Source organism: Brassica rapa, chromosome A06 (genome assembly GCF_000309985.2).
Source record: "Brassica rapa cultivar Chiifu-401-42 chromosome A06, CAAS_Brap_v3.01, whole genome shotgun sequence".
NCBI lineage: Eukaryota > Viridiplantae > Streptophyta > Magnoliopsida > Brassicales > Brassicaceae > Brassica > Brassica rapa.
The window spans coordinates 12,904,362-13,153,141 of record NC_024800.2 but is presented as its reverse complement, the minus strand read 5'-3'; the positions used below and the strand labels follow the sequence as shown (position 1 = coordinate 13,153,141).

The following is a 248,780-nucleotide window of genomic DNA, read 5'->3' as shown; positions in this document are numbered from 1 at the left end:
TTGATAAACATTTTGAACAATTATTGACAACTTAATATTTAGATTTTAAACTTTGCATTGAATTTTTTTAAAATATTAAATTACTAAAACTATTAAACATCCCATAAATTTTTTATTGTTATCTTTGATTTAAAATTTTTGTTATAAAGAAATACGAACGATCAAAAATAATATGAGTATAAAATATTTTTTAACAGATGTCAATATTAAAAATGTACTATATATCTATGTTAATATCATTTAAACTTAATATTATAACATATAAAATAGAAAAAAGTGTTTGTCTGGATAAATAAAATTTATTTAAGTATTTGTACCAATTTAATTATATACGTAATAGTTACTAAACTTTTAATTATTCAATATATATTTATTATTTCATAATATGTAAAAAATATATAATACTTAAAAATAATATATATATATATATATAATATTTATTCCGCGCAAGGCGCGGGTCTTAACCTAGTGGTTGATTATTACGATACCCCTAATGAAATAAAAAAGTACTTTCAAATATTATTCTTTACTTTTTAAAATTTTCCGAATAACATATAAATAAAAAGGAAACATTTATAAAGTTTTAAAAATAATTTAAAAACAAAAATATATGTATATATACTATGATTTAATAAAAAAAAAAAAGTTCACAAAATAGTAATATTTCATTTAAAAGATATATTTAAGTAACAAAAAATATATATACTTTTGAAGTAATAAAATATTTTTTTTATCTACATCTTCTTAGATGAAAAAATATATTTGTATATAAAGTGGTTTCATCAAAAAAAAGTTCACACAAATGATCTTGATATTAGAAAAAGATATATTTTTCCTTTAAAACATAATTTTACACAATACAAATATATATTTTCAAAGTAACTGAAATTTTTATATATATCTATATATTTTCTTAGATGATTACACAAAATAATTAAGTAACATAAACATATATAGGTTTAATTGACAAAAAATATTTTTTATTATTATTATTGAAATGACTTTTTATGTTTTTTTCATATATTTAGTTTACTATAATATCTTAAAATTACGGGAAAATAAATAAATTTTATTTTACTTATATAATATAATTTATAAAATACAATCACATTTTTACTGTATATTTTAAGAGATAGTGAAAAAACTAAAAATAAATTTTAGCAATAAACATATTAACAAATGAACATATTAGCAACTAATCCAACTTATATCTAAAATTATAGATGTAACTACAATAAGAATGTATAATTTATTAGCAACTAACCCAACTTATATATAAAATCATAGATGCAACTACAATAAGAATGTATAATTTATTTATTTTTTTATAATAATAATAATTTATTTATTTTTAATATAATAATAATTCATTTATTTTGTTTATTTTATAAATTTAAATTATATGATGACTTAAAACATATTAACAAATGATAAATAAAATATTAACTCACTGTTACAATTTAGATCTTTTGTAAAATTTATATATACGCATGAAACTTTAGAGTATTATCATTATATTGATTTATGTAATTTGGAATCAGACATTTTAGTTTATTTTTATTTCATTTTAATCACAATATATCTTAAATTATACATAATCTTAATAAAATTTACTTATGTATTTAAGACAACAACCAACCTAAAATGCAAATAAGAAAATTAATCAAAAATTAATATATTTACAAAAAATAAATTTTATAGTTGAATTCAAATAAATAGACAGAATCTAATATGTCCAAAAATGACAAATAAATTGACTGTTAAAACAACAAAACTAATTTGATAAATATTTAATTAAAGTAATATGATATAATTAATATAAATTATACGTACAAATTATAAATTAATTTAAAATTAAAAATAAATATCAATCAATTAATTATTATATTATATTTATTTTATAAATATTTATGTCCGTGCATGAGCACGGGAAAATCACCTAGTATATATATATGGCGATATTAAATCAATACTTTGAGCACAACCCAACTATCGTATTATTAGTTGAGAACACCTTGAAAGAACATTAAAATTTGATTGGTTAACTAATTTTCAGAGGTGATTTAGCTAATTCCCAACAGTGGCATAACATCTAGGTTGCACGGGTACGCCAACTTGGTGCCGTCTCATGTACCGGGTTCGGCTGGGGGACGGGTACGCTTCATGTACGCCTTAAAAACGTCCCCAACACATGTAAGGTGAACCCGAGACGGCATGACTCTTTCCAAGCAAAATAGATTATCCTTTGACTTTTTTGTGTTACAAACTATAAAGTTAAACCATATTTGTTTTTAATTTTTTATTCTATTAAGTCTAAAAAGATTAAAAGATGTAGTTAAACATTTTAGAGGTGTAGAAGCTAATAGTTTAGAGTTGAAGATGCTTAACACATAGTCAATTTTGTTCCTAAACTTGAAAACTCAGATATTTTTAATTTTTTTTTGGTTGAAATGTTAATTTTATTTATCTACAAAAAAAATAATATTTACAGCACGATAGAGCTTGGAAACATTTGTAGAGCTGATGTTATTTCAACAAGGAAACCCTAGGGAGGCGACGGAGATGGGGATCAAGCAGACGGCTACCTAGATCGACAATTCCCCTTGGATTTTTGATCTCTATTTGATCCTCACGTCCATTGATGGTGTGATCAGTTCGTGTTCTGTTCCAGTGACGATCTCTTCGACGAGTTTTGACGAAGACGACGATCTCTTTGATGTGTTCTTTAAAGATCTGATCCTTTGATTGATCTCTGGGACTCGACTGGTATCTTTCAGATTCGATCTGTTTTTGTGACGATTCCATTGACCTTTTAGACGCGTTTTTGACGATTCTCGGTGTTACGTCTTCAACACTCCACCACATCTGCTCCAGCCGTTCTTCACTCTGCCCACATCCGATCCTTTGATTGGGTCCTGGGACTCGCCTGGCCTCTAACAGGTTTGATCTGATCGGCTACAACGTGTTTCTGTGGGTGATCTGGTCTCTGCTTCTCGATACTCTGTTTCCATAAAAACAGAGACTCGTCTGATCCGATTGAAAAATGGGATCCTCGGTGCGATTTCAATCTACTCATATGGCAGATGTAAAAGGAAAATGAATCCTGTATGAGGATGATGATGCGCCAATTCAGCTTGTGGAGTCGGAGAACTCTCATGTCGCCGAGTTTCGACTATCATTGATTGGGAAGATACTGAACCCAAAGAAGCAGAATGTGGAGAAGCTGATTCAGTATATGATTAACAAGTGGGGTATGGCGGATAGAGCTACTGCGAATGATCTTGGTGCTGGAAATTTTCTTTTTACCTTCACAACTGAGGAGGACATCAAGGAGGTACTTCGACAGGGCCCGTTCCACTACAACTATTGTATGTTTGTGTTGGTGAGATGGGAGCCCATTGTCCACGATGACTATCCATGGATTATCCCCTTTTGGGTTCAGATAACAGGATTGCCTTTGCACCTGTGGGATGTGGACAATTTAAAAAGATTTGGAGGCCGTCTAGGTCACGTTGATACCATGGAGCTGGCGGAGGGGAGGATGCTGATCGAAATAGATACGAGAAAGCCTCTGAAATTCACTAGGAAGGTATTAGTTGGTGAGAAAGAGGTTACGATACAAATTGCTTATGATCTTCTGTTCAAACATTGCTCAACATGTGGAATGTTAACACATGAGAAAGAGCATTGCCCTACGTTAAAGGAGGAGCTTAAGGCTCAACTACCACTGGAAATATCTGACGTCTTTGCACGGGTCCAGTTACCACAGGGTAGGCCTGATCGTCAGCCTTTGCTGATGAATGGGAGTATGCGCGAAAGGGATCATGTTCGGCAGGGTGATGCACTAGCCAGCGTGAACAGAGTCAGAGATCATGGGCTCCAGGTGAGCCAATACAGAGGATCCAACAACAGCATATATGATTCTTATTCGGAAAGGGTTATCAGAGCTCGCGATGAAAAACCACGCAGTAATCGTTATGGTGGTTCGCGATTTGGAGCTAGACCATATGGTCGGTATGGTAAGGAGGAGGCAACATGGAGAGAGAAGGCGAAGGAGAAGGTGGGTGTGGGCTCAGGCTCCATGGCTGTTGTTCCATTTGAACACAACCTTGGCCACAAGCCCCTCTTGATTACAGAGGAGATAGCCTTTCGGGCCAGGATTCATAGAAGTGGAGGGGAGCAAGATGATGAGAGTCAGCTGAGATGGAGAGAAAAAAGAAAGGAGATCGGTAATGTGGAGTCTAGTTCCATGGATGTAGCTCCATATGAGCACATGCCATCTACCAAGTTTCAATCGAGCAGTGTTGATAGGCCTTACCAGAGCAAGGATCAAAAGCAAGGAGGAGAGCGAAGTGGGAAGCGATTGGCGAGTGCCATAGTTACCCCAGTGCGACAACAAGCCTCTATGGAGGATAATGTTACGGTTCGAAGCAGTCTGAATTGTTCTTTGACGTTCTCTCCACAAGGCTCAGCAATTATGACTGAAAATGATCAAATAATTGGTGCTTTAAACGATTTGGTGGAACCATTTGATGGTGCCATGATGGAATGTGATGATCATGCTGACGATTTGCTGGGTCAAGACCTCATGGATTTGGAGGCGATGGGGCAGTCATCGGGAGTGGCTGAATCATCTCGCGCTAAAGGGAGTGACAAGGATACAAAGCGGGTCAAGAGTGGCTCGAAAGGGAGTGCTCCTTTGGGCATTCAAACGAAGAAAACTGAGTTCCTTCGTCGGGGTTCTTCACGTATGCGATCAACTAAGTTATCTAGACACATCTCGACAGGAGAGAAAGAAAAGAAAAGGCGTTTACGACGCGATTCAAAGCGCTCAAGAGTGGGAACGACAAGTGATGGGGTGATGGACTCCAAAAATCCATCCAATAAGCATCTATGAAGACGCTCAGTTGGAACTGTCGAGGGATTGGAAACGACCTTACAGTTCGACGCCTTACGGAGATGTGTCAGAAGCATCGCCCAAGACTAGTGTTTCTGTCTGAAACGAAGAATAGGAGTCTGCTGTTGCAAAACATTCAGACTGACTTAGGATTTCATCATTTGTTTACCGTGGAGCCACTTGGTCTCAGCGGAGGTTTAGCTCTTTCTTCTATGGATGAATATCAAGTTAATGTTTTATTTTCAAATAACAGAATGATTGACATTGAGGCAATCATTGATGGAATAAAAGTCTTTGTGACGTTTGTTTATGGGAACCCTGTGTTAGAACGTAGGGATCAGGTTTGGGAACGTCTTACGCGTTTCTCAACAACACGAAATGGACCATGGTTCATGATAGGTGATTTTAATGAAATAACAAGCCACAACGAGAAAGAGGGAGGCAGAAGAAGATCTGATAGCTCTTTCCTACCTTTCAAGCAGATGCTTAGTGATTGCGGTATGCTGGAATTTCCATTTACGGGAAATATGCTTTCTTGTGTTGGAAAGAGGTCAGGTGGAGCGACGGTTAGATGCCGGTTAGATAGAGCGGTGGGGAATGAAGATTGGCATGAGAAATTCCCACATACAGCTAGTAAGTACTTCAGGCTCTGGGGGTCGGACCATCGTCCGATCCTAGCAGATATTCTCTCTAAACCAGTGAGAAAGAAAAATAAATTTAAATTTGATAAGTGCTGGTTGGACAATGCGGAACTACGCCAAGTAATCCTTGAGGGATGGAAATTAGAGGATCTTCCACCTGATGCAAACATAATGGAACATATAGCTAGTTGTCGTAAAGCTTTGAGTCAATGGAGGAGACAGAATAATGTGAATTCAGAAAAGCTAGTGGAAGAGCTTAAGGAAAAGGTGGAAATCTCTACTCGAATGATGATGCTACTACTGAGGAAATAGCAGCGACTCTGAAGGACTTATCTAACGCCCTTAAGGCGGAGGAAATGTTTTGGAGACAGAAGAGCCGGGTTCTTTGGTTAAGGGAAGGTGATAGAAATTCAAAATACTTCCATGCACTGGTGAGACGAAGAAGGGCGAGAAATAGGATCACACAAATTTTAGATGACAATGGAAATGTGGTGGAGGACGAGGAACGATTAGTAGCCATTGCTACTAGTTAATTCAGACAAATTTTTGAATCTGCAAGTACGGAGGATATAGCAGAGGCGCTGGAAAATGTCTCCATAACGATAATCGGGCCAATAAATGAGGATCTTACAGCTCCTGTTACTGAATGGGAAGTTAAATTAGCGCTCTTTGCCATGCACCCAGAGAAAGCACCAGGGCCAGATGGGATGACAACTCTGTTCTATCAGAAATTTTGGGATATTGTCAAAGAGGATTTAACTCGTATGGTTAATCAATTTCTTTTCGACGGAACAATGGCTCAGGGGCTAAATGATACCAATATCTGCCTAATTCCTAAAACGGAGAAGCCCAATGAAATGTCTAAGTTCAGACCGATCAGCCTGTCCAATGTCAGCTATAAGATTATATCTAAGGTCTTATGCCAAAGATTAAAGAAGATTTTTCCCCAAAGAATATCTGAAACCCAGCCAGCCTTTGTTGCGGGTAGACAGATAACTAACAATATAATGATAGCTCAGGAGATGTTCCATGCGCTTAGAACTAAGCCAGCTGGGAGAGTCAAGAGAATGGCCATCAAAACAGATATGAGTAAAGCATATGATAGAATGGAATGGTCTTTCATCGAGGCGGTTATGCGGAAGATGGGTTTCTCAGAGACTTGGATTGGCTGGATTATGCGATGCATTACCTCGGTTAAGTATAAAGTCCTGATGAATGGGGAACCAAGGGGAAATATTGTTCCAGGGAGAGGTTTACGTCAAGGAGATCCTTTGTCTCCTTTCATATTTATTCTATGCACGGAAGCGCTCGTTAGCCTTCTTAATCAAGTAGAGAATCAAGGTAAGATAATGGGGATGCGCGTGGCACGCGCCAGTCCCTCGGTATCACACCTTCTCTTTGCTGATGATAGCCTTTTCTTCTGTAAGGCGGAGCCCCGTGAATGTGAAGAAGTTATGAAAGTAGTCAGGAAGTATGGAAAAGCATCAGGTCAATGCATTAATTTTGAGAAGTCCTCCATTACTCTTTGGTAAGAGGATCGCGGTGAATGATAGACAACAAAACAAAGACACTCTCGGGATTCAGAGTGAAGGGGGAATGGGAAAGTATCTGGGAATACTAGAAGATATTAGCGGATCCAAGTGCAAGCTTTTCACTTTCCTAAAAGAAAAACTATCACATCGAGTGAACGGTTGGACAGGTAGATGGCTATCGAAAGGAGGAAAGGAAGTTCTGATCAAATCTATTCTCTTAGCTCTTCCCACATACATAATGTCAAGCTTCTTACTCCCTTTGGAGATTTGTGAGAACCTTGCAAGTGCCATTGCACAGTTTTGGTGGAGTTCAAACCCCCAAAAAGAGGGATTCACTCGGCTAAATGGGAAAAGATGTGTGCTCCTAGAGAGGAGGGTGGAGTGAGATTCCGCATGATCTATGAATTTTAGCACTGCTAGCGAAACAACTCTGGTGCCTTGTTCAGTATCCGGATTCATTAGTAGCAAGAGTCCTCAAAGGGAAATATTACCGCTTCAGTTCGCCTTTGCGAATTGCAGCAGTGGATAACCCATCCAACGTGTGGACGAGTATGTCAGCAGTGAAGAAGCTTTTGCTTTTGGGTATTAGGAGTAAAGTGCACTCAGGATATGAAATCAATGTCTGGCAGGATCCGTGGATTCCTTCGACGCCAGCTAGGCCGGCCCGCCCTAAGGTACCAGTCGTAAATCCAAAGATGCTTGTAAGTAGCCTTATAAATTCGGAATCAAAGGAGTGGGATGCTAGGATACTGGCACATTATGTTGAGCAAGAGGATGTACAGCTGATTATGAGTTTGGCCATAAGCCCAACACATCGCAGGGATTCTTTCTGCTGGAGCTACACTAAAAACGGCCAATACACGGTTAAGTCTGGGTATTGGGTTGCTACAAATATATTGGATGCGGAGGAGGAAGCTGAAGTTACACAACCTAGCATCACTGAACTTCAAGCCTTTGCTTGAAAAGTGAACGCACCTCAGAAAATTCGCCATCTTATATGGTAATTAATTTCGGGACAGGTAGCAGTAACAAGGAACTTAATACGTCGTAATCTGCGGTGTGATGATTACTGCCCAAGATGTGGAGAGCCAGAGGAAAATGTAACCCACGCGATCTTTGAATGTCCCCCAGCGTTACAAGCATGGGAACTATCATCTACGCCGTCAAACCCCCAAACTTTCCCCATATCGAGTATGTACGCCAATATGGACTACCTTTTTTGGAGGAAAAATACAATTAGAAGGCCAGAAGATGATAGAGACCCTTATCCCTGGATAGTCTGGTACATATGGAAGGCGAGAAATGATAAGCTATTCAGGGGGATTGATAGGGACCCTCTGGAACTGGTCAGGTATGCAGAGAGTGAATGTCAGGCTTGGTATAATGCTAAGGAGTCTATACTTAAACCCCCTCAGGCACCAAACACTGAAGTGGTACAAGCCTTAAGCTTGAATAATATGTGCATGGTGGATGGCTCTTGGACATCCACAGATCTTTTCAGTGGAATTGGATGGGTATGGAAGGATAACACGGGCAAGATCCAACTTATGGGAACACAGAATTTAAGGAGGCGGGAGACAGCACTACACTCGGAATTGGAAGCATTGAAATGGGCATTGGAAAGCATGCTCCAACACTTGGGTACATATTGCAAGGACCTGATAGCTATGATAAAGGAACCCCAAGCCTGGCCAAACTTTTCAACGGAGCTGGAAGCCATTCGAATCATCCTCATGTGTTATTCGGATTTCAAGATCACCTACGTGCCAAGAACACATAATGAAATTGCTGATTCTTAAGCTAGGAATGCTCGATCTTTTCATAGATCTCTTTGTTTTATTGGTTGTTCTATTCCGGTCTGGCTACCCAGACCACCTCATGTTTGAGTAATAGAATAGCCGTTTGTTGACAAAAAAAACATTTGTAGAGCTAAAACGGTATGCTAAGGAACAAATAAAATTATGTTGTTCTTCCCATCCACTCAATATTTTGCTATAGAAATCAACATTTTTGTGATGCAAGGAGGAGACTCTGTTTCGGATAATCTTGTCAATCTTCTTAGTGAGCTCTGGTGCAGTATGAAAGCCACTGTTGTGTTTGCGACTGTTTCGCTCACACCAAATACTGTGTACAACAGCTTGGAATGATACATGAAGCAGGCAAGTGACAGTGGTTGTTCGACGCCTAGAGAGAAGCATTGTGATAGTGATGTTCCAGTCTGGATTTGGTCTCGGTAGCAAGGATCCTACCATCTCTGTCCAGACCATATACGCATATGGACAACCGAAGAAGATGTGGTCTCGTGTTTCCTGTGGCTCACCACAGAGGCGACAGTGTTGGTGCTCACCCCAAGCTTGAGTGCGATCACCTGTAAAGAGACGGTTGTGAACAGCAAGCGATGCAATGAAAGAGAAACGAGGTATAGCTTGTGGAAACCAAACCAACTCGCTCCATGTCACTGTGGGGATTGATACCACTCAAATTACCCTAAGGAGTGTTACTCTCATCAAAAGAGGTTCAGATGTAGTACTTAGGGATCGAATCCACAGGGAGCTAGGGAACAATTAAATATAGTGTTTATTAATCCTAAGAGTTGTAAATGTTTAAATGAAATAGCAATAGTAACAAGCGAAATAACTAGTAAATGTAACTTGGTTGGAAATGATATTAGATGCAGGGCCACTATTCAGGTGTTGGAGATTATAATACCTATAGATGCCTATTTGTTGCATGCATGATATATTAGAGCTCAACCGCTTAACTCAGTGATCAGCTGTCGCATGTTTCACTGGTTAACAAGCTAGATCTCGTGTCTCAACGGTTAGTATGTCGAAAACGAAAGAGTGTCGATCGATGGTCCTATTGGGACGTCGACCGATACACCTTTGCCAATGTCGATCGATAGTCAGTTGAGGACATCGATCCACAGGTTCTAGCAAGGCCTATGCGCGAGTATGATATGCCCTATTAAGATACTAAATTGGCGGTTAGCCCTCTCTAGCAGTCCTAATATGATAGATAGATGTCAAGATGGGATAGCAAGGGTGCTTGAATATGCAATCATATGATCAAGTTCTAGTTAGCAAGGCTAAAACAAGCAATGAATACAAATCTATCATGAATATCACAACAAGGCAGATCTATAGTTTGGGGCTAATCCCACAAACCTATCTGAACCCTGGATCTAATAAGTGAACTACTCAGACATAGCAAAGCAATTCATAACAATGAAGAAATAGAAACTCATAGTATAGATGAAAAGAAATGATAACAAGGAGTTCCAATCACAAGTGATCTTCTCTCCAAAACTCTCTTCTCTCTCAAAGTAAAACTTGTAACCAAAAAGCTCTCTTGTCGTCAAAACACTTAGGCAGTATATAATCTACTAGGTTAAAAACTCGTCAGGACATTTTCGTAATTTGGCTTGGCCTTGGGTTTTAAGTCTGCTGGATCCAAAATGTCGTGTGTCTAATGTCTCGACATCGATCGATGGCACTTGTGTACATCGATCGATATTAATCTTCATCTATCGAGGCATCCCTTGGTGTCGATCGATAGCACTGATGCGCATCGATCGATTGTTCTTCCTCTCGTCGACATCTACATGGTCAGCTCGGGTGAAATGTCCTTTAAGCTCCAAAATGCTCCAAAATCATAGCTTTACTCCGAAATGCACCTGAACCTGAAAACATACCTAGAAGAGTAGAAAACATAGATATATATATAGTAAAACACCTATATACCATGAATGAAAACGGGTCAAATCCAAGGTATATCAACTCCCCCAGACTTATCCTTTTGCTTCTCCTTAAGCAAAACATACATGCAGTCTCTCTGAAAGAGGTTTGAAAATATTAGGGACTTAAGATTTTAAAGCATAGAAATGTTTTCCTCAACAATTTTGCAACCACATTTAAAAGGTCCTAATCACAGAAGCACACTATGCAATATCCTAGCTTAGCAACCATTTCTAACATAACACAACTCATCAATTCACGTCTGACATCCCCTCTACTGACTTCATTTCTTAGCATAAATATAAAGTGAATGCTTTACCTTGGGAGTATCGATCATAGGATGCAAGGATTTCAGACAAGTATCTGGAGCTGCAGGTAAAAGTTAGTTCCTAGTTTCTCTCTCTCTAATTTTCTATCTTGAGTCAAAGTCTGCTTCCATTGCAGGATCAGGGACCAAGATTGGACAGGCTTCCATGAATCAAAACTTAATGGTGGTTGCCACCAAGCTCTGTTCACTTCTTTTTGACCTATATCCAAGAGTTCTTTGCGAAAGCGAGCATTGAAGATTGCCGCCTCCAAGTCCCGTTTCGAACTCTTTTATTAGAGTCTTTATGAATCAAGCCTTAATGGTTTTAGCCACCAAGTCCTGTTCAGACTCATCCTAAGTAAACAATAGATCTTAATTTTATTTTTTATTATTTTTTTTTTCTGAAGAAATAGAACTTACTAACTATTCTAGGGTCGAAATTTAGAAAGAGAAAATGTGATAAATAATCTACACCAGGCGTTACCTACCAGACTTGTCTGAAGAATCCGATCCCATGTATACCAAGCTCCAAGACAAGCGGTTATGTCAGGTTTAGTGTTGGAAATCAGTTTTGGTTACTTCATACGTTTCAAGGCAAGTGTGTAGTTGATAGGTTGATCTGCTTTAGCATCTATAGTGCTATCTGCAACCAGTAATTCTAAAATGGTGCTAAAGATTGGTTAGATATTCAAGTTTAAATCAATATAAGATTATAGTCCCTATTTTCAATAGCTAAGCATAATTTATTAAAATTCCTTTTATATAAGAATAAAATAAATTATATCGGTAAATCTCCCCCCAGACTTAAATTATACTGACCCAGTGTAACTCAGCCGGAGTTATGATGAAATAGTTCATGATGAACAAAATGTAACAAGTACGGAAGATACATCTGACTGGATTAGATATCGATCGATGGGAATATGTTACATCGATCGTCGTGTGGTTGTCCATGTCGAGCGATGTCGACGTCTCGTCAGCGGTCGATATTCAGGTCTTCCTACTTGGGTCTCCTAAATCTGAAAGAAATAAAACGAAAGTAAATAAATGCTAGCTAAGAAAACCAAACTAAAATACCTAATAGTGGGTTGCCTCCCACTCAGCGCTTGGTTATAGTCATTTAGCTTGACTGTGTAGTGATTGGCTATTTGGTGGAGAAACAGCTGCTTGTTGGAAAGCAAGCATCCACGTCATCTCTGCACATTCTGGACCAAGATGCAATGAAACTTCTTGTGGCTTCATCATTTCTTGTCCATTTTTCGTCCATCTTTTCAAGTACATTGGAGATGTTTTGTAGCCTATCTTGAACATTGTCGATGCTGACCTGGTGCCAGCCTATGTTGTCATAGGCGTATGCTGAAAGTTCTGTCAGTTCCTTTTGCAATGACTCCATCGTCTTGTGTATCAGCTGCTCGCCGGCTGCTGTAGACTCAGCGTCGATCGATACCATTATGTGTTTGTCGGTCGATCTCGGTGACTTACCATCGAGCGATTTCGCTTGCTTCCTGTCGATCGATGCTGATATCTGGTGTTGAGCTGCGAGTTGCCTCTGAATGGCTTTGACTTATTTCTGTAGCCATTCTGCGTGGCTGTCTAGTCCACTGATTCTGTTGTCGAATGGAAAGTAGATGTCATCGCAGTGTTTGTCAAGTTGTTCCTCCATGTTGTCTATAGCAGTGTAAATCTTGGATGTGACCTCATCAACCTCTGCTGCTGTGTAGAGAAGTGACTCCTCAGGATTCTTGAAATCGATCCAAGGCCCTCTTAGCCTGTCGATCGATGATGAGATTGCCTGCAAAAATTTTTGATTAGTAATGTTATCAATATCCCTTTGGGCATGAAGTATTTGACTAGACAATTTGTTTAAATCTATCATGACTGGTGATATAAAACGGTCATGCATGTCCTCGTAAGTCCTCAGCCTCTCATTCATGGCTGAGACCTTAGCATCGAGCGATGTGATGGTACACACGTCGATCGATGTGGCTGGTTGTTGGTCCTTTTTGCGAATGGTGTCCAGATCTTGCTGTAGTAGCTCGATTTTAGTGCTCAGCCAGTCTATGTTGTTGTTGAGAGGGTAGTACACGTCGTTTATCCTTGTGTCGATGTATGAGACTTCCCATTCATCCTTGTGTTGTGCTGAACATTGCGGTATCTGAGCTGTAGGAAGACTGACATCGATCGATGGTACATTTGGTGCGTCGATCGATGGTGAGGTCGTGGCTTCCTTATCAAGTTGCTGACGTAAGCTCTCAATTTATGTCCTCATCTCTGCCATACTTCTGAAAAGCTCATTGTAGCCTCTATCCAAAGGTTGATGTGTATCTTCTACCAATGATTTGAGCTCCTCTCCCAGTCTTTCCTGAGCTTCACAAATACCAAACACCATCTCATTGATTTTATCCTTGGTGTAGAGTTCTGGTGCCAGTCTTGTGAGTGTAAAGCAAGTGGCATGTTTTGGAAGACAGATGTGGCTCTCTTCAAAAAGAGAGGTTCTTTCCAGTAATTTCCTGATGTCGTCCTTTGTGACAGGTATCATCTCACCAGCTACGCCTCGTGCGTGTCCACACTCATCTCTGTAGACTCCATACTCGTCCCTTCGTTCCCAAGTGAACTTTCTGGCTCCGTACATGTCAAAAGCGCGGTTTCCAAATTCATAACGTCTGTCGATCGACGTCGGGTCATCCCTATCGATCGATGTTGGTGTTACCCTGTCGATCGATGTCTCAGTTGTCCCATCGATCGACGCTTGATCTTTTGGTTGGCGTGATAGGTCTGGATTGATTTCTGTTGTGGCGACTCCGACGTGGTTGTTAGGATCTGTTTGAATGACGTCTGGAGTGCCACGTTGCTGTGAGAATAGGTTGTCAGGTCCATTGGCTACTTGAAGGATATCTGCTATGTCCTCTCTGGACACTTGTAAGATCCTTCCATCCATTGCACGTGCGTTGCCATCTGGGTCCTTGAAAATAACAAATTCATCAAGTGTTAGAAAACCGTAATCAATGTTTGCATTATCATTCAATTTAGAAATAGAAAGATTAGGGTTTAGAGTAGTATCGATCGATGTAGATACAAATGCATCGACCGATGGCAGAGTAATTTCTGCAGAACTTGTGTTCTTGAGATGATTGCTCTTCATGGATTTTCTTGTTGCTGTAGATGGAAGAGTGTTGATCTTTTTCGCCTTTGTGTCTGCTCTGGTGTGTGGAGGTGGTTTTAGGGGTGCAAAACGTTTTATATAGGTATCTATAAACCTAGTTGGAGAGGGAAAATTCTCCTGCTCCTGAATTTTCGCTGCGGCGCGAATATCGATCGATGTTCCTGTATGAGTGTCGATCGATGTGAGCGGTTGTTTTTCTGGACGAGGGTGGGTATCGACCGATGTGGAGTGCACTTCGGCGATCGATGTTGGAAACGTGTTGGTGAACTTATGTGTTTCAAAGCTTTCATCCTGCAAAGACATTTCTATTGCACGTTCTTTCCAATAATCCTCATCGTATTCCTCTGTATGTTCCTCGTTAGATGAAGTAATTACAGTGTCAACTGGAAAACTTTCATGGAAACCACTGTCTGCCCAACTGACTATGGAATAATCATCATGTCCTCTCTTGCTTGGAGGTTGGAAGGCAAAGTGTGGGTAACAATGATTAGGTGGGGCGAAGTGGTCAACCGGCTGATCAATATCGATTGACGTGTTGTTGCGGTCATCAGTCACAGTTGACTCATTGGAATCGATCGAGGGAAAGGTGGGGGTGTCGATCGATTCTGAGTACTCTGTTTCGTACTCCGATTCGTACTCTGCTCCACAATGGCATGCGCCAATGAAGCCAAGTTATTTTCCGTAATCCACAGAATAAATAACCTTTCTCTTAGGTCGGATGGGGTCGTAGTGGATGTTGGGGTCTATCAGCGTCGACACAATCTGTTTTTATTCATGTCACATACGGCTCCTACTGTAGCTAGGAAAGATCTTCCAAGCAGAAGGGAAGAGTTCCAGTTAAGCTCGATGTCTAGGAAATGAAAATCTACCGGGACAAGGGCATTACCAATCTGTACCTCCAGATCTCTTATGATATCTCCTGATCGTCTTTCTGAAAGATCCACGAAGGTGAAGGATTCAGATGAAGGTTCGATGGTCAAACCAAGCTGGTCTGCCATGATCCTAGGGAGGATACTAACTGATGCTCATGTGTCACACATTGAATGGGGAAATTCAACACCCTTGACTACGCATGGTATTGCAAACTTCCCAGGATCACTCTTCTTCGTCAATGTGATCATGTGTTTCATCTTCTCTCTGACTTGATGAAACATTCTCCTAATGTCCTCCTCAGTTACCTTTGTTTCTCTGAAGAACATCCACAACCGGTGTGTGAAGTAAGCTTCATCAAAAGCTTTTTCGATTGGGATTCTGAGGATTCTTTTAGTGAAACCATCCATCTCCTTCTCGTTAGCTTCCCTCTTAAGGTTCTTAGGAATTTTCTCCTTTCTTTTCCTTAACCTTCTCCCCTCAGTTTCTTGTTCTTCTTGAACTAGTTCTGGTGAACTATTTAAAGGGTTGGGTTTTGGTTCGGGTATGCTAGCTAATGGTTTAGGTGGTGGTCTGAGTGCGTTGATATAATCATTATCGATTGAGGGTAACCGCGCTCGGTATGTCAGAGGGGCCCGTCGATCGATGGGAGGTGTGTTGTGACGATCGACGTCGGACTCACTCTGTCGATCGATGGTTGGCTTAACCGGTCGATCGATTTTATCATAGAAAGGGAAGGGTGGGTGAGGATGCTTAGCTGCGAATTCCTCATGAGATAGAATTCGAATTGCATTGCATTCAGTCGATTCAGCGGACGACATCGATCGATGTCTGGAGTAATCCGTCCATCGATCTTCGTCATGGTCTGTCGATCGATGCGACTTCATCGACATCGGTCGACACCATTGGGATCCGCCGAGACTCATGGAGCTTTCGATTTCGAAGTCTCCTTCCTCAAGCTTTTTATTTCTCACCACTTGCCAGAAATCATCATCTATGATTGCAGTTACGTGGTGTTTTCCTTTGTCGGCTCCTGCCTCTCTAGCGAAAGCTTCTTGTCTTTTTATAGTCTCGCCCGTCTGAATTACTTGCGTTTCAAGTTTTCTCACCTGAGTCCCTAAGGTCTCGATTTTGGTGTTCAGATTGTTGTAGGCGGAGTCTATTTTACCATTGAAATCCACAGTGATATGTTGTTGTCCCAATAGTACTCGATCAAGCATCTCTTCGATCTTGCTTTCCTGAGTCTGGGGTGGTGGATTCTAGTAGTAGGAGTTCGAGTAGCTTGTGCTGTTGTTGAAGGGTTTTTGAAATTGTGAACTCTGGTTATTTCTTTGACCATTTCCAAAGAAGTTTATGTTTCCGTCCTGGTTTCCAAATTTCTGGAATCCGGTACATCCGATGTAGTTCACATTTCCTTCTCCTTCAGTATCTGCTACTTCTCCTTCCGCTGAACAGACTTGCTTCCTAAGAAGCTCGTGCACCACATCTAACTTAGCTCTTACTTCGTCCATCTGTTCCTTCCTGATAGAGGCTACAGACTTCTTCCGTTCAGAGTCAGTGTTTTTGGTGTTGCTACTGTTAGCAAGGTTTTCGATAAGTCTCACAGCTTCCAACGGATTCCGAGTAGTGAAGTTTCCTTCACTCGTCGTATCAAGAGCCATTGATACTGTAAGGCGAGACCTCGAAAGAAAGTGCTTAACAGCTGCACTTCGTTAAATCCGTGGTGTGGACAGTCTCTCGCTGGAAGAACCTAAATCTATTCCACGCATCTTTGAAGGACTCTCCAGCCTCCTGCGAGAATGTGGAAATTTTGTTCCGAAGTTCTTCAGCGCGCGCCTCATCAAAGAAGTTTTGTAAGAAAGCATTCTTGATGTCAGCCCAGGATGTTAAAGATCCTGTGGGTTGCTGCCTAAGCCAGTGCATCGCTTCTCCATTCAGCGTGTATCTGAAGAGCTTGCACAGCAGGTAGTCTTCGGGGACTCCTTCCATCCGTTCGGGGACTCCTTCCATCCGAATAGCAGCGATTAGATCCTCGAACCGTTCCAGATGGTCCATAGGATGCTCGTGCGGTAACCCATAGTAGGGTATCTGCGACACGAGAGTGTAGTATTGAGGCTTCAGCTCGAAATTCTGCTTCTGGATCTCTGAAAGTCGAATAGCTGATATGTTGGAATAGTACTCATCTGGGCGATTGTATTCGGCCAGTGGTTTCGATCAAGCGTCCTCATCTACAGGTTGAGCAGCTCCTGTAGCATTAGCATCAGGGACTACAGTCCCCTGAGTGTCTATTTTCTGACATGTTGCATTACGCAGGTGACCGTCCTGGTCATACAGGTTTCCGTTCTCGTCCTGTGTTAGAATAATAATGTTTAACATTTTTGACGACACAGTATCGATCGACGTACGCGGTGTAGTATCCATTGTTGTCAAACGATTGGGATCGATCGACGATGAAGGTCTAGTGTCGGTCGACGGTTGGTTGTGCGTATTGATCGACGACGATGTTGTTGCGTCGAGCGATGTGGAACGTTGACCTCTACGGATGGTGCATTTCAAGTGAGCAGGATCGTCTGAGAACAACAAGTCTGTCTCCTTGTTGCTTTTGGTACCGCTGGGCATGCACCTGAAAAGACAAGAAAAAAGATTATGTTAGAAAGGGGGTAGAGAAAAGAATAAAAATCAATAAAACTAAATCTAATGGCGATCAAAGCTCCCCGACAACGGCACCAAATTTGATACACTCAAATTACCCTAAGGAGTGTTACTCTCATCAACAGAGGTTCAGATGTAGTACTTAGGCATCGAATCCACAAGGAGCTAGGGAACAATTAAATCTGTGTTTATTAATCCTAAGAGTTGTAAATGTTTAAATGAAATAGCAATAGTAACAAGCGAAGTAACTAGGAAATGTAACTTGGATGGAAATGATATTAGATGCAGGGCCACTATTCAGGTGTTGGAGATTATAATACCTATAGATGCCTATTTGTTGCATGCATGATATATTAGAGCTCAACCGCTTAACTCAGTGATCAGCTGTCGCATGTTTCATTGGTTAACAAGCTAGATCTCGTGTTCAACGGTTAGTATGTCGACAACGAAAGAGTGTCGATCGATGGTCCTATTGGGACGTTGACCGATATACCTTTGCCAACGTCGATCGATAGTCAAATGAGGACATCGATCGACGGGTTCTAGCAAGGCCTATGCGCGAGTATGATATGCCCTATTAAGATACTAAATTGGCTGTTAGCCCTCTCTAGCAGTCCTAATATGATAGATAGATGTCAGGATGGGATAGCAAGGGTGCTTGAATATGCAATCATATGATCAAGTTCTAGTTAGCAAGGCTAAAACAAGCAATGAATACAAATCTATCATGAATATCACAACAAGGCAGATCTATAGTTTGGGGCTAATCCCACAAACCTATCTGAACCCTGGATCTAATAAGTGAACTACTCAGACATAGCAAAGCAATTCATAACAATGAAGAAATAGAAACTCATAGTATAGATGAAAAGAAATGATAACAAGGAGTTCCAATCACAAGTGATCTTCTCTCTAAAACTCTCTTCTCTCTCAAAGTAAAACTTGTAACCAAAAAGCTCTCTTGCCGTCAAAACACTTAGGCAGTAAATAATCTACTAGGTTAAAAACTCGTCAGGACATTTTCGTAATTTGGCTTGGCCTTGGGTTTTAAGTCTGCTGGATCCAAAATGTCGCGTGTCTAATGTCTCGACATCGATCGATGGTACTTGTGTACATCGATCGATATTAATCTTCATCTGTCGAGGCATCCCTTGGTGTCGATCGATAGCACTGATGCGCATCGATCGATTGTTCTTCCTCTCGTCGACCTCTACATGGTCAGCTCGGGTGAAATGTCCTTTAAGCTCCAAAATGCTCCAAAATCATAGCTTTACTCCGAAATGCACCTGAACCTGAAAACATACCTAGAAGAGTAGAAAACATAGATATATATAGTAAAACACCTATATACCATGGATGAAAACGGATCAAATCCAAGGTATATCAGGGATCCTCTCACACTTGATCCCATGTTCTCGATGAAGAGAACCATGCTTTGTAGTGGTCCTCCCCGTGTCTCCATAGCAAGCTATCATCGCCCGTAGGTGATAGCTGCAACATCGTCGAATGCTCCATTGTCCAGACGTGGCTGCATCAGCAACAGTTGCATAGCGAGTGATAGCGAGGAACTGAGTACCTGAGTCACCTGCAACATCAAGCAGCCTTCCCATGTCAAGCCAATTATCAAACCAGAATAAAGTGTGCCTACTGTTACCGATATCATATCGCAGATAAGAGGCAGCCTGTTGCAGGAGCTTAAGGAGCTTGCACCAGATCCACGAGCCAGAACCAGTGTCGTTTACATCCCAGAAGCATCGACAATGAAGCAGATTATGTTTTGTCCAGGAAACCCACAACGAGCCTTAGTTCGTGAGTAATTGCCATATTAGGCTTAGAGCAAAAATACGCGATGAGTCTTCCATGCGCCTGATGCCCAAGCCCCCTTCCTGTTTTGGTTTGCAGACATCCAACCAAGCAACCTTAGCCTTCGTGTTTGTGTGTGGAGAGCCTAGCCAGAGGAAGGCACTACACATGCTTTCGATGATTTCAAGACAGCGTTTTGGCAAGCGAAAAACAGAACACCAGAAGTTGGTTATGCTGACAATGACTGAGTTAATAAGCTGGAGATGACCAGCGTAAGATAGTGCACAGGTAGACCAAGAAAGAAAATGTGACATGATCTTGTCGATAAGAGGCTTGTAGTCTGCTCGAGACATTGATTTTGTAGTAAGAGGAAGACCAAAATATCGAACTGGGAGAGCGTCTATTGGTATGCCCATTCGGTTTACCTCTTCTTGGAAACCTGAGTGATTCTTCCTGCCATGAAGATTGACGATTTTTCAGGGTTTATTACGAGGCCTGAAATCGCAGTAAAATCATCCATTGTGGCAAAAATCCCACGGAGTGATGCTGGATCTCCATTAGGGAAAACCATAATGTCATCAGCGAAGCTTAGGTGGGTGAGATTTATCTCGGAACAAGTAGGATGGAAGCCAATCTTTCATGCCAAGGCTGCTTTCTTTAGTAGGCGAGACATAACATTTATAGCGATAACAAAGAGATACAGGGATAGAGCACATCCTTGTCTTAAACCTCTGGTGCTCGGAAAGAAACCCTCTCCGAAACAGAGAAAGCAGCAGTTGATAGGCAAATATGGATCCAATGCACGAACTGGTCAGGAATGTTCATTGCTTGCAGGGTGTCTAAGATAAAAGACCACTTTACTGAGTCGAAAGCTTTGGAGATATCAAGTTTCAGAACCTTGTGACGACCAATAGGGTCCTTATGGTAGTTCTTGACTAGCTCTGTAGCAAGTAGGACGTTTTCAAGTAGAAGCCGATCCTTAATGAATGCACACTGGTTTGGTTCGATCAGCTCAGGGAGAAGTACTTTAAGGCGGTTTTCTAGGACCTTTGAGACCACTTTGTAAAGAATGTTGAAGCAAGATATAGGCCGGAAATCTTTTAGATTTTTTACACCTTAAACCTTAGGGATGAGTGCCAGGGTGGTGGCATTAACCCCCTTAGGAAGGAAACCGTACATAAAGAATGATTGGACAGCAATGGTAGTCTCGGCTGATGATGGGCCAAGCTGCACCATAAGAACTCTGCAGGATATCCGTCAGGCCCTAGAGCTTTATTGGATGGCCTCTGAGATGGGGTGAACCAGTAGAGAAGCAGTATTATCAGGACAGCAGAACTCCAAAAGGTCTGGCAGATCAATGAGAGTCTCATTACGTGCAAGACTTTCAGTCGGGCCTAGAAAATGTGCAAAGTAGCTTGCTGTTGCTTGCTTGATTGCAGTAGGGTCTGTGATGATATCTCCATTCTGTAAGACCATATTTCTGATGGCATTGAAAGATGTTTGGGTTTGCATTATTCTGTGTAAAAAAGTGGTGTTCTGATCACCATACTTGAGCTATGTTATGCGAGATTTCTGCATGTACAAACGCTCTTCATCAATGCTTACCAAATGATTCCATGTGTCTATCGCTTCTGTCACACTGTTAGAAGAGGCAGTATTAGGCGTTGAGGCGTTGAGAGAGCTTTTTCTTGCATATCACTAGATTTTTGAATGCCTCCTTTGCTCGAAGAGGTATATCAGCAAACCATGATTTATTTGGCAGCCTGGTAGCAGGTTTCAATTGCTTCAGCGTATGGTGGAACAGGTACATAAATTTCTTAAAGAAGAAGAAGATGACCTTTTGTCATGTGACTATATATGCTCGGACTAGCGTTTTTAAATATCACACTTCCTGAAAATTTGTTTTAGTGGTTCATGTTCAGAATATTCAAAACGATGAAATAATGTCATCAACTAAAACCAGTTAAAACAGAGAAAAATAATGCTTAGAATTAAACTTTTTGTAAATTTTATACTACTTTTAGTGTTAACTTGTGATTTTTATATAATATATGTTATACATATAAGTATTTTTGTTGCCGTATCCCAGCCGTACCTTTGGTTTTGCCATTTTCCGTCCGGGTTCTCGTCCCCGTTTCCAGTCCCCGTGCCCATATCGGGGCTGCTTAGCATAACATTGAGCTTTTTTAGACTTGTTTACATACCTTATGCATGCAGGATTAGCTTTCCTAAACTATTTTTAATTACCGCTGTCGATTATCTCAGTTTCTCTTCATCTATTACTGGTTATCCTAATCAAAACTTGATGGGTTGTTATCCTTTAATTTCGGTTTGGTTCACAATTTTTTTGTCAACTCATATATTGTATAGTCTCAAATTATATTTTTCTGATCCTCATGGTTTAATAACATATTATATGGTTTGTTACACAAAACTACATAATATGTGATTCCAATTTGAAGCTTACATGTTTTATGTTTTATGGATTTGGGTTTATATTTGTAGACAGTATAAATTTTATGATGTTTAGGATTTAGAGTTTAATTAGGATTCCGTGTTCCATATAGTTAGGTTTTAATATTAAGTGTATTTTCCACGCGAAACGCATGAATCACAATATATTATGTCATTTAGATATTTATAATTATGGGGTTTGGTTGATTGATTATCACATATAATTTGAAATTATGTTTTGATATTGTATCAAAATATCACCCGACTAAATCTTTTCAAAAAGATAATAGGAGAAATAAGGAATACTAGTCACGAATACCTCTATAATATATTTGAATTTTTCGTTAAATATATTTTTTAAATTACTAATTGATTCTTCTCAAGGAAGTTTCTCCTTCTAAGTATTTTCTTATATAATGAATTGAGATCCCTTCCAAACGGAGTACATTTTTTCAATTGCCCTCTATATATGCATTTGTATAGTGATCTTTTCTATATAGTTAATCGATATTTTTTCCTAACTACTCTCTGTATTTTTATGCTCTTCATTCTTGTACTAATTATTCATAACTAATGCATGAATCATGACTATTCTGAATACCAAATAAGTAAGAAGGCAATAGAGAATGATTATTCATATCTGGCCGTCTTATGTATTTCCTTTAATATTGATCTATCATTTGTTCTATCCATTGTTTTATATGGATCAACTATTTTGCTCGAATTAATATTCTAATCATGCACTAATAATTCATATCTAATACAGATGAATCTTGACTACTTTAAATACCAGACAAGTGAGAAGTTAATTGATAATGAAGTGAGTACTCTTGCCGTCTAATATATTTTTCTTAATAATATTTATCTAATTCCCTCGACTATTGTTTATTCTATCATTCCTGCTCTAATGATTCCTTACTAATGCAGGTGAACGCTGAATGGGTAATGAAGGCAATGGGTAATGAAGTTAGTACTCTAGCCTTATAATGTATTTCCCTTAATATTTATCTATCATTATTCTATTGATTGTCATATTTTACATATTTATGTTTACTTAATTTGTTATTTTCAATTTTGTATAACAAAATTCGTCTATTAATGTTTTTTATCTAATTCAGAAGAATGAAAAAATTCTATGAGGAGCAAACAAATATGAAGCTAACTGATCATGAACCAATTGCCAAAAGAGTAACAAGGAAATGATTCAAGATGTGAGCATCTCTACAAATATATTACTGTGAACTAGGATTTCATATGTGACAACTCTGATTATTTTCATGTATTGTTCTATTAATATTCATCCAGCTCTCATTTTAATTAATCATAAAAAGTTACTTGTCAAAGATGGTGTGTATTCAAATTACCTTTACTAATAAATCATTTGTACAAGACCATCAATTTGTAATCTCTACTGATTTTTATATTATGTGTATAAAATGTTTTTCAACTCAAAGTATGACAATGCTACAAAAACAATGTATACCGTTTAAGGATTAGTTCAATATAAGGTACACTCTGATATTTTAGTTTTGATTGAGTTGGTCACTTTAAAAATCATATATAACATTTTCACATTCACAACCGATGACATATGATGTTTTCTCACACATAAGAAATGTGTAATCAACCAGTAAAAGTATATTCCTATTAAAATTTAGGCTATTTATGAAACTTCTACTAAAAACTTGGTTTTTGATCTAACACAGTATTATCATATAGTGTAATTTTAGTGTTTAATATAGGGTTCGAAATACTTTCTTAGTTTTGAATTTGATGACCACTTCAAAAGGAAATATTGAGGTTCTTAAGGAAGTTAAAATTAATTTGAACCGATAAAAGTAGTTTATTCATATAAAATATTGTATATATTGTTACTGTAACAAACACTAAAATTTTATTTTCTAATGACTGATATTCTCTCACACATAAATAAGAATTGAAAATCATCCAATCAATATTTAATCCTCCAATCTCGGATATACCCCAGTTTTGTCATTTAGTCTTTGTTAAACTTGAATATTTGTTAAAGATATTTTAAAGTTAAACTATTTTGAACCTATTTTAATCTTATATATTAAAACATAAGTCACAACCTTGATTCATGTGCAATATTTTAAAAAATGGACTCTTACTAGAAATCAGTTATGATTCATTTGTTCCTACTAATATGACTTAATTATATATCATTCCTAATATAACAATCGACTCCTATAAAACCAGATTGGTTAACAAACACATATTTGATTCCTTAATAAATTATACATAGTAGTAATATAAATCATTGTATAGTTCAAAATACTGAACCGATTTAAATAATTTAACCAATATATATATAATGAGTTGTATTAAAATAGAAATTGTGACTTCTTTCATGTATGATTTTTTAATTTGAACCATTTAAAAATATTAAATGTATTTTATTAATATTAATAATATATATATAATATTTGAACTACTTTAGTCATAATATCTTTTGATATCTTTTAATTTTAAATATAATTTTTTTTAAATCAAACAAATCTGTTTAAAAGATTTTAACAAGATCTTAATTTTCAAAAATTCTATGTAAATATTTTTTTATAATTCGTAATTAGTTTTAAAATATTATTATACATTAATATATTTTATAAAATGAAGAATAAAAGTTTTATCTTATTTTACCTATTATATAATCATAATCAATCATATTAAGAGAAAATTATTATATTGAACTAAACATGATAAACTATATTAAATTATTAGATTAATATATTTTATTTTCAGAGGTATTTATGTTCAGAATATAATATGTTGGTAATAGGGGTTAACATTAGTAAGCTATATAATACATGTATAAAAATTAACATGTATTTTATTAAAGCTAATAATATAAAAAAATTGTTGTATTTATTTTAATTATGATATCTTTGCATTTTAACTATATATATATATATATATATATAATTCTAACAAATCTGTTAAAAAATATTTTAACAATATCTTAACTTTCAGGAAGTTTATGTAAATATTTTAACTAATTTTGTAATTAGCAATGAACTATTATTATTCATTAATATATATTCAATTATCGTTTATAAAATAAAACACAAAAATTATATCTTATTTTATCTATTTTATAATAATAATAATTCATGTTAAAGTAAAAATATTATATTGAATTAAATATGATAAATTATATTAAATTGATAAATTTTATATTTTTATTTTTATAAATATAAAATATTTATACTAAAAATATAATAAGATGACATAACCACTTAACATTCGCAAACTATATGATACATGTATAAAAATTGATATATCTTAGATTTTTTGTATATATAAAGAATATATTTTTAAAATGAATAAACGTAAAAAAATATTGCTATAAGGAAATACGACTTTGAAGGTATGCGGGTCAAATTGAATATAAATTTGATATAAAATAATTTTTAAATATATTGTTTCATGCATATATTAATTTGTTTAATAACAAAATTCAAATACAGTAACATAAATATATAATAAGAAATGATAAATACATGTGATGGTTTTAAACTATTGATTGTTACACCATGTAAACTATAAAATTGTTATATTTGAAATAGGTATATAAACATTTAAATATATGGTTAACGTCAAAATTGTATACTACTAATGAACTAAAATAAATATATATATTTATAAAACCGAAAAAGAACACCCGCGCGGTTGCGCGGGTCAAGATCTAGTTATATCTTCTAATGGAAGCTTTTACCTCCGGTAATTTTACTATATATTACATAGATATCTCTTCATAAATCAAAGCAGTTCTTAAATGTCTAGCGGTATACTATTCTTGCTATGTTATTCATTTGTTTAAAACGTTATCATTAGCAGTTTAATCGTTTGTGTTTGTATAATATCCGTTTGATGATTCTTTGTGTTTTTGTATTGCTCATGCAGATGAATTTTAGAAAATTTGACGGACAAGAAAATCTCAAGGCAGTGGACTATGAAATGTGTAGTATTTGATATTCAATACTGCCTGATAAGTTTGACGGAAAGAAATTCCGTATTTGGCAATGAGAAATGGAACTATATTTATCGCATTTGAAGTTGGATAAGAATCTTAATGATGTGATCTCACTCAAACTACCCTAAGCAGTGAATTACTCTCTGAAATAAGAGGTTTAGTTGTAGTTTTTAGGGATCAAATTCTCAAGGAGCTAGGAAACCTAATAAATTTAATTAAATTGACTAAGATAGGTTGATTTTTATTAAATGTAAAAGACAGGTTTGTGAGCAAAGCAGTTGCTCGATTGATTGATTTGAGGATTTTGGTACTTAGATGAAAGTAGAGATTTAGGGTTTTTATTCAGGTAATCAGGATTATAAACCTACAGAGGCCTAATAAATTGTAAGCATAATATTATAAAGCTCAACGTTTATAAACAAACCATTAGACTCTCACTTTTTAGGTTTGTCTATTGACACTTTAAATGTTTTTTTTTAATGTGATCTTCATTGTATATGGGTTGAGTGTGGTTATATTGACACTGTAAATTTGCATAATTCTCTGTTTCATATTCTTCTAGAACCACTTTTGTTTAAGGGCATTGCCAACCAACTCTATATTTTATTCCGAAATAGAGTGGAGAAAGTAGTGATGAAAAAAAAATAAAAATAGTCTATTGATGGAATAAAACTTTTATTTTTGTTTATTACTCCATTTTAGAATCTATTTTGGAGAAAATATAGAATGGGGTTGAAGACGCTTTTATGATATAAAAAATATCAGATCTCTTTTCGAAAAGGTAAGTCTTCTGCTAAGTTGTTATATTATAACATTGTATGAACGACCATGTTTGATATTTCTATATCTTTATATTAACCGAATCATTACTTTCGTTAAAAATTGTATTCAACGAACATGTTTGGGATATAGGTGATACAATTTTTCATAATAAAATTGTACAAGCTTAAGCCATGTTGCATTTCTCTAAAGACTTTTCACCGTTCAATATGGTTAGTCTGCCATTATCTGCTATTCATTCACCCTGGCGTGTTTGATTTTTACAATTGGATCATCAATTCTTAATATTGACTGATTATGTATTTGTAAAAGTCATACTCTGTCCCGTTACCATATTATTGTTATAACCTGGCTTAAAAGTTTAACAGCCATTATTGAATAATATATTTTTCACTTTAAACATTTATTGTTATTTTTTTTTTGAATCGTAAACCAATGGAAAATTACAACTTTCGTCATTTAGAGAAAGAGTACGAATATAACAATATATATAGATGTTTTTGACGCAATGAGTATGCATATATTCCTTTTCTACGTTATTATATGTTCATGCACAATTTGCATCAATGTAAAAACAACTGGAGAGTCATTGTTAAGGTGTTAAAAAGGTGGTATGCCGATGATTGACAACTTAAGAAAGGAACGAAGTTACTCCTATCAGATGAAAAGTTTAGTTGGTTCAAAAATACGTTACTAAATCATTTATAAATACTAACATTATTTTTACTATTTCTAGCCTCTAGGATTAAAAAAGTGTTGCATCTGTCTTTAATCTTTATTTACCTTACTTTGAGAGGGTTTTACTAGAGTTAATATGGGTTGAATTGTCAAGTTTTATTGTTAACAATGATCAGTGGAATGACAAAATTTTAGGTTGACAAAGATAACAACTCATTTCGTTCTAACCGGCAACATCAATGTTGTCGATCCATACTCCGATAGTCAGTTTATTAACTTCACATCGTTTGACAATGTTATCCAAGAAGACGTTTACTCAGTCATCGACCGATGAGACCAAGTCGATATCGTTCGACAGCACGACACAAGAAATGATTGATTGCCACTTTATTGTGTCGATCGATACTGACATCAGTGAGTAGGTATATCATTTTTCTTGTTACATTATGTACTTATGATTTATGTTCTCATAAAACTTCGACTAGATATACACTGGAGACATTGTAATTTAAGTCTGGGGGAGGTTTACTGATATTTAGTTTATCTAGGAGTTTTATAAAATGTTTTCAAGAAAAAAAATTTTGAGTCAAGAGAGGGATAATGAACTTTACAATTTCACTTATTATCTAACCTCTCTCTAGCACCAATCTTAGACTTATTGACTGCAGAGTCTATTAGAGATACCAAAGTGGATCACCTACCTATTATCCACACTTGCTGAGAATGTTTGAAGGAACGAAAGCTGATCTCCTACCTAATTGAGCTTAATCTGCTTGTCTTGGGGCTTGGTATACATTAGATCGGATTCCTCCTGCAAGCTTGGAAGGTAAAAGTCTGTGTGTTTGTGATTCCCTTCTCTCTCTCTTTGGAATCTATATAAAGAAAATATTGAGATGATTTCCTGAGATGCAGAGGGGTAGGTACATTACCGATGACCCCACTGTTCTAACTAAAAGGAATGATCACACATCGTTGGAAGCGAGAGGTAGCTCAATTAGACTTATTGACTGCAGAGTCTATTAGAGATACCAAAGTGGATCACCTACCTATTATCCACACTTGCTGAGAATGTTTGAAGGAACGAAAGCTGATCTCCTACCTAATTGAGCTTAATCTGCTTGTCTTGGGGCTTGGTATACATTAGATCGGATTCCTCCTGCAAGCTTGGAAGGTAAAAGTCTGTGTGTTTCTGATTCCCTTCTCTCTCTCTTTGGCATCTATATAAAGAAAAGATTGAGATGATTTCCTGAGATGCAGAGGGGTAGGTACATTACCGATGACCCCACTGTTCTAACTAAAAGGAATGATCACACATCGTTGGAAGCGAGAGGTAGGTACATTAGCGATGACCCCACTAATCGTCTACACTTTGTCAAAAAAGAAAAAAAGAGAGAAAGATAAAAAAAAAGAGAGAAAATCGAAAAGAAGGAGAATAAAGATGGACTGTATCAGCATCATTTTTCATTGGAATTGAGATTCAGAGAAGAGAGAAAGAGGCAAGAAAGGGATCAGATAAGACTACATGTGTATTCAGAAACTTGCTTGAGTAAGAGTCCATATGTCTTTTGATCGATACTCCCAAGGTAAAGCCTACTCCTTTTGTATATGTATTAAATGAGAACAGTAGAGGGGCGAGTCAGACACTATTAGCTAAGTTGTTGATTAGATGGATTTGGTTGCTAAGCTATGATATGGCATATAAGATACCTCTTAAGTTAGTATTGATTTGATGTGGTTTGCAACATTTTAGAGGTGATGATAGTGAGTTCTTAAATTGTGTGGGTCCTTTATGCTTTCAAACTGCTTCGAGAGAGACTTCTCGTTATTTTTCTTGAAGACAAGTAAAAGAGTAAGTTTGGGGGTGTTGATACACCATGGATTTTATCCACTTTTAGCCATGGTATATAGGTGTTTGAAATACATTATAGTTTTTTTGCAGTCTTTTTAGTATGTTTTCAGGTTTAGGTACGTTTTGGAGGAAAGTGGTGATTTTGGGGTCTTTTGGAGCCTTTTGAGTGCAGAACTGCACAGGCGTGTCAGATGTTTAGATATGGATGGAGATCTTCCCACGGTGCGATTGAGCTGATCATGACACAAGATATAGCTTTGAGTTAGCTTTCCAATTTTACCGGTTTGAGGTCAATCCAACGGTTAGATCAGACGTTATGCATGTTTTACTGAAGAGTGTTCAGACTATCTCATGAGAGAGAGCTGTCGAGGAGATGAAGGAACATCGATCGACGGTGCACCCTTGGTGTCGATCGACGAGGATTCCAGAACACGAGCCAAGTATATTTCAAGACTGACGTAAGCCAAGAAGCAACCACAAATTACCAGAATACCTATGGATGACCTAAAACCCTATTTATGTATTTTCTAAGCCATTTTTGATGACTAAGCTTTATTCTATTATTTTCCCTTAGGTTAAGAGAGAAGGGAGGAACTCCTTCAGAGTCATCCTAGAACTTCTTTGGTTTTTATATCTATTGCAATTTCATCTATTCATCTATGGTTTTTTGTGACAACTATCATGTCTGAATATATCCACCTATTACATTTAGGGTTCAGATAGTCATGAGGGATTAGCCCAAAATATAGAAATGCTAAGTTGATAGGATATGGATCAATTAAACTGTTCTTAATTTCTGTGTTCTAGAATAGCTAACTAGGACATTGCGTATAGATATTAGGGCGCAAGCGGAAGCTTGGTGGTTCTCTGTCTGAATTAGTTTACATTGTGCTAAGATTGCTAGAAACAAGAAGAAGCTGATTTAGTAATCCTAGTGAACCGTTCAAACCCGCTCGCTAAAGCTTGCTAGAAGGAACGTCGATCGACAACTCAATAGTTGCACCGATTGACGATTTAAAAAGTGTATCGATCGACAGCTCGTTGATAGCGTTGATGGACACTTTCTCAAGACCAACAAGCGACAGCTGAGGTCTTCGATCTAGACAATAGATAATCTAAACAAACAAAAGTTGATAGATTATTCCTTAGTTTGAGTTCTGTAATATCCAAGCTTAGTCTCTATACTACTATAATCCTGATTGCCTGAATAGAACCCCTAAGTCTAGCTAACCATCCTTCCATCAAACAACTCATCAATTTACTGAACAACTAGCTTGTTCACTCTATTCTGCTATTTACTGCTTTGTAATCTATTAGCCTAGCTTAATCAATAACTATTTAGATCTAGTGTGTACCCTAGCTCTCTGTTGATTTGATCCCTAAGTGCTACAACTCGACCTCTTATTTGAGATAGTACAAATCACTTCTTGGGGTTATTTGAGTGATACCACAAGTGTACCTCAATCTAACGTTGTGTTAGCTTGGACATGCTAATATCAATTAACAACAAGTCGTTTACACAAAACATTCCTTTATTTATCATACAAGATACATGGTTCGCAACACACAACACAATATATAAGTAGTGGCATGCCAAAGAGCAAAGGTACATACTTATAGTCGGCAAACAACTTTAGCAAAAAGATGCAAACACTACACCAGCCAGCCTAACTCTCTGCGACTTCTATATTCCAACCTTAATCAATTCAAATCACTTTTTTTGGGCTTAGTATACATTGGATCGGATTCCTCCTGCGAGTTTGGAAGGTATTTGACAAAGTGTCTCTAGTTCCCCTTTCACCTCTTTTCAACATATTATAAACGATTGAGATGATTTCAAGAGATGCAGAGGGGTAGGTACATTACCTATGACCCCACTATTCAAATCAAAAGAATAATCACACATTGTAGGCGATGACCCTACTATTCGCCTACACTTTGCCAAAAAAAAATCAAGATTCGGAGAAGAGAGAAGAGAGAAGGAAAGAACCATAAAGAGTTACATGTCGGCCCAAATACTTGCTTGAGTTGAGTCCATGTGTCCCTTGATCAGTACTCTCAAGATGTAGCCTACACATTTATATTTATGCAGAAATGAGGTCAGTAGAGGGGTATGTTAGGCGCAATCAGTGGAGTTGTGTAATGTATAGTATGGAGACTAAGCTAGAGTGTAGTACCTTGAAACATTTAAGGTGGGTATTGACTCATTGCCACCTATTCATATTTTCAGAAGTGAGAGTAATGATTTTAAATTATGTAAGTCCATGTTGTTTTGAAACTTCTTTCATAAGACTACTCTGTGTTTTGCTTGAGGACAAGCAAAATGGTAAGTATAAGGAAGTTGGTATACCATGGATTTTACCAGTTTGTGGACATTGTATATATTTGGTTTAGAGTCTATTTATTATGTTTTGGAGTCTTTTTAAAGTCTTTACGAGCCTATGTATGTTTTGGAGTAATGTGGAAATTATGGAGTATATTGGAGCTAAAGATAAAAGAAATTCATAGTTGTTCAAAAACCAATCAGAGTCGACATTCAGATCGAGTGTGCTCTGACGTTGTATTAGGCAACGCACGCTTTCTTATATTTTATTATTCACATCAAACAGGTTTAGAGTTTTTAGTAGATTTGGAGAGAAAATCCAAGACTCCTTCAGAGCTTTGTGTTGGTACTCCATTGATTTCTTAACCTTATTCTATGCATTTTATGCAGGATATTGCTATGTTCTACTTTGATATGTCTAAGTAGTTTTCTTTGTTATATTTAGGGTTAACTAGGGTTATGAAAGATTAGCCAAAACTAGAATTGCTAGGGTGATAAAGATATCAATCATTAGAATTGCTATTAATGCTTGTGTTCTAAAGTAGCTAATTCTAGAACCCTGATCTTAGGATTGTAGACAATTACGATGGTAGGTTCTTCACCCGAATTGATTCTTTTGAGCTAGGTTGCTAGATACATGCGACAGCTGCTCTAGGAAGTTTAGTGAACCAATCAGATAGGACTTCAAAATTGGTTTGAAGAAGTGTCAATCGACGCTAGAAAGGTAGCAACAATCGACACTCATTTCGTGTTCACATGAGAAGCTGGAAGACTAAACTTAGGTAATTTATTAGACTCACATGCGAAATCTGGATATCTAAACATTAGAATTTGAGTTTTAGAATATCACATATATACCTTAAACATTATATATCTCTATAATCTTGATTGCATGAACCCTAAATCTAGCTATTTATTCTCATTACTTACAACCAACCAATCAATCTGCTTGATCTGTTTTATTTACTGCTTTTAAATATATTGCCTAGCTTAATCATTGACTGCTTTTGAGTTTATTGTGTGTCCTTGCTCCATATGGAGTCGATCCCTAAGTATTACAACTGAACTTCTTATTTGAGAGAGTAAAGTTGTTATAGAGTAATTTGAGCATTAACAACTTGTACGATGATTCTGAATATGAAGCCATTGTTTGTGAAAAAGAGTTCTCATTTGAATTGTGACATTCCGTCTGATGGTGATGAAGCTGAGTTCCATTGCACTAAGTTTAAGTTATACCATTTTTCTTTTCTTCTTGTTTGTTTGGTTGGTTTTGTATGTTTTTTGTTTAAACAATGATCATTTACCTGTTGTTATACCAAATTTAGATTTATTACCTCTATAATCAATATACGATCTATCTATTCCATATCATATACAAACCAAGTTCTATACAGTCAAAATCAGTTGAAGTTTTAATAAGTTGTCCAAGGTTTTGTATTTTCAACAAGTTTTTCTAAGTTATTCGTTCTGGGTTTGGTTTTAACTTGTCTTTTGATGGGTTCTTCGTGACTCGTCTCTTGTTGTCAAATCATCCTTTCGGTGATGAAAAAATGAGAGGATTCGAGGATACCGGAGACGTAAGAGCCTAAGATTGAATATTGATTCAACCCACCATTGTTTCAATGTATTGAACTCCCAATGAAGTCGATTAAGGTTTTACCCGATGGAGTATCCAATAGGATAGTCCGCCTCAATTTTATCATGGTTTTGTGGTCTTTTTCTTTGTTTCCGAAGTTAAATAAATAACAATTAAAATAGAAAAATAAGGGGAGCATATGATTTTTTTTTTATTTCGCCAAGAGCCTGCGAGACTTTGAGCTTAAAGCTTTTGGGTACTTATCTCAAACTTTTTTTTACTTATATCAAGTTTATTCATGTCTTCTTCATTTTCTTTAATTACCCAACGAAATACTGTTTTACGTCTACCCATCCGAAGAGGAGCAATTTACGATCTAAATTAATCAAAAAAACAAACAATCCAAAATCTTTATTTAGGATAATGAAAATTAGAACTAAAAAAATCAGAACAAAAAGGACAAAAAATAGTGACCAATGGATATGAAAATCTGTCAAGATTAGTAAGCCTATACTTAACTTTCCAAGAAAAATCTATTATAAGTCCTCTTAATAATCACTTCCACCATCTTAAACCGATATAAAACCTAAGAGAGAAGGAGACAAAAACAAAAACAAACACCAAAAACGAACACCAAAAAAAAAGAAGAAAAGACGAAAAGCATGCAATTGTTTTTCGTTTTTTGTTGAAACAAAAAAAAAACGAAATTCATTAAAAAGAGAACCAAACAAAAAGATTCAGTTACTTTTTCTTCCTGCTATCATTTCTTATATAAAGAGTTTGCATTTTTATTACAAAAGTAAATTTTGGAACTATGGGTAATCATGGAGAAAAAGAAAGAGGAAATGTTGTGATTAGGGCCATATTGTTGGGTCTCATAAGCATTGTGTGTGTGAATGGTACAAATATAAATTACAAAGAAGCCCTAACCAAATCTCTAATCTTCTTGGAAGCTCAAAGATCAGGCAAACTCCCTCCAAACAATAGGGTTCCGTGGAGAGGTGATTCTGCTCTTGATGATGGCAAACTTGCAAATGTAAGTTTTTGTGCAATAATAATTTTTTTTAAAGAAATTTCTGCAATAATTATTATAATTAATAATAATGTGCAATAATTATTAGGTTCCTACCCAACAGAAAAACGTTACAATAACTAATAAAGTGATAATATATTTATAGGTTGATTTGGCTGGAGGGTACTATGACGCAGGAGACAATGTGAAGTATGGTCTTCCAATGGCGTTCACGATCACGACGCTGGCTTGGTCGACCATTTACTACGATAAAGAACTCCGTGCCTCAGGAGAGCTCGAAAATGCTCGTGCCGCTATCCGTTGGGGCACTGATTATTTTCTCAAATGTGCTTCTCGCAAGAACCGCCTCTATGTTCAGGTCCGATCCAAATATATTTTTAAACAACTTTGTAATACATATTTGACATAATATTTAATCTTTCTAAATATGAGTCAAAGAGATCAAAAACCTTGTGCCTTACTTACGTTTGGAATGGAAACACCATGTACATAAATTTACATCATGCAAGTAAGAGGAACGTCCTTATTTCCTAACTAAAGTTACTCTGACTATGAATACGATCAAATAGGTTGGTGATCCACACCTGGATCACAAGTGTTGGGCGAGGCCTGAGAACATGCAAACAGCAAGGACAGTATTGCAGATAAGTGATAAAGATCCTGGCACAGAAATCGCAGCCGAGACTGCCGCTGCATTGGCTGCTTCCTCGATCGTTTTCCGCCGCATCGACCACAAATACTCCCGCCGGCTCCTGAACAAAGCCAAATTGGTGAGCTTATAAATATATACATACTTATATACACATTTATATAGTCGTTTTATTATTCAACGGATTAAATATTTGATCATTATTTCAATATGTAGCTCTTCAAGCTAGCGAAGAGCCACAAGGGTTCGTATGATGGAGCATGCCCTTTCTATTGTTCTTGCTCGGGTTACAACGTAATCTCATCTCATACTTCTAATGCATTTTCTCTTCCAAATATCAAATGTTGTTTTTCTATCTTTTTAAAATATGATTTTGTTTACATTTTAATTGACATCAATTAAAAAATAATTGATATCAATTTTGACACAAATGTTAAGGACGAGTTGCTGTGGGCGGCAACATGGCTATACAAGGCAACGAGGAAACAGGTGTACCTTAGCTACCTCAAATTTGAAGCCATAAGTGGCTACGTCGCTGAGTTTAGTTGGGATCTCAAATATGCCGGTGCGCAGATGCTCATTGTAAAGGTATAATACATGTCCAAAGTTATAGCGTTTCTTTGGTCAAATCCGATTTATATATAAATTCGTTTATATATGTAAATGTAGATGATCTTCGAAGGCACAAAAGGACTTGACCTATACAAACAACAGGCTGATAGTTTTATCTGCTCGAATCTCCCTGGTAGTCCTTACCACCAAGTCTTCAATACCCCAGGTTCTATCTCCATATACTAACATACATATTTAGAAACATATATATATATATATATATATATATATATATGATTTTAAACGTTTATATTCTTGGTGTATAATAGGTGGTATGATTCACCTGAGGGATGGAGCCAACACTCAGTATGTCACCGCAACTGCCTTCTTGTTCTCGGCCTACGCCGATATTCTCCAGAAATACAACCAAAAGATCTTTTGCGGAAGCAAGCAATTCGATTCAACACATCTCATGGCTTTCGCCAAAAAACAAGTAAAATATTCGTTACTCTTTCATTAATTTCCCTTTATTTACCCACAAGAAAACAAGCATGGTTAATATAAACAAACGAAAGACCACCATACGGATCATGCCTAGTTTGAATCTTGCACCAGTAAAAGACAAAAATACCTTATTTTTGGAATTGGAAGTTTCAATTTCTTTCACTTGTGAAGTGATTCCTAATTTTTTAGAAATATATGTATTAAATCTTAATGCCAGGAAACGAATTGTGTTTCGCACGAGACTAAAAAAATGCCCTAATTTTCGTATCATATGCACGTTTCAGATTGACTACATACTAGGGCATAACCCACAAGGAAGGTCGTACATGGTTGGGTTCGGACCAAACCCGCCTAAGCAAGCCCACCACAGAGGAGCTTCAGTGCCAATGTCTGAAGCCAATGAGCCTTTAAGCTGTCCATTGAGCTTTGTGAAATGGTTCAACAAGAACCAGCCTAACGCAAACGAGCTGACCGGAGCCATCGTGGGAGGACCCGACCGTCAAGATAATTTCCAAGATTTTCGTTGGACATCCGTTTACACGGAGCCTTGCACTTACATCAACTCTATCGCCGTGGGTATTCTTGCCAAGCTTGCCGCCACGGCTTAGAGCCATAACATTTGATGAGACCACTTCGATGGAAAGTATTATTCTAGGGTTTCCTTAACCTAATATATTTGCAGAAGAATGTGGCCATGCAATGTGACTCTATTTTCATTATTTTTGCCTTTGTAGGTTGCTTTTTGGAAATCCGTTTTCTCCAAAAATATAAAATTGTATGGGTATAATAATAAGACCCTGATGATTTGAAACTACAATTAAGTGGAACTAATGAATAGCCGGAATGGTAGATTCATACCATTTCACGTAGATTTTTAACTCTATTTTTGTTTTATATGAAATAATGTTTTGTTGTTAATTTCTATGTAATTTACATTAAACTATCAAATATATGATTAAATAATTATCTATGTTTCTCAAAATAATTAATTAATGCATTATTATCTAAATAAATAGTTGCTCGCTCTCATGTGTGTGATGTAGAAGATGAATATATCATATATTATTTACTTGTGAGTTCATTGATAATTAGTTTGGACTGTTTCCAAAATTTATGACCCTGATTTTGAATTTTAATTAGGTTCCAGTATGAAAATATTCACAAATTATTGCCACGCCCTTAAAGCTAACAAGAGGTGCTCTGTGGTTTTGGAACATTTCCAAAGGATGATTCAAAATCAATTTCAAAGATACGTCGTTGCTTGCTGTCTACTATATACTATATAAAATTTGGGGCTATAAGGTATTGAGATTGTGCACATATGATTTAAAATCATCAAGTATAATATGCAAAATCATTATTTTAATTTTCAATTTTTAAATGTGAAATTTTCAAAAAATATAGTTTCAAAAAAATAAAATAAAATTCCCTACAAACGAAGGTAAACTAACAAAAACAAAAGTCACTAAAATAATTAACAAGATATAGAAATTATTTTCGAACATTAACATAAAGTTCAATAATTTTTTTTTGAAGAATAATATAATTTTATTTTACAAATGTATATTGTAGTAATTTAAATCACAAATGATTTTCAAAGTCCATACAAAATAAACTCAAATAAAAAAACAAAAATCATTTAAAAATAATCATTGTGGCATATATATTATTTTGTAAAATTAACATAAAATTTAAACACAATTGTCTAAAGAATTAATGTTTTTAAAGAATAAAGCCTATAATAATTTAAATCACATAATATTTTAAAATTTTAAGTTACATAATATTAAAAATCTTCGTGAAGAATTTAAAACATCAATAAAATATATCAAATCACTATTTAAATTATTATCTAAAATATTAAGCTTTTCAAAAAACATTAGTTCAAAATAAAATAAAAATCAATATTATTTAGCTCCTAAAAGAAGAATTAACTTGACTCATATGTTAACTATTTGAAAATTTAACATTAATGAGATTAATAAACAAACATTCTTTAAAATATGTTATAATATACAAATATCATATATCAATATAAAATTAATATAAAGTTTCAAAAATAAAATGAAAATAATATGAAATATACAATAAAATTTTGTTTTATTTTTATTAGGGTTACAAAACGGGGACAAACAGTCGGTGGGACCACATTTATCGGTTGTTTTATTCTTTTTTATTAGGGTTCGATCGTTTACTAATTTTCTTTTTAATTTGTTCTGCAGATGAACTCTAGACATGTTCTAAGGGTCATTCACGGGACATGGAATCTTCATCAAAATGGAGAGTGGAGCTTTGAAAGGAAGACAAACGATCTTGGGTTTCCAGCTATCGTGCGAACGTTAGAAAATTTCGATTCGCTTGAACGAATTGTCTGAAGCCTATACAACCTCGCAATCGAAACACCAATTTCGATGACTTATAGGCTTCCTGAGTGGATGCTTATTCCGGATGGTAATAAAACTCCTCCGATAACAATTCTTGAAACACCTGACATTCAATTTATGATGGCTGTGAGAGCTTGGTTTGCCGACCTCACACTTTGTGTAACTATTGGAGCCGAAGATGTTGCATGTTATCAATTCTTTTGCCAAGCTGACTTTAATATCGGGTCCTCTTCTTATAAATTCAGAAACGGAAACGAGGATCAGTCGTTCGAAGGTAAACCGTTGTTTCTCGATACTTTTCTTTTTGTCTCTTTTAAGTTTCGTGTTTTTTTTTGTTAATAATTAGAGAGAATCTAATTTTTACATACATTGCGTTTAATTTCATCAATAATTTCGTTAAATAATGTAAATTATTTGCAATCGTTTTAGGCTTTTTAGGAGAGGCAGTGGTTGCAAGTCAAGCGGTGCTAGAGGAGTACTTTAATGACCAAGAGATGATGGTTAATCATAGGGTTCACCTCGAAATGGAAAAAGCAAAACTGGATTTGGAAAATCAAAGATGTTACGAACTTGTTCATGGCAACGAAATAATTGTCATAGATGATACTGATTCCGACAGTGACGGAACCGAACCATTAGGATCAAACAAACTCTCTATAACTGTGTTTAACACAGGTAAGATGAATACATTTTTATATGTCACTAATAATAATTCTAATTATCAAATTGTTGACATAGGCGCTTCGTCAAATCAAGAATCTCCTTTCCCAACAAATGGACTCATCATTTCGGACGAGAGAAACAGTTAATGCAAAATATAGTTTATTACTCCAATATATATATAAATATAGAAAACTACCGCAAGATTTCGAATTGTTAATTTTTCATCTTCATATATTATTATAATAAATGTAACTTACGTTTACTAATTATGGTCTAAACAAATTTTCATTGACTTTAAATTACCAGGTGTTGCATTAGACTCTGAGTACATCTCTCAACCTAATGTGTCTAACGGTAAGATATAACTAAATTTGCTTTTTCTGGATTATCATTAATTTAGCCGACTATAAATGACATATTTTTTATTTCCTTCTAGATTCACCGATGGAATACTATAAAGGGATTCCCGTCCAATTTACGGTGGATGAAGATTTGGTTATTGTCCAGCCAAGTTCCCCTGCAATCGATGATGGCATTAGTTTTTGGGAAGGAGTTATTGCATCCGAAAATGACAATCATGTAAAGAACGAAGAACATTCCGACGAGATGGACCTCGATATTCTCATGTCTCAAAATATTTCACAGCTCCAACAAAATGGCACCACTAACGTTGAGGATGCTAACTCTTAGACCGACTCGACTCCTGATCTTGATGAAGTAAACAATGTCGTTCTTAGTTGGGAAAATGTTTCAGAAAATCTTTCGAACACCCAACCAATGTATGATAATCCCATTGTCTCGGAAGGTACGTATTATTGTTATATGTATTTATTTTAAAATTAAATAATATTTCCTTGTATTCATAAAATCCATTTTATGATATAGGTGTTCTTGATGATACTCTCGTGATCTACAATGCCGAAAATATGCCTCAGAACTCTGCAAGTGTCGACCTTATTCCCGCAGCTAATAATTCGCCTACCATCTCAGCAACTGTGGGGCTTATCTAATGGAGATGATAATCTGGTGATCAACCTTGATGATTCTTCCTTGGAAGACTCCATGGACAGTGGTGTGTTCTAGGTCACTTATTACTATGTTTAAGTTTTATAATGATTTCGGGGAATGAAGTGTTGTTTTTGCTAAGTTTATTGTGTGTCGGGGATCATTGTTTTTTGGTTTGTAAAAGGGATATCGGTTTAAATATGTGGTAATGTGTAAACGTCAACTCATATGTTTAATACTTTTTGTTAATGTTTAATACTTTTTGTAATGTTTAATATTAACGGATATGTTTAATCTAATCTTCAATGTAAAATATATTAGTTTATATTATGAGCTTTTGCAATATTAATTTCCTAATATCTGAACGTGCTAATTAATGTATGAGTTACAATAAACCAACACACCGAACTCTATGTTGGAATGGTATTTACAAACCGTGATGAATTTAAATTGCATATGGCCTTATATGCAATTAGAAAGAAGTTCCGGTTTCGTAACATCAGGTCAGCACCAAATGGAATGGTTTTAAGGTGTTTTATCTCCAACTGTCAGTGGAGGGTATATGCCACAAAATTAAAAGACTCAGACGTCTATGAGATAAGAAAACTCGATCCCATACACACTTGCTCCGTCGACGATAGATCCGGTTATCAGTCTCAAGTTACACATCATGTTGTTGGAGAGATGATGAAAGCTCGTTTCAATGGTAGTAGCGGTGGTCCAAAGCCTGGAGGTATACGTCAAGTCATGCAAGGAGACCACGATGTCCGTATATCCTACTGGAAGGCTTGGCGCTCAAGCGAAATTGCTTTGGAATATGCCAAAGGAAACTCACGAGGTTCTTACAATCTATTTCTTGATTACCTCCGTAAACTAGTAGAAGCAAACCCTAGCCGAGATTGAAACTGAATACAACGAGAAGATAGGAAACAGGTTTAAATATATGTTTCTAGCTATGGGTGCCTCTATTATGGGATTTGAGTACATGAGAAAAGTTGTAGTTGTCAATGGAACCCATTTGAGAGGAAAATATGCAGGGTGTCTTCTAACTGCTTCTGCCCAAGACGGCAATTACCAAGTGTTTCCACTAGCCATTGCTATCGTCGACGGAGAAAATGATAACTCGTGGGAGTGGTTCTTCAAAAAGTTACAAGCATTCGTTCCAAATACAAACAATATCGTGTTTGTATCTTATAGACATGCATCCATCTATTACTGTTTGGCCAAGGTAACTAATGGCTTTATAGTATTACATAATTGATTTTATATCCGGAAATCATATTTGTGAAGGATACTATCGTTATATCCAGAAATCTAAAGTCTATCCGGACAATGTATCAGGTTTATTCAGAAGCTAAACGCTGTGCATGCATCATTCATTTAAAGAGAAATATCAGGACTTATTACAAAGATAAGAATCTAGGATTCTTGGTTGCAAAGGCTGGAAGGGCATATAGGTTGGCTGACTTCTACAAGGTTTTCAATGAGATAAAACATCTCAATGCCTCTTGTGCAGATTATCTAATCGGAATAGGGTCTGAGCATTGGGCATGTTTCCATTTCCCCGAATGTCGTTACAATATTATGACGAGTAACGTTGTGGAATCGTGGAATGTAGTGCTTCGTGAGACCAGAGAATACCCTATATTGGCCCTTGTAGAATTTATTAGGGCAAAGATGATGTCTTGGTTTTCTACTAGGGGCTCAACAATCTCAGAAAGTTTAGATAATTTCACACCTAAAGTAATGGAAATTCTCGCTGTTAATTTCGAGTCTTCGGCAGGTTTTGAAGTGAAGAAAATAAAACACTTGGAGTATGAAGTACGGAACAAGGAAGGGTGTTCTTTCCATGTGGACATTTCCAAACGATTTTGCAGTTGTTTTGAGTTTCAACTCCTCGAAATTTCTTGTCAACATGCAATAGCAGCGGCCATCGTAGCCAAGGTAAAAGTCGATTCATTGGTAGCTGAAAAGTACACTAAGAGCATCTCCAAAAGACACTCTATAACTTCAAATATGAAGTTTTTTTATTTCCAAAAAAGAACGTCAAAACTTTAAATTTAAAGTTTTAAAGAGTAAAACTATATATTTGAAGTTTCACTACTCAAAACTTCAAATTTGAAGTTTCATATTTTTATTTGCATTTTGGTCCCTACAGTCACACATCATCTTTATGATTCATAAATATTTTCTTGTTTATTGTTTTAATCCTTAAAAAATTATATCTCATATATATTTTAATTTTTTTTTTACAGATTTTCAATTTTACACATAAAATTAAATATAACTTTAAAATAAGATTTAAAATGTTTTAAATTAGATTTACACAACAATAACATACAAAAGAAACTTAACAAAAAGATTTTTTAAAATTACATGAAGACATAACTATTACACAAATTTAAATATTACAATAACACTAATAGTCACGTAAGTTTGATCCGGAACCTTCAAATTTTCAAATATTGTCCAAATTTTTTTGTTATACTGAAGATTGTTGTTGTTTTTGATTTTTTTCCGTACAATTCTTTATTGTTCATATCGAATATATTCACGAGTATTAATATCATCAAAAATAAATTAGTAGCAATATTTTATGTTTCTCTTTTACTTTCTTGTTCCAATCTTATGTATTTACAAGTATCAATATCATCCGATTTCAACAACTTTTAGCTCGCAATCTACAAAGTAAAAATGAGGAGAGCCATTTTTACTTCGAAATGCACTAATAGATCATATATGCATTACGAAAATCATTTTATGGAATAATATGATATTTTGTTTGAGGTTCAATATTAATTAGTTAATTTTATTTAAATTTTTATAGGATATTTTCTTTATTAATATTATTGTATTATGTTTATATATGTTCTAGTTATTTACAAAAGTTTTATGAATTCAAATTAGCTATGAAAAATATACGGTTCATGTTATAAAATACAAATAGTTTTGAAGTTGAGTTTGAAGTTTTGGTTTTGGAGAAAAACACCTTTAAACTTCAAATATAAAGTTTTGGAAACTTCAAAATAGAGTTCTTTTTGGAGATGCTCTAAGAATGAAATGGTTGCTGCATACACGGGTAGTGTCGCTCCAGTGATTGATACCGATAATATCATTGAACTCACCGCTCAATTGTCCGAGTTAGATATGCTTCCTCCGCTAGCAGGCGTCCCCCTGGCCGTCCATGCAAGAAACGTTTCCTATCTCGTGGCGAAGTTCATGTAAGTACTTTAAATAATTTATAATGTCTAATTTTATTATGGTTAATATGTTGTTTATTGAATTAATTATATAATTTGTATTGTTCAATAGATGAAGACCCCAAGAAGACGTACTGTATGTAGTCGTTGCAAAGGATGTGGTCACAATCGTGCGACATGCAAAATCCCTATCAATTAAGATGTCTTACTAATAAGAAAGGGATGTTCCCGGTGATGGAGATGTATGGAAAGAGGAAGGATAAAGAATTAAGTTTGTTAATACAAACAACTACTATATGTTTAATATCTAAAATGTGATTACCTATGTGGCGTGAGAGCTGTAGTTTTGATGGAATACCGGTTGTTAAATAAATAATGAAATCCCTTTCTATATTAGTCCTGCAATTCATATTTCCATAACGAGGGAATGTTATATATATCCGGTTAAGGTGTTGGTTGGGCCTCCAAAACTCTAATACGTTTAAAATTCATAGTACCCATACCCAACTAAAACTTCTTGTTGGATGTGATGCAATTTTTTTTTTTGTGATCCGATGATTTCTATCTAATCCAATGTATATAAAAAAAAAATATAGCGAGTTTAATTAATGACGACTCTCATTAAGAATAAATAAACTATAATGTAGGAATTAATAATTCATATTTCGAAATAAACATGATTATAGGTTCCTTAATTCCTAACCTAATATGACAATACGACAAAACGTAAATCATATAATTAGACTACTCAAGGGAGGTATTTCCAAGTCAGGCGTGTGTCTGACTAATAACATATGCTTCTGTTTTGTTTGCGTGTAGTAAAATATTTTTGTCATATGCTTCAGAATTTGAATCTCATCATGATATCCATACTAGAGTAGCCAGCTAAGATGTTTATTTTATTTGCATATATGGAAAATTTTGATCTTATCTGCATACTTGTTTACTTTCTTTGCATATATATCCAGGAAAACCCAATACTATTTCCTCACACACCTCAACAACTAAAGTCTCTCTTTTTAAGATGTCGACACCTCTGTGTGTGAGTTTATATCATGGAGCATGGCAGCGTAATGACGACGGTTATTGGATTTTCCAGAGAAAGCCGAGCGATCTCAGGTATATGGTGTTGGTCGAACCGACCGAGAGTTTCGAAGATTTGGAAACTATATCCGAGATCGTTATAAACTAAAGCCTGAAACACCCTTGCCGATGGCTTACCACCCCCGGAATGGATGCTTGAACCAGATGGGACTCGCAGGCCACCAACTACTGTGAGTACAACCTCCGAAGTAGAAGCTATGATGCATCTCCGCTTATGGTTCACAGATCTCAAACTTTGCATTTCATCTGGACATAAAATAAATCGAAATAAAATGCTTGGAGTCAATGGCTTTGATGGCTCCATGAGAACTAGCCGTTAGGCTGATTTGTTGCCTTTGGAGTAGACTGATCTTGTATCTTGATATCTTGGAGAAGTATCCACGAAATAGGAGTCTCTGGCTGCTGATTAAACTCTTAAGGATCTTGATTTCTTCTGGTTCAAAGGAATAGAGTCGTTAGTCCTTGCTCATTAAGTGGAGACAACTTTCCTTGAATGCATATGGTGTGGCCGGATATGGAAAGTAGATGGTAAGGAGAATCCGCCTGATCCTCTGGGTGCTGGTGCATCTATGGACGTCTTGGGTGTCTTCTCAATGGTCTAGAGTATCTCCTGGTTTCCATGGATAGGCTTGGGTCAGACCAAATCGAGTTGGTTGGAAACTTTCCCAAATTGATGTCGGTTTGGCCGGTTTTAGGAAATTGATTGCATCTTGGTTTTCCCTTGACCAATTCTTCTGATTTCGGGCTTCCTGGAAAGATAAGACACTACTCTTGAAGCCCATGCTTGAATCTGTAGAAGTCCGCTTCATGGTTGGGTTGAAATCCTCTTCTAAAGGCTGATACTCGCAACTGAACGGGCTGGGAAACCTCCAACTTATAAAATTCATAACTTCTTCCTCCGTGAAGATTTTCTTGTAATTCCAAGCTCCAGTGATGAATGGTTGAGCTGGCCTTCTGTTAAAATTTGTTTCATGCCAAACTTCCTTATGGTTGTTAAGATTAGGGCTGTTCAACATGGTAAAACCGAACCGTACCAAACCGAACCGAACCGAAATAGACAATATGGTTTGGTTTTGGTATATACCATATAAACCGAATGGATATAATTTTATAAAAACCGTAGGATTTGGATATGGTTTGGTATATAACCGATTAAACCGAATAAACCGAACAAAACCGATTAAAAGTAGAAACACGTAAATATGTATCTATTTTATAACAATACATGAAAATCTATTTGTTACATAAGTTAAATTTGTGTTAATAACTATTACTATAATTTTATAGTAATAAAGAGCCTTAATTTGTAAAACACTTGAACTATAATTAAATAACAATACATCGCAATTCAGACATCTTATTTTCTAAGTCTTCTTTTGATTTTTTTGCTTTATTTTAGTCTTCATTAAATTAATATGAAGATTATAAATTTGATGGACAATAATTAATGGAAAATTTTTACAACTTTTTTCTTATCTGTAAACAAACAGAGTTTCGTGTTCAATTGAAAAAACATGACTTTAATAAACAATATATAGGGAAGAGTGAAAATTTTTTTTTTTTCATATTTCTGTTTTGTTTCATATTTTTATTTTCAAAATTTCATGCTTTGATTTTAGTTATAGATTTGATTATTTTATTTGATGGTAGAAGCATTTTTACTTTTTTGTTCATTTATTGAACATGTAATATATTTTTAATAAATGACTATATTGCCAATATGACTCTAAAATTCATATAATATGATCTCAAACTAAATAATTATGTTTTTTGGTATAAAACCGAATAAACCGAAAACCGACGGTATATAAACCGAACCGAACCGAAGTAAATATGGATTTAGAACGGTAGTTATATTTTACTAACCGAAATACCGAAAACCGAAAAAAACTGAACCGAAACCGAACCGATATCCGGATTGAACACCCCTAGTTAAGATGCACTTCTTTGAATGACCCTTGGTCGCGGGTAGCTCTATTGAGGCAGTTGTGGCAGTTGTTGCTTATCTGGCTGAGCTTCGGTTCAGGTACGGTTTCTGTGCCTGTAACATTCCCTCCCCCTTGAAAAGGTTTCGACCTCGAAACTGTATAACCTGCACCAAGATAGAGCAAGTCAGCTTTTATCCTCTTTTGGGAGTCTAAGGACTTACCTTGGTTGGATTTTGATTTAGTGACGCATGGTGCATCTGGTGGTTCTTCTTTGAACAGATAGGATAGGATAATCCCTCTGGTCCGGCCTGGTGTGAATTTAGCCTTGGAAATATCTCCAGAATTTTCAGCGTTTGTTCCTGTCATAAACTCAACTTCTTTGGCAAAAGACAAGTGTGTTATGGCAGTCATGGGATATTCAACATATAAATCGGTTTGATGAGTTCCAATTTCAGTAGATGAAAAAATTTCTTGCTTCTTGTCTAAGTGGGATCTAAGACAAGGATTATGTTCTACATAATTTTCTAAGCATCCTAGTCTTTCTTCAAACTTATCCGGGCATAATAAATCAGTATGCATAATATCCAAATAATTGATTATCAAACAAAGGATAGTTGCACTTACCTGATTTGGAAGCTTGATTGGTGCATCCAATGGCACGGCCAGTCTGTTTGGTGACTGGTCTGGGGGTTCTTCCTGAAGTAAGATGCTACTGGTCGTAGTGCCATCTTTTCCAGAGAGGTGTTTAAGCAAAGATGGCTCTTTTGGTGGTGCCTTGTCATCTCTCTTTAAAATCACCTTCTTTTGCTTCATAGGTCCTTTGCTAAATGATATACCTGTGTCACGCCTTTTGGGACTAGACAAGCATATCATGGTAGCCTTGGAAGAATCATAAACAGAGCACACTAATTTATTTAAATTATTTTGTACCTCCTCATGTGCTTGGACCGAAACATCTACTAGTTTCAATGGATTTCTAGTGGCTGGTTTAAGTCCTTCTTGTGCGTCTGGTTCAGGGATGATTTCTTCTTGTTTTAACCTTGAAACCACGTCCTCCTGGTCCTTATTTAGACCTGCATAATCAGCCTTTGGGCAAGACAAGTGCATTATACCAGAAGTAGGAAATTTACATACTAAGTGAGATATAACTTCACTAGTTGAATCCAAGTTAACTTCTAGTGAATTAGAAGTCACTGCTAGCCTAGTTGGACAGGTTACAGCAAAGTGGCCTTTCTCATGACACCTATAGCAAATGAATTCTACTGGTTTTGAAGATTTAGAAGACTTACTTGGTTTCTTCTTCTCATGGAACTTAGGCAATGGCTTTGTACTTAGCTCTCGAGTTTTGGCTTGTGGAGTTGGAACTCCTTGCACGGCACTGGCCCTTGCTGCTGTTGTATGCTCGGTTGCTCCCTTGATGATGAGTGTAGACTCCTGGTGTAGCTTTAGGTTGTGAGCATTTTTGAGCTTAGCCTTTCGATTTGGCCTTTTTGCCAATATCAGCTGCCTTGGTTCAAGATTAGTATAGACCCGTATCTGATTCAACAGCTCATCTCCAGCTCCTTTCACATATTCTTCATACAAGAGTTCTTTCATTTCTTGCCAAGTAGCTTCTGGTTCATCATAGGCAAGTCGCCAGTAAGCATCTTGTTCCCACTTTCTAAAGGCATCTTCAGTGAGAGTGTCTTCGGCAATGGCTGTCTTATCCTCTTCATGGACTTGGTTAGAATCAAACCAATGTTCCATATCTTTCTCCCAGCACAAGTATGCTTCTGGTCCTTGATGATGGCCTGCAAAGATGACGTAACCAAGTTGATCATCATTTCTTCCAGCCTCACTTAAGGCCTCTTCTTCTTCAGCAATGTCTTGTTGAGAGTCTGGCTTTCCTCCATAGTTTCCCTCAGAGTTTCCTACACTGGTTTGTGAGCCAGTTTCGTCTTGGTACTCATCCTCCTGGTCAGAGTAAGGTACTTCACACCAGGGTATGCCTTCAGCATGAGACTCGTCTCCAACTTCTTCTTTAACAGATTGGAAACTTGCTTCTCCTCCATCAACATCTTCATAGACTTCTTCCGTTTTAGAGAAATTTTCCTCATGCTCATTTGCCTCTTCTAAACTGATTTCAGAATCAGCTTCCTCTTGCCATGAGCCTTCCTGGTCAGCTTCAGGATCATCACCTTCTGTCTCTTCTCCATGGCATTCATCTCCTTTATTGAAACTGATATTTGATTCAGTTTCTCCCTCATACTCTCCTTGGTAGCTGGTATCTCCATGTGAGTAATCAGGTGGCTCTGGTTCAGGATATGCTTCAGCAGGATCGTCTCCATACTCTGACATAGAGTAGTTATCATCAGAACATGACCCATCACAGCCATCCTCTTCATCGGACCAAGCTTGGTCGGCTTCATCAAGATCGGAGCCTTGGCTTGATTCATAAGAACTCTCTTCCTCAAAGTAATCTGCCATGGCGTCTCCCCTTATTGGTACCTTTCAAAAACAGAGAATAAGAGTATTAAGTCGTGGCTTAACAAAAGAAAGAAGAAGAATAAGAAACAAAAAAAAGATGGAAACCTGTATACTTTTTTTTTTTGAAAGTTTTGAAACAAATGGAAAATTAACTCCTATATTTTTTTTTGGTTAACTTTATCAAGCAAATCTCGAAATCTATAAATATTTATTTTGGTTTTCAATTTAAAAGAAACAAAACAAGAAAAAAAAAGATTTTATGCTTGATGCAAATAAACCGAAAAAGGAAACTGGAGCTAGACAACTTAATACAAACAAGGGAAATTTTTTTTTGAGTTTTCAAAATGAATCAAACAAGATAATGAGGTATCCTTTTCGTGCCTATCTCTGGTTTTAAAACCAAGAACAAGCAATTCAAAATCGGACAGAAAATGCAACACTATGAATTTTTTTTTTTTATTGATTTTAATTGGTGAACAAATGCAATAAGATATGATGCAAGGATAAGATATCACCAGATTCAGGAGCTTGAGCTCTGATACCAAATGTTGCAGGCTGGGATTCAGACTACACGGATGGCTTGACTGAGGTTTGGTTTTTGATCGGTTTGGACAGATAGGACGGACGGACGATCGGCTAGGCGGCTGCGATGGAGGATTAGACCGGCTGATTTGTATCTGAAACAAAAGATGAACTTTTTTATGAGTTTTTATGGATTTATATGAAGAACATAAAACAAACTATATGACAAATGATGAACTGAAGCAAATATGATTTTTATGGATTTTTATGATTCAAAACTAAATGATATGGAAATTGAAAACAAATCAAATAAGAAGGATAGAAAGATGGATGATGGGATCTTTGTTGCTGGACGTGTGTCTCTCTCAACAAGGATCAGTGGTTGGTTAGATGACTGAAGATGGATTCCGGCTTGCTTGATATGTATCTCTTCCAAGCTGGATCGATGGATGGAGTGGATAGATGGATATGGATTGACTCTCTCAATCAATGGACGAACAGATGGTCTTGAATCACACAAGGCTCTCTGGACGTGTCTTCTTTAGGACTTAGTGAATCACACACAAAGAACTAGAGAAAGAACAACAAAGAATACACAACTTTGTTTTAAAAGAAAACGATTTCTTATTACTTCAAAAATGATCAAGGGTGCTTTACAATGAAACAAAGACTAGAGCTTTATAGGCTCGACCAAGGACTCTCTAACAGTCTGAAAATGAACTAAGGAAAGAAAATAAATCGAAATAAAATGCTTGGAGTCAATGGCTTTGATGGCTCCATGAGAACTAGCCGTTAGGCTGATTTGTTGCCTTTGGAGTAGACTGATCTTGTATGTTGATATCTTGGAGAAGTATCCACGAAATAGGAGTCTCTGGCTGCTGATTAAACTCTTAAGGATCTTGGTTTCTTCTGGTTCAAAGGAATAGAGCCGTTGGTCCTTGCTCATTAAGTGGAGACAACTTTCCTTGAATGCATATGGTGTGGCCGGATATGGAAAGTAGATGGTAAGGAGAATCTGCCTGATCCTCTGGGTGCTGGTGCATTTATGGACGTCTTGGGTGTCTTCTGAATGGTCTAGAGTATCTCCTGGATTCCATGGATAGGCTTGGGTCAGACCAAATCGAGTTGGTTGGAAACTTTCCCAAATTGATGTCGGATTGGCCGATTTTAGGAAATTGATTGCATCTTGGTTTTCCCTTGACCAATTCTTCTGATTTCGGGCTTCCTGGAAATCTAAGACACTACTCTTGAAGCCCATGCTTGAATCTGTAGAAGGCCGCTTCATGGTTGGGTTGAAATCCTCTTCTAAAGGCTGATACTCGCAACTGAACGGGCTGGGAAACCTCCAACTTATAAAATTCATAACTTCTTCCTCCGTGAAGATTTTCTTGTAATTCCAAGCTCCAGTGATGAATGGTTGAGCTGGCCTTCTGTTAAAATTTGTTTCATGCCAAACTTCCTTATGGTTGTTAAGATGCACTTCTTTGAATGACCCTTGGTCGCGGGTAGCTCTATTGAGGCAGTTGTGGCAGTTGTTGCTTATCTGGCTGAGCTTCGGTTCAGGTATGGTTTCTGTGCCTGTAACAGTTTCACTGGTTCATACCTATAATTTTGCATATACGGAACTCGAATAATCAATTATGTAAGAGTGAAGCATACATAACATACTAATATCAATAATTATACTCTACGAAAACAAAATAGTCAGTTCTCAAACATCGCATTCGTCTTAAATCATTACTTAAAAACAGAGTCTAATATAACAAATTCTACAAATTCAATGCATAAACAACAAACTAGAGTTTCATGTGGAACTCATAGAGCATAACAGCGACCCTTTGCGCCTCAGAAGCTAAGATATGGGGTGCGATACAACGACATGTTTTGATTCCAGAGAGATAATGTGTTTGCATTAGCAAAACCGACGCTAACAAAGAATATGCTGATATGATGTTCCGCGGAACGGTTTTTGCTCTTTCAACAACCATTGGTATCAGTTGAGATTTTGAAATTCGCAGCCCATCTTGTTTCATTAGGTAAGGAAACATCTCTGATATTGGTTTAAGTTTAGAACTCATCAAAGCTTCACTCCCTTAGCGAGGTGTTGCAATCAAAAACTGTAATGATCCAAGAGGAAGCATCCACACACAAGCCGACCCAGTGTTTCTTATCCAGATTAAAAGGAAAGTAGAAACGATAATGATCAGGATGATGGTCCATCACCTCTCCAAACACTTCTAGCAGACCCTTTGTAAACATATATGTGTTTCCTTTTCCGGTATTTTGGAGAATTTGGAGTAATTCCTAGACACAGAGGCAACGAACTTGGTATAAAAAATACCAAGTTTTTTCCCCCGACCGAAAGAGACTGCTTAGCATATGACAAGCTAAGATGCTTCATGAGTATATCCATCACCTACAAAGAATTATATTAATAGGTGGATCAATTTTTAATGATAACAAAGAAGATTATACTACCTTTGAAGAGTATGGCATGTATTTATTATTAACCTTTCAAAGATCGAAAAAGGGGGGGATCACTTAATTTTATTTTTCTGCTTTCCCGACTGACACAATATTTTTTATCATTAGATCTATCATTAAAATTTTGTCTATACTGATAGAAGTTTTTTCTTATTTTTTTAGTATTTCATCAAACTTGAAATTAAAATAAATAAAACTACAAAAAGTAACTATTATTATACTATTAATTAATAATTATATATACGATATATATTAATATAGATATATTAAAACCTTATATATATATAGAAACAGTAATATATATGTAAACTAATAATAGGATTTTTTAACGAATGCAATTAAGAATGACAAGATCGACACAAGAAAAGGATGTCTAAAATTCCTTTTCTTGTGTCGAAGACTCGCAAGACAAGTAATACTCCCTATAGTCCCTAAAATTTGTTATTTCGCCAATTTCTAGTTTCCTTTTTTCTGCGCTTGCTCTGCAAAATCCGATCCAATTTATCGTAATCGATTAGTTAACATGTTGGTTAACCGTATTCTGAAACACGGAAAAAAATTATTGGCTTATCAAATTATCTATCGAGCCTTGAAAAAGATTCAACAAAAGACAGAAACAAATCTCTATTCGACATTGTCAATAATGTCTTTGTTTGAAACTTGACGCCCTTCGAGATGAATTTAACACTAGTATGTATAACTATATATTAATGACACAACTAGATCTTAATATATCTGGATAGAAATAAGATAATCGAATAACTTACAAATGGGATTTCAGCTTCTGGGCAAGTTTAGTATAATTTTGTGTATATTCCCAAGAAACATTTTTGCCATACACAACCATTTGGGATTCCCTTGCTCTATTTAATATATCTGGACTACACTGGAAAACATCAACGAGGCCATGGGTAACTGTTTTTTGTCTTTTGCCTCTCTTGCATTCTTGTAAATCAAAAGGATTATCTTTTTCTACTGCGACTTGTTCAGCAGCCGACCCGTTCACCAGGTCATCATTGTTATCTTCCTGGGACAAACCAAGGGAGAACGACAGAATCTCAATAACAGGGAACAATTCCATCTCAGACATCTAAAACGATAAGTCCTAGTGTTATAATTTTAACCACCAAACTAACAAAACTAAAACTACTATGGATTTTACATTTTGTACATGCTCTGCCGAAGTAAACAGAAGCAAAGTTGAATCAAGAAAGTTTTGTAGTCGCAAACTCTTTCGACGTTGTGGGAGCTTAACCTGACTGCCTTCTTCGACCGTTTCTGGTTCTTGAGAGGATATACCGTCAGTGTGATCCTGTTGTTCTTCCTGTGCCAAACCAAGCGAGAATGATGGATTCTCAAAAAATGGGAATGGATCCCTCAGGGCCAACTAAATAATATAAGTCTTAATGCCAAGAAAAACCATTCGGTCTAGAACAGAGTGAAGTTTAACAGAAAATATACAAAAAATAATTTACCTCTAAACTTTCGGTTCGGAGACTTTGGGTAGATACCTGGAAAAATAGGCACTATGTTAATATCCAAAGCTATAATACCATAACTTAATTGTAACATTTACTATCATTAACTGGGGACGAAACTTTACCGTCTTTGACGCTGGAAGATGTTCCATTTGATTTTCCAAAGATGTGACATTGGGAGGGGGAGTTAATCCAGATATATCAGACCACAAACCTCTGGTTGGAGAATCCTATTACCCAAACATGTTGCATTAATATAGAACTTTGACAAATATTTCGAAAGTTTAATTACTCATATGAGTAAAGCTAAAACAAATTCAAAGAGTGGATAAGTAATGCAAAACGTATGCTTACATGTATATTACTCTCCGGAAAATGTGGTGGTTCATCCTGAACAAATGTTTTCTCACTTGGTTGAACCAATATTTCACACGATATTTAGCTCAATAAAAACCGAAATTAATAAAATAAGCATACAATATCCAAAATGTCAAACGTTTCTGGGATATATATTATAAACCCGGATAACTAAACTATTGTTTTGTATTACTTTCTTGACCAAATATTCGAGCGTCGAATATTAATGCGGAAAATATCACTCTAACACAATGTATGAACATTTAACATTGTGTTTGAAATTTATTTTTTAGATGGTTTTAGAGAACTTACAGTTTCGGTATCATTGGACGTCGGGTTAGAGTTGTTCAAGTCTTGCACTGATGATGGCTGTGACTTTGAATTGATAACGGGATCCTGATGTTGATTCTTAAGCATGGTTTCAATACTTTGGATGATATCTCCCTTAATCTGAAATAGTTTTTGCTCTAACATTGGAACCATGACAGACTCTATCATTGACTTGATCTTATTCTCTACAAGCGTTCAAACCCGAGACTCCATTGAGGCGAATTCCTGAGTAGCAACTTTGACTGTTTCATTTAGATTCTTTATCGTTTCATGAAATCGAGAAATTTCTGGCTTCATTTTGTCATACAGAAGCGTAGCAAACTTCGGGTCCGAGACAGTTTCAGGACCCACCGCTTTCTTACCAGCTTTTGTTTCTCTCTTCTTACCCTTTCCCTTACCACCCATATGTTCAACATCAGCCATGGTTAAACCCCTCTTGAACATCAAATTGTTGAAATTATGTTTTTCGGAGTGTAAATGCAAAACGTTTTCAACCTTTGGATCGGTTTCCACGTCGGAGTAATCCTCGTATTCACTGTCCACAGGATGGGAAGAATTGTCTTCGATGATACATTTCACAGGTACCTAAATCCATTATCAATATTACTTTGAAAAATAAACTTTAATAAAATGTTTAAACTACTATATATAAAGAATGATCCGGGTGGATTTGGTTGTACCTCACATTTCTGATCAACATCCCTAGCATGTCAAGGGCTCAATGTCAGTTGCTTATTACGCTTTTCATGAAGATCATCGTCTTCCCTATCTGAGTCTGACTCGGAAGAAGAAGAAGAAGAAGAACCAGCTTTTGCACTGTAACACCCCCGAACCGTCCTAATCATAGGTCGACCCACCGGCCAACAATCAAACAAGAACATGACCGACGGATGAACCACACCAAGGGTTGGAGATGAAAGGCCAACCGGCCAGCCAACAATCAAACAAGAACATGACTGACCGTCCAACCTAACACCATGGTCCGGAAGCGCTACGTGACGGGCTAGGGACGATCCGGTCAGAGTCACAAACTTTACTCCACGACCTAGACCAGTTCATCCCCTAACTCGTCTCGTTGCGTCAAGGCATAAGGCTTTGCAACCCGTACCTAGACTTAGCGTTTTCCGTTAGATTAAGGCCTAAGGCTTTTCAACCCGTACCTCGACCTAACGTTGTGTTTGACCGGACTAGTAAAATATCAGAGTACTCATGAAGCGCATATAAAAACAATTTCTTTATTGGTTCAAGAAATATTCATACATTGAATAATTCAAGACTGTGCACAGTCTAATGCCAAATCGAGTCAACATAACACAATTCACAATACCGTTTACAAAAGGCATGAAAATCTACACCAGCGGTCCTAACGTCCAGCACCAAGCTATCTGATCATCCTTACCTAAAGCGACCTGCAAAAGGACAACGAAGTTGGATGAGTAATCAAGTATTACTCAGTGAGCTGGCGGCCTCTACCCGCAACCTAGACTCTAACCTAGACAACCCAAAATAACAATCAATATAGCCCTAGCATGCAATATAAGCTAAGGCTAAGCAAACCGTTACTAAGTTACACTTGGCCTCCTGCCATGATCTAGCTTCAAGTAACGGGAACCTGCATTAAAACAAGTCAACAAGCAATCCCTAGTTAACCATATATACACTTAGACTATACAAGTATCATTAGCCGATCGACCAACAATCAAACATGAACATGATCGGCAAACCAATGATACCGCATAGCTTTAATATCCACCACCCTTCACAAGCAATCACTCAAACACATACAGGTCAACGTCAGGCCTACAATAACCAAATACACACCAAGCCTAATCTGGTACCTAAACCAGACTTAGGACTTAATGTCAGAACCTGCAAGCAAATCAATCAACCACAATCACAATAATAACTATGAGTATCGACGACTCTATCTAACACATAACACCGTATATCGGTGCTACACTAACTCGAGGATTCCATAACCCTCTACGACACACTGACACAACACTCTAACATGGGCCCTGGTGACTTCGTGTTCCTCCTCTCTATCGGCAATATCTTATCTCCCTACCACAAAGGCCAGAAGAAAGAACTTTCAACCGATTGCGCCCCACAATCCTTCGGGTCACTGCCACATTACACCGTCTTGTAATCACTCAGCCATAGGCCATGACCCGTCTATCTGAGTCTTCCTGATCCAGCGAATAAGAGGTTTCCTTGAACCCGCTGAATACGAGGGCGAGGAAACACTATTCAACCCCCAAACATGCCTAGCATGGGCGGGTTTCGCACTTGCTGTCGGCATAACACTAGACACACAATCTCTAGGAAAGACCTAAGGGACAAGACTCCTATCCAAAACTACACAATACTTAGGAGTCTACTAACCACTAATACTCGTAGTCCTGCCTATATGGCATATGACCCGTAGTACCAACATCACAACTTGGAGATCGGTCTATATGGCCAAAGATCCCTAAACAACAACATTATCACTAAACAACTCAACCAGTTAGTCACTCCCTTATCAAGAGATGACTAACCTCAATCAACAAGATTAATTAAACGAGCAAGCATTTAATTAAAACTACTCAATCAATCTACTCAATCAAACCGTTACCCAAATAGTTCGGCCTCCTGCTACGACACTATCTTTAAAGATAACGGGAACCTGCACTCAACCATATCAACACGCAAGAATAGAAAACATGATGCCTCCTAGTCCTAGTCAGGTTATTATCTCAGTCTTAATTACACTTCTTCTCAGCTTATCTCTTGTTAAACTGAGTCCGGTTAAATAAATAACCCTAAGGAATCTGTCATGCAACAGCGTGAGCATTCTACTCTATATGAGACTCGATCTTCTCTAAGTTCCAAGTGGAACTCACAAAACTACCCTAAATTCCAAGTGAAATTCAAACAAGCAAACTCACAAAAGTACCCTAAATTCCAAGTGGAATTCAAACAAGCCAACTGATAGTGTTCTAGGCGAGAAGCAGCTGGTTGATCGGAGAGGACTTGGCCAAAACCCAAGATGAACGTCTCGACTAGACTGGACTGAACTGGTCTCAACTTGGACAGAACTTCGGCTTCATAATGTAGACATTGAAAGGTCTGGACGGACTGATCTGAACTCGAGCAGAATCTCCTTTAGCTGCTGGACAGTTCTTCGGACTTCCCGGCGGAATATCGAGCAGAACTTCGACTGATCTGAACCCGTGGACCTGATCTAACTCTGGATATCACCTCCACTTGATCATCACAGAATATGACTGTCTTGGACGGACAGCTATGGACAGAGCTTCCGCATCACAATCGTAAAAAAGCGACAATTGGACGGAACTGGCCGTCTCGGTGGAGTATCGGTCTTCATAGGAGATAGCAACCAATCAGCTTCAGGTTGGTGGCAGCCCGTGTGTCCCTTCGCATGGCTCCAGACGCATGCGCAGCGGCACCTCGTGCTCCACATGTCTGTCTGGCTGCATGTCCAGAACACATGCAGAACGCCACCACTCCTCCCAGATGTCAGGCTGTATGACTATAACTCATGCAAGGCGCCACAGCAGCACACACATGTCGATCAGCATGCTTCGGTTGCATGCGTGGAGACACCTCGTGCTTGGTCGGTCCACCTCGTGCTTCTACATGTCAGGTTGCATGTACAGCTTCCATGCACGGCGACACCTCGAGCTTCTGGAGACACTCAGCTTGTTAGATGGTTGACACCACGTTCTGAACCCATGCAATGAGCTTCTCGGTCCATTGGCCTGATTTCGGTTCTTCCGGTAAATTTCTAATCCGCGATTAACCCCAAATATTTTTATGCTCCAGTTCAGATGAGTTTAATACTTTTAATAAACTCTAATTGATCTCTGAACTTGAGAGAAAATATTTCTCGATCCTTCGGCTTCATCGAAGACTTCATAATACTGAAATTATGGTTTTCGTCTAATTTCGGGTTTTCCCGTCGTGCTTTAATCCCGTCGTGCTTGCCTCCAAAACATCAATCTAAGAAATTGTCAAACCATGGCATAATGGCATACTTGAATCATGGTTCAAACAAGAACAATTTGATCGCCTGCAACTCGACCACCACAAAGATACTCGACCATTCTTTTTTTTCTTTTTTTTATTAACGGGTTTCTACATGCACAATCTCTGTTAGAGCCGGTACCGCCTCAACCATTACTAATTGCATAGCGTGTACAAAACCTTTAAGGGCGAAGGTGTTCTGACAAAGCGCTATCTCATATCTTTCCTTGATGCTCGTCATTAGCATATCAAACGCAAGTCTTCCCCAAGGAAACGAAAAGAATTCATTCAAATCTTTAATCATCTCTACATACTCTTTTGAAATCAAACGCAAGTCTTCCCCTAGTGATCACTACTCCTAACACAGTGGGAAACTCAGAAGATATAGCACCACGAAGAACCCACCCCTCTCTAAGGATCGGGTCACGAGTTGCTTCGCCTGTCACCGGAAAGCGAAAAGCTCCGGCAAGTGCCAGTGCAGCAAAAGCAGTAGGAAAACGCAAGGTCACTAAAGCACCAACCGCAAAAAGAGTTCCACGCAGCCCTTGCCATGGAGTTAGCCTTAAAAAGGTGAATGTAGCTCGCTCCCTAATGCCATCTCGTAAGAGATTGTGTTTGGAGAAAGAGCAGGCTGGCCCTAGCAACCCTGCTGCCCACACTCGCAGTAAGAATACGGTGCCAATACCGTCGATTAGGAGAAAGGAGGGGGATTTTCGGCCTCCTCTCCCTCCGCTTCCTTAGCTTTGTGTAGTTGGAATTGTCAAGGGATGGGGAACCCCTCGACAATTCGTCGGCTGAAGGATATCAATCGAACCTTCAAACCGGATATTCTGTTCCTCATGGAGACGAAACAGCAGGACACCTTCATCAAAGACAAGCTCCAGTCGTTAAACTTTCCGAATTATTTCTCTGTTCCACCAGTCGGACTTAGTGGTGGCCTATCGTTGTTTTGGCGAGACTCTGTTAATTTGGATGTACTTAAATCCTCCCCAAACATTATTGATGTTGAAATCAAACTAAAAGGCTCCGCCTCTTTTGTCTCTTTTATCTATGGTGCTCCTGAAATGGAAAATAGAGCAGCTTTTTGGGACAGTGTTTCTCAACTTGGCAGGGGAAGTGATATACCATGGCTCTTAACGGGGGACTTTAACGATATCCTTTGCAATGAAGAAAAAGCGGGAGGGCCTGCGCGTTGGGAAGGCTCCTTCACATCTTTTCGCTCCTTTGTGTCACAAAACGGGCTTTGGGATCTCAAGCATTCCGGCAATCATCTGTCGTGGCGTGGCACTCGCTATACTCACTTCATTAGATCACGGTTGGATAGAGCAATGGCCAATTGTGGGTGGGCTGAGGCTTTCCCTATGGGTCGCAGCAAATATTTACGTTTTGAAGGAAGCGACCATAGACCTCTGCTCACCTTTTTCAATGACTCGCGCACCAGGAAGAAAGGGCTTTTCAGGTTCAACAGAACTCTAACTGAGAACCCTGAGGTGACGGACCTGGTCGAGGGGGTGTGGAATCTAGACCCTTTGAGATCGGTGGTCTCCAAACTTAATGCCTGCCGTCAAAGCATCATCCAGTGGACTAAGGAGCGCAACCGCAAGAGTAACATTCTTATCTCCGAATCACAGGCCACACTGGACGAACTTCTATCAGCGGCTTCACCAGATTTACCTCGGATTGAGGCAGTAACCAAAACCCTCAATGATGCTTATAGAGAGGAAGAGGCATTCTGGCGGCAACGGAGTAGGATCCAGTGGTTGAAAAATGGAGATAGAAACACCGGGTTTTTCCATGCTGCAACTAGGCAAAGAAGGATGCAAAACTCCTTTTCGGTCCTGGAAGATGAAAATGGCGTTGCGGTTTTCGAAGAGAAGCAGATTGCGACAGTAATAGCTGACTTCTACAAGGGCTTGTTTACCTCAAATGGCAACCAAATCTTCTCTACAGTTGAGCAAGTCATAGAGAGAAAGATAACACCTGAAATGAACAGCTTCTTAACCACCATTCCATCCCCCGCTGAGATTCGTGAGGCAGCGTTCTCCATCAATGGTGGAAAGGCACCGGGGCCAGATGGATTCTCTGCTAAGTTTTACCAAGCTTATTGGCACATCATAGGAGAAGATGTTTCCCGAGACATTCGGTTGTTCTTTGAGACTAGCACGCTGAACCCGGTACAGAACCAAACTCACATTCGGATGATCCCAAAGATCACAGGCCCTCGGAAAGTGGCGGATTACAGACCTATCGCCTTATGCAACTCCCACTACAAGATAATAGCCAAGATCCTCACGAGAAGGTTGAAACCGCTGCTCCCACACCTCATCTCGGGCACTCAGTCTGCATTTGTGCAGGGAAGAGCTATTACGGATAATGTACTCATCACCCACGAGACCTTACATTTCCTCCGGACCTCTGAGGCTAAGAAATTTTGCTCAATGGCCATTAAAACGGACATGAGTAAAGCTTACGACAGGATAGAGTGGGGCTTTTTGAGAGCTATCCTCACTAAATTTGGCTTCGACAGTACATGGATATCATGGATCATGGCGTGTGTGGAAACTGTCTCTTATTCCTTCCTTGTCAACGGCTCACCGCAAGGTAATGTCTCACCGTCGAGAGGTCTTCGCCAAGGCGACCCGCTGTCGCCCTACCTCTTTATCTTGTGTACCGAAATGCTTGCGGGTTTATGTGAGAAAGCTCAGAATCAAGGACGACTGCGAGGAATCAGAGTGGCACGCGGCTGCCCACTAATTACCCACCTATTATTTGCTGATGACACCATGTTCTTCTGCCAATCGAGCGCGTCCTCCGTTTCTACACTGAAAGAGATCATTAGCACGTACGAGGAGGTGTCGGGTCAACAGATTAATTACTCCAAGTCTTCCATCACCTTCTCGGCCAAGACCCCAGGGGAGGTTAAAAGGAGAGTGAAGACTGATTTGAATATTGAATCAGAAGGAGGAATTGGGAAATATTTAGGCCTACCCGAGCTTTTTGGGAGAAAGAAACGAGACATTTTCGCCTCTATTGTTGACAGGATACGACAGCGAATCGGTCACTGGTCGACAAGGTTCCTATCGGGTGCAGGAAAGCAGATTCTCCTCAGGGCAGTGTTGGCTGCAATGCCAAGCTATGCTATGTCGTGTTTTAAGCTCCCATCATCGCTATGCAAACAAATTCAAGCCCTGCTGACTCGTTTTTGGTGGGACGCAAACACAGAAAAAAGAAAAATGTGCTGGGTTGCGTGGTCTACTCTTACACTCCCAAAGTTTGAAGGAGGGCTCGGCTTTCGTGATCTGGAAACCTTCAATGATGCTCTCCTGGCCAAGATAGGGTGGAGGATCACACGAAACCCGACATCCCTGGTTGCGCAAGTTTTACTGGGAAAGTATTGTAAACATGAAACCTTTTGGGACTGTCTAGCGCCTTCTAACGCTTCGCATGGATGGCGGAGTATACTCGCAGGTCGGGAAATTCTTAAACAAGGAACTGGCTGGGAGGTAGGCAACGGAGAGGCAATCTATGTTTGGAGTGAACCCTGGCTGTCGCTAGCTTCTCCATTGACTCCGATTGGCCCACCAACAGAGGCTTCGGCGCTGCTTAAAGTTTCGGACCTCCTTTGTCCGCTCACAAATACTTGGCAAACAGAGGCCATTCAACTCCATATTCCTCAGTATGAGGCCCACATCCACACTCTTATGACTAGTTCAGTTTCGCACCATGACAGGCGGGTGTGGCTGTACGAGAAGTCAGGGGAGTATACTACGAAGTCAGGGTACAACCTCGCCTGTACTACAAAGTCCGAACAGAGGGAACAGCCTCTGGAATGGCAAAAGTGCATCTGGTCCCTCAAGGTCTCCCCGAAGATTAAGGACTTTCTCTGGCGAGTGGCGAAGAAAGCGATCCCGGTTAGTGCTAACTTGGAGACGCGAGGCTTACCGGCCTTTCCGTGTAAACGCTGCTGTGGGATAGAAGATGACCTCCACACCTTCCTCTTGTGCCCTCTTGCCCAGGAGGTGTGGACGCTGGCTCCCCTCACACCACAACCTCAGGTGTCAATACCTTCTTTGTTTTACCTTTTAAAAACTGGCGCCCAATATGTTACCCTTCCGCCAACCGGTCTCACCACCCCCCTGTGGCCATGGATCCTGTGGCGACTCTGGAAGGCCCGAAACCTGCTTGTGTTTGAAAATAGATCTCTCACGGGCCAGGAAGTAATTAGGTTGGCTATTCAGGACGCAAAGGAGTGGGAAGCGGCGCAGGAAGTGGTTGCTTCAGCTGCACGTAACCAACCGAGCGATCTACCGATGCCACCAAGCGTGGAGAATGAAAAGCTGGTGTGTTTCGTCGATGCAGCCTGGGATGCTACCACTCAGAATTGTGGTATTGCGGGTGTCTTCAAAGGACAAGATCATAGGAGGCACCAAGGATTCAGAGAGTCACGAAGACATGTTGGTTCTGCGCTGGTTGCTGAGGCGCTGGCGGTTCGAAGGGCGGTGCTGGAGGCCTTTACTTCTAACGCAGACTCTCTTCGAGTTTTTTCGGACTCACAGACGCTGGTTAAGATCCTCAACGCCAAGAGCTCTTTAACAGAGCTGAACAACATTCTCATTGATGTTTACTATTTTAGCAACCGATTGAAGGTGTGCTCGTTTTCTCACATTTCTCGTTTGGGTAATGTAGAGGCTGACCTAGTGGCAAAGTCAGCTCTCTTAGATGTAAACTCATCCCTCCCTAGTGGAGGGTAAACTTTCCTTTAAGCAATGCAAGTTTATTTTGATCAAAAAAAAAAAGATTTCAAATTTGTCGGCATCAAAACAGACGAAACCAGAGCAAGAAGGGCATACTTAATTCTAATCTCTTTGTCGACCATTGTTTTCTTTCGTAACATCCTAATCACCGATGAAACACTAACAACGTCAGTACCACCAAACAGAGTAGGTCAATACGGAGTTTCTTCCATTCGTTCTTTCTTGTTTTTCTGTGATTTTTTGGGATATTTCCCACATGGTAAGCCAGTCACAATAGTGAATTCTTTTAAAGAAAATCTAATCGAATTTCCAGAGAAACGAAACCAAACTTGGTGCTCCTTGTTTACCTTTAGTTGTCTTGAAAGAATATATCGAGCAAACCTCCCAGAGAATGTTGGTTTATCTGCGAGATCGATAAATTTGCCAAAGGTAGAACCTTTGATAAACGGGATTTCGTCGTCTGACAAAACTCTTAGGATTGACTGGATTCCACTTGAACGGTGATAAGCAAGAACTCGTACATCAACTAGTTCTTCACCATCGGCAAACATTCGGTCAGGAAGTTCGATCATCTCGACCATATCTTATGACTCGGAAGAAATGGGTGAATCAACCAGGCGAACTCGAACCATGATTCTTTGAGTAAAGAAAACTGAATTTTGTCCGGTAAATTGAGAATTCAGAAACTTACAAATATATTTCTAAAAGCTGCAATTAATCCCGTCGATTGGTCAGTAGAACGGTTACAATAATTCATACACGAAATTTCTTTGCTTGGATGGAATATTTCATCGAAAAATAGGTATTGGTAATATCGGTTTTTCTTTAGTCTATGCATGTAGGGGACATCAAATCTGTATATATCGAATTGTCAGATACAAAGTAGGTAATAGACTTAAGGATCGAAATGGCAATACAATTTATAAATAATGATGAACAGTACATATAGTTAGTTTTCTAAATAGATAAAAGATGGTGTATATGGGACGCAAATTCTCAAAATAAAAGGCAGTGTTGGTGTCAAATCTTGGATGATTAGGGGTGCACATGATGAATTTAACCATTTTAGCTAGCTAGAACTTACGACTTTTACATACAAAACTTGTAAATATTGATTAAAATATGGGCTTATGTGCACCCACAACCGCTTTACTGGCTTCGCCCCTCCGTGGTTTGTATCCTCCTTAATATTAGTTAGCTCCACATTTTTTTTTTAAAATACTACAATTTAGCGTGACTTGATTACAATTTTCTTTGGTGGAGATCCTTTGCCGTTTATAATAGAAATATAATACTGAAGAGATATTTTTGAGACATAAAACTCAATTAGCTCTCCATCAAATGACACAAAAATCAGAATCACTCCAAAACAGCCCCTGTTTTCAAGCTATCAAATTAACCCAAGCGTATCAATCTTTCAAATCCAGTCGATATTCTTATATGATCAACCGGAATATTCCTTTACAACATTATTTGACATACCAATTTAATTGGAACTAAGTCAGTTATATTATTAGAAATATAAGACAATTCCTTTTATTAAACCACATATGTAATAGGTTTGTAAAGTATTGTTGTAAATCTAAATCTCTAATCTTAACATATAAATTCCACTCCTATAGTATGATAACACATTCATATTAAGAACAATATAAAGTTATAAAAACAACCCGTGCAGACGGGTCAGAATCTAGTAAGCTTTTGAGAGAAATTACATAGGTATCTAGAAAGGTCCACCAAATTATTCGATACCTCCCCACAAAATTGAAGTACATTAAAAAAAAAACTAAAACAGTTTCAGAGACAACTGATTGACGCCATAATTTTTGCGTATTACAAGCATCAATCAAGAACTGGTGCTTCATTAACGATACTGCAGCAACGACAGACCAAAAGCAGAATAAGAAATCAGGCAAAGAAATCAAATCGTGGAGATGATGAATATGATTAAATTTATTACCTTGATGAATCCAATCTCCTTGGCATTGCTGCGGAAACACTGTCTGCAGCAGTTCAGACCATACTTCCTGATCAGCCCGTGGGAGTTTCCACACACACGGCTGCATAATAATACAATAGTTAGAAACTTGACCATACTACGCTAACTGCACATGGTGATGAAAACAATCTTATACATAAGATAATCTCACATTGTGTGAAGAGAGAAGCCAAGATAAATAACTGTCTCTTTTCTATAGACAATCTACAAACAGTCAAGAATTTGTGGTGGTGTGTAAATTAAAATTTCAGAAACTTCTCAGATATGAGAGCAATACACAATTCATCATAGGAATTAATCTCACTGTCTCTATCTAACAACATATTCAGTCGATATTGTGGAACATATGCATCAAAGTCTCAGAAACGCAATCAAAATGATAACAAGAAAAAAAGACGAAAGGAAACCATACAATCGAGATTCATCAAAAGCTAAGAGAGGAAGACGATGATATATACCAGGTGCGTGAGCCAGGACCGTACTTCTTCGGATGAGAGTTCCACACGTTGTCATGACCCATTTCGTCGGAACAAGCGGCGTATGCGAAACCCTGGAGAATGTTTATTTTGAGGGATAAGCTGAATCTTATATAACTGGTCCTATTTTTTGTACAACCAAACAAATGGGCCTCCCCGTTTTTAAAGGCGGCCCATTAATGAGTAAATTCTATAAACTTTGTTTCGTCTCCACATGTTTTTGAGCTCGTCGTCAATCTATGGCCGCCACTCGACCTCTCATCTCTCTGCAACTCCTTTCCTCTCTTTCACCTTTTTCCTTAAACCCAACCCGGCAATCTCTCTTCTTGCCCAATTTCACTAAACCCAAAAGATTATCTAGGAGAAGTGGTGTTCATTGCTCGGCTAATCTCATCGCTCACCCTTCCGTTCTCTTCTTAGGCAGCTTCGATGGCGGTGGATTCGTCGATACACAGACCTTCATTGTCACCATCAGTCTCGTCGTTGCCATTGCTCTCTCTCTCTTCCTCGGATTCAAGGTTCATAATCCAATCCCTATCCTTTAAATCCATATCACAGATTCTTGAAATTGTGGCGTTTTTGATTCTTGCAGGGAGACCCAGTTCCATGCGAGAGATGTGGTGGAAACGGTGACTCTCTTTTATATTTACTCATGAGATTACCTTCTTTCTTTTACCTTCATTTTAATATGCAAAAATGATCAAACTCAAGTGGATGGCGTTGAAAGTTCCGACATTTGACAATCACGATGATTCTTTCTTGCATACTGTTCAACACAATACCTTACGCTTGCTGTATAGGATAGTTCCATTGGATACTTTCATTTCTATGACTTGTTTTGTTGGAAATGAGTATTTTTTAGAAACTACCTCGGATTAGTATGTTTTAAGTCTTCTCCTTTTTTTTCTTTTGTGTGCTAAATGGGTTTGCTCAAAAAGGCGGAACCAAATGTGTCTTCTGCCTTGAAGGTAAGATGAAGGTGGACTCTGGCATGGTTGACTGCAAAGTCTGCAAAGGTTCAGGTACCTAACTAAACCATCCCTTTTGTGCTCAACACTTTCTTACTTTCTTAACAAAATCTGAATTGGTTTTGCTTTATCCAATATAGGTTTAATTTTCTGCAAGAAATGTGGAGGTTCTGGATATTCTCGCCGTTTATAAATATATATATAAAATAAATCCTTTACTAGTGCAATGAAATTGTTTTCAACATTGGTTCTTTCCGACTATATGATAACATTTCTAACTTGTTTATACTCATAAAACAATAGTGCGGACAGCGGATCATTCCTTCCTTGGTTAAAATGTCATCCTCGGTTTTTCAATTTTAACTTGTTAGATCCGTTCAAAGGGGCAAATGATGGATACCAAAAATAAAAGTTAACGTTTCCTTGACAAGTTCTGACACGCAACTCATTTTTAGACTGACCATTTTGACGGGTTGTTAATGTTATGATCACATTTTAAAATATTAAACAACACTACCACAATGCATGATGTACTGAAGGATTTTAAAATAAAATTCATAGAAGATAAGTTCTACGGTTTACTAATATGCAAGAAGGTTAATGAAGAAATCTGTCGGGGATAACCAATCCAGAATACTCTTCACTTGATCTAGTTTTTAGATGGGTTGGAGAAAAAAAAAAAAAAAAACCAATCCAGAAATTATGCTTACAGCAAAATGCCGCTTAAATGATTTGTGACCCCCTGGTCATGTTTTACTCTTGTCTCCGGATAAAATACAAATCTGTACCATCAAAAGAAAGAATTCTTAAAAAATCTACTTATGAAAAAGTTATTAGATCATTTCACTAAAAATTTAACATGTTACTTCATTTTTGCTATAGTTAACAATTAAATATACAACATTTAAAGCAAATAAAAAACTAATAAACAATTTTGTTTCAATAAATGAGAATATTACCTAACTAAACCATCCCTTTTGTGCTTAACACTTTCTTACTTCCTTGACAACCTCTGAATTGGTATTTGCTTTGTTCAATGTAGGTTTAATTTTCTGCAAGAAATGTGGAGGCTCTGGATATTCTCGCCGTTTATAAATAAATATATAATAAATCCTTTACTATTGCAATGAAATTGTTTCAACATTCGGTCTTTTGGACTAACATTTCTAACTTGTTTACTCTTATAAGACAATAGTGCGGACCAAATTTCGTTCCGTTCAAATATATAATAAATTATTGCAATCTCTAGGTAAAAAAACATTAAGTAAATCTATCCTCGTATACATTAAAAGAGAAGTCACTTTAGTGATTTCTGCTGACATGACATTAATATAGAGTTTTCAGAAAAATTGTTATAGTTTTAGTGGTCAATTTTTTTGAATTTTATTTTTCATTTATTTTAATCAATCGTTATGTAGACAACCCCAAAACTATTGTCGATTTCGTTAAGCTCATATATAGATAGGGGATAATAATTATCGATTTAGTTTAGCCTTGGACAAAATTTAAAACTAAGACAAATATTAAAAACTTTCCTTATTATTCAAATAGTAAACTTTCGCATGTTGATATCATATTAATTACATTTGCTTAAAAAATATTTTAATGTTTCTAATTAGTAGGGGTGGGCGTTCGGGTACCCGTTCGGGTTTGGGTCGGGTAATTTAGATTTTCGAGTATTTCGGTATAGAGGTGTAGAACCCGTTCGGGTATTTCTGTACTTCGGGTCGGGTTTGGGTATTTTTAGTTCGGATTCGGTTATTTCAGATCGGGTTCGGATATTTAGATTTTGAAAAAAAAATTAAAATTTTCATTTCTCAAGTTTCTTATATTTAAAAATATAACTTTCAGTTAACTAATTTTTTTATTTTTAATAGATTGAATGGTTAATAGATTTGGACATAAAAAAATTTAAAACTAAAAAGACATTAATTTAGTTATTTTAAAAAAAAAATTGGACGTAACTTTTTGTTAATTTTTTAAATAAAAAACTTGACATGCATTTTCGGATCAGGTTCGGGTACCACTTCGGATATCGGGTAAAGTGCACACCCATACTAATTAGGTTGTTTGTTTTTAATAATTTATCTTTCTAATATGGATTACTTGCGCAAGTTGAAATCATTAAATATGCAAATAACTTATTGACAAAATTTGTTTTTAATAACTTACCTTTCTAATATGGATTACTTGCGCAAGTTGAAATCATTAAATGTGCAAATCACTTATTCACAATATGGATTACTTGCGCAAGTTGAAATCATTAAATATTATCGATTTAGTTTACCCTTGGGCAAGATTTAGAATTAAGACAAATATTAAAAAATTTCCTTACTATTCAAACGGTAAACTTGCGCATGTTGATATCATATTTATTACATTGCTTACAAAATATTTTAATGTTTCTAATTAGGTTGTTTGTTTTTAATAACTTACCTTTCGATATAGATTACTTGCGCAAGTTAAAATCAAATCATATGCAAATCATTTTTTGACAATACACATTTAATATCTTTCTTTAAACGATTTAATTATTTATTGTGCAAAATATTGTGCGTCATTAATATGTGAAATAAATCGACTGTATATATATAGGAGACACCCAAGGTCTTAAAATACAAAAATTCTCTTTTCATTCTTTAAAGTATTATTTACAAATCTCTCCTCTCATACTATTAAGGTATTACGACGATGCTGCTTGTGTGCTAAGAAAAAATGTGTTTAGACGCAAAGGCTCCTCATCTTTCATCGACTCTGCCACCCACTTTGCCTTGGAAGTTCAATAAACATGTACAACCTAATAAAGGACTAACCCGCCAAGGCAATGGGAACTCAGAAGAGCTACGTTGTGTCATTGCTGTTATTCGACAGTATGTTTTCTTAGCATATAAATCACATTTATCTCCTCTATACTTCTATCTGTTAAAATTTTGTTATTACATGACAGTGGCGATCAAACTCCAAAACTGAAGGTGAAACTAAATGTTACAGAGGAGAAACTGTTAAACCTGATGCTGAAGTACAATGGTGGAAAGCCAAGAGCTGAGGTGCGAGAGGCTCCAGCTTTTCTGTCATCCATCTTTTATCAGAGCCTTGATTCATTTTATATATTTTTTTTCTTTTTGTAGACAAAACTAAAAAGTGCAGTCCAGTTGCAAGACCTATTAGATGCAACAAGAATGTTAGTTCCCCGTACAAGGTAGAACTATGAACTCAACTTTTTGTGTCTTGTCTCCAAAAAGCATGTCTGATCTATTCTTTCCATGTGGTGAATATTGGTAACGACAATATGGTCTTCCTTTTTTTATATGTAGACCAGGTCGTAGAGTGATAGTGATCCAGAAGACCTTGAACATGCTGAGAAGCTTCACCAAGTTAAAGCAGTTATTGAAGAGGTTCTTTAGTACTTTCTCTTTTTTTGTTGAATATAGTCCGGGGAAAATATTACATAGTATCATTTAGTAATACTATCTTATATCATTTTTTTTGTTGAATATACTACCTTATAAGTAAGCTAGCATTATGCATTTTTTATTTAATTCATGAGGTCATTTTCAAAGCAGTCAGAAAACCTAGAAAATTAATAATCGAACCAGCTACTTTTTTTTATTAGACCGGATATTAGTTCCACCAATAATCGTGGTCAACTTACCAACATGGTGCATATATGTCAAATTGACAAATCTACGTTTAAGTAACCCAACCTGTAAGGGATTTAGATTTTTTTTGTGAATCTCGTAGACTGATCTATCGCAGATTGAGGTTCATAGATGAAGTTTCAAGAAATTGTTATAATTTGATTGGTCGATTGTTTTTAATTTTTATTTATTTAATTTAGAACTAAAAATTTAAGATAATTCTAAAATCATTTAACATCACTTGCCATATAATCTAACGAATATTACAAATAACAATTTATGGAAACTAATTCTCGAAATTATAGAAAGATTAATAATGTTTTATTTATTACTTTTAATATTTATAAACTATAAAATACAATGAACGAAATTTTATATAAGATAATTATAATAGTTTTATACTCTACTTGATGAATTGTGTTCGAATATAATTATATAATAACTATTTTAAATATTACAAAATCCAAAAATGTTTATTAATATTATTTTTAAATTATTTATCGTTGTTTAAAGAATAAATTTATCATAATTTTAAAATAATTTATAAAATGCTTTCAAAATGCAAGGCAAAGTTGCACTTTCAAGAGTTAAGTCGAGATCTAGATTAAAAATCCTAATAACTGGTAAAGAAGGGAAGCCGCAGACAAAAATATTGAATGTTGTCTACAAACAAGTTTTTCAGAATATTTCGTAGTCACGGTACGTAATTTTAATCTACCTTTTTTTTCAAATACAAATTTTAAAATAAATAAACTGTTGCAATTATTTATTTTTTGTATTTGCTAGATGGGTTGTGATGAGTTAGGAGACCGATGACGGTATGTCAATTTAATATTATTTTATGTTCAATAAAATTTATAAATTTATAAATCTATCAAATAATGTTAACCCGTCAAATTGCTTACAAAATTTATTTAATTTTTTGCAAGTTTCTAATTGAATTTGCTTTCTTTATCGAGAAATGTACTTCATAATTTATATTATTTATGGATAATATTTTGATTTTTATTATATTTTCTTTTAATATGTCTACATAAATGTTTGTTTATTATTTATGGAAAAATAATATTATTCACCTAAAATAAAGAATTATGAAACATATACAATACAATTCTAATTAATGATAATATAAAATCTGTTACTTCTAAAACTATACACTATTTATTCTATTTTTTGAATGAAAATATCTTCGTAAACACACAAAATATTTTGTGACGTTTCAATTATACATACACACAATATCTGCCACTTCATACTGACGTTACTGTGTTCCCTCTCGTGAGGTACGGGCCGAGAGATAACACAGGGTGCGGGCCGGTCATGTTCTTATGTCCGCACAGGGTGCGGGCCGGTAACCTAGTATATACTATACTAAAAGGGATATATGAGGAGTAGGGAGGCTGTCCACGTCACCACAAAAAATCGACCAATAATAGTCATTTGTTTTGCCACGTCATCAGTATTTGTCCCGAGAAGGCACTTACGGGAAGGTTTACAGACCCAGAGAGAAAACTACTGGAAAGATCGTCGCTCTCAAGAAGACGCGTCTCCATGAAGACGAAGAAGGCGTTCCTTCCATCACTCTCCGCGAGATCTCCATCTTACGCATGCTCGCTCGCGATCCTCACATCGTCAGGTTCGGATTCCTTCTCTCACTCTCTCTATTGGAGTTGCATTAGGGTTTCGTATAGCATAGTGTTCGTTTCGTTAGATCTCGATTTCGTATTGCTTGGTTGATTCGTTAGATTGGAGATGATTGATCTCAATTAGGATTTTGGATGATCAATTAGGATTCTGGAGATGATTCGTAGAGTTGATAGATCTCAATTAGGATTCTGGATGATAAACCACTGCATCTTGATCCTCAGTATCTGTTAGTTTCATCTATTTGCTTTTCTGATTGTTGATTTTCTTCAGGTTGATGGATGTTAAGCAAGGACTGAGCAAAGATGGCAAAACTGTGCTCTACCTGGTGTTCGAGTACATGGACACTGACGTCAAGAAGTACATCAGAAGTTTCCGTCAAACCGGAGACAACATTCCTCTCCAAATCATCAAGATCTTGATGTACCAACTCTGCAAAGGAATCGCGTTCTGCCATGGACACGGTGTGCTGCACAGGTATATAATGTTTACAAGTGATAATGATTTAAGAGAGAGATCTTACTACTTTCTCTTGGTTTCGTTAACAGAGATCTTAAGCCTTACAATCTCTTGATGGATCCCAAGACGATGAGGCTCAAGATTGCAGATCTTGGTTTAGCCAGAGCCTTCACTCTCCCTATGAAGAAGTATACCCATGAGGTAATAATCTCTGTTGATCTGTTTGAGCTCAATGTCATTGTATCTGGTTCTAAACTGGTTGTTTTCCATTGCAACAGATAGTGACTCTATGGTATAGAGCTCCAGAAGTTCTTCTTGGTGCCACTCATTACTCTACAGCTGTTGATATGTGGTCTGTTGGCTGCGTTTTTGGTACGTTTTACTCACTTCAATATCAATTTTCACTTATAAAAACTACAGATAGTGACTCTAACGTTGTTTCTTTGACATTGACAGCTGAGCTTGTGACCAACCAAGCGATTCTTGCTGGGGACTCTGAGCTCCAACGTCCTCACCATCACTCTCACTTAAACTTCTTAATCAGACTTGAAAAAATTCTTCGGTAACGTCTTCTTCCGATTTGTTGCGTAATCAGCCTTCGACGCTCTCCGTCTGGGTAGATCGTCGCAGTTCATTGTTGCTTGGCTTCTCCGTTTATGGGACTCGGAAAACATCAAGAAGTATGGTAAATTCATGGGTATCACTCTACTTCTCCTTGATGAGAAGGTATTGTATCGAAAAAAGAGAAGATTATGTACTTTCGTTTTTTTGGTCGCTATATGTTTCAGATTGTCTCTCATCACACTGCAAGAAACTATATGAAGTCAAAGAAGGCAAATAAAAGTTTGATTTCAAGGTGGTCACCGAGACCGTTCCAAAATGAGCGTGATTATGTCCCGTTGAGCTCTATGGCTTGGCCAAAGACGAGTCTGATTACGGATGATACACAACAAGGTAAGTAAGCGTACAAGTGGATTTATTTTTATGAATCAGAATTTTAAGAAGAATTTAATCTGTTTAATTTTTTATATTATAGCTTCAAGATAGATAACAGTGACCTTCGATAAAGGAGGCAAGCCTACTGTTAGAGTTGCTAGCCTTGGCCACGCGTTGCATGTCTGGCTCAATTGAGAATACCTTGGTAAGATGTGAGATTGAGAAGGTGCATAGCTAGATGTTCTCACAAAAATTATGTGCTAACAAAAACATTCAAGTTTGATGATGAAATCTGTGATTTTCTTGTGTGTCAACAGGATAGTGTCTTATCTGGAGCATAGATTCACATGTCACACGTAGTGTTTCCATCTTAGGGTTGAGCTCTGGACCACTTGATCTCACTGAGAAAAACAAATGGGGAAACAAGGTTTGTCATGAATCGTACTTTCTCAACCTCCAAGGCAATTTGATCTGTTTTTTTTTTCCAAATCTGTAGGTGGGTATTGAAAGCTAGAAGCTCTATATTCACACGAGAAAGGGTAGAAGAAGGTTAAGTGGCAGAAATTCTCAGGAAAAGCATCAGGACTTACCTGGTATCAGGTGGAGTTACTAAATCCTTTCAGAATTGAAAAGATATATTTGTCATTTAGATACCAAGATGTGATCTAACGAACAATATTTGAAATATCTGTTGCAGGCATACTTTGATGCGCCAGGGGTTTAGTAATATTAAGTTTTCTTTTTCCATCTGAAGAAGATTCTTTAACGAACCAAGGAAAATAAATAAGTACGTATTCCTCTTAGTATCACTAGACATGAAAATAAAATTTTGTGCTCACTTCACTACCACAGGTTAGTTTATATCTAACTTAGCACCAACATCTTATGCTCATTTGGTATTCCTCTTACTATCACTAGACATTATAGACTGCATACTGGGAAAGTTGATAACTCTGAAACATCACATGAGTGGTGCTATATCTCATGCTCCAAGAGCTCCTGGAAACTGCAGCGTGGGCTTTCATCTTTAGTGTGTGGATCATATCATGATGAAAAAGCTGTTGGCATTGTTAGGTAATCTATGATGCAATTGGTTTCATACATGATTTAGGTATGCTCACAAAAAAAAATCAGTTTAATCCTTACACCTAACCAGTCGTCTCTCTCTTTGATGACAAGTACCGGGTGGAAATGGCAGTATCAGATGCATCCGACTCTGCTCTGTTTGTGGCTTTCGATGCTGAGATGAACAAGCTGATCAATGTTCCTGCTGCATGGTAGGACTGGTAACATCAATCAATTGGCCTCTGTTATTTGTGTGTAGCTTTAGTAAAATTGAAAGGACTGTTTAGTTATTTGTGATTGTCCAACAGGGCACCAGCATGGAGGATGCACATGACATTGCCTTCCCACAGTGCCTCAGAGACATACTGGGGAGGGCCTTAACATTCCAGCAGAAACTTTCAAGGTTTAATTTTTCATCGAAGCATCAGTCATTCACCTTAACCAGAGCTTCCCCTTCCAGATTTTGCAGAGCAGGTAATCTCTCTGTATATTTACGTTTAAGCACTCCAAGCATTATTGTGTTATGTATACCCTTACTCCTCCACATGGAGGTGATGAAAACACCGGCAATGATGTTCCAGGAGCTATATATAGAGATACTTCTGAAGCTCTTTAAAGAGGTGCTCCAGTCAACAACGGCAGACCCATTACTCATGTCATGGTGGAAGGCAAGAAACAGCCTCTAAACCTACCAAAAACCATGTTCGAAATGGTTAAGCTTCAGATTACTGGAGCCTAATGGAATGTTGCAGACTTCCACAACTGCTTTTTGTCGTTTTCTTAAAAAAAATCTTTAATAAATGTTTACTTGAGCTATTTGGCTCTGTATTTCAGATGACTTAGAAAAGAGCCTCCTTCAATTATTTATGTGTACTTGAGCTATTTGGCTATGTATTTCAAATGAATTATAAAATAGACTCCTTCAACTAATTTATATTTGCTTACACTTTTCAAGTGTATTAAACGAATAACTGGTAACAGAGTCAAATATATTGTTTCACCTGCTAGCTGATTCGTTAAAATGTCTTTTAATAGTTGTATGAATTGTTAAAATCTAACCTTAGCTATTTTGACCCGTTTTAAAGTGCATGTAACATCTATTCTTAAACACACGTCCACTACAAGAAAGCTATGTTTATGTCCTTTTGCTGATATTTTTAACCAAAGAACTGGTAAGAGATACAAATATATTGCAATTCCTTCGTGACGTCTTACATATAGAAAAGTATAACAACTCCTTCTCATCATATTATCGATAATTTGTATTAAAACAGTGAGAGCAAAATACATTCCCAGACTCAACCACGTTGTATCTTAGGGTCACACGGCATATCACACTCTCTGTGATAAAAATATCTATGTTGTAGAGCAACTTGCGACAAAATAATACTCTGTCCATGAGGTTCCTTTGTGTACGTTTTTTCTTAAGCGGGCCAATGAAAAATAATCATCATATACTAAAAGGGATATATGAGGAGTAGGGAGGCTGTCCACGTCACCACAAAAAATCGACCAATAATAGTCATTTGTTTTGCCACGTCATCAGTATTTGTCCCGAGAAGGAACTTACGGGAAGGTTTACAGACCCAGAGAGAAAACTACTGGAAAGATCGTCGCTCTCAAGAAGACGCGTCTCCATGAAGACGAAGAAGGCGTTCCTTCCATCACTCTCCGCGAGATCTCCATCTTACGCATGCTCGCTCGCGATCCTCACATCGTCAGGTTCGGATTCCTTCTCTCACTCTCTCTATTGGAGTTGCATTAGGGTTTCGTATAGCATAGTGTTCGTTTCGTTAGATCCCGATTTCGTATTGCTTGGTTGATTCGTTAGATTGGAGATAATTGATCTCAATTAGGATTTTGGATGATCAATTAGGATTCTGGAGATGATTCGTAGAGTTGATAGATCTCAATTAGGATTCTGGATGATAAACCACTGCATCTTGATCCTCAGTATCTGTTAGTTTCATCTATTTGCTTTTCTGATTGTTGATTTTCTTCAGGTTGATGGATGTTAAGCAAGGACTGAGCAAAGATGGCAAAACTGTGCTCTACCTGGTGTTCGAGTACATGGACACTGACGTCAAGAAGTACATCAGAAGTTTCCGTCAAACCGGAGACAACATTCCTCTCCAAATCATCAAGATCTTGATGTACCAACTCTGCAAAGGAATCGCGTTCTGCCATGGACACGGTGTGCTGCACAGGTATATAATGTTTACAAGTGATAATGATTTAAGAGAGAGATCTTACTACTTTCTCTTGGTTTCGTTAACAGAGATCTTAAGCCTTACAATCTCTTGATGGATCCCAAGACGATGAGGCTCAAGATTGCAGATCTTGGTTTAGCCAGAGCCTTCACTCTCCCTATGAAGAAGTATACCCATGAGGTAATAATCTCTGTTGATCTGTTTGAGCTCAATGTCATTGTATCTGGTTCTAAACTGGTTGTTTTCCATTGCAACAGATAGTGACTCTATGGTATAGAGCTCCAGAAGTTCTTCTTGGTGCCACTCATTACTCTACAGCTGTTGATATGTGGTCTGTTGGCTGCGTTTTTGGTACGTTTTACTCACTTCAATATCAATTTTCACTTATAAAAACTACAGATAGTGACTCTAACGTTGTTTCTTTGACATTGACAGCTGAGCTTGTGACCAACCAAGCGATTCTTGCTGGGGACTCTGAGCTCCAACGTCCTCACCATCACTCTCACTTAAACTTCTTAATCAGACTTGAAAAAATTCTTCGGTAACGTCTTCTTCCGATTTGTTGCGTAATCAGCCTTCGACGCTCTCCGTCTGGGTAGATCGTCGCAGTTCATTGTTGCTTGGCTTCTCCGTTTATGGGACTCGGAAAACATCAAGAAGTATGGTAAATTCATGGGTATCACTCTACTTCTCCTTGATGAGAAGGTATTGTATCGAAAAAAGAGAAGATTATGTACTTTCGTTTTTTTGGTCGCTATATGTTTCAGATTGTCTCTCATCACACTGCAAGAAACTATATGAAGTCAAAGAAGGCAAATAAAAGTTTGATTTCAAGGTGGTCACCGAGACCGTTCCAAAATGAGCGTGATTATGTCCCGTTGAGCTCTATGGCTTGGCCAAAGACGAGTCTGATTACGGATGATACACAACAAGGTAAGTAAGCGTACAAGTGGATTTATTTTTATGAATCAGAATTTTAAGAAGAATTTAATCTGTTTAATTTTTTATATTATAGCTTCAAGATAGATAACAGTGACCTTCGATAAAGGAGGCAAGCCTACTGTTAGAGTTGCTAGCCTTGGCCACGCGTTGCATGTCTGGCTCAATTGAGAATACCTTGGTAAGATGTGAGATTGAGAAGGTGCATAGCTAGATGTTCTCACAAAAATTATGTGCTAACAAAAACATTCAAGTTTGATGATGAAATCTGTGATTTTCTTGTGTGTCAACAGGATAGTGTCTTATCTGGAGCATAGATTCACATGTCACACGTAGTGTTTCCATCTTAGGGTTGAGCTCTGGACCACTTGATCTCACTGAGAAAAACAAATGGGGAAACAAGGTTTGTCATGAATCGTACTTTCTCAACCTCCAAGGCAATTTTGATCTGTTTTTTTTTTTCCAAATCTGTAGGTGGGTATTGAAAGCTAGAAGCTCTATATTCACACGAGAAAGGGTAGAAGAAGGTTAAGTGGCAGAAATTCTCAGGAAAAGCATCAGGACTTACCTGGTATCAGGTGGAGTTACTAAATCTTTTCAGAATTAAAAAGATATATTTGTCATTTAGATACCAAGATGTGATCTAACGAACAATATTTGAAATATCTGTTGCAGGCATACTTTGATGCGCCAGGGGTTTAGTAATATTAAGTTTTCTTTTTCCATCTGAAGAAGATTCTTTAACGAACCAAGGAAAATAAATAAGTACGTATTCCTCTTAGTATCACTAGACATGAAAATAAAATTTTGTGCTCACTTCACCACCACAGGTTAGTTTATATCTAACTTAGCACGAACATCTTATGCTCATTTGGTATTCCTCTTACTATCACTAGACATTATAGACTGCATACTGGGAAAGTTGATAACTCTGAAACATCACATGAGTGGTGCTATATCTCATGCTCCAAGAGCTCCTGGAAACTGCAGCGTGGGCTTTCATCTTTAGTGTGTGGATCATATCATGATGAAAAAGCTGTTGGCATTGTTAGGTAATCTATGATGCAATTGGTTTCATACATGATTTAGGTATGCTCACAAAAAAAATCAGTTTAATCCTTACACCTAACCAGTCGTCTCTCTCTTTGATGACAAGTACCGGGTGGAAATGGCAGTATCAGATGCATCCGACTCTGCTCTGTTTGTGGCTTTCGATGCTGAGATGAACAAGCTGATCAATGTTCCTGCTGCATGGTAGGACTGGTAACATCAATCAATTGGCCTCTGTTATTTGTGTGTAGCTTTAGTAAAATTGAAAGGACTGTTTAGTTATTTGTGATTGTCCAACAGGGCACCAGCATGGAGGATGCACATAACATTGCCTTCCCACAGTGCCTCAGAGACATACTGGGGAGGGCCTTAACATTCCAGCAGAAACTTTCAAGGTTTAATTTCTCATCGAAGCATCAGTCATTCACCTTAACCAGAGCTTCCCCTTCCAGATTTTGCAGAGCAGGTAATCTCTCTGTATATTTACGTTTAAGCACTCCAAGCATTATTGTGTTATGTATACCCTTACTCCTCCACATGGAGGTGATGAAAACACCGGCAATGATGTTCCAGGAGCTATATATAGAGATACTTCTGAAGCTCTTTAAAGAGGTGCTCCAGTCAACAACGGCAGACCCATTACTCATGTCATGGTGGAAGGCAAGAAACAGCCTCTAAACCTACCAAAAACCATGTTCGAAATGGTTAAGCTTCAGATTACTGGAGCCTAATGGAATGTTGCAGACTTCCACAACTGCTTTTTGTCGTTTTCTTAAAAAAAATCTTTAATAAATGTTTACTTGAGCTATTTGGCTCCGTATTTCAGATGACTTAGAAAAGAGCCTCCTTCAATTATTTATGTGTACTTGAGCTATTTGGCTATGTATTTCAAATGACTTATAAAATAGACTCCTTTAACTAATTTATATTTGCTTACACTTTTCAAGTGTATTAAACGAATAACTGGTAACAGAGTCAAATATATTGTTTCACCTGCTAGCTGATTCGTTAAAATGTCTTTTAATAGTTGTATGAATTGTTAAAATCTAACCTTAGCTATTTTGACCCGTTTTAAAGTGCATGTAACATCTCTTCTTAAACACACGTCCACTACAAGAAAGCTATGTTTATGTCCTTTTGCTGATATTTTTAACCAAAGAACTGGTAAGAGATACAAATATATTGCAATTCCTTCGTGACGTCTTACATATAGAAAAGTATAACAACTCCTTCTCATCATATTATCGATAATTTGTATTAAAACAGTGAGAGCAAAATACATTCCCAGACTCAACCACGTTGTATCTTAGGGTCACACGGCATATCACACTCTCTGTGATAAAAATATCTATGTTGTAGAGCAACTTGCGACAAAATAATACTCTGTCCATGAGGTTCCTTTGTGTACGTTTTTTCTTAAGCGGGCCAATGAAAAATAATCAGCCAATGAAAAACAATTAATCAAACAAGTAATAAAAGAAGGATAGAGTGTCTAGACGAAAATAATAGGCCAATGAGAAACTATATTTTTGTCATGTCACTCCTCTATTTGTTTTTACAAAATGATCCTTTAACTTTTTACTTAAACAATTATAACCAAAAATATTTTTTTAGTGAAATATATTATTTATATAAATATAATTATATTTTGTATTTACATAATAGTTTGTAAAGAAATATTTAGTGTAAATAATATCATAATTTTATAAAATACTAAAATAAATTGGGTTGGTTTTCAACTTTCACAAATAAAAAGTATTATTCGTAAACTTAAAAAAGAATATATCAAGAATATTCTTTTCAGGAGAGAAAATAGAAAAATATATTGGAGACAAATCCATCTCTGTTATGAAATTCATCTATTTTAGAGAAAAAAAAATAGAAGAATACATAGGAGATGGTCTAAGGCATGGCCGACGTAAATGATCGACGTTGAGATTTCAGGTTTTCTGATTCTTACTATTCTAATGTTTCAATATAATTTGAATATTCCCTTTGCTTTATAATATAATTATTTAAAAGTATTTTTTGTTTCACTATATAAATTGTTTTTATATTTCAATGTAACTTTATACTTATTGGATATTGTGTGACCAATTAAATTATGTAAATTTATGTGTAATTGATTAAATTTATATATTAAATGACAGTTTTATAAAGTAATATTTAAATATTACAGATTTTAATTAAAACTGGAGAATATAAGCCTCAGATAGAGTGTCTACGTAGGCGAAAATAATCGGCCAATGAGAAACTATATTTTTGCCATGTCACCTTCTCTATTTGTTTTTACAAAATGATCCTTTAACTTTTTACTTAAATAATTTTAGCCGAAAATAATTTTTGAGTGAAATATATTATTTATATAAATATAATTATATTTTTTATTTACATAATAGTTTGTAAAGAAATATTTAGTGTAGATAATATCATAATTTTGTAAAATACTAAAATAAATTGGGCTGGTTTTCAACTTTCACAAATAAAAAATATTATTTGTAAACTTAGAAAATAATATATCAAGAATATTCCTTTTTAGGAGAGTAAATAGAAAAATACATCGGAGACAATCCATCTATATTATGAAATTCTTCTATTTTATAGAAAAAAAGAGGAAAACATTGGAGATGATCTAAGGCATGGCCGACCTAAATGATCGACGTTGAGATTTTAGCTTTTCTAATTCTTACTATTCTAATGTTTCACTATAATTTGAATATTTCCTTTATTTTATAATATAATGGTTTAAATGTATTTTTTTGTTTCACTATATAAATTGTTTTTATATTTCAATAAAACTTTATATTTATTGGATATTGTGTGGTCAATTAAATTATGCAAATTACAGTGTAATTAATTAAATTTATATACTAAATGACAGTTTTCTAAAGTAATAACTTTTAAATATTACAGATTTTAATTAAAACTGATTACATTATGAAACATATAGAATAATCTATAAACTAACTCTATATAGATATGAGGACAAAATTGTAAAATGGTTTCACCTTGAATTTATCTCATTTTGTGCATTTTCAATTGTAAGGAGATAATCAACATCTAATATTATGTTACTCTCAGTATATTAGAAATGATCGAACTGTAAACTAATTAATGATGATATAAGTAAGACATAAAAATGTATTTCTAGTTATCACAAATATAGAATCAATTGACAACAACTTGATTATGTCTAGCATAGGACAACATAGGACAACAGAGAAGAGTTTTCATACATTTTAATATTATAATATCTCACTATATTAGTAGTCAAATCAGTTTTTTCTAGCACAAATACTCACTATATTCTTGGAGTTTAAGCTTTTCTATCTCATGATATTAGTAGTTTGATCCCAAAAAAAAAAGATACGGTCGAATTGTACATTGTAATTGGAGAAAGAAAACAAACAAAAATCAACCGAAGACTTTTAAGGTATATGAAACAAAAATTGGAAATAGTAATTCTCTGCAATTAAAGAATAAGACAATAAAATTGTAAGAATACAAAATAAAGCAAAAAATGTACACAGAAAGAAAGATTGAGTAAAATAAAATCATAATATAATTTTGCATAATTGATATTACTCAGTTACACTGAAAAGTCTAAATTTACAACATACACAGTCTTATTTACATCTTTAAACCTGTTATCTAATTAAAATGATTCTAAAAAATTTTCCAGCATGAAGAGTTAAAAAAATATACGATAAAATATAATACATAACGTTAAAAATACATTATCACTGATCACTAAAAAATCATGTTAGTAGTAATAAAAATGAAATTACAACACATTTATTAAACCCATAGAACGACACGCAACAAGGTGTTATTAAATATACAAACTACAAACTAAATATGCTCAACGAAAACACACATAAAAATGATACATCATATTTGGATATATTTAACTAAATAATTTTAAATATATTATATTCTTGATAATTTTAAAATTTCTTAAAAAGAAACTAAATTATTAAAAAAATTAATATACAAATAAAACTAAAGCAATATTTTGTAGCGTCAAAATAATAAATGAATGAAAAATATATTATGTTAATAAAATAGATTTTAGATTTTAAAGACTTCTAAGTCATGAAATATTACAAAATTCAAAATTTGTTTATTACAATTAATATTTTACCATTAGATATATTAAAATAATATTATAGATCAGTATTCAATTGTCAGTTTTCAGTTATTATACGTAAAACAATATTATTAACTACACTTTTTTTAAAAGGGAGTTTTATATTTTAAGTAGGTTATTGGAGTACTTTTTATTTTCGTGAATTTATTCGAGATGAGATTCCGATCTTTTAAACTGAGATAATTTATGTTCTATACATAATTATATTTTTTTACATAACTCTAAAATCTCAGACTTGATTCTTCATATTTTATTAGTTAATTGTGTTACATATAATAAAAATACTTACTTCAAACTAAAAGTATAATTTTTTTTTTAAATTAGTTATATATAATTTTGATATACAAAATTTACATAGAAATAAAAATGATATATGTAACAAATTTAAATATATTATCCGTGCGTAGCGCGGAAAAAGAATCTAGTATAGTATAATTACTTAATGTTTAAATATACTACGTGTCATGTGCTTAAATATACATTAAACAGATGGTTAATATTATTTTAATAAATAATAAGTTAACATATAAAATAAGAAATAGAAACATTATATTAAACATCTATCGTAATACTACAATTTGATAAAAAAAAATAAAAACAATTAGATAAGTAAATATACAATGAAAAAATAAATATACAATATAAAAAATGGAAAATACATTAAACATCTATCTGAAAGTGTATAATTTTACAGTTTTATTATTTCCAAATATTTTTATAAGTAAATATACAATATAAGAAAAACAAAGAGAAAAAGACCAAAATAGCACTAAATTAAGTTTTTGTTCCCAAACTAGCACTCAAGGCCAAAAGTCACAAAAATAGCACTTAAGGATTGGGGTTTAGGGTTTAAAATTTAGGGTTTAGGGTTTAGAGTTGAGAAGTGAGGTTTTGGGGATAAGATTTCAAATTTTGAAAAATAAAAAAAAATTAAATTTTTCAAAAGATAAAATGCTATTTTGGTCATTTTAGTTTTTGAGTGCTATTTTTGTGATATAAACTTAGAAAGATGCTATTTTGGAGATTTGCCCAAAAACAAACATACAATATAAGAAATATAAGTATTACATTAAACATCTATCATAATATTATCATTTGATATAAAGCAAGAGAATTGTAATAATTAAATATACAATATAATAAAAATAAAAATAAGTAGAATACAATTAAGAAATGAAAAAACTAAATTAAACATCTCTATGAAAAATATATATTAAAATAAATAATAAGTAAATATATAATATAAGAAATAAAAATATTATATTAAAAATCTATCGTAATATTATAATAAGTAAACATACAATATCAGAACTGGAAACACTAAATTAAACATCTATCTGAAAAATAAATAGTAAAATAAATAATATATAAATATAGAGTACAACCAATAAAAATATTATATTAAACATCTATCATAATATTAGAATAAAATAAATAATTGGTAAATATACCATATAAGAAATCTAAAAACTACATTAAACATTTGAAAATATATAGTAAAATAAATAATAAATATAAATATTACATTAAACATCTATAAGTAATATTACTATTTGATATAAAAACAAAAAAAATAGAATAAGTGAATATACAATATAAGAAAATAATAAGTAAATATACAATATAAAAAAATTGAAAAACTACATTAAACATCTATCTGAAAAATGTATTGTTTTACATTTTTATTATTTACAAATATTTTTATAAGTAAATATATATATAATATAGTAAAAAATAAATAATAAATAAATGTACAATATAAGAAATAGTAATGTTACATATTATAATAAGTAAATTTAAAATATAAGAAAAAATAAATAATAAGTAAATATACTATATACGAAAAAAAACATTAAGTAAATATACAATATAAAAAAAATATTGAATTAAACATCTATCTAGAATTAGGGTTTAGAGTAATATAAAAAGAGAAACATTAAGTAAATATACAACATTTCTTAATGTTTAATTCAATAAAATAATCTAAACTTAGGGTTTAGAGTTAATAGTGGTGTTTTGATGATAGGGTTTCAAATTAAAAAAAAAATGGAGCTATTTTGGTCATTTTTCTTATTGAAGGCTATTTTTGTGACAAAAACTTAAAAATGACTATTTGAGAGAATTGCCTACAATATAAGAAAAACTAAATCATAAGTAAATATACAATATAAGAAATGAAAAACTATATCAAACATCTATTTATAAAAAATGTATAGTTTTCTGGGGTTTTCTAAGAAAATATATATTCACACAAACATATAATTCAGAATTTTGTTGTTTTTCAGACTACAACGTCCAAAAGAATAGTTATATAGTTAACATTTGAAAATCAAAATAGCTCCGTCCGTAGTGCGGATTAACTCCTAGTAGTATTATGAATGTGGTATTTGTGACAATTTCCCTTGTTATAACTATAAGCACGGCTCTCGCTCTGTATACGAGCAAACCAAAACTAGGGCTAAGATGGAAGCTAGGAACTATGGTCTGATTCTAATCGGCCGTGAAAATCCTATGAAAATTAATGTAGTGGAATAACATTTTACCCCCTATTCAGAACTACGCTAGGCGCTAATCGGGCGGCAATTCCGGGCCTAGCGACTTACCGAAAAATCGGAGATTAAGCAGAGATTAATTTGGACGTAATATTTAGGCTTTCTCTGTTTGATATGGATAAATAATATCCCTTATATACTAAAACACAAGTCACTCAACCAATAATATTTTGTCACATAATTTAAGAAAAAAAATATTTAGCAAAATCAAATAAAATCAAAAAGGAAAAGACCAAACCTCATGCATTACGTTTGATTTTAAATATTTACCAAAAGTAAATATTTTCTTAGTCCACCTCTCCATCGGTTATTTCTTCACAACCCACAATCACCATTAAGAGCACTTTAAAAATAACTAACCTCTATTCAACTATTTATATTTGTCTGAGATAATTCTATGAACGTTTAATGCTTTTTTTCTTTATAAAAAAATACAGTCTCTCTTCCCTAATCCACAAACCTGATAAGAGCATGCAGTGCTTCTTTTCTGATATAATGGTTAACTATACTTCGGCCAACCTGACAACGGCTATTATTTATCAAACCTCTTCAAGGCATGGACAGTCTAAGGTTATATAGTTATTTTCAAAATTCTATAATCTGAGATGAGGCAAAATGTATATATCTAAATTTTCCTATCTCTTAATATATTGTTCAAATATCTCTATTTATCTTTTTGTAGTCTTTGCATAACTGAATAAATAGTATCCAGGAGCTAAAAAAATAATGATTTGCCTGATGCAATTCTTAAAAATGTGAAAAGAGCAACAAATCTCACACACTTAAAAACTATCATCAAAAAAAGAAATTATATGTATAAGTATTCTTTTTTACTAAACCTTTTTAGTGAAGTTTTAAGTACCGTATTTTTGCATGGTTTATTTCTAATTGATATTTATTTATTTATTGGCACTAATAAAATAAAAGTTATGAAGATACCACCTATATAATATCATTATTTTTGTGAATTCTGTTAAAAAGCTACTTGAATAACAAATGCATATTTCTTTGTTTATTTTCCATATCAACATGTTTTTAAAATATGTTTAAATAGGGAAACTAGAGTCAAATCTATACTATTAAAGCAGAATACTTCTTATGAATCTACCCCTGAAATTTCCTATTAATTACAAAACATTCCAAGAACTTATCAATTGTTTTTAAGGCTTCTACGGAAATTTTAAGCCCACCACTACTATACTTTGGTTTTTGAAATAAAGGCCTATTTTCGAATTTACAGCAGCCCATTTCGTACTATAAGATTTTCAATATCAAATCAAATAAAGAGAATATCCCCAATCTTGAGGAACACGCAGAAAATATATGAGTTTGTTTGACATGGTAACTGAGTTTTCTAAAAACTCATCGGATAAAATAGACAGATTCTATTTTCCAATTTGAAATCCCCCAACTTTCTCCCCAAGTTTCTCCTAATTCCTAGCTTTGGATCCGATCAATATTATAAATACGCTTCACCAGTCTCCTATTCAAAGCCAAACCTTCTAACAAACCAAAAAATAAAGCAATGGCTACTAAGAATATTGCACCTTCGATGCAAATCCAAGCATCGAGAGGTACTAATGAACAATCTGTCGTCTTCGGCGACTTGAAACCATGGAAAAACACTTGGTTGGTTCATGTAAAGGTTCTACACGCTTGGAAACAATACATTCAATCCGTGGAGACCATGGAATTCGTCTTGGCTGATGAGACTGTAAGCTTTCGTTACTGTATTTATCAGTCCATTATGTCTTATTTAACATTTTGGGATTGGCTACTAATATGACAAATTCATATGGCTTTTGTTTTAGGGGCAAAAAATTCATGCAACATGTAAAAGGACTTACATTGAAAGTAAGGGAAGGATTCTTACGGTTGGAGCATGGCGCTACATCCGGAATTTCCAGATTACTCCTGCTGGTGGAGCTTATCGAACCACAGATCATACCTGGAAAATTGTTTTCAATCAAAATACGGTCGTTACGCGATCTAATCACGTTGACGAGCTGTATCTGAATTTGTCCGACTCTCAATCTGTTTTGTCTGGAACACTTGATGAGAATTTTTTAATTGGTAAGCATATAAATATAATCGGTTTAGCCACTATCTATTATGTAACAATCTATACTAACGTTTACAGTTTTTTTTTTACAGATGTGCTGGGTCAAGTTATGGATTGTGGTGATGTCGAAAACATTCAGTGTACCGGGGGAAAGCAACCAAAAAAACTTGAATTCACCCTAAGCGAAATCAAGTAAGTTAGCTGTCATTTACTCCAAAAAAAATTGAATTCATTCGGTTAAGATAATATAACTAACCATATCTTGACAACCTTTTGTAGTGATTCGCGTTTACCATGCTGCATATGGGCAACTTAGCCGAGAAACTCCATTCTGCAATTAACCAAGAAGTTGGAATGGTTACTATGCTGCTCAGGTTTGCTAAAGCTTGGGGGATTTAGAGGTACATAATTCACGCCAGTACCATGTTATTTCACATAATGTACTAATCCTTTATCAAAACTTCACTTACATGTAGTGTATTTTTTAATTATCTACTAGGAGAACTGCAAATCTCTAACGCTTTTGATGCTTCTCAAATGATGATCAACCCGTCAATACCTGAAGCTGAAGCATTCAAAGAATTGTAAGACCATATTCTGTAACTTCGTTATCACACACATACTACTAATTTTAATCTTTGTATTATAACCAGGATCAATGACGATGACAAAACTCTAACCTCATTCCAAAGTAATGAGGACAGTCAAGAGGACAACAACAAACAAGTTGATCAGTCAGGGAAGCGAGGACAGCGTGATAAGTGGTTACTTTTTCCCACTAAGAACATCCAAGAAATGATAACATCAACTCAAGTAAGCTGTTATTAAGTGATTTGGAAATCTCTCCTATATTATGCTATATAGAACCTTTTTTTATTTATAGTTTGTTAAATGCATTATAATTGTAGGTTGATAGATGCTTTGTGAGATGCACAGTCTATGCCATTGATATGGATTGGTCGTGGTATTACTTTGGTTGTAAAGCATGCAACAAAAGAATGATCAAAACTGGAACCAAAGTTAAGAAATTAAATGGTAAAGAATCACAACTCATATTTGGGTGTGAGACATGCAAAGACAGTGTTTTCGAAGTTTCACCAAAGTCAAGGACAAACATTGTCTGAAGTTGGTATATTTCTACCAAAACCGTTTTTTTCGCACGGACAACTATATATGGCTGTTTCAAGAGTGACTTCTAAGAAAGGCTTGAAGATGCTGATTGTTGACAGCGAAGGCAAGCCTCAATGCCAAACAAAGAATGTTGTCTTTAGAGAGGTTTCGATAATCTATAATCTATGCTTTCAGTTCTGTTTTTAAAAAATTGCAGATGATATGCTTTATTTGCAGACTTTGGTTTTATGTTTTACGTTTAACAAATGTTTAAGATTCATAACAGAACAATGTGAGTTTTTGGTGAGGATGTGAAGCCTCAGAAACAAACATATGATGTTTGTTGTTAAAATTATTTGATAGCTATTATTTCTAACAAGAAAAATGAACTTTAGGAAAAGTTCTACGTTGCAGAAAACAATATAATTATCCTATCTACAGATAATAACACCAAATCAATCAATCAAACTCCGCTTTCAATCCTAACTACCGATAGTCAGTTCCATTCCTAGCTTCTACAATTCTAAACAATGTTTAATAGTAACTTTTATATCATTGCAGAATGGTTGGATACATGTCATTACATACTGGTGCGCAAGTTTGGTTTGACTTTGCCTCATGTCTTTCATCATCATACAACATATAGACTCTGTTCTGTAAACTTAGGAGAAAACATTAGTTAACCGTTTAGATTTTACAAAATATCAAATATATTATAGTAATTGTATGCGTTTAGGTTACATCTAATAAAAACTTATCTTTTCTCAGGATTGAGGTTTTCGTGATTGAAGTTGGAGTCGCCTTAATAAAGCTCTACCAGTACTCTCTGTCACTACAAGACCTGCACATGAGTCGTAAACATTAATAAGACAACAAACTAAACACATATCATTCAGCTTCTGCTTTAAAACAGATTAATCAAATTATTCATACACTAATTTGTTAGTGCCTGAAATAAAAAATTAGAATCAATCATAAGAGACTCCAAATTGAGGAACATAGATTGTACAAGCATAAACATATATCATTCAGTCATTAGCATAAGAGACAGCAAAGAAATTCTTCTGGGACAGCAGCGAAAGGAAGTAACGAAGGTCAAAGATGTTACGATGCATAATCAATTAAAAGGATTTACCTCTGTTATAATCCATCTAAAAAGTTGGAAGTTGTTTTTGCTCGGAATTCTTATGTGACCAAGCAAATCACTAATCAATCTTCTTCATCTGTGATTCTGCAGAATAAAACAATTATTATGCCAAGAGGAAAGGAAATAAGATCGAAATTTTAGGTTGGCTTATGATTAATACCCGATTCATGAGAAACATTCACCAAGCAACAGTTTCGATCTTCACCACGCCCTATCCATCAAGATCGATAGACCTAACCACTGATTCTCTCACCGATTCTCAATTTCAGTAATAGCGTGTTGTCGATTCCTCAAAGAAAAATTTGATCGAGAATTTTTTTTTTTACTTTCCCTTTCTGTTTTTTTTTAAAGCAAACGGCCACAAAAACATATTTTTTGACGTAACATATTTTTTTTGTCTCTCTTTGGGCAATTCTGGCCCATTTTATCAGACCAAAAAACACATCCTAACCAAAACAAAGCCCAACACTAATTTTTTTTAAAACCAACTATAAGCCAATTTAAATACATAATTATTATTAAATATTTCGGTTATTATAATTTAAAAATTATACATGAATTAAAAATATGTAGATTGAAACATTTAATGTCTATTATATTTTTCATATAATATTTCTTTGATAAGTTAAAATTATGAATAAATAAACTTACCAAATATATCATCACAATATGATTAAATTTATTGAGTAAAAGGTTACCATTTTAAAATCTTTTAACTAATTAATTAGTTCACAAACAAACATTTTTATTTTAATATTAATTAAAAAATTAAAAATAAGACAATATAAAAAAAAATTGGCTATAAACAAAAAAACTATTAAAATATAGATTAGACAAATATTTATTTATTTAAAAGAAATGTTAAAAAGAAACGATCTCGTGCTTTGAAAGCGCATGTCAAAATCTAGTTCCCTTTTGTAAATAGAAAATAAAATATCTTAACAAATAATTCATAATTGATATTTTAACAGTGTTCTATAATGAATTTGGAACATTTATCATCTTTTATCCGTACACAGTACGGGAAGTATACTAATATTTTCATAAAACAAATAATTAAATATGCCGTCACAGTTGGAAAAGGAGTCGGTAGTTGTACTCTGCACCCAGGTTCGATTCAAAGACATCTCATTTTTGTGTGTTTTAACTTTTAACTATTGTTTTGTCTTCTAATGAAGGGTAAAAGCGTATTTTCCTCATTGTCTTCTTCTCTAACCTAATATTTCTCTGAGAATTTGGTCGACGGCAGCAATTCTTTTTACAGATTTCATTTGTTTTCATCATTTTCTTCTTCTTCTTTTTTTTTGTTTTTTGTCATTCATTTTCTTCTTCTTTTATCGATAAATTCATCAATTAACATGTGAAATTATGTGAACAAAAAAAAACATGTGAAATTACATAAAAATGAAAGAAAAGATGATTTTTCTCAATGATCCGAGTTTTTTTTTCCGAACAGCCTATAATCCAGACGGTAAGGGAACGCCCAATGCTTCTCCGCCGCGGAATCGGGCGCCTTGGCCGCGTTTTCGAACAGGACATTTTACTAACTCAAAATCTCTTTTCGTCTCTACTAATATAATCTCAGTTGAAAAAATGAAGAGATAAATGATTAAAACAAGTTTTATTTAGACTCTTTTCAAAAAAAAAAAAATTATTTATATAAATTTTTTTAGGAGCAATTATCAATAATAGTACTTTTTCAGTTTTTGTTTCAAAAATGGCAATAGAAGGAGAAAATCACAAAAATAACATTCATTAAAGAGTAAAATAGCTCTAATACCCTTGGTTTAAAATTAAATAAACAAACAAAAATAAATAAAATAAAATAAAATAAATGAAAATTTTTTTATAATTGCAGATTATATGTTTTCAGATTCAAAATTTTTTGCATTCCCTACCTACACGTTTATGCATAATTAGCGATAGGGGTGGGCGTTCAGGTATCCGTTCGGGTTCGGGTCGGGTATTTCGGATTTTTGGGTATTTCGGTATAGAGGTGTAGGACCCGTTCGGGTATTTCTATACTTCGGGTCGGGTTCGGGTATTTTTAGTTCGGTTTCGGTTATTTCGGATCGGGTTTAGATATTTAGATTTTGAAAAAAAATTAAATTTTTTCATTTTTTAAATTTCTTGTATTTAAGAATATAAATTTACTTAACTTTTTTTAATAGATTAAATGGTTAATAGATTTGGACATAACATTTTAAAACTAAAAATGCATTAATTTAGTTATTGTTTTAAAATTTGGATGTAACTTTTTGTTAATTTTTGAAATAAAAAAACTTGACATGTTTTTTAAGTGAGTACCAAATCATTTTTTCAGTAATTGCATGTATATCATATGAACTTAAAGTATGTGTAGTATTAATATATATATTTATTAAAATAAGAGATGTAAACTAGAAATATAAGGTTATTATACATATGTTCGGTTATCTTCGGATATCCATTCGGGTTCGGATATTATCCATTCGGATTCGGGTATCCAATCTCTCCTAATTCAATACCCGTTCGGGTATTTTGCTACTTCGGTTCGGATTTCGGTTCGGGTTTTTCGGATCGGGTTCGGGTGCTACTTCGGATATCGGGTAAAGTGCCCACCCCTAATTAGCGATATACCAAAAATCACTGTTATACACTGTACATTTTCTCTAATGTCTCTGCTACCCCTATTACTTCTACCTATCATAGACTTCATATTGTGTCGTCTCTCTCTCTCTCTCTCTCTCTCTCTCTCTCTCTCTCTCTCTCTCTCTCTCTCTCTCTCTCTCTCTACTCTCTCTCTCTCTCTCTCTCTCTCTCTCTCTCTCCACAAACTCCATTTCTCTGCAAATCTCAATACAGACAAATCCTAAATTACTTCACTGTTCTATACACAAATCGTCGGTTAAGATTCACAACACATTCTCTCCCACCGTCTCCATCACAACAGTATCCAATCAAATTCGCCAACCGGTTCTGTCTGAATTTCCCAACACCCCATGCTTCTTCCTGTAACAAAATTCAGGAACACAGATTTCAAAAACAAAGCCATGAACATAAACAAAATAATCAAGAAATGTTTTTTCTATTACCGCGAATTGTTTAGGATCAGGCCAAACCATCTTAGTGAACTTCTTGACGGCGATCCAACGGCGGTTCTGAAGTTGGCCTTTGTAGACCAGATTTGGGGATTTCTCGCCGCTTTCAGACACGATGTTGTCGGAGCTGAAGTTGTTTGTAGCTGCTTTGAGGTCGGAGAAAGAGAACGCAGAGAAAGACGGGATCCCTCCTCCTCCTCCTCCTCCTCCAGCTACACCACCATCTCCGCCGCTGTTATCAGCCGTCGTAGCGCCGCCGTGGTGGTTTTCAGTCACTTGCGTCGGTTGAGCTCCATCTTTCTCAAGCGGCTGGTGTTCGCCCGGACCCATGGATTGACAACAACCCATTGAAATTTCTGGAATTTTTTTCGTCACGACAGAAACAAAGCGAGTCGGAAAGTGTTTCTCTTTTGCTTTTTGTAAATAGAGAGAGAAAGAAAGTAAGAGAAGAAGGAGACAATATCAAGGAGATTAACATAATTTTAAACCCTCATTTAGTGCTGTAGACTGTAAACTTTTACTGTTATGGCATTTACCTAATTATGAACTTCTTTTTGGGTTTTCAACCAATCGACTCTTTTACTAACTCAAAATCTCTTTCCGTCTCTACTAATATAATCTCAGTTGAAAAAATGAAGAGATAAATGATTAAAACAAGTTTTATTTAGACTCTTTTAAGAAAAAAAGTTTTATTTAGATAATTTTTTTAGGGGCAATTGTCAATAATAGCACATTTTGAATTTTTGTCTCAAAAATGGTACTAGAAGGAGAAAGTTACAAAAATAAGTAAATAACATTCATTAAATGGTAAAATATCTCTAATACCCTTGGTTTAAAATTAAATAAACAAACAAAAATAAATAAAATAAAAATAAAAAAAGGCAAATCTCCAAAATAGCATATTTCTAAGTTTATGTCACAAAAATAGCTCTCAAAAACTAAAATGACCAAAATAGCATTTTATTTTTTGAAAAATTTATTTTTTTTTTATTTTTCAAAATTTGAAATCTTATTCCAAAACCCCACTTCCCAACTCTAAACCCTAAAACCTAAACTCTCAACCCTAAACTATAAATCCTAAACCTGTCTAAATTAATTTACCATTGGGGTATAAATGTAAATTTATCTCTTTTGATAAAATATTAAGTGTTATTTTGGTCATTTTATTTTTAGAGGCTATATTTGTGACAAAAACTTTTTTAGTGTTATCCTAGTCATTTTCTCTAAAAAAATGAAAAAATAATTTTTTTTTATAGTTTAGATTTTATGTTTTCAGATTCGAAATTTTTTATAATTATTTTTTCAAATTTTCTTTTTATAATTCAAAACTAATTTTTGAAACTGTTTTTAAATTTTTATTTTTAATTTTTTAATATCTATTTTTTATTTTATAAAATTTTAAACCTTAATTCTAAAACTACACCCTTTAATTCTAAACCCTAAGGTTTAAATTAATTAATCCAAGAAGTATAAGTGTATATTTACGTCTTTAATGAAACATATTTTTGTGACTTTGAGTCTTCAATGCTAGTTTGAGAATAAAAACTTGGTTTGGTGCAATACTAGTCCTTTTTTTTAATACATTTCGTAGAAAAAAAGAAGAAAAATCAATAAATACGGTTCCGGTTTGGCTTGTATTTCTGGTCAAGGTCCCGATTCGTTTAACGTTCGCATTTTATTGGAATTGTAACTAATGTTGGAAATAAATAATAGTATTTAATTAAATAGAAAAAGAGAAGTCAAGTGGGGCAACGTTCCGATGAATTCAAAAAACGGAAATCAATCTGATCCGTTAATCAAAACGCTCCCTCAACCCTCCGATTATATCTATCTCGTCTCCTTGACACAACGTCTCACTTTCTCACTCTCTCTTTCCCCCTTCACACCCGATTTCAAAATCCTCTCTCTCTCTCTCTCTCTCGAACTCACTCGCTCAGTGATTTTCTCTCTCTCTCTCTCTCTCTCTTAATAGTGAATCAGATGCCGTTTATTTCGGAAACTGCTAGCGCGATTAAGCGCCGATTCGGATTCAACGACAGGGCCGGCACGTCGGAGTCGGCACGCGCTGTGCCGTGCACGCCGGATCCAAGCGCCGTATCGAGGGAGAACCACGCTCATCATCAGGGCATGGTTCGAAGAATGGGGGATTTGGAGGAAGAAGCAGAGATTAGCGGTGGATCTGCAGCACAGATATCGAGGTCTCACAGCTTCGAGTTCAACGAAGATCCGGCCTTCTGGAAAGATCACAATGTGCAGGTAGATTCGGTTGCGCTTAGGGATTCACAACTATATATGTACACTGATTCATATATGTACACTGCTGCTTGTAGGTTATCATAAGAACCCGTCCACTAAGCAGCTCAGAGATTTCAACGCAAGGGAACAACAAATGTGTTAGGCAAGACAACGGCCAGGCAATCACTTGGATTGGGAATCCTGAAGCTCGTTTCACTTTTGATCTTGTCGCTGACGAGAATGTTACGCAGGAGATGATGTTTAAAGTTGCTGGCGTACCTATGGTGGAGAATGTTGTGGCTGGCTACAACAGCTGCATGTTTGCTTATGGCCAGGTCAGCGACCGAGAGCTGCCTTTCTTTTCTACTAATTTGATGATCATAATAATAACTTCTTTTGCAGACGGGAAGTGGCAAAACTCACACTATGCTTGGAGATATTGAGGGAGGAACACGTAGACACAGTGTCAACTGCGGGATGACTCCTAGAGTTTTTGAGTTTTTGTTCTCTAGGATCCAAAAGGAAAAAGAGGTCCGCAATGAGGAGAAGCTTCAGTTCACTTGTAGATGCTCATTTCTGGAGATCTACAACGAGCAAATTCTTGATTTGTTAGATCCTTCTTCTACTAATTTACAGGTATACCAAACAAACCCGAGGGATTAACTTTATCATGCTCTTAACCTCCTCCTCCTCCCTTTGCAGCTTAGGGAAGACCACAAGAAAGGTATTCATGTTGAGAATCTTAAGGAGATTGAAGTTTCAAGTGCCAGAGATGTGATTCAACAACTAATGGAGGTAATTCATTTCATACTGCAGTCTTTGTTGCTTTCTTTTGCAACTAACACAAAATTCATGTGTAGGGTGCTGCAAACAGGAAAGTAGCTGCAACCAATATGAATCGTGCAAGTAGTCGATCTCACAGTGTTTTTACTTGCATCATTGAAAGCAAGGTAATCAATTTTACTTGTTGAGCAGAGTTCTTCCGCTGTATATATCTTCTTACCTGTCCTGTGCTTTCTATTAGTGGGTATCTCAAGGTGTTACTCATCATCGGTTTGCACGGCTTAATCTTGTTGATTTAGCTGGATCTGAAAGGTAATATCAGCTCAAAAATTCTACAAGCGAACTTGCGTGCTTAAGATATTCTACTAACATACATGTGGGATACAGGCAAAAGAGTTCAGGAGCTGAAGGTGAACGCCTCAAAGAAGCAACCAACATCAACAAGTCTCTTTCAACATTAGGGTAAGAATATTTTTTTTTTTCTCAAGCGTCAATTATTCTACTTTAGTCGTTCTTATGTAGTTCTAATGATTTGTCCCTATAATGACTTTTCAGGCTTGTGATCATGAATCTTGTTAGTGTTTCCAATGGAAAATCAGTGCATGTTCCTTATAGAGATTCAAAGCTTACATTTCTGCTCCAGGTAAATTATTTCCTTAATGTTGATGTCTGCATTTACAGTTCTGTAATCTCTTGGCTGTCATTCTTACATACCTACCTGCAGGATTCTCTTGGAGGGAATTCAAAGACGATAATAATTGCTAACATAAGCCCATCTAGCAGGTACATATTACTCTTGCGTCTGTTTATCATTCCCTGAAATATTCACCGGCTGTATCTCATAGTCCTTTTTCCCTGATTCAGTTGCTCGTTGGAGACCCTAAGTACCTTGAAGTTTGCCCAGCGTGCAAAGCTTATTAAGAACAATGTAATGGAATTATTCCTTGGTATTGTTGGTTAAGTCATGGATCAGATATAGGGCACACGTTTAATTATATTATTTATATTATACTCAACAGGCAATTGTCAATGAAGATGCATCTGGAGATGTTATTGCAATGCGTCTACAAATCCAACAGCTAAAGGTATATATTTCAGCAAAGACTGTTTATTTTTCTCTCACACGGACCTTTTCTGAGGTGTTGTATATACAGAAAGAAGTATCCCGCTTAAGAGGTATCGTTAACGCTGGAGTAGACAATCAGGACATTGACACTGCCTCAATGAGTTGCCCTGCTTCTCCAATGTCTCTTAAGTGGGATGGATTCAATGGATCATTCACTCCTCTGACAACTCACAAAAGGACGTCTAAGGTTTGACATTGGTTTCCCCTAAGAATATGATCTCCAATGTTCAGCATTTGGCTTGTTCTTAACAATTTCACTTGCATGGGTTTGTAGCCAAAAGACTACGAAGTTGCACTAGTTGGTGCTCTCAGGAGAGAGAGGGAAAAGGACGCTGCATTACAGGCTTTGACTGCTGAAAATGAGGCCTCAATGAAGTTGGTACGCTAGAAATATACTCCTCGTTTGGGATTGATTCATTAGAGGGATAATTGAGGAAAGAAAGATGAAAATTGACGAGTTCATAATTTTATTTTCTCCAAACAGGAAAAGAAAAGAGAGGATGAAATACGCGGGCTGAAAATGATGTTAAAGCTCAGAGATTCAGCAATCAAGAGTTTACAAGGGGTAGCTTCAGGAAAGATCTCTGTTGAAGCACATCTGCAAAAAGAAAAGGCTGACCTTTTGAAGGAAATAGAGGTGCTACGTGCTCAGGTTGATAGAAATCAGGAAGTTACCAAATTTGCCACGGAGAACTTGCGGTTGAAAGAAGAGATCCGAAGGCAAGACACTTTGAAAATTCCCTATCTTTCCTCAGATTTAACTTTTACTCACCTTATGGTTATGAAACTTTTACTTGCTACACAGATTGAAATCACAATGTGAGGAAGGTGAACGGGATATCTTGAATCAACAAATTCAAGTGTTACAAGCTAAGGTGAATAAAATAATCTCTCATTTCTAGACCTCAGAAGTTTTCTTTACGATTTGAATTAGCATGTAACTTGGATCTATAATGTACAGCTGCTAGAAGCCCTTGATTGGAAACTCATGCACGAATCAGATTGCTCCACGGTGAAAGAAGACGGTAACATCAGCAACATGTTCTACTCGAACCAGGTATGGGCTTAAATGTCTTTCATCTGTGCTGGTAAGTACCTCACAAAGTATTAATATTCCGACACTTGTTGTTATTGTATTGTTGCAGAATCAGGAGTCAAAGAAACTTTCATCAATCCAAGATGAGAATGAATTCCTCCGGATGCAGGTTATTCTTGCCTTCTGTCGAGTTTTCTTCTCTCTTTAATTTCGATGAAAACAAACTCTAACTTATGGCTTGTTTTTGCTACCTGAAGGCTATTCAAAATCGAGCAGAAATGGAATCTCTTCAGAAATCATTAAGTTTTTCCATCGACGAGAAAGAGAGATTGGAAAGGTAATTTACTGCACATACAGTATGTATTTCAGCCATCAAGCCTCAGCTCATCTCTTTGGTTTTTCTCTTTCAGGCTTGTGGAAAATTTGGCTAAGCAGCTTGAGGGAATAAAATCCTCAGGCAGGGTTGGCGATGGTGATCAGATTGAGGTTGAAACAATGGTTCAAGCCATTGCATGTGCTAGTCAAAGAGAAGCTGTAGCTCACGAGACAGCAGTCAAGTTGTCGAAAGAAAATGAGGAACTGTGCCAGAAGATTAAGGTCCTGATTGAGGACAACAACAAACTTATAGAGCTGTATGAACAAGTAGCCGCAGAAAACAGCTCCAGGGCTTTGGGGAATACCGAGACACATTCATCAAGTAATAATGCTGAAGCTCAGAAGAACAACAGTTGTGATATTACTCTGGAGGTTGAGAAAAGTGCAGAAGAGGAACTAAAGAAGATGATTGGAAATCTGGAGAATCAGCTTAGCGAGATGCACGAGGAGAATGAGAAGCTAATGAGTCTGTATGAAAAAGCCATGAAGGAAAAAGATGAATTCAAAAGACTGCTCGCTGCTCCTGCCCAAGAGAAGCTTATTGAAGCTGATGCCAGTGACACTGAAATGGAGTTGTGTAATATTACTCCTTCTGACAGGTCCACAGGAGATTTAAACTCAGCGAGGCTGAAACTCGAATTGGCGGAGGAAAAACTTTCAGTCTCTGCCAAAACCATTGGAGTGTTCTCTTCGCTTGAAGAGATTATTTTGGATATAATCAAGCTGTCAAAGCAAAGCAAAGAGGCCGAAGACAAAGTTAAGAAGCATCAGAAGGAGTTAGGATTAATTGAAGCTGTCTCTGATCAAACTAAAGCAAGAAAAGAAGTTGCAGAGAGAAAGCTGGCTGCTCTCAGATGCTCGCTATCAAATTTTGTATCATCGTCAGCTTACTTTCAACAGCGAGAAGAACGGGCAAGGGCGCGTGTGAAGGCATCTTCAGATAATCTAAACCAGAAAAATGAAGAGCTCAACGTTCTCCAATCTTATAAAAGAGAAATCGACGCGGCAATGGGTAAGATCCAACAATCCGAGGCAGAGCTGAAGAGTAACATTGTAATGCTGAAGATAAAAGTGGATGAAGAGAACAGGAGACACGAGGAAGAGAAGGTACTCTGTGCGATTGATAACATTGAGAAGATCAACACTCCTCAGAGAAACACTCTGCTTACAGGGAAAGCCACAGATCTGCTGAAATCCGAGGAAGAGAAAACAAAGCTCCAATCAGAGATGAAGCTTTCTCGGGAGAAGCTTGCTTCGGTAAGAAAAGAAATTGAAGACATGAACAGAAAGTCTTTGAAGCTGGAGAAAGAGATCAAAACAGTAGAGAAAGAGATAGAGAAGAGATCAACGACAAGATCGGAATCAGAGAGGGAATTGGAACATACGATCCAGGAGAAGCAGTGTCTTGAAGAGATGGAAGAAGTAGGGATGTGTGAAATACAAAACATGATAATGGAGATTCACCAGCTTGTCTTTGAGTCAGATCTGAGAAAAGAAGAGGTGAAGACTGTAAGAGAAGAGCTAGATGCAGAGGAGCATAGAGCGAAAGAGGTCCACAAGGCCACAATGGTGGCAGTCGAAGATGCGTTGAAGAAGAAGAAGAGCGGAGGAGAATATTTGTTATCAGGCAAGGTTGAAGAAGAAGTAGGCAGTGTTTCGTGTTTGGTTCACGATGCCGCCAAGTTGCTTGAAGATTCTCATTAATAAGGAGTCGCACTTGACTCGCAAGTATGGGATTCTTAGTTCCTTTTTTTTTCTTCTATCATCAGCTCTATAAAACTATTTTATTTTTGTAATCGAGGAAGTATATCACTTCCTTTTCTTGGAAACTCCAGGTCGTCTACTTGACACTTAAGTCTTATCAGAACAAGTGAAGGAGCTCTCCAACTTGTTAAGAACACTCGAGTTTAAATGATATTACTGAATACTTATTATCTAATAATGATCGTGAAAGTCTAACTTGAGCAGAGGCAGGAAGTAGATGAAAGAAAGTTGCAAATGACCATGAATAGAGAGAAACAAAAGACTGAGGGAGGTTTAGGAGATCAAAGACAAGCCTCAAAGGGGCATTTTATTTGGACACCACACAAGTCTAGGAGAGAGTTTTACAAAAGAGGAAACATATTTGCACCGGAAAACTTAACTAGCAGAAACCGTGGAAAACAATGTGATCTTGAACTTGAAGCTGATGCAGGTCAGTCGCCCGCCATTCTTGTCGTTTATCGTCATCTTAAGCGTATAAGTACCCTGTTTCAAAGAGAGATCAGTCAAGAAGCCTTAGCTGATAATGATGGCAAGGAGAAACAGGAAGATGACTTACGGGTGGTGTAATAGAAGGCAGTGTTTGGGAATGAGAAAGGACAAAGGTGCCAGGTGCGATCGGGCAGGACGACTCATCGCAGAGATCATGAGTTTCGGTATGGATATGAACTCCATAGAGTGAAACACTGATGACTACTTCTCCTCCAGAGATGTCTTCATCTATTCACACCAAGGAAATGTTGACAGAGTGAGTGTATGTATGTTGTAAGCTTTTAAGAAGCAGGGAAGGAAAAGCTCATACCAGTAGAACCAGTGATCTTAAATGTTGCGGCTTTGCCACTCACAACAGGGTCAGGAGAGATCTCCACACCTGTGACCTTAACGGGATCGAGCCTCTTATCTACAAGAGTCAAACGTACAGAGATTATCTCACACTCAAGATTTATGTTTATGACAAAATGAAGCATGCTCTAAATTAGTCTTAAATAACCAAAAATCCAGAGCAAAAGATGCAAAATTTAATCGAGCAACCATCCGAAAAAAAACTTATCTAGCAGGTATCTTCGAGGGGAGCGTAAGAAGAGGGTTTAGAAACAAACCGCAGTTGTGGAAAGAAGTGGCGCGCAGAGAAGGTAAGAGGAAGAGTGAGAAGAGGAGAAGAAGCAGAGGCTGAGCGTGAGAAATCGCCATGGATGTGTTGGGAGGATTTGATGAAGCTTGCCGATTTTACAGGTGTTGAAAGAGTTTGGTATGTTTGACAATGAAATTGGAATCTAACGGTTTATGAATGAATACTCCTTGCATCCAACGGTTCCAGTTTATTGTACTTAAAAAATAAACGAAGAAGTTTTTAAAAGTCGACAGCCATAATATCCGCTAGACTATATTTGATAAGTTATTTGTATATATGTTATCGCTACATTAACTTTCATTAAAAAATGATGACATAGCTTAAAAGAAATATGACATAGCTTGACATGTAAAATTTACTATATTTAGATTTATGTTTTTGGTAAGATTTCTTAAATATAATAATGATGATTTTTTATACACAGATTTATATTTTTGGAAAAGTTTCATAATATAGTAATAACTAATAAATTTTATATCAAAAATATTTTTTTCAGTAAATATTCATTTTGGTAAGATTTTATGATACCTAATAACTTTTTTATATCTATTAAAATAATATGTTTTTATATATAAATAATAATTACGAATATTAAAATTTTACATCAATATATGAATCATATTTTTATTATTAAAATAAATGTAGTTTAAAATATATTTTATCAACGTATATAAGTTACTTTTATTTAATGAATATATTATTAGAAATAATTTATATATTTACAAATAGACATATTTAAAAATGGTAATAAACAAAGAATAATATGATAAAGTAACTTTATAAATTTCAATTATTTTTATCAAAAGTTAAGTAATGCAAAATTAAAGGGTCAAAGTAAACTTGAATAAATCAAACTAAAAACAATTACATTATGGTTTTATTTTTTAAACTAATAAAAGTAAAATATAAAAATATAAAATTTTATTTATATATAACATTTTTAAATATTTTTTATCTACGCATGGCGTAGGAAAACTCTTAGTTTGTAAGAAAAATACAAGCATGCAAAACTATTAGATTTTAATGTTTGCATTTGAAACATCAATCCTCCGTTTATTTATCTACATATATAAAGTATTGTTTCCTTAATTCGAAGCGCGGCAACTGAATTCATTTAGTATTTGAATTGACATTTTAAGTTTCAAAAGTGGTGTAACATTAGATGCGATAACTACTTCCCAAGATGTGGAGAATCAGAAGAATCAGCTACTCATGCAATTTTTGATTGTCCACCAGCTCTACAAGTTTGGGGCTTATCTTCGACGCCAACGAGTTCAATTATCTTTCATGTTTCGAGTATCTATGCTAACGTGGATTATCTCTTTCGGAAGAATAGCATTGTTGAGCCAGATATAGATAGAGATCCTTATCCATGGGTAATATGACACATTTGGAAGGACATAAATGATAAACTCTTTAGGGAATAGACCGAGTCCTTTGAAGCTAGTTTGCTATGCAGAGAATGAGTGTTAAGCCTGGTTCAATGCAAATGAGATGGTGCCATCAACTTCACAAAACCCATAGTAATGACGAACCTCAAGTCTTAAGCTTGGGTAATATCTGCATAATAGACGGGTCATGGATATCTACATCACAGTTCAGCGGGTGTGGATGGGCTTGGATGGACAGCTTGGAGAAGGAATTCAACTTATGGGGATATGAAATTATATTCGACGAAAGTCTCCTCTGCACTCAGAAGTAGAAGCACTAAGATGGGCGATGGAGAATATGCTGTAATACTCGACATGCAGAGCTTTGGAACATACTGCAAGGATTTGTTCGCCATGATTGAGGAACCACACGCTTTGCCAAGTTTTGCAACATAATTAGAGAGGATAGAGACTTTGCAAATATGTTTACCAGACTTTGCAACAACAAAAAAATGCTTTAACCATATATATGTGTGTATATATATATCTTTTTTTTTTGTCAACATATATATATGAATCTTAGTTCTAGACATTAGACACGTTGATGTTGATCATTTTCCTAAAAGCTAAAATAACATGATCAAATTATCACCGACGAGATCATGGCGTTAACACAAGTGGGAGGCAAGGAACGCAATCGTTACATGACGTGGTTAGGGACACAGAGTGTGTGTGGGTCATGGATTGACAGAAATACCCTCAGGTGGCGTCGGACGCAAACAAACAAAGAAAGCACAATCATCTACCGTCATCGCCTTTTATCTCTGCATAAGATGGTCAGTCACTCTGAGAGATGCCCTTAAAGCTTTCCTTGCTCTTTTATTTTGCCAGTCGAAATCTGAAAGATCCTTTTACTCTTCGTCACTCTAGCCAAAAGGACAAAAGCTTCAAATCGCATCCTGATTGGCGGAAGCTTGTCCAAAGTTGGTGAATAGATGGGAAAGAAGCTAGTACTAGGCACATTCATCTAGTTTCGAAATCGCAAATGTTGTCGAACCAGTTCGTAATCTCCTTGTTCCTTCTTCTTTGTCTCCCCATCGTCTTCTTCCTCGTTGCCCCTCATGTCTTCTCCCCTCCTCCACGCGAATCTCTCATCCCTATCGCCGACGAGATCGACGACCAGATCCTATTCCGCCGCGCCTCCGCCGGATCCTCCTCGCATCTTTCCTCCGGAACCCCACACCCTAAGCTCAAAATCGCCTTCCTTTTCCTCACAAACTCCGACCTCCACTTCGCGCCAATCTGGGATGGCTTCTTCTCCGGCCACCCTCGGTCTCTCTACAACGTCTACGTCCACGCCGATCCCTTCGTCAACATCACCAGACCCGGCAACGGCTCCGTCTTCCAGAACGCCTTCATCACCTCCGCCAAACGCACCTCACGCGCCTCTCCCACCCTAATCTCTGCCACGCGCCGTCTCTTCGCCACCGCCCTTCTCGACGACCCGGCCAACGCCTACTTCGCAGTCCTCTCCCAGCACTGCATCCCTCTCCACTCCTTCAGATTCGTCTACCAATCCCTCTTCGAATCGCCCAGTTTCGATAAATCAAACCCGGATCCAACCTCCAAAGGGGTTCGAACCTGGCACCGGAGCTTCATCGAGCTCATCTCCGATGAACCCAGGCTTTGGAAGCGCTACATTGCTCGAGGGAGATACGCTATGTTACCCCAAGTCCCCTTCGACAAATTCCGAGTGGGTTCTCACTTCTTCCTCTTGACTAGGACCCACGCTCTTCTCACTGTCAAAGATCGCATCTTGTGGAGAAAGTTCAACCTCCCTTGCTACCGTTCCGATGAGTGTTACCCGGAGGAGCATTACTTCCCCACCTTGATGAACATGAAGGATCCAGAGGGTTGCACCGGTTACACTCTCACCCGAGTCAATTGGACTGCTACCGTCAAGGGTCACCCTTATTCCTACAAGCCTACCGAAGTCTCCTCCCACTTGATTCACCACCTCCGCCTTTCCAATCACTCAACCTCCTACTTTTTTGCTAGGAAGTTCATGCCTACTTGCTTGACACCTTTGTTGGCCATTGCCGACTCTGTCATCTTTAGGGATTGAGTTGCTTTCCTTTCCTTGGTAACTCTCACTTTCCATTTTTGTTTCTCTATGGTTCAAACTAGTTAATTAATTATGCAACTGCCTTTAGATCTCTTGGAAAATCACTTTTTGTTATCTTATGGTGTTAATTGATATTATTTCTCTGTAAAACTGTGTGTTTTGGACTGGTAATTTACAACTAACGAAAATAAAGTTTATTTTTGCCCTCTCTCGCTTTCAGGGAAGATTTGGATATTGTCTCCTTTGCAAGCAATTGGAATGAGAGAAAAGGTGTTGTTATCATAGATTATGTAGTTTCTTCATCTGAAGGCAAAATATGCAAGCTAGAGGCTGGAAAATACAAAGTATTGAGAGAGGAATGGAATTTGTATTCCAGATGATGATGATGATAAGCTTAGAAAATTTATGTGCTTGTAAAATGTTATCACACGAGAACAAGAGATCGAAAGGGCTTAGATACCAAAGTTGTAGGGGTTTTTTTTTTCCTTATTCTTTTTTGGGTTTATAATGGAAGAATGATGCTTTGCTTTTGCTTCTTTGGAACTAGTACTGTAGATAAACCCCAAAGTCGTTGGGATTGTAGCACTAAGAAAGATATATAAGCAGGGATTGTTTGTTCATTTGGAGTAAAGTATCAACTTCAAAGTCATACTTTACAGCTTCTTTTTGACCTCTTTAATTTCACCTTTCAATCTTGGGAAGATTGTTTTATAGGCAAAATAATAATAATTATATCCTATTAAACTAATTTCTATTTTGTACCATTTTTGTTTTTAATGATTTTAATATTTTTAAAGATAAATTAAATAAATAGTATTGTTTGTTCATTTGAAGTAAAATATCGACTTCAAAGTCATACTTTACAGCTTCTTTACGGGTAATAAGGCAGCTGATAGAGTAGCGAACGAAGCTTTTTCTTTAAAGAATCATGTTCCTAAGTTGTATTCTATCTTTGCCAATTTGGTTAAAATCTGTTTGTGAGGTTGATATGCCTGTTGTAAACATGAACTCAGTTGGAGAATGAAAGTAGTAGTTGAGCCCAAAAAAAAAAAAAAAGTCATACTTTACAGCTTTTTTTTACCTCGTTAATTTCACCATTTAATCTTGGGAAATTTATTTTTTGTTACACCAAAAAATGGTAACTATGCCCATTAAACTAATTTCTATTTTGTACCATTTTTGTCTCTAATGTATTTTAGTATTTTTTAAAAATAAATTAAATAAATAGTTTTACAAACAGAAAAAATTGGAAAAATAGTATTCTATCTGTTTCATAATAAGTGTCATTCTAACATTTTTTCTTGTTACACAAAAAATATCACTTTACAATTTCAATACAAATTATACTTACTTTCAGCTGAAAATAAATTGCAAACTGCATTGATTTTATTAATAATTTTATTTTTTTCAAATACTATTTGAAATACTATTGGTTAGAAATGTGTGATTAATAATGATTTACATATATTTCAGCAACTTTCTTAATCTGTATGAAAAATGTCATAGTGACATTTATTCAGAAACGGAAGGAGTAACTACTAATGAAATACCTATTTGAACTTAGTGGTATTTTTTTTAGTTCTAAAAATGTTTAAATCATTATTTCAGATTTTGTTCTACATAAAGTAGAATTGGCATTCTACAAATTAGAAAATAAAATCCATTTTTTTTCATTGAATCTACCATGTTTAGAATATGTGATCTACGTAAATAATAGTACTCTAAAAATATTTAGAATACACATTCTACACTTAACCTACCGCTCTAAAATCTGTAGAAATCAGAATTTACAGATTACTATAAATCTAAAATCTGGAGAAATTTAAATATACACATTAGTATAAATCTAAGAACTTTTAGAAATAGAGTTCTACAAATTTACTTAAATCTAAAATATGTACAAATCGAAATCTATACATTGCTATAAATCTAAAAACAAGTAGAAACTGAGTTCTACAGATTTACTGTATTCTACGGATAATAATAATTAGTTCCGAAAAATATGGGAATAAATTTGGAAATATTTAGTTTCCATATAGGAAAAAATCGATTTTTCAGAAAAAAAAAATGTGGAGATAGTTTTTTTAAATTTGAGGATTTTTAATATTTTTATTTTAATTATTTATTATATTTTAATATTTAACAATTGTTTTGTTAATTGCAATTTTGAATTTATAATTGAAATTAAGCACATTATTACCATTTTGAAAATAATCAGTCTAATAAGACATAAAATATATAACATTAGTTTAATGGGACATACTTATCATTTTTTGGCCTAAAAAATAATTTTCCCTTTAATCTTTACACAGGGCTTGACAATTGCAATATGAAATATTCGGCTTCTCTATTTTTGTTGAAAATCAGTTTTCCAATTAAAGAAAGGGGTTTTTGCCAAAACTAACCCACAACTTGATTTTAATCCCAAATCTATACCCAAACTTGAATCAAATGCAAAACTAACCTAAAAGCCTAGTGAAATTACAGCTCAGCCCCTTGTGACCAAACAAAAAAACAGAAGCCATTTTTACGAATATAGCCCCAGTAAATCGTCTGAGTCGTCTGAGATGTTGGAAGTCGTCTGGACAACTGAAGTGTAAGTCGTCTGGTACCAGTTTATTTTAAAAATAATTTATAAATCTTGTAAAAAAATATTTTGATGCGTAAAAAATAAAAATCAAGTAATTATAAAGTTTTAACTGATATAAATTAAGATATGATAAAATTGATTTGTTTTGAAGATAGATGAGTGGAAGTAGTGAATCATGAAATACTTTGGTTTAGGAGTTTGGCAAACATATGTTGTAGTATTGTATGTATTGTTAGGGTTAGATTTTGGAAAACTAAAATGTTTTTTTCAAAAATTAGTTTTCACCTATATGTGTTTATTTCTGTGTATAGTAAATACTTTTCAAGTTTGATTTGGTTTTATGAAGTGTTTAATTAGATAATTAAGTTTAAGGGTTATGTTTAGGGTGTGGACGACTTATATTTCAGTCGTCTGTTGAATAATTTACCCGGACGACGTATATTTCAGTCGTCCAGACGACTTACTTGTAAGTCGTCCAGACGACTTACTTGTAAGTCGTCTGGAAAGTCTTCTATTTTAGTTTCCCGCTAAAAATATTTAATTTCCCGCTAAAAATATTAAACTCTTCTGGACGACTTACATGTAAGTCGTCTGTTTTAATTTCTTCACCAGACGACTGAAATGTAAGTCGTCCAGGAAGTCGTCTGAGTCAAAAATATTTAATCTAATTGGATTTTTTGTCTCCCTATATAAAGAAAAATTTACACATTCTCTCTCCTCCTCTCAAATGGCTGCAACAAAAATGTAATGTTCATCATTTAAAACTCTCCAACCTCTCTCTAATCTCTTTGACTTGAAAACACCAAACTTTATATGAATTTTTCAGTTTTGTCTCATGTATTTCTTACTAATCTATCTCTTTTGCAGGTTTTTAATCAAATGGTACTCATCTTCCACTAATTTAGAGGTAGATCTATTAATTTTAGATATGTATTTTTGTGTGTTCTATAAATGTAGATTTATCTAATCTTCCACTCATTTTCTCTATTTTTAAGTCATTTGAACGTTTTTGGATATGCAGGTTTTTCAGATCTGGATTTGATGTGCAGGTTTTTCAGATCTGGAAGACTTCTGGGACGACTTACCTGTTAGTCGTCTGGAAGTCGTCTGGACTTCTTGGAAGTCTTCTGACAAAGTCGTCTGGACTTTCAGGAAGTCGTCTGGACTTCCAGGAAGTCGTCTGGACTTCCACGAAGTTGTCTGGACTTCCAGGAAGTCGTCTGGACTTCTAGGAAGTCGTCTGGACTTCTAGGAAGTCGTCTGGATTTTTCTGAGCGTTTTGGTAAGTTCTATGTCTGATTTTTCTTCATTTGGTAACTTTTTGTTGTATAAAGTTCTTACTTTTTTCCCAAACTAAAACTTTACAAACCCACTCTAATCTCTTTGACTTGAAAACACCAAACTTTATATGATTTTTTCAATTTTGTCTCATGTCTTTGTTACTAATCTATTTTTTTTTTGCAGGTTTTTAATTAGATGGTACTCATCTTCCACTAATTTAAAAGTAGATCTATTATTTTTAGATATGTATTTTTGTGTGTTCTGTAAAGGTAGATTTATCTAATCTTCCATTCATTTTTTCTGTTTTTAAGCCATTTGAACGTTTTTGAATATGCAGGTTTTTCAGATCTGGATTTAATATGCAGGTTTTTCAGATCTGGAAGACTTCTGGGACGACTTACTTGTTAGTCGTCTGGAAGTCGTCTGGACTTTCTGTAAAGTCGTCTGGAAGTCGTCTGAACTTCCTAAAAGTCTTCTGGTAAAGTCGTCTGAACTTCCTGGAAGTCGTCTGGACTTCTTAGAAGTCGTCTGGACTTCTTAAAAGTTGTCTGGTCTTGTCTACTCAAGTGGAATCCAAGCTTGTCTTTGTAGATGAATGATCTATAATAGTTTTGTTTGTGGTCTGTTTTGTGAATTGCATGTATATTCTTTTAGTTGTGAATTTTTTGTAAAATCAGTAATAATGTTTTCCATGATGTATTAAATGTGCTAACAATGTGTTTACACATTTACAAATCAATGAAATACTAGACTTCAGTAGCCTTTTTCTTATCTTTGGATCTCTCATATGCAATAATAAACTCCAATGGCCTTTTTCTCATCTTAATAAACAAGAATTTTGGTAAGAGATGGAAACAAACAATAGTAACTAGTCAAAGCATATCATATTTTTTATAAGTTTGCATTGAAAAACTTAGTCAAATTTAGTAAAACTAAGGGAGAGAACATATTTTGTAAATATGAGTTTTACATATCTTGAAGTTACTTATCACTCTTAAAAATACAAGTTATTCAAAAACTAACGTAGAAGACTTAAAAACTAGTGGAGAAGACGCGGATGACTTCAATCTAAGTTGTCTAGACGACTAAACTATATGTCGTCTGGTCAACGCAGAGGTTATTTTTGCAATTGACTTTGAAATCTGTTATTTCGGACGACTGAAAGTTAAGTCGTCTACTATTGTTTGGTTAAAAAAAAAACTCCAAAAAAGCTAGACGACTTACATTTCAGTCGTCAGAGGTTAGTTTTGCATTTGACTGGATTATTTCAGAAGTTTGACTTTTTGGACGACTGACATTTCAGTCGTCTAGTGAAAATTAAAATAATAATATTTTTTAAAAAGTAGACGACTTACAGTTAAGTCGTCATAGGTTAGTTTTGCAATTGAAAAAAAAAACTTCAAGATTTAATTATATACAGACGACTTATAATTCAGTCGTCCACGAGACGACTGAAATGTAAGTCGTCCAGGATTTACGAGGTTTGACCAGAATCTCGGAAAAAAGTCCTGGACGACTTACAATTAAGTCGTCTGGTGGACGACTGAATTATAAGTCGTCTGTGTATAATTAAATCTTGAAGTTTTTTTTTTCAATTGCAAAACTAACCTATGACTACTTAATTGTAAGTCGTTTACTTTAAAAAAATATTATTATTTTAATTTTCGCCAGACGACTGAAATGTAAGTCGTCTGGGGAAGTCAAACTTCTGAAATTATCCAGTCAAATGCAAAACTAACCTATGACGACTGAAATGTAAGTCGTCTAGGTTCTTTGGAATTTTTTTTGAAACCAAACAATAGTAGACGACTTAACTTTCAGTCGTCTCAGGTTACAGATTTCAAAGTCAATTGCAAAAATAACCTCTGCGTTGACCAGACGACTTCCAGGTAAGTCGTCTACAGCCAGACGACTGAAAGGTAAGTCGTCTACAGCCAGACGACTTCCCAAGTAAGTCGTCTGACGAACAGATCTGGAAAAAAACTCGATGTCATACCTTAAATTGGTGAGATAAGTTCCTTAGCATACATAAGGCTTCTCCAAGCACACAGAATCACAAACGAAAGTCACCCACCCATAATCGTTAGCTTCTATGACTCTATGAACCATAAAAATTTTAGAATCAAAATCTTGGGTTTTTTAGCTCATTGTGGAGAGAAAGTGAGAGATATGTTATGTTTAGTTCACAAGAATGGAAAAAGAAGAAGGGTAAATCGATTTTGGGAGCATTAAGAGCTTCAAATTGGTTGTTCATGGTGGTTGTGGTATTGATGACAATGGCAATCTTGTAATTACTTGAAGATGATGAGGGTGAGAGAGTAAAAATGTCATTTTCGAAAAAAAAAAAAAAAAATTGATGGCATTTTCGTAAATTATATGAACTTGTGGGGTGAATAGGGCAAAACCAATTTTCAAAAAAAAAGGGAGGTTAGTTTTGTGTTTGACTTTAAGTTGTAGGTCAATTTTGCAAAAATCCCTTAAAGAAAATCAGGGAAATATAAAATTTAAACTCCGAAAGAATCTAAAAGACAGGGCAGAAGAGTACTACAACGCATACGAGAGATATATTATTCAAATGTTGTCCGATCCGTGAATGTGGTTTGGTTGTACACCACGCGTCTTACTTCTTATAGTCGAAATAAAATTAATCAAATCTAACCAGTAATCAGCAGTTGTTAAGTGTTGTTATAAATACTTGGAATCTTTGAAAGGAACATCTGAGCAACGGAACACGTAGCCTTGCAGTTGGGCCGGGCACTTGTATATGATTGAGTCAAACAGCTATTGATTTTCTCTTAAATTAATTTATTATTTGCATAATATATCCGCTATACATAAATGACAACCTTGAAAAACATGCTTACGTATCAACATGAGAACGTTTTTCAGTTCTCTTTTTTTAATAGGACCGATCTTACTAGGATTATTAATAAAGTGACATTAAGTAGACCTCTCAATACTTTATTATATATCATTAAATTCAAATATGAAAAAAAAAACCATTTAACTCTTTTATTTGATGTTAGGTCATTTAATGAATTAAAAAAAAACATGATTACTTTTATGGAAAAAAAATACTGGAATAGGAAGATGAAAGCCGGAGGGATTTCGGCAAATTGTATACATATTTGTATATATAATGTTAAAGAATAGTTTGAGCAAAATTTGATTGCATAACCGTTTTTTCTTTTTTTTTCTTTGCTTAGCCGACAGAGAATGAATTCAATTCTCTACATTAAAGATCTGAAAGAGAATGTATGTTTTTAGTTCAGTCCATTTACATTTGTTTTGGGACTAACGTAGAATTTAAGAATCTATAAAATTGACTGAATAAGATTGAATGTACAATATATTACGTTTTTATATATGTAAAATCAATTATGATGAGTAAACAAAAAAGCAAACTCAAATTTTTAAACAATTACCACCAACGAATTTTTAAACGAAAAACAACAAAAAAATATTTAATATTCTGTGTCATGTTTTTGTGTTACTAAATTTGAAACATGTTCTTATATGTAGAGGAAAAAAATAAATTATAAATACATAATTGATTTTAAATTGCAAACATGTTATTATTGTAGGTACTTTACCCCGCGCATAGCGCGGATTATCACCTAGTTATTACTTATGTGATAAATTTTCATAGCTGTGTACCAATAAGTGTAAATCGTAAGATTCTAGATTTAAAAAAATGGAAATTCGTATATAAAACTTTCAGATTTCTACTTCTGCAAGCATTTTCTAAGGCGTAAACCGTGAATGTGATAAAATTATTAAAACAGTAGAAAAAAATGGGAAAGCTTAAGGGTAATGGATAGCTTTGATCAATCGTTTCTATTCTTTGGAAAAAGTGTCCCCAAGAATATAAATCAAACATTAAAGGATACTTTTGAAATCCAAAATGAAGAGTAAATATGTTCCTACTTAGGATCTTGTAGCTCTAAATGTAAGATGTTTACTTTTTCACAAGTACATACTGCAGAATAGAGTTGATGGGCAGTCATCAAGATGGTTATCTAAAAGAGGGAAGGAGATTCTCATCAAATATATTGTATTGGTCCTTCCGACACATGTTATGTCTAACTTCTTGTTTCTTCTAGATATATGTGCAAGGCTTGCGAATACTATTTTACACATTTATGGTGAAATTCAAATATTCCTAAAAAAAGTTTTGACTGGGGATGATGAGGGAAACTTTGTTTACCAAGGGAGGAATCTGTTATTGGATTTCGTATGATCGACGAGTTTAATCTGGCGCTTTTGACAAAATATTTTTGGAGATTACTTCAATTTCTAGACAATTTGCTAGCTCGGATTTTGCGCGGTAAGTACTACAAACTTAGTTCACATTACAAATAAGTACTAAGAATACTTGTTCTGGTGTGTCCATCAACTCAGTAGCTGAACCAGAGGTCGACCCATCACACAACTCAACCAGTCAAGGCACCAACCAGGACATATGTGAAGTGAAAACATCATATCTTACACACTAGGAAGGATTTCAACATGAAACTAATTTTCATAGATTCTACACTCATCAATCTTTCTTATCCAAGGGTAATCCACCGTCCAGGTTCATGAAGGATCAAGTTTCTCACTTGGAGCCAAAATTCCATAAAAGGCTCCAACTGCTGGTTTTTTATTTATTGTTTAGTTTTGATATGTTTCTTTTATTTTGTTTTATGAACGTTTAAAATATTTTATCTAAGCATTATATAAGCTCATTTTTGACCTATGTAAAAACAACCTTTAATCAATAAAATACTATGTTAAGCATTTTCTTTTCAAAGAGTGTTCTTTGAGTAGCTCTTTAGAATTCGAAGTGTGAGAAACATTAGAGATCTACTGAGCTCATGGTTCTATAGGTTGTTTGAGAGATTCATCAGCCTTGAAGAGCACAGATTGAGAGAGTCAATCATCAACTTTTCATCACCATCTCCATCTCCATCATCGATCATCGATCATCAATCATTTATCCTTCAAACCATTTCATTCAATCTTATCTCTTTATTATAATTCTATTTTGTTATTTGTTTCATTCATCGTCTAATTATTCTTCCTTTGATTTCAGGTTAGCTTGGACTAAAGGGACAACAACTCATCCATCGATCACCTCCATTTCTACCGGTTTATCGACCATCTCACAATACTAGCTTTCGGGGATGTATCATTTGGTATCAGATTCTGGCCCAGGTTATATAAATCTTTCTAAGCATCTTTAAGTTTTCTTTCTACCATATTTTGTCTTTTATAAAACTGAAAACCCATAAAAGTTGTCATTTTCTTCTAGTTTTAATTTCTGCCATTTTGTGTTCTTATTGAAAAGGAAAAAAGAAAAAAGAAAGAGTTTGGGTAGTTTGATCCACGAGATTGTCTGAGAAATAATAGTCTAGTTGTTTGCATTCATTCACCCAGCTCCCCTTGCCATATTTGATTTCTTTCCATTAGTTTATTACATAGTTTCCTTTTTCGGTTTATTTGCATATAAGAAATTACTATCATTGCATTTGTACCTTGTTATTTTATTAATTTTCTTGCATATTTCCAGAAATTTATTACTTATTTTATGTATACCATTTTTTCATTCAAAACCTAGAATAAAAATTTTCAGCCCCCTATGTATTAATTGTGACTTATGCTGACGTGTCGCTCATATGTGAAGTTTCAAGAAATTGTTATAATATGATTGATTTATTATTTTTAAATATTTATTTAAATCAAATCTAAAAAAAGGAAACTCTAAAACCAATTAATACAAGTTACCAAAAAACACAAGTAATACCAGAAATAATAATTTATGGTAACTAATTGCATAATTAAAGAAAGAATATATAATGTTTTATCAATTTTTTATTTTTATAAATTACTTACTTATAGTTATTTAAAATATTTTAATACTCTATTTTAATATCTTTTTATAGAAATAAATATAATGGTTGTATATTCTTATATAAAGAATTATATTTGTATATAAGGCATTATTACAAATTTTATGTTTTTTAAAACCCACACGAGATTTATAAATAATTTATAAAGATTTTCGAATTATTTAAAACTTTTTTTAATTCTGGCCTACAAAATCATTTTATTAGAGTTTATAAATTATTTATGAGACTTTTATCAAATCTATTTATATAAATCTTGAGCACATTTCGTTTAAATACAAAATGGTAAATGCTTCTAGATCTAATTATAATTGTATAAATGTATATTTATAATGATTTATATCATATAGAATTATTTCACACTTATATATTAATTGAGAAATCACTTTAGTGACTTCTGCTGACGTGTCGCTCATAGGTGAAGTTTCAAGAAATTGTAATATTTTGATTAGTTGATCATTTTTATTAAATATTTATATTAATCAAATCTAAAATAAAAGGAAACTCTAGAACCAATTAAGACAAGTTAACAAAAACACAAGTAATATTACAAATAATAATTTATGGTATCTAATTGCATAATTATAGAAAGAATACATAATGTTTCATCAATTTTTTTTTATAAATTATTTACTTATAGTTATTTAAAATATTTTAATATTTTTTGGTAGAAATAAATATAATGGTTGTATATTCTTATATGAAGAATTAGATTTTTATATAAGGCAATATTAGAAATTTTATGTTTTTAACACCCCATACGGGATTTATAAATAATTTATAAAGATTCTGAAATTATTTAATTCTGGCCTACAAAATCATTTTATCGGAGTTTCTAAATCATTTATGAGACTTTTATCAAATTTATTTATATAAATCTTAAGCACATCTCGTTTAGATGCAAAATGGTAAATGCTTTTTAGATCTAATTATAATTGTATAAATGTATATTTATAATGATTTATAAATCATATAGAATTATTTCACTCTTATTATCTTATCTATTAAAATAGAAATAATTTAAGTGACTTATGGTTATTTTGTTTTTAAAAAAGTCATTTAAATCATATAAAATTATAACACACTATTTATTTAGATATTAAAATATAATTTATCTAAGTGATTTTTTGTTACATATATGTTCAGAAGTGAAATCTTAAAATTTTATTAGTTGATATTATATTTTTATTTTTTTCAGTGATAAAATAAAATTTAGTTTTACGATCAATTATCTGCGACTTTTAGATTTAAGTACTGTTTAATATCTTCTAAAAATAGATTTATAATGATTTATATATCATATAAAATTATTTCACACTTATATATTAATTGAAAAATCACTTTAGTGACTTCTGCTGATGTGTCGCTCATAGATGAAGTTTCAAAAAATTGTAATAATTTGATTGGTTGATGATTTTTTATTAAATATTTATTTTAATCAAATCTAAGAATAAAAGGAAACTCGAGAACTAATTAACACAAAATACCAAAAACACAAGTAATATTACAAATAATAATTTATGGTAACTAATTACATAATTATAGAAAGAATACATAATGTTTCATCAATTTTGTTATTATCAATTATTTACTTATAATTATTTAAAATATTTTAATATAATGGTTGTATATTCTTGTATATAACCCATTATTAGAAATTTCATGTTTTTAAAAACCCACACATGATTTATAAATAATTTATAAATATTTTGAAATTATTTTAAAAAAAAATAATTATGGCCTACAAAATCATTTTATGAGAGTTTCTAAATCATTTATGAGACTTTTATCAAATTTATTTATATAAATCTTGAACACACCTCGTTTAGATGCAAAATGGTAAATGTTTTGGGGAAATTACATGTTTACCACTTTTATGGCACCACTTTTTATTTTTACCACCACTAAAGAGACATTTTCAAAAATATCTTCTTCATTAATTGGTAAAAGACTCTTATGCCCTTTTTATTTATATAATAAATCATTATTTAAATAAAAAATAAAAAAAAAGTAAAAAAAAAAAAAAAGTAAAATTTTTTTTTATGTTTTCGAATTATACTTTTTCAAATTCGAACTTTTTAAAAAAAAAAATTCGATTTTTTTGTTTTATTTTTTTTTCAAATTTCTTTTTGAAAAACGAAAATTATGTTTGAAACTATTTTTAAAAAATTTTAATATATTTTTTAAGTATTTATTTATATATTTATTAGAATCCTAAATTTCACATTCCAAAAACCCTACCATACCCCTCAACTCTAAACCCTAAGTCTAGATTAGTTAACCCTAAGGATATAATTGTCTTTTACCCTTCATTAAAAGTGAGGGCAAAAGTGGTTAGTGTAAACATGAAAAATGATACTATTAATGTGCTATTTGTGGCAATTTCTCAAATGTTTTCTAGATTTAATTATAATTGTATAAAGGGAAAGAGAAATTGCCAAAAATATCATTTTTAAAGTACCACTTTTCATATATACACTAACTACTTTTACGATCATCTTTAATGAAGGGTAAAAGACATTTATAACCTTTTGATTAACATTGACAAAAGAAAACATATGGTTAACTAATATAAACTTAAAACATAACTCTAAATGACTTTTTATATGATTTATAAATCATTGTAAATATACATTTATACAATGGGAAATTACATGTTTACCACTTTCATGCTACCACTTTTCGTTTTTACCACCACTAAAGAGACATTTAAAAAAATGTATTTTTCATTAAGTGGTAAAAGGCTCTTATACACTTGTTCTTTATATATATAATAAATAAAAATTTAAATAAATAAAAATGTCAAAAAATTAATTTTATTAATTTTATTAATTTTTTTTTGAATTATACTATTTCAAAATTCAAACTCTAAACCCTAAAACTCAACTCTAAACCCTACCCTTTTTTTTTAAATACGAACCTTAAACCCTGAAACATCAACTCTAAACCCTTAACCCCGAAATATCAACTCTAAACCCTAAACCCTAAACCTTCAACTCTAAACCTTAAAACATCAACTCTAAACCCTAAACCCTAAACTTCAATTCTAAACCCTAAACCATCAACACTAAACCCAAAAAAGTGAACTCTAAACCCTAAATCGTAATAATTAACCCTAAACCTTAAAACATCAATTCTCAACCCTAAACCCTAATCCTTCTACTCTAAACTCTAAACTCTAAATCTTAAGCCCTAAACCCTAAAAACCTAGAGTTGATGTTTTAGGGTTTAGATTTAAAGGTTTAGGGTTTTAGGGTTTAAGGTTTACATTTAGGGTTTAGAGTTGATGTTTTAGGGTTTTGATTTGAAGGTTTAGGGTTTTAGGGTTTAAGGTTTACATTTAGGGTTTAGAGTTGATGTTTTAGGGTTTAGATTTGAAGGTTTAGGGTTTATGTTTAGGGTTTAGAGTTGATATTTTAGGGTTTAAATTTGAAGGTTTAGAGTTTAGTGTTTATAGTTGATATTTTGGGGTTTAGGGTTTAGAGTTGATGTATCATGGTTTAGGGATAAGAGTTGTTGATTTAGGGTTTAAAGTTGATGTTTTAAGTTTAGATGTAGGGTTTAGGGTTTATGTTTAGGGTTTAGGGTTGATGTTTTAGGGTTTAGATTTGAAGGTTTAGAGTTTAGAGTTAATATTTTGGAGTTTAGGGTTTAGAGTTGATATTTCATGGTTTGGGGTTTAAAGTTGATGTTTCATGGTTTAGAGTTGATGTTTCATGGTTTAGGGTTTAGGTTGATGATTTAGGATTTAAAGTTTATGTTTTAACTTTGAATTTAGGGTTTAGGGTTCACTTTTAGGGTTTAGAGTTGATGTTTTAGAGTTTAGATTTGAAGATTTATGGTTTAGGGTTGATGTTTCGGGGTTTAGGGTTTAGAGTTTATTTTTCATGGTTTAGGTTTAGAATTGATGATTTAGGGTTTAGAATTGATGATTTATTTATATATTAAAATATAATTTATTTAAGTGATTTTTTGTTACATATACGTTAAAAAGTGAAATCTTACAATTTCAATAGTTGATATTTATATTTTTATTTCTTTTTTCTATGCTAAAATAAAAATTATGTGCAACTTTTAGATTTAAATACTGTTTAATATCTTTTAAAAATAGATACTGAAATTTTTGATTATCAAACTATTAATTGCTAAAATTTTAATATTTCTAATTATTATTCAACAATTATAACATTATAAATATAACATTTACTTTTGTATAATATTATCATACGTGAAATCGTGGGCAAACACCTAGTTTAAATTATTTTTACTAGCATACCATATTTAGTTTTCTTTGCTTACAAAAAAGATACATAAAAATCATATCTAAGTCATTTTCAAATTTGAAAATCTTGTTTGTTATGCTTGTGTTCTAGAGTAGCTAATTAGAACCATGATTTTAAGATTGTGGACAACTACGACGGTAGGTTCTGGACAAAAATAGATTCCTTTGAGCTAGGATTGCTACAAACAAGCGACAACTGATTTAGTTAAGACTAGTGAACCTTGATAAATTGCTAAAATTTATCAATAGATACTGAAAATAAATACTGAAATTTTTGATTATCAAACTATTAATTGCTAAAATTTTAATATTTCTAATTATTATTCAACAATTATAACATTATAAATATAACATTTACTTTTGTACAATATTATCATACGTGAAATCGTGGGCAAACACCTAGTTTAAATTATTTTTACTAGCATACCATATTTAGTTTTCTTTGCTTACAAAAAGATACATAAAAATCATATCTAAGTCATTTTCAAATTTGAAAATCTTGTTTGTAATGCTTGTGTTCTAGAGTAGCTAATTAGAACCATGATTTTAAGATTGTGGACAACTACGACGGTAGGTTCTGGACCAGAATAGATTCCCTTGAGCTAGGATTGCTACAAACAAGCGACAACTAATTTAGTTAAGACTAGTGAACCTATTGATAAACTCGCTAAAGCTTACCTAAGGACACATCAATCGATGCTAACTCTATAGCATCAATCGACGTTCGATCCGTAACAACAAGCGAAATTTGAAATATTGTAGTTAGTCAATAGGATTGATTCACAGCGGAAGCTAGAATACTTTCTCATAAGAATTCAAATTCTAGGATTGTCAACCTAAATATTCTATATCAATATAATCTTGATTACCTGAAACCCTAGATTTAACGTTTTCTCATAACTGTTTACAACCTCAAACCAATCAATTGAACAACTACCTTGTTTACCCTGCTATTTACTGCTTTCACATATTTACTTAGCTTAGTCACATATTGTGTGCCATTGGTTCTTATGGATTCGATCTCTAAATATTACGACTGAACCTCTTATTTGAGAGAGTAAAAGTCACTCCTTGGGGTATCTCTGAAAAGTTTGAATTGATAAACTCTTCTGAAGAATAGACATGAATTCATTAGAAATGATCAGCCATGAAGAAGAGTGCCAATTTTAGTTCTTTGCAAAATGCAGTAAAGACTACAACAACACATACATCAGACAATATTGATTCACAAGTCGTATGGTTATAGAACATAAGTATGGTGGATGGATCATGAACATCTACATCACAATTCAATAGACATGGATGAGCGTGGAAAGAAAAACCTGGTTACATCCAACTAATGGGTACAAGGAACATGAGGCAGCGAGAGACTTCTTTGCTTTCAGAGTTATCATCACTAATTTGGACAATGGGGAATATATTAAGTCATTCTACCTGCCAAAACTTTGAAATAGCAAGTAAAAATTTAATCACCATGATTACAAAACTTCAAACATGGCCAAAATTTTCAATAGAGTTTCAGGAGATCTTTATGCTTCAAAGTAGATTCCAGTCCTTCAAGCAGAAGGAGGAGGAGTATAGGAGCTACCAACTCTTAAACTATCGACTACTTGGTTTTAATTTTCAAAAGTTCAAGCTTGTATTATCTTTCCCGGTTCAATTTGTAAGGCAATAGAAAATCAATATGAGATTTGGGTTGTTTTTTCTTCCAACAAAACAAAGCATTATTATTGCAGAGGGCTTGTCCCAACTCGAACTTCCATGATGGATTCATCCTTTTGCACCACAACGCTCTGATGATCCTGTCTCAAACATAAAATGGATCCTATGCTACACAAATTTTGAGGCCCATTTCTTCATAAAAATATATTTTTTTTAAATGAAACTCTAATCTAAACTGAAAAAAATCAAAAAAAGAAATGGATCCTGTGCAAATACACCTTCAGTACTGGGCCAGAGCCGGGCCTGCCGATGAAGAAGAGTTCTTAGCCTTGGTATATTTGAAAGTCGTAACTTATAGCGTTTTAAGCTTCAACAAGAACAGGTCACTGAAACCAAAATACAATAAGAAAGCCATTATTTTATTTTTTTCAGAAATAGAATTAATAAAAAAAACTTACAGATTAAAACCACATTGTATTGTTAAAAAGTCCTAAAATAAAGACGAGTCTGGGAAACTTTTTCTTTTCTTTTTTTTTTGGCTCAACAGCAACTTAATATTAATCCAAACTCATTGTCTTACATGTTTGATCGGAAAACGGTGATAAAAGGATGTGGGTTTAACAAAGACGTTTTATTATGGTCGGAAGAGACGTTCAGTCGGTTACAAGAGAAGTAAAGAGAATGCGACAGAAGAGAAGCCGGTAACTCGATGAGCTACCGGAAAAGTACAAATAACGGCAAGATGAAACAAAGGTGAAAACCCTAATCTAGCCGCCAGATGTTAGTCAGATGATTTCGGATCCCCTTCTCGTTTCTCTTCCTTCTCCTTATATAGCCCTCTGATGTGTCGTTCTTGACCTAGCTTAAGTTGTCTTCGTGGGCCTTCCTTATTGGGCCGAGAGGCCTGCATTCGTCCGAGCGGTCGCCGAGCTGTGTGCCTCTTAGTCGGCGTCGCTCGACTCGAGATACTGTAGAGGCAAGCCGAGTAATCAACCGGTTTGAGCCGACTCTTCGAGCCATCGCTTTCCTTGGTCTGGGCCAGGCCTTCTATTCCTTGGGCCTTGTGGGATGATTAAATCCATCCTCTACAGTAAGTCCCCCCAGTCCATCAGTGAGCGAAGAGTCGACAAGCTCATGATGGATTCTGGAACTCGAAGGTTCAAAGGAACAGAAGTCCTGTCGGGGGATCGAAATGATAGGTCGATGAGTCGCGGGGAAGGCTGCGGCAATGCCTTCTCTCGGAGTCGTTGAGTCGCAGGCTCCCAGATTTTGATCGGTAAATCCTGGCTAATTTACCGGTTTAACCGAGCTTAGGATAACCGTTTGGTTAATTAAGATAAGAAGCCGGAAAGTCGCGGGAGTCGATGGGGTTTTTGGGGGAAACTCGAGGCCCGTTTAGGCCCATTTAGGCTTAATTATGATACCTCGAATCTTTCCCCCTTTTTCCCTTCATGAGTATCTCGGGGAGTTGAAACGCCGCGAGGGTCTGCTGGGTATTTAGGGGGAATTTCGAGGCCCATTTAGGCCCGAATAGACCTAATGATGATGCCTCGAACTCCTCCCTCTCTTCTCCTTATAAATATGCGGATCCCCTTCCATTTCTTTAAGTTTCCTCCGCGAGCAAAGGTACTTTCTCTCTCCTTCCTTTATCTCTCTAAGTGTTGTAGCCTTCGTTCGACGTGATCTTCACTATGTCATCGGTTCCGAGATTATCGAGGCAACAGAAAGGAAAATCGGTTGCAGCGACGTCGACGCCGGCAAGGAATCCCGGCGGAGGTCGTCTCGGGGATCTCGAATCTATCCACCATGCGGCGATGATGGATACCGCCAATTTGTCTCGTTCCCAAAGGCTCCTGGTCGCAGATGCTACGAGGCTTGCGAGGGAAGGGAATGAGAACGTCGCTGTTAGAGACGCGACGGAGTGCGCGAGAGACGGGCAGAGCGGGGCGACGCCTGTCGACTCGGTTACTTTGAGGGCTCGCCCTATGGAGGGCAATCCTCCTGAAAATGACGGTCCCGAAGCTGAGTTAGTCCCGACGACCTTCTATCCCGACGGGATTTTCGAGGAGCTTCCGAGGCTTCTACCCGACCTGCTTCGCCCTGCCTTCGTGGCTGGTCAAGACTGGGAGGGCGTAGAAGAGACTAAATCGACCCCGAGGAGTGTGAAGAAGATTCTTCGATCCAAGGGCGCTACAGGCGTAACCTTCCTTATCCCTACGAAGGAGCAGAGACCTTGGTCTCCTCCGATCGGATATCAGACGGTATATGAGTCTTACTTCCAGGAGGACACTCGCTGTTGGTTCCCGATCCCGCGATTAATCACTGCGTACGCTAGGCGGCGAGACATCGCGATTAGCCAACTATTGAATGGCTCGCTGCGACTGGCCGTCACCTTATCGGTTTTAGCGGAACAGATCGATATGCCGATGAGCGTCAGATCTTTCGAGGAGATGACCTCGATAACCGACATGAAGGACGGGACCTACTCGGTGAAGATGCGACCAAACTGTAACGTATGCGCCGGCCATCCGAACAAGACGCAGAATTGGCAGCGCTCTTACTTCTTTCTTAAATCCGACGACTCGGCTTTCGAGGAGCCTCCTCAGGAGGACTATCGGGTTCTTTGGAACCGTTCCTGTGGTAGAGTATCTTGTCGCGAACTGCGTCTGACTTTGTTGTTCTTAATGAGACTCTCCTTTTCTTTTGTTTGCAGTTGGCCATCCTACGTCTTCCGTCTATCCCGAGGAATTCCTGAAAAGCGTTCAAGCCGTCGCTTTGCTTAGAATCTACCGTTGGTCCGAGATCACCGTCGAGAAGACCTACGAGTTTAAAGATCGAATTGCTCGTAGTGCGTTCTCTCGCCGTTTCTGGTATTCTCTTTGGCCGTATGGTTTACTCACCGCGTGCTGACATCTTTGCCTTGTGTTTTCAGGAGAGTGGAGATCAGATCTTCCGACAGCTCTTCCTATTCGCAAGAAGAGACTAGAAATTTTCCCGAGAGATATCCAGAAGCAAGTCACCGAGGCAAAGAGAATGGGGACTCTTCCAGACTTAAGCGCGATGCTAGCTGCTCAACTGGGACTGGCTAGCGGGGGCGGGCCCTCGACGGCCGTCCCTCGTGCTGACGAGGTTCCTCCTTACGATGCTGCAAATACTGGAAAAGGTAGGAAGAGGAAGAGGGGTAACTCGGGTGTCGAGGAGAGTGCTGGGGAGGCGAGTGGCGTCCCTCTTTCCGGTGATCCTCAGGGGAAGAAGAAAAGGAGGAAGAAGACCAAGAGGTCTGTTGAGGTTCAGTCAGAGGATCCCGAGGAGCCAACTGGAGCTGAGGAGGAGGAAGAAGAAACCCAACCTGAAGAGGAGGTTTCTGAGGCTGAAGTCTCGAGAGAGCGAGACGAAACGGGGGAAGCGGATGGATCTGAGGATTCCCTTAACGTCGCCGTCCTGGACGGTTCTGATGAAGATAGCGGAGAGTCGCCGCTTTTAATGAGGAGGCACAACGATGAGATCGTCGATGAGGTACGATCTCCTACTTTGGCGTCTCCTCGCGAGGGAATCCCAGCTGTTACTGGGACTGGGGCCGTTCAGATCGGCACGTCTCCTCGCGGCTCTGCTGTCTTAAGGAGGGCTCCCGGGATTAACTTTCCGGACAAAGTCTCCTTCCACTACGAGGGGCCGGCCCCTCTGGCGTATGTTCCCGAGAAGTGCGGGGAGTTTCTTCGCCAACTCAGGGGAAGGGCGAAACCTCTACCTGCCGTGAAGGACCTCATCTTTGGGAGTGAATACGAGGAAGCTGCGAGGGCAAAGCTGCTGGTAAACGTTTCGATCTCTCCCCTTTTTTTTGTGTTTCGTTACTTAATTCTTTCTTACGATTTTCATCTCCTCGTTCGTTCAGGGAGACGGCGCGATGAATGTCGTAATCGAAAAATACGACACTGCCCTGAAAGGAGTCTCGACTGAACTTGAGCTGGCCAAGAAGGAGCACGCGGAGAAAGAGGAAACTTCTGCTCGTCAGCTAAGTACGTCAAAGGCTAACGTTGAGAGGCTCAATGGGATGGTCACTCGCGCGATAGCTCGAAGAGACGAACTCAAGGCCGAGTTGGTGGCGTCTCGCGGGGTTATCCATGAGCTCGAGCAGAAGAATGCCGAGCTCGAGAGCGAGAAGGCTTCACTCGCTGCATCTCATGAAAGAGAGATGAAGCGCCTTAGGGATTCCAGGATCTTGGAAGTGACGAAGGAAAGAGGAAGGGTTGAAGCCGAGATGTCTGCAAAGGCTAATCGTCGCTTCGCCAAGATTCGCTCCCGAGAGGAACGCCGAAGTCTTTACGACAAGGCTCGGTTGCTTCATAGCCAAGCTTTTGGGACCCGGAAATGCCTTGAAGCCTTAAAGAGGGCTGGGAGCGACATCTTGCAAGCCACGATCGATCTTTTCGCGGAGCAAGAGAAGAAGTACGAGCAGGAGGCCGAGGCGCTCAAGGTTGGCGAGATACCCGAGGGGGATCTCACGCTTTCTCCTCTTGTACTGGATTCCCAGTTTGTAGATGCTCGTATTTTGGCGAGTCTTGATCCTTTCGGGTCCAACGTCAGTCTGATTGATCCAGAGACCGCAGCAAATCTTGTTACTCTGCCTTCTGATCCAATCGATGGACGTCGTGACGAGCCGACGCCTTTTGTAGAGGGTTCTTCGGCTGCGTTTGAGAGGGAGACGCCTAATCGGGGGACCAACGCTGCTGAAGACGGTGCTCCTGTCCTCGTACTCTCGGATACTTCGGCTGAAGGATCTCGTCGAGGTAACGAGGAGATTGCTCGCGAGTCGAGTGTTAGAGCTTCGGAGCTTTCTGCCCTCAACGATCGTGAGAGCGACCGAGAGGATTAGCGTCTCTTGTATGTTGTTTTCTTTCGAGTCTTATATGACTCATTGTTGTAATTTTTCGAACCTTTGCCCTCGAGGCTTTTATTTTGTTGTTTTCTCGCCATCTTAAACTCTTTTGGTGGTTTGAACTGATTTACTTATCTTAGATTTGTCTATCAAAATCGTGATTTCTCAAGATTTGAAGTGACTCAGTTCGTTCGGTGTAAATGCTGTTCGAGATGTCGAATCGTTATAATTTTAAACTTGTTATGACTTTGTCTCGATCGACCTCTTTGAGTCGCGACCGTTTGCCACTTTAAGTCGTTAATTAAAAGTTTTCGACTTTGACGGTTCCGAGTCGATCCTAATGTAATTTTCAAGCGTTTGGTTGGCCAGACCTTACTTAGTTAATTATAGGATGAATTGGAGTCATTGTCTCGGCCATGTTGGTTTAGGTCGCAACGTGGTCGATTCCCGTGAATATGTGTCTGATCAGGACGTATTCGACGTGGGATGCGAGTGCCGATACGTTTGTTCGAGGAGCCGGGGCGTGCTCGTGTAGGCATCGTTTAGGTGATCGTCTGCTTCGGAGATCGATTCCTCGGGGAGGGTTTATATATTTTTTTTTTATTTCGGCTGGACCCTTTTCCTTTGGGCTGCCTACGTATCCCTTTGCGGGAATCAAGCCATTCGTAGTTCTTAGATTGCGAGTAAAAGTGGCCTTTGTGGCGCATTTACTCGATTTTTTTTTTTTTTTTTTTTTTTTTTTTTTGGGGTAAAAGCGGCCTTTGTGGCGCGTTTACTCGATCAGTAAATTGCGAGTAAAAGTGGCCTTTGTGGCGCATTTACTCGGGTTGGTATTTTCCCTGATTAAGGATGGAAGAGGCGGAGATGTTTGGAGTTCCAGGCTCTCGGTACTGCTTCGCCTGTCGAAGTCTCGAGGCGGTATACTCCTGTCTTGATGACTTCGACTATCTTGTATGGTCCTTCCCAGTTGGCTCCGAGCTTGCCGGCTTTCCACTCCTTAGTGTTTTCGAAGACCTTTCTTAAGACAAGGTTGCCCATTTCGAGAGGATGCGACTTGACCTTTTTGTTGTAATAGCTCTCGATTTGATGCTGGTAATTCTGGATACGGAGTAATGCTTGGTCGCGCTTTTTCTCGATATCGTCGAGTGCGTCGAGGAGCATGTCGCGGTTGAGTTCAGTGTTCTGTGGCATTCGTGATCGGCGTAGACTCGTCACGTTCACTTCTGCAGGAGCCATTGCCTCGATGCCGTAGGCCATTGAGAAGGGTGTAGTCTTCGTCGCTCCGCGAGGAGTGGTTCTATGAGACCACAGGACGCCATCCAGCTCGTCTGCCCAGCAACCTTTCTTTAAGTCGAGTCGTTTCTTCAGACCGTCTATGATGGTCTTGTTCGTCGATTCGGCTTGACCATTACTTTGCGGGTTTCTCGGTGTCGACATGTTGAGTCGAATGCGCCATCTGTCGCAGAAGCCCTTGAAGTGATGCGAGATGAATTGCGAACCGTTGTCCGTGATTATCTCGTATGGGAGCCCGTGTCGGCAGATTATGTTCTTCCAGACGAAGTTTTGTACCTCCTTGTCGGTTATGCTGGCGTAGGCTTCGGCTTCAACCCATTTGGTGAAGTAATCGGTGAGGACCAGGATGAATTTCTTTTGTCGGGATGCCGGCATCGGACCAATGATGTCCATTCCCCATCTCATAAATGGGTATGGAGCAGTCAAGGTGTGGAGAAACTCCGTTGGGCTGTGTATGGTTTTGGCGTGACGCTGGCACTTATCGCATTTGCGCGCGTATGTCTCGCAGTCGGCGTTCATTGTTGGCCAGTAGAATCCGAGGTTTTTAACTTTTAGTGCGAGAGCTCGCCCGCCCGAGTGGTTGCCTGCTGCTCCTTCGTGTGTTTCGGCCATGACGAGTCTTGTTTCTTCGCCGGCGATACACTTGAGTAGTACCTTTGTTGCAGTCCATCGGTGTAGTTCCCCGTCCATGACGACGTAGTGCGTGCTGCGTCGTTTCAGTCGCCGGGCATCCCATTTTTCGACGGGCAGTAAACCTTCCGCGAGGTAATCAATGAGTTCCTTACGCCAATCCGTTGAGTGATCATCTGGCGAGGGGGATTCCACTTCGTCAATGTCCATCGCGTCGTTGATCGCTGCTATAATCGCGGCCTGTTCTGCCTTCGTATCGATGCTTGGTTTCTCGATTTTATGGATCGGGATTGTCCTTTTGACCTGATCATGTAGCTTGCTTCCCAGAGCGGCGAGGGCGTCGGCACAAACATTTTCTCCGCGAGGAACCTTCGTGAGTTCGAAGAACTCGAAGTCTCGCGTGAGGTCTTGGACGAGTTTGAGGTAGGCGTCCATCCTGTCGTTGCGGACGTCGTAATCACCGAGGTACTGGCTTACGACGAGTTGAGAGTCGCAGTAAGCGCTGATTCGTTTGGCTTTCACCGCTTTGGCGAGACGGAGTCCCGCGATGAGGGATTCGTACTCAGCTTCGTTGTTTGATGCCGCGAAACCGAAACTGAATGACTGTCGGATGAGTTCTCCTGTTGGTGATTGCAATTGCACTCCTGCTCCTGATCCTTTACTCGTGGATGAACCGTCGACGTGGAGGATCCAGTTTACGCTTGGTAGGATGAGGTCTTGTTCCAGCTCTGGCGTCAACTCGATCAAGAAGTCGGCAAGGACTTGTGACTTTGCTGCTGTGCGATTCTTGTATACGATGTCATGTTCGCTCAGCTCCATCGCCCATTTGGTCAACCGCCCCGATTGGTTAGTATTTTGCATAACCGTTCTGAGTGGTTGGTTGGACAGTACTTCGATCGTGTGCGACTGGAAGTAGGGTCGCAGTTTTCTTGCCGAGGTGACGACAGCTAGGGCCATCTTTTCGAGTGTTGGATATCTCGTCTCAGGCTCCGTCATTCTTTTACTTGTGTAAAAGATTGGTTTCTGTTCTCCCCTATCTTCTCGAATCAATACGCTGCTGACGGCGGAGGATGTGACGGCGATGTAGAGAGACAGTGTGTCGCCGGCTTCTGGCTTCGATAGCACGGGTGGGGTCGTGAGATAATGCTTGAGTTGATTGAATGCCTCTTCGCATTTTTCATCCCAGACGAACCTCTTGTTTCCCCTTAGTAGCTCGTAGAAGGGAAGACACTTGTCGGTCGATCGCGAGATGAACCTGTTGAGAGCTGCTATGCGTCCCGTTAGTCGCTGCACTTCGCGGCTGTTTTTTGGGCTTGGAAGGTCGAGAATCGCCGAGATCTGCTTGGGGTTAGCTTCGATTCCTCGCTGAGTGACGATGTAGCCGAGGAATTCCCCTGAGGTGACACCGAAGGTACATTTGGCCGGGTTAAGTTTCATCCCATAGTCGTTCAAGATCTTGAAGCAGTCGCGTAAGTTATTTAGGTGGTCGTCGGCCTTGAGCGATTTCACCAACATATCGTCGATGTACACTTCCATGGTATTGCCAAGCTGATCAGCGAACATTCGGTTAACGAGTCGCTGATAAGTCGCACCGGCGTTTTTTAGCCCGAAGGGCATCACCTTGTAGCAATAAGTCCCTCTGTCGGTGATGAATGCTGTCTTCTCGCGATCATCGGGATGCATCAAGATCTGGTTGTAGCCCGAGAAAGCGTCCATGAAGGTTAGGAGTTCGTTACCGGCAGTTGATTCGACGAGACGATCGATGTGAGGGAGTGGGTAACTATCCTTTGGGCATGCCTTGTTGAGGTCCGTGAAATCGACGCATATGCGCCATTTGCCGTTCTTCTTCTTGACGACGACCGGGTTGGCTAACCATTCAGGGTATCGAACTTCGGTGATAAAACCCGCGTCGAGGAGCCTGTCGACTTCGTCGTTCACTGCTTTAGATCTTTCTGGACCGAGTTTCCGTCGCTTCTGTCGGATGGGTTTGAACGTCGGGTCGACGTGCAGTTCATGGGAAGTAACTGCGGGGTCGATCCCCTTCATGTCGGAGGTCTTCCAGGCGAACGTTGAAGCGTTGTCTTTGATGAAAGAGATGATCTTTGAACATATGTCGTCGGACAGGTAGACGCCAACTCGGATGATTTTCGTTGGGTCGGATTCATCGATTGCGACTTCGCGAACTTCCTCCTTCTGGGGGTATATCTTGCTGAGTGGTTTACTGACGGAGTTGACGAGGGAAGCCTGTTGCTGCATCTTTACAGTTGCAATCAGCAGTTCTCTCGCGGCTTGTTGATCTCCCCGAATCGTCTGTGTTTTGCCGTCTTTGCCGGGAAACTTGACGCATTGATGGTACGTCGAGGGAACGGCTTTCATGGAATGCAACCATGGTGTTCCGAGGATGGCATTGTAGGGTGCTTTGGCTCGGATGACGGAGAACTTGACGGTACGGGTTATACCACCTGCGTATACTGGAAGACGAATTGTTCCGATCATTTGCTCCGAGGCCCCGTTGAAGCCAGTGAGCGTGCGAGAGGAAGGCTTCATATCTCTCAAATCGACTCCCATTTTGTCCAGTGTGTCGCGAAAGATGAGATCGACCGAGCTGCCGGTGTCGATAAGGACTTTTGCGACTAGGCATTCTCCGATGTCGAGGTCGACGAGGAGAGGATCGTTGTGTGGCGTATGGATGCCCTTGGTATCCAGTGCCGAAAAAGTGATCTGGTGATCATTTTCGACTGGAGGCGGCCAGTTCTTGGAGGTGGTGGCTTGTCGTTTGTAGTCTTTGACAGCTCGAACTGAGTCGCCGCAAGGAGGTGATCCTCCCATGATTACGCTAATGTGCGGATTGCGGGTAGCTCGCATTGATTCGAGTTGCTTCCTTAAGTCATCGGTTGTGTTCTCGAATTGAAGAGTTTCTGCGGGCTTTTTCTTTTTTGATTCGAGACGTCGTCGCAGATCGGACCCTTTTGAACGGTTGAGTTGGATTCGCAGGTCATCGGCCTTTGAATTGAGCTGGTCGCGAAGGTCGCCGTGTTGACCTATCCCCCTGGCGCTGGATTTTGAGATGGTCGCGCGGAGGTCGGCGCTTCCGACGTGTTCGTTCGTAGCGTTCTTTCGCTTCAATAGGGTGCGCAGATCTTTGTCTGTTGTCGGGGAAGTGAGAGATTGCTCGACTTTGCTGTTCAGTTTGTCGCGTAAATCTGATTGCATTGTCGAGGAGTCGTCGTCAGAAGAGTCACAAGGGCGAGAGAGTATGACTTCCACTCGTCGCCGGCGACGCGGATGTTCGTCTTCTGATGAGTCGTTGGCGGGGCCGACGTTGTTGACAGGAGTGCGCTCAGGGCTCGCTCTTTCCTCGCTAGGGGCCGTGTTCTGCTGAGACTTCTGTGCCTTCTTCTCCTTGTTCTTACTCCAACTTTTGGTGTTTTTCGGTGTCGTTGGAGAGGTGGGCATTTGAATTGTCCCGTTGGTAATTCCGTCGAAAAATTGCCCGATGAGGACTTTGCACTCTTTCGTATCATGGGAATCCCTTTTGTGGTAGAGGCACCATTTCTTTGGCTCCTCAGAGTTTGAACTCGCTGGTTCGGACGACTTTGATTGCTTCGAGGCGGAGTCTCGATCCCAGTGGTTCCAGGCTTTCTCTCGCGTGACGGCTGCTGTCTTTGGCGATTCCTCGTCGTCGACCGAGCTAACGTAGCCTCGCTTCTGAGTGGTGTTCCCACCGGAGGAGTGCTGGCGGGGCTCAGGGCGGGTGTCGTTTGTTCGGGCGGGTCGCTGTTTCGCTGCTGCTTCTTTTGCAAACTTTGCTCTTGTGTCTTCTTCCATGCGGATGAAGTTGTTTGAGCGAGCGATGGCGTCAGACACAGATTTCGTCGGGTATCGGTAGAGATCCTGACGGAACGTGGAGTCAACGTGCAAGGTATTCATCAGAGACTCGACAGCGATAGGATCAGGAATATCAACTTTCGAGACGATAGCCTTGAACTTTTCCATGAAGTCGCGGAGGCTTTGGCCGCTGGTATGAGTGAGGTTCCACAGGTCGGACACGGTCGTTTCTTGGTTGGTGAACATGATATAATTCTTCAGGAAGGCCGTCGAGAGGTCGTGGAAACAATCGACGGAGTTTTCTCTGAGGCCTGTGAACCAAGTAAGGGCCGGTCCCTCTAGGGTTTCGACAAAGAGTTGGCAAAAGCCGGCGTCTTTGTCTTCGTCGGTCAGATTTGCGCGTCGCATCGCTATGTTGAAGGACGTAACATGAGTAGAAGGGTCGGAGAGACCCTTGAAGGTTGGAAGACGAAGTTTCTCCATCTTCTGGAGCCGTACGCCGGTGACCCTTTGCGTGAAGGGTGTGCGAAGAGATTCCGCGAGTACGTGCTCGATTTGGGGCGCCGAGGTCGTCACCTGGTGGATCTTTGAGTTGATGTCGAGGACCGACTGTTTCAACGCGGCTAGCTCGCTTGCGGTGTCTGCGTTGATGTCGTTACCGGCGCTCAGGTTGCTGTTACCGGCGCTCTGGTAGTTGTTATCCCGCGCGGGTGCTACGTTGGTGGTTCGTTCAGTGGCGAACAGGTGTCGACGGTACTGCGCCGTTGAAGCTTCGGCGTTTGCAGCGATAGGGGCGAGTATTTTTGCTATCGCTGTGATTTGGTCGACCGCCGCCTTCTGCGCCGCTTCCTGTAGGGCGAGGCGTGCCAAGATGGTTTCCATGGACGCAGGAGGGGGTGGCGGAGTTACTGGTGTAGGCGTAGGTGTTACCTCGGGAGCCGGCATCACCTCGAGGGCTTCGCGCTCCTCGCCAGACGAAGAACTGTCGTTGCTGACAACCATAGTACTAACGTTACTTTGCTAAAGGCCCCACGGTGGGCGCCAACTGTTTGATCGGAAAACGGTGATAAAAGGATGTGGGTTTAACAAAGACGTTTTATTATGGTCGGAAGAGACGTTCAGTCGGTTACAAGAGAAGTAAAGAGAATGCGACAGAAGAGAAGCCGGTAACTCGATGAGCTACCGGAAAAGTACAAATAACGGCAAGATGAAACAAAGGTGAAAACCCTAATCTAGCCGCCAGATGTTAGTCAGATGATTTCGGATCCCCTTCTCGTTTCTCTTCCTTCTCCTTATATAGCCCTCTGATGTGTCGTTCTTGACCTAGCTTAAGTTGTCTTCGTGGGCCTTCCTTATTGGGCCGAGAGGCCTGCATTCGTCCGAGCGGTCGCCGAGCTGTGTGCCTCTTAGTCGGCGTCGCTCGACTCGAGATACTGTAGAGGCAAGCCGAGTAATCAACCGGTTTAAGCCGACTCTTCGAGCCATCGCTTTCCTTGGTCTGGGCCAGGCCTTCTATTCCTTGGGCCTTGTGGGATGATTAAATCCATCCTCTACATTACAAATGAGCTTATCAACAGTTAAAAATTAAAATCCAAACTCATTGTCTGGGAAACATTTCTATATTTTGTAAGTAATTTCCAAACAGTTAATTTTCAAAAGTACTTTTACGAAAAAGCTATATTTTTCCTTTGAAAAGAAAAGAGAAAACTTTTGGAATTTTCCAAAGTCGGAAGAGTGATGAAGCTGCGGAAAACGACGAAGGCGAACGTGAAAGCCACAAACAGACTCACACACACACTCTCTCTCTCTTTCTCTCTTCACAGTTCCCAAAACATTTCGAAAATGCAAACCCTAACGCTCCTCGTCGTGGCTCTAACCATCGCCGGAGGAGCGGCTGCCTTGGGAGGAAACACCAACAACGTCTACTCGCCTTGCTCCGACACCAGAATCCAGAGATCCGATGGATTCACCTTCGGAATCGCCTTCTCTTCGCGTGCTTCTTTCTTCCTCAACCAGACGGTTCTTCTCTCTCCATGCGACCGTCGACTAACCCTCGCCGCCATGAACTCTCAGCTCTCTATCTTCCGTCCTAAGATCGACGAGATCTCTCTTCTCTCCATCAACACCTCTGCCTTCTTCCCTGTATACTCCGATTCTTTTTTTTTTTATTATTATTACTAATTTTAGTGATTAAATCAGAGTTTAGATTTTGTTTTTCTTATAACGACAAGTCAAACATGAGTATTTCCACTTTTGGTAACAAGTCCTTAATAGTTTCCATTGCTTGTCTTAGTGGATTTAATCGTCTTTTGTTTCTTGAATATTCCACTGCATTATGTTGACATTACTACACTAATTAGATTAGATTTTGATTCATGTCTCTGCTAACACAATTGTTATAAATATTTGCGGTTGAATAGAAAAAAATATATATCAGATTTGGTTTTTATGTGATTTTAAATTAACCCATGACTAGGTTCAAACATCACTGGCTTTACAAGTTGTACTTGATTTGGTTAATGCAGTTGGCTATAAATATATGTTGTTTTTGAATGCAAGGACAACTATGGTGGATATATGGTGGCTTTCGCTGGTCGGAAATATGCAGCTAGGTCTCCTCCGGCTTTTATTGCTAACTCCACCTACACCGTTACCAGTTTTACTTTGGTAGATCATCTCCCCTGTCTCAAATAATCTTATTATCTAGGCTCAGTCCTCCTCCAAGGACCTCTTGTCATGGCTCTGCATTTTGTTTGGAAGGTGATGGAGTTTCAGAAAGGCAGGCTTCAAAACCTCTTCTGGAAGAGAGACGGGTGTGCGTCCTGCAAGGGGAACTCCAACTTTGTGTGCCTCAACAAGCAAGATTGTGCTATCAGAACACCCAGCTGCAAAGGCCGCGGAGGCACTGTGGACTGCAGTCTCGGTATCCAGCTTGCGTTTTCCGGGACTGACAAACACTTGGCGGTTCTTAACTCGTGGTATGAAGTCGAGAACATGAAGCAGTATTCTCTTTACGGTCTCTATTCCAACCTCAAGAGCTCCCTTACCAGTCAGTTCAACAATTTCTTCTAAACCTTCCTTTTTTTTTTCTTTTTAACAAGCTGTATGGAATGTAAGACCAAATTTGCAGAAATGGTTATGGTATGAACCGTAATGTCCCTTATTCAAGTCAATTCTTGTTTGGCTCAACCACACATTTGATTTTTAATCCGCTTACAAAAATCAATTCTCATACATATCAATTGGTTCTGGTTCTGGTTTCAGCAGTACTACTTTCTTTAAAATAACACACCCAAAGACTTCAGTTAAACCATCCAATTTCGATTGGTTCAGCTTTAATAGTCATACCTGTGGTTTTTTTAAATCCAAATCTTAAAAACGATTCTGCAAACTAAAGCTCAACTCAGATATGGAAAAGCAAAAAGCAAGAGATGCATTCAAATCAAATGTGTGTTCTCTTCTCAATTGAAACTTGCAGCATTCAGACAAAACTCTGGCAGCTGCACGCTATAACTTTTTGGTCATGTGACAATTACATGATTCCTATGACAACATTTTTTCTTTTCTCCTCAACATATCTGTCAAATTTTATAACAGCTTCTTCTAGGGCCGTGTTAGCCTCCTCTTGTGGCGTTTCCTGGTCTCAACTCAACACACAAATATATATGTATACGTGTGAATCAAGACACTGAATATGTGCTTCTCTTGATTGTAGCTATGATGAAGAGGCAAGGTTGGTGACACCAAAGTAAAGAGTCTTCTGGTTGAAAGCATTTATGGCATAATCAACCTGAAGGTGACCCAACGGGGACTTGAACCGTAGCCCATACCCGAATCCATACCCAAACCCCGGCTTCCCATGTCTCAACGACGGGTTTCCTTAAACCAAATTCCAATTGATTTCATCAATTTTAGTGTTCAAAACAAAAGTTCTGTATGGTTCAGAGGAGGAGCTTACCGGGGACAAGACGGCTTGAACCTAGGTCCGTTCCACAATCCAAGAAGATTGTTCCTTCTGTCATCTTGTTCTGCAAACAAACAAGGAAGCAAAGCTCACTTAAATGGTTTAGAATAAGAGTAAGGCAACAGCTCCTCATTTACCAAAGGCAATGCCAATTCTGTATTAGCAACGAGGCAAGAACGTCCGGATCCAACAGCGCCCTCACCATATCCACGAACACTGCCTAGCCCACCAATGGCAAATGCTTGATAAGGAGCCATGTCTCCTACAATTGACCCACCTGTCAGGCTGTCACAGAAAAATAAAATAAAGAGAGGAGGTCAGAAGAATCCACACCAAAGCCTCATCTACTTGTCAGCCAGTAGTACCTTGCTAAGAGAAAGGCCGGTCCCAACCTGACACCTTTTGATGCGACGAATTTGAAACGGTTGAAGATAAGCCACTTGGACACAACCGGAATACCTTGTTCTATTTGCATGCTGAACTGAAAAATAGGAAAACACAAGTCTGCTGGGATATTGAAACAGAAAAAAAAAAGAAGGTTTTTTTGGTGGGATATTGAAAGAGAAAGTGAAGAGCATCTTCTTACATGAGAAAGACCTTGGTCGTTAGCCTTTGCAAACCGGGATTCTTGCTTTAAAACGACCATACTGTCATGAGTATTTCCACTGCATAGGCAAAAACATATCTAGGCCCATGTAAATTATCAGTCTTATGCTAGGGATCAAGGAAACAAAACTCAACTCAACTCAAGTCAAGGTAATATCACCTGCAGGTTACAGGGAATCCATCCACGTCTCTCGTTATCAAACGTCCTTCATCGTTCATAGGACGCACATGCTGCACCAATATTACTCTTGTAAGTAGATGAACAATATTGTTCAAGGTGTGGAGAAGGAGAAGGTACCTCAAACTTAACACTGGTTGTGCTGCTCCACTTTGAACTCGCCGGCTCACTCAAGTCTAAACCAACTGCCAGTTTAGACAGATTTACACCTCCGCTTCCTGACCGGGAGAAATTGTCATATGGAGTTCCGTGGACTCCAATCTCAGGTGACAGAGAATGCTGTCACATTATTTTTGAAGCTATTATAAAATGCAGTTTTTGATATATATGTTTGTTTGATGATGGTTGAAACCTGTATAAAGAAGCACTGTTGGGGTCGCCATTCGGGTCTAGGTCTCCTAAAAGCCACGAGCACGTTGGAATCATACAACCCTTTATCCCACGATACATCAAGCTTCTCGCTTCCTCCAAACAAATTCGGATGCTTTATACAGAGGCTGCCAACATACAGAGACCACCCAAACCAACATTTGTCAGTTCTGCAGAGTCAAAAATTATCATTTAGAGTCAAAGAACTTGCCTGCCAATCACTAGAGAAAGAGGACTGCTAGTGTCCCTGTTAAAAAAAAATGATAGATTTTCTCAAGTAAGTATTGTTGATTAATGTTTTAAGTTGAAGCATATATTATGATGGGAGCAAACCTGAAAGTAGGGAACATTAAGGAAGTACAAAGCTTGTGAGTGAAATCCACATTCACATCAATCTTGGCTGAAATGCAATCAAACAGAAACAAAGCAATTCACAACCAAAACTGATAGATACTTCAATCCCATCATATACATCTTTTACTACTTTCAAAAACAAACACGAAATTCTTATTTTTTTTTAAAAAAAAAGAAAAGAACATGTTTTCCCTTACAAATGTATCTATACATAAATTATACAATCAGCTATGGTTGTGGCTAATTTTCACAATAAGTTCTCATTTTTTCAAACAATTAATTTGAGATAGTGTAGAACAGAAGGAGAACATAAGAATGGACCTCTGCCAGCGTGGATGCTCTTCTGAGCTCCCATGGCGATGGCCTAAGAGAAACTTCAAACATAAAAGAGAACCCAATACAGGATTTGGCGTAAAGAAAAACAAGCAATGTGGTTACTGTTTCTGATTTAAAACTGAGGAGAAAAAGAGGAATCTTTGTTTCGTGGGATTGCAGAGGATTTTGATGCCTAGGATGTGTAGACAAGGAAGGAAGTTTTGGTTTATCTCTTTCGTCTTTATTCTCTTCTGCGTTCTGGGCTTTATGCACGTGGGCCGTCTCTACTGTCATATTATAATACTAGAGAAACTCAAATGATTCATAGAAAAACAGTAAAAACTCTATAAATTAATAATATTAAAATCTTGAAATTTTATCATTTATAAAGATATTAATTTATAAAAATTTATTTATTTAGATTTCCTATTTTGAAATATATTTATTCTAAGATAAGAAAATATTTGATTTACTGTATAGACATTAACTGTTATTTTTTTGATATTTAACATTTATATTAATTATATTATATTATTTGGTGTATATAATATATACTGCATAAAATTTAAATGTTTTTTAGATATAATATTACTAAATCTCATCAAAACTACATTAAGTGGGGCTTATTGGATTAGGGATTTCATCAAATTTTAGGATTTTGCCAAATCTTCTCTTATTGGATTAGGTATTTATAAAAAGTTCTACAAATCCTCCCTTATTGAATGTAGCATTTATAAAAACCCTACCAAATCACCTCTTATTGTAAAATATGGATTTCATCAATGAGATTTATCAGAAATTATTTTAGATTATTGAAAACTATGATTTACTCTTCAAATCCAATAAAAAGAATACCATCTAAAGAGATGGAATTTAAGAAAAAACAATTATTTCATATTTGGGACAAGAGAACGGATCAGAGAGAAGCACTACGGCTCCAACATCATCCTCAAGTCACAGCTCTAGAACAGCTTCCTCTTCTCCATCCCTGGTATCCTCGCTCCCATCTCCGGCGTCACTATCCGCGATCTCGATCGACTCTCCACCAAAACCCCGTCCTCTACGTCACCTTCCCTCCAGGGTCGAATAAACCTTTTTGGAACGATCTTGTATCCGAAGAACAGATACTTGTCTCTGCAATTCTCTAGGTGGCAAAAACGTCTTATGCGATAACTATTTTGATAACATGAAAATCATGGTGGATTGGGACTAAAGAGGAAAACCCTGAAGAAGCCCGTCTTGATTTCCCTGAAGAATTGTCTCAGGCAGAGCAGACTGAGTTTGATTTCCGAGGTGGTGCAGGAGCAGTAGCAACAGCAGCTTCGGTTAAGACGGTTGCGATTCCTGAAACTGGTAGCTAACCAACGGAGACAGAGACAGACTCACCTGAAGTTGAAATGGAGGAGCTTTTGTCTGATGATGGAGAGTATATGGCTGATAAGATTCAAGTTACACCAGTTCAACTAACTCAGGTTCAACAGTCTCAGAGAATTTCTGGCAAGAAGTTCAACTTTGCAGATACTTTTCCAAAAAACTCTTCAGGTCAAAGTGAACTAGTTAAGACAATACATCTGATGAAGAAGATGGAAACCTGTGTTGGAATCTGATTTTTCAATAAAAGGTCGTGAGGAACCTCAAGCTGATATTACTATTACATCAGCAGGCAAGTTGCTTAATGAACTTCCAGCTAAAAAGGAAAAAACAATCATCAAAGACGGTAGCTCGTTCAAGCTACTGTAGCCAATATATTCAAGAAAGCAGAGCAGAAAACAGCTGGTCCTTCAAAGAAGAAATCATCATCGAAGGCCTAAGTTTTGTACTTTCGAGAAGAAATAGAGGTATGTTGTTTCTTGTGCTGTGAGAATGAACAAATCAAAGTGCGATTCTTACACTGAAATCTGAGTTCAGTAGAGGAACAGTTGATTATATATATGGTTTGGATCTGTCTAACGATGGATTAAGTGGTGTTATCCCATCAGAATTGGAGTACTCTCAAAACTACGAAGCCATGAATCTATCTCACAATTTCTTGTCGAGCTCTATACCGGATATCTTCTCAAAGCTGCTGGACATTGAGACCTTGATCTTTCTTATAACATGTTACATAGAAACATACCTCTTCAGCTAACAAACCTTACTTCTCTTGCGGTATTCAAGTCTCATGAACAATATATCAGGTATCATTCTCCAAAGAAGACAATTTAGCACCTTCAACGAGAAAAAAACTACATAGGCAATCCTCTTATTGGCGGATTACCGACAGAGAGAAGATGTGAAGGAGCACATAGGGAGCACATAACAGAGGAGAAATAGAAGAGTTGGACTTTTGTTTGAACTCTGCAACCTATCAAAAAACGTTTTAATTTTTTTTCACCGTACGCGCAATCGTTACAAGACTATATTTCTTTATAATGTATAGTAATATCATTTGATAATATATGTTTTAATATAAACCTAACAATCAGATTACGATTTTGTAGTTTAGTGGTTTAAGTTTTTGTTAAAAAAATATTAAAAAGATTTTACCATATCCTACCAAATTCTCTTTTTAAATCTCCATCAAAATCATTGAATTCAACAAAACCCTCCATCATAATCCTTGAATTCAACAAAACCCTCTAAATCTTAAAATCTTGAAAACTTTCTCAAATCCCTAATTCAATAAGGCCCCCTAAGTGTTAAGAAAATATGCAAGTGTTACAAAAAAAAAGTTAAGAAAATATAAAATAATTCTATTGTGAATATAAAACAAATAATATAATAATAGGTTCTTACTTATATAAAATATGTATAGATATAAATTATTTATTTATAATTTTAATGAGACCATATATTTACATAAAATTTTCCAACCAATTATTATCATATTATTTTATCGATTTGTGCAAATTTTGAACCGGTCCAAGTTGGGACAGACGAAATTTATTAATTTATAGAGATTATTAATTTATCGAGTATTAATTTATAGAGTTTCTAATATAGTAATAATTTACGCATATGTTTTTTTTTTTGGTAAAATGTTAAATTATTATACCAAGATTTTCAAGTTTTTGACAAAAGAACATAGAAACAAAATAGCAGAATGCAGTAATTAAAACTAAACAGAGCATCTAACCAACAGCAAACCGAAAGAAAACAGATCGAACCCTGAAATTAAACCGAACTCCAACGGAGAAGTGAAGGCTCTTAAACGAGGAATGAGTGGAATGGCCCATACAGTTGCCGCGAACTACCGGAAAGAAAGGCGCCCTCAAACCTTGAAACACACGGCTCCTACAGCTTCTGCACCGACCCCCACCACAACACCTGCGCAAAGAAACACAACTCGGACTCACAAGCTCATCCAATATCCCTCACCGGCAGCACGAAGCGAAGTCCATAACCAGCAATGCCGTCGTTCGAGGAGGAGGGCCAGAGATTGCTGCCTCAAACACTCCAACCCGGGACCGTATACACTCCTTTAACCCAAAACCCGTATAGAGTAACGGGACTGGTTAGGCACAACTGCCTCCGGAGAAAGGACCATCAAACTACCAAGGAGACCGATAACCCAACTGAAGCCAGTCCGCAAACGTCGGACCCAAACTCCATCACGCAGCCAACCGTCGAGAAGATGACTAAAGGAAAGAGAAAGGAGGGCTGAGCGCCACACCGTCAAACCTATTTCGCCTTCGAGGAAAAATCAAACACTCCACCTGCCAACAAGTCGACACAAACGGAGGAGACCATTCCAATACACGCCGCCACTGGAACTAAACCCTAGGTGAGACGACGACCCACCAAAGGATACACTCCACGCGCTTCTTCCAGAGACCACCGGAAGACCGAAGAGGAAAAGAGAAGCAAGAGATTGGCAAACCCACATGCTCCAATCCGCACCTAGAAGTCCCACCGCACAGCCAAATGCCACACCGTAGAAGAACCAAAGAGGATTTCTTAACGACTCACGCGCCACCACATCTCGAAGAAACACAGCCAGAGACAGAGAAAAACCCTCGGACAGAGACCCCTCAACAGAACTGAACTGAGACACGGCGGAGGCAGAGACCGTCCTCAAGCCTCGCCTAAACCACCACGCACGCGCCAGATCTATAACAGGAACCGCCGGATCTGAACCAAGGAGGACCCGGCTGCGCTCAACCCATAACCGCAAACAAAGAGAGAGACGACGGAAATAACAAGAGGAACGGAAGGAGAAGAGAGGAGAGAAACACACAGAAGCTCCGGCGACTACCAGAAAGGACACGGCGGCCGCCGGGGAAGACGAAAACCCTAATTCAGAAACCTTATGTAGAGAGAGGCGAGAGAGAAAAAGAGGAGAGAGAGCGCTTTCCTTATTCCAAACCTTTCCTTACGCATATGTTAATAAAAACTATTTAGTTGAATAACAATTGTTTAAAATGAATAAATTTAAGGGCAGTTCTCTCAAATAGCATTTTTATGTTTTTTTTTCACCCAAATAGTCATCAAAAAAAGAAAACAACCAAAATAATCTATCTTTTTTTGAAATTTTTAATAGTTATTTTTTAAAATTTGAAAAACCACCCTCAAAATACACCACTTAATTTTAAACCCTAAGTCTTGATTTGTAAATCCGAGGATGTAAATGTATATTTACCCTTTAATAAAACATATTTTGGTCATTTTTCTTATTGAGAGCTATTTTTTTGTGAAAATAAACTAATAACATTATCCTAGAGAGTTTTGGGAAATTTTCTCAAATTTTTTTTTAGGTTTTTGTCAGCAAAATAACTCTCAAAAAATGAAATGACCAGAATAACTCCTTTTTATTTTGAAACTTTTAATATTTATTTTTTATTTTTAAAAGTTTGAATCCCACCCTAAAAAATCCACCTCTTAACTCTAAATCATAAATCTAGATTAGTTAATCATAGGATATAAATGTATATTTGCCCTTTAATAAAACTTGTTTTGGTCTTTTTCACATCAAAAGCTATTTTTGCGAAAATAAACTAAAAAGGCTATCATGTAAAATATCTCTCAATTTAAATAGACAGAAAAGAATCACAAAATACCATTTACTAAAAATATAAAGACAAATATACATCTATGTATATTAACTATACTGAAATAAATAAACATATTTTATTTCAAAATTTAAAAAATAACATCTAATATTTTATAAAGTTAAATTTTCTTTCAATTTTTTTTTGTTTCTGAGTTAAGATGTAGTCATTTTAGAATGAGATTCCTATAAATATAATTAATATATTTCCAAATTACAACAACTCTGAATTTTGTACAATATGCCCATACAATGTAACATTTTATAAATGGTAAATTAATTTGTCCTAAAATATGTAATTAACAAATTTGTGTATGTTATATTACACATTAAGAATAAAGATTTTTCCTAATAAGAGACAACTAATCACATATATTGTCCATTTCCCACAATATCATTTTGACACTTGTGGACATTGAATACCTTTACTTTTTATCAAAATTCATATCAATATATTGAACAAAACAAATTAGGAAAAATATGAATTTTGATATTAACATACATATACATTTAACAACAACTAGGTGATGAGCCGCGCAAAAGCGCAGGTTGAGAAAATGCGGAGAGTATAATTTATATGCAGATAAAACACTTTGTTAATATTTATTTAAATTAAGGGACAAAACTATATGCACTCCTATAAAAGCTTGCATGTAATAAAACAACCTATAAACTACCGAGAGGTTGAACCTCCGACTGAAAAGAAAATTACATATAAACTATTACATGTTTCATGTTTCTCAAGAGCTGAAGCTCAGAAGATCGGAGAACTGACGGACCAAGGATTATTCCTTTTAAGCTCATATCAACTAATCGCAGGTTCGTCTTCTGGATTTATACGTGCTGTTGTAAATTGATTCTGCACCGAAGGCATAATCAACACAAAACATAAAATGATTCTGCACCAAAATAAGTCGACATCGTATCTAACGGTTTCAGGTTAATTAAATTTATATGTTAAGTTTTTAAATTGATTAAGTTAGGTTAGTTCTTTATTCTTGTTTCTTAACCGAAGACACTACACAACTAAAAATAACACATTATTATAGTTTATTTCTGTCAAGATAACTTAACAGTAGATAATCCTCAATTCAACTCGAAGATAGAAGGCTAAAAACGCAGAATCATAAAAATAGAAAACATCAACAACACATTGCAAAAAAAAAAAAACTCAATTATTCAGAAAATATTTATTCTTGGGTTCACCAACCAATATGATTGTGTTGTTTTTTATCCGATATATTTTATAAAAAGAAACCGAATCTTGTAAAATTATATTATGTTTTTAAAACAAAAAAAAAATAAAAAAAAATAGTAGTAACAAAAAAAAATATTTTTAACGTTGTCAGGAAAAAAATATATCCTAAACCATAAATCCTAAAACCTAAACCCTTTGAGTAAACCCTAAACCTTTGGATAAATCCTAAACTTTAAATGAACCCAATAATAACTCTTCAGAAAATAGAAGCATAGGTAGAATTCAAAATATAAATGTCTCCAATCAGGAGGCACTATATAACCGGAATCCTGAAAAAATAAAATCTTTCCGTCAGCTTAGTTTCTGTACATAAACATAAAAGTGAATTAATTAAGAAGGATTAAAATGTTTTTATTTCTTACTTTTTTGAAAGCTTCGTTCTCTGGAAGTTTAGGGTGAAATAAAATGTGAGAACATCATTCATAGCTCCTCACATATTTGAAAACCACCTGCTTACGTTCTCAAATCAAAGATGGAATTCATAGAACTCGTTTTTGTTTGGTGTCGCAGTTTAGATTTAGGTTGGTAGTGATGCTGGAGGAATGAGTTTAGTTTGTTATATATAGGGCCTGACTATTTCAAACGCAGCGGTTGCGGTTGCGGAAGTTTGTGGATGCGGGTGGTTGCAGTTTCTAGCGGTTTTAAGAGATTTGTACGACTGGTACTGCGGTTAAAAATTGGTGCGTTTGCGGGTGACTTATGACTGGTTAACTACCAAATGCGGTAACAGTAAAATAATAAATTAACAATATTTACATTTAATATAATTATAAAAATATCAAAAATCATAAAATAATAAGAAATATAAATTTATATTTAGAAAGTTATCATTTTAATTTTTGAAAATTTATTGAAATTGTTTTTATTATAAAATTTTATAATATTAATTAAAATATAATAGATATATTTTAATATTTTCATAAGAGAAAAATACTAGGATATCACCAAACCAAGTTTTTGTTCCCAAACTAGCACTCAAGGCTCAAAGTCACAAAAATAGGTTTCATAAAAGAGGTAAATATACACTTATACCCCTTGGGTTAATTAATCCAAACCTTAGGGTTTAGAGTTAAGGGGTGGAGTTTTGGAATTAGGGTTTAAAATTTTATAAAATAAAAAATAAATACTAAAAAATTAAAAAATTAAAAACGGTTTCAAAAAGTATTTTCGAATTAAAAAAAAAAATTTGAAAAAAAAATAAAAAAAATTTCAGAAAAAAATTATAAAAAATTTTGAATCTGAAAACATATAAAATTTTTTTTTTCATTTTTTTGTTTTATTTTATTTGTTGTTATTTATTTTTGTTTGTTTATTTAATTTTAAACCAAAGGTATTAAGGATATTTTATCCTTTAATGAATGTCATTTTTGTGAATTTCTCCTTCTAGTACCATTTTTGAGACAAACACTCAAAAGGTGCTATTATTGACAATTGCCCTTTTCATAATTTCAATTTTAAAATTTTTATTAAATATTTTTACTTTTGTATATATATTGTTTTAAAAAAAAGTAAAAAAATTTACCCTCCTGCAACCGTCCGCAACCGCAAACGCTACCTGGAGTCAGCTTTTGAATTTATGAGATTCGGAACGGTTTGAAATGGTTTAGAGCGATTTGAGTGATTGTTGCAAACCACCAACAACCGTTACCAACCGGAAAAACTGCGTTTGCGGGTGATAGCGAGAAAACCAGTCGCCCCTATAGTCCTCAAACTTAAGGTATAGGGACACGTTAATTGAATATAAACAAATATTGTGTAAATATGTTTCATTGCTAGATTTCCCAACATTCACGCAAGAAATGTTAAGCAAATTGGATAAGTATTATATTATCGTTCCTAACTATGGAAAACAATTAATATTCAATATCGTAACTGACCGTAGACCAATATATATACTTTTGCATCACCATTTATTAAAACAATAACTACTTTTGGATCACCAGTTTATGTTCATTCCTTACTAATAAATATTGGAGCTAACGTTCGTACTTTTTTCAAATATCTATGAAATTTAGTACTCCCTCTGTTCCTAAAAGATAGATTTTTTAGTATTTTCACACATATTAAGAAAACACATTAAACTACCATAATAAATGTATCAGTTTCTGTAATTTTTAATTTTCAGTAACTTTTAACCAATAGCAATTCAATAAAGTCAATTAATTTTCTTGAAGTTTACAATTTTTTCATAGAAAACACAAAAAATACATCTTTCTGAAACAAACGTTTTTTCTAGAAAGTCTATTATTAAAGAATGGAAGGAGTATATCTCTTATATATTTCATATTTATCTTTTGTGATGAAGTAATATATATATATATATATATTCGCTACCTAAAATCCTTGGCTAAATCAAAGCCAAACTATAAACCCATTGAGATAGGTTAAAAAAAGTCTATCTAACGAACATATAGTTTTTTTTTTTGAACTGACCGAACATATAGTTTTGATCTTGAATTTTTGTTCTATGCTTAACATTATAATATGGTTTTCATAAAATTTAATATATATAAATATTTGGAATAAAAACATTGAATCAAATGTTGCTTTATAAAACTAATAAATGTGTAATAATTATATGATAATATACAATGTAATATATATATATATATGTTGTTTTACAAAACTATATAAGAAATTCATCTCGTACTGACAAATCATGTTGTGTTTTTGTTGGTTCATCTTTATTATATAGCAGAGAGAACATTCTGTAAATCATTCGATCAACTGTAGCTTTACAAAAAGATATATAAGCAATTCAAATCGGATACACAAATCAGTTTTTTGTTCTTCATGGTTTATCGAGGTTACATATCATAAAAAATCATGCAGACCATGGATTCTAAGCACTATGCATCAAAAGAAATTTAATGTGTGTATTTTTCAGATACATGGAACCAGGTTTTTGCTATCACTGAAACTGGAGCTGTTTTTCTTCTCGTATATGTCGAAGCTTGTTTACCAAAACCGAATAATAATGACTATAGCAAGTTCCACGTTTTGTAGGTTCCACTGTATAAAATATTGGTCCAAGTTTTAATGTTTGAGTGGCAATTTTCGTAATTGTTATATAAAGGGATGGATTAACTTAAATTTGATGTGAGGATGCATGTGGTGCTGACAACTCAGTAATGACATAATGTAAATAAGATACAAATTTAAAGTTATTTATTAAAATGTTTCTAAAATAATATAAAAGGGGTTTTTGATCATCATGATAGCATATTTACAGAGTTATGATACATAAATCATATATGAATCATGATGCATAATGTCATAATTGCTCAAAAATCCAAATTTAACAATAAAATTGCAAGAACATGATGCATAATGCAGAATATATTGTAAATGAATGCAGAATATACGACGTAATGCAGAATGTGCATGCACCAACCGAAGTTTATGCATGATGTAAAATGTAAGACACTCATAATACAACAAGAAAAATAATCTATAAAACAAAAATGTCATAATTTCTCAAACATCCAAACTTAACTATAAGATTGCAAGAACATGATGCATAATGCAAAATGTATTGTAAAATGTAAAATAAATTGTAAAATAAATTGTAAAATGTAAAATTCAGAAGTGTATAAGAGGTGATGCAGATGACACATACAACAACCAAAATTAATGCATAATGCAGAATGTACTTGCACCAACCGAAGTTTATGCATGATGTAAAATGTAAGACACTCATACAACAAGAAAAATAATTTATAAAACAAAAATGTCATAATTTCTGAAATCCAAACTTAACTATAAGATTGCAAGAACATGATGCATAATGCAAAATGTATTGTAAAATGTAAAATGCATTGTAAAATGCAAAATTCAGAAGTATATAAGAGGTGATGCAGATGGCACATACAACAACCAAAATTAATGCATAATGCAAAATGTAAGACGCTCATACAACAACCAAAATTTAATTATAAAACTGCCAACAAGAAATCAAAGGGTTAAATGGATAACCTTAGAGAGTTTTGGAGTTAAGCAAATAAAAACCACAAACTACATGAGACTCAACTAATTACAAAGAGGTTTGAAAAGCATATACCTGTTGCAGAAGTCTGATACACGTGGAATGTCCTCAGAATCTCTAACGATTTGAACACCTTTTGAAGCACAAACCTGAGGAAATCAAAAAGTAATTAGTCTTTAGATAAAGTAGTATGCCCCTTGGTTACCTCCCAGATCATGAATTAGTCTGTCTTCATGACATAAGTGATACAGTAAGAATCACATTTAATGCGTAATATTTTGAAGTTTTGTTGGTTGTTCTCTTTTTTTTTTTTCATCCAACAAAACCCCACTTATAAGCCTTGTGGTAGAGAAACAATTGTATCTTTGTCTTTGGTTGTCTGTTCCTTCCAACAAGCTGAAAGCTGAACACCTATAGGGCTATATAAGCCGTGGGTAAGTACTTACATTCAAGAATCTGTTTCCAGTTTGAAGCCTTTGTCTTAAGACTTTCTCAAACCATTGATCTTTTAATAACTGAAAACAAATTTTTTGTCAAGCCGTGGGTATAGTAAAGTCTTCTATCTTAAAGACTACAGAGAACCGTCAAAACGGTCCCCATATCATTGAATCTGTCTAAAGATTTTTAACCGATATTGTCTTTCTCTAGAGATTTTATAAGCCGTGGATAGTTCAGTAAAAAATCTGTTTTCAGTTTGTCGTCTTTGTTTCTTGTCGTCAAACTCCACCTCATTCAAGTAACTGAAAAACAGATCTGAGTCGAGTCAAGCCATGGGTTAACTCTTTTGTCTTAAAGACTACAGAGCCGTGTGGGTCTTATTAGCCATCCTTCAGTGACTTGTTCTAAGAAGCTATTTGTTTGTTCCCACAGAACAAGCTTCCAAACTCCCCCATTGTCACTGAATCTGTCTAAAGAATCTTAACCGATAGGTGTCTTTGTCTATAGACTTATAAGACGTGGGTAAGTAAGTACTAACTTTCAAGAATCTGTTTTCAGTTTAAAGTCTTTGTCTTAAGACTTTCTTAAATCGACTGTCGTTAAACTCCATCTCATTCAAGCAACTGAAAACATATTTGAGTCAAGCCGTGGGTAAGTAAATTCTTGTCTTAAAGACCATCTCCTAATGACTTGTTCCAAGAAGCTGGTCCAGTCGTGAAACTGCCCCTATCATGTTTCCATACACCAACAAGTCTTTTAACCGATCAATCGTCTACTTTTGTAAAGCCGTGGGTCTAGTGACTTTTAAGTCGTGTGGGTTTGTTTGCCTCCAATCACTTGTTCTAAGAAGCTTTTGTTTATTCCATCAAGTAAACCTCCAAACTGCTCATTGTCACTGAATCTGTCTGGCCTTCTAACAGATGCCTGCTTTCTCTAAAGATTTTATAAGCCGTGGGCAGTACAGTAAAGAATCTGTTTTCAGTTTGCAGATTTTTCTCACTTTTTGGTCTTTTAACTCGGTTCCCTTCTAATATCTGAAAGCAGATTTTGAGTGGGTCTTTTGTTTTAAGACTATTGAACCGTGTGGACCTTTAAGACTTTCTCAAACCGTTAATTTTTTAACTCCATTCCCTTCTTATATCTGAAAACAGATTTTGAGAGTCTAGCTGTAGGTCTTTAGTATAGTCTTTTGTCTTTAAGACTCTTGAGTCATGTGTTTTGTTTGCCATCGTCCAATGAATCGTTCTTAGAATCGGGGAAGCCTCCAAACTGTCACATTGTCATTGAATATGTCAAAGACAGAGAATTTATAAGCCGTGGGTACAATCAAGAATCTGCTTTCAGTTTTTAGTCTTTTTGTCTTTAAGACTTTCTCAAACCGTTGGGTCTTTGAATCCATTCTCTTCTAACATCTGAAAACAGATTATTTTGAGTCAAGCCGTGGGTAAGTAAAAGTGTTTTTGTCTTTAAGACAATAGAGTCGTATGGTGTTATTTGCCAACCCGTAATGATATGTTCTAAGCCACTGGTCGTTAATATTCATCCAGCCTTAAAACTGCCCCCATTGTCATTGTATTTCCTATAATGTTTCCATCCAAAAAGTCTTTTGACCGATCAACTGTCAACTTTTATAAGCCGTGGGTAATACAGTCAAGAATCTGTTTTCAGTTCTTAAAGTCTTTGTCTTAAGACTTTCTCAAACCGTTGGTCGTTAAAATCCATCCAATTCAAAGAACTGAAAACCGATTTGAACCAAGCCTCGGGTAGTGAAGACTTTTGTCTTGAAGACTATAGAGCTGATCCATTGTCTATTTTTATAAGCCGTGGGTAAGTCAAGAATCTGTTTTCAGTTCTTAAGTCTTTGTCTTAAGACTTTCTCAAACCATCACATTCAAAGAACTGAAAACATATTTGAACCAAGCCGTGGGTAAGTAAAGTCTTTTGCCTTAAAGACAATATTATAGAGCCGAGTGGGTCTTATTAGCCACCCCTAACATCCTTCAAGAATCTGTTTTCAGTTCTTAAGTCTTTGTCTTAAGACTTTATCAAACCATACAAAGAACTGAAAACATATTTGAACCAAGCCGTGGGTAAGTAAAGTCTTTTTTCTCAAAGACTATAGAGCCGAGTGGATCTTATTTTGCCATCCCCTGATACAATGCACTACCAAACCCATATTATCCCAGTTAACAATCGTGCTAGGGGATGGTCTTATAGAGGCAGCAACGGGACATTGTCCCCAAATAAGAATCTGGCAGAACACTATTAGATTAGTGTCTGCCTATGATCTTTTTTGGGTTTCAAGTGAAAAAAAATCAAAACAAAACCAAAAAAAACAAAGCTTGATCAAAATCCCCGAAACATGAAAGAAAGAAAGAATCTCAAAACGAAAACCAAAATAAAGCTTCAAGACAAAACGGGAAACTCTAGCATAGACGGAGAATAAAACTTAAACTCTAGCCAACGAAAAAAACTTAAAAGTAAATCGCAAAAGTATTTACACGAAACTTAGAAACCCTAAAATAGACTAACGAGAAAAAGAAACTCTGAGCAAGATCAATAGATCAAATTAACCGATTAGACAAACTTTGAAGCCTTAGAAACCGAATCGCAAATCAAAAATTTCATGGGCAACTTAGAAATCTTGATACAAATTCACGATTTACAGCGATCGAAACACTTACATATCTGTTAACGTAGAGGGCTCTCTGTTTCTGGAAGAGATGATCGATAAAACTATTCGAAGAAACATAAGGAGACCAAAAAAAAAAGGTTTCGTTTGAGAACTCGCGTCTCCTAATGGTTATATAGAGTCGACTTCGATCGAGCACATTCTTGGGGGAAAAAAGGAAAGCACGAAGTGCTTTGATAAACACGCGTTTCTCCTAACAGTTATATTTTAATTTTGAGTCGGTGGATTTTGTAATCGAACCGGTCTTGGATTCTTACGATACCAACATAAACCGAGCCGGTTCTTTTTCCACGCTGGCTAAATATTAACCGGCGTCATTTTTTCATGTCAATTTGGCAATTTCAATTTATTGGGTTACACTTCCGAGAAAGAAAACTAATCACATATTTTTCATTCATAAAATTTGATTGGTGAGGAATTACTCTTATTAAAATTATCATTTACAGTAGAAAAAAAAGATGAGTTATAAAACATCCTTCACACTATAAAACATAAGTCAGTTAGCAACAGTCTGTGTGAGTGACATGTGTCTTTTTCGATTTTTTTATTTGTTGCTTTTTCAAATGTATTTTAAATGATTTTTTTTTAATTTGTTACTAGGTGGATGCCCGCGGTTTTGTGAATTTGAATGTTTTGTAACAATATATTTATTATAATTTTTCAAATTAAAATATGTTTTTATCATTAAATGTTTTTGTCAAATATTTCTCAAAGAATAATTGTTTAAAAAGGGTAAATATGACTAAATTAAATATTTTTGGGGAAATTTTAGGTTTACCATTTTTAAGGTATCACTTTTCATCTTTAGCATCACTAAAGGAACATTTTCAAAACTACATTTTTCATTAAGTGGCAAAAGACTCTCATATCCTTGTTATCTATATATATAATAAAGGAGAAATTACATGTTTACCACTTTCATGGTACCACTTTTTATTTTTAACACCACTAAGGAGACATTTTCAAAAATACATTTTTCATTAAATGGTAAAAGACTCTTATGCCCTTGTTATTTAAATATATAATAAATTATTATTTAAATAAAAATAAAAAAAATAATAAAAAAAAATAAAAAAAAAGTAATTCTTTTTTTATGTTTTCGAATTATACTTTTTCAAATTCAAACTTTTTTATAAATATTTTTTTTCGAATTTTTTTTTTCAAATTTCATTTTGAAAACGAAAATTATGTTTGAAACTATTTTTTTAAGTTTTTTATATATTTTTTAAGTATTTATTTATATATTTATTAGAATCCTAAATTTCTCATTCCAAAAACGCTACCCCACCCCTCAACTCTAAACCCTAAGTCTAGATTAGTTAACCCTAAGGGTATAATTGTCTTTTACCCTTCATTAAAAATGAGAGTCAAAGTGGTTAGTGTAAACATGAAAAGTGGTAATATGAATGTGCTATTTGTGGCAATTTCCCTATAATAAATCAATATTTAAATAAGAAAAATAAATAAATAAATTAAATAAATAAAATAAATAAAATAAATAAAAGGGCAAAACTCCAAAATAGCACCATTCTAAGTTTATATCACAAAAATAGCACTCAAAAACTAAAATGACCAAAATAGCATTTTATCTTTTGAAAAATTTAAATTTTTTTATTTTTCAAAATTTGAAATCTTATTCCCAAAACCTCACTTCTCAACTCTAAACCCTAAAACCTAAATTCTAAACCCTAAACCCTAAATTCTAAACCCTAAACCCCACCCCTTGAGTGCTATTTTTGTGACTTTTGGCCTTGAGTGCTAGTTTGGGAACAAAAACTTGATTTAGTGATATTTTGGTCTTTTTCTCTAAATAAAATAAATAAAATAAATAAAATAAATAAATAAAAATAAAATAAAAAATAAATTTATGTTTTCGAATTATACTTTTTCAAGTTCAAATTTTTTATAATTTTTTTGAATTTTTTTTCAAATTTTTTTTTACTTTTATCTTTTTGAAAATTTCTTTTTGAAAATCAAAAATTATGTTTGAAACTATTTTTATAATTTTTTATATATTTTCAAGTATTTATTTATATATTTATTAGAATCCTAAATTTCACATTCCAAAAGCCTTACCTCCACCCCTCAACTCTAAATCGTAAGTCTAGATTAGTTAATCCTAGGGGTATAAATGTCTTTTACTCTTCATTAAAAGTGAGGGTAAAAGTGGTTAGTGTAAACATGAAAATGATACTATGAATGTGCTATTTGTGGGAATTTCCCAATATTTTTTGATATTTTGTATTAATAATTGTACTAATATTTATGATTCAGTTTTATGATTCAGTTTTGCCAAAACTAAACCACAACTTGATTTTAACCCCAAACATATATCCAAACTTGAATCAAATACAAAATTAACCTAAAAGCTTTGTGAAATTACAGCCCAGCCCCTTGTGACCAAACAAAAAAATAAAAGCCATTTTTACGAATATAGCCTTTGTAAGTCGTCTGAGTCGTCTAAGATGTTGGAAGTCGTCTGGATGACTTCAAAGTAAGTCTTCTGGTGCAGCTGATCTTAAAATTAATTTATAAATTTTTTAAAAAATATTTTGGTAAGCGAAAAATTAAAATCATTTAATTATAAACAGTTTTAAGTGATATAAATTAAAATATAACAAAATTGAATTGTTTTCAACATAGATGAGTGTAGGTAGTGAATCATGGTATTCTTTGGTCTAGGGTTTGACAACATATGTTGTAGTATTGTATGTATTCTTAAGGTTAGATTTTGGAAAGCATGAATGTTTTTTTTTTTGAAAAATTAATTTTTTACCTATACGTGTTTATTTTTGCGTATAGTAAACACTTTTGAAATTTAATTTGATTTTATGAAGTGTTTAGTTAGTTAATTAAGTTTAGGGGTTATGTTTAGGGTTTAAACGACTTACATTTCAGTCGTCTAGTGAAAAATTAAAACAGACGACTTACATATAAGTCGTCCAAATATTCCCGCCTAAAATTAAAAAAAAATTATTTTTCCGCTTAAATAATTTAAACCAGACGACTTACTTGTAAGTCATCTGGGAAGTCTTCTATTTTAGTTTTCCGCAAAAAATATTTTAATTTCCCGCTAAAAATATTAAAGTCTTCTAGACGACTTACAAGTAAGTCGTCTAGGAAGTCGTCTGAATCAAAAATATTTAACCTAATTGGATCTTTTGTCTCCCTATATAAAGAAAAATTTACACATTCTCTCTCCTCCTCTCAAATGACTGCAACAAAAATGTAATGTTCATCATTCTAAAACTATTCAACCTCTCTCTAATCTCTTTGACTTGAAAACACCAAACTTTATATGAATTTTTCTGTTTTGTCTCATGTCTTTCTTTCTAATCTATCTTTTTTTACATATTTTTAATCAGATCGTATTCATCTTCCACTCATTTAAAGGTAGATCTATTAATTTTAGATATGTATTTTTATATGTTCTATAAAGATAGATTTATCTAATCTTCCACTCATTTTCTCCGTTTTTAAGTCAGTTGAACGTTTTTGGATATGCAGGTTTTTCAGATCTGGATTTGATATGCAGGTTTTTCAGATCTGGATTTGATATGCAGGTTTTTCAGATATGGAAGACTTCTGAAACGACTTACATTTTAGTCTTCTAAAATATAATGCACTAGACGACTTCCAAGAAGTCTTCCAGACGACTTCCAAGAAGTCTTCCAGACGACTTCCAAGAAGTCTTCCAGACGACTTCCATTTCAGTCGTCTGGACTTCCTGGAAGTTGTTTGGACTTCCTGGAAGTTGTCTGGACTTCCTGGAAGTCGTCTGGACTTCATGGAAGTCTTCTGATGAAGTCAACCTTTCATAATAGATCTGAGCGTTTTGGTAAGTTTTTATATCTGATTTTTCTTCATTTGGTGTCTTGTTGTATAAAGTTCTTATTTTTTTTCCAAACTAAAACTCTCCAAACCCAATCTAATCTCTTTGACTTGAAAACACCAAACTTTATATGAATTTTTCAGTTTTGTCTCATGTCTTTCTTACTAATTTATCTTTTTTGCAGGTTTTTAATCAAATGGTACTCATCTTCCATTCAATTAAAGGTAGATCTATTAATTTTAGATATGTATTTTTGTGTGTTCTATAAAGGTAGATTAATCTAATCTTCCACTTATTTTTTCTGTTTTAAGCCATTTGAACGTTTTTTGATATGCAGGTTTTCAGATCTGGATTTAATATGCAGGTTTTTCAGATCTGAAAGACTTCTGGGACGACTTACATGTTACTCGTCTAAAATATAATGCACTAGACGACTTCCAAGAAGTCTTCCGGACGACTTCCATTTCAGTCTTTTGGACTTCCTGAAAGTCGTCTGGACTTCGTGGAAAAGTCATTTGGACTTCCTAGAAATCGTTTGGACTTCCTGAAAGTCTTCTTCCATATCAAGTGGAGTCCAAGCTTGTCTTTGTAGATGAATGATCTATAATAGTTTTGTTTGTGGTATGTTTTGTGAATTGCATGTCTACTCTTTTAATTGTGAATTTTTTTTGTAAAATCAGTAATAATGTTTCCCAAGATGGAATACATGTGCTAACAATGTGTTTACACATTTAAAAATCAATGAAATAATAGACTTCAGTAGTTTTTTTCTTATCTTTGGATCTCTCATATGCAATAATAAACTCTAATGGCCTTTTTCTCATCTTAATAAACAAGAATGTTGGTAGCTTCATATTGATACAACATTTTAAGAAGCATTTTAACCCTTCTTCCAACTCATAACAATAATCATCATTAGTGTCTATAACAATAATACTTAAGAGATGAAAACAAACAATAGTAACTACTCAAAGCATATCATATTTTTTATAAGTTTGTGTTGAAAAACTTAGTCAATTTTAGTAAAACTAAGGGAGATAACATATTTTGAAAATATGAGTTTTACATATCTTGAAGTTACTAATCACTCTTAAAAACACAAGTTATTCAAAAACTAGCGTAGAAGACTTAAAAACTAGCAGAGAAGACTTCCACGGAAGTCTTCTCGGATCAGTTAGAAACTTTAATTAACGTGAATGTTGGTAACATCATAAATATCACCAATTAAGTTATAAATTTCATTCAGTAGCCGAAGTATTCACTAATAAACATGAATTAACAAGAAAATGTTAAAAAGTTTTTATAGTTTTAGAGAAAATGCAAGTTTATTAAAAATTGACGCATACGACATCCAAGGAGGTCATCTAGTAGACTTCCAGAGAAGTCGTCCATTTAGGTCAACGCGGACGACTTCAATCTAAGTCTTCCAGATGACTAAAATATAAGTCGTCTGGTCAACGCATAGGTTATTTTTGCAATTGACTTTGAAATCTGTTATCTGGGACGACTGAAAAATAAGTCGTCTACTTTTGTTTCGTTAAAAAAAACTCCAAAAAGCTAGACGACTTACATTTCAGTCGTCATATCTCTATATTAAGGAGAACTACTTTTTTAAATTAATATCTCTATAAATTAATAAAATTTCAAAGTTTCAACATTTTTAATTTATAGAGGTTTTACTGTAAATTGTTTCTTTCATATTTGAATGCTAATTAAGGAGAACTAAATTAATTAGAATGCTAATTAAAATTAAGGAGAACTACTTTTATAAATTAATATCTTTATAAATTAATAAAATTTCAAAGTTTCAACATTTTTAATTTATAGAGCTTTTACTGTAAATTATTTCTTTCATATTTTATTATTCTATTGTCTATGTTTCGTTTTATCTTATATTCAGAATTTATGTTATGAAAGCAATACTTTATATTATCTATGTTTTGTTTTATCTTAAGTTCATAAATTTTATATATGTCTTTGCTTACCCTTATAGATTTGCTTCCACGACCTATACTTCAATTACACCTAACCAATAACACAATTTTTTAAAAAAAAATTGAAGCTTACCTTACATAAACATGCACCATTTCATCACATCTTTCATTATATAACATGCATTATTTGTGATTATTACTTTTACTTTTTTTTAATATCTACAAATCAAAAGTTATAATATTTTTAATCCATTTAATCCGCGCAAGACGCGGATTACCACCTAGTATGAATATTAAAATGCATGTGAAACATGTAGTTAAGTAGATAGAGTCTTATAATTCTTATCAATAAACTCTGTTAACGATTGTTTTCGTCTGCTGAGCAATGGTGCCTTGAAAACAAAATGTACATAAGAACAATAAGTAAGCTACATTTTCATGTTCCTTTCAAGACCATATGCTTTTATTTGGCTGTTTTAGATTGGACATCGATGCATTTACAACCGCTCATGATTGTGCTCTTCATGAGGTAATGATCACTGTAGCCTTCTCCATTCTCTGCTTCGTAAGATTCCAAGGCTGAAGCCACATCAGCTGCTGCTCTTTTCTCAAGCCCATTGCTTTTTGTTCCTGCAGGAACTCTCTCTCTCTCTCTTTCTCTCTGCAACACACAATGCTCCATAGATCACATAAACAACCTAGACTTGTATAAGGTTCAGTTTAATCCAAAATTTACTTGCATAATCTTAAAACAATGGCCAATTTTGAGAAAAAAAAAGTTAGAAATTGAAAATAATAGGGAGCTGGGCAACATTAAAAACCACCTACATTCCAAATCAAATAGGCAGGATTGGAGTATTATACACCTATGAGAAAGACTTTGCAAGTAGAATCCATTGATCAAATCAGATAGTATTAAAAAGTTTTAGATTATTGGATAGAGGGCAAGACATAAAATCAGAACTTTTGATAGGATATATTTAAGGAGTCAGACCTGCATGGAATAGCTATGGATCCAAGCATTGTGCCAGGCTATTGATATATAGACCTAAAGATCGACCTCTATACCAAAACCAATCAATACAAATTCAAAACCTAAACCACAGAGCACAACCAACCAATAAATTTAATTAAGATTATAGCAAGAACACACTTGGATTGGATGGTGAGGTGAGCTTTGGGATGGGCAAGACAAAGAGAGCAAAGCTCACCGTTGGTGCAGTCTAAGTAATACATATTGCAGTCACCCTTGTGAGAGTCTACATGAAACTTGCAGTGAACAAAGAACTGCTCTTTAAGCGGAGGTTTCAGGCATGGTGGCCATCAATTATCTTCCTCCTCTGGTCCACCAGCTCCCTACACCAAAACCAATACAGATTTGATTATCTGTTTCAGAACATAAACATTTGGTATACAATTATATATATACACTCGAAGAAAACATATAAACATATCTCTTAAACCACAATTGAACTGAAAACTTTAGAAAAAAAAGAATATCTAAAGTTGAATTGAACAATTGAACTTTCACAATTTTTTGGGTTGTGAAAGAGCTAATTAAGATACCTGAGAAGTGAGAACCGAGAAGGAGCTTATCCACTCCCATGAGCTCTCAACCAAGGCGGAGATTCCTGGCCTCCCACGGTGGGTAACATTAAAAACCACTTACATTCAATTGAAGTATGATACAACTCAAACCCAAAAATATTAACAACGAAATAGCAAATAAAATGCACGAATTGTAATATCACACCTATTCATGGGGCCAATTCATTAAAGATTTCCGCAGACGCATCTATTCCTTGCAATTTCATTAATTCATAATCTCGAGAAGGTGAGAAGAGTACGAAACAACAATCCTAGAGAGCTATGGCGTTACGAAGCAAGAGGTTAGTGACACTTATCTTCTCCATCTCCAACAACTCTCAGGTTTGCAATTCCGGTGGGATCGCGAGCACCGGGACATTGTTCAGCCGCCAGATCTCCTCTGCTACCTCATCTGCTGCTGTTGTGTTAAAGGGTATGAAGATTACGGGAGATCTCTAACGATGAATTCACTCACAAGGCGTTGCTAGTTGATGAAGGCCAGCAATAACCTGAGAGAAGGCGAGATCATCAATGGTAGCATGGTGAGCAGTAGGCTGTCCGGAAATTGCATATGAAGCAACAAGTTTCGAAGGAGTGATTTAGGATTCGTCGGAAGAGAAACTCAGATAGCGTGTATGAGATGCTGGATTTGAGGCTCAACCCTCACCTATTTATAGGGATAGTGTTTGTTTCTTGTTAGCAAACGCTTCAGTTGTTGATAATAAAGAAAGGGAGACGCGGAGACTGGGAAGCTAAAGAGTTTAACGTGTATGGAATTCATATGGTGACGGTGTAGCGTCAGAGGGGAGATTAAATCTGATCTAATCGACTCCTAGTCTAAACACCGATTATTTCTTAGTGTGGGCTTTGTAGCCCACTATCGTTAATTAATAAGGCTTCGATCAAGTCTTATTTATAAATCTGGTTTTATAATGGGCTATGCAGGTAAATATTAAAGGACCCAACAAATAATCGAGAATTTCATCATTCCGCGTTTGTCTTTGCCGATGGGAATAAATTATTAAGGTTTGTGGGTCCCACATAAATATAGAAAGTGATGACGTGGACAATTTTAGGAGAGTGAGATATATGGTGTTTTTTGCACCATTGTGTATATGCTCTGGAGTGGACTAAAGAGCTAAAGAAAGAAGCGTGAAGAAAGGAACAAGAATTTGAGCAGCTGGAATTCATGGACATCAGTTTTCTTCATTGCTAAGATGAGGGCTACTCCGTTAAATCTCGATCTAGTTTAGTACTACCATTATGGAAAGTTTAGTTTCAAAACATGATCCGTCTTTGTGAATCGAGTCTGTTTGAGGGTCTTGCTTTTTCATTATTGATATTGATTGTTAAACCGGAAATAGGATAATAGAGGATTCAACGGTTATGTGAAATGGTTGATTTTAGGGACTGCTATATATATGTATATATATATAGTTATATAGTAAGGACTATGTGACGAGTGCGGGGGTTCAGAGATATCTGAGCTAGTGACGCAGATGTTTGGTGTTGTGCGAGGGCCCAGAGATGTCTGAGCTAGTGATGCAGATGTTTGGTGTTGTGCGGGGGCCCAGAGATGTCTGAGCTAGCGACGCAGATGATGTTAGTGCGGGGGTACATAGACAGACTGTACTATCGACACAGCGGGTATGTATATCTTTATGAGGAAATGCATGGTGCAGAGAGTAGCTACGCATTAAGCGCACGGGTTGTAGGGACTACTTCTCTAGCCACATATTAATTGTTCTGTGTGGTGTAGTAGGCACCGTGTTTGTTTCATGCTAGAGCTAGGCCTACATAGTTGTAGTGCTATAAACTCAGTCAGTGGTTTGCGGTTTAGCATCTCATACCTCGCTGGGCAACTCCCTTGTTGCTCACCCCTCCTTTCTTCCTCCTTTCAGGTTAGACTATCGACCAGGAGTGATTACATCGGTTTGGTGCTTTGGGTGCTATTGGGCTTTTGGGCTTTTGATGTTTCCGCTTATTTACACATTTCGGACTTTCGGCCTTGTTTGGTTATTTATATTTTAGACATCTATTTTATTTACTGGATTTCCAGCGTGGACGTTGACTTTTAAATATTTATAAATGGAGATTTCAGATATTATTATTTATCATATTATTTTTATTATTTCGAAAGTGACAGGTGTCACAATTTTAGTATCAGAGCTATTTATTTATCGTAATATTTTATTCTGTAAATCGGGGTGTTACAACACTCTTCCGTAAAAAACATCTAAATTATTTTTTTAATAATTATATCAAATTTTAGTAACTACTGGACACATAAATACCAAATTCGCGAGTATTAGTGGAAATTAATTAATTTTAAAATGAAGCAACTATAACTGTTTTTTGTTATAATGAATTTGGTTAGTTAAAAAAACTGGTTGCAAAGAGCTCCCAAACAATATTCAAAACGGAAATGAATTTTCAACAAAAATACGTTCGTATTATGAAAAAGGCACAAAACGGAAACTAACATCATGCAAACTCCTTTTTAACAACATGCAAACTATATTTCTATATTAAGTCGATTGCCCTATTTATTACCAAATGGGGAAGGAGTTTGCAAACAAATAAAACAAATGAAGATAGATGTGAGCAAACGCCCACCCCCGTTTCAGTTGTTTTCCTCTATTTATCGCACCAACAAACTAACCAAAGTGTATTAATTAACGAGTAAAACTGTTTCAAAATTTTTTTTGTACTAATAAAACCCAGAAGTTACAAGATTTGAGAAAACAAAACACAATTAAGAGTTAAGACGCAATAACTCATAAATCTAGAAAGAGGATGAATCCCAAAACCCTTGTTATGAATCTTCTCATCCTTCTCCTTGTACAAATCTCAAACTTATCAGTAGTTGTAAACTCCTTAGAAGCGTACCACCAACAATACTACCACAGATCAGAGTTTAGGGTACCGCCAAATTCGGTTGTACGAATCGTCATCTCCAATGATCTGTTTGGTCTAAAGAATAATGGAAATGCAGGTTTTGTATGCACAAACGGTAATGGGGTATGGAGGAAAAGCAAACCAGGAGACCGGTACGTTGTGGCCCAATTCAAGTACGACGGTAAGAGGAGGCAAGCTTCCACGCATTGTCATCTCCGGTCCAGATTTGGATTTGTGAATTTTCCGGTTAATATTAATCCGGACACATCTGCTTATTGTTACCCTAGCTACGTATGTGGTTACTCAGTTCGAAAAGATGGGGTTTATTACAAACCTGAGATGAAGCTTTATCCATGGACGAGACAGAAGTAATGTTATATATATATATATATATAATGATGATGCCAATGTTTCATGTACCGGTTCGTAAAATTAGATTCGCGCACTTACGTAGAGAAAAAGCACTTGCATATAGCCCGTCAATGTTTTTAATTCCGTCATGAAATGTTATCAATCAGACGAAATATTTTTCAGAACTGTATCGGTGATGTAGTAGTAGTAAAAAGAAAAACAAAAGACACTTGTAGGTGTAATTATTTTAAGAATTTTATATTATTTCTTCTATCTTTCGTTACATAAAACTTAGTTAACAGACTGAGTTCTTTTGTATGATCTGCCAATTAATTGGGAAAACAAATTGGAGTACGGTTTGGTAACCGAAATAGAGACACCTTGGCTAATTAATTACATATCTTTTAATTATGAGTTACATATCTTTTTAGTTTATTATTTGAAAAAAAAAAGGCTAAACGAACCATTTTGAAAATGCTTTGTGCTAGTATACCTTTGATTATAAAACTTGCCCCAATATATCTTTGATTAATTATTATCCGGAATTAATCTTATAACTAATTAAGTTTACATATTAATATAGTTTTTAATATATTAATAAACCAACCAAATTTGTTTACAAGTATTTAAAACAAATAAAATATAAGAAATCAAAATCTTAATAACATATAAAAAAATCAAAGCCCAATTATTCCAATTAATTTTCTTTTGATTAGAAACTGATGGATTTCATAATTCACCAAGAAATAGGGGTACGGAATTTATGATTACTTGTATAAAAAAATTAAGAAAAGTTGTATATATCGATGATTATGTATGAACGATGTATATATGATTGATAATGTGAGTAGAAAAAGAAGGTGCAGAGGTATTGAGACTATAAGTTTCAATCTACAACTGAATCATTTTCTTCTTCCTCGTTGTTCTCTTTTTATAGGTATTGGCAAGATGGATCGTAACGGTGGCAAGATCTCCGGTGAGTTTCAGGTGCTTTTATGATCGTCTTGAATGTTTACTTTCTATTGCGCTCTGGTTTGATTATTTTAGTTCTGCGTGGGCCACCTCCTCAGCTTGGGATGGGCACTTGACGTTTGTGGGTCTGCTGTCTTCTTTTGGGCCTTAGTGGCATCAGGTCGATTACTTGGACCAGGTCTGGAGTGTGTGAATTCTTCCTCTAACAATAGCCCCTTGAACAACTGGAGTGTTTCAGGCTGTTATCCAGGTCAAATGTTGATTCCGAGCTGGATGTCACGTTCGAGGTCATCGGTGCAAGATCATTCTAGGACCCGGTTCAACATTCCGATTTTCTATCCTTAATTGTTGATTTTACCATGGATTTGATATAAATCAAAGGTTTGATTTTCATTTCTTAGGAACCAAAACGTTTTGAAAAAGAAAATTATTTCTTTCCTTGGCTTAAGAAGCATTAGACTCTTTATTTTCCCTGAATTGCCTTCATTACATCGTTTCAAGAGGAAGAGATGTTATTTCAACTGATGTAGGTAACTTTTTCTTTTACATTCTTCCACTTGTCTCATCTCTGTTTTCATCTTTTTCCACTTCTTTTTTCGATGGCGCCTCTGATCAGAAGAAAATCAAGGAGGGTCCCCCTGGCTTTGTCTCCTAGCAATTCCGATGATTCAACATATAACGATGGGTTCATGTCTTGAGCCCGCCTTCTTCTGCCATTATTTCATCTTTCGGGAATGTCGGTTTAGTTGGCCATTCTTCTGCCCTGGTGCCCGGGCTCCGGTATCAGGAGCAACGTTTTTTGTTCCCATTGGGGATTGCAAAACTTGACTTGGTTTGGTCCCTTGTCTCCTGGTATTCTTGGCTCCGAAAACTGTCGGTATATCGGAGTCGATTCAGGACTTGAGAGAGTCACTTGAGATTCTTATAGTGACAATTTTACTTTTCCTACTGGGGATTCCATGCATTGGTTAGCGCCTCCAGGGTATTTCACAATGTATGCAGCCTTCTTGAAAAAGTGTAACCTTTGGTTCCTTCTTCTCGCCATCCTGTTCAAATACTACCATAGACATGATAAGCCGTTGAGGCTTAGTGGATCTGAACCATCATTGTCCTTTTTGTTTTATCCTGTGAGATTGGGCAGGTGGGCAGGTGGGCAGGACGTGGAGCTACAGATACTTGAGGCCATCACCACCTTTAGGTCAATTTGCTAAAGCCCGGTATGTATGATATCGTTGGTTATCCCATGATAATAATTTCCCCACTATTTTGAATAGAAACTGGGAAAGCAGGTATTTCTTCGTCAAGATCGACGAGAACTCCGTCCCCGAGTTAATCGTTTTAGTTCTCAGGGTTATATGCTCTATAGGCATCTTATCCTTGAACGACATCGATTGAAACCGAGATGGTGCAACTTGTGATTGGCAAATTTAAGGAAATTGCCCCTTGTACTTGGAGTTCATTTACTCCTATTGGGATCACAACCATTTTTGACATTCTCTCTGATGAGCGGAATTCCAGCTGCTTGTCAATTTTTGTGTTTATTTGTTTTTGATTGTCTGATACTTTGTGATTCGGGAATTTGAGCTTGTCTAGTGGAGATCAGCGAGGCTCATGTTCTAGGTCTCGACATCAGCCGCTTGTTCTCTGAAGTAGTGAGAGGGAAGCTTCTGCATCAGCTAAGAGGACCATAACGGATTTGGATTGGACCCCGTTTTGATGATGATGAGTCATGTTCTCGGACAAGGGAGTTTTCTATGTCATTTGATTTTCCGGGGGACACATCCTTTTCTGAGGACCGTTCCTCTAGCATTGAGATAAACCAGAGTTTTCGCCTGGCTGGCAATCTGGTGGATAAGTTCGAGCACTCTGTGTAGAGCCATGTCTAGCGAGGCATATGTCGGACCAACGCTCGCGGTAAGCATATTCCTGTTTCAGTTTGGTTTGTGTTGGTGCGGAGTGCCAATTTTATTAATGTTCCTTGTGGTTTTTCCTTTCTTTTTAGCATATGATCTTGGTGAATCGACTCCGCACGTACAATGAATGTGCGCTCCTTTATGAGAGAGAAAGAAGGTTCTGATTTGGAAAATTCCACCAACCTCGATCGTATTGCACTGAAGATAGCACATGAGAGGGGAAAGAGTTGACTCACTGTTCATCAGAGCTGAGTTTCAGTTTGTGAAAGTTGAAGATCGGGGAAGAGGCCAAGATGATTGTCTTAAGGAGTTGGAAGCTCAACGTTCCACCCTTCGTTCTCAACTGAAAATCACACTTGGATCTTTGTCAGTGTCTAAGTCACACTCTCGTGCTATTCTAATCACTATAGAAAAAAAAGCAGTAAGATCAATCTTCGTGAAGAATATAATAAGATAAATCCTAGCAATTCAATTAGCAGTTCATCATAAGCCACTTATAATCTCTAAATCTAACAATATGCATATTCAGACATGTTTAAAGAAACATAAATCAAAGACTAAATAGAAATCATAACTAAATCCACAGGAAATCCAAGAAGACTCCAAAAGGAGTTATTCTCTTCTCTCCTTCTCTCAAATCAAGCGTAGCCTAAATAGTGGCTGGAAAAAAAATATAAATAGGTTAGGCCATGTCCTTAGCTCTTTTGTAAATAAGGGACACTTCTGGGCCACTTTGCAATTCTTGGAACGTCACTAAAACTTTTTGGAAAATTGGTTAGGATGGGTGTAGTTCGACGCCCATGTGGTGTCGCTCAATGCCCTTCAATTTTCTTGAATTCTCGACAGTTTCCTCTCGAGCGTCATACGAACCACCCTTTAGTAAAACATGCATAAACTTCGATCTAGGATCCTGATTGACCTCAAACCGGTGGCATTGGAAATTTAGCTCAAAGCTATATCTTATGTAAAAAGAGGATCTTAGTCGTACCGTGCTAAGTCTTCCATCTGGTTCTTACGTGGATGTATCTGCGCAGTTCTACAGTTCTACTTCACATAAAGCTCCAAAATCTCTAAAGTTGTCCAAAATGTACCTAAACCTGAAAAGACTCTAAAACAACTCCAAATACATAATATAAAATCTAAACATGACATATATCATGGTCAAAAACCGATAAAAACCATGATATATCACTTGGTCACGTAATTCTTCTATTGTATGTGTGTTGTCTCTCAATATTTCTTACAGTATCTTTGATAGTTCTTAGGTTTCCCATGTTAATGTTGTGCCAAAAAGGGGAGAAATCACCATGGTTAAGAATAAATAAGATGAATTGATTCCTACTAGAACTATCACAGGCCATAGGATATGTGTTGATTATCGAAAACTAAATTATGCATCTAACTATTTTTGACATATACTCAGGATTCTTCCAGATCCTCATCCACCCAAATAATCAAAATCAGCAACTAACAACTTTGGCAGACGAAACCACAACCTGAAATCAACAAAAAAAAATACTCTTAAAGCATTAACAAACCAAGAAGAGCCCCCAAGGGCGTTCTGATTTTGTCAGAATTCGAATCTGGAGCTCACTCGGAACGCAAGGAAGCTTGTACAACTTCATAAGAGAATCTTTATCCGACTATGAATCTGACATCAAATTAATTTGGCGAGGAACAGACAGTCTATAAGCTCAGTGAGGGTGGTCTATTTGTAACTTCAGCTCAAGGACGATGAGCTGTCTTATTCAAAGCACTCTTCACCTAAAAAAGGAAAGCTTGTCGACAGAAGAAAGGACCGACTTTTCTCCATATAGCTTCTAGAGAGTTAAAGAGATAAACTAGCAACCTCGATATTTATTGTATAGTGAGCTGAATTTGATAATCAAACATGCCTCACATGTATAACCTCTTTCCAAGTCTAGATTTACTTTTAATATAAACGTGATTTCTGACCTATTATGTGCCTAATCTACTCATTAAAAACATACTTGAACCTCACTCTCAACAAGTGAAGGAAGATCTCACTTCACCAACAAGAAGTTTGAAATTTTACTTAAGAAGAATGGAGTGAAGCAAAAGGTGTCAACACCTTACCACTCTCAAGAATTGGGCAAGTGGAGATCTCCAATAGAGAAATCAAATTTACCTTGAAAAAAAAAACAGTGGGTACAACAAGGAAAGATTGGGAAATCAAGTTATATGATGCTCTATGGGCATATCGAACTGACTTCAAAACACATCTCGGGACTACAACAACAAGGAATGACAGGGAAATCAAGTTAGATGATGCTCAATGGACTGGATAAGCCATCGCCATGCCCTTTGGGTGGATCCGTACGGGGCTATGGCCGATCGGCCTAAACCGGCTTCGTCCTTCAAAACTTACTTGTAAATTTCAGCTATCTCTCGACACAACTATAAATGGAGACTTCATGACTAAGTTTGTGGAAGATGCAACTCAGATGATTGAGAACCTTGCAGCTAGTAATAACAATTGTTCAGATTATGACAAATCCATAAGATGCAATACTTCTGAAAGTGCTCAGATATTTGAGCTGAAAACAATGGTAACTCAACTCCTAAAGAATCAACAGAGCCAGCGCATACATGTTAATTTATGTGATGATGTAGCTGAGATATATGTTGGGAAGGAGTCTTATGATCAAGAAAAAATGAATTATATGGGGTTCCAAAACATATGATTCAATTCAAACTTTATAAATATTCCTAAGGAGTTTACTAGAAAACCGTATGTGCAAAATCCGGCTCACGTTTCTTTTAACCCATGTTCGAAACTACGCTAGGCGCTAGTCGGGCGGCAATTTCGGACCTAGCGAGTTACCAAAAAATCGGGGATTAAGCGGGGTATATGCGGGGACTAATTTTTAAATTTTTTTAATATTTAAAACTAAATATATAATGTAAATATTCATTATAATGTGATAATTTCTATATACTGAAATTTGTATCAATAATTAACATTAATAAAAGCTATTGTTAGATATATATATATATACATTATAATGTGATAATTTCTGTATAGGGAATTGTTTTTGTACTTCTATTATATTGATATTGGATATATATTAGCGAATGCAAAAAATAACAAAGAATTTGCTGTCTCCAAGTGGTCCAGTCCCTTGATATTTCGCTGGGCAACCTGGGTTCGATGCCTTGTTAGTGCTCAATAATTATTTTACCTTTGTAATCTTAAGGTATCAAAGTCCCACATTTTTTGCAAAAGAGAAAGGAGCTGAAATGTGACTATATCATACTCTTCTACATGGTACGGAAATGTTAAGGTATTGGGCTTCACGTAGAGCCCAATAATATCTTCAAAAGTTGAAATTTTGAGCCGATTAATTGTTTTTGGGGCCGATTAATCGTTTATTGGGCCGATTAAGTGTCTTCCCGATTTTTTTGTCCGATAAGGGCAAAAGCGCGGTGGATAAGGTGAACATGTTATTTCCAAGGAAATCAGAGCATACAAAGTTGGGGTTTTCAGAATTTTCTACCAGTTTCACCAGTTCCTCAAGGAAACAATCTAGTATCATGATGAAAAAATTTCTAAAGGGTTAAAAGGCTAGAAAGTCAAAGGTGGATAAGGTGAACAATGATCCCAACAACAAATTTGATTCATTGGCCACTCATGTGAAGCAGATAAAAAATCAAAATGCCCAGAATGTTGAAGCCATCAAGTGTGAAGCATGACGTCTTCCTGGAAAGGTTGTGGTAAACCCAAGAGCTCAATGTAATGCTCTCACAAGTGAAAAGGAAAAAGGAGTTGAAAAGTTCACTGATTCAAAGAAGGATGTTGAGGAAAGAGGTGAGCACATCAAGAATCATGTTGGGAAGGAGTTTTATGATCAAGAAGAAATGAATTATATGGGGTTCCAAAACATATGATTCAATCCAAACTTTATGAATATTCTTCAGGAATTTACTAGAAAAGCGTATGTGAAAAATCCGGGTTCATGCTACTTTTAACAGTGATTTTCAGGAAAACCCTCCATGAAAAATCCAGGAACATGTTATTTCCAAGGAAATCAGAGCGTACAAAGTTGGTGTTTTCGGAATTTTCTACCAGTTTCACCAGCTCCTCAAGGAAACAATTTAGTATCATGATGAAACAACTTCTAAAGGGTTAAAAGCTAGAAATTCCAATGTGGATAAGGTGTACAATCATCCCAACAACAAATTTGATTCATTGGCCCCCCATGTGAAGCAGTTGAAGATTCAAAATTCCCAGAATGTTGAAGCCATCAAGCGGGAAGCATGATGTCTTCCTGGAAAGGTTGAGGTAAACCCAAGAGCTCAATGTAATACTCTCACAAGTGAAAAGGAAAAAAGAGTTGAAAAGGTCATTGATTTGAAGAAGGATGTTGAGGAAAGAGGTGAGCACATCAAGAATCATGCATCTCCATCATCCTCATCTTCTCCCAGCATGTCCATGTGTCTAGGATCCCATGCCTTGTTGTACCACAAATTCTTAGAGAGCCTATCAATGAAAAGAGTCTGGTTGGATTCTATAAAAGAGTGAAAATGATTCCTCCAAGTATCTCTTTTGAGAATGCTTGGGATCATTACTATCTGATAATTTTTTCTAGAACACCAGTGAAACAATGGAAGAGATTGAGGCATTGTTTGACAAGGTTAGGAGTGCATCTTCAGTGGTGAAGAAAATGCCAAAGTTAGAATATCTTGGAAATTTTGAAGTTCCTTGTTCTATATCAGAAGTTTAATTTTCACTAATTCCTTTTGTGATATTGAGTCTACAGTTAGTCTCGTGTCTATGAATATTACTGAGAGATTGTATCTTGCTACATAATCTCCTAACCTAACTTTGAAATTTGCATACTCCTCCACCAAATCTCCACAATGTATGATTAACAATCTCGATGTGAAAGGAACTGTCTTGTTCCTATTGACTTTCCGGTTGTGGAGATGGGAAGTGGTCCCGACAAGCCTTTTTCTAGAAAGAGCTTTTCCAGCTATAGTAGGTGCAGTATTTTATATGTCTAAGGGCCAAATCTCATTTGCGAACATTGATGAGAATGTCTATAACAAAGTTGAGCCTCAAGACAAAGGTAAGCATTTAGCCTCATGCACTAGTATGACTGGTGATCTTTTGCATATAGTTGTTCCTCATAGAGATACATGTGATAAGATTAATGTCAAGGAAGTCATGGATGTAGACATTAGCATCAAATCACATAAGCTTGGTGGAAATGCCAAAAAGAAGTTTAAGTGCAAAAGTTTCAAGGGTGATCATCACTTTACATTGATCCATCACAGCTAATATGATGGTGTGATTGAGTGTAAGGTGAAAACCAAATGAGTCTCACAGTCTTTTGCAAAATTTTGAGCTATTATCATCTTAGAATTGAAAAATAAAACCATGATGTTGTGAAGGGTTTCATGAGCATTGTTGTAAAGTTTAAGATATTGCTTATTTCTTACACCAAAACAGTGTGAAACAAGTCTTGGTGAGGGTTTTATTGTTTACTAACGTGTTTGTTCGTTATGTTTTCTTTTTCTTTAGTTGTTTTATTGTGTCAAAACTAGTCGGGAACTATGAGGTTTTCTTGTAACTAACCATCTAACTATTGCTTTAATGACCATTCTTTCAATTATTGATTGCAGATGGTACAAAAAAACACCAAAGTGGATTGATTTGCCAATAACATTCATGCTTGTGCGGGTGTCTGAAGTATACCAAACTGACTTCTCACATAATCTAATTGATTCTCTTGTCTTGGTGGTTGGTATACACTAGATCGGATTCCTCTTTTGCGTCTGAAAAAGCTAGTCTTTGTGAGTATTGTTTCTCTCTCTCTCTCTCTTTCCTTCAATAAAAATAAAAGAAAATAATAAATGATAAAGATCAAAAAGAAGTGAACCATGCACTTAGTGGTTAACCACCATTAGCATTTGTGTCTCGTGAAAGCATGTCCAATAAAAACATTAGATAAAAAAAATGATATCCTACAAAGTAGAGATAAATTAAGGAAGTGAGAAAAGAGAAAGAAAGAAATCAGAGTAAGATGTGTGATTAGAAACCTAAAAGGATAAGATTCCATGTGTCATATGAGACTGCACCTTGAAATCTTAAATGAGGTCAATGGTGGTGAAGTTAGGTATCTTTTATGAGATGTCGATTGAAAATGATTAGGTTGTTAAGTTAGGATCAAATACATGGAAGTACCTTTTTGAAGTTTGTGCTTATTGATGTGGCTTGTATTAGGTAGTTGTGAGATGACATTATAAATGATATGTGAGTTCCTGCGTTATAATACATTTCCACTAGTTTTTGAGTTCTTGTTAGTTTTTAATTGAGTACAAGCAAATGTTCAAATTTAGGAGAATTGATATATTGGTGTTTTTACAAATTTATAACTTATGTTTTGAATCTTTTATCAAGTCAAAGTAAGTGTTCAAGAGTCTTTATTCCTTTATCTAGTTTTTATAGGGTTTAGGTCTACTTAGAACAAAATAGGTCGAATTGGATGCAAAAAGGAAACCTGAAGATGTAGAACTATGAAGATGCGTCAGAAATTTAGCACGGGATAGAATACTTCCTACCAATGGATGAAGCTCAAATTTTGGGACAATATATATATTTGAATTATATGTCCAATGCTGCCCGTTTAAGATCAATCCTTTGGTTATATCAAATGTTATGTGTGTTTTAATGAAGACTAGTTTGTCTGATGGTTTAATACGACCAAAAAAAACTTTGGTTTTTCCTAATTTCAGTTTGTTTTTGCCTAAAAATCGACCAAAACATTTTGAAATATATATACTGTTTTGAGTCATTGTTTAGGTTAAACTTTAATTTGCAGCAGATTTTTTTAGGTTTTTGATTGTGGAGATACGAGAGATTGTTTTATGAACCTTGGTTGCTTCTTTGTAATCTAATGATGTTTTCTGATTTGATTTGTGTTTATGCTTCCGTGTGTAAGTAGTTTCACTGTTAGAGGGAAGGTTTTCAATGAAATTGAAAATATTGAATGTTTATGATTGATAGATTGTGGAATTTTTGCTATAGGTCATCACCTAGATTGATCTTTATGTTTGAACTGATTTGATCATTTTGTTTATTGATCTTAGGTTGATTAGAGGTAGCGAGTTTGTCTAAATGTTTTAAACAATTTTTTGTGAGTAAATTTTTCTTATCCAGCAAATGTTGATGTTAAGGCATTTTGTGAACATATCATAACTTGTTCTTCATGAGTATTTAACCTCATGAGTTCAACGGCAGTTTGCTCATTAGGTTGTTAGACATAGTAATTGGTGTCAAGTACATGGAAAGCTTATAAAATTTTGTTAAACGTGGAAAGAGTATAAATTTTTGTATTAGTTCAAGAATAGTTTTTCATTAATTTTTTGACAAAATACATGCATTCATAATCTGATTTCTTGCAAACTACCTGATGCATAACACTTTTCTTTTATAGTTTACATCATCTTTATTTACTTCATTATTAGTTTTTCTTAAAACCAATATGTGTCTTTGATTTTAACTGAGAATTGAAGTGTGTGTCTACTCTTTATCGATACGATCACGTACTTCTATCGTGCACTTACAGTTAGTTTATTGGGATAAATTGAGTTATCATATATCTTGAGAATAGGTTTTTTTAATAATAATTTATTATACTATTATAAACACTAAAAAAATATTACACAGATGACTTAATAACTGATAAAAGATTCATGTGTAATTATATCATCCGGAACAGTCTTACGAAGATCCATGTTTGAGAATTCTATTAATCTTCATAGTTCACCAAGACCAAAATCTCATGGTGATGTAAAAACATTTAAGTGTTTTTATTAATATCGCTCGACTAAAAGACCTACATTTTAAAGAGTTTCAATTCCAAAAAACTTACATATTATTAACAATAATATATTTGTAAAATATTCCGAGCTTTTTAGTGCATCATCTGCTCTCTTCTCTGCCCTTTCCGTAGGTAGTTTGTGTCTGTCTCAGTGTTCCCCTGTCACCAGCACTAGATTGTTGTTTATTCCAAGTGTTTAAGCCTTGTTTTCGATACCATCCGGCTGTTTAATTTCTATTGTATATATCTTTGGTTAATAAGTATTTTTAGGGAAAAAAATCTCTAGTAACATGACGAAATGAAACATCCGCAGTAGGGGAGTTCTCAATCCAATACTTTTTTAATGAAAGCTCGCAAAATTACACTTTATGTTACAACAAAGGCAACCCACACTATCTCGATAACACAGAAACATAAAAGTGAAACCAAATCAACAAAACTGATCAAAAGACCAAATGCGTCTGCACAAGAATCTCATCAATGAACAAACTGTTAAAACACAATCTTTCAATCCACAATATTAGGATCCAGACCTCTTGCCTTCCTCGTCTTCCCCACAAACAGATCCTTAGATTTGAGCAAACCAGGCACGCAACCCGAGACTGTCATGAAAGGGAACTGAGCCACCGAGTCCTTTCTTCCCAAAGATATTATGGCAATATCGGAACCGGGCTTGTAGCTCGACAGCTTCTTCTCGTTTCCACCAGACATCAACAGCTTTATGTTCTTTGTAGCCAAAGAGGCATGTTTCTCAGCGATGTATCCTTGTTTCATCTCAGGGATATCAGTGATATCTCCAATTGCGAATACATTCTTGCGACCCTTCACTCTCAAGTACTCATCGACCATCAGCCTTCCTTTACCATCCAAATTATCATTCAGAACAGTTCCTTTCAGCCATTCTGAAGACAAAGGCTTGCCGATGCAGAGGAAATAGCAATCCGCGTGTACCGTTTCTCCTCCTGATGTTCGGTAATTTTTATCTCCGTCTGAAGCTGAACTTAGGTCCACCCTTTGATTCAATATAACTTCAACTTTCTTGGTTTTCAGCCAGTCAAACGCTTTGTCTGCAGCTTTTTGACCAACAAATTCCAATAACCTTGGTCCATTGTGTACTAAAGTAACCTTCTTCTCAGGGAAATCAACTGCAATCTCAGCAGCAAGCTCGACACCCGAGGGTCCTCCACCAACAATCAGAATTGACTCAGAAGACTTGATCTTCTCATATTCTGCAAACCAAATCGTTTGATATCAGCAAGACTCGTGTTGGTGAGATATTAGTTAGAAATTCATACCCGATTGGTATTGTGAAAGCTTCTCTTGTCTGGTTTTGGGAAGCACGTCGTTGTGACCTGTAGCGATCACAAGATAATCATATCCAAAGACAAGCCCATCGGCTGTGACTACTTCAGAGTTGGTGATATTGACAGCTGGAGAAGTCACAACACGGCCGTTTTGAAGATACTTTTTGTGGTTGATCAACGTTCTTTCAGCAAAAGAAGGCTCCACCATGGACCTCAAACTTGCCCAGGTGATCTCAAAGTACTCCTTCCTGATATCAATCAAATCTCAGCTTACATTATTGCAACAACAATAAAACACATTACAGTAAGACTTAAAAAGAGACCTAACAAAGTACCCAAAATCAAATGTTGACTAGAAACTAATGTGTTGGATCCTTTTCCGTTACGAGTCAATGGTAACAACCAAATATATAAAACTTACGGATCGATAAGGGTGACGTCGGAATCGAACTGAAGGGATTTGGAGGCCAACGAGCCGGCGATTCCGCCGCCGATTACCACTACCCTCCGCCCATTTCCTGATTCGGGTTCTGTTCTTTCCATTTTATCGATTCAGATTCCAAATGAAACGTGTTCGAATGTTATTTGATTGCTTTCTCATATTTATATACCGATGCTGAGAATAGTCTTCTAGGGTAAGATTGGAATAAATTACTCTATGGTTAACGTGTTCACTAACGTCATATATGACGTCGGCTCCTCTCCCTGGGACGCCGGAAGGATCCAGCCATGTTTCCCCTAATCCTACGTCATCAGCTACGCTAATTTTTTCATCTGTTTTACTTTTTTTTTTTTTTTGTAACACTAGCTGTTTAACTTCTTTTTCGTTTCTCTTGGTCTTGAAATAGGGTCATATACCTTCTCATTACCATTAGAAACAATTTTAAAAAAAATTTACTGTTATGAATATTGGGGTGATGTCCATATGGAAAGTCCTAGATATATTTGTTTCTCACTACAAATTAGACTTTGTCTTCAAGCTATTGTAATCTTTTTTTTGTCTGGTTAATTATACTATTACAAATTATGAGAAACATTACATAAACGATATTACAGCCGAAAATTCTACCTGCCTTATGAGGATTCACGCCTAACTGCAGCTATATGAGAACCATTCCTGACGGTACTCCTTGCACTATGCTGAAGATCTCTTGTAAGCATTTTCTCTAATTTTCTGCATAATTCGGCTTCTCTGGGAATTGAAACCTGGACCTCATCCTGTAAAAATTGCGTTGTCTGGGATTTTAACCTCAGACCTGGATGTAGAAGTTTTTAAACCTTGACCACTAGACCATAGATCTTCCACCAAGCTATTGTAATCTTATATAAAGGATCCATTACTCAATGAATAACATATACCAATTCATCTTTCTGCTCTTCTTTACTTATAGCCCGTGCCGGTCCGAGTCTGTACGGCGCCTAAAGTGCAATGCAAAATACTGCCCCATATTATTATAATAAAGTAAATTCTTAAAAGAACTAAAACCACAGTTTTTTTTACACAAACCCAAAACCACAATTTAAGTAAATTTTATGCTACTTCAAAGTTTCTAAATAATTTATAAAACTTACATAAAAATAGAGAAGACAAAATAGAAAACATGCGTAAGAGAGTCAAAATTATAGAGAGTAATCACAGAGGATAATCTAATGGCGTAGCAAAATTTGGCCAAGAAAACTGGAAAAAATGCATTCTGAAAAAAAAATGAATTGTCAAAATGTCAGTGTCCTAATAACAAAAGAGAATTAGATTTTTATTTTGTAATTTGTATGTTTTGATACCTATTATGTTTGATAAAAGGAAATTAGTTGTTAGAAAAGTAAATCAAAATTGATCGTGGGAATCTATCATATCTTAGATACAAAATCTTAATACTTTTTTTGAAGGAAAAAAATGAATCTAAAAGGTGTGGTTCGAACACAACTCATGTGGAACAAATATGCTAGCTAACGACAACCATATCAAAGACACTTGTTCTGTCTTGGCACCCCAAATATTTAATAGATTTTGGTGCTTCAAGCCACTGCTTCATGTGCTTTAACACATGCCTGGTACTGCTTATAGCATGTTATCAGCACGAAGTTCTAACAGTCTTAAAATAAAAGGTATAGATTTTATTATGTTCTTAGTCTTTATTAATCAATCCTTCTTCAAACCATGTTTATTATCGATTCATGGTTTGTAAAAATGAATCTAATTTTATCGATACTTAATTGAAATATTATTTATTGATACTAGAATCATGTTTATTATCAACTCATGATTCATCTACATATCTAAGAGTTTGAGTTTTGAAAGGCTTTAGTCGATGATATCGATTTGCCCCTATTTGGAGGTAGCAAAATCGTTTGATCACGTTCACGAGATCATACCGAAAGTTATAAGCTAGAGCTCAACTCATAGTTATTTCTACATTCGTATGTATAAGATTTTACTTAACTCATATTCTATTACGTGCTATTTAGTGACTAGCTAATGGTATAATTTTTACTTCAGTCTAATAAACATAATTGTTTCATAATGCTCGTTATTGTTTAACATGTTGTTCTTTAAACTTTATGATATTGTTATCTTGCTGTATATTTTAATTTTTGTTTATAGCAAGTAAAATTATAAGTTTGATTTTATTGCTTAGCAACTTTTAATGCGTTTAAATTTGATAGCTTGATTTTATTGCTTACAAATATTATTGTTTTACATATTTGCTTAAACTAGTAGAGTAACATGCATATAATATCTTGCTCACGTCTGCAATCGATTTTTTTTTAACGCTGATTTATTATGATATTACAATTATGATATAGGAAAGATTACATAGACGATTCGACAACCGACAATACTACCTGCCTTATGAAGACCTACGCCTAACTGCATCATCTGAGCCGTCCTATAAAGATCCACGTCTGACCAGATTTACTTGCACCATGTTGAAGATCCCTTGCAAGCCTTTCCTCTGTAGTCTGCATAATTGTTTAATAAATCGCTCTCTCCCGGACTTGAAACCTGGATTTTCTGTAATCTGCAATAAATTGCATAGTCTGGGATTCGAACCCCAGACCTGGGTGTAGAAACCTTTAAACCTTAACCAGTAGGCTACAGTACTTCCATCTGCAATCGATTTTAGCATATAGAGAATATTCCGTTAAGTTGAAATATTACAAACTTGTTTATGCGTCTGAGGAAGTGTCTAAAAGTTCATGTAGTATTGTAATATTGTTTAAATATTGAGTACATATTCTTTGAGTACATACAATATTCTTTACGGTGTATACTGTTTTCACGTGGTCTATGTTTACGCTTTGTCGTTTTTATTTTCTATTGTCAATTAAGCATGGTTTAAAGAAACTTAGAGAAAAGATCGAGCATGTTTGATTTATGAATCAGAAATAAGAAAATAGAGATTTGGTGATTAAAGATAATAGTAAAATTTCTTTTTAGCATACGAAGTCACATTACTCGAGATATATGATTTTACTAATATCAATTTTTACTAATGTTTGCATAAGCATGCTTATTGTTCGTATTTTTTTTGTTCAATGTTCATTGGTTATTGATTTGAACCATTTAAGTTTTCGTAAACAATTGGTTATTGTTCTCCGTGATTAGTATTCACTTTATTGGTATATAATTAATATTCTGATTTTGCATAATTACTAATGACAGTCATATTTTGTATGAGCAAATTTTAAATCTTTCATCAGAATCTATCCTACTATATAATAGCAGCTACATTGGGGCTTTTTAAACTATGCCACATAGGCACAAATATTCTCATCCAACCAAACTGCCATGTCATTTTAGATTGGGTTTAGATTTTAAAAAAATTAATCAGCTTTGCAGCCCTTTTGACCCATCGTGCAGCTGTCTCGATCCCGTTTCACAGCCCAGCCCATTTGCCCAGTCCTTTGTCGATTCTATTTCATTCGCAGGCCCAGCCCATTTTTTATACAGATAACAAGTTTATTGTTCCATATATGATTCTTAGTATTTGAATATAACATATAACATATAAATCTAATAATATTTAAAAAAAATTGTTTTTGTTAAGGGTAGTAGAACATCTGACATGAAAACTGAAGAACTAAAATATAAAAAATGAAAATTATATGATATTCATAAAATTTTCCATCTGCTTTGTCTTTAAAAAAATTAATTACGTAACTAACATTGCATGGTGTTACGTACAAACTTTTGTTAGCTTTTATTTTGTAGTTTATGATCATTACAATAGTATACATAATGAGAATGAATAATATGTATAGAAATTATGTCGTTAGTTATTGAAACTACTTTGAAAATTTTAAACATTTATTTTTTATTTTATACAATTTAAATCTAAATCCCAAATCCCCACCCGTTAATTATAACTCTAAATAACCACATCACACTAAAATCTTTCATTTTACTAAATTTAATAAGTAAAATGACACTAATACCCTAGATATATTAAAAATTACATTGAAAGTGGAATAAACTTACATTGAAAATGGGTGCCTCTTTCATGCTTCTAAGGAATTTAAATCAAAAGAAAGAGTTATGCAATGGAACACGTCTGATTGTTCCTTACCTAGGTGAGCGGGTTATTAGAAGTGAAATAGTTACAGGCTCTCATATTAGACATAAAGTGGACCTTCCAAAAATCATACTATCGGAATCAGTAACTAAACATCTATTCACCCTTAAAATGCGGTAATTTCTAATCAGGCTATGTTACGCAATGACAATTAACAAAAGTTAGGGTCAGAGTTTGAAATATGTCATATTGTATTTGCCACAACCCGTTTTCACCCATGGACAGCTCTATGTTGGTCTTTACCGAGTTATTACCCAATCAGGCCTCAAAATTATACAAGGAAAGGATCAAAAGATAGGAAGGGTTAAAAACATAGTCTACAAAGAAATATACAACGGTCTACCTCGCTCCCCTAAAAAAAATATTATTTTGCAACACAATTCACAACACAATCCAAAAATACTAAATTCTGTTCACTCTCCCCCACAATCACGATCAGATGCTCATCCAGAGCAGATTCCCCGGAATCACGAACAAATTTCTATACTATAAGATGCAAGTAACCAGTAAGTCTGCCGACCAAAACTCTCCGAACTCAATAATGAATATGTACTAACAAAATTCTTTTATAATAATAGGCCCGCTCGCAATAGAAAATGCCATCTCTACAAGACCATTCACAATATACTTCGCAGACATCGTCTACGTCTTATCTTATTTTTATTCTTTTTCGTTAGCTACCAAACTCTATTGCCTTTGGACAATTACTTATTTATACTGTCAAACTATTTAGTTTTGAACTGTGTGAACTGGATAACGTTTCCTTTGGATTGGATTGGATTGCGTTTACACGGTACTAACATTTTATTAAATAATATTTGTTTTAAGCTATAAATATATAATACAATAATTTTTTGTAGATCCAAAATGGTACGTCTAACCATATGGGACAACGAGGCGGCTAATTTCAGGGAGTTAAATCGCATATCTACCAAAAAAAACCAAATCGTAATCATCACAAGTATCATTCCAAGGTTACATGAAGGTAATAAACTAAACAAAAAGTTTATGTCAAACTAAATGCTTACAAATATTACACTTATACAGGAAAACTATCACTCACAACCACATCAGGATCGCACTTTTACTTTGACACCGACATTGATATCATACAACGCTTCTAAAAGACGAATAAACTGCTATCCTAAGCCTGATAGCAAACGACACCACTCAATACTCAAAAATACTCTTTTTTCTTATGAAATTTGATTGCTCAACACAATATATTATTCAAACTTACTTTTGTTTAGAAAAGAAAAACTGATCACCGCATCACATTCAAACAAAAACTCTATGGTTAAATCTACAACATACAAAATTAACAAACACTTTCTTAAACTAAAAACTACTAATCAAAAATATAAATTTTCTTAATTTGAACATGTTATCCGCGCGTAGCGCGGACACCGAATCTAGTACTAATAAAGTTAGGTTATGCTCTCTCCATAGGCTTCCACGACATCAAGGAGAGGGGTGCTTTTCGCGACACGTGTCAACTCGCTGTGGTATGTGTGTTTGTCACGCATTTCTTTTTTTTTTAATTTCTTACATTCACGCGCGTCACGTTTTGTTACGGTGAAAGGTGATGTCTACTCAATTTGGGCTTCGTTTTTATTTTGATAAATTGAGCCCATCATCATTCTTATCTCCTAACTAGCCATGAGTAACTTAAGGTTTGATCTAAAGAAAACAAAACGAAAGGATGTCGACTCAAGGAGAATGAGGCTTTTGCAGACACGTGTCCACTTTTCTTGAGCGACAAAAATGTTCTCGACTTCGTTGTAGGCTTCATTCACGTGCAGTAATTAAAACTTTTGACACCTCAACATATTGGGCTTTGTTTTCTCTGGTCCATCAAGGGATCTCCTTCTTCTTTGTGCTGCTTGAAGAAAACTCGAAGACCTTACGATCTCTCTTCCGCTTCCTCGGCAAAGTAACGTTCCGGCGTTATGTCAATCACTGAAGAAAACCCACTAAAGCCACGATTTCCTCTTCATTGCAACTTTTTGGATTGCCTCAGTTTCACTCTATATATCCTTTTGTTCTCTAGCTTCTCCTCTTTACCAAAATTACAAAAATCAAAGAATCTTAGCAAGCTTCTACAGTCCAAGGTAACATGATTCCTTTTGATTTTTCTCCACTAATTTGAATTTGAAGTCATAATTTCTTATAACGTACGATGTTGTATTTGTAGCTGCGAGATTACCTTACGAACAATGGTCGCAAAGTTGATTCCGTACAGTAAGTCTTTGATCTGTCTAGCAACATTTAACTATTTGGTTTTGTTTGTATCTTCCAGAGAAAAAGCAGAGAATTTTGTCAAAGAAAGGTTAACGAGTTAAAGGCTTATGAAAACCGGAGCTAAACTCATAGCGTGTATTCTGATTCTGTGGCCATTGATTTATTGATTTAATAGGGATGAAATTGCTTCTGATTCTTTGAGTGATGAGAACCCACGTCAGGTTTTTAAAAATTGTGTAGGTTCAAAGGTTCATTCTGCAGATCAAATGATCATATGGATGACGCAGCATCGAGCACTGAAACTTCACATGTACTCGCTCCATCTCTCTCTTCTCTCTGGTCTCATGGCGATTATGATTCTGTTTTTATTTAACTCCAAGGTATTCTTACCTGATTAATTTGTTTACAGGAAGCAAAATACGCTGCTGTATAGGACTATAAATCTTCTTATAATCTTAGGCTTCTTAGTTTTTTTAGGGTTTTGGCAGAAATTCGAAATTAATATGACAAATATTGCAGAGAACGTGTTGAGATTCATAAAAAGTCGTACGAGGCAGATGGGACTTTTGGCTCACCAGATCATTCTCTTAGCCAACTGCAAAAAGTTATGGACACTACAACCGACAATGGAACTAGGGGTCTCAATATATATATATGTGTGTGTACATCCTTTTGATATGGACATGGCTAGGTTATAACCAATATATAAGCTTCTGAAGTTGTGCAAATTTCAGTAGACTCATCTTTAATCCAATTAGTATTATATAGTAATTTGCTTTCTATTTTTAGTTTTCTAAGATACTGTGTGTTTGATTGCAGGGCAGGGGGTTGGTGTCAATGCTCATGTGGATAATGAACTGCCCCAGTTTGTTGCTGACATTGTTGGGAAGACCTTCACTTTTCAGCTCATGCTATGAGCGTTCAACTTCACTTCCAAGCATCAAACCTTCACCATCTCCCGTTCTTTTACTGAGTGTCAGCATGCACCACTCCCAGACTTTTTGGCGATGTGAGTCCCTAAAACTGGGATTAGATAGGATGTTTATAAAGTAATTTATTCAACTTATTGATGCGCTGTGAACAGGGAGCTCAACATGGTCCTGATGATCGGATTCCTGTCCAGAATCCAATAGCTTCTAAGGTCTCTGATGGTACCAGTAGAACTGTTGTTGAGCAGACTGATGGTGTGGCAGCAACACTTGTGAAAATACAAATGTCAACCATCAAACTTCCTCATCTGTTGTACCAGAAAGAGGGGGTTCAGCATCTAACAATCAGACTGTTGGCTCAAAGAATGGAAAGAAGGCACGGTTGGATTAGATCCAACTAGAAAACACAAATCACCATTACATTTCCTTATGTTTATATGTCGTCATTTTCGTTTGGTTATGCACTGTAACTTAGAACTTTATCTATTTTTTAACTAAACTCAACATGGCGGCGGCGGTGTTTAACCTATCAATGAAAGTTTTTTCAGTATACATGTCTTCCTTTTAGCTCAAATTAAGTAAACGCAATATATGCATTGAAGAAATCAAATCTCCTGCATGTTAAATTGTGTTAAAAATAATATTTAATTTTATATGTTAAAACTATTTATCAAAAACTATTTATACAGCAAGGAAATTACGTGACCAATTTTCTGAACTACTGTCAGGAATTACCCTCTTCATTTTTAGATATTCCATCCCTACATAAACATCAAAACTCTGCGTTAAACTACCTGCATCATAATATATAACAGTCTTTCTGTAAATAATCTAACTGGCGTTCATATTAGCTTGAACATATTTGCTAATGGGACCAAATTAAAGCAAGCTTCAGAGGGACAAAACTTCTTTCAGTACACTAAAATGAAATACTTCTTATTGCAATGAAATACTTCTTTCAGTACACTAATTTGTTGACTTTTTGTTAGACTTTTTTTTCTCTGCGAGTTTCTAACTAAATTGTTCAAAATGTGCCAAAACAGACTATGGTGTTAGGCTGCTGTCTTCTATCTAATAACCTTGTGTGGGTCAGGATCCATGAGTTTGGTTCCAGTGTGTTTATAGTACACAAAACATACATAAGTCTTTTGAATTACATTAAAATAACGTCAGGCCAATAAATCAATAATTATTTTATAAACTTATTTGCCAAGAGGATTTCACAAAGGTAGTATTAGTGTACACTTAAATATAATTATATGATCTTTACTCGGCCAACATAATCATAGATAAAACTCTTAAGAAGATTTCAAACACACAAAAGGAACGTTGTTGCTGACCGTTTGGCTAAGCAGGCTCTAAGCTGTGTATCAAGTCGTTTTACCACGCTACTCTGATGATTTAGTGAAGTTGCGTTCCAAAAAAGAAAAAGATCTCAAACACACAAAAACTGATAAAAAGTAATGCATACCTACGTATTATTTTTGGAACATAAACTTTACTTTATGTTCTAAGTTCAACTATATTTAATGCAACTATCAGTTATTTATTCTATTTTTATTGTATTAATCTATGAAAACTATTTATGATATTCCTCTTTGACCTAAGCAACTACAAAACAAAGTAATACACTACTATCATTAACCATATCAAATGAATCAAAACCGATTTCACATTCGTTAAAAAATAAAATACATGAACCCGGCGCGTAGCGCCGGAATACCACTAGTAATTTATAAAAATAAGACTGTAACTACCTGAAGTATGAATGTTTGGATCACCGATCTCCAAGACTCTCTTCAAGATAAGTATTTTATTTTTATGCTTTATTTACAAGGTTAATTATATTAAAACTAGATTAAATAAAATAATTTGTGTGAAAGTTGGCAATGATATAAACTGTATTCAGTAAATTGATTGAGTGGTTAAGAACCTTGTTAAATAGCATATTAGTAAAAATAAAAATTACTGTATTAAGTAATTACTATATGTATTATTTATTTCTTAGTAAAATGTTTGTGATAATACATATCTTTATAGAACTTGAAATAATTTTATTATCATATTTCAATACCATTTTATATATGTGAGTTTTAAGTTTAAGGCTTGACCGTAAAAAAAATCCACAAGTTTTGGAGAATCTATATATATAAAGAAATGTTTGCATCTCTCCTGTGATGCTATGTCAGAAATTCGGTTCACAATGGCACGACACGTGTCTTCCCACACAGTCCGCAGCGTTTCATTAACGTAATTATTCAATAGATGCAGGCTTTGTTTTGGATTTGGACCTTATGTTTTGCTGAAGGAACCAGCCCAATATAGAATGCAAACATAAGCGTCTCAGACGTGATGTTAGGGTTCTTCCAATTTTTTTTCTCGGCTGTTCCAGAGCGTATGTTGATTTGAAGAATCTCAACGTAGGGTTTCGAATGCGTCGTTTCATCTTCTTTTCACAATCCGAAACGCTCCCAGTTACTGATTCATCGCCTTAATCCTCTTCTTAACTCTATCAACCACGATCTAGCCTTCAAATGCGAGGTTCTCTTATGCAAGGCGGTCTATCTGCGACTATAAAAAGGTTAACATTCTTTGACACAATCTTCTGAGATCATTTATAGGAAATACTTTCAAATTCACTTTTTGTTGATTTTCACTCCTTTTATTTATGTATTGCAGTCAACTCTCATACAAGCCACTGTGTACAGGGGGTTTAATGTATTCCATAAGCGATTTTGATGTGACTCAGAGCAATCTAAAGTCTCTCCTCTATCAATTTGACTGAATCGTGCGTCTCCACCGTCAAAGTGCGTCTCATCAGATTCTGGGAGGCTCTCCCTCTCTCTTTGTTTTTTTTAGGATGGTTATGATAGACAGATGGTTTTTTTGAACTGTCAACTCTATGTCTTTTCCTTCCTTGGTTTGTAATATGCTGATGAGAACTCCTCCTTCTATCATAGGCTTACTAAAATCTTGGGTTTGATCTATCACGAGTCTTTCTTTCCTGGATTGGCTTGGCTGGATTGGTCTATTCTAATCTATCTTCCTTGCCTTCCTGTCTTGCCTAGCTATGCCTTCTTTCCTTGATTTCAGCCAGGATCTGCTTTTAGCCTGATTGGTAGGTTGGGTGGTGTTGGTTGCCTCACGATAACCAAGTGGGGTTTGTTGATAGGTTTGTTATGCCTGAAGAGTTTATTACTCCCTCCGTTTCGTTATGTAAGCAGTTTTGCTTAAAAGCACGGGTATTAAGAAATTTCAACTTTTTCTAAAACAACAATAAAAACGTTTTTGTATTTATTGCACACATTCATTTTGTCTGCAACATTTAATTAGAAAGAGATTATTGTTAGTAATAAAATTAATAAAAAATAATATCAACAATCACACGTTTGAGTTTTCTAAAAACTTTTTTACAACATTTTAGAGCCAAATTTTTGTATAACTAATTTAAACTAAAAAAATCAAAATTTTATGATGGAGCCAAAGTAAAACTTTTGAACAGTTTGTAATATGCTTATTTAAGCTTCCAACCAAGAATGGTCACTCATTCTTTCCTATGGCGTCTGATTTTGATTTAAATGTTTCAGTTCAAAATTATGAGAGCGATATCTTGTTTGATTTAAACGAAATTCCATCAGAAGAAGAAGAAGAAAGCGTTACCAATGGCTACGAAGATATACCAATTAGTCCAGGTATTTTTTTCTGTTACTTATTATATTCTCTTAAAGAACAGTGTTAAGATTTATGTGGTGGTCACCACTAAACCATTATATTCTTGAATATTTAATCATTTATTGGCTTGTGTGATGCTCTGGTCAAAAATTGTTGGCGTAATCTTATTTCCTTTGTTTTAAAATATGTATATGTTGTTTTGTTGTCAGTCATAATTCTTCTATCCATTTAACCTTATTTTTTTCTTAAATTCATTTTTTTAACAGGACATGATGTTGTTCAAAGTCAACCAAATTTACCAAAAACCAGGAAATTTTTGTCAAATGAAGAAAGGTACGAGGTCTTCGGTGCTTTACTTGAGAAGAGCATTGCGGGAAAGTTGGAAAAAAATGTAACAAAAGAAGTTTCTCATCAGTTCTCGGTGTCTATTGCAACCGTACAAAGAATTTGGAGACAAGCAAAAGCAACAGCTAATACAGGAAAAGTTAATGTATCTCATCGGAGAACGGAGAATTGTGGTCGCAAAAGAATCACGATCGAGCCAACTCAAGTTACTGCTGTTCCATTATGCAAACGGACAACTTTGAGATCAATGTCTATGGCTATGGGCGTGAGTCTTACAACACTATTTAGACGAAAGAAAGAAGAGCTTATTCGACGTCATACCAACAGCATCAAGCCTTATTTGAAGGAAGCCAATATAACAAGTAGGTTACAATTTTGCTTCTCTATGTTGGATAAAAATAGTCTACCTCATGAACCCAAGTTTGTTGATATGTACAACATAATTCATATCGATGAGAAATGGTTCTATATGACGAAGAAGACCGAGAAGTATTATCTACTTCCAATTGAAGAAGAGCCACAACGTTCGTGTCAAAGTAAAAATTACATTGGAAAGGTGATGTTTCTAGCGGCAATGGCTCGTCCAAGATTTGATGAAGAAGGAAATGAGGTATTTGATGGGAAAATTGGAATTTTCCCGTTTGTTACTCTGCGGCCAGCTCAGAGAAAGAGTAAGAACAGAGATGCTGGGACGTTAGAACTAAAAGCGTCAACTTCGGTCAAGAGAGAGGATATAAAAGCATTCTTGATTGAAAAGGTTCTTCCGAATATTCAAGAAAAGTGGCCAAAGGAAGATAGAGGAAAGACTATCTTTATTCAACAAGATAACGCAAGAACACATGTTGAGTGTGGAGATAAAGATTTCCAAGAAGCAGCATCAAAAACTAGTTTTGACATTCATTTGATGTGTCAACCGGCTAACTCACCGGATCTAAATATTTTAGATCTTGGATTCTTCAGTGCTATTCAATCCTTACAACATAAAGAATGTCCAAAAACCATAGAAGACCTTGTTCGTGCAGTAGAAGAATCTTTCAAGAAATACTCGGCAGAGCAGGTAAACCATATATTTTTGACTCTTCAATCATGTATGTGTGAGATCATGAAAATTGGAGGGTTAAACAAGTACAAAATCCCGCATATGAAGAAATCTGTGCTGGAAAAAGATGGTCTTCTTCCTACGCGAATCAGTTGTGATGCAATGTTAGTTCAAAATGTGATGAACACACTTGGATTGTTGTAATGTTTGTTCTGCTGTCATATGGTTTATTTATAATATTATGATTGTTATGATTATTTTTGTAGTCTTCTTATCATATTCTACCAGGTATATGATTGTCCATTGTAATCTGTTTCAGTTTGAAGTTTGTCTCTGAACTTTGATTTTTTTTTTTATGAAGATAAAAAGATGTGGAGAGATGGCACGAAAGATATGTTTCTTCAAAGACCAAATACAAAAGGTTGGAGTTTCTCCTAAAGAGTTTATAGACAAATATGTTTATATGTACTTGGATGATGTTGAGGTGAACTCATATGCTTGCTTTTGTTTTTAATTTCTTGGACAGCCATTGCTTCTCATTTCGCCAGCCCTATACTTGATTTCTTTCTTTCCCTTTTTGAGGTCAAGCTTGGAGAGCTAGAAGCTGAACTTTCTGTAATCAAGGTCATAGTCAAAACGTTGCAGTGGCTATCAAGTATCAACAGTAGCATCCTTAGTGTCTTACATATGGCAACTCTTCCAAAGGTCTATTGTTATTGTCTCAAACATCGTTATATATATGAAAGATTCTGTAACTAAGGTAAACAAACTGAAGAAAGCAATTAAGTTTGATTGTAATAAGCACTAAACACTAACCAAAATAATAATATTGATGTTGTGTTCGCAGGCTTTTATGAAAGCTATACTGGAGAGCTTTACAAGAGTACTTCAAGGTTTAGCTTTTAACACTGTTGCTTAAAATGACTAATACCATCTTTGTAGACAAAACTATGAGATGCAGTGAATAACTTCTTATAGGTTTTACGTTTTACTTCTATGTTTGCGCTTTTTCTTCTTCTCTTAATTATATCTCCTGTAAATTTGGGTCAGATAAAAATCAATGTAAATCTAGAAATATGTATTTACTTCCTTTTGCAAGTTCTGTATATAGTATTTAGTAATATTTAGTAAACTAATTTTTGATAACTAATTTTTGATTCAATATTTTATATACATTATACACTTATATACTATTTGTAAATATGACTTAAAACTCAAAATAAAACACAACAAAAATATCTTTTTTTTATTGGTCGTGCCAATAACTACTCTAGGGATGTCCGAAATGTTTTTATTATAAACAGATGAAGAAACTCATCCGTTTCCTTATGTAGCACCATAATCTCATACGTTTCCTTATATAGCACCGTAATCCTCCACCATGTTCAGGCTGCATGCTTCTTCTTCTACGTGACTCTTGCTTTCCTTTGTTTTCGTTCAAGTTTTAACGTTACAGTCATAACTATCCTTTACTACAAGTTGCATCTTTGCTTTTTCAAGTCTACCTTACGAGTTACGAGTCTCTTAACTTATACATTATTAAATGGTTTACATACGAAAATTAACCACAATTAGTTTCTAAAAATTATTAACCACAAATATAAGAATTGGTAAATGATAAAAATAATAGTTTCAATATTATGGTATTAGACAGCTTTCCGCTACGACCAGATAAGCAATGATACACATAGTGCTTGGCAAACAAGTTATTAATCAAACATATATTATATTATGTTTTTTTATGCCCCATAATAAATTTATAGTAAATTAAAAATTAAATTAATGTATTACTCGGTATAGCAAATGGAAACAATATATGAGGTAACAGAATAAGTAAAACATCCACTAATTGTATACTGAAACTGAATAATAAAATTTTATTAAAAATACAAATACATTCAATATATGCAAAATGTAAAATAATCGATGTCTTGAGCACTAAAATTAATCACAACAATAGAAACTCGAATATACTTACTATATATATAGAAATTGAGCAAACATTTAACAATGTATACCATTTCAATCATGCGTATCATGTTAATACAAACTTATAATCTCTGACAATAATAATAAAAATAAATTATTTTAGTTAGACATATCACATATGTAAAGATGATATATAAAATGTTCTCATTAAAAAACATAACAAACAAATAAAGATAATAACTAAAATAATATAATGTCAAAAAATATATTTGACAACAAATAAAAATACAAAAACAAGTGACAAAAATAAGCAAACATCAAACGTTAAGTAAATGGATATAATGTCCTTCAACATTTAAATTTGAGAAATACTTTAGGATATCACTTAAAAAGTTTTTGTCACAAATATAGACTCTAAGGATCAAAATGACCAAAATATTTCATTAAATAGGTAAATATGCACTTATACCCATAGGGTTAACTAATCCAAACTTTGGGGTTTAGAATTAAGGGTGGAGATTTATGATTGAGGTTTAAAATTTTATAAAATAAAAAATAAATATTAAAAATTTGAAATAAAAATTTTTAAAATATTTTCAAAAAGTATTTTCAAATTACAAAAAAAAAATTTTAAAAAAATATTCGAAAAAAAAAATTCAAAAAAAGTTATAAAAATTCAAATTTGAAAACATATAATCTAAAACTATAAAAAAATTATTATTTTTAATTTTTTTAATTTTTATATATCTAGGATGTTAAGGTCTTTTTACCTATTAAATGAAACATTTTGGTCATTTTCCTTCTTAGAGTCTATTTTTGTGGCAAAAACTTGAAAATTGTCTATTTAGGAGAATTGCCCTTTAAATTTTCCTACTAGACAATAAACATTATTATACACATTTCTTGCAAATGCAAACCTAAAACACAAACCACCAAATCATACAAAAAATAAAATCTGAGATCTCAACTAAAATATATCCCGCCCGTAGGGCGGGCCGACAAGTGATTACCTAAGGCTCCTTATGTATTTTGCATTTAAAGATTACAAGACCTGTAGTCTGTAACTAAATCTTAACTATATTTGATGTTACGTTTAAAAGCAAAATTATGATGCATATATTGGAAAATTTACTTTTCACACAAGTATAAGCTAGACAGTTATAAGCTAGAGCTCAACTCATAGTTATTTCTACATTCGTATGTATATGATTTTACTTAACTCATATTCTATTACGTGCTATTTAGTGACTAGCTAATGGTATAATTTTTACTTCAGTCTAATAAACATAATTGTTTCATAATGCTCGTTATTGTTTAACGTGTTGTTTCATAAAGAATATTTTTTGAAGTATATTCTTTTATTAATGTGTGAAAACACCAAAAAATACATATTTCATTAACAGTTAGTAGATAAACATTGAACAATTTTCAAGCTTCGTTTTTAATATATATTCGCACAACTATGCGGGTGATTATTTTCATTTTACACACATAATTATTTATTTTATATGATTAAATCTATATATTTTTAATATTTACCATATTATTAATTGTTTAATATAACATTCTAAAACACAGTAATTTTATAGTTCACATGCAATTATTTAATTATTTGTTTTAAATTTTCAGTGATAGCATATATTTTACATCATGTGATACAAAATTCTATATTGAAAAATCTTATTGGCTAAGGATAAAAAATCAATTGAAAATTATTATATTAATTAATATCACAAATTTTGATTACAAAATTAATTAGATATTTAAAAAGTTTTTTAGTTAAAATAAAATATACATTTAAATTTTAAAGAAACACGAAATTAACTAAATATTTAAAAGTTTTGTTTTAATGAAATGAGAAATATATATTTATATTGTAAATAAAAAGAAGAGAATTTGCCAAAACTAACTCACAACTTGATTTTAACTCCAAACCTATATCCAAACTTGAATCAAATGCAAAACTAACCTAAAAGCCTTGTGAAATTACAGCTCAGCCCCTTGTGACCAAACAAAAAAACAGAAGCTATTTTTACGAATATAGCCCTAGTAAGTCGTCTGAGATGTTGAAAGTCGTCTGGACGACTTCAAAGTAAGTCTTCTGGTGTAGCTGATCTTAAAAAGAATTTATAAATGTTTCAAAAAATATTTTGATAAGCAAAAAATTAAAATCATGTAATTATAAACAGTTTTAAGTGATATAAATTAAAATATAACAAAATTGAATTGTTTTCAACATAGATGAGTGTAGGTAGTGAATCATGGTATTCTTTGGTCTAGGGTTTGGCAACATATGTTGTAGTATTGTATGTATTCTTAGGGTTAGATTTTGGAAAGCTTGAATGTTTTTTTGAAAAATTAATTTTTTACCTATAATTGTTTATTTTTGTGTATAGCAAACACTTTTGAAGTTTAATTTGATTTTATGAAGTGTTTAGTTAGTTAATTAAGTTTAGGAGTTATGTTTAGGGTCTAGACTAGGCCTGGGCGTTTTTAACTCAACCCGAAGTACCTACCTAGACCCGAACCGGAAAACCAAAACCGAATCCGAACTGTTATACAAAAATATCCGAAAGGGACTTATGAGCTTAGTACTTTGGTGTTTGGTTATAATCCGAACCGAATCGACATCCGAACTAGGATCCGAAGATATCCAAAATTAGTTAAATATGTTAAAGTTTTTATATATTTAAGATGATTTAGATATTTTAGGATATTCAAAATATTTTTTTAGTTTGTTTTAATTGTTATTTTGAATACTTTTTAATTAATTTAGATAGTTTAACTAATTTTTAATTAGATTTGTAAACAATTTATATATTTTGAAAAAAAAATTATCAATTTTTAAGGTTTAAAAAAAAAAATTTTGGACTATTTTAAACATTGGTTACATCCGACCCGAACCGAACCCGAAAGGAACCGAACCGAAACCGATCTGATAATTAGTAAAATCCGAATGGTACTTCTGAGTATAACACCGAAAATCTGAAAATCCGAATTATCCGGACCGAAACCGAACGGTACACCGAACGCCCAGGCCTAGTCTAGACGACTTACATTTCAGTCATCTAGTGAAGAAATTAAAACAGACGACTTACATGTAAGTCGTCCAAATATTCCTGCCTAAAATTTTTTTAAAAATTATTTTTCCGCTTAAATAATTTAAACCAGATGACTTACTTGTAAGTCGTTTGGAAAGTCTTCTACTTTAGTGTCCCGCTAAAAATATTTTAATTTCCTGCTAAAAACATTAAACTCTTCTGAACGACTTACAAGTAAGTCATCTAGGAAGTCGTCTGAATCAGAAATATTTAACCTAATTGGATTTTTTGTCTCCCCATATAAAGAAAAATTTACACATTCTCTCTTATCCTATCAAATGGCTGCAACAAAAATGTAACCTTCATCATTCTAAAACATTGACGCAGACGACATCCACGGAGGTCATCTAGCAAACTTCCAGAGAAGTCGTCCATTTAGGTCGACGCGGATGACTTCAATCTAAGTATTCCAGATGACTAAAATATAAGTCGTCTGGTCAACGCAAAGGTTATTTTTGCAATTGGCTTTGAAATCTGTTATTTGAGACGACTGAAAAATAAGTCGTCTACTTTTGTTTGGTTAAAAAAAACTCCAAAAAAGCTAGACAACTTACATTTCAGTCGTCATAGGTTAGTTTTGCATTTAACTGGATTATTTCATAAGTTTGACTTTCCTGGACGACTTACATTTCAGTCGTCTCCAAAAAATTAAAATATCAATATTTTTTTAAAACTAGACAACTTACAATTAAGTAATCATAGGTTAGTTTTGCAATTGAAAAAAAAACTTCAATATTTAATTATATGTAGACGACTTACAATTCAGTCGTCCGTTAGACGACTTACTTGTAAGTCGTCCAGGATTTACGAGGTTTGACCAAAATCTCAGAATAAAATCATAGACGACTTACATGTAAGTCGTCGGGCGGATGACTGAATTGTAAGTCGTCTAGGTATAATTAAATATTGAAGTTTTTTTTTCAATTGCAAAACTAAACTATAACGACTTAATTGTAAGTCGTATAGTGTTAATAAAATATTGATATATCAATTTTCAACAGATGACTGAAATGTAAGTCGTCTGGGAAAGTCAAACTTCTGAAATAATCTAGTCAAATACAAAACTAACCTATGACCACTAAAATATAAGTCGTCTAGGTTTTTTGGAGATTTTTTTTGTAACCAAACAAAATCAGACGGCTTAACTTTCAGTCATCTCAGAAAACAGATTTCAAAGTCAATTGCAAAAATAACCTCTTCGGTGACCAGACGACTTCCAGGTAAGTCGTCTACTGCCAGACGACTTCCCATGTAAGTCGTCTGACGAACAGATCTGGAAAAAAAATCGATTTCATACCTTAAATTGGTGAGATAACTTCCTTAGCACACATAAGGCTTTTCCAAGCACATATAATCTCAAACGAAAGTGACCCACCCATAATCGTTAGCTTCTATGACTTTATGAACCATAAAAAAATATAAAATCAAAATCTTGGGTTTTTTTAGCTCAATGTGGAGAGAAAGTGAGAGATATGTTGTGTTTAGTTCATAAGAATGGAAAAAGAAGAAGGGTAACTCGATTTTGGGAGCATTAAGAGCTTCAAATTGATTGTTCATGGTGGTTAGGGTATTGATGATAATGACAATCTTGTAATTACTTGAAGATGATGAGGGTGAGAGAGTAAAAATATCATTTTCGAAAAAGAAAAAAAAATTAATGGCATTTTCGTGAATTAAATGAATTTGTGGGGTGAATATGGCAAAACTAATTTCCAAAAAAAAAGGAGGTTAGTTTTGTGTTTGACTTTAAGTTGTAGGTCAATTCTGCAAAAAACCCATAAAAATATTAATTTTTTTAATTCAGATACAATTTCAGATAAAATATAAGAATATCTATTTGATTTTTTTTATAATAATTCAAATCATTCAAATTATACAAAAATTAATTTAAACAACTTTCTAAAGGTTGGTATAAATAAAAAATCACACATGAATTAAGTCATGACTTATATTTTAACAGTATAGATATATTTATTTATAAATAAAAAAAATTCAAATTAATGTTTCAGTCATGTAATTATTTTTAAAAATCAAACATATTTTTCAGTTATTTTATGTCTGCACCGGTAGCTATACTATAAACTTGTAAAGGATTTTGTCACGTTCAGGGATATGCCACTTCATCACTTTGAAATAAAATAATAGCCAATCATTATTTTTAACAGTGGTATAGAGCGACAAGGAGATGAGCAGGTATCGTTTCCATTAAAACAGCTGGATTTGTCGGCAATTAAAGTCTGAACAATACCATATTTAATTCACATTAAATGTTTTTTTTGATCCAAACTAACGTAAAAAAACATAATGCAATTAACGATTGACAGAAAAAAGCATGATGCAGTTCGACAGTCAAAACTCAAAACAAATTGACTTCCAGTTACAATTAGAAAAATAGTTCATAATGCAACTAAAGACTTACGTATATATCAAAAATTATAGCTTTTTTCTTAGTTATTTTGTGAAAATCTTACAACTGGGTTTATTAGGGGAAATGGTTTTTAGAATGTCGTTTATGTTTAAGTAAAATTTCTTATTTTAAATTTAAATATACGACTAGTAGTTAAACTATACATAAGAACAATCTTTAAACTCCGTTAGTTTCTTTTGACCTTTAAACTTTCGTCTGTTCATCTAATCTTCATATAGTGTAATAAATGAATGTATTAGTTGGTTAATTACTTTAACTGCTCACCTATTGACAGAAGGAAAAAAAGAAAAAAAAAACTAAAACAAGTTGCCTAATCTCGCAAATCCAGAAACCAACTCGGATCCACTTTACCCCGTCTAGATTCGTACTGTGCAAGTGAACTCAAACACAAAAGAAAAAGACGAGAGAGAGAGAGAGAGAGAGAGAGAGAGGGAGACACTATTCTTCTTGTCAAATCCCTTTCGCATGTTAATCTGTAACGATTTACTGTTTTCTTGTCAAGTCTAGAATCGAAAAGAATGTCTGGATCTGAAGTCTGAATCATTGGGAAGAGGAAGCGTGTAGGTCAGGTTGCTGCTACTATTACGTTGAAGAGAAGCAAGTATAACTCCTTTTATTGAGAGAAAGCTCAAGTATCGTTGTTAGTTTCGGGTGAGCAATGGAGTCGCGGATGGATCAGTACGAGCTCATGGAGCAGATCGGGCGTGGTGCCTTTGGCGCCGCCATTCTAGTTCATCACAAGGCCGAGAGAAAGAAGTATTTAATTTCTCCTTCCATACACTTTTTCTCCATATATATTCGCTTAGCTGTGTTTTTTTTTTTCAAATTAGGTATGTTCTGAAGAAGATCAGATTAGCTCGACAAACTGAACGTTGCCGGAGATCTGCTCATCAAGAAGTAATTCTTGAACCCCAATCCTTCTTTTTTTTTTTTTCCAGATTCCAAACACGATTTCTTTCTTATCTCGAATTTGTTTTTTATTTCAGATGTCTTTAATTGCGAGGGTTCAGCATCCTTACATCGTCGAGTTTAAAGAAGCTTGGGTTGAGAAAGTAAGTCTTCAATTATTATTTTTATAGATTTTATTGTTTATTTTTTTTTAATATGAGTTTAAATTTGAAAATGCAGGGTTGCTATGTTTGTATTGTCACTGGATATTGTGAAGGAGGAGACATGTGAGTTTACTTTCTGTTAAGATTTTCTAGTTAATGGTTTCCTTTTTTTGTTGTTTTGTTTTTTAACACAAAGTCAAAGAGTTTGTTAAAAATCTTTTGGTTCTTCTGTAATGTTTTTGGCAGGGCCGAGTTGATGAAAAAGTCCAACGGTGTGTACTTTCCTGAGGAGGTACTCACTTACTTACTTTCCATCTGAAACATTTTTTTATGCTTTATTAGTGATTGATTAGTGGTACTCTATGGTGATTGTCTTTTTCTTTTTATTGATTTGCAGAAACTCTGCAAGTGGTTTACGCAACTGTTGTTAGCTGTTGAGTATCTTCATTCTAACTATGTTCTACATCGTGATCTCAAGGTAAGAAAAACATTGGCAATGCTACTTGTCTGAATCGTTCTGTCATGCTTTATTCTCTTATGGACTTATTTGTGACGCCTGCTCTTTCCAGTGTTCCAACATTTTCCTTACTAAAGATGACGTCCGCCTTGGTAAGCTTAGATTTGTGCTCCACTCAAATGTTTGAGGTATTTTTAAAATATTGTGTTGTATTTACAGGGGACTTTGGTCTGGCCAAAACTCTAAAGGCGGATGACCTAACTTCCTCGGTATGTCTTAAAGTCTCTGTAATTTTCGTATACAACTTGCATTTACCATTATCAGCGCATTTGACATGAGTTTTGCTAACCAAATTCTATACATGAAGATATCTATTGCCTCATTTCGACAACTGACTATATGAGATAATATCTTACAATGGTTATGACAGTCATGGGTTCTATATACTCCTGCCACTGACAATTGGTCTTCAGAAATGGAACTTCATAATGATTATTCTTGCATTGCTCTAAAAGTTTCGTAATTGATACTTGTGTGACAAAGACTTTGGTGTTTTATGACTCTCATGGATTGGCATTTTATATGTAAGGTCGTTGGAACTCCAAACTACATGTGCCCGGAACTGCTTGCTGATATCCCTTATGGTTTTAAATCAGATATCTGGTCTCTAGGTATATATAATAGCCCTATCCTTTGTTACGTTTAAGAATCTTTTTGTTGCGGTTGAAGCTAAGACAAAACTGTATGCTGTTGAACAGGCTGTTGTATATACGAGATGGCTGCATTTCGGCCTGCTTTCAAAGCTTTTGTAAGTTAGGCATTTCGCTTAGCTAATCTAAATGTTTTGCGTCTGTAATTATATGTCTCTATTAGAGAATAAAATCCTAAGGAGCTATATTTAGACTTACGTGTATAACTGAAATTTTGATTGTATGGAAACAGGATATGGCAGGGCTTATAAGCAAGGTTAATCGCTCCTCAATTGGTCCGTTGCCTTCATGCTATTCTCCATCTTTGTAAGATTCATTTTCTAATTTCAAGCTTAATATATTTCTTGATTTGACATTTTGAGATTTAAGTTTAATAATTCCTGATTAAATAACATTTCTCTCTCGAATATATTAAATTTTTTTTTTTTTTTTTTTGATATTGCAGAAAAGCACTTATCAAGGGGATGCTAAGGAAGAACCCAGAGTATCGGCCAAGCGTATGTTTTCTTCTAGGACCTGTCCGAAACTGTCTTCTTAAGGGCCTTCTTCCTTCACTTTTTGGAATGAAATTAACATTATAATACTTGTGTTTCTCTGTTCAGGCCTCCGAGATTTTGAAGCATCCTTATTTGCAGCCATACGTGGAGCAGTACCGTCCAGCCATAAACGCAGCGTCTATAACTCCAGAAAAGCCTCTCAACTCTCGTGAGGGCCGGAGGAGTATGGCTGAAAGCCAGAACAGCAATAGCTCCAATGAGAGAGATAACTTCTACGTGAGTGACAAAGGTAACCGACCTGTGGGTCCAAGCAACGGTAATAAAGTCGCTGAGACCGATTCAGTTTCTGTCGATGAAGAAGACATTGTCGAGCACATGCAGCAACAACAACCGGTTGAAAATGAAAATCTCCAGTGCGTTTCAGCAACGAAAACAGATAGTCATGGGATTCTAAAGCCCTCACAGAGTGACCAACGGCCAGAGATGATTCAACCAAGGCACCCAAAGACTATTAGAAACATCATGATGGTTCTAAAAGAAGAGAAAGCTAGAGAAAATGGCTCACCCATGAGAACTCAAGTTAATCGAGGGAGAACATCTGGTGTTCCGACACAGAAGAACAATACTGAAACTCCTTCAAAGATTCCAAAACTCGGTGACATTGCTCATAGCTCTAAGACTAACGTAAATACACCCTCAAAGCTTGCTTCTGATTCTGCAAAGACTCCACCACCGAAGCATCCACAAGTAACTACTCTCTCCCTCTCTTTTTTCTGTTTCCCAAGTTTAGGAGATATGATATGATAAAAATTGAACTTGCAGATGCCAATGATCGACTCTACTTCCAAAATCAAGCCTAGAAACGACAGAATCCCTCTGGCTCCCGCGGCGAAACAGGAGCCGGAAGAGGCAATGTCAGCTAAGCGAAGACAAAGGACACCTCCTACTTTACCAAGAAGAACGTCCTCAAGGCAATTAGGAGGAGATAATCCAAATTTGGTGGCTAAAGACACCACGAAGCTATTATATCCATGTCAGCCGTCAGAGCACGAAAATAATACTCATCATCAACCTCGTGTCCAAGCTGAGCCAAAGAGAACCTCTGTCGGATCTTCCAAAGGGGTCCAGAGTGAAAGCAGCAACTCCATCTCGTCTTCTTTGTCCATGCAAGCATTTGAGCTCTGTGATGATGCTTCCACACCCTATGTCGACATGTCGGAACACACAACTCCTGATGACCACAGACGATCATGTCATAGCGAATACTCGTCTTCCTTTCCGGAAATCTCATCAGAGATGCTGATCCGGAGAGAAGAACACAGCACCAGTATGCGCCTTGCCGACACTGTTCGTGTTCCTGATGTTCAGAACAACATTTCCCAACACCAGCCAGGAGGAAGCTCCTCTCCTCCTCCTGCGTCTAAGGAGAGTGGTAGCCCTCTAACGTTACAAAGCTACGAGCCAAACGCGCCAGGGGATGATAAATTCACAGTCAAAGAATTCGTCTCACAAGTGCCTTCGGATAACAAAACCACAGGCGTTGTCTCTCAGAACTCAACTCTTGAGAGGAGCAACAATCCTTCGGTGGTTGATGATGTCATACACGTAATCCGGCACAGCAGTTTCCGAGTAGGGAGTAGTGACCAGCCGGTCATGGAGAGTGTTGAAGTGGGTGTCCAGAACGTTGACGTTGGGAAACTCATTAACGTTGTCAGAGATGAACTTGAAGTGAGGAAAGTAGCCACTCCCTCCTCTGATACCAACTCAGAGCCTCCCCCTCCTCCTCCTGCTGAAGAGCCAGACCCCATCACTAACTATTCAGAAACCAAGAGCTTTAACTCCTGCTCTGATTTTTCACCACCTGAGACTAGACCAAACTCATTCATGCCTGAAGAGGAAACTACTCCGGTTCCAGCTGTCAAAGAGACGTTGGACATCAAGTCTTTCAGACAGAGAGCAGAGGCCCTTGAAGGTCTCTTGGAACTATCTGCGGATTTGCTGGAGCAGAGTAGACTCGAAGAGCTAGCCATCGTGTTGCAGCCCTTTGGGAAGAACAAAGTTTCGCCTAGAGAAACTGCTATTTGGTTGGCAAAGAGCTTAAAAGGTATGATGATCGATGACATCAATCATAACAACTGTGGCACTTCCAGGAATTGTTCATGAAGGTACGACTGTATTATACACCATCTTCAACCAAAACTCTCTCTTCTGTTACCTTTTTTCTTTTTTTTTCCTGTAACGTTTAAATTTGCACAAAGCAATAATTCCTTCTTTTGTTTTAAAAAAAAAGAGAAAAGAATCCATTATAAACCATATTTTTTTCAAAGAACTCATCATTTTCGAAATCTTAAAAGTACAGCCACCAATGTTAAAAAAAAATGGTAAACCATTTAATAAAAAAGTCTCGGTGGTCACGTGTGTGAAAATCTGATGTGGTGCGCATACACACAAGTGGTTAAAACTGTTTTGGATAAAAAAGAGTTATAGTGACTAGATTCCACTGCAAGTAGTGCCCCAAATCCAGAAAAAAAATTTAATTTTTTTTTGGAAAGTTATAATACCACTGTGCCGACAGAAAATCGAACTTTCGACTTTTAACATTAGTCTGTGAGAAGGGGAACCACTCAGATACAAGTCTTTCTCAGCAGCCACCGATGTTAGACGTAATCATCTACGTTATATAGAGATTATCAGGGATTATTGCTTGGTTCTTTTTCTTCTTCTCCATGTTTCTGTTTCGTTTAATAATAACTTTTATTATTTAGGACAAACTGATGACTTTGAGTGATTAACTGTTATTTACTTACGTGACTGTTTTCGGGCACATAAATAAATTTATAATTGTTAAATTATTTCATAATTGATATGTTTGAAAATAGATCTCTTTTACAGACACTGGATTTTCACCCGCACGCCTCTGTAGATATTTTATTTAATTTTTACGTTAGGTATTGGATGCTATTTCTAAGACAAAATATTTCACATTAATTTAAAATATTTTTAATTTATAAAATATTTTACGATAAAATATTTCACATTAATTTAAAATATTTTAGATTATATCATATTTAGTTAGTTAAGATTTTATATTATGATTTGTAATAAAACATTTATTTTTTTAATATGAAGTAGTTTTATAAAAAGAATATTCGTGTTTCAAATATTCTATTAACGATTTTAATTGAAAAATTGACATTACTTTTATATATGTGATAGTATATATATGAAAAGAATATCGTTGTCATTTTTAATTTAGGTTTTCTAATACTTAATTGTTTATCTACTATATGATTTGTCAATAATATAGATTGTATACGAAAGATTGATTTCTTTTTTTAGTTATTTTGATAGCAATAAATTAGGGATACCTTAAATTTGGAATGTCTTTGATATTAGGAATATTTTGTGCAGTTAATTTTAAGCTTTAGGTTTAAAATAGATTTAGGACATATTTATTAATCCATAAAAGACAAAGGCATTGGAGTGTAAATAACTCGCAAAACTAAGGGTATTTTTATTTTGTACTCCTCTTTTAATAGATTAGATTAGTAAATTTAAATTTATTAACTAATTATCAATATAACATTTTAAAACATAATAATTTTATTTATTACTTTGAATAATTATATTTGTTATTTTAATCGTTTATTATATCCGAGTGTATCATATAACCAAATCCAATATTTATAACTAATTTGACTTATTTTTATGAAAACATTATACCAATAATTTGTGAATAGTTTACTTTATATATTTATATAAATTGATGTGTGGTTTTTACTTTTTTATTTATTTCTAATAAATATTGAATTTTTTTTTAATATGTTAATACAAAATATATTAGGAAATCTATTGAAATATCTATTTTGGCTAAGATTTGACTAAAGAAATCTATTATTCAAATTAGGAAATACATTAAATGATTAAATCTATTAATTAAAGGGAAATTATTTTTTTAGAGCAAAAAAATAATAACTATTATACTTTCTAATCTCATATACATAGTTATCATTTTTTTGCTCTAAAAAATAATTTTCCCTTAATTAAATTAGGAAAATACAAACATACTTAAATATATGTTTAATAAATATCTCAGTGGCATAGAAATGTAAATAACTTCGAAAATTAAGGGACAATTTTATTAGTACTTCTCTTTTAATAATAGAGATGATTTTACTTATTATCATTTTGATAGATTTAATAATTTTTGGATATATTAAATCGCAATTACTCACTAAACTAAAGCATTATTTAAGTGATTCTAAATAAGCCAAAATTAGATTAGTTTTGTTATTTGCATTTAATTTGGTTTATTATTTCTGTTTCATAATATATTTTGGTAAATTTCATATAAATTGATATTTGTTATTTTGGGAAAGAAGCACAAAAATGTTAACGGTTCGGAGTTTTGGAAATATAACTGATAATCTTTTAAAATTTTTACTAGAGTTTGATTCGCACACGCGTGCGGATGTCGTGTTTTGCCTTTTTATAAATTGTTTGATGAATTTGTAAACACATAGGTTATTCGGATATTTTTAGGTTACTACACATCATAATCCCACTCACCTGAATATAGGAGGACCCAACTCGAACTCCATCCATAAATTTATTACATCCAAATGGAGCATGATTTTGAATGTCTAACTGATTTTGCTTTCCCAAAACCCATGTCTAACTGATTATGTAGCCAAATAAAAAATTATTTGTTAAACAGTTTGATTTTTTTTGTCACGAATGGAACAACTGCATTAAAACTTGTTGAATTATTATGGTTAAAACGTAAAACAAATGATGTTGAATTATTATAGTAGAAAAATTAATGAATTAGTTATGAAAAGTGAAAAAGAAATTTAAAATATGTAATAAAATGCTTAAAATAGGTAAATTATATTTTACACTTATGTAGTAAATGATGTCGGATTATTTGGAAACTACAATAAATAAAGTGGTTAAACTTAATTTTAACAATTAAAAAAATCAGTAAGAAACCACTTAAAATAGGCAAGTAATATTTTTACTTTAGTTTTAATAGAATAGATGAATGGATATAAAACTTTAAGACCAAACAAAAGTGTAATAATTTGTTAACATATTTTTTTCCACTTATTCATTAGTTTTGAGTCGTTTGTAATTTACATGAAAAAAAGAATAAATAAACGATTTTTGTAAGTATAATATATCTTTAACTTAATTAGGCTTCTAATTTGAGTATATAAATTATGATTGATTTACGTACTCATGAAATATATTTTAAAATTTACATATATTTTCTTTTTGTTGTTAAAAAGGTATTTCCTTATATTTATGTTGTATAAAGTATGAAAAGAAATACGTAATAGATAAATATATAATCTACATATTTATAGATATTTCCTTTTTTATTATTTAAGTAGGTGTTGTAAAAGATAAAAAAGGAAAGGAAACTAAAATTGAAAATCTAATTAGATATTTATCAAGCAAAAAGGAAATAAACATAGTTTTAGTAATTACAATTATGTATAATTTTAAATTCATTAAGGTTAATTTTGTAATTGACCATTGTAAGAATTAACGTGAGTTCGACACATATGAAACTTACTTCTCAAATAAGATTATAGAGATTTTATTTCTAGCATTTGTATCTATTTTGTTTAAATCCAAATTAAAATTTACATGATTTTAATAGCTGAATGTGTAACGGATGTGTTATGTGTGCTTTATTTTTTGCTTGTTCTTGTTTCCTTATGTTGAATAAGGCTTGCAATAGCTTTTACGAGAGATCAAGGATGTAGTTAATCATGAAAATGTTAATTACAGAACAAGGGTTCGTCCCTATAGTGAATGGTTAAATTCACCACTTTTCATCAAAGTATCGTGTAAGAGTAGTTAAAAAAGTCAATAAAAAAATTAAATAGCTGAAAAAATAACAAGATCCACATTAACTAAAGCCGTCTGCAAAATTCTATATTCTAAAAACCTAAATTCTAAAATCATAAATCCTAAATCCAAAACACTAAACCATAAACCTCAATCCTAAAATCTAAACTCTAAATGTTAAACTCTAAACTCAAACTCTAAACAATAAGCTCTAAATCCTATATCTAAACCATAAAACCTAATCCCAAAACTCTAAACCATAAACCCTAAATCCTAAATCCTAAAATCTAAACCCTAAATCCTAAACCTTAAACTCTAAATCTTATACACTAAACCCTAAACCTTAAACTCTAAATCTTATACACTAAACCCTAAACCCTAAACCGAAAACACTAAATTTTAAACCCAAAACTCTAAATCTTAAATCCAAACTCTAAATCCTAAACCCTAAACTCAAACCTCTAAACCGTAAACCTTAATCTTATTACCTAGCAGTTGGGTTTGCGGTTTAGAAGGTTTGGGTTTAAGGTTTAAGGTTTATGATTTAGAGTTTCGGGTTTAAATTTTGAATTTTTGGGTTTATAGCTTAGGATTTAGAGTTTAGGGTTTAGGATTTAGGGTTTAAGGTTTAGGGTTTAGATTTTACGATTTAGGGTTTATAGTTTAGAGTTTTGGGTTTAGATTTTAGGGTTTATTGTTTAGAGTTTGGGTTTAAGGTTTAAGATTTAGGGTTTAGATTTTAGGATTGGTATTTATGGTTTAGTGTTTAGGATTTAGGATTTAGGATTTATGGTTTTAGAGTTTAGGTTTTTAGAATTTTGCAGACGGCGTTAATTAATGTCAGTGTTGTTTTTTTCTAGCTTTTATTTTTTTATTTTTATTACCTTTTTTAATTACTCATATATGGCACTTTTATTGGTTATGAAGAGTGTGGTGAATTTAACTATTCACCATAAGAGTAAACCTAAGTATTGTTCTTAATTACATTGATAATATCAAAAGCTATTCATATTCCTTGTTGAACAAAACTTAGGTTCAACCCCTAGAGTGAATCAAATTCACCTCTCCTTCTAGGACCAATCAAAATGCCACATAGATAATTAATTTTAAAAAAATAAATTCATTTAAAAATAACTAAAAAAAAAGAATAACTCCAATTTTAAAAAGCCGCTAGCTAAACCGTAAACCTTAAATCTTAAATTCTAAACCCTAAACCTTAAATCCTAAACCCAAACCGTATACCCATACTCTAAACCCAAATCCTAGACCCTAAACCCAAAATGTATACCCTAAACCCAAACCATAAACGCTAAACCTAAACCATATACCTTAAGCATAAATCCTATATCCTAAACCCAAACTTTATAGCGTCTAGGTTTAGGGTTTGGGTTTAGGGTTTACGATTTTGGTTTTAAGTCTAAGATTTTGGTTTAGGATATACGATATGGGTTTAGAGTCTAGGATTTGGTTTAGGGTATAGGGTTTGGATTTAAAGTTTACTGTTTGTGTTTAGGGTGTAGGATTTGGGTTTAAAGTATACGGTTTGGGTTTATGGTCTAGGATTTGGGTTTAAGGTATAGGGTTTGGGTTTAAAATTTATAATTTAGGGTTAAGAATTTAACATTTCGGGTTTACTGTTTAGTTGACGGCGTCAGCGTTGTTAAAATTAACATTATTCTTTTTTTTAATTATTTTAAAATAAATTTATTTTAAAATAAATTTAATATTTTTTAATTAATTATCTACGTGGCACTTAATTGGTCATAGAAAAAGAGATGAATTTAGGTTCACCCTTTTCTTCCTTGTTGTTTTGTCAATCATCCAGTGAGGAATCATGTCCAGATGCATGTGTTCAGGTGAATCCAAACATTTCCATCAGTTACACATAATATATCATCATTTAAAGAGCTGATTGCATCAAATCTTGATGAATTCAGTCATCATTAGAATTGACAAAGGTATGAAGACAAAGGTATGAAAATGTCCACATAATCTAGGTCAATTCGCCAACTAAAAAAGAAATGACTCATGTTAGACCAGGTATGAAAGACATGTAAAGAATAGATGATCTTGTAATTCATTTAGCTCTCTGCATATAATGAAGGTTGATGTCATCCCTGAAATCTCATGTCTACTCATGGAATGTTTCACATTTGCTAAACCCGTTATCATAGAACAGTTCTGTAGTATATAGAATATCATGAAAGAAACCCTTCAAAATCACATTAGAACTTATGTAGACTTCCACAACTCTATCTCTACGTGAATGTCTTAAACATTTATTGTCCATAACCCCACAAATATTTAAGAATTCTTTTCAGTACCAAGTATTTGAAACCTTATTTTAAGAACACTAACAAATATTAATTTCTTATGTCATTGATTGAACGTCACTAACATTGTTCAATGTACATAATATAACCATGTGTTCAGAGCTTGATTTAGCCAATTTTAACAATCTTGTAGAAACAATGGTTTGACATCGTATCATTGCCACCAGGTACTGCCACACATTCTGAAAACTACTTTCTCGTCATACTTATATAGTCAAACCACTGTATCCAGAGATCGGGCATCATAAGAATGTGTCTATACGAACAAGAGCAATATCATCATCATATTTGGCTTCATGTTTTGCTACTGCGGTAGATCCAGGCGGCTTATTCTTCTTCAAACAATTTACTTCCAATGTCATTTCTCTTTGCACTAGTTAAAAAAATATATTGGCTTAAGACTCTTTTAAAAACAGCTTCTTCTTTTTGATTTTTTTACGTTTCCATTGTCTTTGAACTCGATGCCTTACATAACAAGTCTCTTATATGAAGTGTTTATTCTGTATTGAATGTATTTGCCAACAACGGAGTATTTTATAAAGTTTACGAAAGAGTGTGAGAGAGGTACTAACATAATAAGGTCATGAAATCCACCTTAACATTGATATTATACAGCTTTAATAATACCATACTTCACTTGTCAAGTTGATCGCAAATGCAGTATCTTTAGGCATTAGGAAAGAGAACATACATTGTTTCAGAATCAATTTACCTGACATTTTGATGATGTTTTTGCATGTTAAACACAACAAAATTGTTGAATATTCATATTGGTTCAGAAACGCCTTCATTTTGGTTTGCTAAAGATTGTAATGGTTTGTCCCAATAAATTTTGTCAAACTTTGGGTTTATCTCATCCAACACTATAATACTAGTTTGTTATAACAACTACGAGAAAATAGTGAGGAAACAAATGAATAAACGAGAAAGTAAAAACACATAAATTCAATATGGTTCAGCAAATGTCTACTTCCACTTGCAAAAAAAAAATATTATATCAGTGGAGGTTAACAATATTTTTTGGTTACAATAGATTAAAAGAACACAATATATATGATAAAATTCCCAAAAAAAAATTTCCAGACAAACTATTTTTTGTCCTCATTTAATACTCAGCCTATTTTGATATCCAATTAACACTCAAGATTTAAAACTTGAAATATTTACACCGTGAAACTAGCAGCGTTAACTCGTTAAAAAATCATTAAAATCCTAAATTTAATTGGATCACATGTGTATATTAAATTATTAAGTAAGGATGACTATACTGAAAAATGCAGTAATTTTTTTTAAATTAGTGGATGCATTTATTTATTATGTTTAAATTATAACTAGATGAGAGTCCACATCTTATACACCCTAATATCCATGTTCGAAATTGCGCTGGGCGTAACGTATGCGGTTGACCGGACCTAACCCCGAATCAATTAATTGGCATTTAAGCGGGGATTAATCGAGGTTTTTTATGTATATATATTTACCTATAAATGATATAAATATTAAATACGTGAAATTATAACAAAGAAATTGCGTAGCCTAGTGGTTTACGCCTAATATTTATTACTCGCAGGTTACAGGTTCGAACTTGGAGCAGCTTTTGTTTTGCTATTTTCGACATTTTCATTAAATAAATGCAAAAAGACGATTATACCCTCGTCTTCAACCTCATCCATACGACTTGCAGACTTGAAAAGTTGTATTTAACACTTTTCCTCTCACGATTTCACTGTTTTTTAACTGATTCTTATTGATTTTATCCAAATATAGTAGATCTATTGCATACACAACGATTTCACACTTCAAATTTCGTTTTTTCATGTTTTTTTTTTCACCGCCTAGTTTCACCGATTATGACCTCCTCGCTACGGTAACCCTCCGATCACCATTTAACCGGGCGAAACTCGGCCAAGCGGCCGCGTTACTAATATATATCTAACACATTTTAATGTTAATGTTAATTTTAATTTTTGTTTAAATTAAAATTACTAAATTAGATATAGATTTTAAATTAAACTATTTAACTTCGACAGGTGATGTTTTAGATTTTATTTTTTTGTGTCATCTTTTTATTTAATGGGTGTAAATTGTGGATCAAAATATTTTTTCTAGTAATAACCAAAGTAGAATTAAATAACTTGGATGTGAAATTAAATATTCTTATTGTTGTGGATTGAAAAGAATCTCAGTAACATTGAATACAATAGAAACTAACAACTTCTAAAACATCAACAATATAACATTAGCCAACAAACATTATATACTATTAATAAGTTTGATTTTATAAACTCTGAGATGAAAAACTAATAAATTATAAAATATTAACAATGTATTTGGTTTCATTATACTTATATTATTTGTCTTTTTATGTTATTTTATGTGTTTATTATAGTTTTTCAACTTCCTTATATTTTTAATATTTTCTAATAAGTTTCATTTTTAATAACTTTCTTTATATACCAATAAATATACACTACAATCTAGAAATTTACCCACTAAGACTTTCTTTACGTATTGATGTCCCAATATTTCTTTACTTTAATAATTTTATTGTCGCTTTGTTACTTTAATGCATTTCTAATAAGTACTTCAAAATTTTATCAACTTAACTTTAATCTTGTAATAATCTCCCACCAGATCAATCTTTTTAATAATAACCAGAGAAGCTGGATGAGGATGTGATATATGTTATTAAAATTATAAACTAATTATAAGATAAACTTACCTATGATATTATCATTACAATTTGTTAAAATATATTATTAATTATTTTAAATATTATGATAATTATTATTATTATTATTAAAACTACTGACTCAACATAAAATCATGGAAAATACTAAAAATAAAATAAACATAACTATGATGTTATCAATAGATGTTGTTATTATTCATTTATCAAATATCTATAATATCAAGATAAATATATATCTTAAGATATAATTTTTAATAATGTTATTATAAAATATACAATTACAACTAATGACTCAGCTTAAAATAATGTAGAACATGACAAATAAATCTCATTATATCTTTAAAATTTTGTATATTTTCATGTATTTTAAAATTTCATCACGTTGATTTTAGTTTGGTAAAAAACTCCTATCGAATCAGTTTTTTTCAGTAAAAACTAGAGAAGTTGGTTATGATATAAACTATTAAAATTATATACTAAATATAAGATAAAGCTAACAATTATATTATTATCAGAATTTGTTAATATTCATTTATTAATTATCTTGAATAGCTTGACAAATATATATCTTAAGATATATGTTCTAATAATAGTATTATTAAAAGTAATGATTCACCATAAAATCATGGAAAACAACTATAAGATAAACATATCTATCATATTATCTTTAGAACTTTTTAATATCCATTAATAATTATCTCAAATATCATGAAATATGTATATATAAAGATAGAATTTTTAATAATAGTATAATTAAAATTAATAATTCAAGTTAAAATCATAGAGAACATGAAAAATAAAAAAAACATTTTTAAATAAAAGTATAAAATGAGATGTACCATTCAAAGTGATTATAGACCGTATTACACTATATCTCAACCAAAAAAAAAAATTAAAGATGCAATCAAGAGTAAAAGTGAAATATATGATGTTCCTAAATATTTACACAATTAAAGAGAAATATAATCTTTAGATTAACATATGTTTCTCATCTTCATTCCTCATAATTAGTTCATCTAATATAAATATAGAACAACCTTATTCTCACCAAAGCTAAAGAGGAATAACAATTTTTTTATTTTATCATTACATAATTTAAATTTATTATTTTCGTAATATATAAATCTTTAATAAAAATTAACTATTTCAATATTTATAATAAAATTAAAAATATATATTTAAATTTCGTTATTTTTAAAAAAATATTGTCATTCATTATTCTAAAACTTTGTTCAGAAACAAAACTCCTATTTATTTCTCCAAGAAAAATCATTTTCTGTTTATTCATTTCATTCAGCTTTTTACAGTCATTACTCGAAGTTATGGGTGGGTACAAGCCGGGTACTTGGTATTTTTGATATACTTGGTACTCGGCTTGGTTTATACGAGTAGTAAAAAAAATTACTTGCATTTGGTTTGCTAAAAACGAGTACTTATAATTTCAAGTACTTGCTAAAAATTGACGGACTTGCAAGTTACTTGACTTGTTTTATTACTTGTTACTTGTAAATAATTTACAAGCTTTTAATAATTATTTGTAATTTTTTTTTGCTAATTCGTCGAAATTCAAAACTAAGTAAGTATATTATGCATACAGAATATTTCATTGTTTTCCTATATTTTAGTCAATTCGAGAAATATAATATCTAAGAAAAAAAAGGTCAAGATATATCACATATGTTTGATTAACTTATGGAAATAGAAATATAAACAAGTTATTTTATTATGATTTTAAAATGTAAATTTGTTCATCAACAAAAACGAGTAACAAGCCAAACAACGCCAAGTAGTTACTTTGATTTGAATATTTGATACTTGTCTTGTACTTGCGAGTAATTTAAATAAATTACTTGATACTCGACTTGGTCAAACCGAATACTCCACTTTATGAGTCAAGTATCAATGAAGTAGCGAGTATGAACCAAGTAACGAGTAATTGTGTCCAGCCCTACTCGAAGTCTATATTAAGTGTTAATGTGAATATATCATATGATTAGTTTTTTAATTTATAAGTCAAACTCTTAAGTTAAAGAAATCATCATTTATCTATTTTTATGTTGGATGGACATAATTGTTTTTCGAATCAATTAAATCACAAACACATACACAACCATGATACCATATTTTTGATGAAATCAACGAACAGAAGATACTGGACGTAGGCTAGAATATCTCTTGGTTATCTAAAGAGATCTCTATTCCAATAAGGAAATTGGGTATAGAGTTACCCAAGTAGGACCTTTCCAAATGATATTGAAGTTATCACCAAACAATTGAATTTACCTATAAATCTTTTTTTCTTGTCTCAACCACCTCTACTTTACCTCTTTATAAAGTCATCATCATTATCCTCCAAGAGGATATTAATTAATGGTCAAGCTACCACTACGCTGACACTAGAAACTTTTATGACGGGTAAATGTGAAAGTCTCCTCAATAGTTTATGCACATTTTATTGGACTGTCTGTGAATTGTTTAGTGTTTATTAATTTCTTTCACCGTTAGTAGTTTACGCTGTTAAGCATTCATAATGGACATATCGCATTTTCAACGATATTAAAACTTAATATTTTAATCTGTTTACATGTTTTCGACGCCTTTATACTCTGTAAGAGAAAAGAATATATACATATACTATATATTTACCACCGCAGAACAAATTCGCTTGCTATGGAAAGAAGATTCTTTCAATTTTTTGAACAAACGGAAAGAAGATTCTTAACCCACCTCCAAAATGCTTTACAGTGGGGAAGCTTTTTAAAAATTTACAAATGATGTCTGTAAACAATGTTTTTTTTTTGGAAAAATGTCTGTAAACAATGTTTCGGAACTGTCTTAAACGATCATAGCCAATATATGAAAATCCTTGTGGTTTTTCCTTGGCGACCACAGATGCCTTAAATATCAAAATGCTAGATTGTTTTATGGGTTAGAAATTAATCTTGGTATTTTTCGGCCTACAACTTATCATGCTTACCCAAGAAAAAAGAAAATCACAGCAAAATAAAAAATCAAAACGACCTTGTTAAGTTTGCTAAAATTCGATACGAATAAAACATATTCTTCCTGAAATCTGCATTATAGATAAAGTTACAAAGTTTGCACAAAAAAGAAGAAAATAAAGTTAAAAGGTGAGAAAAATAAAGTTCAAGAATATTGGTTAAATAATAATGGTTGACAAAACAAAATTGTATAAGCAGAAAATGAACTTACGCTTTTGCAATGATAATCGTTTCGAATATACATTAATTAATTTATCGTCGCAAAGGGTCCGCTTGTTGTATATATATCATCACCATTTAACTCCATACTAACTCTCTGTCTATTGATGTGACAAAAAAGAAGACAGTAACTCTCTGTTTTTTTTTCTTGAAATATAACAAAAAAAATTAGCTCTCTGACTCTCAAACCACAGCACTAAAAAACCGCCAAAAATGACGGAGAAAGAATGTGAGCATCACCACGATGAGGATGAGAAGATGCGCAGACGCATAGGAGCGGCGGTGCTCGGCTTGCTTGCAGCTGGTCTTTTTGTTGTTTTCTTGGTGTGGGCCATTCTTCACCCGCACGGACCGCGTTTTGTTCTTCAAGACGCAACAATTTACGCGTTTAACATCTCTGAGCCCAATTTTCTAACCTCCAATCTCCAGGTCACTCTCTCTTCTCGAAATCCTAATGACAAGATCGGAATCTTCTATGACCGCCTTGACATTTACGCCTCCTACCGCAACCAGCAGGTATGTTGAATTATATAGCGCTTCTTCGATGCAATTCTTGTTAAAACATTTCCTTAGCAAAATCAAAAGAACAAAAAAATTCGTACTGTTGTTCAAAAAAAAATAAATCATACTAGAGTAAGAATGTTATCACGAAAAATAATGGACCGACGAACCTTGTTGTGACACGATCGATCACAAACGAAAAATATGTCTAGCTATACTTCATAATTTGGGTTTAGTTTTCTTTTTTAACATCAATGCATATTTTACGAATACACGAGAGTACTGAGGAATCTTCCCGCGTGATATATTTATCGTACGCTAAAGATTCATGTTAGAAGTACTTATACGAAAGGACCGACGAATCTTAATTGTTAATAGACAGATCTCCACGTGCATGTATTAAAAGAAAACGAGAATTGACTAGATTTTACATGTTGGTTTAAAGAAGTTATAATTTATAATATTTGTGATGTTAAATAATAGTTTGGGACTAAAATTTGGCTAAGTTCTTGAATAGGTGACGTTGGCAACTTTACTGCCGGCGACTTACCAAGGTCACCTTGATGTGACGGTATGGTCGCCGTTTCTCTACGGAACATCCGTGCCGGTGGCCCCATACTTTTCGCCTGCTTTAAGCCAAGATCTAACGGCAGGGATGGTGCTTCTGAACATCAAGATCGACGGTTGGGTTCGATGGAAAGTGGGAACGTGGATCTCCGGAAGGTACCGCCTACACGTCAATTGTCCAGCTTACATTACTCTTGCCGGTCACTTTTCCGGTGAAGGTCCAGCTGTTAAGTACCAGCTTGTCCAGCGATGTGGTGTTGACGTTTAAGCAAAGGGATGATCATTATTCTTTACAAAGACTAGAGTCTAGACTACGATTTCTGTGCTTTTATTGCTTTAGTTAACTGGAAATTCTTATTAATGTTTTGTACTGCGTTTTTATGATTGAGATTTATGGTTAACCTAATAATTACTAGGTCCATACAACTTTTCCTTTTTTATTTTAATACATTGATACAAAAAACTCCAAACTGAAATAATAATAATAATAATAATAACAATAATAATAATAATAATAATAATATATTTTCTTTAATTTGTAACTTAAAATAAGGATACGTTGGAAAAACAGAAAATGAACTCTTGCAAGAAACCTATTCATATGCATGGACCAATAAAATGTTTGAACACATTCATCCTAAATATAATGAGAGTAAAATATTAGTGCATATATTTCGGCTTTTAGCTTCGAAGCTTTTAAACCGTATGTAAAATAACCTACTTTTCAATTTAAATGATCGGATGACAAAAAAAAAACAATTTAAATGATTCGCTTAAAATGTTTCGATCTTAGGTTGAAGTTTTGACTATTCAAAATATTTTATTTGATTTACAAAAACAATTCCATTTCTTTATTAAGCATAAAAAACATTTCTGTGTTGTAGGATATAAAGAAACATGCCGAAACCCGAAAGATATATTAAGGACAAATCAAACTACGATTTAGTCAAGATTTCTTGCACAAGTGTTAAGAAAACAATTTTTTACTGAAAAAAATTCTATTTATTTCGTCTATCTAGTGATCATAATTACTGATGATCACTGGCAGTCACCGACAAATTGATTAACCATTTACTCATTTTATAAAAAAATTGTATACGAAGAGGTGTGACCTTTGCATAATTTTTGGATCGTGTTTCTTGGAGACATGACACTCTTATACATATTCACTTGGTACTAAAAGTAAGCAGCCTTGGGTCAACTAAATTTCTAACTTAAAAGACGTATGTTTTCTCTTTTCCAGATGAGCGCTGATTTCCCAAGTAAATATATTTTCTAATCCTATGCTCTGAGATTGAATAAATCTGTATGATAATTGTTTAATCAATTTGTACAAACTTTTGCTTAGAGAGGTGACTTTGGCATGTTCAGTATTGTATCGAAACTTTTTTTTTTCGTAAACTGTATTGAAACTTGTAGTGTTCATATTCATGAAACATTTATCTTATAACTTTTGCATAGTACTTTAATTTACATTTTAGAGTAATGTACGTAAATATGGATTCGAGAGCTTTATGCATATTGATGACTTAATACACGTGAGTGGTGAAAATCGTGGTCATGTGTGTGACATTTGCACACCTTCTGGCGCAGAACGCATGACATTTATCCCCTTTTCTAGTTTGAAAGTTTCTTGAGATCTATGCTTCATTTCGATAAATTGGATTAAATAAAAGGAATTAACATCAGCAAAAAAGGTAAAAGAGAAGGCGAATACAAATGAAAGCTGTTTTCTTCTAGATAAGAAATAGTGCTTTCTTTACCTTGGAGCTTTAACTTAATTTTGCAGATTCTTAAAGGAAAAAGATTATGATTCTAATTCGCACCAACCAACTCTCTGGCCATTATTGGTAAACATGCGAAACTTCGTTTTTAAACGTGATTCTACATAGTATTTTACCAATTAGTAAAATTTACCGAATATATAAAAAATCAAAAAATAAACAAGTTTATGTTTTCACTGAAAAACATCTCAGTAAGTGAAAATGAGTAATTAGTAGATTATTTGCAGAGCCAACATTTTTTATATTATTAATTATGGGGGTGATTGGTGTTGGCTGTGAGTGCTCAACACAACCATAATTCTCTCTAGTGCAATAAAATTAAAGCAATCAAGTTTTATTAATAAAAACTAAATCTAGAGTCCGAAATCTTTAAGAAGAAATATAATGGCTCTAGAAATCAATTTTTCTACAACTTTAAGTTTAGTGCTTTTAAAACTTTGAAATAAACCTACAGCAATAAAATTTAAATCTAAAGCCACAAAATCTACAACTTAAATCTTAAATCAAAAACTCCAAAGCTACTACAACCTCTACCAATCAACTTCTATATGACTACTCTAAACTCTTAAATAAATACTACTAAATTTTAAATGATAAATAGTTATGCAACAAAATAAAATCACACTAATTTAATTTTATAATATTATAAATGTTATTATTACAAACGTATTTAAAATAAACTAGCAATATAAAATAAGTGTGCTTGTAATAAATTGAATTTGTATTTATATATAGAAGTAATTAGTTTGATTGTTAATATATTATTTCTTATCATACATTAATTAGTATATAAAATATTTTGATCTATATAACTTGTATTCTCCCTTCCCATCAAATTTATTCAGTCATACAAGAAAATCATTGCATAGTTTTTAGAGAAAATTACTAGAATGTTATAAAAATTTTAGTTTATTACTAGAGTGTTATATATCTTTTTAAAATTAATAGAATGTTTGGATACCCCAAATAAATGACAATAAGGGCCTTTATTTAGTTTTTGTTTTTAATTGAAATTATTTTTCCACATCAACAAAATAGAAATCAAACCGTCTCTTTCTCCACAACTACATAGGGGTTAAAAAAAAAGGAACGAAGAACATTGTGTCTCGAAGAAGGAACCGTAAGGATACTCCCACTCAAGGAACCACAAGGATACTCTCACTCTCAGAAATCCTCGTCGACGTTTCACTTTACTTCGTCTTCCTCGAAATAATTCTCTGACGTTGATATTGTGTCTTCTCTGATATCGTCTTCCCCAAAATTGTTGTCTTCAATCGTTTGTACGAAATCGTCTTCGCCGTGTTCTTATCTACGAGTTCGTCTTTTCCGGTAGAATGTCGCGACTTTATAAATTGTGTATTGGTGGAGTTTGTGGGCCAGTTATATATTATATTTCATCTGAGTTATATTTTTTGTTGCGACTGAGATAGAGTTATGTTGCGGCTAGGGGTGTGTGTTTGGGTATCCGTTCGGGTTCGGGTCGGGTATTTTGGATTTTTGGATATTTCGGTGTAGAGGTATAGAACTCGTTCGGGTATTTCTGTACTTTGGGTCGGGTTCGAGTATTTTTAGTTCGGGTTCGGTTATTTCGGATCGGGTTCGAATATTTAGATTTTGAAATAAAAGTTTAAATTTTTCATTTCTCAAATTTCTTATATTTAAAAATATAACTTTCACTTAACTAATTTTTTATTTTTAATAGATTGAATGATTAATAGATTTGGACATAACATTTTGAAACTAAAAAAGACATTAATTTGGTTATTGTTTTTAAATTTTGAATGTAACTTTTTGTTAATTTTTGAAATAAAAAATTTGACATGCATTTTAAGTGAGTAGCAAATCATTTTCTCTGTAATTCTATGTATATCATATGAACTTAAAATATGTGTAGTATCAATATACATATTTTATGTAAACTAGAAATATATGGTTAACTAAACATATGTTCGGTTATCTTCGGATATTACCCGTTCGGGTTTGAATATCCAATCTCTCCTAATTCAATACCCGTTCGGATATTTTGCTACTCCGGTTCGGGTGCGGCTTCGGATATCTGGTAAAATGTCCACCCCTAGTTGCGGCTGTGATATGGTTTTTTTAAGGGTTTTGTCGCGCCTGAGTTAGGGTTTTGTTGAGACTGAGTTAGGGTTATGTTATGACTGAGTAATTGTTATGTTATGGTTGAGTTATCGCTATATCGTGACTAAGTTAATGTTATGTTGTTTCTGAGTTACTGTTATGTTGTGGTTGAGTTTTTTTTTTGGTTGTGGCTGAGTTATTCTTATTTTTGTGGCTGATTTATTGTTATGTTATGATTGTATTATTGTTATCTTGTGGCTGATTTATTGTTGGGTTATATGATCAGATGGATGTTGCTGAAGTTAAATCACGAGATTACCCTCCAAGACTTTATCCTGAAGGGTCTTCTAATCTAGAAAATAAAGATATTAATCACAATTTTTGTCCAAGACTTTTCCTCCACATTAGAGAAACAATAAGACTTGATGTGTGGGAAGAACTGGTCAACTCTCCCATTGGAATAGTTTCTAGGCTAGCTGGACGCGAAAGCATATGGTCTGGTAGGACCGTACACTATCTACTATGTAGACAGCTGCGAGTACGTAAGAAGGAGATGATATGGTGTCTCGTGGTTGATGAGACTATCATGTTTAGCTTGCTTGGGTTTGGTGAGATCACTGGGTTAAACACATGTCCATTGTCAACAGAAAATTTTGAAATTATAACCACTCCTCTGATTACTTTACAGCAGACGTATACAAACAATGTTCTATTCACTTCTATGAACTTATATAAGCACAAATGTAATGACATAACAAAAAGTTCCATAAAACTTGACCTTTTGTACTTAGTAACTGCAACACCTTTGACTTATATAGCACCAGCCATACCTGAAGAAACCCATCAATAAAGCTCAACACTTTCGCTCATTTCTTATACATCAAAGTTATAAAGGTGAAGAATTTAACATGTGTTAGACAATACAGAGCAAACGTATTTCAGAGATATTACCGAATTGAAAAGACGGAAATGGCGGAGAATCTAAATTTCAGAAGATTGAGATTTTGAACTCGGGTAGTGAGATTCTATTGATCACTTTGGTGTAGTCGGCGTTGATGACTCGATTGATCTACTTTCTCAAACAATTCTCCTCAATTGCTCTCCTCACCGCGTCTACCTCCGGAAGCTCCGACGGGTTACCTTCATGAAACCTCCTTCAGTTCGCCATAACACAACCAAAAATCCCATGTAAGCCTAATTGAATCTCAAGCAAAACTTCAATCTTCATCTTCGTCAAACACTCCAAAATATTGTATATTAGAATTAATCACCTTTGAAAGTTGAAATCCAAATCTGCGATGATCTCTTGTAAACTTTTAATTATGTCAAAGTAACGTGTTTATTTTTGATATAAGTAATTAATATTTAAATAATTATTAATAATTGACATTGGCATTTTTATAAATATAAAAGTATAGTTTTAAAATATTTTAGTAAATATTTTTAAAACAGAAGAGCACCTCAAAAAAAAAGTCTTATGTTTTAATAGTATTGATACATTCCACAATTTGAAATCTCTCCACCATCCCAAGCTTTAATCTTATACTCCTAGCAAATCTCTCCCTTCGATAGACATTAGTTAGGTTGTGAATTCGGACCTAGGAAGAGTCTCTTCTTAAAATTGGGCATTTCCCTTCTGTTCCCACAATTTAGTACAAGCATCCATCCTTTAATTGAATTTGTATATAGTGCCTACTGCGTTTCCGCAAGTCAAATCTAAGAAACAAATTAACCAAAAGATATCCACTTTATAATTTGCCTTTTACTTATATTTATTTCCACAGTAACATTTACTACAAGGATTGATTAAGTTAATTAATTAAATTTAAATTACAAATAGTCGATAATCCTTTAGAACACCTCAAGTCCGTACAAAACACCTGCGTGTTTCTCCGGCCCATCTTGGTGAAAATACAAATCTCTCATCTTCTGAAACGCGTGCCACGTAAGCAAACTATCGGAACCGGCTTGGTGACATTTTCCAACCTCCCGGTTAACCTCAAGCGTCCTTGCCACCCGGTCTAAACCGCCGTACAATTTCCTCTCGCAAAACCTCATCATGTGTTTCATGTCGTACACGCGTTCTCCGAACAACGCTCTCATCACGCGCTGAAACTCACCCAAGGCGCAAGGTAGTTCCCGGCGCGTGAGAATCTTCATCAGGTAAGCAAAATCGTACGCGCTGTGAAACGTCACCCAGCTCACTTCCTCGTTGCAGACAAGCCCCGACGACATCATCAGCTCCGCGAACCTCTCGGAGTCGACGCCGTCGCGGCGGTTCCGCTCGAAATCAATCCCTTGCCGACGGAGAAGCTCGATCGAATCCGGAGCGTGTGCGTCACGCGCCACATCGAAATCCTTGAAATTAAACTCCCAGATGAAGCGCCGGCCATCACCGAGATCGGGGAGGTTACCGTCGGCGTCGGAGAGAGTAAGACCGACCTGGATGAGGCTTAGCGCGTCAACATTGGATTTGAGGAGGCGGTAGAGATCGGCCGGGTTTCCACGGCGGAGATCGGATTTGAAAATCACGCCGGGAAACTCAGTGTCCATCGAGACGAAAGGATAATCGTCTATGATTCCGCTGATTACCTCAAACTCTGATTCGAGATTCTCCGCCCAAACCTCGCGAATCGCGATGGCGCCGCCCAAATTGATGATCGTCATTTGAATCTTATTCAAGCAAGGATATTGGTAAAACTAGATTCTGAGTATTCGTTGAATAGAACGTGTAGAGTCTATGATGTATATATTTGTGTGTAAAGAGTGATAGGGTGTTGCGAGGAAGGAGACGTGAAACGCGTCAAGTTGGACTCAGATTCTGTGACTTGACTCGGTCCAACTTGGCCTCCTCCCTCTTGTCTCCAATTATTATGCCATGACTTAAATTAGTTGATTATTTTATACCTTTATTTATTGAAAGTCCTTCTCGTGTGATAGTCAAGAAATTAACATATTTTCGTGTCAATTCGTTTGGTATATAATTTTGTAGTAAGAAATAAACATATTTGCCTTATCGTTTTTTTTTTCTTTGCGCTTCTTTTTCTTTAAGTTTCTTGATATAGAGAGATAACAAACATAATTTGTTAACGAATGCATATTCTCTGTACATGTAAACTAATATGTTAGTAGTTAACCTAGGATTTAGAAGGTAAATAATACAATGCTTTTACATACTTATGATGTATTATGTATAAGTTAATCTATATTGATAACAAATACATATGTCAGTATCGCCTAAATCTATGCATATCTTATAAAAATAAGATAGTTGAGTTAATAGATATCCGTTAAATAAAAAGTTAACATCTACGCAAAGAAATAGCAAGTAACAGTTGCTAGGGGTGTTACGCATGTCGTTGGATGGTTGCCATGTCGTATGGCTTGCTCAGAAACGGCAGCAGAATAGAGCTCATCACCAGCCCGTCCCTTGTATAAGGCTGATGAAGCATATGCTTTAGGCCACAATCAAATAAATAGTTTTAGAGGCCACATTTTAGGGATGTTTTAGTGTAGTAGTTTCAGATTGTTTGCTAATACTCGTGACATACGAGAGTCAACTATTATGCACTTCTTTAAAAACATACATATCCTTTCATTATTTTTTTCTGTCAGTTTTCATATAATATATTGCTTACTTAACAATATAATTCTTTTGTTGACAAATAAAAAAAAACAATATGACTCTCTTTGATTATTTTCATTCCTTAATAATTTTCTAATCATATTTTTTACTATCAAGTAATTATATATTAGAATATATTTTTTCTAACTGAATAGTATTAGAGCTATATATATTACTAACTTTAACTGCCATAATTATAAGTTTCCTACTAAATTTAAATAAATATATTATTATCTGCTAAATATTGATTCATCGTTGAAAACATATTTTAAATATTATTATAATATATAGCTCTAATACTATTCAGTTACAAAAAAATATTACTTGATAGTAAAAAATATGAGGCCACATTATGTTAATGTGCTTTAGACCACCAAATTAATAGGGACGGCACTAATCACCACCGTCGTGGAAGCAGAGGAAGAGTTCGTTGTAGGTACAAATTAAGGAATAGATCCCATTTTTAATCCCAAAATGTATTCAAAGATGTCATATTTATCGATGTAGAGATATTGAGGGCGAGGTTCTTCTTCTTCTACACTTATTCTCTACTTATTTTATGTCTGCAAATAAGTTTTTCTTTTGTTTCTCTTTTTTTATTATAAACTGAAATCTATTTTTAATTCTAGAAAGCAATGGAGTTTTTGCAAGCGAATGTAGTGATAAGGAAAGAATATTATGACGCAGACTAGAAAGTGTAGCTAGTAGAGTAGACATGTCTGACGCAGCACAGAGGGTCTAGGTAGTAGAGTCAGTGTAAGGTATATGGGTAATATGAGAACGTTAAAGAAAGGAAATAGAGAAGGGTATATCTCTAATATTAGACTCAGTTAGAGACATTCACACCAATTTTTCTATTTTAAAAGAGAAATTTGAAAATGGATTTTAAGATCTTTTGTATCACTTTTTAGTTAAAAATTGCCTCCATAGAATATCACGTCTATATGTGGTATTTGCGAAAACCTAATAAAAATTTCTGAGAAACAAACATACATAAACATTCATTGGATTTTTCAATAGAATTACCACTTCCAATTAACAAGAGTTTCATTTGATTTCTTGAGGTTCCAATGATTAATTGACATGAAGAATATTGTAATTGAGTTTCCATCAATGATGGTGTGAGAAAAACAAGAAATAAAAATTACAATGCTTCAGTGATTTATTATCGTCATCCTTATGTCAATGAGCTCTACAATCAAGTAAGAGATGTAAAAATCTCAGGGTCAACTCTGAGGGATATGATCAACCCATGAATTTGGTTATCAGAGAAATAAAATAACAATTCAAAATTGTTACGGATATGCAAAAAAACTGGGCATAAATGGCTAAGAGAAACATAACCGTGTCTCATGTGCCTATGAAAACTTAAGGAATAAATTACTGGAGATATTTTTGGACGTCATGAGAACACTAACATAGATGTTGCAACTATTGTTTCTGTTACTGCAACCATCAAGGGAAAGATGTGGGATGTGTTAGACGATTTGTCATCATCACTATTGGATTTAGGATTAGTTTAATAAATTAGCTTGCTGCGAGTGGTTTTTGAATCTTAAGACTTGATTCATTTTGTGTGTGATGGGCCTTAACATGTAAATTAATTCTGTTAATTTTTTCTTAAGACAGTGGTTCGCTTACAAGAAAATGATCTTCAAGCTAGATACAAGTCAAGCAATCTCTTGCACAAACACATTATTCATGCTTCTCATGATCACAATCACAGCTTTAGAACAAGTACAGTCCACTTTGAGATGAGAATTTTATAGAGCTTACTCTGAACACAAGGCTTCAATGTTTTGGTGGCGTTGCAAATGACAAGTTTTTGGACATTTGACCGAATAGATACTTGTTACATCAACGAAATATTGCTAATAAATGTATAATCAGTTTTGTAAGAAGATGAAGAGTAGAGAGAAAAAAACTTAGAGAGCCTTTGTCTTCAAAAATTACGATGTCGAAGTTTACCCAAAAGAAAAAAGTTACGATGTCGAAAGCAAAATATTGGAGTTACAAAAATGATGAGTTTAAAGGCAATTAATTATCTTGTTGTGTATACAGATATCAAATCACTTAAAACACTCCGACATTTAGAAATACATTCTACTAGAACCATCAGTATTTACGTTTTCTTCTGTTGAGTTTCATTAAAATCACCCAAACTTCCTCCAAACCCACCTATATATAAAATCCTCTCAAGTCTTCTAAAATACTCAGTCCAATACACCCTCATCAGAGGTTTGTGTTTTAATTTTAAAAAGAGTTTTTTTTTATTCACCCCTCCCTAGGATGAACATGTAGGTTCACCAACCATTAGGATTTAGTTATTTGAGATTCAGTATCTTTAAAAACAAAAGAAATAAAATAATAAGAATTTGTCAAATTATATTATGTTTTTAAAATATATAAAAATAAATAATAATTACCAAAAATAACTTTTTTAATATTGTTAACGTTGTCAGCAAAACACTAAACTTTAGATTCTAAACCCTTGGATAAACTATAAACTCTTGGGTAAATCCTAAACCCTAAATCAAAAATATTAAAAAGTAAATCTTTAAAATTATAAATCCTAAATACTAAACCGTAAACTCTTAGATAAACCCTAAACCCTTGGGATTTAGGATTTACCCAAGGGTTCAGGGTTAAGGATTTATTGTTTAGTATTTTTAAAATATAGTTTTAATGTTTATGATTTAGAGTTTAGGATTTATCTAAGGGTTTACGTTTTACCCGAGGATTTAAGGTTTAGGATCTATGGTTTAGGGTTTAGTGTTTTGTTGACCGCATTAACACTATTAAACAATTTTTTTTTTGGTAATTACTATTATTTTTTATTTATTTTAAAATTATAATATAGCTTGACAAATTATTATTATCTTGTTTCTTTTTTTAAAAGATATTGAATTTTAAATAACTAAAATTTATTGGTTGGTGAACCTAGAAGTTCATCGGGATGAATCTAAGAATTCTTTTTTTTAAATGCGTCTGTTTACAAACGTATTGTAATCCAATTCATTTAAAGAACTCTAACAGTAAAATTTTACAATCGTAAGTCTTTAAAAAATATGTAAAATTACCGATTAAAATTTATTTTTATAATTATTCTACAAAAAACAAAATTGTTTCAAACATAAAGTTGAGTATCCTACTATATATTAATTGAGAAGTCACTTGTGCTTAGGTGTCATTTTAGGTGAAGTTTAGAATTAATTCTCAAACTTGATTGATTGTTGGTATTTGAATTTTCATTTATTTAATTAAAGTTTTAAAAACGAAACTAATCCTAGAACTACATAATCTAATCTATATCACCATAAAACAATTAAATATTTTAAGAAAACAGAATTAACATAATTTTTTATAGAAACAATTAAATATCATAAGTTACATTATATAATTTTAAACAAATACATATGGTATGACATAAATAATTATATAAACGATTTTAACATATTTATATTAATAGTGGATACAATAAATTATAGATTACAAAAAACTAATCAACCTAAACCTAATATTTTTTTGTTATACTCACTATATATATATATTTTTTTTTTCTTCTTCTAAAATGTGTCCAATGAATGCAAAACAGTCAAATATACAATTTTAAGAACATTCATTCATTTTTTAGTGACAAATGTTGATTGTATAGTTGGGTTATTACTTTCAGAAATGATTAAAATATTTGTATATTAAAAAACATAAAAATATATAGTAAGTCGGTTAAAATAATATTAATAAATGAAAATATTTATTATAATATAAAATTGAAAAATTGGAACATCTAACACTACTAAAAGCCGAATAAGGAGAGCAACGAGCGTGCCATGTAGGATTTTTTATTCAGGCCAATAAGATTTATTTGCTTCGACACGTCAGAACAGCATTGTCTACAGAAACTGGGCCTCTATGTGGTTTCCAACAAAATTAACATGGCCATGTGGAGCCCGACAATTACAATTCAACTTCTCAATTCTCTGTGATCGACTAATCCACTATATCTTCTATCTCTGTAACCCCCTCTTAATCAATGTTCTTTTTTTGTCCAAAAAAAAAAATCAATGTTCTTTTTATACCTTCTGGCTGGTTTCGTTCCACCTTACGTTCATCCTCCTCCTATATAAATGGCTTCGTCTAAACCTAAATCCTATCAAAATCGAAACCTAGCAGTAAGATCAACTGAAACCACTAATCACCGTAGAGCTCCTTCTGATCGATGAGCAGGTATGAGATTGACTTCCTCATATTCATTTTTTTACGACTCAATTCCACTTACCCATACGATATGAAATCGACTTCCTAAAGTGCTAGATTTCTGTTTGTTAAGATTTGTTCCACTGTCGTAACGATTCAATCCCTCTGATTAATTGGTGTGGTGTGAGCGTGATTGTACCTCTGAGCAATAATATTTTAAACGATGGAGATGACCACAATCTATAGTGTGGAATTGGAAGAGGATAATTTTGGAGGAAGCTTAAGGTATCAAGGGGCTGCCACTCGCCTAATAGATGCCTGTTGGACTCACGTTATGTACTTTGAAAGTAAGCTTTATCTCTCCCTCTCTTGAGTTTTAGTTTGTCTCATACTCCTGGTTTCTTTATCCACTTACGGACGATTCACAAATTCTCTGTGAGCTTATCAGATAGACTCAACACCAAAAGATACACCTCTAATTTGGTGTTGCTTTGTTTTAATCCTCAATCTAGAATTTTGCACTACCTTACATGTTCTAAGTAAGCTTTTTTTTAAAAAAATAAATATCTTATTCGTTTAACTACAAGTGAAACAATAGAATTACAAAGATTAAGTGATTGTGAATAGATGGCTAATATATATAGTGATATGTATTCCTGTGAAACTGTTTGGTGTCACTTTGTCCCCCTTTGACAGGAAAGATTGAATGGCACTTTCCACTTTTATCTTCTAGGTCCCTGAATCTACGATCACACTTTGATGGTCTAATTATCTTACTGCAAAATTGAATTATTCCAGCTTTGATTTACTTTGTATATGTTGTGTTATGTTTCATGGCTTTCTATGCTTGAACGTGCATTCTATCAATCATATTGACTTATTTTCCTGTCTGAAAATATTTTTCTACATTATTTTTCTTATGGATTGGCTTCCTACTTCTTCAGGGAGGAGTATATTTTAAGTGGCTCACAATATAAAAAAAACTCCCTCAGAAAATGTTTCAGGTACTGCAGATGTTAAATTTCAGCTAATGCATTTGTACGCGGCTAAAGTGAGAGTGACTTTGTTTTTCCTTCTCCTGAGTCTCCCAAGGTTTGGGATTTTTTTTGCATAAAATGGGTAGAGGGAGATGAAAGTAGCGTAGAAGATATTGCAGGGCACATGAAGAAAAATAACATATTTGGATTGACGAGTGAAGACATTTTATTGGTAAAATCAAATTCAGCATCAATTCAACGTTCATGAGAGAGAGGTATGCTTAATTAGTATAATGTGTCTTAGATTGGAAGTCATTGTTATTATGTTTCTTTAGATGGAATTTTATAACACAATGGTCGAGAGAAGATGTTGATGGTTAAAAAACTGCAATGCAGGCATACAAAGTAGCTAAAAAAATATTGACCAAGGTGAAGTTGTTGAACCAGACAAGGTTTCCTATGGACTAATGGAAAAGGTAATGACTTCAAAACTGCTTTAAAAGAAACTTGGGGTTGATGGTCACGGTAGATTTGTGTGCCAAAACTAACTCTTCAAATTTACTTTTTAGGGTTGATTTGATGGTCTGATAACAATATCTCAAGAAAGAGAATGACGATGTGGATGTCAAATTTGGTAAAGGCTGGCTGCTTCTTTACAGGTATATATAAATATTATACATTCTCCATTTTCTTTTATTTCTGATACTAAGATTCTAAAGTTGTGACGTTTTTAATGCACACAACACAAGGATTGACATAGAAAGGTCACACATGATGAAGTTGCAGCTGCCGCGATGTACGATCATTCAGATTCAATCGTGTTTCAGGTATAAACAATAGAGAAAAGTGAGTCTGCAGGTATTATTCTTTGGGCCATATGTTTCTGTGTGACCCATAAAACATAGTTGACTCATGTTTGTTTCTCAGTGGTGTTGCTGTGTGAATGGTGATGGAATATGCAGACAATATTGTATATTTGATAAACTGGCAAATACATATTCAATTCGCCAGCAGATCCTTGAGCAGTAGTTCATTTTTGTACATGGAATTTAATCTTTATCAGTCTGTATCTAGGTTTATTTCACATAGTGGAACTGCTTATCACTGCAGTTCTCTCTATTGTCTATGTATACTTATTCAGTTTTCATGTATCCTTAGCTTTCTACCTGGATTCAAGTAAGTTAACCGCATTTTCCTCTGTCAATACAATTCACATTTTACTCATATAGTAGCCCAACATAAGAGCTGTGTATACTGTGTTTGCACTTTGCAGGAGAGAGAGAGAGAGTCCTTACTTTTGTTCAGTTCTTATTGTCTTATTTGCCAAACCATATTCTATTGTCGGATTGTCTGCACTATCCAAAATACATCTATGTTTATAATCAACTTCTGTATCTACCAACTTACAACACACCAGCAGTTTAAAAAAAAAAACTTACAACACACCTATTACGTAGTATTCAATTTGTATTTAATCATAAATTTTGATTTTTAAGAAAATAAATAGAAGAAATAGTTTAATATAAAGATCATCTCTGGTTGATTTTTATAAGTCTCTATATGGGTTAACTAGGTGTTTGCCCGCGATGCGGGTTTAAACTATTCATAAATTTTTAAAAAGTTCTTTGTACACTATATTCATTATACTAAAATAAATCTTAAAATAACTTAATATTCTATTTTTAATTATATAATTTATGTTTTTTTAACTTTTTACTAAAATATTTTTTCAGATAACAATACAATATATATATCTATATATAAATAATCTTCTTTTTTTTTATATTTTTAGATTTTGGAAAATTCAATATTCTATTTTTAACTAGATAATTAAGAATTTTATTTGATTAATATATAGTTATATAATTATGTTTTTAACTTTTCACTAAAAAACTTTTTCAGATAACAATACAACATATACAAAAATTATCTCCTTTTAAAATTATATTTTCAGATTTTGGATAATTCTTACTATTATTAATTTTAATCAATTATCTAATCAAATAAATTGAAATTTTGTTTTTATTTTTTAATTTATTTATATATTTTATTTATTCATTAAGGGTAAAAACTATTTTAACCACTATAACTTTTAACTTGAGAGCTCGATTCCAAAAATTTATTTCGCAAATAATAGTATAGATGAAACGAAAAATTTAAGACAAATATAAAGCATCCAAAATCGGAAAAAAAAATTTCATAACTAGCATTAACCCAAAACAGATAAAAATGTGAAGATAAAAAAAATTTACATTCATATTAATATTATAAATAATTTATGAAAGTTGTTACTCGCTTCAAACACTATGAACAACATGGATCAAATCAAACCACTCACAACAAATCTAAAAAACAAAAGAGCACATAAGACCAACATCAAATTTATTAGAACAATAATATATAGATGTAAGACAAATATACATATATCAGTAAAATCATATCTTAAATTCATTTAAATTGTAAAAAAAATATTAATATTTTTGAAAATGGCCAAACAATTAAAAATGGTAAAACAATGTAGTTTTTTTTCTAAACAATAGGTTTACATTTAAAATTATATCTGTCACATGTAAATTATATCAAATTATATATTGTATTCAAAAGGTCAGTTTTAAATTATTTGGCAAAACAAATACTCTTTCCATTTCACAAAGATAGACTTTCTAGCGTTTTCGCACATATTAAAAAAACACATTAAGTCACTATACTAAATGTATCGCTTTCTGCAATTTCAATTTTTAATATTTTTTAACCAATAGTAATTCAATAAAATCAATTAATTTTCTTGAAATTTATAATTTTTTCATAGAAAACATAAAATATCTATCTTTGTCAAGAAAAAAATTCTCTAAAATATCTATCTTTTTGATAGTGAGGGAGTATAATATTAAAACGTCAAAATATATAATCCGCGCGAAGCGCGGAGATAAACTCTAGTTTCCATAAAAGGAATACAATATAGATTTATCAGCTTCAGGAAGTAATTCCCTAATCAGCTAATTTTATGAGAATTGCGAAAGAAATAAAACATGTTTTACAAATATATCTTAAACCATGGCTAATACACGAACATAACCAAATTAAACCAAGCCAAGTGGAAAGAATAAAAATGATCATTCATGACTTCACAAGATCAGTTAAGTTCTGTTCAAACTTGCTGATATAACCATCAGCAAACCCAGAGTCGCTCAAAACACATCTCCATTTGTCATGATTCTTCCTCACTTTCTCACCAACCTCACTACCTTCACCCATCACACTCTTCACGGCATCCTCCAAACTCCGCCGTGAAAACCACCCATTCTCTTCCCTCTCAACCTCCACCGCCACCTCCATCTCCTCTGCCATCAGCCTCGCGTTCAATATCTGTTCACCGTGCTGCGGCACCAAAACCATCTGGCAATCACTCATCAAAGACTCCCACATCGAACCAAACCCACAATGGCTAACGAAACACCCCACTGAAGGATGGTCCAATATCATCGGTTGCTGAACCCAACCTCCGTACACAACGCCACGTCCACGAACCCTCTCTTGGAACCCTTCAGGTAACGCTTCCTCCACCGTTGACACACCTGAAGGCGGCTTTATCGCGACCAGAAACGGTAAACCGGTTGCTTCAAGCCCTAAACAGAGTTCTTGAAATTGATCTATCTTTTCTACAACGGGTTGGCTACCGAAAGCGCAGAACACAACAGAACCAGGCTTGAATTTGGCTAACCAATCAGCCCATCGAGGCTCTAAGGAAGTCTTATTAGGTTCGTCTACGGGGAGTACCGGTCCGGTTAGATAAACCGGTCTGTTGTATTGGCTCTCGATGTAATCGCAGAATTTGCCTTCCGTCTCACGGCAAGTTCTTATAGCGATCGCATCGCAGTTTCTCATCGCAGTAACTTTCCCATCGAAGAAAGAACCAACGCCCTCGTGTCTCCTCCAGACGAAGCTTAGGGTTTTTGCTTCGCGCGCAAGCAAGACGACTTTTGAAGACGGGTAACCTAGAGGCGGTTTAGCTAACTCCTCCGCTGACATTTCCTTCCCATCAATGATCTCTCGCTCCGCAGCAGGGACAAGAGTTAGGGCTATTGACGCAGCGCTGACGGTATTGTAGCAAACCGTTTTAGCACCGACCGGTCTAGCGATTTCAGGTATCCAATCAGCGGAATCGTAGAAAACCAAATCCGGTTTGTTTGTACGCAGAATTGTCTCTACCTCGGGCCGGGTTTGGTTCATTGCAACCGCAAGCAAATGGGTCAAGAAAAATGGTATGTCGGAGTTGGTCTCAGCACCGGGAGGGAGCCCTTTGACATGAGGAATTGAGATGGTGTGGAAAGTGATGAGATTTGGGTAGAGGTTAAGAGGTTTGACCTGGTCTAGAGCTTTCTTGGGGAGCAAGAAAACGATCTCGTGCCCTTTTTCTGCAAGCTTGTTGGAGAGGTGAAGAAAAGCAGTCATGTGACCAAATGCTAACCACGGATACATTACAATGCTCATGCTTGACGATCCATCGGATCCAAAATCGCCCATTTCTTTGTTTTTTCTTCTAGCTTTTTTGTACCTTTTTGTACTTTCTTTTACTATATAAATAAAAAACTTTTTTTCCTATGTGTTTGCGTGTTTTCGACGTAAATAAATACACGAACCAGGATTGGTGGGTCCCTCCTGGTGGTGGCTGATAGCCAATGAAGTGACTTGGCAAGTATAGCTGCCGGGTAAGTGGTAAGTGCAAACACGAGGTGTATCGTGTCAGCAAACAAAAAGACAAGACCGGAATTTATGTGTTGTGCCTTGGGTTTTGGATTCAGCCCATTTTAGTTAATGGCCCTATTTTTTTTTCATATGTCGACTACATCAATATTTTTTTTAAAAAAACTAAACAGTATTTTCAATTTAAAAAGAGTCCTGCTGATTTAATTATTTTAAAACGTAACGTTAAAAGAGTTTTGTAGATTATTAGATTTTTTAACTGAAGAATGAAGATAGTTTTAAATTTCTACAGAGTTTATCTTCTTCTTTTTTGTCAACTAACAGATTTCAAATATTTTATAATATTATTTTGTGTTTGTTATTATCCTCTCCATTTTCCGTTTCTTTTATTGCTAAATCCATATTCTGTTTCTTTCGTTGCCTCTCTCTCTCTCTCTCTCGTATTGCAGCAGTTGATCTTTTTCTCATGGCTGGTATGTTTGAAACTTCTTCTTTTTGCTTTTGATCAACATTTTTGTCCACTTTCCATTAGTCTTTACCGTTTCATCTACAATCGTTAGGTGAACAGGTTGAACCGAGTTCTGCAATCGGGTGAGCTGATTAATGTTAGGATGTACTCACATTGTCGACATAATTAGCAAAGTCAATTTCATAACTGAACTCAAAAGGTATTTACATGATTGATTAGAAAAGAGTAAGCATATCTGAACTTCAATTTTTTCTTAGAGCTTGGTGAAAGAAGGGAAATGAGTGATGATGTTTGAATCAGTCTTCTCGCATGTTATCGTAACTGAATATGAAACTAAATCTCTTAAAGCAAATAAAAAATTCGAAAGAAATGGATGATGAAAAATCTATACTATACTAAAAGGCAAATATAAGCCATGGAGAGGGTGTCCACGTATGATAAAAAAATCAACCAATCAGAGAGCCCGAAATTACCACGTCATCTCATTTATTTTTTCGTAAAAAATGAAAAACAATGCGAAGGAAAGAATCGAACCCGGGTTATTATGAAATTAATATAGGACAGTTACCACTAAGCCATTGAAACTTTCTTGAACACATATACAAGAATCACTAAGTATGTAATCACAAACTCTTATGTACAATTACAATAATATGAATTCAACTTTCAAGACTCCGATACTTTGTTTTGTAAAAAAAAATAAGTAAGTGACTAAGCTAATATATTTTTTGAAAGTGTGAGAACATTGAAGAATATGAAAAAGCATAGATTTTTGTTTTCGTGACAAAGTTAAGAATTTTGTAAAACTAAGTTTAACATATAAATTTTCGTGACAAATATGAAAAAACATAGATTTTTGTACAATTTTGACAAAACAACTCAAAACATAGTTCTCTAATGTCTTAATAAAATATTATTTAAGGGTGCAATAATTAAATATATCAACAATAAATTTTATAATTTATAGACAAAACAATAACACAACAAATTTTGAAACATTTGTTTAACCTATCGATTTCTTTTCATGAGAATCCAACTGAACAAGATAAAAAACAATTAGATTTACAAATATCTAATTACCATTTTATTCAATTTTGATTAATTTCAAATTGTAATAATGTACCTTTTTGAAGTTACAAAAAATAATGTTCTTTCTTTATTACACTAGCATTATATATAGATTCTATATACACAAATAAATATAATATAACAACATAAGATTGGTTTCCCCGATTCATAAGTTATCCACCAAAGCAAATTAATTAAATCAATCAAATTGTTAGAATACAACAAATTAATATATAATTTTATTTTAAATTAAATTATTTAACGGTGTATTTTCATTAAAAACAAAATAATAAATAAGTAAAAATGATTTGATGGTAATTTTTATGACATATATATATATCAATTCAGTGAAAGAAATAGAAGCTTAATATGGAAAAAATCTTAAATACAAAAAACTCTAAAAATTAACAAAAAAACTAACAAAAATTAAACTATGATATCACTTGAAAGCTTTTTAGACGATATTAATAAAATATTTTAGCGATAATTAGACAAATTTGATTTTTTTTGCCAGCCAAAATTTTATTATTAATTAGCATCAATTATTTCAAGATGTTTAAGAAAGGATAGACAAAAAAAATAGGATGGACATAAATGATATATGAACTATGAATAGTACTTTGTAAAGCTGACTTAGATAACACATCTGCACATCCATTTCCAGTCCTTTTTGATGCCTAAATTCAATTACTTTAGAGTAGTTATTCCACAAAGAGATCGTATGAGATATTGTTTTGATATTCAGATTTGTTTCTTAACTTTTAAGAAGATTGATAACTGTAAAATGTTTTCTTCGAATATGATATGTCTATAACCGAGTCCCCAACATGAGACAAGGTTGTTTAAAAAGTAAATAATTTTATTTTTCTTATATTATATAATAAATATATATTATTTACTGATAATAAAAATATAGTTATTCATCTATCACATATATCTATGCAAATATGCGAATCAAGTACAACAATCAAACAACATAATAATTTTCACAAAGAAAATTAAAAAAATATTTTTATGTTATGTAGTCTTATTTTATATTCTTTAAATAATGTAATACAATATTATACATTATTATTTTAGAATTGAAAAATACATATAATATCTTATCCGCGCGTAGCGCGGTTAAAAACTCTAGTTATACTAATATGAGACTAAAGTCAATATACTCTATTAATATAATTCATATAGCCGTGATTATAATAAAATTATATGGTAAATTCTTTAAAATAATATTAATCAATGAAAAGGTTTATTATAATTAAATTAAAAAAATGAGAACAATATATTAATACATGACTAGAGTTAAGACTCTATTGATATAGTTTTGATTATAATAAAATTGACATGCTTATTTGTAATAGGAAAAAAGAAAGGATACATATATAAAACATCAGTGAAGAATAATAAAACTTGTATGTTATATTCTTGGTTGTATTCTTTTTAATATTATACTTTTGCGTACTAAATTTTTTATATGTTTGCTGAAATGTTTTACGTATTACTATAACTGTTAATTAATTATTTGTAACTATTTTACTTCTTAAAAAAATAAAGTTGTAGACAAAATAATGCGAAAATAGAAAGTGTTATAAAATAATTTTTGTTTATTAATCTCTGTTTTTTTTATTAATCAAAAAGTATGTCATAAAAGACTTTTTGGAAACTTATAATAAAATTTATAGAATTAAACAATATATCTCAATAGTCTTTTAAAATTATATAATACCAAAACTTTTGATTTTAAAACTATTTAAAATAAAATAGTTTTTTAATAGTATGATTATTATTCAAAATTATAAAATTATAAATATGATTTAATTTTCATAAAATACGTATATCCGCGAAATCGGGGTAACCACATAGTTTAATTGGACAGACTGCAAATAGTCACGACTCAACTTCATGGACGCTTGAAAGAGTTCAAACTCCATTATGTTGCATTGCGTATGTAAATCGTGTCGCAAATCCCACTTCTCCCACTTGGATAAGGAAAATATTTATTAACTTCAGAGTGGGTTTGAATAATCAAATCAAACACATGATTCTTTTTTCTCGTGTCTGGACGAGTGTGGCAACACGAGTGTTGACTAGATTTTTTTTTTGTTTGCGTCAAAAGTGTTGACTAGATAAACACAAGTTGTCTTCTTGTAACAGTCTTAGAATGGATGATTTTTAGAATCAATTGCTCCAGTATTCCTGGTAGGAAAAAAAATTCTCGCGTACTCTTAGGGGGCCTTATTGAATTAGGGATTTGAGAAAGTTTTCAAGATTTTAAGATTTAGAGGGTTTTGTTGAATTCAAGGATTATGATGGAGGGTTTTGTTGAATTCAATGATTTTGATGGAGATTTAAAAAGAGAATTTGGTAGGATATGGTAAAATCTTTTTAATATTTTTTTAACAAAAACTTAAACCACTAAACTACAAAATCGTAATCTGATTGTTAGGTTTATATTAAAACATATATTATCAAATGATATTACTATACATTATAAAGAAATATAGTCTTGTAACGATTGCGCGTACGGTGAAAAAAAATTAAAACGTTTTTTGATAGGTTGCAGAGTTCAAACAAAAGTCCAACTCTTCTATTTCTCCTCTGTTATGTGCTCCCTATGTGCTCCTTCACATCTTCTCTCTGTCGGTAATCCGCCAATAAGAGGATTGCCTATGTAGTTTTTTTCTCGTTGAAGGTGCTAAATTGTCTTCTTTGGAGAATGATACCTGATATATTGTTCATGAGACTTGAATACCGCAAGAGAAGTAAGGTTTGTTAGCTGAAGAGGTATGTTTCTATGTAACATGTTATAAGAAAGATCAAGGTCTCAATGTCCAGCAGCTTTGAGAAGATATCCGGTATAGAGCTCGACAAGAAATTGTGAGATAGATTCATGGCTTCGTAGTTTTGAGAGTACTCCAATTCTGATGGGATAACACCACTTAATCCATCGTTAGACAGATCCAAACCATATATATAATCAACTGTTCCTCTACTGAACTCAGATTTCAGTGTAAGAATCGCACTTTGATTTGTTCATTCTCACAGCACAAGAAACAACATACCTCTATTTCTTCTCGAAAGTACAAAACTTAGGCCTTCGATGATGATTTCTTCTTTGAAGGACCAGCTGTTTTCTGCTCTGCTTTCTTGAATATATTGGCTACAGTAGCTTGAACGAGCTACCGTCTTTGATGATTGTTTTTTCCTTTTTAGCTGGAAGTTCATTAAGCAACTTGCCTGCTGATGTAATAGTAATATCAGCTTGAGGTTCCTCACGACCTTTTATTGAAAAATCAGATTCCAACACAGGTTTCCATCTTCTTCATCAGATGTATTGTCTTAACTAGTTCACTTTGACCTGAAGAGTTTTTTGGAAAAGTATCTGCAAAGTTGAACTTCTTGCCAGAAATTCTCTGAGACTGTTGAACCTGAGTTAGTTGAACTGGTGTAACTTGAATCTTATCAGCCATATACTCTCCATCATCAGACAAAAGCTCCTCCATTTCAACTTCAGGTGAGTCTGTCTCTGTCTCCGTTGGTTAGCTACCAGTTTCAGGAATCGCAACCGTCTTAACCGAAGCTGCTGTTGCTACTGCTCCTGCACCACCTCGGAAATCAAACTCAGTCTGCTCTGCCTGAGACAATTCTTCAGGGAAATCAAGACGGGCTTCTTCAGGGTTTTCCTCTTTAGTCCCAATCCACCATGATTTTCATGTTATCAAAATAGTTATCGCATAAGACGTTTTTGCCACCTAGAGAATTGCAGAGACAAGTATCTGTTCTTCGGATACAAGATCGTTCCAAAAAGGTTTATTCGACCCTGGAGGGAAGGTGACGTAGAGGACGGGGTTTTGGTGGAGAGTCGATCGAGATCGCGGATAGTGACGCCGGAGATGGGAGCGAGGATACCAGGGATGGAGAAGAGGAAGCTGTTCTAGAGCTGTGACTTGAGGATGATGTTGGAGCCGTAGTGCTTCTCTCTGATCCGTTCTCTTGTCCCAAATATGAAATAATTGTTTTTTCTTAAATTCCATCTCTTTAGATGGTATTCTTTTTATTGGATTTGAAGAGTAAATCATAGTTTTCAATAATCTAAAATAATTTCTGATAAATCTCATTGATGAAATCCATATTTTACAATAAGAGGTGATTTGGTAGGGTTTTTATAAATGCTACATTCAATAAGGGAGGATTTGTAGAACTTTTTATAAATACCTAATCCAATAAGAGAAGATTTGGGAAAATCCTAAAATTTGATGAAATCCCTAATCCAATAAGCCCCACTTAATGATTTATTAAATCTTTATTTAAATAGAAAAATTTAGTAAAAGACAACAAAACTGAAACTAAGAAAAACTTAAATAATTACAATTCTACCTAAGATTATTCAAACCCGAATCCAATACCGACCCAACAAAATTGAATACCACTTCAAGAAATTGAATTCTCGAATATGTTTCCCATTTCTTTCCCTTATCGGTTGAAAATTGAGGTTTAAAAATAAAGTAATAAATGAACTTGTAAAAATAAAAATAAAGACAGGGTTTCACTGTCTCTAACTTATTTCTCCATGTGTCGACCGTTCGCGTTTTTCTTGAAATTCTGAAAACCCTACTCAATCGTGAATCTTCAATTGAGAATCAAAACCCAAATAGTGTTGAATCGAGACGATCCGAAGGCGAAAGAAGACAGCTCGAATAGTGTAGGAGGAGAAGAAACAGCTATGGTTCCAGAATCAGGAGAAGCAAGTAGGGATGAAGCAAACCCAAGCACCATCGACAAATCTGTCGCCCCGGGAACCGAGTAAAGTCCCCGAGATGCAGATGAAAGCGAAGAAAATGCAAGTGAGAAAGAGGAAGAGAAGGAATCAAGTGAGAAAGAGGAAGATGAGGAATCAAGACAAGTAGAAGAAGACAACGAAGGAGAAGAAGAGAAGGAAGCCGAAGACGAAGAGAAGGAGGTCAGAGAAGAAGAGAAGGAACCCGAAGAAGAAGTGAAGGAGCCCAAAGAAAGAGATGAAATGGAGCCCCGAAGAAATGATGAAGAAGCTGAAGAAAGGACGACCCAATCAGTACGAGAACATGAAACTGAGTCGCATGCAGAAGAGGTAAGCATTCAAATACGAGAACATGAAACTGAGTCGAGTTAGTGTAATATTAAGAAACAAAGTTAACGTTGTAATGTGTTGATGATTTTGTAAATCTAAGTTGAACTTCAACAATATAGATGTACGACCTTTGTGAAACCAAGAAAAACTTCAACTTTATGATTGCTTAACTAAGTCCAAGTTTGTGAAACTTTATGTTGATGGTTGTAAGATGTCGTATGTGATATGGTTTTCACTTGAGTGCAGCTTGTAGATGACGAAGAAGAAGGCATGCAACCGCTGAAGTTGCACTTTCTTTCAAGCCAGTATCAAAAGTCTTTAAAGCTTTCAGGAAAATGTTACATTGACACGGGGATAAGAAATATATAGACGATCCTGACAAAGGAGGAGGTGGAATGGTTCATAGAGCACCCACAGTTCCAACATTTCTTCCGTATTAAAAACCGAAAGCAAAAGTGGATGGGAATGTGGCTTCTCGTTTTGCGATCAGCTTGTGTAGCGAAGAAGTATGAGTTATGGTTTATCGTTAATGGTGTCCCAATCTGATACTCTCTCAAAGAAATTTAGACTCATTTCTGGACTATACTGCCATGAGTATCCCCCCAACCATGAGAGGTTGGGTGGTACAACATTCATGAACAAGTATTTTTTTAAGGGAAAAAGGTTCCATACGCTGACCTGGAGAAGCATATGTTGGCAATGAAATCAAAGCCATCTCAGGATCGTCTAAAGATGGTCGCAGATGGCTGCTCTGTTCTTCTTAGCCAGCATCCTCGTCGGAGGCCGAAAGAGTGGAGAGGGAGCATCACCTGTAGACAGTTTCTTCCAGACTGTTGCTGATGACCTAGATGCGTGTATAAAGTTCCCTTGAGGGCGGTATTCATTCGAACATAACTTGAAGGATGTCTCTAGCTTCTTGGAGAAATGCGACGGGGTTGTGCTGACGAGTTGGGTTTTTACAAGCTTTCCTATTCCTTTGGAGATATTCTTAAGCTCTCTTGTACTTAGTTGTCTTATTGTTAAGTTGATGTTAATGTCTTTTTGCTGTGTGTTCGTAGTTGTTGGCCTTTGAGTCAATTCCAAGCTTGAGAAACCATTTCAAGAAAGTGTGAATGGTGCACACCCTAGTTGCCTGCGGATGTGCAAGATGCAGTACAAACGCAAAGGTGGAACCAAGGCATTCAGTCTGAATGCAGTGAACGTGAATCTTGGTGATAGTAAGGTAATTGATGTTTTATGTGTAGTCGAATTAAGGAGAAGAGACTTATGAAAACTTGGTGAAGCTAAAGTTTTATGTGTATTTGGCACATGATATTGCGAGTATCTTGGCAGCAACAGTGGCTGAGAAGGAACTTCTGGAAAGCATAGAGATGGGCAAGGAAAGTTGCTGGGCCGATGAAAACGATGATGCAGCAGTTAATCGTTGGACCAAGATAATACGGAAAGGGAAGAAACAATTTTTCTTTGAAGAACAGTTCGGCATCGATTTTGCGGCTCGTACAGCTCAAGTTGAAGGTCCCACCATTCCTGCTATTGGAAGAGGATCCAATAATGCAGAATCTGGACATGCTCATGCAGATTCGGTGGAGGCTCCTGGAGTTGAGGCTTTAAAAGCGATGGAAGGTCGGCTTATGAATGCAATCTCGGATGGAATGAAGGAAGTGAACAAAAAAGTCAATTCATTATCTAACCAGCTAACTTTTCTAGAAAACAAAATGAAAAATCTTAGGGTGAGTGTTCCCAGAATGAGTGAACTGCCGTCGGAAGGGGAAAGTGATAATCCGTCCGACCAAGATGGTAGTGATCATCCGTCTAACTTCGTGAAACTAAAGTAATTTGTAAAAGAGAAAGTAAAGAAAACTTTATAAAGTTAAACTTTCATCTTAGTCTTACTTCGTGAATGAGCAAGTAGGTGAAACTTTGAAATAAAGTCTTCGATAACATGACATAACATAGGATAATAGGAACATAATCTGATCTCACATCATCCTTAAGCAAATAACAGAGTTATTCCACAACGACAACAACAAAAGAAAGACTTGCAAAGCGCCAACGCATGTCGTGGACTGGACGCATGTCATGGACTGTTAGGATTCGGACGGGTAAGCTTATACTTGAGTTCCGCAATCTCTGCAGCCATCACATCCACATGCTTCCTTAACATTTGAACCTCTTCCTGGACACCGAGGACCCATGGTTGACGGAAATGGAAGCCATCATTCTACGCATAAAACCCGAAAGTATCAAAATCTGTACATAAAACCCGAAAGTATCCATAAAGTATCCATAAATTACCTCGAAATTTTTGAAAGTAAAGTATTTTCTCCCTGGTAAAGTGTCAAAATCGGTTGGATACTTCAGATCCCGAGACACCTTGTTGATGATTCTCCCCCCCACACTCGGCATCTGCCACGAAGCTAAGCATGTCGATGTCATCCTTCAAAGCCTTCATCTCCCTGCCCTCCTCGTATGGATGAGTCATGATTCTGAGTATTCGAGTTAGGAAGAAAGAAGAAAGATCGCGAAGAAAGGGTTAGAAGAGAAATCTGAAATCTCGAGAGAGAAATCTAGAGAGAGACTGAATAGTGGACATAAATGGGGGAAACAAAAAACAATGGGTTTAATACACGTCTACGTCGATTCCACATCGATTTCGGGGAGAGTCAAAAATTCAAAAAAATGGGTGGGAAAATTCAGGAAGCTGGGCGGGAAAAAGTTTTCGTGCTTCTAGTTTCACATAGTTTGTAGTTATACAAAAACCTTTAAAGTTTTACTTTTCTGTTTTTGCTATTGTCTTAGTTTTACTGTACTTAGATGATTAGTGTTATGGTTATACCAGCTATATTCTGTTTTCTATATGCATTTCTGATGTGGACATGTAGAAATAAATTCAATTTCATGACATATATAACTTTTCTAATCCCACAATGTAATGTCTACGAAAAAAAATATATAATAACAATGTATTTACTCCCCGGTTATTAGAAAATGTGATCCAGATATTAAAAATTTCCAGTTAACGTGATCCGGATTTCAGAACTATGAATAAGTAACATGATCGAATAAGTAACGTGATCTAAAGCGTAAGTAACGTGATCCAAAGTGAAATATAAATCATCAATAATATAACAGAAGTTTCACCAAGTTATACAATCATACAGCGCAGTCACATAACACAGGTTTCACAAAGTTTTAAATTCATATAGCGCATGTTTCACCAAGTTTTACAATCATATAACGTAGGTTTTCACCAAGTTTTTAAATATTTCCCTTACAACCAACTCCTCTTCCCTATCAATTTTCCTTGAGTTCCCTGTGTTACTTAAGTCTCTTGTGATCCATGTGTTCCTTGAGTCCTTTGTGTTCCTTCCGATCCTTGAGTCCCTTGTGATCCATGTGTTCCTTGTGTTCCTTGTGATCCATGTGTTCCTTGTGTTCCTTGCGATCCTTCTATTCCCTGCGAGCAGTTGAAACAATGACACATACTTATTAGGACGAGGCCGACTTTCTCCTGCAAAAGGAAGCCTTTTTTCTTGAATTCTTCCTTTTTTTCGTATTTTGGAGGTAATGGACACTTTTCCTCGACTTCTTTTGGAATGATCCAATCAGACATATGAGGGACTGGATATATAGTCCTTCGATACGTCAAAGCCCACATACTAATCAAGTAATAAGGCGAGATTACATCATACATGTCACTCAACTCTATTGGTCTATCATGCTTCAAACACTTAATGGCAGCGCCTATTGCATGGACACATGGGTATCTATCTATATCAAACTTCCTGCAACTGCACGTTTTATTCTGCAAATCCACCAAATAAGTATTCCCGTCTTTTCCAATAACATTGTATTCAAGCTTAAAAATGTTCAGCGGAGTCACTTGTAGTTTTTCACCTTTTGTTACTCTCTTATGCATTTTGTTCTCCACTAAAGGAACCAATTTTCGAGATGACGGTCCGGCTGCTGCATCCTTCCTATGTCTGTTGAACCACTCAACCATTTTGTCAATAACTGTATCAATCATAGGCAGTAAAGACATCATTCGTGCCTTTTCAAATAGCGCATTCAAAGACTCCACACAATTAGAAGTGTATATGTTGTACCTTGCACCGGGGAAATGACACTTCGTCCAATTTTTGACATCGACACTTTTATCAAGATACGTAGCACACCGTGGATAACTCTGCCTAAACTCTTGATACTGCTGTTCAAACTCAGCCTCTGAATAAACTTGTGCAACTTCCTGAATTGTTCTGCAACCTCGTCCCTGCCGTATTTGACATGACCTTTCACATTGTGCGATAGATGCCAGATACAATACTCATGTTTAGGCATCAGATACACTTCAGCAATGACTTTAATGAGACTTTTATTTCTTTCTGAAACGAACACCAATTCCGTCAAATCTGATATAACAGTTTTCAGCATTGTGAAAAACCAATTTCAGCTTGCATTTTTCTCCCCATCAACGACACTAAAAGCTATAGGATAATGGTGACGGTTTGAATCCTGAACCGTGGTAATAATTAAAACATCACCTTCAACAATCTTCAGAAAAGTTGCATCCACAGTGATGACTTTCCTCATGTATTCAAACCCTTCAATAGAAGTTCCCAACGCAACAAATAGGTATTTGAACCTTTTTTTCATCCAATAACAAACTTGTTTTTGTATTTGGGTCCACCTTCTCTAAGATATGCAAATAAGAAGGATATCTTTTGTATCCTTCCTCGGGACTACCACGCAAATCCGCAACAACTTGTTGTTTCCCTCTCCAACATGTCGCATACGACACTTCCACACCTAATGTCTTTTGCACCAGACCGACCAGGATTTTCGCAGTTGGTGTCTCATATAGTTCCGGATAATCCTTATGCACTATAGCTGCAACACATCTTGGTGTAGGTTTCCTTTTCGTTCCAGTACTTGACGTTGCGCGAGAGCAGAATGCATCCTTATGTATGTTATAATCGAGAACGCTTCAGAATTCTTTATCTTTGTAGCTCTCACAACCCATTTAACCCTCAGCTGCTCCCCGACTGTGACACCCCCGATCATAGCTGACCGGAAATAACACGATCGATGTTCCTCGATGGTCGATCCGAGGTTCTCAGAATACTTCCGATCACCTTAGACTAACAACCAAAGAACACCAACGCTCCTATCAGATATCACTCTAGGCTTTTCAACCCGAAAAAACAATATCCGATAGTTAGTTCGTCCGGACAAGGACTAATATCATATGGAACCTGTACTTTAAAAACATTCTTTATATATCATTTAAAGCATCTTTCAAAATTTGTTATAAATTAACCTCGAGGTTTTCGGTCTACAAATCTTATACATAAGATATATCAAAATGACTTTGCACGGATAATAAAACTACCGCTGGCTAATGATGTTCATTCCCGTCCTAGAGTAAGGTCTCCCGTCTACTGGTTACCTGCATCACAAATGAGTCATGAGTAACTAGTTTACTCAATGAGCCTAGTCCCGCACCCCAACGTATATTAGTAATATCTCAAGCAATTAACTCCATTTGTATGCAGTGGAAATACATTCCATAACTAATAAGAATGCATATATAAGGTCTACCATTCCATCGATGTGAATCTTATCTTAAACATCATCTCCATGACACCCGCCATACACTCATACTTATAATATATATATATAAACTAAACCCGAAAAATCACCAAGGCTAACCGAGCCTAGCAGGGAAATAAATATAACCATCATTTCCCTTAGATATTCCAAGATCGAACATCTAACGCTGCATGCAGTTACACGGCCTCCAGGGTACGACCCCATCATCGTGTCTTCGTATCCTTGTTCCGTATCGCAGGAACAATTCATGGTAATGCGGAAACTTTCGGGAGAGTGAGTATACAATAAGACTTCACATGATTTATACTCATTTATTTAATATTATACATATGTATTAATACTTGAGAACAAGTACTAAAGTTTGGAGTAAACCTCTATGATCATTCATAAATATTTATTAAGTGTTTACACTAAGTAAACACCTCGCCAATTCAATATTGATCAAGAGACAAAGCCTATCAATCATCTACATTCAGGATTGATCAACCATCTATCTAGACTCACCTTTTAGTCCTTGAGATTGGCTAAGGTAGACTAGACACGAGCTCAAGCTAATCACATTCCACTACTGGTACACTTCAGATTCGGAAGGATCAACAGGACATGTCTGGCTGATCCAACCACTCTCCATTACATCTGATCCGAGCAAGACAAAACACTCCAATCGACCAGTTGTATAAAACTGATTCAACCATGCAGTTCATGATTCAGGACAGCTACTAAGGGAAGTTCAGAACATGTTCAGTTCAGACTAAGTTTGGTTCATACTATAACAATAGCTAAGAAGTTTCAGAACAATAATCTGATCCATCTATCAGTTCAGTCTGGTTCAGAGACAAATCGTTTCAGCTAAATGATTTAGTTACTAGCTGACCATGAACTGGACTAATATCAATCCACATAGGCATTAATCAAACTGATCCAGATAGGTTATTCATCAACCAATAACCGGCTCTTTTCAGAACTTATCTAAGAGCAAGAAGCTAAGGCTTACCGGCTATACTAAACTGATCGGTGAACACAGCTGATCCTCTCCTTCAATCTCTACTCACACTGACCTGAGCAGCATAAAGGTTCCACAGTAGGTTTAAGATAAGAAATAGAACATGGCTTAGGTTTTAATCAGACATGAAGCTTCCTTAAAACTGATCTGATCAAACTGATTTAAAATCTTACCGGTTTAATACTTGATTACTAAGCTGTGAAGTGATCTCATGAATCTTCTAGACAATCTATTAATTTTCCACACACCCTAGTCACTGATTCAAGGCACAAGAGGGTTAGGAAGGGTCGTCCATTCTCAGGTCTTCAGAATTTTCTCTGAATGTTTCTTATGGTTTTATGTCAGATTTTCTCTCTTCTATCTCTCTGATTTTTCTGAAAGTTTTTCTCTGATTTTCTTGTGGTTATGGACGACCAGAAGAGAGAAGATGGTGTTTTATAACATAAGAAGTTGCTTCAGGTGAGGGTTTCACTCAGTACAAAGCAAGGCTGAGAAAGGACATGTGGAGAGCAACTTCAGCACTTCCAACAACAAGCTGCTGTCCTTTCCCTCCCAAGAAGAAAGCTGCAAGCAGCTGGTGACAATCATGTGACTGAATTAATGAGCAAGCACAGCAAGCAGCTTGTGACTTTCATGTGCCCATTACTACATAAGCAAGCAAGCAGGAAGGTGCATGACATGTGACTTGATAAGTAAATAAGCATGCTGGCTTAGGAGGTGATGGCATTAGATGGGTCAAGATTATTAAGGAAGCTGGTTGATAATTCTGAATAATATTTCGACCAAATATTCCTTGTCCCTTGGCTCTTGGAAAATCTCGTTCAGCTTAATAAAAATCGACCAAAATATATATAAGACTCGACCAAACTATCAAGGGAAGGTCTTTCGACCACAAGACAGTCCCGTCGAGGCATTAATTTATCGGGTCGATTTTTATTTAAATTCTGATCGATCAATCTTCAAACTGATATTAAAAAAATTTCTCGACCAAAATTCTATCTGCTCGTGAGGGTTATTACACCGATATTTCACCACATATCGACTCTTATCCGAGATGGCGATACTGATTCCGAAAGAGTTCTTTTGTGATGCTCTATCAATAATATCTTTGACAACTTCTTTACTCGGAAATTCTTAAAACAACTCAATACCCAAACCATCTTCCCACTCAGTAACCACTAGAATTTCTTTTGCAACCGTGGCAGCTCAATATAGTCGCAAATTGGACAAACACCCATAGAGTTATCCACTTCGCCCTCATTCTCCATGCTGTCCATGTTATCCAAACCAATGCCTCCTTCGTCGCCTTCTCCATTAACAACATTCTCCACCCTTTCAGCACCCACTAGATTTCGTTCTGCTTCTTCAATGTGAGTAAATAGAGTGAGTGCACCCGGATTAACTTCAATTTCGTGTAATCCACTCGCAAGCTCACTATAGTTCCCACCATATGAACTTTCTTTCTCAACACTTGATTGTTGCTCCGTTACTGGAACTATTTCCATTTCTTCAATGACCTCTACATGCAAAATACTTCTTCTTTCCTCTTTATCCACTGATGTCAAATACACAAACACATCTTCATCATCCATAATATATGATTGCCTTTTAGGTTCTACTACTAGTGGAATGTAACTCAGAATCAGCCTCTTTATACATGGATCCATGGTCTTCTTCTTACATATCCTCTCCTTCAAAAACGAATAAGTGATCTCATCCAATGATGCTGTCTTAAAGAATATAGCATACAAACGACCATCGCTTGGAATCCATTCAAAATCATCTCCAGATTTCTTATAATGTCCATCATAGTCAAAGTGTATGTTTGTAGAAGAATAACCCATTATATGTTGTACAAAAAAAAATTAAACTCTTAAAGTTAATCCTAGTAATACAATTTTGCTATTGAAGTTATAATAAGTTATATCTTGTTACACATTTTTGTCAGGGAGTAAAGTTTCACCTACTTACACTTTTCTAGTCTGCCAGTTTCACACTATTCATTCGGGAAATTCATCTTTGATTCCCGAATTTTCTTGTTGATTATCCAATTCCACACACCACCCGACACCCACACTTTCCCATTCTCCCCTAATTGACAACCCAAATATAATATGAAATCTACTGTCTAATTAACCGAACGAGCATTTCATTCCACTTTGATGGGGTTATAAGATACATACCAATATAATGCTTTACCTGAAGTTGATTTGACATGGGTTGGGGATCCTTTGCTCAATAATTCAGCATCCAAGCGAGCAGCCTGCAGTATCCTTTAGGATTGAAGAATCGTTGATTTCGGTTTCAGGACATGAGAGCTCCTCTCGTGAAGCGCCAAACCCGTATTGGAGGAGAGAGAAACAATAAATCCGAATAAGAAATCCACCTGTACAGAAGAAAGAGAGAGAGAAAATGCGCTTTCTTTTAATTGGTCATATAGAGAGGGGCACTTTCGACTTTGCCCATCGATTTGAAGAGTATCAGAATAGACAAGAGTACGCCAGAATTCATAAGAGTATGCCAGAATACTTTTTGCCTCATTAAGAACATTTGAGATTATGACTCGATCTTTCTCTCTCTACTTTTTATCGCTATCACCTCTCTCCTTTTGACCAACCACTCTATAACGCTCCAACCGTCTATGGCTAATAGGTCATACACGCCAGCTTTTTCGGCCCGTGGGATCATCTCGTTCCAACAGCCGGTGCGTAAATTTTCCAAAGGTTTGAAATAATTGTTTACTGACCCTGCAATCACCACCCGACCTTTCCCCGTGCTTAGGCCTCACTCGCACGGTATCGCGAATCACTTACGAATAGATACCCATCCTTTCACTACTCCAGCCCAAGCACACTTAACTATGGAGTTCTAAACAGATGTGTAACGGAATAAGTAAGCCAACTTTAGTGACATAGGTAGCCAAATCAATCCTATTAATCATTTTCCATATATAACAACTCGGGATGTTACACAATCTTCAAAGCTTTTCACCGGCGACGCGTGAGAGTGCGTGCATCGCCGGAGGATTTCCTTCTTCTTTATTCATGTTCACCGGTTTCTACTCTATCGATCTCTGCTCTTTTCTGATATTCTCGTGTGATCTGGGCAAGGGTTTCTCTTCGGCAAGTACTCTGCTCGCGAGTAGTTTCGAATCGGATGTGTCTCTGTTATGTCTGACTTCGCGGTGAGGTTTTGAAGCGGTGGTCGTGACGGTAGTCGGCTCTTAGGATTTGTAGAACATATCGGTTTTTACTCTCGAGACCTGTTCTAGTTTCATTGCCGTTTACAGGGAGATGTGGGTTGTGTCATCCTTCGACTAAGCGGTTTTCTCATGCCGTTCTCGTCTGGTGGTTGCAATCGATAACAGGGGTTGGTCGTTGGTCTTTTCCGGTGTCGGTGAGGCCTAACTCCTCCTTCCCGTAGTCACGCGAGCTCTGGAGTGTCATTTTCCTTACAGACATGTCTTGAACCGCAACTCACATAAGGAGTTGGAACTTGGTTTAGTTTAGGCGTGTGTGGGTCAAATTGGTAGCTGAACAAGGGGTCGTCTATGGGTCTCTTCGTAGCTACTGGTTCAGCCTCATCCCTTCATTCCTCCTCTACACGGCGTGCTGTCTATTTCTCCCAAGTGAAGGTGACGGCTTTAGATTATGGAGTCGGGCCTCTGGTTTAAACTGAATGTATCTACCTATGTCGACACTGGAGTTGGGTCTACTCAGCAAAGTAACCGGCCTTTGGTTATCAAGGGTGGCAATTGGCGAGGCGGTTCTCGGGTTGTCATTGACCGTTTCGATGTTCCCAATTGGTGTTTGCTCACCTCCCAGGACATCATAAGTTTCTCTTGAGACTGTGTGGTGATGCATTTTGACTAATCTTTGCAGGTGTTTGAGACTATTGACAGTATGTGGTGGTGAAACCAACCCGTTTTCTTGCTCGTGGTGACTGAGGCAGGGCTTGGTCCCGGGAATCAATTGGTAAGTGTTTTTGGTGCATCCATCTCTTATTCGCTTGTACTTCAAAAACGATGATGATAATAAGTTTGGATGAGATCATCAGGAACCAGCTACTCCAAAAGTGGCACGGGAAGACCCGTCATCCGAGCAACAAGGTGAATCTCTCCTTCTTATGATTAGCGCTAATGGTTGAGAACGGTAACCTTTCCCAAATTAAAGACTTGAACTACGATCTAGCGGAACGCGCCGGGAACATGGGTCGAGCGAAGCTAGTTAGAAATCTTGGAATTAGGATGCTTATGTTCAAATCCGCTTGTAATCAAAATCGTATTCCCGTTTACAGGTTGATATTTATAAAATTTAATATCAGAAAAAAAGTTATCGAATCTTTTCGCGCCATTTGTAATTAATTTGATGTATAAATAATAATATATCAAATATATTAATAAAATTAAAAATAAAACCTTTTAAAAATACGGATCTGGATCCGGATATCCAGACTTAATAATCAAGTGATGGATCCGAGATTTTACTATCCAGATCCGGATTCGCCCGTTCCGGATATTCTATTTTTGAAGTGGATCCGGAACGGATCTCGAATCGAATCCAAATCCTGGATAATAATTTGAGGCCTACTTTCTAGAGTAATTTTTAATTTGTTGTTTTCCTAGCTTTCTGTGATACGCGAGAATCCAAATCCCTAGGTGATCAAAGAGTATCAACAAGATATTGCGTGCGTGTGTCAGATCGTCCTAGCCGGGCCGAAATAGTCTTGTTAAGGAAAATGTGAAATGTTGGCTGACCAAAACGAGATGGGTCATTTCACTGAAGCCAATATTGAACTCATGCAAACAATGAATATAGTTCGTTGTAAGTAGGTTAGGATATTTATATTAAAATTTATCAACCTCGTTATAATGTATCAGCAAAGTTTTCTCAATATGAACATCAGCATAAATACAATACAACACCGAAACACATTATAAAGAGTGATATTTCTTTCAAATGAATTGACGTATCATTTCATTTTTTTGCAAGGGAGATTAGCCTTGGAAGATTTGTTTCCTCTCGACCTCGATGAAATGTTTATCTGAATGAAAGCTTTTGGTGGCATTTTGGGTCCCATTGTCTCCCTTGCATTGTAGCAACTGCAACTGAAGACTCCTGACAAGCTCATTTAGCTTCTGGATATGTCTCTCTTGCGATATGATGATCTGCAACAAATTGGTGAATATTGCAGTTAGATTCAATATTCCCCTGGGAGAAAAACACGAAAAGAAAGCAGATTTTCGGACATATCAGCTAATTGTAAATGGTAGAGTAAGATTGAAATACCTAAAGTAGGAACTATCCTATCAGAAAATAAAGTAAACATTTATCTGTCACCATTCTGCAACGTGTGTTATTACAAGTAAGGTTATAATCACAGAAATCATATCATGTTTAGCTCCTAATCGAAAGTTTTGGATGCGGAACTATTACAAGGGTCACTGAAGTCTAAATCAAACCTGTGATCCTAGCGTTGCTACTCACTCCTGATCCACAGAAATAAGAGACAGCCCTCAAGATAAAGGAAAATGTAGATTACTAAGAGAGAAATTGATAGAGAAAACAAATATCCAGTTGGATACTCATGAGTTGTCTCTTAATAATCAAGCTATTTTCGTCGACAAGAAAACAAACACATAGAAATAGCTGGAACCAGTGCCTTCTCTTTGACAGATTCTTCCCTGTCTGAAATTTGCTGCTGTTTCTGAGAGATGGTGGTGGGTGCATCAAGGTCAACGAGTGGTTGTCTCCATTCAAACTGAGAGGTGACTATAAGTATAACTAGTAGACAGACGAGCATGACGGGCTTGGACATTGCTAATTCAGTTGTTTTAAAACACCTGTTCCAAAAGGAATCAGCCAATTCCATGAAAATCATATACACAATACTAGAGTCCCAAACTCCATTTCAAGCATAGCCAGAAGCAAAAGTTGCCAACAGGGCGATTAAGATGATCTCCAACTTACAGAGCGAATTTGGCAACACTTCATGATCGACGACCTCTCTAGGGGTTTTCTGCAAAATGGTGAAATCGATCGAGATCTTTTTGAAAGTGATTCGAGAATAAAGTGCTTTGGCGGCGGGATCAGGAACGCCCTAATGAATGAGTTTTGTGTTATTAGAAGAGAAATGCAAAAGCTTGAGAGGATGAATGGCTCTTTGATTTATGAGAAAGGAATAGTGTTTCCAGATTTTCTCTTTTTTTCTGCCAAAATGACCTCATCACTTAATCTGTTATTCGTAATTTATAGGTTTAACTTTCAAATATGTCCCAAGCACCCCTATTTTGACTAAAATTGACACTATTCCACCAAATTTTATACAATGTGAATAGTTATACATAACATTATTCATCGTATAAAATCTTTAAAATACATAATTTAAAATGGTTCATTTAATAATATAGTTCAATTGCTATAAAATTTGTAATTAAATAAATTTATCTTGTATTATTTGTATTTTAAATTTATTTTCACATAATTAAAAAATTAAAATTGTATTTTTATATTTATTTTCAAAATAAATTATTAATTGACTATAATCATTTATCACTTACAAATAATAAATATATAAATAATAATATAGATGTGATAAAATAATTATTTATCAATCAAAAATAATAAAAATATAAAAGTTTTAGAACTAAAAATATCAAATAATAATACATAATATTACTTTTGGTATAAAATTTGATGTCATTGTTGGAGATGATAAGACAAAATTGACACCAAAACACCAAATTTTATGTAATTTCTATTGGTGGTGTAATTTCAACACAAAATAAGATGCAAAATTAAAAAAAAAAATTTGGTGACTAAATTAGCAAAAATATTTGTTTGTTATCTTCCAAGAACAAATACTTGAGAAAGTTAGAGATATATAAATCAGTACGGTTAGGGATAAATCACGAAAGCCAAATGAGAGACTTCGCGAACAAATCTTGTTGATAATGAATTTACTTATAAATATATAAAATATGCCTGTTATATTTTACGTTCATCTATTTATATGCTACATCGCAAAATTTTATATATATATATATATATATATATCTAAATCTATCTTTTATATGAATCTCAGAAAACAAAAGCGTGCGTTAAACTGGATCACACGGTTCATAGATGACTCACGAAATATCGTAGAAGATGTAGAAGGACTAGTAGCCATTCCTACTATTTATTTCAAAACACTTTCTGAATACACAAATCCAACAAAAATTGATTCTATTTTGGTGAATATCGCCTCCACAATCACAAATGCAATGAACGAGGACCTAATTGCTCATGTTACAAAATGGGAGGTAAAGCTCACCCATTTTGCGATGTATCCAAAAAATCATTTGGACCAGATGGAATGAGTGGTTTATTTTACTAAATTTTTTGGGATATTGTGAAGGGAGACTTGACTCACATGGTAAATGAATTCCTTTTTGAAGATATCGTTGCTCATGGACTGAATGATACAAATATTTTTCTCATTCCAAAAAAAAGATAAGCCTTCTGAGATGGCGCAGTTTCATCCAATCAGTTTATATCAGAGGCTGAAGAACTTTTTCCCAGAGCGTATCTCGGAAACCCAACCACCGTTTGTCGCGGGTAAGCAAATTACAGATAATATAATGATCGCGCAACAGATGTTCCATGCTCTTAGAAAAAAACTGGATGGATGACATAAAAGAATGGTCATCAAATAAAGTGGATTTTATCCAAAAAGTTATGGAAAACT

The 248,780-nt window shown here is 35.2% G+C and overlaps 25 protein-coding genes, 7 long non-coding RNA genes, 1 other non-coding gene and 2 pseudogenes across 65 annotated transcripts; 20 read left to right on the top strand and 15 right to left on the bottom strand.

Moving 5' to 3' along the window:
• Positions 1 to 8,275: 8,275 nt before the first annotated feature.
• On the top strand, positions 8,276 to 8,869 carry LOC103848099. The gene has a single exon (XM_009125079.2). It carries the CDS (start codon positions 8,276 to 8,278, stop codon positions 8,867 to 8,869), a length of 594 nt encoding a protein of 197 aa, XP_009123327.2.
• A 7,993-nt stretch (positions 8,870 to 16,862) lies between these two features.
• LOC117126310 lies at positions 16,863 to 16,970 on the top strand. Its single transcript, XR_004448885.1, has one exon. It is a non-coding gene; the product is annotated as a small nucleolar RNA R71 (small nucleolar RNA).
• Positions 16,971 to 18,996: 2,026 nt separating this feature from the next.
• Positions 18,997 to 23,603, top strand: LOC117126234. Its single transcript, XR_004448754.1, has 2 exons — positions 18,997 to 23,022; positions 23,175 to 23,603. It is a non-coding gene; the product is annotated as an uncharacterized LOC117126234 (long non-coding RNA).
• A 9,871-nt stretch (positions 23,604 to 33,474) lies between these two features.
• Positions 33,475 to 39,966, top strand: LOC103848044 (endoglucanase 16). Of its 4 annotated transcripts, none has more exons than XM_009125030.3 (9): positions 33,475 to 34,292; positions 34,435 to 34,647; positions 34,859 to 35,059; positions 35,155 to 35,232; positions 35,377 to 35,526; positions 35,608 to 35,716; positions 35,820 to 35,983; positions 36,279 to 36,633; positions 36,729 to 39,966. In XM_009125030.3, exons 1-8 carry the CDS (start codon positions 34,071 to 34,073, stop codon positions 36,600 to 36,602), a joined length of 1,461 nt encoding a protein of 486 aa, XP_009123278.1. In that variant the 5' UTR covers positions 33,475 to 34,070; the 3' UTR covers positions 36,603 to 36,633; positions 36,729 to 39,966. The 4 variants fall into 4 exon arrangements, 3 of the variants coding, with proteins under 3 accessions (XP_009123278.1, XP_009123277.1, XP_033129055.1); XM_009125029.3 differs by having other exon boundaries at positions 33,497 to 34,292; positions 36,279 to 36,637; XR_004448506.1 differs by having other exon boundaries at positions 33,500 to 34,292; positions 36,279 to 38,652; positions 38,808 to 39,966.
• Positions 39,967 to 41,001: 1,035 nt separating this feature from the next.
• On the top strand, positions 41,002 to 41,970 carry LOC103848100. The gene is made up of 3 exons (XM_009125080.1): positions 41,002 to 41,274; positions 41,388 to 41,829; positions 41,924 to 41,970. Exons 1-3 carry the CDS (start codon positions 41,002 to 41,004, stop codon positions 41,968 to 41,970), a joined length of 762 nt encoding a protein of 253 aa, XP_009123328.1.
• Positions 41,971 to 47,309: 5,339 nt separating this feature from the next.
• On the bottom strand, positions 47,310 to 50,342 carry LOC117125997 (uncharacterized protein DDB_G0290685-like). The gene is made up of 2 exons (XM_033273165.1): positions 47,568 to 50,342; positions 47,310 to 47,364 (listed from the first exon to the last, which is right to left on the bottom strand). The coding sequence occupies exons 1-2, from the start codon at positions 48,742 to 48,744 to the stop codon at positions 47,360 to 47,362; spliced, it is 1,182 nt and encodes a 393-aa protein (XP_033129056.1). The 5' UTR covers positions 48,745 to 50,342; the 3' UTR covers positions 47,310 to 47,359.
• A 632-nt stretch (positions 50,343 to 50,974) lies between these two features.
• LOC103848045 lies at positions 50,975 to 53,665 on the bottom strand. Its single transcript, XM_033273166.1, has 5 exons — positions 53,583 to 53,665; positions 53,354 to 53,458; positions 53,226 to 53,261; positions 52,913 to 53,137; positions 50,975 to 52,777 (listed from the first exon to the last, which is right to left on the bottom strand). Exons 2-5 carry the CDS (start codon positions 53,378 to 53,380, stop codon positions 52,514 to 52,516), a joined length of 552 nt encoding a protein of 183 aa, XP_033129057.1. The 5' UTR covers positions 53,381 to 53,458; positions 53,583 to 53,665; the 3' UTR covers positions 50,975 to 52,513.
• A 10,584-nt stretch (positions 53,666 to 64,249) lies between these two features.
• LOC103848046 (40S ribosomal protein S29) lies at positions 64,250 to 65,313 on the bottom strand. Of its 2 annotated transcripts, XR_004448509.1 has the most exons (4): positions 65,156 to 65,313; positions 64,659 to 64,758; positions 64,389 to 64,571; positions 64,250 to 64,280 (listed from the first exon to the last, which is right to left on the bottom strand). XR_004448509.1 is itself a non-coding variant. In XM_009125035.2 (3 exons), exons 1-3 carry the CDS (start codon positions 65,215 to 65,217, stop codon positions 64,563 to 64,565), a joined length of 171 nt encoding a protein of 56 aa, XP_009123283.1. In that variant the 5' UTR covers positions 65,218 to 65,313; the 3' UTR covers positions 64,321 to 64,562. The 2 variants fall into 2 exon arrangements, 1 of the variants encoding a protein (XP_009123283.1); XM_009125035.2 differs by lacking the exon at positions 64,250 to 64,280 and having other exon boundaries at positions 64,321 to 64,571.
• A 69-nt stretch (positions 65,314 to 65,382) lies between these two features.
• Positions 65,383 to 66,496, top strand: LOC103848047 (protein BUNDLE SHEATH DEFECTIVE 2, chloroplastic). The gene is made up of 4 exons (XM_009125036.3): positions 65,383 to 65,691; positions 65,766 to 65,802; positions 66,112 to 66,195; positions 66,282 to 66,496. The coding sequence occupies exons 1-4, from the start codon at positions 65,413 to 65,415 to the stop codon at positions 66,332 to 66,334; spliced, it is 453 nt and encodes a 150-aa protein (XP_009123284.1). The 5' UTR covers positions 65,383 to 65,412; the 3' UTR covers positions 66,335 to 66,496.
• A 4,480-nt stretch (positions 66,497 to 70,976) lies between these two features.
• Positions 70,977 to 74,308, top strand: LOC117126006 (cyclin-dependent kinase B2-1-like). 5 transcript variants are annotated; one of them, XM_033273213.1, is made up of 10 exons: positions 70,977 to 71,415; positions 71,697 to 71,900; positions 71,972 to 72,083; positions 72,161 to 72,254; positions 72,339 to 72,567; positions 72,671 to 72,836; positions 72,919 to 73,023; positions 73,136 to 73,245; positions 73,315 to 73,418; positions 73,516 to 73,863. In XM_033273213.1, the coding sequence occupies exons 1-5, from the start codon at positions 71,387 to 71,389 to the stop codon at positions 72,446 to 72,448; spliced, it is 549 nt and encodes a 182-aa protein (XP_033129104.1). In that variant the 5' UTR covers positions 70,977 to 71,386; the 3' UTR covers positions 72,449 to 72,567; positions 72,671 to 72,836; positions 72,919 to 73,023; positions 73,136 to 73,245; positions 73,315 to 73,418; positions 73,516 to 73,863. The 5 variants fall into 5 exon arrangements, 2 of the variants coding, with proteins under 2 accessions (XP_033129104.1, XP_033129105.1); XM_033273214.1 differs by having other exon boundaries at positions 70,981 to 71,415; positions 72,339 to 72,562; XR_004448527.1 differs by lacking the exon at positions 71,697 to 71,900 and adding an exon at positions 73,998 to 74,307 and having other exon boundaries at positions 71,238 to 71,415; positions 71,972 to 72,070; positions 72,161 to 72,608; positions 73,516 to 73,605; positions 73,737 to 73,892.
• A 972-nt stretch (positions 74,309 to 75,280) lies between these two features.
• On the top strand, positions 75,281 to 78,055 carry LOC117126081 (cyclin-dependent kinase B2-1-like). Its single transcript, XM_033273465.1, has 12 exons — positions 75,281 to 75,295; positions 75,406 to 75,605; positions 75,887 to 76,090; positions 76,162 to 76,273; positions 76,351 to 76,444; positions 76,529 to 76,757; positions 76,861 to 77,026; positions 77,109 to 77,213; positions 77,326 to 77,435; positions 77,507 to 77,610; positions 77,708 to 77,797; positions 77,929 to 78,055. Exons 1-6 carry the CDS (start codon positions 75,281 to 75,283, stop codon positions 76,636 to 76,638), a joined length of 735 nt encoding a protein of 244 aa, XP_033129356.1. The 3' UTR covers positions 76,639 to 76,757; positions 76,861 to 77,026; positions 77,109 to 77,213; positions 77,326 to 77,435; positions 77,507 to 77,610; positions 77,708 to 77,797; positions 77,929 to 78,055.
• Positions 78,056 to 83,964: 5,909 nt separating this feature from the next.
• Positions 83,965 to 87,569, top strand: LOC117125886. Its single transcript, XR_004448353.1, has 3 exons — positions 83,965 to 86,857; positions 86,939 to 87,038; positions 87,126 to 87,569. It is a non-coding gene; the product is annotated as an uncharacterized LOC117125886 (long non-coding RNA).
• LOC117125885 lies at positions 86,924 to 87,411 on the bottom strand. The gene is made up of 3 exons (XR_004448352.1): positions 87,317 to 87,411; positions 87,103 to 87,177; positions 86,924 to 87,024 (listed from the first exon to the last, which is right to left on the bottom strand). It is a non-coding gene; the product is annotated as an uncharacterized LOC117125885 (long non-coding RNA).
• A 2,784-nt stretch (positions 87,570 to 90,353) lies between the features above and the next one.
• LOC103848048 (serine/threonine-protein kinase BSK1) lies at positions 90,354 to 93,589 on the bottom strand. Its single transcript, XM_009125038.3, has 2 exons — positions 92,178 to 93,589; positions 90,354 to 92,094 (listed from the first exon to the last, which is right to left on the bottom strand). Exons 1-2 carry the CDS (start codon positions 92,529 to 92,531, stop codon positions 91,960 to 91,962), a joined length of 489 nt encoding a protein of 162 aa, XP_009123286.2. The 5' UTR covers positions 92,532 to 93,589; the 3' UTR covers positions 90,354 to 91,959.
• Positions 93,590 to 93,928: 339 nt separating this feature from the next.
• Positions 93,929 to 99,638, top strand: LOC103848049 (kinesin-like protein KIN-12E). Of its 2 annotated transcripts, XM_009125039.3 has the most exons (19): positions 93,929 to 94,439; positions 94,514 to 94,753; positions 94,821 to 95,054; positions 95,121 to 95,213; positions 95,279 to 95,368; positions 95,443 to 95,513; positions 95,589 to 95,663; positions 95,757 to 95,844; positions 95,926 to 95,984; positions 96,066 to 96,129; positions 96,221 to 96,286; positions 96,356 to 96,514; positions 96,602 to 96,706; positions 96,812 to 97,047; positions 97,133 to 97,202; positions 97,289 to 97,384; positions 97,473 to 97,532; positions 97,621 to 97,700; positions 97,774 to 99,638. In XM_009125039.3, exons 1-19 carry the CDS (start codon positions 94,164 to 94,166, stop codon positions 99,440 to 99,442), a joined length of 3,831 nt encoding a protein of 1,276 aa, XP_009123287.1. In that variant the 5' UTR covers positions 93,929 to 94,163; the 3' UTR covers positions 99,443 to 99,638. The 2 variants fall into 2 exon arrangements, with proteins under 2 accessions (XP_009123287.1, XP_033128592.1); XM_033272701.1 differs by having other exon boundaries at positions 95,757 to 95,984.
• Positions 99,639 to 99,750: 112 nt separating this feature from the next.
• Positions 99,751 to 100,850, bottom strand: LOC103848050 (MD-2-related lipid-recognition protein ROSY1). The gene is made up of 4 exons (XM_009125040.3): positions 100,600 to 100,850; positions 100,302 to 100,400; positions 100,059 to 100,219; positions 99,751 to 99,985 (listed from the first exon to the last, which is right to left on the bottom strand). The coding sequence occupies exons 1-4, from the start codon at positions 100,688 to 100,690 to the stop codon at positions 99,878 to 99,880; spliced, it is 459 nt and encodes a 152-aa protein (XP_009123288.1). The 5' UTR covers positions 100,691 to 100,850; the 3' UTR covers positions 99,751 to 99,877.
• A 1,795-nt stretch (positions 100,851 to 102,645) lies between these two features.
• On the top strand, positions 102,646 to 104,777 carry LOC103848051 (glycosyltransferase BC10). Its single transcript, XM_009125041.3, has 2 exons — positions 102,646 to 104,144; positions 104,347 to 104,777. The coding sequence occupies exon 1, from the start codon at positions 103,047 to 103,049 to the stop codon at positions 104,124 to 104,126; it is 1,080 nt and encodes a 359-aa protein (XP_009123289.1). The 5' UTR covers positions 102,646 to 103,046; the 3' UTR covers positions 104,127 to 104,144; positions 104,347 to 104,777.
• Positions 104,778 to 125,302: 20,525 nt separating this feature from the next.
• On the bottom strand, positions 125,303 to 132,021 carry LOC117125915. Its single transcript, XM_033272864.1, has one exon. It carries the CDS (start codon positions 131,456 to 131,458, stop codon positions 125,549 to 125,551), a length of 5,910 nt encoding a protein of 1,969 aa, XP_033128755.1. The 5' UTR covers positions 131,459 to 132,021; the 3' UTR covers positions 125,303 to 125,548.
• Positions 132,022 to 132,145: 124 nt separating this feature from the next.
• LOC103848053 lies at positions 132,146 to 133,692 on the top strand. Its single transcript, XM_009125042.3, has 3 exons — positions 132,146 to 132,598; positions 133,016 to 133,123; positions 133,217 to 133,692. Exons 1-3 carry the CDS (start codon positions 132,194 to 132,196, stop codon positions 133,526 to 133,528), a joined length of 825 nt encoding a protein of 274 aa, XP_009123290.1. The 5' UTR covers positions 132,146 to 132,193; the 3' UTR covers positions 133,529 to 133,692.
• A 179-nt stretch (positions 133,693 to 133,871) lies between these two features.
• Positions 133,872 to 136,521, bottom strand: LOC103848054 (outer envelope protein 39, chloroplastic). 3 transcript variants are annotated; one of them, XM_009125044.3, is made up of 11 exons: positions 136,249 to 136,508; positions 135,907 to 135,973; positions 135,785 to 135,820; positions 135,557 to 135,701; positions 135,325 to 135,483; positions 135,187 to 135,257; positions 135,007 to 135,085; positions 134,786 to 134,901; positions 134,558 to 134,705; positions 134,415 to 134,484; positions 133,872 to 134,335 (listed from the first exon to the last, which is right to left on the bottom strand). In XM_009125044.3, exons 1-11 carry the CDS (start codon positions 136,280 to 136,282, stop codon positions 134,172 to 134,174), a joined length of 1,089 nt encoding a protein of 362 aa, XP_009123292.1. In that variant the 5' UTR covers positions 136,283 to 136,508; the 3' UTR covers positions 133,872 to 134,171. The 3 variants fall into 3 exon arrangements, with proteins under 3 accessions (XP_009123292.1, XP_009123294.1, XP_009123291.1); XM_009125046.3 differs by lacking the exon at positions 135,785 to 135,820 and having other exon boundaries at positions 134,813 to 134,901; positions 135,557 to 135,743; positions 136,249 to 136,521; XM_009125043.3 differs by lacking the exon at positions 135,785 to 135,820 and having other exon boundaries at positions 135,557 to 135,743.
• Positions 136,441 to 142,521, top strand: LOC103848055 (annotated as a pseudogene).
• Positions 142,522 to 143,449: 928 nt separating this feature from the next.
• On the bottom strand, positions 143,450 to 150,685 carry LOC103848056. The gene is made up of 2 exons (XR_628943.3): positions 146,587 to 150,685; positions 143,450 to 145,538 (listed from the first exon to the last, which is right to left on the bottom strand). It is a non-coding gene; the product is annotated as an uncharacterized LOC103848056 (long non-coding RNA).
• A 5,039-nt stretch (positions 150,686 to 155,724) lies between these two features.
• Positions 155,725 to 157,775, bottom strand: LOC103848057. Of its 4 annotated transcripts, none has more exons than XR_628948.3 (5): positions 157,662 to 157,775; positions 157,161 to 157,503; positions 156,974 to 157,038; positions 156,619 to 156,763; positions 155,725 to 156,068 (listed from the first exon to the last, which is right to left on the bottom strand). It is a non-coding gene; the product is annotated as an uncharacterized LOC103848057 (long non-coding RNA). The 4 variants fall into 4 exon arrangements; XR_628947.3 differs by adding an exon at positions 156,402 to 156,469 and having other exon boundaries at positions 156,561 to 156,763; positions 157,161 to 157,769; XR_628946.3 differs by having other exon boundaries at positions 156,561 to 156,763; positions 157,161 to 157,762.
• A 285-nt stretch (positions 157,776 to 158,060) lies between these two features.
• On the top strand, positions 158,061 to 168,989 carry LOC103848059. 6 transcript variants are annotated; one of them, XM_033272851.1, is made up of 3 exons: positions 158,061 to 161,741; positions 161,832 to 163,129; positions 163,218 to 168,989. In XM_033272851.1, exon 1 carries the CDS (start codon positions 159,791 to 159,793, stop codon positions 160,262 to 160,264), a length of 474 nt encoding a protein of 157 aa, XP_033128742.1. In that variant the 5' UTR covers positions 158,061 to 159,790; the 3' UTR covers positions 160,265 to 161,741; positions 161,832 to 163,129; positions 163,218 to 168,989. The 6 variants fall into 6 exon arrangements, with proteins under 6 accessions (XP_033128742.1, XP_033128740.1, XP_033128745.1 ...); XM_033272849.1 differs by having other exon boundaries at positions 158,061 to 161,745; XM_033272854.1 differs by having other exon boundaries at positions 158,061 to 162,209; positions 162,365 to 163,129.
• A 2,299-nt stretch (positions 168,990 to 171,288) lies between these two features.
• On the bottom strand, positions 171,289 to 173,122 carry LOC103848061 (apoptosis-inducing factor 2). Its single transcript, XM_009125048.3, has 3 exons — positions 172,701 to 173,122; positions 172,271 to 172,527; positions 171,289 to 172,204 (listed from the first exon to the last, which is right to left on the bottom strand). Exons 1-3 carry the CDS (start codon positions 172,820 to 172,822, stop codon positions 171,483 to 171,485), a joined length of 1,101 nt encoding a protein of 366 aa, XP_009123296.1. The 5' UTR covers positions 172,823 to 173,122; the 3' UTR covers positions 171,289 to 171,482.
• Positions 173,123 to 178,484: 5,362 nt separating this feature from the next.
• Positions 178,485 to 183,010, top strand: LOC103848062. 12 transcript variants are annotated; one of them, XR_004448385.1, is made up of 7 exons: positions 178,485 to 178,964; positions 179,048 to 179,094; positions 179,335 to 179,404; positions 179,614 to 179,750; positions 179,914 to 180,103; positions 180,179 to 182,604; positions 182,703 to 183,010. XR_004448385.1 is itself a non-coding variant. In XM_009125050.3 (6 exons), exons 1-5 carry the CDS (start codon positions 178,803 to 178,805, stop codon positions 180,196 to 180,198), a joined length of 489 nt encoding a protein of 162 aa, XP_009123298.1. In that variant the 5' UTR covers positions 178,526 to 178,802; the 3' UTR covers positions 180,199 to 182,604; positions 182,703 to 183,006. The 12 variants fall into 12 exon arrangements, 1 of the variants encoding a protein (XP_009123298.1); XR_004448383.1 differs by having other exon boundaries at positions 179,335 to 179,474; XR_004448382.1 differs by having other exon boundaries at positions 179,335 to 179,750.
• Positions 183,011 to 183,227: 217 nt separating this feature from the next.
• On the top strand, positions 183,228 to 185,044 carry LOC117126080. Its single transcript, XM_033273464.1, has 3 exons — positions 183,228 to 183,715; positions 183,962 to 184,927; positions 185,001 to 185,044. Exons 1-3 carry the CDS (start codon positions 183,580 to 183,582, stop codon positions 185,042 to 185,044), a joined length of 1,146 nt encoding a protein of 381 aa, XP_033129355.1. The 5' UTR covers positions 183,228 to 183,579.
• A 33-nt stretch (positions 185,045 to 185,077) lies between these two features.
• Positions 185,078 to 187,637, top strand: LOC103848064. 2 transcript variants are annotated; one of them, XR_004448387.1, is made up of 3 exons: positions 185,078 to 185,097; positions 185,441 to 185,839; positions 185,927 to 187,637. It is a non-coding gene; the product is annotated as an uncharacterized LOC103848064 (long non-coding RNA). The 2 variants fall into 2 exon arrangements; XR_628958.3 differs by lacking the exon at positions 185,078 to 185,097 and adding an exon at positions 185,356 to 185,367.
• A 5,558-nt stretch (positions 187,638 to 193,195) lies between these two features.
• On the top strand, positions 193,196 to 197,598 carry LOC103848065 (serine/threonine-protein kinase Nek5). The gene is made up of 14 exons (XM_009125053.3): positions 193,196 to 193,293; positions 193,368 to 193,434; positions 193,524 to 193,589; positions 193,666 to 193,712; positions 193,836 to 193,881; positions 193,987 to 194,067; positions 194,159 to 194,198; positions 194,266 to 194,315; positions 194,636 to 194,717; positions 194,805 to 194,854; positions 194,989 to 195,062; positions 195,202 to 195,253; positions 195,359 to 196,000; positions 196,076 to 197,598. The coding sequence occupies exons 1-14, from the start codon at positions 193,196 to 193,198 to the stop codon at positions 197,414 to 197,416; spliced, it is 2,736 nt and encodes a 911-aa protein (XP_009123301.1). The 3' UTR covers positions 197,417 to 197,598.
• An 11,826-nt stretch (positions 197,599 to 209,424) lies between these two features.
• On the top strand, positions 209,425 to 210,866 carry LOC103848066 (NDR1/HIN1-like protein 1). Its single transcript, XM_009125054.3, has 2 exons — positions 209,425 to 209,874; positions 210,377 to 210,866. Exons 1-2 carry the CDS (start codon positions 209,572 to 209,574, stop codon positions 210,692 to 210,694), a joined length of 621 nt encoding a protein of 206 aa, XP_009123302.1. The 5' UTR covers positions 209,425 to 209,571; the 3' UTR covers positions 210,695 to 210,866.
• A 5,164-nt stretch (positions 210,867 to 216,030) lies between these two features.
• On the bottom strand, positions 216,031 to 217,145 carry LOC103848067 (probable CCR4-associated factor 1 homolog 9). Its single transcript, XM_009125055.3, has one exon. The coding sequence runs from the start codon at positions 216,957 to 216,959 to the stop codon at positions 216,144 to 216,146; it is 816 nt and encodes a 271-aa protein (XP_009123303.1). The 5' UTR covers positions 216,960 to 217,145; the 3' UTR covers positions 216,031 to 216,143.
• Positions 217,146 to 220,514: 3,369 nt separating this feature from the next.
• LOC103848068 lies at positions 220,515 to 224,315 on the top strand. Its single transcript, XR_004448483.1, has 4 exons — positions 220,515 to 223,366; positions 223,488 to 223,567; positions 223,661 to 223,750; positions 223,841 to 224,315. It is a non-coding gene; the product is annotated as an uncharacterized LOC103848068 (long non-coding RNA).
• Positions 224,316 to 224,950: 635 nt separating this feature from the next.
• On the bottom strand, positions 224,951 to 228,802 carry LOC103848101 (anthocyanidin 3-O-glucoside 2'''-O-xylosyltransferase). Its single transcript, XM_033273130.1, has one exon. The coding sequence runs from the start codon at positions 227,613 to 227,615 to the stop codon at positions 226,209 to 226,211; it is 1,407 nt and encodes a 468-aa protein (XP_033129021.1). The 5' UTR covers positions 227,616 to 228,802; the 3' UTR covers positions 224,951 to 226,208.
• Positions 228,803 to 230,784: 1,982 nt separating this feature from the next.
• LOC103848069 lies at positions 230,785 to 234,447 on the bottom strand (annotated as a pseudogene).
• Positions 234,448 to 245,293: 10,846 nt separating this feature from the next.
• On the bottom strand, positions 245,294 to 247,284 carry LOC103848070. Of its 2 annotated transcripts, XR_004448507.1 has the most exons (4): positions 247,022 to 247,284; positions 246,714 to 246,894; positions 245,934 to 246,219; positions 245,294 to 245,382 (listed from the first exon to the last, which is right to left on the bottom strand). XR_004448507.1 is itself a non-coding variant. In XM_009125056.3 (3 exons), exons 2-3 carry the CDS (start codon positions 246,867 to 246,869, stop codon positions 246,049 to 246,051), a joined length of 327 nt encoding a protein of 108 aa, XP_009123304.1. In that variant the 5' UTR covers positions 246,870 to 246,894; positions 247,022 to 247,284; the 3' UTR covers positions 245,881 to 246,048. The 2 variants fall into 2 exon arrangements, 1 of the variants encoding a protein (XP_009123304.1); XM_009125056.3 differs by lacking the exon at positions 245,294 to 245,382 and having other exon boundaries at positions 245,881 to 246,219.
• Positions 247,285 to 248,780: the final 1,496 nt, after the last annotated feature.

What these genes read in the sequence shown, in the direction of transcription:
- LOC117125915 (XM_033272864.1), bottom strand. Translation starts at nt 131,458, where the DNA reads ATGGTTGTCAGCAACGACAGTTCTTCGTCTGGCGAGGAGCGCGAAGCC.
- LOC103848065 (XM_009125053.3), top strand. Translation starts at nt 193,196, where the DNA reads ATGGAGTCGCGGATGGATCAGTACGAGCTCATGGAGCAGATCGGGCGT. An exon ending in CACAAGGCCGAGAGAAAGAA is followed by an intron (nt 193,294 to 193,367) that starts GTATTTAATTTC and finishes TTTTCAAATTAG; the next exon opens with GTATGTTCTGAAGAAGATCA. An exon ending in TATTGTGAAGGAGGAGACAT is followed by an intron (nt 193,713 to 193,835) that starts GTGAGTTTACTT and finishes TGTTTTTGGCAG; the next exon opens with GGCCGAGTTGATGAAAAAGT.
- LOC103848044 (XM_009125030.3), top strand. Translation starts at nt 34,071, where the DNA reads ATGGGTAATCATGGAGAAAAAGAAAGAGGAAATGTTGTGATTAGGGCC. An exon ending in ATGATGGCAAACTTGCAAAT is followed by an intron (nt 34,293 to 34,434) that starts GTAAGTTTTTGT and finishes ATATATTTATAG; the next exon opens with GTTGATTTGGCTGGAGGGTA. An exon ending in CCAAGTCTTCAATACCCCAG is followed by an intron (nt 35,717 to 35,819) that starts GTTCTATCTCCA and finishes GGTGTATAATAG; the next exon opens with GTGGTATGATTCACCTGAGG.
- LOC103848045 (XM_033273166.1), bottom strand. Translation starts at nt 53,380, where the DNA reads ATGGAACATCTTCCAGCGTCAAAGACG. An exon ending in TCCGAACCGAAAGTTTAGAG is followed by an intron (nt 53,138 to 53,225) that starts GTAAATTATTTT and finishes TATATTATTTAG; the next exon opens with TTGGCCCTGAGGGATCCATT. An exon ending in CGGCAGAGCATGTACAAAAT is followed by an intron (nt 52,778 to 52,912) that starts GTAAAATCCATA and finishes GGTTTGTCCCAG; the next exon opens with GAAGATAACAATGATGACCT.
- LOC103848054 (XM_009125043.3), bottom strand. Translation starts at nt 136,282, where the DNA reads ATGGGAGCTCAGAAGAGCATCCACGCTGGCAGAG. An exon ending in AACAGTGCTTCTTTATACAG is followed by an intron (nt 135,484 to 135,556) that starts GTTTCAACCATC and finishes ATAATGTGACAG; the next exon opens with CATTCTCTGTCACCTGAGAT. An exon ending in ACGACCAAGGTCTTTCTCAT is followed by an intron (nt 134,902 to 135,006) that starts GTAAGAAGATGC and finishes CCTATTTTTCAG; the next exon opens with TTCAGCATGCAAATAGAACA.
- LOC103848067 (XM_009125055.3), bottom strand. Translation starts at nt 216,959, where the DNA reads ATGACGATCATCAATTTGGGCGGCGCCATCGCGATTCGCGAGGTTTGG.
- LOC103848062 (XM_009125050.3), top strand. Translation starts at nt 178,803, where the DNA reads ATGTCAATCACTGAAGAAAACCCACTAAAGCCACGATTTCCTCTTCAT. An exon ending in GCAAGCTTCTACAGTCCAAG is followed by an intron (nt 178,965 to 179,047) that starts GTAACATGATTC and finishes TTGTATTTGTAG; the next exon opens with CTGCGAGATTACCTTACGAA. An exon ending in CGCAAAGTTGATTCCGTACA is followed by an intron (nt 179,095 to 179,334) that starts GTAAGTCTTTGA and finishes AAAATTGTGTAG; the next exon opens with GTTCAAAGGTTCATTCTGCA.
- LOC103848050 (XM_009125040.3), bottom strand. Translation starts at nt 100,690, where the DNA reads ATGGCGATTTCTCACGCTCAGCCTCTGCTTCTTCTCCTCTTCTCACTC. An exon ending in CACTTCTTTCCACAACTGCG is followed by an intron (nt 100,401 to 100,599) that starts GTTTGTTTCTAA and finishes TGACTCTTGTAG; the next exon opens with ATAAGAGGCTCGATCCCGTT. An exon ending in TGCCTTCTATTACACCACCC is followed by an intron (nt 99,986 to 100,058) that starts GTAAGTCATCTT and finishes TCTTTGAAACAG; the next exon opens with GGTACTTATACGCTTAAGAT.
- LOC103848051 (XM_009125041.3), top strand. Translation starts at nt 103,047, where the DNA reads ATGTTGTCGAACCAGTTCGTAATCTCCTTGTTCCTTCTTCTTTGTCTC.
- LOC103848046 (XM_009125035.2), bottom strand. Translation starts at nt 65,217, where the DNA reads ATGGGTCATGACAACGTGTGGAACTCTCATCCGAAGAAGTACGGTCCT. An exon ending in GGTCCTGGCTCACGCACCTG is followed by an intron (nt 64,759 to 65,155) that starts GTATATATCATC and finishes ATTATTATGCAG; the next exon opens with CCGTGTGTGTGGAAACTCCC.
- LOC103848053 (XM_009125042.3), top strand. Translation starts at nt 132,194, where the DNA reads ATGAAGCTGCGGAAAACGACGAAGGCGAACGTGAAAGCCACAAACAGA. An exon ending in ACACCTCTGCCTTCTTCCCT is followed by an intron (nt 132,599 to 133,015) that starts GTATACTCCGAT and finishes TTTGAATGCAAG; the next exon opens with GACAACTATGGTGGATATAT. An exon ending in CCGTTACCAGTTTTACTTTG is followed by an intron (nt 133,124 to 133,216) that starts GTAGATCATCTC and finishes TTTGTTTGGAAG; the next exon opens with GTGATGGAGTTTCAGAAAGG.
- LOC117125997 (XM_033273165.1), bottom strand. Translation starts at nt 48,744, where the DNA reads ATGGCAGATTACTTTGAGGAAGAGAGTTCTTATGAATCAAGCCAAGGC.
- LOC117126081 (XM_033273465.1), top strand. An exon ending in GGACACGGTGTGCTGCACAG is followed by an intron (nt 76,091 to 76,161) that starts GTATATAATGTT and finishes TTTCGTTAACAG; the next exon opens with AGATCTTAAGCCTTACAATC. An exon ending in TGAAGAAGTATACCCATGAG is followed by an intron (nt 76,274 to 76,350) that starts GTAATAATCTCT and finishes CCATTGCAACAG; the next exon opens with ATAGTGACTCTATGGTATAG.
- LOC103848099 (XM_009125079.2), top strand. Translation starts at nt 8,276, where the DNA reads ATGGACTACCTTTTTTGGAGGAAAAATACAATTAGAAGGCCAGAAGAT.
- LOC103848048 (XM_009125038.3), bottom strand. Translation starts at nt 92,531, where the DNA reads ATGGGTTGTTGTCAATCCATGGGTCCGGGCGAACACCAGCCGCTTGAG. An exon ending in CTGATCCTAAACAATTCGCG is followed by an intron (nt 92,095 to 92,177) that starts GTAATAGAAAAA and finishes ATTTTGTTACAG; the next exon opens with GAAGAAGCATGGGGTGTTGG.
- LOC103848061 (XM_009125048.3), bottom strand. Translation starts at nt 172,822, where the DNA reads ATGGAAAGAACAGAACCCGAATCAGGAAATGGGCGGAGGGTAGTGGTA. An exon ending in GACGTCACCCTTATCGATCC is followed by an intron (nt 172,528 to 172,700) that starts GTAAGTTTTATA and finishes GATTGATATCAG; the next exon opens with GAAGGAGTACTTTGAGATCA. An exon ending in GCTTTCACAATACCAATCGG is followed by an intron (nt 172,205 to 172,270) that starts GTATGAATTTCT and finishes TTTGGTTTGCAG; the next exon opens with AATATGAGAAGATCAAGTCT.
- LOC103848047 (XM_009125036.3), top strand. Translation starts at nt 65,413, where the DNA reads ATGGCCGCCACTCGACCTCTCATCTCTCTGCAACTCCTTTCCTCTCTT. An exon ending in CTCTCTTCCTCGGATTCAAG is followed by an intron (nt 65,692 to 65,765) that starts GTTCATAATCCA and finishes TGATTCTTGCAG; the next exon opens with GGAGACCCAGTTCCATGCGA. An exon ending in CAAAGTCTGCAAAGGTTCAG is followed by an intron (nt 66,196 to 66,281) that starts GTACCTAACTAA and finishes TATCCAATATAG; the next exon opens with GTTTAATTTTCTGCAAGAAA.
- LOC103848101 (XM_033273130.1), bottom strand. Translation starts at nt 227,615, where the DNA reads ATGGGCGATTTTGGATCCGATGGATCGTCAAGCATGAGCATTGTAATG.
- LOC103848059 (XM_033272851.1), top strand. Translation starts at nt 159,791, where the DNA reads ATGAATCCCAAAACCCTTGTTATGAATCTTCTCATCCTTCTCCTTGTA.
- LOC103848100 (XM_009125080.1), top strand. Translation starts at nt 41,002, where the DNA reads ATGGGTGCCTCTATTATGGGATTTGAGTACATGAGAAAAGTTGTAGTT. An exon ending in TCTATTACTGTTTGGCCAAG is followed by an intron (nt 41,275 to 41,387) that starts GTAACTAATGGC and finishes ACAATGTATCAG; the next exon opens with GTTTATTCAGAAGCTAAACG. An exon ending in TAATTTCGAGTCTTCGGCAG is followed by an intron (nt 41,830 to 41,923) that starts GTTTTGAAGTGA and finishes ACGATTTTGCAG; the next exon opens with TTGTTTTGAGTTTCAACTCC.
- LOC103848049 (XM_033272701.1), top strand. Translation starts at nt 94,164, where the DNA reads ATGCCGTTTATTTCGGAAACTGCTAGCGCGATTAAGCGCCGATTCGGA. An exon ending in ATGAGGCCTCAATGAAGTTG is followed by an intron (nt 96,707 to 96,811) that starts GTACGCTAGAAA and finishes TTCTCCAAACAG; the next exon opens with GAAAAGAAAAGAGAGGATGA. An exon ending in TTGAAAGAAGAGATCCGAAG is followed by an intron (nt 97,048 to 97,132) that starts GCAAGACACTTT and finishes CTTGCTACACAG; the next exon opens with ATTGAAATCACAATGTGAGG.
- LOC103848070 (XM_009125056.3), bottom strand. Translation starts at nt 246,869, where the DNA reads ATGTCCAAGCCCGTCATGCTCGTCTGTCTACTAGTTATACTTATAGTC. An exon ending in AAGAATCTGTCAAAGAGAAG is followed by an intron (nt 246,220 to 246,713) that starts GCACTGGTTCCA and finishes AATTTGTTGCAG; the next exon opens with ATCATCATATCGCAAGAGAG.
- LOC117126080 (XM_033273464.1), top strand. Translation starts at nt 183,580, where the DNA reads ATGGCGTCTGATTTTGATTTAAATGTTTCAGTTCAAAATTATGAGAGC. An exon ending in AGATATACCAATTAGTCCAG is followed by an intron (nt 183,716 to 183,961) that starts GTATTTTTTTCT and finishes TTTTTTTAACAG; the next exon opens with GACATGATGTTGTTCAAAGT. An exon ending in AGAAGCAGCATCAAAAACTA is followed by an intron (nt 184,928 to 185,000) that starts GTTTTGACATTC and finishes TGGATTCTTCAG; the next exon opens with TGCTATTCAATCCTTACAAC.
- LOC117126006 (XM_033273213.1), top strand. Translation starts at nt 71,387, where the DNA reads ATGCTCGCTCGCGATCCTCACATCGTCAG. An exon ending in TGAAGAAGTATACCCATGAG is followed by an intron (nt 72,084 to 72,160) that starts GTAATAATCTCT and finishes CCATTGCAACAG; the next exon opens with ATAGTGACTCTATGGTATAG. An exon ending in GTCTGTTGGCTGCGTTTTTG is followed by an intron (nt 72,255 to 72,338) that starts GTACGTTTTACT and finishes TGACATTGACAG; the next exon opens with CTGAGCTTGTGACCAACCAA.
- LOC103848066 (XM_009125054.3), top strand. Translation starts at nt 209,572, where the DNA reads ATGACGGAGAAAGAATGTGAGCATCACCACGATGAGGATGAGAAGATG. An exon ending in CCTCCTACCGCAACCAGCAG is followed by an intron (nt 209,875 to 210,376) that starts GTATGTTGAATT and finishes GTTCTTGAATAG; the next exon opens with GTGACGTTGGCAACTTTACT.